This window comes from Pituophis catenifer, unplaced genomic scaffold (genome assembly GCF_029215685.1).
Source record: "Pituophis catenifer annectens isolate HBS135680 unplaced genomic scaffold, rPitCat1.0.hap2 SCAF_1, whole genome shotgun sequence".
NCBI lineage: Eukaryota > Metazoa > Chordata > Lepidosauria > Squamata > Colubridae > Pituophis > Pituophis catenifer.
The window spans coordinates 252,399,488-252,658,054 of record NW_027256881.1 but is presented as its reverse complement, the minus strand read 5'-3'; the positions used below and the strand labels follow the sequence as shown (position 1 = coordinate 252,658,054).

General features: G+C 38.2%; 2 protein-coding genes across 5 annotated transcripts; both read left to right on the top strand.

Moving 5' to 3' along the window:
- The first annotated feature begins 52,596 nt into the window (after positions 1 to 52,596).
- LMO1 (LIM domain only 1) lies at positions 52,597 to 154,530 on the top strand. The gene is made up of 5 exons (XM_070957462.1): positions 52,597 to 52,659; positions 54,748 to 54,793; positions 105,928 to 106,141; positions 137,786 to 137,911; positions 154,370 to 154,530. Exons 1-5 carry the CDS (start codon positions 52,597 to 52,599, stop codon positions 154,473 to 154,475), a joined length of 555 nt encoding a protein of 184 aa, XP_070813563.1. The 3' UTR covers positions 154,476 to 154,530.
- Positions 154,531 to 230,035: 75,505 nt separating this feature from the next.
- RIC3 (RIC3 acetylcholine receptor chaperone) lies at positions 230,036 to 242,955 on the top strand. 4 transcript variants are annotated; one of them, XM_070957461.1, is made up of 6 exons: positions 230,036 to 230,186; positions 235,315 to 235,544; positions 236,506 to 236,584; positions 238,540 to 238,633; positions 240,961 to 241,109; positions 241,832 to 242,955. In XM_070957461.1, exons 1-6 carry the CDS (start codon positions 230,045 to 230,047, stop codon positions 242,140 to 242,142), a joined length of 1,005 nt encoding a protein of 334 aa, XP_070813562.1. In that variant the 5' UTR covers positions 230,036 to 230,044; the 3' UTR covers positions 242,143 to 242,955. The 4 variants fall into 4 exon arrangements, with proteins under 4 accessions (XP_070813562.1, XP_070813559.1, XP_070813561.1 ...); XM_070957458.1 differs by having other exon boundaries at positions 241,646 to 242,955; XM_070957460.1 differs by having other exon boundaries at positions 230,036 to 230,193; positions 235,325 to 235,544; positions 240,964 to 241,109; positions 241,646 to 242,955.
- Positions 242,956 to 258,567: the final 15,612 nt, after the last annotated feature.

Sequence of the window (258,567 nt, the reverse complement as noted above, 5' to 3'; positions counted from 1 at the left end):
AAAGGACTGGCCCAGGGGTGTCAAACTCGAGGCCCGCGGGCCGGATTCAGCCAGCAAAAATGAAGCTTGGAAGGGCCATGTACAGCTCCCCTGGTCTTCATTTTCAGCTGCAGCAGCCTCCTGAAACTCTCTGCCAGCGAACATGGAGGTCAAGAGGGCCACACACAGTCTTCCCAAGCTCTGTTTTTGTTGGCAGAGGGCTGCAGGAGGATCCCCCCCAGCACCACCCAGGCCACCACAGATGCCTCCAACATGAGTGATGTTGAGTTGGCCACACATATCCTGGAAATGCCCCCCCCCCAGCTTCCCGAGGTCAAACACAACCTTGATGCAGCCCACAATGAAATTGAGTTTGACACCTCTGTCCTAAGGGCTCTAAAATTCTCAAATCATAAGTGTGGCTAATCATGATATTGGTTGCTCCAGAAGAATTAAAAAATATACCATAATACTGATAGTAATGATGTTCTTTGAAGAAGCTATGTTGGTTGTTTCTTATCAGCAATGTTTGTTTACTTTTCATCATTATTTGAGATAGAAATTAGGTTGATGGGAGAGATTTTTTTTTTCTGGAAACTTCTGGATCAGTTTTAAGAATTGAAATGGTTTTGACTAGGCCTAATAGGCCTTAGTTGTTGTTGTTGTTGTTTTTTAAATCAGTGGACATTTCAATTAATAGATCAATATCTGAGGTTTTTTGCCACTACTACTCCCCATCCCCAATAGCCTGTTGGTTGGACTTTATTATGTACCCTCCTCCGAGATATTTCTACATTATACAACAACACATTTATCATTTAGTGGTCATTAGGATGTTTAAATACAGATGAAAATCACATGATCTGAGTTCATGTAACTATCATCTCAGAAGCTACCCTCAAAGATGCATATACATATTTGGTGCACATTTAATTTTCCAGGAAAAAGTACTGTCAATTGCTGTTTGGCTAACGCATACCTTAAATATATATATTTGTATGTATGTATGTACCCTGTTTCCCTGAAAATAAGTAACAACCGGAAAATAAGTCCTAGCACGATTTTTCAGGATGCTCATAATATAAGCCCTACACACAAAATAAACTCCAGTTAAGATTATCAGCCAGATGGGTGCATTTAGTACTGTATTTCCTCCAAAATAAGACCTAACAAGAAAATAAGCCTCAATGCGTCTTTTGGAGCAAAAATTAATATAAGACCCAGACTTATTTTTGGAGAAACATGGTATGTATGTATGTATGTATGTACCGTATTTTTCGGAGTATAAGACACACCGGATTATAAGACGTACCTACCTTTTTTGGTGAGGAAAAGAAGAAAAAGAAATCTGCCTCTACCTCTGCCTCTGAGCAATTTTGTCTCGTTGCAGGAAACAGCAAACAGCCTGCTTTACTTTTAGTTTCGTTTTCAGCATAGCTTGATTAGCCCAAGGAAAAAAAATCTGCTCCAGCAATTTACCTCTTTGCAGCAAGCAGCAGAGCCCTGTGCAAAACAGCTGAGAGCAAATCAGCTGACAGTCAGGAGGCAGATCCAATCAACCTGCTAATTAGGCTGTGCTGAAGCTGAAAGGAGCTGTTTTTTTCTTGCTATTTGCTTGCAAGGAGGTAATTGCTGTGAGGCAGAGGCCAAAGGATGGGGGCCAGTGGGTGGGCGGGGCTACATTCGGTGTATAAGACACACCTAAATTTTCACCCCCTTTTAGGGAGGAAAAAGGTGCGTCTTATACTCCAAAAAATACGATATGTATGTATGTATGTAATGGTTATGGTGCCGGCTATTTCTAAATCACATAGCCTTGTTGCCTCTTCTCTGCTTGTCCAGGGCTATCATGTTACAAACTATTGTTTCTACAGACTATAGTAGTGAGTACCATACTAGTATACTGTTCGCTAGGAAATTCTTAATTCTCCCTGATCTATTCCTTATCAGAGAAATACTGTCCACAATTGTGGAACTAACAGTTGTATACCTCATGCCACTTGAAGAGAGACTGAAGGAGCTAAACATGCTTAACCATGAAGACCGAGGATCGATACGATAGCAACTTACAATACCTGAATGGATGTCACACAGAAGCAGTTCAACAACTTTTCTGTATCATTCCAGAAGGCAGGACATGGAACAACAGATTTAAGTTACAGCGAGGCAGATTTCAATTGAATGTCAGAAATATCTTCCTGGCAGCAAGAAGATATTTGAGAATGGATCCATGAGGTACAGTATGGCTCCCTTCGACTGTGGTGCCTATTCAATCATCTTGTGGGGAGGCTTTACATGGATTCCTGCGCTGAGTAAAGAGTGAGTGACTTAATGACCCACCCCAATTCTATGATGTTATCATTTCATATTGCAGTTTCCTATCACATTGTATAATGTATAGCAAAAGAAAATTAATATGTGAATGGACAATGTGCTATGCAAACTAGGGAAAAATGCATCCGACAATGCTTATGTATCAATTTGGTCCTATTACCAGGATTCATCTGTAAGCAAGGATGCATCTATGCAAAAGTTCATTTCAATTATCCCCTTCTTTTCTTTATTCTTTTCCCTCTCAAATCTGGAGAGAATTTTATGAAATACCAATATACCAATATACTAGGGTTTTTTTTTACTCATTATTGTGTATTAATTTACAGTGCAAGACCAAACTGGCAAACATCAGAGTATATACAGTAATTAAACATTTCATCTACTGTATATAAATTCCATAAAAACCCAAAACAATCAAAGCTCTGAGAAAGGGATCAGCCGATCCCTATAAGCCAAAGCCATAAATATTTTGCCATTGCCCTTGATACATTTAGAAATTGGTGAGTTAAAAGAAAAGCAGTGATCTCCCCATCATCAGGAAGACTGAACCTTGTAATAATAGAGATAATACATTTTAAGATTTATAAGCCATTTTCTTTAATAAAACCTAGGATACAGACTCAACCTCCATATTTCAACATATACCAATATGATTTTTCCATGAGAAATTGAAATAAGGGGAAGGGAAGGGAGGGGAAGGGAAGGACTCGTTGTCAGGATAATACTGTAACTTGCAAACTAAATGCAGATGAAATAACCCCACATAAATCTCTCTTTCAACTTCTGTCTTAATATTTTTGCAAGTGTTATTAATGCAAATGCCCTTGCTAATGTGTCACTTGGCTAAAATATCCAGTATGTGATGTCACCAGCACTGCTTTGAATGTAATTATAGCACTTGTCTAGTTAGTTATCACCCCTTCATTCACCCTTGGGAAAAGGAAAGACCCAGAGAATTGTCCGTCTGTTTTCTTTCTTTATCAAAGCTTCTGTGTCTACTTGAGCAAACTTAACAAAGACTTACTGAAAGCTTTCTGAAATCATTCCTGAAATATGGTGTATAATCTCTAGAGATTAACTCTGTGACAAAATTTAAATGCAAGTTTAATTTGGCACCTTCCACTTAGCTGATTCCAAACACATAAAAATGCTTCAGTTAAGTACTTAAGATGACATTTAATTGGTCTCAAATATGATACCACTCTGTATAAAATCTTTGTGCTGCTTAAAAACTCTAATCACTGCTTTTCAAGCAAGGGTAGATTTACTCTCCAACTTGGGCATATAAAAGCTTTAAAGTGGTACCCACCCAAAGGAAAAGAATACATTGCTTCTCACAAATTCTCTAAAGTTCTATAGAAACAAGGAACAAAATAGATGTGTGAAAGAGAATGGGCCTTTCTCTACTACTGAGTTATATAACATACTGAACATCCATCCTTAGGATTGCAGAAAACTATAACAGAAAGAAATATGATGCTCCCTTTCCTTTATTATCTCTGTCACCAGTCACTGTAGTCTCTTGACTTCCCTCCAAGAGGAATGGGTGACAACACTTAACAAATTTTACCCACCTTGAAGTTGCTGTTGGATGGTGTCAGAAAAGGAGTAGGGGAATGCTCTTTAGCATTTATTCAGTTAAGGCTGATTTAAACCTTTCTCACTCATGATCTGGATATGAGATGAAGGTAACACCATGGAAACAAGAAACGAAAATTGCACGATCAAGGAATGATGGTGCCATGTTTAAATGCAAGGGAGGATTTGCAAGGGAGGAATGTGTTATTTCTAATCATATGAACAAATAGCCAAAGAAATAAAGGACTAGTTCTTGCGTGAGATAGCAAGTTTCCTGCATAGGGGGTTGGACTAGAAGACCTCCAAAGTCCCTTCCAACTCTGTTATTTTATTCTATTCTATTCTAAGATATGGAAAGATATTTGAGCCTTCTTCAGCTTGCTTTCAGATGTATTGGCATTGCAAATCTTAGAATAACCATGGCAGCTGGGAATTCTGGAATTTCCAATCTCTACACATCTGGAGACTGCCACTTGGGTAAAACAGATATTTAAAAAGGCTTAGCTTACCAGTTTTGAGATGGTGTTCTCCTGATTCTATTTTAGTGTAATTTATTACTGAGTCATTGTTTTGTTTTAGAACAAAAGTGTATTCTTTTGATGTTTTGGGTGTTTTGTAGAGTTGCCTGTTTCTAGTTAGTAGAAAAATGAAAGAAGATAAAAAATAAAGAATACAGTCTTGTTTTGAGTCCCAAGTAGTGGAGTAGAACCCAAAATACTAAGGCCAATCTCATGACTCAATGGGAGAATGTATTTTTGTTGATTCCATCCTTCCTCTACAATTCATTATGACCATTGAAATTTCTTTGGAGGGTTAGGGAATCCTTAAAATGTGAGAGGTGAGGTGAGAACTGTAGTGGGAAATTGGTTATAATTAATCATGTGCTATCACATTGGTCTTGACACTTAGTGATCACAGAGAAAAGACCAGGATGACCTGTTCCCAACCTGGCCCTTCAGTCCTTTCAGTGGTGTGCTATCATTGCTATAATCAAGCCCATCTACCTAGTTGTTGGTTGCTCACTTCTTTCCACTTTTCTCAGCATTATAGAATTTTCAAATGAGCACACACATAATGTGTGCAAATCCAACTCTGATGGGTTTATCTATGATTCACTTGTTTGTTTAAAACTAATATCCTTTAGCTTGGTTTCATACTTGCACATGAGCAGTTTGTGATTTGTTCCACAGTCAGTCCCTGTCCATAGCTTTGCTTTTATAATTGAGCATCTTCCTCCTCCTTGTACCAATAATATAGTCAATTCAACTCCTGTGCCCTCCATCCAGTGACATCCATGTATTTAGGTATCTTTTTGATTGTTTGAAAACTCTTGGCAGTGAAGATGCCCTTGGATTGGCAGAAACCAATGACTCATTCTCCAGCTTTGTTTCAATTTCCTAGGAATATATTCCTAGGCCCTACAGCCCATCTACATTTTCCTCTTTCTAATTTCCAATTTTAGCATTCCAGTTTTCCAACCACAAGCAGCACATCTTCCTTTCATGATCTGTTGGTTTCAGATTGAACTTGATCATAAAACACATCAACATCCTCTTCTTCTGCATCAGTGGTTGCAGCATAATCTTGGATATCCGTCATATTAAAAGCTCATCCACAAAATTTAATTGATATTATTGGGTCACTGACTATATGGTACGCAAGTACTGTCCTTGCTAAATCCTTCCTGACAAAAGCAATGCCATTCCTTTTTTGTTGTTCATGTCCTAAGTAGTAAATTGTATGATAGTCTGACTGAATGTGTCCACTTCCAGTCTGTTTCATGTGTCTACTAAAGATATCAATGCATTGTCAACTAATTTCACCTTTCACTGTGTTGAGTTTTCCCATGTTTCTGCTTCTTATGTGCCAGATTCTCACTGTAATTCTATCTTTGCAGCTCTGGATTTTCTTTTCTTGCATGGCAACAAAAGTAACCTGGAAGGCATTCATGTAGCCACATCATAAATATCATTAATACTCTAAAAGATCTTCTGCTGTCCCTCAGTAGCACGTTGAATGCTACCTAACCTGGAGGGGCCACCCAACACTATATTGTCAATCGCTTTATATTTATTCATTTTTTCCCCTCATAAAGCCTTCTCTTATGCAGTATTATATAAAACAATGCCTTTATTACTGTCATTTCAGCATTCACTTATATTGCTGCTGACCGCTACAGTTGGCACTTGCTTGCTTCATGATTTGGGTGATCTTGCTGGGAGTATATACTTGTGAGGTACATTGTACTGTTCTTCACTTATTCCTCTCAGGAAACTCCTGTTGCAGTGAAGCAGCATAGTAAAATTTGTGAGGAGGAAAAGAAAAAGGAACCGACAAAACTGAATGTCCCTCTCATTTTCATCAGTGAAGGAGTTTCCAATAGACTCAAATTCCTTCTCCTAATGGAAGGTATGCTTCCATTCTTGCACAAACACTGGATTCAACCCTAAACGTTAACAGTACAATTTTACATATGTTTACTCAGAAATATATCTCAATGATTGTTTACTCTGAAGTAAGCAGGTATGAGATTGTAGCCTTAGGTCATTTCCACACCAGTGACTTTTAATGCTTTATTGCATCACCCAGCCATTGAAGAATGATATAAAGCCTGTCTGGGTTATGTTATTTGGGCATAGCAATGGTTGGGTGACTCTAGAAGATGCTATAAATTTCCAAAGTGTATTTTGGATTGTGGCTTCAGGCTGCATAAACCATGAATGGCAAAGATGGTGTTATTACTGTGTAAACAGTTTGGGCGTGCTGATGTTCCAATAAGCACTTAAAACATATACATGCAATTTTGAGGTAGAAGGTGAATGTATGAACAGTTGGTTGATTATTTCTCTGAAAGAATATCCACACAGCTGATTTCCTTGTCCAAGTGCCCCAAATATTCTTCTAACCAAGTGAAAAAATGAATACAGTATGATATATCTTTAAGGGGGGGGGGATAAATAGCCAACATGCATCTGATGATTTAACCATCTTTAAAGGGCAACCCTTTTATCTGAACCATGGGAGTCATCCCAATAGCCAAAGCAAGTTTCCTATCCATCAATCCAAAATTATATTTGAACAATGAGGGTTACTTTACAAAAATACTTTTAATTTTAATTTGATTAAAGAAATCACGATAGGTAGACAGATTGAGATTCCTACCATATCGCATTTGGGAAATGAAATTATTATGAGAAAACAGATATACAAAAATATTCCACGTTTGTTAAAATGGGGAGGAATTATACAGAAGAGTATGCCAAAAGCTTCTGCACATCATACCAGCTGATTATTTATTTTATTTATTTTTTTATTTTGTCAAGAATGTATTAGGTAATATATATAGGTACAAGCATGAATTGAGTACATAAAATAGATACAAATAGAGGAAACATTAGGACAGGGACGGTAGGCATGCTGGTACTCTTATGCCTGCCCCTTACAGACTTCTTAGGAATGGGATGAGGTCACCAGTAGACAGTCTTAGGTTAAAATTTTGGGAGGTTTGGGATGAAACCAGAGTCAGGTAATGCATTCCAGGCATTGACCATTGTTGCTGAAGTCATATTTTCTGCAATCGAGTTTGGAGCGGTTCACTTTAAGTTTGTATCTATTGTGTGCTCATGTATTGTTGTGGTTGAAGCTGAAGTAGTCATTGACAGGTAGGACATTGTAGCAGATAATTTTATGAGCTACGCTTAGGTCATACCGAAGGCAGCGTAGTTCTAAATTTTCTAAATCCAGAATTTCAAGTCTGGTGGCATAAGGTATTTTGTTGTGAGCAGAGGAGTCTTCTTGTAAAATATTTCTGGACACGTTCAATTGTATTAATGTCTGATATGCAGTGTGGGTTCCAGACAGATGTGCTGTATTTGAGAATTGGTCTAGCAAATATTTTGTATGCTCTGGTTAGTAGTGTGGTATTACCGGAGAAGAAGCTACGCAAGATTAGGTTTACAACTCTTAATGCCTTTTTGGCGATATTGTTACAGTGGGCTTTGGCATTTAGATCATTAGATATGAGTACTCCAAGGTCCTTGACAGAGTGAGGATCATCTACAAGGTCGTGTCTGCTCAGCTTGTATTTTGTGTTCTGGTTCTTTTTGCCAATGTGTAAGACAGAGCATTTGTTGGTTGAGATTTGGAGTTGCCAATTGTTTGACCATTCCAACACAAAGTCAAGGTCTTTTTGAAAGGTAGCAGCATTGTTGGTGGTGTTAATATTTTTACATCATCAGCAAAGAGAACGCAGTTGCTTATAATATGATCGCAAAGATCATTTATATATAGTAATCTTATTATTACATCTTATCTTATGAAATAAGATGGTGAATGTATTTTGTCTTCTCAAAATCACATTGCAAATGTCTTGTGCTTGTAACATTGTTGCCTTTCAAATTTTGATTTAAAAAATCCATGAGCAGCCCAAAAATGACATAAAAGTGTTTGTGTGTGTTTGTTTTGTGGGTTCCATAGACTTTGAGTTTAAAGCAGCATTTTAACTTCATCTTCTTTCTCTACAAGTTATATTAGTATTTGCAATTGACAGTTAGCAACTTTTTATCTAATATTTAAATTGTAAGAGCCAATGTTCAATAATTTGAATTAATTAGTAGATATTAAAGAGGTTTCTGTTTTAAGGCATTTTGGTAATTATTTTTAAATGCACTTTTATATCTACTGATCTATAAATATTGAATTATATTTATGCAAATTAGAGATACCTTCAAAGTGCTATAGATAGTTTGCAAGGCACCACGCAATGTAGTTCACCTTAGTTTTACCTTATTTTTATAATGTTTAGAATTAAGGGATGTTTTGTTTTATCTTAACTTCTTATGACTGAGAATTTTATTTCAGTAATTATCAGGCTGCTCACTTGAAAAGAAATATTATATTAAATATTATATTTAGAATGCTGTTGGAACCATCTTTGAAATTCCTCCTAACCTTTACTAATAATTTCAGATGTGCTTCCCATCAAGGCCAGTTTACTAGAACATGTGATTAGTCTATGGGACTAACAAAATCAGAAATGAGATCTTTTAACATCCCATTTCAGGGGCATTGATCCTGTCTCTTTTAGCTGTTGATTAATTCTATATCTTATCACTTCTTATCATTCAACAATGTTTACAAATTGTAAACTGATAGGCTGGTGGATTGGAGATTCTCCATCTCCTGAGGGCATTTTGAATGCCTTGGTAAGACCACACTTGGAATACTGCATCCAATTTTGGTCACAATATAATTAAATATAATATAAATTATTTATGTTATAAAATATAAAAAGATGTTGAGACTCTGGAAAGAGTGCAGAGAAGAGCAGCAAAGATGATTGGAGAGCTGAAGACTAAAACATATGAAGAACAGTTGCAGGAACTGGGTATGTCTACTCTAGTGAAAAGAAGAACTAGGGGTGACAAGATAGCAGTGTTCCAATATTTGAGGGACTGCCACAAAGAAGAGGGGTTCAACCTATTTTCCAGAGCACCAGGAGGCAAGACAAGAAGCAATGGATGGAAACTGAGCAAAGAGAGAAGCAACCTAGAACTAAGGAGAAAATTCCTGACAATAAGAACAATCAATCAGTGGGTGCTCCAACACTGGAGGCTTTTAAGAAGGGACTGGACCATCATTTGTCTAAAATGGAATAGGGTCTCCTGCTTATGCAGGGGATTGAACTAGAAGAGTCCAAGGTCCCTTCCAATTCTATTATTCTGTGTTCTGAATCTTCTCTTGGTTTTTAAATTCTGCTTTGAACAAATGCCTTTCCAGCACTGGTGTTGATAATGCAGTACATGTTGCTTGCCTTAGCTTTCAGTTGTCCTTCAGTACATATATTTTTTCCTTCTGACTTTCTCACCCCCATTGCCAATATGCCAATGTATGTTTTTTAAAATTACAACAAATGGAAAGTCGATATGTGTAGAGTTGTGGTGGCACAATAGTTAGAATGCAGTATTGCAGACTAATTCTGCTGACTGCCAGCAGTTTGATTCTTACTGCGTCAAGGTTGACTCATCCTTCCATCCTTCTGACGTCGGTAAAATGAGGACCCAGATTGTTGGGTGCAATACACTGACTCTGTAAACTGCTTAGAGAGGGCTGCAAAGCACTGTGAAGTAAGTCTATAAGTTTATAAGTCTAAGTGATATTGCTATAGACTTATAAGGCTGTAAGTCTAAGTGCTATTGCTATTGCTATTTGGACATCATTCAGTGATAGATTGCAGAACCTGGGAAGGAATGAGGGCGGGGGGGGGGGGCAGTGACACTTGCCAAGTCTTGTTGAGGACAAACAATATTGGCATAAAACCAGGGGTGGGATTCAAAAATTTTAGCAACCAGTTCTCTGCCTGGTAGCTGGGTGGGCATGGCCATGGTGGGCGTGGTCTACTCAGCCTCCTGCACCATGCAAGGGGGGGGGCATATTTGCCCTGCCCAGGTTCCAGAGGCTTTCCTTGAGCCTCCGGGAAGATGAAAATGGCCTCCCCTGGGCTCTGGAGGCCCTCCAATGGCTGGAAATAGGCCCGGGAGACCCATTTTTCACCCTCCCAGAGCCTCTGAGTGGGTGCTGCACTTGCCTGGCATCCAAAACGGGCCACGTAGAGACTCCTGGGAGGGGCAGGATGGGAGGGTCAGGGTCAGGGTCAGCCAGTCCTTGCAACTACCGGTTCAGCGAACCAGATTAAAATTAACATCCGGTTCACACGAACCGGTCCGAACTGGCTAAATCCCATCCCTGCATAAAACTGAAGACATGTGATCCTAAGGAAGCATTCAGTTATAGAGAAAGAAAAGAGAACAATAGTTTTAGTAAATGTAAAAAAAAAAAGTTAAGTTATTAGAAGAAAATGTTTTCAAAGGAAGAATGAATCAGAGGGAGCAAAAGACCCTTCCTAGCACCCAGACAACTGAAGAGCAGTCCGGCAAAAGACGAGTGGCAAGAAGAAAAAGAAGAGCCGTAAAAGCATTAAGAGGAGGAAACCACAATGACTTTAGATCGCTTGCATCACTTTCATGTTCCCTGAAACACTTGCTTCTGAAATGCAATTTGCTGCATGGTTAAGCAAGGCTGAGGAATTCCAGATACTTTCCTTGGGCCAATAGTTTCAGTCCTTGAGCTTACCGCCTTAGTTTAACCTCTGCCTTGGCAAACATTTTTTTTTAAATTGACTTTTCATGGTTGTTAATTGACTCTACCTGGGAACTGTTTTAAAAGGTTAATAAGTGGCATATAAATATTTGAAATACAAGCACAGAACTGTAAACATATAGGGTTTCTTGTCTGATTCCTTGCTAAAAATAAAGAATATCCATAACTGTTCCTTTAGGTTTTGCTTGAGGATTTCCAGAACGGGACATTCAGTCACTGAATAAGGGTTATTCCTGCTGTCATGATATTTCTTCTAATTTTCCAATGAAAGCTGTCCTTTTGGGATTAAGTTGCTGCGATCTAAATTTACCTCAGATCAGCAGCTTTCAAGAACTCCTCACCTAAACTAGACTATATTAACTTAAAAATAATAAAGGGCAGAGGAAAAGAAAATGTTCTATTTTCTTTCCTCTCACTTTCCTTCCCCCTTTTTGTTTGTGTATGTATCTTTGTAATTGAGTGTGTATATGTGTATACATATTAAAGCTGTTTAACACTGATGGAAACTTGAAAACTAGCGTACATTTTCTTAAAACTGATGTTGTCTTGAAACAAGTTTTGCCTCGGTATGAATTTAACGTTTGTTTTTCACATCCAAGATGTTTGGGTCACATTGTTGAAACAGCTTGTATCCAATGGTGGGATTTGAATAATTTAACAACTGGTTCTCTGTCCTAATGACCAGCTGGGTGGGTGTGGCCATGGTGGGCATGGCCAGGGATGTGATGGGCAGCACTCAGCTTCCTGCACCCCCCTGGGATCAAAAATGGGCCGCGGGGGGATGTTCCAGCCTCTAGCACTCCGTTTTGGGCCTAGTAGGCCTCCCTGCAGCATCCTGAGAGTGAAAATGGGACAGGGGGGACGCTGCATCCCCTGCACCCTGTTTTTCGCCTAGGAGGCCTCTCTGCAGCCTCCTGGGAGCAAAAACGGGCTGGGGGGGCACACCACACACACCCATGCCCCGTTTTGGGCCTAGTAGGCCTCCCTGCACTTACCTGGGAGCCAAAATGGGGCGCGTGGGGACTCATGGAAAGGGCAGGGCCAGCCAGCAATTTATCTACCAGTTCGCCCGAACTGGCCCGAACCGGCTCAATCCAACCACTGCTTATGTGAAAGGAAGAGAAGCCTATTCCTGAAATGTCTCTCTCTCTAAAGCAATAATAAGCATCCAGGCAGATTTTTTGCAACTCAAAGCCAAATTTTGGTGCAGGATGAGGATGTCTTGCACAGGTTTATCTAGTGATTATGGATAAACCTGATTATCCATAGATTATGTTCAGCTGATTTGTGAATATACTACTCTGGTTCCATATTTTAATAATGTTACAAACTTGTTGTGGAGAAGATTACTAAAGCCTTCATAGAGCAACAGCACTGGGAAATGGTATCTCAGCCTAACAATTCACCACTGAGTTTCCTTGATGAATAAAGGTTTAGATGATGGACTGCAAGCATTCTACGAACACTCTGCCAATGTTGCCATTCCAGTTTCCAATACAAATATATTTATTATACCTATATAATAGATGCTTCTCCAATATCAGAAGTCAGCAAACATTTCAGGGCAGGCTCTCAACTGAAAAGAGAGGAGAGAAATAACTTTTAAGAACAATTAAGGCAAATGCATCCCACTATTTCTGCTTGTGGCTATTGTTTTTGTGGGGTTTTTTTGTGTGTTTTTTTAAAAGAAATCCTAAAAAGCTTCTCCCACAGTCTTCAATCAATATTATCCCCATCTCAGCACAACTATTGTCTGTTATGAATCATTGACAATATGCACACTATACAGCTTTCTCTAAGCCTTCCAATGGAATGTTGACAAACTGCTGAGCTTCCACCTGTCAAATGCTGGTTATCTTTTCAAACCCTACATTCGAGACTTAGTTTTTGAATTTTAGGTGTGGGAGGAAATCTGTATTTTGCCCAGCTAAAGTTGCAGCCGTAAGAGGTGTTCTTTTTTCCCCCTTCGTGCTGTTTCTGGATCAAAAAGATCCACAGTCTTAAAATTTAAGCTAAGTGGGAATAACGGTACTGTAATACTCAAGTGAACATCAAAAGCCAACATTTTTTTTTACCTGAAACTGGAAAATAGATCTGTCAGGTGACTTACTAACCATATCTGGGTTCCAACATTTCAAAAGGTGCATTGGGACTATTTCATAATAATCATAATTAAGCACATGGATGGGGTATATTGACTAGGAAAATAGGTGGATTCTTCTTTCCACTGAGCTCTTAGACAATCCATTGTTAAAATATAGAATTTGCTCTCAAGGAAAGGATGGCAATTCAAAGACAAGTGGGCTATCAGTGATATCGCCTAAATCACTACCTTCTAGATCACAAGTCTTAGATAACTAGTTGCTAAGGAGCAACAATGGAAAGAAATCTATCATCTTCCTCTCCATGCTGGTTAAATTTATCATATCTGAATACTTTTGGTTGACCACTGTGTGCCACAGTATGCAAGATAAGATGAACCCATTTCAGCATGGGTTCTTTTTAATATACAGTTACATTATTAAAGTTTTACAAAGCACATAAAAACTAACCCAAATGAATAAAGCACAGAAGCAATAAAGGAAGCAAGAAGAAAAGCAGAAGTGCAGAAAAGAATTGAAAAAGAAAAAAATGGAAAGAAGCTTCTGATTTCCTTTGCAGCAAATATAAGTACATTTATAAAATTATTCCTTATTCTATAATTACAAAAAAAACCACCTTCACTTTTTTCTATTATCCATTTTTTTCTAATCTTCAGAACCACATTTTTTTTCTGTTTCATGCAAAAAGTTTATAAGAGTTTTCCAGTTGACCATAAATGTAGTTATTGTTTTTACTGTACTCAAAGAGACTAGTTCAGCCCGCTCCATGATTTCCATCATCTTCAACAACTATTCCTCTGTTTTAGGTAGTGTCAAGCCTTTCCTTTTTTGAGTAAATAATAGTCTCCCAGCAATTGTCCTATATAGAAACTAATTTCTGTGACTTTTTCCCTAGTTGCTTGTCCATTAGTCCCAAAAGAAAAATATCTGGTCTCAGTTGTACTTCAGCCTTTAAAATCTTCTGAATTAATGCATGTATTTGTATCCCAAATGAATTTTTACATGCCCACCAAATCTGATAAAATGTCCCTCAACCTGACCCTTCTCGTGCTTCCAGATCCCATTGCTTTGACATGAAACTTGATCTCCTGACCTCCAGCTATAATAGGACCATTACTTACAGCAGGATTACAGTGAGCAAGAAACTCATGCAACAAATGCATTTGTGAAGAATAACAAGCCAGATGAAGTATAGCTCTGTCCTTTATACATAATGTACACTTTAATATTGAAAGGTATCATTATATGAATATAGTTCCTTACCTATAGATTTCTATTTCATCATGATACTTACTTCTTCCACATATTTTTGTACTGGAACATTTGAAGATAGGATAGATTTCTTGGTTCTGGCTTCATTCTAATTCCATCAGGACTCAAAAGCGATGTAAAGACATCCACTTTATCACATGAGTCTGGGCTGAGAGGTTTGCTTATTTAATATGATAGCACAGGCTCTACGCCCATCCCAACTACATGAAAGAAGTAATATATGAGCCAATGAGACCTTTAGAAAAATGACCATGTCATCTTGGGATTCAAGAAAGTACAAAACAAGTTCTTAAGACTTGCAGGAGAATCAATTTCAACAGGCTTAGAAAAGAATTAGGTGGGTTCCCATGGACAGAAATCCTCAGTTTAAAACCAAAGAAAGCTGGGATCTTTTCAGAAAGAAGATACTCAAACTACAAGTGCACATTATTCCAGTGACAGGAGGAAAAATTGAGGGCAGTTTAGGAAGCTGTTGTGGATGTATAGGGAGTTTTTGACAAGCTATGAATTGCATGTATAGAAAATACATGTACAGAATTCATACATAGAAAATAGGAGGTGAGTGGAATCACCAAGCAGGTGTACCATCAAGTAGTTAATACCTGCAGAAATTAAATTGGAAAGGTTAAAGCATAAGAGCTTTCCTCAACAGTACCTAAAAGCAACAAAAATAGCATTTTGGGACTATGTCAGCAATAAAAAGAAGAGAAAGCACAAAGTGGACCCATTGCAAGAGTAATTCAGAGTGCAGGACTCTGCAACTGCTATTCTGCTTGTGTTTTCCAAAAGTGATAACCCTATTCAAATGGACCTAAATGAAATTAACAACAAAAGAAGGGAGTGGCAATCCAAGGTGAATAAAATGGTAATTAGAGTCACTGTTATGAGATAGGTGGCTATATAAATCATTTAAATTAATAAATGAGCTTAAGGCTGTAGAGCCAAACCAATTATATACAACGATCTATTACATTTTCATGCTCCTCAACTAAACTGGGACTCTGGGCAATAGCTGATGTTATCTCAGAGCCCATTTCTGTGAACTTTGTGAAATCATGTCAGAGGGTCCAAGAAAAGGAAATACAGGTAGTCCTTGACTTACAATCATTAATTTAGTGACCGTTCAAAGTTATGATGGGACTGAAAAGAGTGACTTATGACTATTTTTCACATGACCATTGCTGCACCCAATTGCTCATGTGATCAAAATTTGGATGCTTGGCAACTGGGAATTATTTTATGAGAGTTTCATTGTCCTGGGGTCATGTGATCACCTTTTGGGACCTTCTAATTAGCAAAATCAATGGGGAAGCCAGAGTTACTTAACAACCATGTTATTAACTTAACAAATGCAGTGCTTCACTCAACAACTGTAGCAAGAAAGATCGTAAATGGGGCAAAACTCACTTAACAACCATCTCAATAACAGAAATGTTGGGCTCAATTGTGGTTGTAAGACGAGGACTTACCTGCATTGTTCCTATCCTCAAAGAGGTGAGTGGAGGAAACGACTCAGGTAACTACAGGCCAATCAGCTTGAAATTAATATCAGGTAAACCCTAGGATGGACTAATCATTCATTACATTTGTATCCCTCTGCAATTAATACAACTCTTTATTCTTAATAAGCCTTCAATTTGTGAGCACTTAGGAGAAAATATATTACTTGGCAGGAGCCAGTGTAAGTTTATCAAGAATAAATCATGTCAAAGCACTATGTTCTATTATGATTGAGTGATCAGCTTAGCCATCCATGGAAACTAGGATGGTACCTTGAGTCCCTATGAGATTCTAAAACAGAAGATGGCAAAATATGGATTGGGTTATGCTACTATGAGGTGCAGACTATGTTGAAGAATTGTACCAAACAAGTGTACATGTCCCCATGTCAACTTGAAAGAGTCAGGTAGCATTACATGTGGCTCCTTTCTACACTCTGTGCTGATCAATAGAAATGATTTGAATAAGGGGGTTAGAAAATATGATTAATAAATTTGCAGATGAAACAAAACTAGGGAGAATAACAAACATGGCTGGCTGGGGAATTCTGGGAGTTGAAGTCCACAGGTTTTAAAGTTGCCAAAGTTGGATCTCTCTGCTTTAGAGAGAGAAGGGAGGGGTCTATTTGTACTTGTAATTGCTGTGAAGAATATCAGTAGCCATTTCTTTATCTTTTTTTCTTTCTTTTCTATTTTTCTTTTTTTAAAATTCCTTTCTTGCACTTTTGCTTTTATTTATTTCTTTTTCTTTTTTCCTATATACTTTAGATTACTTTGTATTAGTGTTATCTTCTTGTTTAAAAGCTTTATTAAAATTATATACCAAAAAAACGCATCTGAGTCTGCTGGATAAGCTGAATATGAGCCTATAGTACATAGGTAGTCCTCAACATACGATCAGAATGGAGCCCAAAATTTTCATTGCTAAGCAACACAATTGTTAAGTGAGTTTTGCCCTATTTCATGACTTTTCTTGCCATTGTTGTTAAGTGAATCACTGCAGTTGTTAAATTGATCACGTGGCCATGGGACACTGCAAGTGTCATAAATGCATGCCAGTTGTTTGAAATTTGATCTCATGACCATGGGGATGCTGCAACAGTCATAGGTGGGTTAAATAGTCATAATTCACTTTTTTCAATGCTGTTATAACTTTGCATGATCACTAAACAAATGGCTATAAATCAAAGATTGCCTGTAATGCAGCCGTGTTAAAAACAGAACAAAACACCACAATCCTAAGTGTCAAGATCAGGATAATCAGTTTTAGGCACCACAATAGAGTGAAGAACTGACAAATTAGAGACTGTTCAGAGGAGGACAATTAAGATAATAGAAAGAAAAATATGTGAAGTAAAGTTAAAAGCTTAGCTTGGAGGAGATGGTGGGAAGTCATGAAAACTTCAAAAAACTTAAGGTCTATCATGTAGAAGATGTGGTGAAGATGTTGTTCCAAAAGACAAAACAAGAAACAATTACTTACAGCTAGTCCTAAGGTTATCACAGCAATTAAGACTGGAATTTCCATTACTAAGTGATGCAGTCAAAAAGCACAACACCATATGACTGCATCGCTTAGTGACAGCAATCCTGGTGCTCTCCATTGCTGTCATTAATAGAGACCTCCTCACAATTTCTTGCTGGCTTCCAACAATGAGGAAGCCAACAGGAAATTACAAATTCCAGGTGGCTTGCAAACAGGTCAGCAGGCAGGTAAATGGCTGCTGTCAGGTGGGAGAGGGTGAGCAGGTTTGGCTCCTCAGGGTAAGAAGTCGCTAAAAGGCAAGCAGCTTACCAGAGTGACTCGTAACCTATCCTGCCAGCTTTCCCATTAACGTTGCTTTTGGGAAGCTGGTAAGAAAATTTGAAAATGGTTATCACGTGACATGTGACACTGCAACCATCAAGTATGAGCCAATTGTCAACCAGCAGGATTGTGATCACAGAGCCATGGGAGTTCTCAATCAGTCAGAACTTTGAAGATTGATTGTAAATACCATTTGTTCAGTGCTGTCATAACTTCAAATGAACCAGTAGTTGTTAACCAGGGACTACCTATAAGTGGTGAGATGATATTGATAAACATCAAAAATCTTAATGTCTAAGAGCTATTACAGTATAACACACTCCCTTGGAAGTTGATGTCCTCTCCTTTCCTAGATTGAGTTCCAAAGGTGCTTTTTTTCAACCAGCAGCTGGGCTTTCTGGTTTTTCATTGAAGATGTTTCGCTTCTCATCCAAGATGAGCTGAAGAACCTTCCTAAATGAGAAGCAAAACATCTTCAAAGAAAAACCAGAAAGTCCAATTGCCTCTTGAAAAAAAGCAAACCATGGTTTGGGACAACCATGACCTGGATGACTGAGAATCTCCATAGACATTTTCCTAGTTGGAGGTTACAGTATATGGACATCAGTCAGTGATGCATTAGTCCTGGATTCCTGTACCGGGTGTATGTTTAGATTAGATGATTTCCAAAGTTCATTCCAATTGTGTACATTAGAGGATTTTACAATTCCCTAGCCAAGTTGCTTTCCATTATTAATATGTAAGGCCACAAATATTGCCCACAAAATGCCACTAATCTGACACTAGTTTTGTTATCCTGGTAGTTGTGTTTGTTCCTAGAACTGCATTATTAGGGGATAATGTGTAGGGGATACTATTTTAATGTCTTGCCCTAAATTGGTTTTGAAAAGGAAACCTGTTAAGCATAAGTAATGATTATATAATACTTTCCTTAGGGTAGGCAGCCTTTCATTGAATGGGGGCAACTCTTCATTTTTGAGGGATGAGGTGCATTTAAAATGAGTAGGGGTGCTGCCCACCTCTAAACAGTAAGGAACCATAGTACCATTTTTAGCAACACCTTCAGCAACATTGTCAGAGGTTACTCTAGAGGCCAATCCTCTCTCACACAGTGCATGTGGCCCTGGAGGCATCCCTTGTGTAAGTCACTGATGCTCATTTGCCTTTATTCTTTTTACAATATCCCTAAAGAGACTTTAATTCAATCCAATATCCAATGTACTAACACAACCCAGTTCAGGGAGGTATACCAAAGCTACTTTCTTTAGTTCCTTTAATACCGGTGAATTCCCAGTAAACTCACAAGATTTCACAGCTTAAAAACAGAAGTACCAGTCTTAGGTTAGAAAGACATTGCAAATATATTCTCGGGAGAGTTAATGTTATGAGTTGTCTTTCATCTTGTATTTTTCAGAATATCAAAAGGAAAGCTGTAACTAAAACATGGGCAATTTTACCAAAACTATTCTAAACTTAACATTTCAAACTGCCTTTACTTCAAGCCACAGAGTCAATTTTCATAAACAAGGCTAACTGTCACGTGCAGTTAAATGTGGTCAATTTAGGGGCATGTTCATCCCCAGATCACAAGGGCTGCTATCCAAGACAATATTTCAGTATTCACATAAATCCCATGAGCATTAGATGTATAACCATATTTTGGTTCTTTCTCAGCTGAGGCTGGATTTTGTGGTATTGTTTTTGTTTTCTTTACAGGTAAAGAAAAAAAATGCAAGTTTGGCCTAATTGATGCTACTATATAACCACAAGAGAGCCAATGTAGCAGGGTGGTTAAGAAATTAAGTTGGTTTCTCAACTGTGAAAACTTTAAGGCCTGTGAACTTCAACTCCCAGAATTCCCCAGCCAGCATATTGAGTGGGGAATACTGAGAGTTGAAGTCCATATATCTTAACTTGCTAAAGTTAAGAAATATTGGACTAAGGTATGCATTAGAAGATGTTGGATACATCATCTCCCTCCCCCAAACATTTTCTTTAATAATGCCAAATAGAGAATTTTGTCTAGAGCAGATGTGAAACTTCCCAAACTGGTTGAATTTGGTCAAACTTTTCTACCCTTTCATTGCATCCCACCTTGGTTGCACTGCTGTGATATACTCTCTGTGGGGCTGCCCTTGAGAAAAGTATTCAGAAATAGTAAACGGTGCAAAAATTGTACTGGGAAAACAGCAAAACCATATGTGTTCATCTAGCTTTTAAATTTTAATTCATTTAAATGATCTTGATTTTAATGCTGATTTTTACTGCAGTGATTTTACTGTTGTGTTTAATTCTTTGTACCTTCTTGAATTGTTATAAGCCAATGTAAGTAGAGAAAGACCATAAGAAGATAAGTAGTGTCTGCTGAATTGGAACCCTGTCTATCTAGCTCAGCAGCCTGTTCTCACAGTGACCAACCAACTGCCCAAGGAAGTTTATCAGCAGATAGACTTTACTATCATCCCTAAAATGCTATTGGTTTTTTATTTTTTTATGGTGGATGCATACTGTGTCAACACCTTCAATGAACTGTTTAGAATGGAGTATAAAACACCCCAAAGGTGGCAACTAGGCTGTTAATTGTGCAAGATATAGGAACTTCTGATGCCTTTCCTGAAAGATCTGCACTGATAGTCATGGAGTCATAGTCATTGACCCAAGGTATCACTATGAACCATTAAAGGCCTAAAAGCCCAAGTTGTCCTTTCTTGGAAACCTATCTTTACACCACACTGGGATTTGTTCCCAGGTTTTGGAATCTTCTTTTCAAACCTTCTCTTTGGCCCGAATCAGCATCTAAAAGATCTATGATATTTAATGTTAATTTTAATCTGAGATCAGCTCAGTGGCCTCTTATATGTAGAGTGATGTAGATTTTGATCCCGCCCTCCTTACTTTTAGCATCTACATGAAACTGCCAAGAAAGTTCAGAGGATGGTAGCATCAATTTGACACCCAATTAAATACCACCACCCTCGACTATACTGACAGGGTAGTCAAAGACATGTCTTGCTATTTAGAGGTGTCAAGGTCTGGATGGGAATAAACCAGTTGTACTCAAATCTAAGCAAAACGAAGTTGCTGCTTTGTTTATCAAGGTTCTCTGCCAGCTTCAGTGCTGTCTTTTGAAGGGATTGTACTGTCCTTGAGCGAGCAGGTCCATGTCTTAGTAGTCATCCTGGATTTATGCTACTGCTGATGGGGAGGTAGAGGCCATAGAGAGGAGATCATGTCCAGCTGGTGGGACAGTTCTAGCCCTACCTTGGTAGAAGGACCTTGCAAAGTAAAATGCAATGTTTCTAACTTTCTATTCGAGATACTATTAACATGACACCAGTCCACAGGTACTGTGATAGCTACCAATAGGCTTCTGAGTGCAGTTTAAGATCCTGGTTTTCACCCATACAACAAATACTTTCCTTCATCCACTATTGATCATTCATCCAATATGAACAACCTGGAAAAAATGTTGACAGTTCCTCACTACCATGAAATCAGAGGGATGGAGATGTCAATGCTTGGAGGAAATGCTTCTCTATTATGGCCTCCATGTTATAGATGTCCACTGGAGGTCAGACTTGTCCTGAATTTGGTGGCCTTCCAGAAGCAAGTTAAAAGTAGATGTCTCTCCCAAGGTTTTTTAACAATTTAGTTAGGATAACACTGAAATAATTGTTTGGATGTTGCTTTACATTAATTATCAGTCTTGTTTTTGTGGTCACTTTTATTACTATGTTACTTGTACTACAGATGTTTTTATTTCTCGCAAACCCCTGAGATGTGCATTAGTGCAACAGGCTAAAACGCTAATAAATAAATAAAAGTTGGTATGCTGAATACAAACAAATATTCTAAGTAAGAAAATGATGAATAAATTCATCAAACAAATAAAACATCAAAGTAACATGGAAAAATAACATAACATGGAAAAATAATTTAAAACCCCCAAGTCATGGCTGAAGTGAGTTGGTGTGCAATTTTATGAAATCTTTCTCTCTGCTTTAACATAGTGAAAGAATGGAATTGTGTTTTCTTTTTTCAGTGGTTTATTTGAATAAAACAAAACTTCAGAATAAAGGCAGAATAAAGGCTTTAACATCTCCTGCAACCCAAATGAATGTTTTGATGCTTTATTTATAATTAATGCAGAACCTACTCAAGTTCATTGACAATGAGCCACTATTAACCACCAGGTTATAGAATTAGCAATGTCTATAAAACTATAACTGATGAAGCCTTAATTTATGAGGCTGGATTCACGTGCCATTTAATTCATGGTTAGGGAGCGGTATTCAATATGAATTCATTTTTTTAATCAGCAAAACTCTGTATTTAAACTCCATACTTATTTGTGAATCTTCAACACCTATGTAGAGATCATACTAGATTTGAAATAAATGCAACCTGACCTATTCATGAAACTGGGAGTCATACCAGTAATAATAAAGAAAGCAACTTGCTTTTATAGTTGGATCCAAACAGCATTCTTTTTCCTTAATTGTGTAGGGGGGGAAGGGGGGGAATCAACCAATCAATATAAGTCACTTTTTTCAGTGCCATTGTAACTTTGAATGGTCACTAAACAAATGGTTGCAACTGAGCCCAGAATTTCTGTTGTGAAGCAAGACAGTTGCTAAGTGACTTTTGTCCCATTTTACGACCATTCTTGCCACAGTTGTTAAGTGAATCATTGCAGTAGTTAAACATGTTAGTAACATGGTTGTTAAGTGAATGTGGCTTCCCCGTTGACTTTGCTTGTCAGAAAGTCACAAAAGGAGATCACATAGACCCCAGAATACTGCAGCTGTCATGAACCAGTTGCCAAAAAGTAGCATTTATTTGTCATTCATCAAATCCACTCCCCAAATAACATGCATATCATAGGACATTTACATTTTAATATGGAATAATACATACTATGTTTAATTGGATTAATTAGAGCAGTGGTAGTGCAGTGGTTGGAATACATTATTGCAGGCCGATTCTGCTTACTGCCAGCAGTTCGATCCTGACCGGCTCAAGGTTGGCTCAGACTTCCATCCTTCGGAGGTGGGTAAAATGAGAACCTAGATTGTAAACCATGTAGAGAGAGCTGTAAAGCACTGGGAAGCAGTATATAAATCTAAAAGTTATTGCTATTGCTAATTTAAACTTAATTTTTGTTTACTATTCTTGATTTGGCCTATTGTAATTTCTGTACTGGTGATTCTAATCTGGTGGGTCACCCAGACGCTTTCTATGGCCATTAGTCTAAAAAAGTTTTGATTTTCCTGGTTAAACCCTATGCATATCACACTGTAATCTGCTTCTTTTCAAAATGTGTAATTGTATCTGTTAGAACAAATCACTTTCTCCCATCCTTTTGTTATTCATAGTCCATCCTCTCTTTGGTAACTTCTAAATTTAGCTGTGATTATCTACTTATTAAGTAAAAAAATTCATACTTGTCACCAATCTAATTGCATCCTATTCAATTGAGACTATATAGTTCTCATAAATTTTCTCATCCACGAGGCATTGAAAATAGGGCATAACTCCATGGTCACTTACAATCTCCCCCCCCCCCCCACTAAAGTTTCAGATACAGTCCTTACTATATTCACTTATAGCAAAGTTCAGAATGCTCATTTCCAGAAACTTGGGGGGGAAACTGCTGTTATTCAGAACAGGCAATTTTGATCAAGAGAGTTTATTGATTCGGTTTTGCATAGGACAGTTTCATATAGCATATATTTTACATTTAATCCAATCAGGTTCTCTCCCATTTTAGATATGGATCAATCATTATAGCAGTTGAAAGAAAAGTTTGCTATGTAGGATCAACTCTACAAGTGTTATCCCCTTGGGAAAGAGCTCATTGCAAAATGATTTCTCCACGCCTTGGTATTTCTCCAGCTCAGTTGTATTCTTTCAAAATGTGATTCGTTGAGTTAAGCAGGTCAGGTCCCTGTGGATACAGTATATGTCATCCAGTGAAAATTAAAGACCAGAAAATTAACAGGGTTTGTTGTGTTACCAAGCTGAAGACATTTTATCCTCATGCTCATAGAAACACATCCTGAGCTAATGGAACACAGTGCTGTATTCCAAGTCATATTTATACTTGCAAAAAGCAATGAGTGTACTTCTGTTAAGCTCACTTGGCAACTATCTTGCTGGGATTTTTCCCCCCTCTCCTTGGCTTTAAGTGATACGGACAAGGTGTGCTTTAAAGATAATGGAAAGCATGGCCAAATGAACCCATTTAATTACGGAAGTCCTGCCATGGGTGAATAATATAATGATGTGGGATTGTGGACACCAGGCCAAAAACAAAACCAACCCTCCAACTAAAATACAAGGGCTTTAGTTAGTGATCTCCCCCTCTTTCAAAGTTGTTGATAATTTGAGTGTGCTCCATCAAGAGGAACCACCCTGAACCAGTGGGATGAAAACCTAGCCAGATGTGGGAAGTGCTGGTGGATAAACTAAAACCCAGGATGAACACAGTTAATATTAGCTTCTTGATACAGAAAGCCAGATGGATTAATGGATCAGCTCATGCATTGCCTAAGGAAACAAAAAAACAAAAAAAAAAGTATCTTCTATACTTCGGCACACATTGAGGACTCCGACAATAGCAAGTAAAAACTCCCAATTTGGCACAAAACAGGGTGGGGAGTGCAGGAATAAATTACAAGCCCTATTTAAAAAGTCCACACAAGAAAACCCATGAAAGGGCCTGGAAAGCAGCAAGTCAACACTTTTAAATAGTCTGACAAAGAAAGGGGGGTGGGGAGAGAACAGAATGCACATGCTGACTATGATTGTTGATGTCAGCTGTATCTAGTCTTCCTTTCCAATGAACAGAACTAGCATCTGGTTTCTACTAATGGAAAATCCAACCCATTATATGGTAAATCATAGGAAACCAATGCATCAGGAATTTCAGACTGTAAACTTTCAATTCCTGTTATTCCTGGGTATGGTGAGTTTGCCATTTTCTCAGGGTCTCTGCCTTCACATTTTAGGAGCACAGAGGTGGTTTGAATTTGCTTACTACCAGCAATTCTGAAATCTCCCTCCAAAGAACCAGAAGAATTCCTTGTGAACCCTTCTTAAGCCCACCATGCCCTCTAAATTCACTCCACCTCGACTTTTTTCTCTGTAGTTCTGTAAAGTTAAGGTAGAGGGGAGGGAGTTAGGGAGTCAGTGAATGCCACAGACAGAATGACAATAGTTTACACAGTAGCACGTGTTTCAGCAATAAATGCTCCCCCTCCCGATTTTCTCTTCCCCCTCTCCCTCCCCCCCTTTCCCCCCTCTCTCTCTCACACACCCACTTTAACTGTGCTTTTGTGTTTTGTCAGAATTAATGAGAAAAGTTCCCTTGCCCTAGGGGTAATTAGTGTCCTTGGAGTTAAATAAGCTAATACTTAGACACCTCTGGCACAGGCAATTATGTTTGTGTATTGAATAATTGATTCAAAGAGAGGGGGAAGGGGGCTGCTAATCAGATCTGAGCATAATGAATTGATTTAATTAACAGGGGAATCTGAGGGTCCCTGGGAAATGTGTGCATTTATTCAGCAGCAGGAGAAGAGTGCAAGCACATAAATTGAGAGAGAGGGCAGCAGGCGAGCACATTTGCTTCAGTGATAGCTTCGCATCTTCCCATCCTGTTCTTTCCTTCATTTTTTTTTTAAATTATATATATAATTTCAGATTTAGACTCCAATCCAGAGAAAAGCACTTTAGAAGCTTATCTACCTCCCCAGTAGCAACAGCAAAAGGGGGTTTAGGAAAGGATCCTGTGGGCTCGCATTAAGATCAAGGGGCACCGTTGTTGCTATTGTTCGGAGGTTAAGGGAAAGGCAAGAACGGGAGAAGCTGAGCCCCCACTTCGTACCTTACCTTCCTGTATTTCTCCCCCCCCTCCGCGTTACCCCCCCCCCCCCACCTCCGTGCGTGCCATCTCCAAACTGGCATTCAGTTGCAACCCACCAGAAGGATAGGAGTCTCCGAGGAGGTGGTCGCTGCTGTCTCTGCCGCTTTAGGGGAAAGGGGTGTCCGGAGGAGGGGGGGGGAGAAAGACGCCGGCCAAGCCAGCTCCCCGGCCGGATTTGCCTCCTCGGGTAATTCTAACTGAGCGCGATCTAGGTTAAAAGTCGGGCAAGTGTAACCGGCTCGGCCGGAGGTGGGGGGCTGCCTGTGCGAGAGGGGGCGGGTGGGGGGGAAGCTAAGAAGAGAGAGAACCGGGAGGATAAGCCAGGCGGGGGTAACCGAGGCCCGCTTCGCCAACCCTCCCGTCCCCGTCCCCCCCACACCGCGCTCCGAGCCTTCCTTTCCAAACGGAGCGAAGGAATCAGCAACCGGCGGCTTGGAGGGCGAGCCAGCGACGGAGCGGCGGAGGCAGCCGATCCCCGCCACAATGGTGCTGGACAAGGAGGACGGTAGGTGGCGGGTCGCGATGCGGTGGCGGGGAGGTGTGTGGGGGGGGGTTTAGAAAAAAAAGGGGGGGCTGCCGGGAGGCTCTGCCGGCCGGCGCGTCCTCTCTTTGCCGGGCAGCCGCAAAGGAAAGAGCCCGCCTCAAGTCTCGGCTGGGAAGAGCCGGGTTGTGGAGCGGCGAGACCGAGCGCGACCTCCGCCTGCTCTGCGGAGACGGGCACATGCGCCGCTCTGCAAGGGACGGCTCCGGAAGTCAACAAAGCTTCCCAAGGACCGGCTTTATTTACCCGCGTCTCCCGCCCGCCCGCCGCCCTCTTGGTGCCGGACCCAAAATGTCCGTGTGAATGCGTGCGCGGACCCGCTTTGACGACTTTCTTTTAAGATCGCGCTGCTCCGGGGTTGTCCCTTCGATCCCCCCGCCAGCCTTTTCTCTCTTCCAGGAGTGTGTGCGTGGATTTTCCCCCCCTCTGTGGTCTCCCTTCATTCCTCCCCCCAATTTCTTCAAAGCAAAGAGGGAGACAAGGCTATTATAGCAATAGCACTATTATCGAGGGAGACCACAATAATTTAGTCTGCCGGCTGCCGGCTTGACTAAAAAAAAACTCCTTCATAAAAAGACAGCTTGGCGTCTGAAGGGAAAGGGATTTACTCCCCCTCCCCACCAAAAAAAGGGAGCTCTTCTGCCGGAATGAGGGGAAAAGATGCTCTCCCCCTGGGTGTGTGAATGGGTCGAGTGGGGTAAAGGGACGCGGGGTGGGGGCAGAGGGGAAGAGAAGAGCTTTATGTAAGTTTCAAAGAACGGTAAATTGTCAAGACTTGCTCGAAACTGAGACTGGGTCTCACTGTGGTGGGGGGGGGGGTTAGGATGGCGTAGAGGCAGGATTTTAGGCGAGGGTTAAAAGACTAAGCTAATTAAAAGGGCAATTACTGGGGAGGGAAGGAAATCGGCTTGGGAGGGAGCTCCGCCGAGAGCAGCCTCCAGAAGGCGCGGAGGAATAAGATCGGGCTTCTGGAAGAGCTGGGGGGGGGGGGGCGGTGGCGGTGAGAGAGGGAAGGATAACTTAAGAACGGCGGGATCCACTTAAACGACCGTTTCAGCTGTCAGTCTTCCTGGCTCTAGCAATCTGGGGTAATGACTTTTGAGGCGAGAGGCAGCCTTTGTTGGGGACTGAGAAAGTGGAGGTTTTAATTTAAACCCCCTTCGGCAGCTAAAATCAGTAGGGCGGGCTGTGGGACGGGATCTGGGTTCTCGGTGATTCCTGTCTGACTGCTTTCCTCCCAAGGAGACCCAGCAGCTTTCTGAACCTGTTTAGTTAATGAGGTCCAAAATGAGGTTTTTGTTTTGAGGGTTGCCCTGGGAGGACTTTAAATAAGTGCTCAAAACTAGCTAAGTGAGTTAACTAGTTGAATGAACCCTGGTAGAAAGTGTATTCTAACTCTGTCTTTGGAATTATCAGATAAATCTATGCTTTTTCTCAGGTTTATGAAATAGAAAAGGAAGTGCCCACAGGGCTCCCAAGTTTTCAGAATGCTGTCTCAAGGCATCTGATGACAATCTGTGTTGGGTGTCTCTTTGTTTTGTTCTGTGACAGGGAACAGCTGAGATATCCTCCCCCAACACACACACACACACACACACACACACACACACACACACACGACTAAACTGCAAAGCACAACAGGTGTTTGAAAACAGGGATATAATATATATATTTGTTTGTCAGAGAAGTGAATTGGCTCTCAGTTGTTTCGTAGCAAACTTGGGAAGGTTGTTATATATATAGTATGTAAAAGGGCTTTTGGACTCCATAAATGTTCTGTTTTGTTTTGGTATATGAAAGGAATGCAGGAACAGAGTGATCTGTTTCCATGCTTCTCCTGCAACACAGTGAATTTTTTTCTCCAATGCAGGTAGCTGGTGGACTTTTTCACTCATCCATTCGTTAATTTGCACATTATTACATTTGCAGTGAGAACTCTTCAGGGCTCATTAAAAAAAGCACTTTAGACTCCTTTTTCATGCTCACACACAGTGGTGTTTTATATTTAAAATATGCAGTTTTGAGTAATGCAGAAGATAGTGAAAAGTGATCTATAGATTTGATCTTTATATTTAGGAAACAGGGTACTAGTTCAGTTTTGCTTGGCTATTCGTAACTGTGATAAAGCTCAGCTTAAAACAAAATTGGTTTTATAACAGCTCATAATATGTGTTATTACAGCCAAGAAATTTAAGCAGCTTTTCATCAGCTAGCTTCCATGGTTTTATATATGTATATTACTGCTCCCAAATAATTTTCATTTGGGGGGGGGGAAAGCTCAGCTGACACAAACCTGATACATTTGTTGCTATGTTCTCTCCCCTCTTTCAGTTTAAAAAAAAATTAAATGTTGGATTTGAAAACCCTAGCAATGGAAATATGCTCCCCAGCTTTGTGTTATCAGAACTTTGGCTTCCACCATCAGGAATGATGTCTATATAATCTTATTGAAGACAGAGTCTGGGATCCCCAGAGTAACTCCAGTATGAATTTTTAAAAAGTCTCCCCTTTGTATGTTCCCCCAAAGACAAAGATGTAAGAGGTTAAGTAATGTCAGTATAATTAAGTAAGGTTAATTCATTACTGCTTTGCTCCTCTGGGGTTTAACTTGCCTTTCCATCTGCTTTGATTTTGATGTGGGAACTGCACCGAATTATTGTGGTAGTGTTAAAGATGTTACAAAATTTATTGGACTAGAGGGGAAAAAAAGTTTCTCCCCCTTTACTCTGTTACATAATAAACTAGGTAATGTTCTGTCCTCAAGTCTTAAGTTTTGCTTTTCTTTCTTTTTTGCCAAAGGTTCCTACCAGCTTATATCTGTTTAAATCTGATTGACGGGTCAAACAGCAGGATATTGCCTCCATAGAGGTAGTAAGGGAAGCAGGTGAGCCACGAGGAAAGGCTGAGATCTAAAGAGTTTCCTAATAGGGGTATTTGGGTTCTTTCAAGTACTGCAGACATACTCATTAAACATAAGGAGCTCAGGGGCTAGAAAGATGGTGGTGTAAGGAAGTGAAACTAGAAACATTGATTATCCAGACAGTTCTCAACAGCCCTCATTCCAGGAGCTCTTATGAATGGCTATATAAAAGGAAATAATGGTGGTAATAGTGAAGGAAAAGAGGAAATTAGAATGGGATGCACTTTACAAAGAAAAAAAAATGTTAAGGAACCAACCCCTGATGTGAAGGATGTGGAGATCACCGTAACAAACTGAAGTGGTATCTAGGAAATTTTTTAGAATTGTTTGTATGGAAGTTATTCCAGCAAGACAGAATATGTGCCTGTTGTAAATGAGAGGCAACAGTAGGGAGAATACTGCTTTTCCATTTTTATCTTTTCGCTGCCTCCTCTTCACTCTCAACTCTTTCTGCCTGATCCAACCCTGCATGTTACTAAATTAGAGACATTGTAAATAAAGGTGTGGCTATGTATTTCCAGAATAAGAAATATAAACATTTTATTGATTGTTGAAATACAGGTCTAAAGGGTAGTGGAGAGATTTTGGTAAATAATCATTAAAAAAAATTATGGTGTTGCAAAATATAAAATTGTCACCAGCTAATTATTGCAATTATACCTACCATTTCTTTAGTAACTCAAGGCAGCATTGATAGCATGTGTCCTGTCACATTTTATCTCCTTAACAGGAATTCCATCTGATAGGTTGGCAGCCAGACCAAAATCATCCACTGAGCTTCGTAGCAAACCGGGGACTTGATCCTGAGTCTTTCCAATTTAAGTTCACTTGTACTTTCCTTTAATATTCTCTTCCCTTGTCTTAATTTCTTTTCGGCAGCCAACGTTCTGTGACCATTGAACATATGTGGCCTCTCAAAGTTCTTTTAGGAGTTTACTTCTACCTCCTGATACATTAATTACAGGTAGTCCTCAATTTATGATGACAGTTGGGACTAGAATTTCCAGTGCTAAATGATGCAGTTGTAAAGTATGACAAGCAATGGCAATCCCTGCAGTTCCACTGACTTGCTGTCATTGACTGAATCCCATGGTTGTTAGGAAAGGCAACTTCCTTCCCACCAAAGTCAGTGGGGAAGCCATCAGGAAGTTGTAAATCCAAACCTGGCAGGTGGGTAAGTGGCTGCTGCTGGGTGAGAGAGGGAGTGAGGGCTCCATGAGGGGATGCACAAGAGGCTCAGCATAGGTTGGGTGCATGAGAGGGTGAGAGGGTATAGGAAGTGCTGTTAGGGAGGATACACAATGGTGCAAGGGACAGGGAGGGTCTGCAGGAGAAAATGAGTGACCATTGTAGCATGGGCAGAGAGAGCTTGTAGGTAGGTGCATTGGGTGGGGGAAATGTTTCACCCCATTGTTATTTGGGGAAGTTGGTGGAGAAAGTTGTAAATGGCAATTGTGATTGCGAGGTCCTGCAACCAGTTATAAGTATGAATGGGTTGCCAAGTGCCCAGGTTGTAACTGTGACCGCAGGAGTGCTGAGACCTTTGAAGACCGGTCATAACCACTATTCATTCAGCACCACCATAACTTTGAACAGTCGCCGTACAAATTAGGATTACCTATAGTACCCATGCATTTGCGTACTGGAAAAGGTTCAAATGATTCTGCAGTAAAAGTTGGTTCTGAATGTCATTTCTCACAAATAGTCATTTAACTGTGTTAAATATTCTTGGACCATCTGTCCTAGGAAATCTTGAATATTTTTCTACAGTGAGATAAAGGAATCACCAATGGAGCTGGGTAGCCTTACAAATGTGATAGATTAACCAAAAAAACAAACAAGCAAGCAGACAGGCAGGCAGGCAAACAAATAATACGTGTAGAATCTTAATTTCCTAGAAAAGTTTATTTTGTTATCATAGCCCAGTTATATTTCTGACTTTGTAGAAAGGTAGAATCAGTTTGGCATAGTGGTTAAAGTGTTGGACTCTACATTGGGAAGACCCAGGTTCTAGTCCACCCTCAGCCACAGAAGCTCTGACTCTTTTTGCCTAAACTCGCAGGACAGGGAAAAATAGGAGACGAGTACACCCATCTTACATTCACTTGAGCGCCTACAAAAAAGCAGAATATAAATCTAATGAATAAATAAAAGTCTGGTTACCATTACTGGCAAAGTTGACACGCGTGGGATACATTACCATTTAGTCTTGGCAAATGCTTCTTCTAGTTTGTAGCTTCTAAAAGCTTATGTGTTAGCATCCCGATTAAAGCCAAAGGGTACAGGATAGGCCAGGAGAATTGTTGTAACTATATGAAAAGTGAAGCAGAGAGAGAAATTCAACATCTCTGATTTGACATGTTCAACAACAGTGTTGAGCTACATCACTGTAGCTTTTTCTCTGCCCAAATTCATCCAGTGTGAGGAGACAAAATAGGAGGTGACATTAGAGTTCCAATGATACATATAGATAAAAGGTAAGCAAATCCTAAGAGTTGAAAGAGTAGAGAGACCCAGATAGACTTTGAATTGTATTCCTCTTGATTAGCATAAAGAACAAGTCAAATCCAAAGCTGGGATCCTGACACCTCATGTTGGAGCGTTGGCAGTATTTGTAAAAGAAAAATATGACTGACTCCTTGTTCCATCCTTCACTTCTGAAGTAATCCATGTTAAAGCTTGGTTTAACTGAAGTACTTTGGTTAATAATTTGAGTCCCCGCCCTATCAAAATAGCACATTTTTGAGTGCCACTGATTACACGCATAAAGATGTTAAGCATGCATTAGTTTCTCCTTTAAAATCAGTGGAACTTTTGGAAAGTGCAATTTTGTGCAGTTCTTAGTTATGTCAGGAATAACTTCTGATGCAATCGTGCATTAATGGGGAAGATTCATATATCCCCAAATGTAAATACAAATAATATATGGATAATATAGTTGTACTGTTCTTCAAATAGTCTTTAAATTAGTGGGAGAAACATAGAAAACATCAAGCTTTGCTTCAATAAAATATTAAAAACTAAAATATCTTTTAAATTATCCAACTAAAATAAGTGTGTGGGATCTTATTTTCAGCAAATTCTTATAATTTGATAGCAACTGAAGTTTCACATTGCATTAAAGATGTATTGTGTTTGCGTTCATAATTTCTTGAACTGAACCTAGGAGGCTGAAACCAGTTAAAACAGTTGCCGTAAATGTTTGTTTAGAGGATGTGATGTCCTAAAATGTGGTTATCCAAGACCCCAATTCGCAATTAATGATAGCAGTTTTGATGAAATCTTCCAAACTAAGATCCTTTAGGGATCACAGTATTAAAATCCTGCTCCCTGCATATCACAATTCTCCTTTTGCAAATAGCAGTGATCAAATGAGAATGCCTGTTTTTAAGTATTGAATGAAACCTTTCTCTATGCAAAGTGATACATTTGACATCAAATATGTTCAAGGACTGTTAGGATTAAGCGTTCAAAAATGAAAGAGGAAGGCAAAGCCATTTGAGTTAAGGATAAGGAATCTAATTAAAATAGGTATTAAGCGTATCCGACTTGAGCTTGCTATCATGCTTTTGAAAGACTACCCTTGTATCCGTTGTAAAGTAGAGAAAAAAGTATCCTGAAAACTGGGATGAGGTGTTTTCCTGGATTAAGCAAGCAGCAGAAACTTGTTCTGAGTATTTAATTATCTCATTCTGTAAGTGTAATCCTTAATTTTGGAAATAGAAATCCAAAACTCTCTCCCGCTCTCTCTTTCTATCTCTCTATATAAATTTCTGTGGGCAAGCAAATATTTTACTTGAGGCATTGATGTCCTCTGCAGGACTAGTTGACATAGTTTGGACTGGTGGAGTAGGTAATTCAATTACAGAAGAGATACCCCAGCCTCTTAATATCAAGGGATATTGCAACAAAAGTTCTGAGTATCCTAAATCTCAGTCTGCCTTATTATCTCTTCATCCAAAAGGTCAAGCATTTGATTAAAGCAAGCATGTGTGAAAATGCTTTTCATATATATTGCAGTGTCAAAATATCAGAACTGGAGTATATTTTAGAAAGGTGAAAGAAATAGAAATGAGTCAGGTTATGACTGTACAGTAAACACACAATAAAAGATTCGCCTCTATAGCTAAGGCAATAAAATCTTTTCACAGTGATTTTCCTTTTGATTTTCTCTTTGCTGTTGTTCCTGGGGTTTTGTTTGGCTGAAATTAATTTCTGTAACCTAAACCTGTTTTATATATATAAAAAAGTTTAGAAAATCATTTTCTATCCTACACCAATCTGAACCTTGTTCAAGTTTGGTCAACTTTTGGGAAAAAAGGATGAGACTCAAATCACACATGGATCTTTGCCTGATGTAGACAAGTTGCTTTGGCAGCAGTGATTTGGTGAACATTGGCAGCTGTTTAAAAGTCCAAGATGGAGAGAAAATGTTTATAAAACAATATGCATAATGCAGATTGAAATGTGCAAATATTCAGTTGCATCTCTCTTTTTGTGCTTGTGTGTTTCTTTTGTTCTAACAGTGAACTGTGAATTGTTCAAGATGCAGTCAATAAAATTGCTGGTAAGTCCAATGTTATGAAAGGAGAGCCGACCTAAAAAGACCAAAGTTAATCAGAAATTCTCTAAGGGGGGGGGGCTTTTAGTCATAGCGAAACCGGAGCTGCAGATGGCGCTGCTGAGCTGGAAAAGCTCTCAATTCTCCATTAAAACCTGGCAGAATAATAAGCGGGGGGTCCCTGGGAGAGGAGGGCATTTATTCAGCGGCAAAGGTGCAACGCTCACACAAATGGAGAGGCAGAGGCAGCCGTAGCAAGCCGCGCTCCGATATTTCCTTTCTCCCATCCTCCCGTCGCTTTGACTGTAATTTTAGATTGAGATCCAGCTTAAATTCAGGGGGGAAAACACTTTGTCAGGCTGAAAAGCTGTATAGCTGCAACAGCCAAGGTTATGGGCTATCAAATGCAATTACATTAAAACAGATTATACTGTGCAAATTGAGCCATTTAGAAGGTGAGAACCAAAGAAGCCGCTCTGATCTTCCCTCCCTGTTTTTTTTCCCCCCACATCTCTCTCTCCTCTAAATTGCAGTTTTAGTTCCTTGCAATTCCGAGGTACAAAAGTAGGTGAGACTGCTTTTGTATCTGCAAAGTGCTTCATTTCTGAAGGTAATTCTAAGCGAGTGCAATCTAGGTTAAAAGCTGGACAACTGGATAATTAGAGCTCCCTCGCTGCTAAAGGACAATCAGCTGAGCCCCAGTGTCTGCTCTAGGCTCCCACACAGACTAGTCCCAATCTTTTCTCCTCTGAGCGGAGGCTATTGGAGACGGCGCATCTGCACCCAGGCTTCCTGGGAACCCTGAGATGATGGTGCTGGACAAGGAGGACGGTAGGTGAGCTGAGATTCCGGGAGCGCTGCTGCGGCGCCTCCACTTCGGTGCCGTTGGTGGAAAGGACCTGAAGGGTGCAGCGTTTTCTCTCCTTCCATTCATTTTGTTTCTCTGTTGGATGTAACACCGGGGGTTTCCACGTCTGCTTTTGGGGTGAGGCAAAGCAAACCGGCCAAGTCGTTTTACTTTAGATTCTAGCGGTGGGGAGCCCGTAAGTTAGGAACGGCTTAATTCTAAAAGCGGGGGCGGGGGGGATTTCCTTAGTAACAGTATCCCCCCCCACTCCTTTGCTATTGCTGCCGCCGCCAAAGGTAGGGTTAAAAAAAACAAAAACAAATCGTCCTTTCCTTTCCCAATGCCAGAGCAGAGAATAGAGTGTCCAGACATTCTGCCACACTCGTCTTTTTTCTCTCTTTATTCGTAGTTATAAACGCCACGACAATGAACGGCGTTACTTGTTAAATGCTCCTTGCAAATAAAGTGTTGTTCTGATCGCTGGAGGGAGGGAAGATGCTTGGTGGGCTTATTGTTTTTTTTTTTTTTTTCCCTTCTCCTTTAGTGAATGATATAAGTTTGGGAAGTTTCTGCTATTTGAAAAAACAAAAACAAAACAGAAATCTAAAAATATTTTCAGATTTATTTGTAGAGAATAAATTCAGACTGGGTATCAAGAATGAGCATATAGACTTAACAGAAAGAAGGTTCGAAGGCTAGCCTTGCTGCTGTAATAGATTGACAGTTCCTCTCCACATACAACTGAAGGTACAGTGGGGGGGGGGTTTCTAGGAAAAAGGCGATGACTGGCTAGCCAAGTTTTGTATACTGTTTCTTCTTCAGCTGCTAGAGGAAAGTGAAGGGTTTTGGAACATCTGTCAAGTTTCAGGCTAAAATACAAAAATGTGTACACAGAGGTCACCGGTGAAACTTTTATACTATAACATGGGACTTCAAAAGTACCCCCTTCCCCCTCATTCCTTTTTCTTTCTCAAAATCCATCTGGGACATAATGTGCGCTGCAGTCAGGTGCCAGATCTATACATAGTGATGCCATTTAAACATGTTGTCTTTCCTGGTTTTTAAATCATAGCTGGAATGTATAAGCCAAAATGCCTAATTTAGGTAAGGCTTTGTGGGTGAGGGAGTGTACCAAGGGAAAAAGCATGGGAAATTCTGAGGTGTTCAGGGTGAAAATCAACATTATTCTCCCCACCCACCCCCTTCCCGCTTACTTAAGATAACTGCTTTAAAAATGCTGCTGTTCAAGAAAGTGCTCAGTGGAACTTTTTATGTGGTTGAGATTGAGATATTTGAGATATTGTAGGAGCAGAACATGGTTTGCTTATGGTAGCCAAAATCAGGAGGAGTCAGATACCATCTTTTCTGACCAATAAATTTTGTTAAAAGGCAAACAAACAGATGTATTCATCTGTTGAGGTAGGCTGCAGTTCATGAAAACGCCTTTTAATAATAATTGTTAGTCAGGAAAGGTGCTATCGGACTCATTCTGTATTGTTTAAGCAGTGTGTAACTAAAATAATATATTGCTCACAACACAGATCAGTTGTTTTAGTTAATATCCTTTTCCAAAATGCTTAGTTAACATAGGGTACCACTTAGCTAGAATAATACCTAGATATTCCGCCCAAAAATGTATCAAAATAAAAATCTTGCATGTTTGTTTAAAGGTGGCAGATGTTTTGCATATATTTACAAAAATGTTTAAATTTTATATGCAGGTATCAATATGTAATCCCTAAAAATCTGTTATTGGGTAAATTAAAAATATAAACCTCCATAATTTAATTTACTGAACATCATAACAGCCCAGTTTGCCTGCAACAAACTGAAACAGAATGTTGCATTAGGTTTTGTGACCTTATAGCACAGTTTGCATTGAATCTACCTTAGTTTACCATTCTGACTATATTTTAAAACGTTTGAGGTCTTCAGTAATGTTACTATTTCAAAAGACCTTAATTTGGACAGATAATCCGATAAATGAGTGAAAGTTACAATGTTGAATTCTGAATTAACTCCAGTTGTACACCACATCCAAATATTTGGTTTTTTTTTTTTAAATCCCAATCAAGTACCAGAGATTAAAAAATAAATTGCCCAGAATTAACTATTCTAGTAGCCTCTTCTGAGTCATCAGTAGATTATTAGACTATATATAAAAGTGGCAAAGAATTGTTTTGGGACCAAAAAAAAAAAAAGACTTTGGCACAGTTCAGATTGGAGCTGTATCTAACGCCTTTGCAAGTAGTGTCTCACACTAAGCATGCTGAAGAATAAAATCGTGTACATTTTTTAAAATCACATTTTGTCAAAAAAAAGTGTTGCAGGTTTTCAAAGTGCTACTGAAATCTTCCACATCCTTTTACCTGGAAGGTTACACTAGACGAGTGGCTCTAATAGATAATAACCTAATAGCAGTCATAATTCTCAGAGGAATTTTAAGGTTGCTGAATCAAATAGTTTGTGGCAAAAAGGCTAGTTAGAAAGGGTGGCAAACAAATTAAAAAATCACTGCATAAAGTAATTGTAAAGTTGTGCCTTAGGTGAGTCTTGAACTGACGGTTATTAATGCTGTGCAACTTTGTGCTCTTTGCTATCTTAAAGTGGGAAGAAAGTTTCCTTGAGAACTTTACAAGGAAGCTTGTTTATGACCAGAAATTAGTGTACATACAGTATGGATAAGACATATATGGCAGGCTTCCCTCACTTATTTTGTTGGCACACACTAACTGCTGGTTTCCTTTTTTTGACCCCCTTCAGAACTCAAAGGAAAATAAACATTTGATGCTAGTGGTTACTTGTCCTTTTTAGTTCACACTTAGTTGAAAGTGTTGCACATTTGAGGCAGAGTTTGGTGCTAAAGCAAGAAGATGCTTCCTGCAAAGATCAAAGAGAGAGTTGTTACGTTCATGTAGAACTCCCTGAAATCAATAGGAATTGTCTGCTAGATTTATTACATAAAGCGAAACAAAATGGACTGCATGGAGAAATTTAGGGAAATGAATTTATACTAAACATTTTCAGCAAACAAGAAAAGTCTGAATAAATGAATCTCTTTTTTTTCCATCTCCATCCCCAGCATATTAACAATTGACAAACTTTCATCTTTTAAGCAGATCTGGTGTGTATGTGAGAGAGGTTAGAATAACAAGCATGGGCATTCTGCATAAATTGGGAAAACCATTTCTAGTAAATTACCTGCATTTGCAAGATCTACACTAAGTAGATAATCTCTGTTGTATTTAGTGCTGAATAATGAGGGGGGAAAGTAGATATTAAAATTCTTGGAAAGAAATCTTAAATTTGGCTGATTCAGGCTTAAATGGAAGCATATAGAAAGGAGGAAATTAGCTAGTAGATCACAAATGAAGCTAGTAGATCAAAGGTAGTAGATCAAAATGAAAGTGAATTACAAATGATCATGCTGATAAATACTGAACAAATGAGTATACAATATATCAAAATTGAACTGTTTTTAAAAAATAGGGACTCAATTTGAAAGTTCTGGAGAATAACTGCAGTTGAAATATAACTAATTAAAATAAAAGCCTTATGCAAAATATCAGTACACGCTGAGTACACAAATTGTATATTTCATTTTAAAATTCATTCAGCTGAATTCTCAACCTGTATATTGTTATCATGTTGATGCTTATGATTTATTTCATTTTGAGAATTTAGAAAAAAACTCATGTTATTTGGGCATCCTGGTAAAAGTACTGTACTTCTTAAATAAAAACGAGTTGTTGTAATGTCTATTCAACATTTATTTATTCAACCCAGTCGAATGTATTCACATAAAAATGAGTACAACTATCATGCATAAATGGTGCATACAATTCTGCAAGAAAATGGAAGTGGTTTAGGAGGAAATTGGATTCTTTCTCGCATTTATTTCAACATTATTTTGAGAGGAGTACTATACAATGGGAACACTGAAAAATAGAGAAGCAGACAAAATTATGTAAAAAAGAAAGGTGGTTACAGAAATTAAAGCTTTTGGAAAAAGATTTTGAAAATATGTAACAGATTAATTATCAAAGTTTATTTATACTACAGATTCTTAAAAGAAGAAAGATAATTCCATTACAGTGGTGAGGACAATTGGAATCTTTTAAAGAGCTTTAGGCACTTAGTGTTGCATAGATTTCTGTAATAATATCACAAGTCAAAATTTTGTTGGTAAATTGATCAAGAAGGTATAATCCACTTGATGGGAGACACCATTATCTTATTTAAGAAAGCACTTAATAGACAAGAGGCGAGGTAGGACAAAGAGGTAGATACCTATCATCTTAATGGTGAATGCATGAAGATGAACAAGGGAATTGTTCTAAAATGTCATTTTAAGTACTCTCCATCTTAAAAATGCACGTGTAGCATAGCATGCATACAATAAAATGATTGAACAAATAATTATATATATTGCAGAGTGCTTTCAGTCTTCCCATGATAAGCCCCCTTGCTTTGAAATGGACATGCTTCCATGAGATAACAGATGAAAACTAATCTTTAATTACATGTGGCAAAATATAAATTGAATGAGGAAGCTATTGCTGCCAAGGGACTGTATAATGCAGCTGTTCCAGAAAACTATACAGTCCAGGAGGAAGAATAAAGGTACTTTATTTGAAAGTTTATTAACTGGATTGATTATTGATGATAGCAATTGAAATATAGTAAAGGTAAGTAGGAATTGATAGTTGGAAGATCTAGCAAAACGTGATGAAAAATCAATAAAAATCTTTCATACTAATTGCCATAGGTAGCACTGAGACAAGCATTGTGACCTTTGGAAAAACAGAGCATATCAAATTGATATTAGATACCACATTCTTGGTTAAAAACTTTGTAAGCTGAAAGAATAAAGATGGTGGAGATTCAATATCTGAACATGTATTGGTTCTTTATAATTAATAACATATCTGTCTTAATGGTTCCCATAAAAAGCTATTCCGTTAAAGATCTGGGAATTGTTTCTCTCTTGGTGAATAGAAAGTTTGTAAATAAGAAAACATGTAATAAACAAATTCATACCTAAAGGATTGATGATTGATATAAAATCTAATTGCTACTTTTGCCAATCCTTTTTTTTAAAAAAAGGAAATAAGGCATCCCTACAACTATGATGGACATTTTGTGACTGCAAAAATTCCCCTCTTTCCATTGATTAGTTCATTATTTATTCTCCAGAATTTGGATCCCCAAATCCATATTTACTATCTGTAAACTTAAGCAAGTTAGTATTTCTGATTTCCCACTTTCTTTAAATATAGGGATACTTCTATGATAGTTTAGGATACACAAAACTTGTAATATGCTTGACACATACAAAAAGCTGCTGTTACAAAGATACTTGGAAGACAGCTTCTCTTTACTTTAAGATGGTAACTTTGAGGCTGTAATTGACTGTGGTTAGATTTAATCGAAATTTGAGAGGAATTTGAGAGGAATTGCTGTTTCAGAATCTCAGAAACCTTATGTGTGGCAATGTTTGCAAATACAATCAATGCTTAGACCTTTTCTGGGAAATAAACATCTGTATTCCTTCTTAATATTTTGCTGTTTTGAGTGCGACTGTATAAAAACTACCCAGTTTGGACATGTATTTGTTGGGAAAAGGATTAGTGAAACCTGATGGAACTAACTATATATAATATGAAGATTGCATTACTTATAGGGAAGAATCCCCAATACATAGGAATACAGATTTTATCTTTCTACAGGCTGGCATTCAATTTTCATGCTGTACTCATGAGAGATGATAAAATATCAATCTCTGCACTGTAGCAGCTCTTGCAAAATACTGGAACGACACAATCTTCAAAAAATGTTCCTTTTAAGAGCAGTACATTATTAATAAAGTAGTCCATTAGGTCTGGTGATAAAGGGTCAGAGAGTCTGAAATATCTGTCTCTCAAATGGTTAAGGAATTTATCACGGTTGGGGGATTAATTGATTTCATTTGGGAAGCATTTTAGTTCTTCACATCTCAGGTTGAGAGGTAGCTATGCTTTGTAAATGTGATCACTGCTGGACTGTTTTTTATAACATCCAGTTGATAATTTGCCACATAAATAAGATTAGGCTCGAGATACTTGTTTCTTCATAATTTTATCATCCGGTTTTTCTCTTGAAGAAGCCAGGAAGTTTTTTGGTCTCCCAACAACCCTGTAAAGCAACTTTGCTTAAGAAGACATAACTTTCTCAATTCTACTCGTAAACTTTTCTTCCAGAGTAGGATTCTGAAGTTGGGATCTCCAGCCCAGATCTAAATGTAATATTATATTATCCTCTTAAATAATAATATAAAATAGTTTGTAGACAAGCGAGTTTTGTATGTATCAAAGCTAATGCATTCAGCTGATAATAGGTTTTGAAGACTGCTTTGAGTGGGATACTTGATCAGATGGCATATAAACTGAACAAAGGGTGTAAATGAAAGAAACTGCTCTTAGTTCCAAGTAGCATTTACATTTAAAATTTAGGGTTAATTAGTGCAATTGCTAATAAAAATAGCTCAATATGTAAAGCATATAAATGTATTTTGGCCAGACATCCTGAGAACAGCTTGCTGAAATGTGAATATATGCATAGCCTTATTTACCATTTGATGTTCCAATTTGCAAATATCTCTTAAGATTTTTAATGGTTAATGTTAATATTCTTCTTTGCTTGTTGTCCCCCTCCCATTATGGCATGTGAATATCTTTTCTGCAAGTGGCTTAATGTAGTGTCAAATAAAGATCTAAGATATATTTTTTAAAAAACCCAAAACCTCTGCACAGGTTTGAAAGATCAAATCCTAAAAAGGAAGTCACTTGATGGACTCGTGCTTAATGTTGTATTATATCAATAAAAAAATATCACTATATGCTTAGAAAAGAGAATTGAATCACAAATATGCAAGTATAACTGCTGTGTCCTTTTTCACGAAACAATCAAGGACGGTGATCTTGAAAAGCTGGGTTCCATTTGGATATATAAAAAGGAAACATATTGTAGCAGACTTGATTTCTAATAAATAAAAGCAAGTATAATGAGTGTGTAACTGGGAAGGAAGATAAAGGCAGCCATGCTTTAAATTGTTAATGACGGTGCCAATGGTTGCAGCTCTACCACAGCTGTTTAAATTGATCAATTTTGTTTAGGCCACAGTCCTGCATTCAGTCATTTCAAGGGAGCACCAAGATATTTCTAAAGACAAATTGGGATTTTATTAAATAGGCCTTTCGCAGAGCTGAAGCACCAGCATTGTGGATTATTTTTAAGGGCCCGTTTGCTTTCTATTGTCATGATTGTGACAGAAGCACATTTTGGGTAACTCCTCCAAGCCTTGCATGTCCAATAAAACCATAATCTTTGAATCGCTCAACAATTAAAGCTATTGGGATTGTCTGTGAGTGGATTCCAGGCTGCAGCCCAAATGTTTCACTTGCTAATTTTTAACTAATGGTATTCAATCTAAATAACAGAATTGAATACACCAAGAAATATGCTGCCACTATATCCTGAACTCCGGGCAGGAGTCTAGTGACAAGCTGTCATCTTATTGGAAAAAGTGCTGGACAAAATTCTTATTTCTGTTGTACAGATGCACCATTCCTTGGAATGACCTATAAAACTTAGCAATTAGTTATTTCTATATTGTTTCAATTTATTTATGTTTATATTATCTTATTGGAAAACTGACCACATCTTTGAGAAGCCAAATTCAGAATTTTTGGGTGCCTTCAAGTCAGTATTGACAACTCTCTTGATAAGTTCTTGCAATTTTCTTGGCAAGATTTTTTTTATAAGTAGTTTTCATTGCTTCCTTCTTAGGGCTGACTGTGTCAATTGCCCAAGGTCTAGTTGGGTGCCTGTAGTGGGACAAGGATTCACAGTCTCCTGGTTTATAGCCTGGTGTCTTAACCACTATATCAAGGTGGATCTATTAAATTCAGATTATTATTGTTAAATGGGCAATGGGCAGAGTTTACTTACTGTATTTGCTTGGCTTAGGCAAGTGTCCACCCTACTTTTACGTGACTCCAAGTGGTTTAAAAGTGCAAAATGCATAATCAAAAACAAAAATAAAAGCATACTGCAGCTGGGCATGATCTAATCTGCTACCTATTCAACCAGGAAACGAGTTCTAACCTATCCCTAGGGCCCCGGGCTTAAACACACAGGCTTTTCGAAAAGTTAATGGGAACAGGGCAGGCCAAACTAATCTCAGAGTTGGGCTTAGAGATATCTTAACCAAGGTGTATTGGGTGGTCTTTTCTAAAACCGTTGCTTTTATGATCTGGCAGATTTACTAATGATAGGAAAAAGTCCCATAGTCCTAACCAGCTTTGGAGCACCACGGAGACACTTAAAACAGGAAATAATTTTTCAGATCCACACACCATCTCCAGTTAAGCCTTTAGGTAGAAAATAATGGACAGATGAGGAAGTGAAATTACATTTGCCGGTAGGTCTTCCAGAACATTTGGGTTCTAATGGTTGCTCTGGTTGTTATTAGTTACCATGAGTTACCATGCTGAAGTAAAACTTGGGTTCTTCTCAATGCTTCTCAGTCATTGTTCTTGGCAGTAGTTTTCTGGTTTTCAAAGTAAGCACAAAGTTCAACCAGGTTGCCTATTTTTAAGGACCACAACAGGTATTTTGCTTTGCTTCCTTAATTTTTTAGGGGAACTGATAGTCTGAATTATGTATTTTGATGTATATAAGGGTTGAAGGGCTCTGAACAAGCAGAGCTATGGCTGCCAAAACTCTGAGAATCTAGAGAGGAAAAGATCTTGCTTGATCGCTAGTCTCTGATTTAATTACATAATATATTTATAGTTGACCATTCTTAAGAGGAATCCAATTTTTTAACCTTTCTTTTTTTTAAAAAAAATAATAATCAACTTTTAGGGTGAAAAAAGCTTTTTATAAATACACATCTCTGGAAATGAATCCTGCAGGAGATCATGGCATCAACTTTACGTCTTTTGGCTTATTTGTGCAGACTAGAGACCCTTTTTGAAAAATAATCCTTTCTGCCTTTTCTCTCCTCCCCCCCTCTTTTTTACGCTGTGCCCTTCCATTCATTTGACTATACAAAGCAATAAAGGGTAAAACTAAAGTAACATAAATTGGTCTGTCTTCCTGAATCCATGTCTCACTAATGTACCCAGATTAACTCAACTGTAAATTGTCTCCTTTGGATGTCGTGTCTTGCTGAAAGTTTCCTATATGATTCATGATTTGAGTTGCTTTTAACAGCTATTGGCTAAGCAATATGGTAAATGTACAAGGTGATGCAATTGGCATTAGTGAGAGAGAGAGGATGCACAGGAGCATGTAATGCAGTCAATACTACATTAACTACTGATGCCCAATTACAGAAACTGGAAGAGTGGCTTTTAGGAGCATTAGGACTTGTAGAAGAGCTGAGATCACCTGCCGCTCCTTGCCTAAAAGCTTCACCCTTTATGCGCTGGGATCAAAGCAAACATTCACTTGCTATTTTGTCATGTACAGCAACAAAGGGGATGTGGGGAGAGGGAGCCCGGCTTTTCTCTTTCTTTCCCCCTCTTCCCTAAAAAGAAATGTCACATTAATGCTTCTAATGCATGTAAATGCAAATCTCCATATTTCAAGATTTGCAGGGTCTCCTGGGGGAAAAGACTTGAATAAAGACTTTAACCACCCCTGTGTGTGGTAATACTTCACTTGCTCTATTCCCTTTTCCATTTAAAGTTGGAGTCTATCATTTTTTTGCTCAGACTTCATCTCAGTGAGTTAGATGGAGTAGGTTCTTTCTTCTAGCCTTCTATCTTTTTTTTTTTTACCTTTCCCCTAGAATTAACTTGCTTGTCTGAGACCCAAGTATAGAGAAAGCGATTTAAATAGAAACTAAGATTACAGTCCTTACTGTAGTGGCGAACCTGTTTTAACTATACTATTTTGTTCTGGGGGGAAGAGTGCATGAATGATTGTGCCTTTCTTTTTTTATCTCAGTGTCCATCTGGACATATATATAAGTAATCAAGAAGAAAGATAAGCTACAGTCCAAGGATTATTCATTTTCTCTAGGGTGGGCCTCTTCAAGGAATATATATATATATATTTGGGATATGAGTGTTGTAGCGTATTGAGCCAAATGGCACTGGTTGATGCAGTACATTGGCTGAAAAGTTGTTATTATGCTTGCCATCCACCCATCCACTAGGAGTCTCTCTGCAGATAACAGAGTTAAGTAAAAGAATTCAAATCTACAGTTGAAAACAATGATAGGAATTTTATGTAGCGGAGAAAATAACAAAAGGCTAAAACATAGATATGAAAACTGTGCTCTTCATATTACATGTTTAAAATATCGGATTGTAAAATGCTCGAGAAAAGAGAAATAAGATGGCAGTTCCAGAGAGACCCCACAGTGGGCCTTCTGCTGGCATCCTTCTGGAGGGCATACTGTAAATCATGGGTCACCAACCTTTTGGACCTCAGGGACCACTAAATTCATAATTTTAAATCCCGTGGATCACTAATATGATCTGCCTAATGACTGGCTAGGTAGGCATGGCTAGGTGGTCATGGCCAACTCGATGTCACTCACATTGCACCTCCCCTCCCAGCCACTCCTCGCCTGTCCGCCTGGGCTCCTTAGGGCCCCAACAGGAAGCAGTTGTTGGAGCTAAGCAGCCACTACAAGAAAGAGTTGGCAAAACAGCTGGCTCAGTTCAAATTGGATCTGGCCGAGAAGGAGGCTCAGCAGAAGCACCTCACTGAGGACTACAAGCATAGGCTTTCAAGCAGAGGGAAGACCTGCGGGAGTGCAAGGCCAAGTACCAGCGCCTGGAGGCTCAGCAGGCTGAGATGGTTAGCTAGTTCCAGGCCATGATGCAGTCCCACTGGAATGAGACCCTCCGGCTCTTCACTACCAGTGGCACTTCCCTCCAGCCTTTGCTCAAAGCCCCACACCAGGAGGCTGAAGCAGACCCAAAGTTAGAATTTCTGCCCCCTCTTACCCACACAAAAAGACACCGAAGGGGGAGACTGTCTGCAGCAACACAAATATTCATTGCACATATCCGGCCCAGTGGTTGTAGTTTGAGGACCCCTGATTTAGTGCAATATAAAAAATGCAAATAATTTTTCTGTGGACCACCAAAATTTTTTCGTGGAACACCAGTGGTCCATGGACCACCAGTTGGTGACCGCTACTATAAATGGTGGCCAGCCACTAAGAAGTCCTACCTCTGTTTTGTCACCTCCTCACTTCACTTGGCTGGGATATGCAAGGTGGATCAAGGACTCTTTCTTGGAAAGAGTCATTCAGAGCCTTTAATAAAGAAACACACAAACTTTAAGGGATGAAGTGAACCTTGAAAATTATCCAATGAAGATTAAACACATGTACGGACTACAGATTACTGATTGGCTGTTGAAAGAAATACGATGGGAGGGTGGTGGAAGGCATAATGGAGTGGTTGAAACTTGAACAACTGTAACATCTGTATTGTAAAATATTCATGTAGATTTCCTGCTTCAACTGTTAAGCCCAGATGAAAGATTTTTCAGTGTTGGAGAAAACTAATGCCATGCTGAGCAAAATAACTGAAGTATTGGCTATACTTAAATGAAGCCTTTTTTAAAATTTTATCTTGTTACCGTCTTTGTAAAGCCTGCATGGCAAGCTTGCAAATCGTAACACAGGTGACAAGACCGTTGACGTTTTTTGGCTTTGGTATTTGTAAGGTTTCTTCTACTGGTGTTTTGTCTTGCATGAAGCCAACCTTTACAAAAACCATGTCTGTTGGCTTAAAAAAAAACAAAACCATTTGCTGTAGATACTGCCGGGACAGTTCACGCAATCCTGATGATATTCATCTTGTCTTCTTTTTCCTTTCTTTTATTACCATCATTTATTTTGAACTTGCATTGTACCGTTGCATGCTTGTATTCTTTTTCTTTTATAATTAGTTTGATAAAATAGGCTAAAATACAGGCAGCGTTTGGCAGAATGATGGTTGCATGGATTTGTGCGGCCAGTTGGAGTAGATTTCAGAGATTTATTTATTTGCATCCCACTTTTATTATTTTTATAAATAATTCAAGATGGTGAATGTTAATAGTTGCCAAAAGAGGATGTCTGAATGGGGCTATCTGTGTATATTATATGGGATGAGAGGGAGATAATTTTGGGTGGATCTATTTATTTAATTTATATTCTCTCTATCCACTGAGAGCTCTAGGTGACATGCCTGTAATGTTCTTGCACTAAATATGTACAGCTTTCTCACATTACATAATAGGATTACTGAAGTCATGTCAGAAAGAGAACTTCCCCTTCTCTTTTGTACATAGCATGTGTTTCATTTGGACTAAGGTCCACAAACATACAGTGTATTCCCAAAATGTCAGATTTGTTCTGTGAAATAATTGTTTATCCTACCAAACCAATTGTTAAGATGCCTCAAGATAGGTTTTGTTTTTAATATGACAGACTCTAGGGTATGCAAAAGAAAAGCATGGATAAAACAAATTTTTGGGTCTCATTTGTAACATTTGCTTTTGGTTATGTGGTTATGTTGTGAAGAGCAGAAATAAGGTATAAATTCTTGGGTCAAAGAAGCAACCAAACTTAAAAAATGTGATTCAACTCCATTAGTTTGAAGGTCAACACAACATTGGTTCTTCTTTAGTAGAAGTACCGTAATCTGAACTCTTAAAATCATCCTTGAAAAATACAATTTAATACTATTCTGACTAATATTTGCCTATCTATATTTAGTTGAATTCTTATTTTAACTTCTTGTTAGGAAAATTTCAATACTACCTCCTGGTATATGTGGACATTGATGCAGTATAAGAGCTGATTTGGTATAGTGGTTAAGGCAACAGACTAGAAATCAGGAGACCATAAATTCCACCTGGGTGATTTTGGGCCAGTCACACACACTCAGTCCAACACAGCTCATAGGAAGAGGAAGATGAGTTGGATATGTTTGTCATCTTGAGTTATTTATACAAATAATAAAGGCAGGATACAAATAAATAAATAAAATATAAGTCAACCACCAAATAGAACAATGGATTTTAACTACACCTTTCCTATATGATGATTCATCTCAAAAGTAGGACAAATTTGAATAATCTTGTCATAGCCAATTTGCAGTATTAAGCATAATCAAACTTAAGAATGGTAGAAAAACAAACGTGTTCTATTGTTGAGGTCCGAGTTGAATCTACACTGCAGAATAAAAGTTTTATACCATAAAGTGCCTTGGATCTAAAGATTGAGGAAATTGTTTCTTTTCCACTTGTGATGAGAATGAGAAATGCTAAAACTGGTGGCTGATCCATCATGACCAAAACATGAACGGCACTGAACGGACCTTTTTATGTTTTCCACTGTGATATGACAAATCACTTTATGTGATCATTCCTCCAAGGCCAAATGATTGTCACAAAGCAGCCATATCATGAGATATTTCAGTGTCCTCAGAATTATTAAATGTGAGAACAAAACTGGAATATTATGAACCTGTATGAAAGAAGTTCTTCGCTAGGCTGCCATCTTTTATGTACAGAGTTAGTGCCCAAATGTTCAGAAGGCATGTAGTAGAAGAGTAAGGACATACGGTAATCATTTGGCAGCTTTTGAAACATCTGGGAGAACTCAAACTCACCAATTATATATTTAAAAACTTCCAGCACATGCTTAATTGCTCCAACAAATAAAAACTTTTAGTTGATCAAATGTGAATCTCGAAATTAATCTTTAATCAGTATGATTTACAACAAGGTTGTTTCTTTTTTTTTCAGGCTAAATACTGTAGTTAGTTTTTGTGAGGCATGCTGAGGACATTGCTCCAAACAAATAATTAGATATAAGTTAAATTTGATCTCATCTAAATGTGTTAAATTTCTTCATTGTGGTAAATAATGAAAAATAGAAAAATAGAGAAATGAAAATACAGAGGCTACAATTTTAACAGAATTTCCCATGCTGTGTGTGTCTGTGTATCTGTGTATGTGATATTAAACATTCAGTTGAACAATATTTTGGGAGGGGATTTGAGACAGGATGTAAAGATGCAAATGCAAATGACTGCAAGTACATCTGATTGGACTAAGAGTGCAGCTATGCGACTTTCCACATAAGAAAGATGGGCCTGGCTTGCTCCTTTTTAAAGTGAATTTCTAAATTTCACATATTTTTCCTCCTTCACATTCTTATTAAAAATATATATATGAGATTCATAGATAGATGCAGGTGCACATGTGACTCTTTGGTTAGCTTTCTGGAGACATTTTTTTTCAAAGTGCACTCTTTAAGTGGGCTGCTCAGCGAAATATGTACATTCATAAAATAGCTGATTGAAAAGCAATATTTCAGATAAATACAAGCCAGCGATCTATCAGCAGCTATAATAAAAGCTGGGCTTCAGGCTGTGATTTTATTTTGAAATAATAAGAATTGCTTTATTCTTTTTACTTGAGTTACCATGGTAATTCTGTCGTGTAGCAGTGTTATATTGATTTAGAAAGTGGACAGTAATATTTCTTTTGTGTTATTCTGTTTCTAGGGGTTGATTTCTAATTTCCACTTGGAGATTACTTTTATAAATTTCTTAAGTCCTTCTGCTTTTTTTTTTTCTCTAGCAGTGTAATTTTCCTCTCACAGAGTGCTATTTTCTGAGCTTATTGGTTTGCTCTTTTTTAAAATTAAACTTGCTGGTTTCAAATATTGAAATGACATCTTTGTCTGTGTCTGTACTTTGGTTTAGCAAAATATTACAATCTACTGTGTTATGCTTAATAATTCAAGGGGAGCTTTATGGCTGTCTTCAGTGGTTGTTGAGTAACATATGATTAAATTAACAGAGAACATAGACCTCTAACATTTTAATACTGACTAATAATGTCTCAGCCTTGTTAAGAGTTGCTTTAAAAAACCTGGTTTGCAAGGACAAGTTTTAATAATTAAGATATAAAATTATCTATGTGTTGCATAATAACTTATTACATTTTATTTCATCTGAAGTTCTGAGTTGTTTTTTTTAAACCACAAGTTGAACAAGACTATTGGCCAAGATGGAAATATCTTTATTTATATATATTTATACAAATGTATATCATATTAATTCTTTTGCATCTTTACAGAGAGAACAGCCCAAAAATTATTTCAGAAAGAAAATAACACTTAAATTCAATGTTGTTATATGTAGGATTGCTCTGCCAGAATCTGAGAAGTCTAGTTTTTCATTTGATACATGGCTTCAGTAGGAAGGCCACATAGTTTTTGTTTTGTATTTTTTAAATGCAGCTACTGTCCAGATGTTTAATGTGAAAATCCAAGAATAACAAACATTAAACATATTTTACAGATCATTTAAGATGAGGATCCTCTATTTGATGTCAGATGGTCACAGTTTAAACGCCATAGTGTGTGTGGTTAGGAAGTCTATGTCTCATAGCCCTAAGCTTCAATCTGAAAGCTATTATTCTAGCTATATTATTTAGTCCTCTCCTATTTTAAAACTCAAAAATCCACTTAGTGTGAAAAACCCAATACATTGCCTTACAGCCTGAAGATATTTTAATCGTGAAATCATTTCACTCTATATTTTTTGCTTTGCTTGATTTTTGAAGACATAATTTACAGAAACTGAAGGAAAGCATATCTTGAATGCCCAAACAAATGTTATTTTGGAACCTAACGAGAGTTCTGGAAGCTTGCACTCTGTCACCTTTCACAGCAAATAATACAAGTTGCGTGGCTGGCAAATGGAATCTAGAACAGTGCCTCAAATCATTATGGCAGAAAGAAATGCTATCTATCTATCTCATTTGAATGATCCTCAAACATAATATTGCTGGACTGCTGTTTTTCATGTCATTCATAGCAAGTCAACCTAAGGTCTCTCCTTCCCTCCCTCTCTCTCTCTCTCTCTCTCTCTCTAACTGACCATTACAAAGATGACATCAGTTTAAAGTGTAACCATTTAACTAATATAAAAGCACAACTCCAAGCAGTTTAACCAATATAGATAATGATGGGAAATTATAAAGCTTCCCTAGCTCTTGTTTAGAGAGTCGTTGATTGTTGAAGTATATAGCTACTGATATTTTGCTTTCAAGCTTAATACGGTCCTTTTGACTGTTGTTAGCTAGTTGAAGTACCACCGTACTTATGCTGTTGTCTTAAATTATGGAATCAGTACTTAACCGGTTGGCTTCTGAAAATGACAACTACGTCTTGTTCAGAGGCTTGATTATATTTATTCAGATTTGGAATGAAGTTATATGGAAACTATTTAGTTTCGGGGCACTCCCCCTTCCAATAAGAAGCCGAACATCCACATTGAAGTCAACAGTGTTGACAATAATCTTTATTTAATAGCTATTCCAGTGACTATGCTATGGCATAATGAGCATTGAGTTTTAAACTAGATGAAACAGTCACATGGTTTATCTAATTTAGCATGCTGTCTCCACTAATTGATGGACCATGACTATTTGCAACATGCTGAACTTCATAAATTCCCTCAGTGTTTATTTTTTTTTCTTCCAAAGGAGTACACTATAAAGTTTTCATAATAGAGTTTGGGAATTTGGGTTGTGGGTTTTTTGTTTTTTTCAGGGGTTTTTAAATTGTTAAGAATCTATGTAGCAATATTTAACATGTCTTTTCATATTTTTTAATGAATGTTTTCAATGATGTTCAGAGTCCTAAGTTCCACCGGGGATAAATCCATCAACAATTTTTCAGACGTTGCATATAAAAAAATAGAAAACTACTTAAATCATGGAGTTATATGGAAACTATTTGGTTTCCATGTAACTCCCCCTCCAATAAAAGGAGTAGGGTAAGAAGCTAAACATCAGTTTCTCTAAATCAAGTCAGTTTATTACATATGGGTTGGATAAGAATTGGACCAAGCTCTATTACATTCAAAACATGCATTTGACCATTGGGCTAATGATCTATCACAGCTGCTGTGAAGTACCAGAACAGAAGGCCAGGCATAAATCGAGATAGCATGCTGAACTACTGAAAACTTAACCTGAATTTATTTGCTCTTAATTACCAACTTTTCAAAGTGAGATGATTGGAAAATATCTGGACTATTTGTTTCAGCCAACTGCTACGTTCCTCAGATCCTAGTCTACTTTCTTTTCTTGCTTTCTGAACTCTTTGGCTGCTTACAGTTTCCCTGGGTTTAAGACAAGAATCATTCTGTCTCTCATTTTAAATTGTTGCAACAGGTTACAGTAACTGAATATTAGAACCATTCTCATTTGAAAAGTTATCTCATTTCTAAAGTTTGGTTATTTTTCTTAAAAGTGTTGAATTGAAGGGAATAATTCTTGAATAACGGACATTATGAAAATAGGACAGCGCCTCATAATCTGTATTATAGTATACAGAATAGATGCTGTGAATTAAAAAAATGGTTTGCTAAATCACCATCAGCTGGAATTACAATTTGAATCACATGTTGTTCATTGACACGGTAGCGGCATTATATGGTTCTACAACATCTATTTTCTGTTGTGATATTTGAATCCATTCTTCCATGTATTAAATATCCTGACTACCTTTACCTTCTCTAGGTTAAACTATGTTAAAAGTATTATCTGTTTTAAGTCAAACAATGTGAAACAGATTTGGGGAAGTAACTTTGTGTCAACCTGGTTGATTAAATGTAAATCAATTTATTCGTATTTATTGCTTAATGTTTACAGTGCTGAATCTATCAAAGTTAAAAATAGTATTTTTGACCACCTCAAATGCTATACCCCATCAGTGGCAGCTGTTTCATTTACTCTCTATATATTTGTTAATATTAAGAAATTTCATTTTTATAGCATGACCAAAACTCTAGGTGGTTCACAACAGATTAAAAACACAGTGCTTCTCTATAAACATCTATCTCAGGTTCATAGAAAGGACTTGATATGTGGATAAAAATGCCAAATCCAATATAAATATGTGGCGGACTGTGCAACCAATAATAATGTGTTGTTTTATATCATTCTTGAACTTTTTAGTTGACCTCTATGAAGGAGTTAGAATTAGGCAGATGTCATCACTTGTCTGCAATGACAGAAATTGGAGTAGCTGCTTTTACAATAGGAATGGGAAGGTAATTAAAGAAAAAATACATATATCTCAGCTGACACTGTGGTTTGCAAACATCAGGAATTTTCCACTTCACTTTCTATCCCTATTCGATTTAGGATCATTTCATGAAAATATTTAAGTTGAGGAGGAGGAGCTTTTTATTTGTCTAAAATCATTTATATTTATTATTTGATTAAGAATTATTTGGAGATAATAAATTAACATTTAAAAGATGTTCATATCAGTTACAATTTTTATCAAATCCAAGATATAGCAAGATTAGGGAAAAGTTTGCAGCACAATTTCTCACAGTTCTTGTTTGGAACAACATTTTTTTCTGAAGTATGACCTCCTATAAAATAATGCTGCTTGGTCAGTTCTTTTGCTGAAACTTTCACACTCTATTTTAGAGTATCTCTTCAACTTGTCTATGACAATTCTTCAATTATGATTAAAAGACACATATGTTGGATAGTTTGAGCTAAGAAGTACATCTTAACTTTCACAAGAGAGCAATTTGCAGACAGGACATGTAGTAACTCTCCAGAACTCAATAAGAATCTTAAGTATCTTAATCTTAAGGGGCCTGGATAGCTCAGCAGACTAATGCATTGTAATTTAACTCGAGCTGTCTGCAATTACTGTAAGTTCGAATCTTGCCAGGCTCAAGGTTGACTCAGCCTTCCATCCTTTCTAAGGTAGGTAAATTGAGGACCCAGTTTGAGGGTGCAATAAGCTGACTTTGTAAAAATATATAAAAGTATGAAGGCTATTGCTTAATGCATTGTAAGCCGCCCTGAGTCTCCGGAGAAGGGCGGCATATAAATCAAATTTAAAAAAAAAAAGTAGTTATATGCAGATATTCTGTGAGGTGTAGGAGCTCCCAGTTGGGTTGGGAAAGGTAGTAGACAGACAAAACATCAACATCTATGTACTAAGTTAGGTTTGATTAAGATAATATTCTTTGTTCCTCTTATACACTCTTTCCGCCTCCCTCCCCCCAGCAATATGACACCCATTGGCATTTCTTTCAGCTCAACAATATGAATGTTTATAAGTGACAAGAGAGCCCAACTATTGCTACATCTTGCTGCTTCTTTGACATGTGCCCTTACTTTCTAATCTTCCTTCTGACATATGTTCCACACCATTTCTTCTTTGTTTATGTTTTTAGCTTTCAAGTTTTCCCCTTTTTGTGTTTCTTTCCCTCCTGCTTGGTTTTTTCAGCATCTTCTTTTCACTCATGTTGTTGCATGGAAAACTTGTGATTCCTTCTTCTTCTTCATTAGTGTTCTTAAAAATTTGATGTTTCTGACCTGTAATAGAATTGAAATGTCATCCTCTCTTGCATAGTCTGGCAAAGTACTATTGATTTGATATTGAGAATGGGATAAAAAAGTTTTTTTTTTTACTCTTATTTCTATTCAAGCATGGTGCCAATTGTTTTCTTATACATATTTATGGGAGATATTTATGGTAGGGCCATTGACTGCTCTCCCACACACACTTACCACAAATGTGATTGCAAGTTAAGCAATCATACCCAGTGTGCCCGAAAAAAACAAGAAACAGTAAGAGGAAGAGAAAGAAATCTAAGGCATGAGTAAAGAAAAACCCAAAGTATAGGTGTTAACATTGCTTTAAATTTATTATATTCCCAGCAAAACAATTGAACAACCATCTTTTCTGAACATTCAAAGGATTGTTCAGTAAAGATGAAAAATATTTTTGATGAATGAATCTCATTTTAAGATTGTAAAAAGGTTTGACATTTTTAAAACACTAGCCATTGATTTGTTAATATATCTACTCCAATGTTTTATTTCAAAGTTCTGGCAAATTATGCATACTTATTTTAGCAATGTTCTCCAGTTGTTCATACAGCTGAACTGTAGATTTCCCCCTTTTTAATTTCTATTAAATACTCTAGTAATTCTACATTGTAAGGAAAGCTATATCCATTGATTAAAATAAACTAACATAACATCTATTAATAGAAATTGTGATCCATGAAGTATAAAATTCATATCAATATAAGATTAATTAAATCCTTTAATCTATCATGACATTTAGCCCATATTGATCATATATTGTTTATTTTCATTTATAGAATATAAAGACATTTATATCTAATTCCTTCCTTAATCATGAAGAAGGTAAATTTCCATTTATATAAAGTTAATCTCTCTATGAAAACCAAAGTTCTTCATAGAATGATAGATTCTATGATGCATTCCATCAGTCCATCATTTTCCATGTTTATCTTATATATCTCTTTCCAGTATTGCATCAACATCCTTGCCCTAAGTATTTCAACATGGATAGGTAGCTCACTATAAATATAGTGAGCAGTGATGCTATGAGATAAGTGGCTATGAAAGATGGAAATGGTGAAAAGTTCAGATTGGATGATTGATCAATGTGTGGTGCTGGATAAGTATAGAATATTTTTTGAAGAAAGGCATGTAGGAAAATAAAGGACAAAAATATCTCCTCCCCTTTCCCATACAATTCTGAAGCTAAAAAGTATAATAAAAGTATAAGAATTGCTGCTCCCAACCATGCCAAAAGACAGCAAAATTCCTGGGACGATGCATGGGCTCTAATATTCTGCATGGATGAAAATGTGGGAGGAAAGAGGCATCAAAATGACCATAGGAGCAGAAAATTCCTGTTTCACTTAGCCATAGGTCCTCTGAATTCAAGATTCTATCCACAAAGGGACAATTGAATTAAACCCATCCAGCCCTCTTTTAAAATTATTCAAATTGACTGCCATTATCATGATTGCTAGCAACAAATTTCAAGCTTAATTATCCTCGGTGTGAGAAAATATTTCTTGGGTAGGCCCGAGTTTCCCTGTTTTTAGTTCCAATCCACATGTAGTTTTCTGTCCATATCATCTATGCCCATGCGTGATTTTATGCACCTTTATATACCTGTTTGGGTTGAGATTTTTTTGCCCCTTTTCTAGAATTTTGAATACCCTTTTAAAGGTATGTTGATAAGGATGAAGTCTTACTACAACTTTGTATCAAGGCATTATTCTATTAGAAGTCCTGCTTTTAATTTCTCTTCTTTATGATTCCAAGGAGGAAAGGTATCCATTTTTTCCCCTCAGGTCCGTCAACAAAGGACTGGAGGGGAATAGTCTACATGTGAGTGTGGAGCAGAAAATGCCATTCAAGTAATGTTTTGGAAATTAAAGAGCTCCAAAGTAGCTTCTGACCTAGTTCGGAATTCATTGAAATGAACTGAGCATTTCAACATTGAATTTCTATCAGTAAGTGAAAGAGCGGATATTTCCAAATGGCAAACAGAAGAATCATCCATCTTTTACTCATCTTTCAGAAACTAGTTCTGTCCACTGTACTTTATCAGAAGTATTCTATGAAAGTCCATAAAAGTAGTTTAAAAACAAACAAAGAAGGAACAAATTTTTAATTGCTTGATTTTTGGAAGATGGAGGAAGGAGTCCACCCCCCAAAAAAAATCCCACAGAAGATAATTCCATCTGAAAGAAGTCACTTGCATACAGAGCATTTCTGCCTCCCTCCATCATTAAATAATCTCTGTTAGAAATGCTTTAGAGTATGTCCTTTGCAATTTTCAATAGGCTTTTTTAGTCAAACAGTATAGATGCTAGCAGGTGGTATTTTTGGCAAATGACCTCTGCTCGGTACATATATGTTCCAAAGTTGGCCTTTTCCCTCTTTTATTTTAATGTTGTGCTCTGAAAAAAAAACGCTCTTGCCTTCAGCAAAGGAAGACTGAAAAGATTTGCTTAAGGAGAAAAGAAGAAGAAGAAGTAGGGTCACTAGAAATATCCTCTAGATATTTAGTGGATCAGCTCCTCTTTTCCACATCAGGAATCTATTTGTGGTTCATATATTCATACTCCGTAGCTGTCCTGGCAGATCCAAAATACCAAGAATGCATAGCATCTTAAGGCATTTTTGGTCCAAAAATATGCTTTTAGGAAAAAAAAATACAGCTATTACCAATATTCAAACCATTTTCGTACATATATATGAAAGAAGCAGACATAGCAGAGCAAAAATCCCACTTTATACCATTCTATCTGAAATTTAGTTCTAGCTTGAATTATCATTTGATTTTCCTCCACTTTCTGATTTTTGGATTTCAGTTCTATTAATATGTAGAGGCAACTATGGACCAGTATAAGAGTTTCCTCTACTAAGCTTCAATGCTGAAATAAAAAAAATAATAATTTAGAAATACATCGGTTTTTTTTTCTTTTAAAGTTAGACTATTAATGTTGGCTATATACTGTATAGTCACTATAATATTCTCTCTCCTTTTTTATATATATATCAGTGCAATAAATAATAAAGGGGAAACCATATTAATCATATAGCAAACAGGTCATTTTAAAATGCTGCATTAACCCCTGACCACACAGAGTAATATTAGTCAGGCTTTACTTCTGATATATATATTGGAAAGCACCTAGAACAATACCCGCCTCTCCACCCCTACAAAAGGCCTTCTTAATAGATATCATACCCTTGAAATTAAATAAAGTGTGACAAACCCAGGAACCTAAAACTGCTGAAAAGATGATTGTGTCATAAAAAAAACAATATGTAATTTCAAAAGCCAAACACCTTGCATATGGGTGTCAACATATTTTTCTTTTACAAAAAAAGAAGAAAGTAATTTCTTTAGCATAATTAAATGATGTAGTGCTCAAAATCGGACTGCTCCTCTCCCTCTCCCAAATGCACCTTAACGGAAGGCACTCTGGTTTATTTAATTACAATTTCTTGTGATATCTGAAGCTTGCATCATGAACTCAAAATGATGTTTGATAATGTTATGCCTTATAAGCATTGCTTGAAAATAATGTATCCCATTCTTAACATCACGGAAAACTATTTTAAGAAACCTAGAAATAAGGTGAAGTACAGGAAGGACGAGGGACGTGGTGGCTCAGTGACTAAGATGCTGAGCTTGTCAATCAGAAGGTTGGCAGTTCAGTGGTTCAAATCCCTAGCGCCGCATAATGGAGTGAGTTCCCATTACTTGTCCCAGCTTCTGCCAACCTAAAAGTTCGAAAGCATGTAAAAAATGCAAGTAGAAAAATAGAGACCACTTTGGTGGGAAGGTAACACCACTCCGTGCACTTTCGGCATTTAGTCACGCCGGCCACATGACCACGAACAGCGCTGGCTCTTCGGCTTAGAAATGGAGATGAGCACTGCCCCCTAGAGCAGGAAACAACTAGCACGTATTTGCGGGGGAACCTTTATCTTTACCTTTAGAGGAAGGACTAAAGTTGTGAGGAACCAGCTGTCCAACTTTGGTGGACAGTTCCTAAGATAGTTCCTAACATAGATGAACCATGTTAGAAAGTCATGGAGAAGACCTCTCATGTTGTCCTGAAGGTAAATAAAAAAATGGTTACTAAAACTTCCTAAGCAGGGTTTTTTTTTTTTTTTTGTCTTCATACAAATAGGAAGTTATGGTTTTTGTTTTTGTTTTTAATTTGATTTATATGCCGCCCTTCTCCGGAGACTCAGGGTGGCTTACAATGTGCTCAGCAATAGCCTTCATCCTTTTGTATATTTATACAAAGTCAGCTTATTGCCCCCACAACTGGGTCCTCAATTTACCTACCTTAGAAAGGATGGAAGGCTGAGTCAATCTTGAGCCTTGGCGAGATTCGAACCTGCAGTAATTGCAGGCAGCTGGTCTTAATAACCAGCTTAATAACAGGGTGCCTTAGACCACTGTACTACCAAGGCTCTGTTTAATTGAAGATACCATCTAGTAAAAGTTGACTTGCTTGTTTAGGGTAACCACTCTTTCACCTTACCAATCAGCTGGGATTGAAAGAGTTGGGGATTATTTTCTAGCCTAAACTTCCAGTTTTCAGATCAAATGGGGCCTAAAACCTTCTCCATCTGCCCTAGAACTTTCTGCTTTCGCTCAATCATTGGGAAATATTCCGTACATGTTCATGATTGTATCTGAAACAATGACCTGATGTTTCTCTAGTAATGGGGTTTCCAGCTCTTCAGATCTCTGGCTAAGTGAAAGATATGAATTATTTGAATGTAATAGTGGACATGTAAAAGAAGAGTATGTAAGTTAATCTTTTTGATGCTTCTATAAACATCAACATCCAACCACTACTGAAACATGAGACCTTTTATCCAAAACATCAAATTTAATGTGTGCTATAAACTAGGTTTTTGCAATCAAGAATTCTAAAAACATTTAAGATAAAACTCCAGGCTAGAGAAAAAATGTAATTCTTCCAGTGTCTTTCCTTTTTTTTTTTTTCTTTGACATCTTCAACCCCAAAAGGGACATTTTAATGGAGTCTGATGCTTTCAAACTTGGAAGTGATATTAAGCATCAATTAGCTGACCAGCTTCCCTGGTAAAACTGAAAATGCTTGCCAAAAATCTTGTGGTATTTAAGGCCTGTTTCAAGTCTCTTGTCAAATACTGAAATGGATCATTTCTTTTCCTTTCCCCCTTTTTCCTCCCCAGCCACTTTCAGTCCTACATCTGGCTTAATAGAAAGGGTTTTTGCATGGATAGCTTAGTTAGGCAGAGTGGTAATAAAACACTTTAAATTTATTGTGACATTTGGATTTAATTAAAAAGTACACACTTAGAAAAGTAAAACATAATGCAAAGAGAGAGTTAGGAAGGTTTTTATTCCTCTCCTTTTCTTCCAAAAAATTAATTAGAGCTGTTTTTTTAAAATTGTTTATGTGCTGCTAATCATTGTAATAAATCATTTATGCTGAAAAAGACACACTCTAATGTGTCTGTGTAACTGTTTATGTTCTCAAGTTTCTATCATGAACAAATTGATCTGGAAGTGAATTTATTAACCACAAGGGAAGAAATCATTAGTGCTTTCTCTAAATATTCCCCAGGTGCATTTTTATTATAGTAGTTTACTGCTTTAACTAAATGTAACACTATGCAATCTTGGTTGTAATTATGATGCAAATTGAGTTTCCATCACTTAAAAGTGAAGAAGTTGTATTTTGGCAGGGAGGGAGTGGTGGAACAGAACATTCCCCCCCCTCCCAGATCAGAAAATGATGTAACTTCTAAGGTAAAATAATATTGACCAAATCGGTTCCCTCGTAATATTGCAGCAACTAAAAGTGTGTGAATGTGTGTGGCAATAGTAATGTGTGTGTAAGAGAGAACATTTATTGCAGAGGTCTCCAACCTTGGCAACTTTACGACTTGTGGACTTCAACTCCTAGAATTCCTCAGCCAGCTGGCTGAGGAATTCTGGGAGTTGAAGTCCACAAGTCGTAAAGTTGCCAAGGTTGGAGACCCCTGATTTATTGCCTCAGAGACCTGAGCAGTTCCCCTTCAGAGTGGGGCTCCAGAGTGACCAAACCTTTATGGGGAGGGGGCAAGTGAGTCACCCCCATCAAGTGCTTTGCTGTGTCGAGGATGAATAATTTGCCTCTATGGCCAGCTACCTGTTGTGACCCAGGCCCAAGTAGATATTATCAGACACAATCAGTTCGAAAACAAACAGACTTTATTAGAACAGCTGAGAATTAACTCATTCTCAGCATAGTACAAACTAACTCAAAACAAATTCTTCATAACACAATTCTTCAGCCTTATCACCAACCTTGGTCTAATTAGGCAACCTGCCAAAGGCTTTTCTTGGCAAAAGTTCAGAAGCAGAAGACACCGACAAGAAATAAATGCAGCAAGACAAGAAACAAATCTATCAACGTTGTTTTCCAACAAAGAGCCCAAGAGCCATTGCTGGTCTTTTAAGCCTTATGGGAGGGGCCAATCATCTCTTGGCCCTACTCCCAAGTCGTCCTTTTTGCTTTAACTGCTCTTGCCTTCTGGCAGCTCTTCTCTTGCGTGCACTAGGAACAGGCTCCTCCTGTTCCCCTGCCTCTCTGCTGTCAGCCTCTGGAGGCTCTGGAATCCACACATCACTCCCAAATGGCCCTGGCCCCATCTCTGCCTCCGATGCAGAGCCCTCATCCGGGCCGTCCCCAGCCTCCAGGACTGGCCCATGTTCTTCCTCAGCCTCCTCACTATCCAACTCCGCTGCCAGCTCTGTAGGCTGCTGGCGGACCACAACACTACCTCACCAAAGCAACTTATACTTTCTGTCCACAGATTCACTGTGGATCAGGATCAGTCATGTTTTAGTTTGAAGATAGCAATAGCAATAATACTTAGACTTATATACCACTTTACAGCCCTCTCTAAGCAGTTTACAGAGTCAGCATATTGCCCCCAACCATCTGGGTTTTCATTTTACCAACCTCAGAAGGCTGGAAGGCTGAGTCAACCTTGAATCGGTTAGAATCCAACTGCCGAACTGCCGGCAGCCGGGAATCAGCAGAACTAGCTGCAGTACTGCATTCTAACTACTGCGCCACCATTGCTCCTATAGGATTTCCCAATTTTGTAACAGCTACAGCAGTGTTTGCAGGTAGTCCGTTGCTTAAAACAGTTTGTTTAGTGACCATTCAAAGTTACAATGGCCCTGAAAAATGTGGCTTATGATAATTTTTCCCAGTTATGACCTTGGCAGCATCCCCATAATCATGTGATCAAAATTCAGACACTTGGCAACTGATTCCTATTTATGACAGTTGCTTTATCCTAAGGTCATGTGACCTTTTCTGCGACCTTCTGACAAAGTCAACGGGAAAGCCAGATTCATTTAACAATCCTGTTACTAACTTATCAACTGCAATAATTTGCTTAACAATTGTAGCAAGAAAGGTCGTAAAATGGGGCAAAATTCACTTAACAAATGTTTTAACAAATTTTGGACTCCATTGTGGTCGTAAGTCGAGGACTACCTGTAATCTGAATGAAAGCTAGATGCACATCTCTCTTGCTTTTTATTAAGCGAAGAGAAGAGGTCATTAGCTTCCAAGAATCTAGCCAAACCACTAAAGCTTTGTAAAACACTGTTCATATTGTAACCCTAATTAACAAACAAGGAGTAGCTCTATTTCCATTTTTAAACTTGTCTTTAGTCCAAAAAGACAATACTTTTCATGTACAACTGATTTGTCCTTCACAGTTTTTAATTTGCTTAGCTCACCATTGATTCCCTTACTTGGCACTGTATTTGTTTCTCCTTCGCCATTAAAAAATTAATAAAGTTGAAAACCTCATATCTTTGAGATTCTTCCTTTTAGCACAGTCTACTTTTTTCTCACTCTATTTTCAAAACATCTTCTCGTTTTCTACATTTCTTTCTGGTAACGCCTAGGGGAGATGTTCCTTTTCTATTAGTGGGCTGCTGCCTTGCAAACCTGTGATGCTTGTAACCCTTTTTAGCCTCTTTAATTAGCCTTTTTAGTGGGGTGGGTGGTGAAGATATAGTACCGTTGTGATAAGTGGTCCGGTTAGAATTGTGTCCTGTTAGATTTGATGGGAATGTTCAAAGAACTGTATGTGCAAGCTTCTTCTTTTTTCCAAAATAGAGATAGTATTGCACTGTGTTCCACTACATTAGGTGTTCCTAATAATCCATAGGCGAATATTATAAAGATGTATTACTGCTTCCTGATATGTAGACTGTGATCATCACTAAATTTTATCAAAGTTCTGCCGTGGTTGAGATACTTTAAGCTGCATTTTGATAACACCATTTAAAAATAATCAAGAAAGAGTAGTTTCGTCTTTTGAAGACTGTTCCTCTGAAGAACCTGTCTAGAATATAATTAGTTGCTATGGAACCAAAGATTCAAATATATATAATTGTGTGAACATTTTTGTAAAAGACATCACAATTCCATTAATATTCTTCAAGATAGATAAATCATATAGTAATAAATGTTGGAAATGCCATAAAATAGAAAGTATATTTTAGCACATGTGGTAAACATATAAAAACCCTCAAAATTATTGGAAAGATATACATAATACAATGCAGAAATATTTGGAAATTAAATTTGAAATTGAATCATATTTTTTCTTACTAGGTACAATCACAGAATATACCAACAAGGATTGTCATAATTTACTAAGATACATGCTCACAGCAGTGGGAGTAAATTTTTCCTAACACTGGAAGAAGAATAGAATTCTGACTTCTCATTGAGAACATAAACTTGGAGGATATGGCAGAGTTAACAATATATATTCACAACATAAGTTTAACCAAATTTAAACAGAAATAGTTGCCATACATACGATACGTTATGCTGGATAGAAAATACAAAGACAGTTGGGCATCTAAGGGGGGGCTAAATATTTATAAACATCACAAATTAGTAGAGGCACAAAAAAGGAGAAGTTAGAAACCAAATAGTCTTTAAAAAAACTTTTTGTTATTTATTTTGTTTTGTCTATTTTTCTTTTGTTTAACATGCAGAAACAATAAGTAACAATACAGTGGAAATCTTAGTATAGTACCATGGTACTTCGGTATTCAACTGCTTCAAAACTCAGCGAATTTGATATTTGACACATTTTGATGTGAAAATGTCCCAGTACTTATAGTTTGTTTGGTATTCAGCTTGCTGCAAAAGGAAGAGGTGGATGGCTATAGAGGGCGGACAGGAAGTTGGCCATGCTAGGAAGGTCACTGCAAAAGGAGAAGGGGGACAGCTGCAGCGGGTGGAGTTTGCTGTCCTATTGCAACTTAAGTAATTTTGGTTCTATAAGCAATGCCTATCCATAACAAGCATATATTACAAAGCACCCTGTCAAAATCTGATTGTTAAGAGTGGCATCCTTGAACAATTGTAAATGAAGGGTAACTCAGAATTCAGAAACCCCAACTTATAGTTTTTTTCCCAAGTAATGAACATCAAAAAAAGAAAGTGTTTGGTGATATAATTATAACAAATAGAAATCCAAATCATTCCCTTAATATTATTAATTCAATTTGAATAGTTCCCCTTTTCAAAAAATGACTCTGGGCAGCGAATGAAATTTGAAAGAAAATTTAAACATTTACAATAATACAAAAATTTAAATACATAGCAGCTGAGAATAAATCCCATATGAATCTCTTTCTTTTACAATAACTTTACATTAAAAAAACGCTTGCAGGTGAGAAGTAACAAACATTTGACAACAGATGTTCTATCTTGAATCTAAGCACAACACACAATTGATCACATGGGATCTTGTTTAGAGATGATAAGGCTGCCCACTTGGCTGTCTTCTTAGCCAAGCACAAATGATGCTGTTTGATTGAACTGTTGTTTTATGTGACTAGTATATGGCTACAGTAATTGCCATGATGGTAAATAGCACTATTCTTGGCAAACACTATCATGAAATTAGAGATCTACACATACAAGTCAATGGTTAATTCACGGTAATTTGTGGAAATGCAAATTGTACTTCCAATGAGTTTGATCCAGTGGAGAGCATAAAAGCTTGAGGTGTTCCAAAATCTAATGACATGAGAGATTTACAATATAAAGGAGAGGAGGGATACAGAACCCCTCGATCGTGCCCAAGCCAGTTTCATCAGGCTTTTTCATCTGGCTCACAGAACCTCCTACAAGGCTGTGCCCCATAACTCACACTTTGTCTCTTCCATCATCTTACAAAGAGTCACTGCCTCTGAACACTGATAGCACTTCGAAGTAGTAATTTCTAAGGGCTTTGCTTTCCTCTCGTTTTTCCCCTTCAACCTCACTGGAACAAAAAAAAAAAAAAAAAAAAACCCACAAGAGTTTTTCTTAATGCTTAAAATGGACACTTACACATTTCCTCCACTGGAACATCCATGCATAACCTAATTGTCCAAGGCTTTTCATTTCTTCATTTCTTATTCTTTTTTTTTTTTTTAACAGAAATGAAGTGAAGACTTGGCGCGCAAGTTTGTTTGGGGGAATTCTGAGCTGTGTCATTTCAGGTCCTAGTAGAAAAAGATCTTAGAGCGAAACACTGCTTCCCAAATAGCTTTTCAGAATGCTTGCCAAGGATGAATGCATGTGCAACTTTGCACAAAACTGGCATCTTTAGTAGGAAGAACTTTCCCTGGGTTTGAGAAGGTGAAGGAAGGAGATGTGTGAATGGTAGATGAATCAGAAGTTTGTGCATCAGAGCTTTCCATAGTTCTAAAGCCTTTTCTCCTCTACATGACAATGCTCATGTTTTCCAGTGGCTGGCTCTCTCTTTTAACGGTCTCTCAGCTTGCTTCTGGTCCATGTTAAATTTTAAAATAAAGAAGGTGTCCATGAAGAGTTCCTACACGGACAGTCTGCATTTTAGTCCTATTTGGCCCTCACTTTCCTACTGTGGTGAGATACAAAGTGTTGCCTTTCTTTACAGACTGTGTGTATGCACACATGTGCATTTGAGGCAGTTTTTGACTCCTGGTGATTACCTGGATGAATTCCCGCAGTTTACTTGGCAAAGTTTTTTTCTTCCCAGAAGTAGTTTGCCATTGAGTCCTTCCATGGACTGACAGTGAGTTAAGTGGCCCAAAATCAACCAGCCTAAGGCAAGATTAGGAATCATAACCTCCCAGTTTCTAACCTAATGTCTTAACCATTACACCAAACTGACTCGGCAGCCAATGGTTTTAAAACTGATGGTGCGTTTCTTGCTAGGTATTGCCTCTTGCTACTCTCATTGACAATTTGGCTAGCACTGTTCTACATCATCCTGTGAAAGCATTTTAGGCAAATACCCCTATCAAGTCAAACTTATTTGCACTGCGTCAACCTCTGACCAAAAAAAAAAAAAAAAATGGAATCTCAGCTTTGGCCAAGAAGAAAGATGCTATCTTTTTAAACAGGATAGGATGGATCTACATATAACACAAATGCATTATAGCAGCTCTTTAAAGGTTTTAAACAATGAAGCTGTGTTTAATATTTAGGCTCAGTTCTTTCCCAGTGGCAGTCTAATATGGTATTATACATTACACATTATCAAACACGCTCTCTGTTTAGTCTCATTGATATTAGGACAGTGGAATGGAAAAATCACAGTAGAATATGTGATTTTTCATAGAATATGTGAGAGCATATGCACCAAAACAAATTCCTTGTGTGTCCAATCACACTTGGCCAATAAAAAGTTCTAATTCTAATTCTAAATACCTTAGGAAGAATGTCTCAGAGTCAAAAATTCATTATTTTTTGTTGTATATATAAAAAAAATCACGTTTTGGGTTTATTCCAGTAAACTAGGTAAAATTTTGTTATTCGTTGGTTAACATAGCCAAATCATATGTTATGAAGTAGCAGTATATTTTTCTCCTTTTTAAAATATTGCATAAGGACATTAAGGTGGAAGGGGTGGAGAATTATTTGGTAAATAACTAAAGTTGTTAAACACAGTTTTATGTGCAAACGAGGTGAGGAGAATGGAGGCCAGATATTTTGTGAGTTGTCTTATATCTATCTTGAGTGTTTAACAAAGACTGAGTTGCATCCTACCACAAAAGCGGAGGGCTTACTTGGGGGAGTTTTCCACAAATAGATCACTTTATTCATATAGCTGGGACTTGGGACATGAGAGAAAAGACAAATAATAACAAGTACTCTTGTACAGTACAGATCTATGGCAACAAAGCCTCCATAGGCAAGCAACTGTCCATCTTGGTATTTTTCAGTCTGAATATGGCACACACCACCCAGCTGAACAAAGCACGGGAGGCTTTTGAACTTCCTCTACTCATCTTCTCAACCAAATGGACACCTTGGGCTGAACATTTATGAGTTATATTTTTTTCCAGGCAGTGAAACAGAGCCATCAAAAGATGGGCGGGGGCGGGGAGGGAGATTCTCAGGCACTGGGAACTGAATTTTGTCTTGTTGTCTATAAATGCCCTGCAGTCCACAGAGGTGCTCTAATGGAAAAAATCTGTGTTTCTGGTTTCTCTCTCTGCCATGCATTTGTCTCAGGCAGAAAGATCCAGAAAGGACATCTCGAATCTCTATCCCCCCCCCACATCCATTGTGATGTTCTCAGAATGCATTCCATGTCACTGGTGCTCAATAACTCCTTGAGTTATTGTCACTGTCTTATAATGGTTGTAGATGTCTTCTCCACAACTTGTTGCTTGTTTCAGTTGACTACACAAAGAGGACTTTCAGTAAAAGGATGGGTTCTTTTACCTTATAATTTATCACCTACAAATCTGAGACTATATTTTCCTTGTCTGTTGCCTTGTGTCAGAGCAACAGAAATTTACTTCAGCCAATATATTACACACACAGATAGGCATACAGACATGCACAGACACACAGACACAGAGTGATTTATAGTGTTGTAAAATCACCATAGTTGCTGTCATAAATAGAGGAAACTTCAGGCTCTTATTCACCATCCTGGCAAAGTGCTTTCCTCTTGCACTTAATACGAGAGAAAACTATGTGTCTTGAGAAACTATTGCCCTCAAATTGCCCTTTCTCTTAAGACACCTCCAAACCAAGGCCAGCAAAAGAATAACAGTTTGCAGTGGCTCCTGTTGAGGGGACAAGGAAGAAGAAGAGGATTCCTTTCCTTCCTTATTGTCTGTCACTGCTCCACTCCACTCCTTGAAACATCAGCAATGCTCTCCAGCACCAGAGGTGGTATTCAACCGGTTCGGACCAGTTCGGGTCAACCAGTAGTGGAAATTTTGAGTAGTTTGGAGAATCGGCAGATATCACCTTTAGCTGGCCCCGCCCTCCTGCCCCCGCTGTTCCCTGTCCAATATTCCCTTGTTTTTTAGCTCAGCTGATTCACACAGCAGAGTGGATTGCCGTACCTCAGCTGAGCTAAACAACAGCTCAGCTCGCCAGCGCTGACACTGAGGGCGGTGTTTGAGTGCTGCGCACAGGCGCAAAGTGTGCGTTAGGTGACTGTGCACAAAGAGCACTCTCATAGAACCGGTAGGAAAAGATTTGGAATCCCACCACTGTCCAGCACGTATGGGAAGAGTTACCAATGGGAAGATTGTTACAAGAGGCTGTAGTGGATGGCACAGGGGGAAATACCACTAAGAATAGTCAGATCATGGAAGGTTTTCCCTGAAGTCAGTACTTGGAAGAAAACCAATTGCTGAGGAATCTCTGATAACCCTGCAGGTCACACTGTAGAATTTTGCCTAGAGAAGAGCTTTCCATTTTTCCAGTGGAAAACACCAGTTTCTTGCCAGATTCATGATAGGTTGGCCCTGTGATGGAGGTTCCATTGTGAGTATGTGCATTCCACAAACCATAAAGAGGCTGATTCAGAACCAGGATAAGGAGAGTGGGGGAGTCTCTAGGTCTAGGGAGCTTGATAGCAAAGTGTTGGATAAATAAATGGTTAAAAAAAAACTTGACAGGTCCTGTTTATTTCAGAACTGGCTTATTTGGGTTGCTTTACATTTTGGCCAAAATAATGTCTCGATCAGTTATTGAATATAACCACCCTTTTTAGTCTTTTTTAGTTTTTTAGTTTTTAAATTGTCATTGGGTTTTAATTGAATTGTTTTAAATTGGGCCAGTTATGTAATTCTTTTAATAATTTTAAACTTTGTATTGGCATGTGTTTTAGTTCTGGCTGTTCACCGCCCTGAGTCCACTAGGAGAAGGGCGGTATACAAATTGAAATAAATAAATAAATAAATAAATAAATAAATAAATAAATAAATAATATTTGTTTTTTCACCTTTGTAGATTTTGCATAGGTTTTTCAGCCTTATTTTTTGACATCATGATATCATTCTACCCACCATTGAGCTTTTTGATTGAGTGGCACAGGTTAATCAAGAGGATCTTTACTTAACCATGTTTTATTGTCCTCTTGAGGTTTTTGCTTATTGATTAGTTGTTACAACCATTTTATTTCATGTTTGTTTATTTATTTCAAAAACATGTGTACCCTGCCCTACCTCCAAGGAGTTCTAGGCAGCTTTCAAGATGGTCAATAATGTAGCAATTGAAAACATCCGTCCTATTGACAATATAATGCAATGCAAAAAAAAAAAAAATCAATCAATTTTTTTAAAAAGGGACTGATTGAAGCAGGAGGATAGGATTAAGGTACGCCCTACCTGAAAAAGAAAAGTTTTTGACAACTTCTGGAATGTTATTAAAGGGAAAGTAAGATGGGTCTTCCTTTGAAGAGAGCTGCAGCTTAAGTACAATCACTAAAACGATACACTTAAGAGCTTACATCTCAGTCATTGTTAAGTTTAGGACCTGCCAGAGGACCTCAGCAAGTGAAGAAATTCATAATGAAAAAGGTGATCTTTCTGTGTTAGTTTTCATCCTTCATTTTGTGATTCAGGAATTATATGGGACTGGCCCTTCCCTTTATGCATCTATAGGCTTTGTACCATTATCTCCAACAGCTTGGTTTCTTTCAATTATTTTTTTAAGCTAGAGTTAAGTATTAAATCTATATATATTTTTTATAAATGTGTTCATCTCTCGTCCCATTGTTATCTTGGGATATGAAATTCTTCAGTGTTTTTTTTGTTCATATATTGGATTAATCTTTAGACCTTTCCAAGTGACATTTTTACCCCAGTGGCCTTCAGACTCGCATTGGGCTCCTTCAGTTCAGAGCTATATTACTTGTGCATGATGATGGACAGGAAGAAAAGAAAAATTACTCATGGACTGAGCCTCAAGAGACTAATTTTCCGTGTGGCTGCAATGTTACTTTTATTGGGTAGGAAGACTGCCTTCTCATCCTACTGTCTCATCTTTTTGATTTGAAATGACTGTTTTTAACAAGACTTTCCAAGATAGGGTTTAACATATAGATGCCGGGAGCACACCTTACAGAATAGGAATCAATTCCCGGGGTACTGTATATATTAGTAGACCTTTCCAAGATTGCCTTCAACAAAATGCGATAGGAAAATAATAACTCTTCATCCTGTGAGTTTTGCCTGTTATCTTGTGCTGAGTTTTGGAGGCATGTGGCAACAGTGTTACCCCCTCAGAATTTCTAAACATCACCAAGCTCAATATGACCCCATCTGTCCTTTCTTGAGGTCTGCTTTGCCTATCAAAAGACATTGTAAAACGTTCCTTTACAATGAGAGAAGGCAGGTATAAATGTTCTTCTCAAATCCATGATGATCAAATCCATGATCTTGATCTTTCCAATGCACTGTAGCCTAAAGGGTAGGACTACTTTTCTTCAAGCCAATTGTTAGAGTTTGTTTCTTGCTTCCCTACTGGCTGCAATTTAAAGTATTTACTTCAGTGGTTTAGAATAATAGATCCACAGCATGGATCGTTGGATCAGAATAATAATGATTCTCATAGATGACTCCCATAATCTTCACCCCACCCTCTCTTTCTCCCTTTTACTCCTTCTCTCTGTTTCTTGTGAGATGGCCAGATCTCTCAAGAACTCATGAGATTTGGACCATTCCATTTTTTAAAAAATAGTTTTTGTTTTTTCTGCTCCTACTTGCAATATCCCCCAAATCTGCAGATATATCCTGGGTGCATGAGAAGGTTGCTGACACTGGTCCCCTAACCACTTACACTAATTGTAAAACTGCTTGGTGCTGGTGTTTTTCCTTTTAAAACGTATACTCTGTTCAGAGGTGGGTTTCAGCAGGTTCTGACCAGTTCTGGAGAACCGGTAGAAGAAATTTTGAGTAGTTTGGAGAACCGGTAGTAAAAATTCTGACAGGCCCCGCCCCATCTATTCTCTGCCTCCCAAGTCCCAGCTGATTGGGAGGAAATGGGGATTTTGCAGTAACCTTCCCCTGGAGTAGGGTGGGAATGGAGATTTTACAGTATCCTTCCCCTGCCACGCCCACCAAGCCACGCCCACCAAGCCATGCCACACCCACCAAGCCATGCCACACCCACCAAGCCACACCCACAGAACCAGTAGTAAAAAAAATTGAAACCCACCACTCACTCCTCTGTTCCTATTTATGTTGTGGTGCCAGAAGTTTTGAACTCCTTTGCTTACTCTATAACCCATTGGACTATAAGCATAAATTACTGGCTTTGCTTTAGCTATGCTGGAAGCAGTTCTTGGGGGTTTTCTCAGAAGACTGAATATGTTTTGTATATATGTGGCTAAAGTGCAACCTTACCTTGATAGTTCCATTTCACGGAGGCAAGCATGCAGATTATGTTTCATAACTTTCTGCTTTGGGCAAAAAGCTGGAAAGCATGTTCATGTGCCTCATCTTTTAGAAGCAGTGTTTTGTTATTTTTAATCCACTATCACTTTGTCTCACTGTGACTTTGCAGAGACGTGGATATGAACAATATATGGTGAAAACTGTAGGTGTTCCCCAGTGGTGCCTTGGGCAAATGGTACATTATCTTCTGCAGGGCAGTTAAAGAACATGTTTTTTATCCCTTAACCTGTGAAGAATTTATTTTGGGATGGTGTATCAGTGACTCTTTTAAAATTAAAACAATAAATATATTAAAAATAGTTATGAGTTAAAATATATATAAAATACAAGAGAAAAGTGATTGTTAACCATGAAGCCATCTAAAGGCTTCACCAATCCCCTGATGATATAGTCAGGTCTTGAGGGACTTCAGGGACATTAACCTAGATGGAGCTAACCTCACCTCAGTGGGGAGAATGTTCCATAGGCAAGTGCCCTGGCAGCAGGGGTGAAATCCAGCAGGTTCTGACAGGTTCTGGAGAACCGGTAGCAGAAATTTTGAGCAGTTCGGAGAACCGGTAGCAGAAATTTTGAGTAGTATGGAGAACCAGCAAATACCACCTCTGGCTGGCCCCAGAGTGGGGTGGGAATGGAGATTTTGCAGTATCCTTCCCCTGTCACGTCCACCAAGCCAGGCCCACCAAGCCACGCCACCTCTACCAAGCCACGCCCACAGAACCGGTAGTAAAAAAATTTGAATTTCACCACTGCATGGCAGAGAAGACTCACCTCCTTATTAATGCAATAGAAAATATGGCTTTGTGCATACTGGACATCTCTGACAGTATCCAATCTGAGTCAGTCACTGGGGCCAAAGGCCAACTCAGATAAGATCCTGCAACATTATCCTGGGACACGTATATTTGCTTTGATCTCTGACAGTGTCCAGTAATGCTTGATTATGCTCACTCTGCTATTGCAGATGCAGTTCGGATAGTGAAATATCAATTCATTTCAGCACACCTTACTAATTGTTATTTTTAGATATAAAATGAATCAGTGTCAAAAATACATATATTTTATTTAGAGATATCCAATGCTGGGAATTTATCAAGTCATCTACCAATTAGGGCCATTATACCTAGGGGTAGAAGAAAGATAGTCAGAAGACTTATATAGTATCAGAAAGATAAAATTAAAGGTGAATTTTAACGGTGGGTTACTACTATGAATAACTTGCCAATATTTGAATTTGTCTTTTTTTTTTTACACAAGTGTAAAAACCTCATGAACCAATTACTGTGGTTACTTTATTTCTAATATAAAGAAAGCAAAAAACAGATATCAAGAGGAGAGGGAAGAGAGACACACCAAGGGGCAAAAGGTTCAAAAGCTTCACTAAGAGTAGCAAATAGCATTTTGAAGAAAGAAAAAGAAGAATATTCTGTCAGTTATTACAAATATCCTTTACCCCAAACTGGAAATATTGTTATCAGTTCCACAGGACTGTGTTTTCATCTTACCTTTTGTTCCTTTCAGGTATACACAAACGGTTCATTTGGAAATTTTCATACCACATTCACATTCTGGATTTCTAGAGAAATTGTCATATTGGTCTACTTCCTCATGTCCTTTTCTTATTCTATTGCAGTCATCATAGAGGAGAGAATGGTGATTAGTTGTGTTTGAATAATTTCTGAACACAACGCTGGGCACCTTAGCTTAATCATAAAATTGTTCTTAACAATGTACTTTTCTAATTAAAAATACTTGGATTAACTGGTTTAAAAAGGGGAAATATGCACCTGGAAGAAATACAGTATTTTACTGAAGCTTTATCAATTTTTTGACTAGTAAACCCAGGGACTTAAAAATAAGAGTTTTTCTGAAGTACATTGAGCTTCTATGCACTAAAATGTTCCATTCTGGCACTCAAGGTATTTTCCCATCTTTTGTTAGTTCATTTGTTTTTAGTGCCCGCCTTCTTCTTCCTTTGGATGAATTAGTGAACTGATAAAATATAAGATATGTGGTTTTGTTTGGATTTTCCTTGGAAACCATTTCCTCAAATATTTCCCCCATTTGGGGGATTTATCTTGGGAACCAATTGACCAGAAACATATTCGGAATCTAACATTTTTGTCACAGCACAAGCTGTACCCATTTTCTATGTGCATCATGATGTGTGTATCCAGAAAGATGTGCCTCGTGATGTGTGTCCAAATAGTGGAACCACACTATTTTCATGGTGTAATAGTTGTGGTTGCCTTTCTCAAATATGTTTTTACATCTAGTCCATATCCTGATACTTCCTGCCAGTCTCTGATCCAAGTACTAAACGTAATGCTGAGGTAATCGTTGCCCACTTACTTAGATGCAGACATGTAACCGGGGGGGGGGGGGGAGGGGGAGAGAATCCAGCAGGTTCTGACCAGTTCTGGAGAACTGGTAGTGGAAATTTTGAGTAGTTCGGAGAACTGGCAAATACCACCTCTGGCTGGCCCCAGAGTGGGGTGGGAATGGAGATTTTGCAGTATCTTCCCATGGAGTGTGGTGGGAATGGAATTTTGCAGTATCCTTTCCCTGCCAGGCCCACCAAGCCACATCCACTGAGCCACACCATGCCCACCAAGCCATGCCCACAGAACTGGTAGTAAAAAAAAAATTGGATTTCAACACTGCATGTAACCCTAACCCACAATGTGGTTTATTTCCTTTGGGCAGTACATGTGTAACCAGGTTTCTATGGCTTGGCTTGGTGTAACATTTATACAACAGTTTATGTGTGATCTTCTCCATTTGAACTTGAATTGACTTTCTCCCTCCCCCATCCCAAAAAAAAATACCAAGGTTGGATTTGGTTAAGTCTATTTCTGCTTTCCTTCTTTGGAATCCATTAAAACCTATTCTCTCAGCACTAAGTTCACTTTAATAAAGTGCAGGGAGGGGAGGGTGGAGTAAAAAAAATAATTCAACCTAATTCAAAAGTAATAACATAGACTATGCAACCTTCTCTTCCCTTGAGATCATTTTGTTCTTTCAGATCTGGCTTCCAGATATTTATAATCCATGAACTTTTCTCAAAATCTCTCAAAATAACTGTAGCTGATCTTTTTTTGTGTGGGTTAATATATTGCCTGATTAGTTCATGATGCCATTTGACATTTTGTGGATAATTCCCTTTTTTGTTCAGTAAAGAGCAAGGTCATTTCTTCCAGGTTCATTAGTTCTTCGCAAATGTTTGTGTTAAAAAGGGAAAACGTGGAATCCGGCTGTCCCAGGAATTCTCTTTGCTGTCTTCTGGTCTAAATCAAGAGATGATGTGCTATAGGGTGTTGTGACTCTGAACAGGAATTCTCTTTCTTTGTGCAGGATGTACAAACAGGTTCAAATCACTCCTTTGTAGCACTATTTTTCACATTTGTGTAAGTAAAATTTTTAAATCAATTCTTTTTCACTGTAAATTCTCAGAGCATCTGCTATTGAAACTAAATGTTTCAGAAAGTTTCAGGGGGTAGACTATTCTAGGGCATAGATTCAGTGGTGGAATGCTGCTGGTTTAACAACCAGTTCGGTGAGTACGTGCTTTACGTGTTTGCACACCTAAGGCGCTTGCGTGCAGTGCTGAAAATGGAGCATTTAGAAGTTCAGCTGCTTACTTTCCAAGTCAGCAACGGTAAGTAGAACAGTGATGGGTGGGGGGGAATCAACTGTGTCGTGTAATTGAGATGAGCTACAAAGCAGGAAATAAAGGACAGGATAGAGCAGGGATGGGTGGGCGGGGCCAACTGATCATCGCCGCTACCGGTTCACCCAAACTGGTCCAAACTGGCTGAATACCATCCCTGCATCGATTCCTAACCTGCTGACCATCTGATGTGTTGGGACTACAGTTCCTAGAATCCTAAACCAATATGAATGCTGGAAGATGTAATGGAAGGACAGCAAGTTGGAGGGGCTGCTGTATATTAATGGATTGCTGTTGGAGCAATTGAGAACCAGATAACAATAGTTGTGACATTAGATTTGGCCAGTGGTGGGATTCAAGTAATTTAACAACCGGTTCTCTGCCCTAATGATTTCTTTCAACCACCAGTTTGTCAGACTGCTCAGAAAGTTAACAACCGGTTCTCCCGAAGTGGTGCGAACTGGCTGAATGCCACCACTGGATTTGGCCAGAATCTTTTAGTGTTCTCATTTGTTTTTGTTTGTTCTGAAATAAGGAGTGCATCTTGTTTGTGGTTATAACTGATACTGAATCAATTCATAAATACTAAATAGGTTTGTTTTTGAAAAATGAAATTCAGACAGGAAATAACCACCTCTAGATTGCTGTTGCAATCTTCAGGTCCATTCACTTTATTTCTTTATAAGCTAAAGTCTCTTGATTGATGTCCTCCTTCTAATTGCCACATTTTGCCTTCTTAAAATGTGTGCCCACAGAACTTTAAACCATCTAATCTCTGCCTATCTCCTGACTTTTTCCATATTAACGGAGGCGCTTAGTGCTTTAAAAGCTTTCTTGAGTCTTTCTAAACAACTTAATTTGAGCTTGACAGGTTTTAATTACAATCTCTTGAGATGCTTCTTGCTAGTTCAGAATACAAAGCAAACCTGTGTCAAGTTGCTGAGCATTAGCCATCTTAATTGCTTTTGGGCTGAACTTTGACCCAGTGCACTCATATATATGTCTTGCAAATTTCCTTTCCTCGTTTAAAAAAAGTGTGCATAATCATATATAACAATATATACAATGTACATCTGTCTATTCATATACATTCGTGTAAAGTTATCCAAGTATTTTACAATTTTCTTTAGAGGAAGGTTTTGTTAGAAGGAAGGCTTTGTTTCAATTTTAGAGTTATAAAATAAAATTCGGGTTTTATTCTGTACAAAAAGTTCCATTAAGCTTTAGGTTGGGTTTTTTTTTTAACTTTTTTTTAACCCAGGCCTTAATTTTTTTTTTTAACATATTTCAATTTTGCAAGTTTTGTTATATGAATCAAAACTACTTTGTTTAGATAGTTTGTGTGGATCAAAGATTAGCAGAGGAGCTATATAACAGAGGCCACAATGGCTAAGCTCTAATTTAGAGCTAGCAGGTAGGCACAGATACCTGTGTTACACACCACCCAGAAGCTACCATACTAGGACAAATTATGCACTGTAAAGATCGGTTGGAGGTGGGAGATATTTCCAATGTTCCAATGTAATTTACCGGATCCCCTGCATTGATTGTCCCTGTGATTATGTAGGACAGATGGGGAGGAAGCTAATCACCAGATAGCAAGAACACAAGTGAGCAGTCAGACGAGGAGACCCAAACTCATTGGTAGCCTCACATTGCAATGAACAAGGACATATATTCAATTTTGTAGCTACTAAGATTGTTGGACAAGCAGGCACAAAAACAGCCAGGGAAGTAATTGAAGCCTGGGAAATGGGCCCCTCGTCAATCAACAGGAGTGCTGATTTATTGATTTCCCAGCTTATCAAGTACTTAGGGCACAAGGGCTGAGCAGCACAAACAAACAACTTAATAGCCAGCCCTCAATACCCTAATTATCTGAAGATGGGCTCCAGCATGAGTCCAACAGCTCAGAGGACAAAACCTCTGGTCCCAGTGACTGACCCTGATTGGATCCAGCAGACCCAAATAGGTAGACAAATGGGAGATAATCTTCAAATTGCCTGTGATGCAGTTGATTTTGCATTTTGGAACCAATACCCTTTATCAAAAGTACAGAAAACTCCCTTATTTCTGTCTGTACACAATTCATAAGTTACAACTACAGATAAACTACAGATAAACAAATTGTACATAAACAGGAAATATGGAAACATTTCTGTGCCCTTCAGATACGGTATCTGAAATGCATTGCACTATGTAATCATCTCATAAGCACTCTAAGGATTATCTCTCCATTTGTCCTAGGTATTAATTGCACAGTTTTAATTATTTAGTTAAAATGTATTTACAGTAAAAAAAAAAAAAAAAAAAAACAACCAACCAAATGTGAAACCCATTACAATGTCAGACAAAAACCAAAGAGGGGAAAAAAGATCAGGAAATTAATAAACCAGTTCGGTAGAATATATCAGCTAGCAATTTGGATGGCCAAGATTTCTTCTACTCCTTTCTGCATTTCTAGAACATGTTACATCCTTACTTATTCTTATATTCCATAATTCCTGGAATTTGGGAGCAAGTCTAATAGATTTGGATTTTGTGGAATGGGAGAAAATAAGAGAAGTGAGGAAACATTGCTTCTTCTGATAGTTTGATATCCTTGAACAAGGCTTCTACTTGTTCACATCTTGAGTAGTGTTGAGTAGTCTAGGGAGAAATATTTCATTGTTCTTCATATGTACACATAGTGTACATACACAAGTGTCAGCAATATACACCTCTACATTCCAAGACCCTCTTCAAAGGGATAAGGAATATAGTGTGTTTCCTGGTCTTTCCATGATTTCCACACATTCAGCTGAGGTTCTAAATAAAAACTGCCTTTGTTCTTACCTGAATTCATCCTCCAAGCTGAGTGGGAGAAGCTGTAGTTCCATTCAACTTAAAATGAATACACATAGAAATGCAGGCAGAGCCTAGGGGTGGAGTCAAGAGACAACTTAGCCTAGAATCATAACATGTCCACAAACACTCAAAATTCAATTCCTCTTGAATACCATTAATTCTTATCCAGTGCCAATTATATGCCGACCATTAGTTGATCAAATTCTTCTGTGTAGGCTCGAGCAATAAATCTTCTGAACTGGAGTTTACGTGTAATCTTGATTCTTCGCACCTGACATTACATCTTTTAGATTTTTTTTTTAGATATTTAGATCAAATGGTTGAATGCATGTACATCAGGAATGATTTCCATATCTGACCCCAGCCTCTGCCCCTTGTGAAGCCTTCCATGGAACTACAGAGGATTGTGAGGAATTCATTGATAAAAATAGTTTAAAGGCTTGACTTATAGCTGACTCACAGCCATAAGATCGAAGCAGATATGGTTGTGGTTAGTCTAGGCATCAATTTTAGCAGGTCAACAGAAGCTATGAATCGTTTGCACCCACCCTACATCTACCTCACAGTATCTTCTGAATCACCCAACTGATATCACCTTGGTAGTAAGCTCAGGTGTTTAAACATGCCCTCTCCCTTTCTCAAGGCATAGTTAATTCTGACCTGAAACTCATGACAGGCTGCTCCTATGTTGGGGATTTGTTCATTAAATAACAGTTGCCGGGTGGTGCATCTAGCTTAAGAATACAGAGAGGGCAAAGTACTGTGAACCTGATCCACGGCACCTGCTCTGAAACTAGTCAGGGTTTCACGTTATTTGTTCTTTAGTTTCAGCCCAGCAGAATACTGGGTAGAATGATGGTAGCTTGTATCCTGTCTTGTGCCAATGCGTGCAACTACTGCCTGATCTAAAACCTACCTCTATGCTAGAATTTCTTATTGCTGCCATGCAGTTACTTTAAGTCTTGGGATCATCAACCAAGTTGAGCCATCATAATCCGTAAATCCCTTTCCAATAGCAGGATTGTGACTGATGACTGAATAAAGGGTGAAATAACATGGTGGCTCCAAAGCAAAGGGGGGTTTCAGCAGGTTCTGACCAGTTCTTGAGAACCGGTAGCAGAAATTTTGAGTAGTATGGAGAACCGGTATTAAAAATTCTTATTGGCTCCGCACCCATCTATTCTCTGCCTCCCAAGTCCCAGCTGATCAGGAGGAAATGGAGATTTTGCAGTAACCACCCCCTGGATTGGGGAGGGAATGGAGATTTTACAGTATCCTTCCCCTGCCATGCCCACCATGTCATGCCCACCAAGCCACACCCATAGAGCCTGTGGTAAAAAACTTTTAAACCCACCACTGCTCCAAAGGTACCCTAGAATTAAAAATTCAAACTGTTTTTCCAAAAGTACCTGAACTGTAATTCTAACATTGTATGAGGAAGCCAGAAGTTTTACTGCAGAAGTTGCGGTTTAATTTCCCCTGCTTGGACAAGGCCTTCGAGCACCAGAAAATCCAAGATGCCTCTTTTCTTTTTGAGAAAAAGTTTGAGCCTCACCAAAAACTGCAGCAAATTAGTCTTGAAATATCCACTTACTTCAAGTTCGTTTTCAGTGTTCTGGAGAGTGACTGCATTTAAAAGTTTGAATCTGAAATTGATTTTGAAGTATCCTAATTTAAAATAACCCTGATGTTAGCAAAGTGTCTCTAAGTCCTGCTCAACTCCAGCTTTCTGGTTCAGTGCCTTGGCACACAGTTACCCGAGGCAATAAAATTGAGGCTTGCCAAGAGAATCGGACTGTTTTAAAAAGATTGCAAGGTGCTGCGAATGCCTTATTTTATTAGTTCAGTAAATCCAGGTTCCTTTAGCAGTCAAGAATCCAAGAAATGCTAAAGGAAGTTACCAGCCATGGAATAAAGGGATAGGCCTTTTGAACAATCAGCAATTACTTAAAAGGCATGAGGCAAAACTAAAGGAGAAATGGATATATAGAGATATTTGCCTGGCAAGACTAGGCTCCTTCCAATAATGTATTTTACCTCCAACTATATACAGATGCATACCATGGAAAGTTTGCTGTCTGGGTGTGTCGTTCTTTTGGGATTAACCCTCTATTTAACAATAGATTTTTCTCTAATCAAGGAGGATTAATGAGCTCTGATTTAACTAATAGCCACTGACAGATTTACCCTTCCTTCAGATACTCATTGGCAATAGAGTAAGCTTCATTGAACTCAGTGGGATTTATTACTGAATAGTCATACACAGCGAGAGCCAGTTTGGAATAGTGCTTTAGGGTTTCTAATGCTGCCATAAGCATCAAGCCAGCTGGGTGACCTTGGGCCAGTCCCTCCCTTTCAGCCCTAGGGAGAAGGCAGTGGCAAACCACTTCTGAAGAAACCTTGCCAAGAAAACTGCAGGGGCTTGTCCAGGTAGTTGGCAGGAGACAAGAAAGACTTGAAGGCACTTGTAAAAAAAAAAAAAAAAAAAACCCACCACACATAACCACATGCTATTCACTCATCTACTTTAGCATTACATGCTGAACTGTATGCTTAATTCTTCACACATCAATTCTTATGGAGCACAGGTGGCACCAAAATAGCATAAGTAGTGATCTGTAAATCAACAGGGACAATCTAAAGTCATGCAAAATGTAGGATTATAATATTTGAGCTGCAAATATCCAGGTGGGTTCATCTGAAGTTTTGCAGGCCAGATGTGGTAGCCATAACACATGATACAAAGAGGCTCACCTTAAACAGCTAGATTGTATATATAGATGGAGTCAGAAGCTTTCTATTGCTTTATTTATTTATTTATTTATTTATTTATTTATTTATTTATTTATTTATTTATTTATTTATTTATTTTGGGAAGAATTATTAAGTTCTTGCATAGTTTTCCAGGTAATGGATCTGATAAACTGTAGAATCATAGTGAAGTCTGAGTATATACAAAAATAGAGTCAGCTGGTACATGTCAAAGCAGTATAAAAACATTCCAGGCTATAACTTTTACATGAGTGTGTTTTTTTTTTAAAAAAAGGTTATTAGATACATGAGCATCTACTAAAAAAAAACCTTCAGAGGTATAAATTAGATCATTTAAGAAAAGTGCAATTCCATCCAGAATAGAGAGGTTCATTATCTCTGAACCATTAAGGCTCCTAATTCCATTTTGTCCAGTTTTCATTACCATTTGTTCACCTTCAAGCAACTCAGCAGTCTCTCTCAAGAAACAAGTGCATCCATTGCAACCTATTTCTGGATCATCACCACCAATATTTCATTTAGAACTTGAAAAAGTCATCTACGTAGCTCTGTAGGAATCCACAAACTTAGGAACCAGGCACAAGTCCTTTTCTCCTGTTAAAAAGGAGAAATGTTTTGTAGCGGAACGCCAAATATCATTGAAGAAAGGAGGAAACGGGTGGAAGAATTGAATCTCCCAGAATCCCCACCCAGACTGACCACAGTCTGCAGAGAGATGAGTTACTTCAATAGAAGCATTAAGGAAATTCTTCTTTGGAGGTGAAATGTTGTAGTGATGCTTGGACAGCTAACTCAGGGAAGGCTCTCATTATTAAGTTATAATGAACCGTCCCCCAAGCTATGGGTTCCTTCCTGTGCTTAAGGCTGCTCTTGCAAACACAGTCTTTTCTCATTCCTTTGAGGCACACATTAAGTAACTAGAAGTTTCAAAGGTCTCTAAGTTAATGGGCTTTTCAGAACCAAATGTGCCAAAACCTGCTTTAATGATGATATGTTGCTCTGTTTTCCGTCTTTGACTTCGGGATAGGCTGAATAAGTTGCTTAAAGCATTTTGTCTGAGGACTGTGTTTAATGGGGGGAGAGCCCTCAGGGCTAGCACTTAAGCATACACTTTGATAGCCATTTCTTTCCCTTTTCTTGGCAGTGGAGGGGAACAGCCGACTTTCTTTCTGATGGAAGATTTGGGGACAAACTGCCTTTGAAGCATTTAACTATGGAACTGCTTCAGAGATTTGGGTGAAGCAGGCATGCAATCGTAGATCAATAATTCATCGGCTAATTCTCAGTTTCTAATTCTGTCTCCCCCCTACCTGGTACCACATAGATGTGTCAGATTTTATTTGGGGGGGGGGGTGTTTCTGGGAATTATAGTCCAAGATGTCTGGAAGATACTGGCTTGAGGAGAGCTGAGAGAGGATAGTTGGCATCCTTACATTTTGGTTTTCGGTGTTATATCAGATAGAAACCCCACTCCTTTTTAGACCAAGTCTTAGTTACTATTGATCCAACCTTTATTATCTTTATAAATAACTCAAGGCAGCAAACATGCCTTATACTCCTTCCTTCTCCTATTTCCCCAAAACAGTGTCAGGTGGTTGTGGCTGAGAGATAGTGACTAGTCCAAGGTCACCCATCAGTTTTCATATCTAAGGTCGGACTAGAACTCATATTTTCCTGATTTCTAGCCTGGTGCTTTAAACACCAGGTCCAACTGGCTATCACAAGCATACAGCAAACTATGTAATAGTTATGGTTGTGGGATCTGGGTCAAGAGTTTAAATTCCAATAAAGTGAATATCTTTGGGTACAGCTACCAGAACTGGGCTGCAGACAGGCCACCAAATGGCAGCAAAGAGAATTTTCCACCTCTCTTTGCTGCCATCTAGCCATTATCTCGATTTTTGCAATTCGGATTTAGTCCTAAGGCCCTGTTTTTGAAGAAGTGTTCCTATCCACAAGCAACATCATTATTATGGTTCTTTATACAGTCAGCCACATATTTATACTGGATTTGGCATTTTATCTATTGAGTGCTTCCCAAGGACTTGGGATAGGCAGATGTTGTTGGTGTTAAAGGTATCATTATACGATGTAATCTATCAAGTAAAGCTGCCTTTTGCAATTGATTGGTGGTGATTTTGTCAATTCCAACAGTATTCTAATGGTGCTCCAGTTATTCTGGGATTGAACCTATGGCACCTATTACTATTGATACTATCTTTGCTTTCTTTCACCACAGCTGTTCAATCCTATCTGCAGGTCTTTATATTTTGTTATTTCCTTCAGTTCTTTCTCTTCTATTATAATGTCGCCAGATACTGCAACATCCACTACCCAAAGTCTTTCGGATCGGCAATTGTTAATCCTGGGGTCTGTATGTGGGTAGTTTGCTTGTCTATTTGAATTCTAAAGTCCCAGTGCACTTTAGCTTGATCTGCATTAAGCATCTAGTTTATATAAATTCTTCTTCTGATATATAAGTCTTAGTTAAATTTGTGCTTTCAATCTAGCACTATGGCATTAAAATAAGGGAGAAAGAGGCATTCACCATTGCTTTTCAGACCCTGGAACAGCATCTATATAGTCAATAGCAACAGTACAGTTCAGTAAATTTTCATTTACTGAAGGAAGAATAATACAGAGTTTATGAATAGTTTCTTGTGAAGTAAATCAGTGGCCATATAACTTATTTAGAAAGCAAATGTATCTATATTGGTCTATTGGGGAAAAAGAATTCAAATGACTAATCTCTTTTTGTTTTCTTCCCTTCAATCATGTCTGATTCTTGGCGACTATCTGGACAAGTCTGTGCAGTTTTCCTGGTGAGGTGTTAAAGAAGTGGTTTGCCTCTTTCCTAAGGCTGAGAGAAAGTGAATGGTCCAAGGTCTTTGGACCTAAGGCAGGCCTGGGTATCCCAGTTCATAGCCTGATGCCTTAACCACCATTTATTTATGTATTTATTTGTTTCCATTTCTATACCGCCCTTCTCCAAATAGGACTCAGGGCGGTGAACAGCCAAAGTAAAAAACAGAACATACAAAAATTTAAAAACAGTTTAAAATAATTAAATATTTTGGCCGTAAATTAAAACAACCCAATTTAAAATCAATTTAAAATTTAACTCAAGCCAGCCCAGCTAGTTGAAATAAATAGGTTTTCAGGGCCCGACGAAAAATCCGGAGGTCTGTTATTGTATGTATCTCTGGGGGAAGGTTGTTCCAGAGGATGGGCGCCGCCACAGAGAAGGCTCTCCCCCTGGGGGTCACCAGCCGACATTGTCTGGCAGACGGCACCCCTGAGGAGGCCCACTCTGTGCAAGCGTACTGGCCGGTGGGGGGCTATTGGTGGCAGAAGGTGGTCTCGTAAGTACCCCAGCCCTAAGCCATGGAGCGCTTTAAAGGTGGTCACCAACACCTTGAAGCGCACCCGGAAGACCACCGGGAGCCAGTGCAGCTCGTGCAGGAGAGGTGTCACATGGGAGCGCCTCGTCGCCCCCATAATCCCCTGCGCGGCCGCATTCTGGACCAGCTGGAGCCCCCGGGTGCACCCCAGGGGGAGCCCCATGTAGAGAGCGTTGCAGTAGTCCAGGCAAGAAGTGACGAGTGCCTGAGTGACTGTGCGTAGAGAGTCCCGATCTAGAAAGGGGCGCAACTGGCGTATCAGGCGAACCTGATAAAAAGCCCCCCTGGCCACGGCCGTCAAATGATCTTCTAAAGACAGCCGTGTGTCCAGGAGGACGCCCAAGTTACGAGCCCTCTCCGTGGGGGCGAGTGATTCGCCCCCAATAGCCAGCGATGGCGTCAGCTGGCTATATCGGGATGCTGGAAGCCACAGCCACTCGGTCTTGGAGGGGTTGAGTCGGAGCCTGTTTCTCCCCATCCAGGCCCACACAGCCTCCAGGCACTGGGACATCACTTCAAGGGCATCGTTGGGGTGGCCTGGGGTGGAGATGTACAGCTGGGTGTCATCAGCGTACTGATGGAACTCCACCCCGAAGCCACGGATGATCTCACCCAGCGGCTTTATATAAATGTTGAACAGAAGGGGTGAGAGGACCGACCCTTGTGGCACCCCACAAGCAAGGTGCATCGAGGTCGACCGCTGCCTCCCTGTCAACACAGATTGCCACCGGTCAGAGAGGTAGGAGGAGAACCACCGCAGAACGGTGCCCCCCACCCCCAACCCCGCCAACCGGTGCAACATGATACCATGGTCGATGGTATCAAAAGCCGCTGAGAGTTCTAACAGGACCAGGATAGATGAGCAACCCCTATCCCGAGCCCTCCAGAGATCATCCACCAATGCGACCAATGCCGTTTCCGTGCTGTGCCCAGGCCGGAAGCCGGACTGGAGCGGGTCTAGATAGACAGCTTCATCCAGGTACCGGGGAAGCTGTTGCGCTACCACACTCTCAACAACCTTCGCAACGAAGCGAAGCAGCCGGCAGGACCCCCTCACTCAAAGAAGCGTTAACAATCTTCTGGAGCCAGCCTCGTGTCACCTCCCGGGAAGCCAGTACCAACCAGGAGGGACACGGGTCCAATAAACATGTGGTCGCATTCAGCCGTCCCTGTCTATGTCCTCGGGAGCCACAGGATCGAACTCCCCCCAGATAACACTCTCAAGACCTGCCTCAGTCATCCCGTCCCGACATACCCAGTCAGAGGCCAGCCCTTCCCGAGTCTGAGCGATTTTGTCATACAGATACTGCACAAAGTCCTCAGCTCGGCCCACCATACCACAGTGCCTTTCATATTTTTGTGAGCATTAGCCAAACTAGCTTAAAAATGAGTTTTGTAGTGTGGATTTCTTGCCCAAAGCATTTGGCCTAAATTTTTGGACTTTCTCATCCTGTTTTTTCTTATCTGGCCTGATGACCGATTCTGTGACCTTGAAAACTTACACATTGTTAATGATATCTACCTGAACTTTAATAAGATAGAATTTCTATTAGGTCTGAAATTATAGAGATTCTAGTACTGAAAAAGAGAGATTTGTCCAACTGTTGTTGGTTTTTTCTACTTTGACAGTCACTCTTACATTTAGAATGGCAGTGTTGTATTTCAGAACTGTATTTGGGAATAATTCACTTCATGTCTCTAAAGTGAAGAATTTATCACTGTTTTTCTTAGTATATTTTGATTGTAGAAACAAAATGATTACCATTGTATTTGCTCCATCAAGTTCTCCTTGCTTCTAGGCAAGAAGACACTGTTTACTTACACAGTGCTGAAACATACCACTTTTGCTATTTAAAAAAATAATAATAAAAATTTAAAACTACTAGATAGAAAATGATTTCACTCCCATAACCTTTGGGATTTTCCCCCCCCTCTCCTGCTTTGTTTGTCAAATTTCTAGCCTATTTTATTTTATTATTTTATTTTATTTTAGTCTGCAAACTGATTATATATTGTAAAAGATCAGTGTTTTCATGGGTGAATAGTAATTACCAAGTAATGGCTTAAAACATTTCCTGAAGGAACATAAAGCTGTTTTTTAAAAGTCAAGAGTACATTAAAAGGATTACTGTGTAGATTTGATTTTTAGATAACACTAAAATGGATCGCAAATGGACTTATGAAAAGGGATGTTATCTCTTGAATGGAAAGTGCATGGTCTGACAGCTCAGCATGTAAATGGTCTGCTGTTATTCCTGCAAAGAACTTGGAAGGGGGCATTATTATTGTTGAGGAAAAGACTTCTGTAAAAAAAATATCTTCCAACTCTTAATAGACGATCCTTTAGTTTTATTATTATTTGGAAAGAGACAAAAAGGCTATAGGTTTGGAGAGTAACCATATATTTTGAATCGCTGGAAGTCTACATTTCATGACCTCTAGAAAGTCAATAGCAATTGTTAGATTCAGGAATAGAATTATTAGCACAGTCTTAAAAATGTCATTTGCCTTCTCTGATGCAGAGAAGGTGTAAGTGTAATTCCCAGGGACAAATTTTAACATGCTCGTGGACAAAGGTTGAAGAGCTGGCTAGAAGATTTCCTGATCCTTGTAAGTCTCTCTTCCATCCTGCAAATACAAAGCAGTGAAATGATGATAATGTGCAAAAAAATAAATAAAAAAAAATCATGTAACAGTGCAAATCTGTTCAAAATATCATGAGCTTTTTGTATCTACACCTATCTTGTGCTTGTATCCACGTGACTTTGGAAGCCATGTACTGATTTTTAAAATATTGATTTGAAGAAAATATTTATTTATTAAATTTATATGCCACCCGTCTCATAGGTCAAGGCAACTCTGGACAGCTTACAATGCAATAAAAACATATAAATAAAAAAATCAATTATTAATGTATAAAAAGATTAAGATTACAGAGGATTAAGAGCAATCTGCAAAATTATAGGTTTGGAGCAGAGCAGGTTCATGCCTTCAGGGTTATTGCCCCAATCTCAAGATGTTCCAAGGGCAGAGACCAAGGCAGAAATCCCTTGGCTGATGGGATCCACAGTAGGCTTCTTCTGCCATAACAAGTGGGTTGGGTTGATCCCACTGAGTGAAGACAGTTCCTCAGATGTGCCAATTTTTGGTCATGACATAAGGAGAAGTTGAAGGAATGTAGATTCCATTGTCTTACATAGGACTAAGAAGAATACTTGCCTCACTTGTGTACCTTAATTATTCTGGGCTCTAAAAGTCTTACATAATGGCTCTAGGTCAGTAAAAGCTTTGCAGTGGAAAGTTGTCGTATGCTGCCATAGAACTCCTGTGAGCGATTGTCTCAATCTAGGTACAAAAAGAGAACATCAAATGGCCATTTGGCAATGGATGTTGAAATTCCTTTAAGGGACAAATGGATACTCTGTGTTTGTGTCTGTATATGGCATAGGATGGAAAGAGAAAAAAAATGACCATCTTGCAATGACAGATCTCTTTTCACTTCAGAATACTGTTACATGTATTAAAGATGAAAATAAAACTGGAACCTGGAAAGTAAGACAGAAAAAAGTAGAGGGAAGCCCCCTTAAGGTCAGCTGAAGATTATCCAAAACAATTTGAAAGATCTAGCATCAAAAGTACAAACATTATAAAGGAAAAAGACAATGAAAAATATTTGTAGTCTCTTATAAAATAATAATGATGAGTTTGGAAGTTTATAACTCCTAACAAAGAGTTTCAACTGATGCTCAAACTCCTATAAAGAATATTGACATTCGTTGTCTAAAGCCAAAGTAATTATCAGTTGTGAAAAGTTTCTTGTTTTTTTAAGAGATGCCTATTTTACCAGCTAGCTTACAGAAACAATTTCATCTAAAGAACTATGTATTAGCTTTCTGGATGACTGAAGTTCTGGACCCTAGTTGAGAAGGGCACCATAACTGACAAAAATTTAGTTCTGTACATTATGTAATAGATTTATTATTCAAATAGTGAGATAGTCTAAAGATAAAATCACATAATATAAATGTATCCAATATCAGATTTAGCGAAATAATTGGGTTCTCACTTCATGCTAGGCACAGTCTATTTTTATCATGGTTTATTGAGTAAACCACAGTTGGGTTTGCACAATAGGCTGGCCTAAACCAAATAAACCATTCTGCAACAAGCCTAGCTATAATATGGCCTTACCTGTCTTTATGCATTACAAGTGGAGATTATTTTATTTAGGTTGATTAGATTTTATTTAGATTTTAGATAATTGGATTTTATTTATTTGGCCTACTTAGTTGTATAAGTAATTCAAATAACAGTTTGCATGACCTTGTTTTGTGAAGGGGAAAATGACCCCATTATAGCAATTAATAGAACTGAAGTTAGTAATAATTCTTTCATATGAGGGGCCTCATGCTGAATGTGAGACAGTCCATCTGCCTTTACCATCACACACTACTAGTCATAAACTGGAGTTTTTCATTGCTTAGTGACCGGAGGCTTTTGTAATAGGCAGCAATAGGGACAGACATTGAGCTAAGCTTTTAGCGTCCTTATAGTGAGCTAAACCTTGAAGGTAAAACTGATCTGAATGGATGTTTACAATAACATTGATGCCATACACAATTATGCATCTTCCTTGACATTAGTGTCAAGCCACATGCCTGCTCAAGTCCAATGTGATTCACAAGATCTGTTCTAAAGCCTGATTGACAGATAGCCTAAAAATCACAAACTTTGATTATTTACTGTTCGGTAAGTTTCTGTACAAGAAAAAGGTGTTCATTAAAAAATTCCCCAAACACAAGAAAATTGCAAGAATGTTGCTTAAGGATGGACACAAATAGCATTTTCTGTAATTGCCTGCCTTCTGTTCGGGCAGCGAGGGTGGCCTGACATTTTGCAACATTGGAGACAAGTTTGAAATGTGATTTGTTTACCGTGTTGACCAAAGTTAATGAGATTACTTGGCCACTCATTTAATTTTGCCAGTCTCCTTGATGCCAGTCTTTTACTAGAATGAGGTAGTGCAGCTATAAATGCTAGAATTAAAACTTTCTAAAGTATGGGGCTTTTCTGTGCCATGCTGTCTCTATCCTGTCTCCAGCCTCAAACCCACAATCATTTACTGTAAATTTTTGCGTTGGGTCTGAGGTCATTCTGGGAGTCAAACAATGCATTTTGCAGATGGATATAACCTGGGAAGGAGGTGACTTAAGACATTAGGGTTAGATATACCTTAAACTGTAAGGCATTTCACTTGCTTTTTTCTTAAATTATTATTGTACACAACCAGACTGCTTTGTAAATCATAATAACCACAATTTTAGCCTTATCTGGCATTGTTTGTAAATCTAGCCAATTGTGGCTTATTCAACTGATGGCAAAAAAAAGAAAAACAGGTCACACAATTTAGCAAAATATGTGTATGTAGGCTCAAAGCTAAGATGTTGAAAATTATTTCTATGGCTGTCTGTAATAAGCATATAAAAAGTAAGTGTTCTTTTGAATTGCATTAAGTGTTTAGTATATTGGAGATTAGTTTTGAATGGAACTGGGGGTGGGAATGCCGTTTCTGAAAGCCAGTTGTTTATTTCTGTTCTCTCAGATATTATGCAGCTTTAAACTCTGGTGGAGAGCATTGAAAAATATGAATCCTACCCTACTGTATCCTATCCTATCCTCCATTCCATTTTATTCTTCTATTCTATTCTCCCTTTTAAGCATTTCCCTTTTTCCATGATTCCCAAGTTTTGTTGTAAAATTTGGACTTAAAATCCATGCATGAGTTGATTGTCCTCCTTAGTGCTTAAAGTTGAGATTTCAGGTATCATAGGAGATTTAAAATCCAAAAACTCAAACACCAAAACTGGATCTGTACTTGACCAGGAAGAATTCCACTGCACTAGAATTTCAAGTATCTAATTATTGTGAATTTTGAAATTTGTGTAACCCATCTTTTCCAGTTTCAGCAATACTGCTAGCTGCATGCTATGAGATCTTTAGCATATTTTTGCTATTAAAGAGGATAGTTCTAGATGATATTCTGTAGAGTTACTTAGAAGACACAAGCTTTGGGGCAACATACAACAGCAGTGCTCTAGAAAGTCTAAGAAATAATGATTCCTTCTCTCTCAGTGGATAATCATTTGTTCCCTGATTTTAGGGAGGAGAAGGAAATATCCTGAAAATGATCTGAATAATAATAATAAAAAATGCTGTTCAGACTCCAATGACTATTTTGTGTTTCAAAGGAAGTTTCAGCCAAAAGTGTTAAAACCATCTGCCCCAAAGCATTGTGTAAAACACACACAGTGTGTTGGGGAAATAAGCCAATTATGTGTGCTTCATAAGAGGAGGGGGGACTGACCTTTGTGTATAATTAGTTCTTTTATTTAAAGCAACGATTTTGAATAGACTGACTAATTAGCTGTCATAACTGGCAAACTGAAGCTTTTGGACAGATTCCTTATGAGATGTGGGAGGATCTTCCTCTTTCCCTCTTGGCCGTCTTTTCTTCATTAGGTTTGCTTTGCATCTTAAGCACAACAATGATGAATGCTATATACTGAACTTTACAGACTCCCTGCTTACATGATATAAAAAGGAATAAACTGTTGCTTTAATGGGAAGAACTCTTCTTTTCCACTCCTTGTTTTAAACTACATAAATGGGCCACGTCCTGGGAAACAAAGAGAGTGCAGCTGTTTTAGCTGTGTGCTCATCTCTGTTGTTGCTTCTACAAAAGCAGAGGAAAAAGCAGAGAAATTGGCTGTGCATTTTATTACTTAGCATTCCTGTGTTACTCTTTGGACCAATTAACCTTTGGACTTTTCATTAAAGAAATTAGGCATCAAATTTTCATGTTTTCAAATACAGTCTGTAATCAAATACAATTTAATGGCTCGTTGATGAACTACAAAAATTGTCCTGCCCGCATCTCAGAGGTGGGTTTCAGCAGGTTCTGACCAGTTTTGGAGAACCGGTAGCGGAAATTTTGAGAAGTTTGGAGAACCGGTAGTAAAAATTCTGACTGGCCCCACCCCCATCTATTCTCTACCTCCCAAGTTCCAGCTAATCAGGAGGAAATGGGGATTTTGCAGCAACCTTCCTCTGGAGTGCGGTGGGAATGGAGATTTTACAGTATCCTTCCCCTGCCACGCCCACCAAGCCATGCCCACCAAGCCATGCCATACCCACCAAGCCACACCCACAGAACCGGTAGTAAAAAAATTTGAAACCCACCACTGCCGCATCTGCCCCATTTCTGAAAGCCTTGGGCCTCTTTAAAGGAAAAGTGCAAAAAATTACCCATCATTTGAAGGTTACGTCATTGGTAACCATCAGAATGTTTGCAAGGCTTCAAGGCATTCAATAGATTAGCTTTAGTGGTTCTTCACCAATAACTAAAAGAAACTGTTGTGGAAAGACTGGAATTTAAAGGTTTCCAGTTGGTCTTCTTTGGATGCTAGTCTTATCCTGTACAATAGCGACCTGTTTAGAAACTCAACGGGAACCAAAAATCTACTTTTTTCTGCAAAAAATTCACTAGATTGCCAGCAATGGTTGGAGATGAAGAGCAGAAACATGGAAGGGCCATTAGTGCCCGGTTAGCATGTTCTTTTTTTTCTCAGTGGATATTCTCCAATTGTCAGTGTCTGCAGTTGGTTGAGTGCCAGGTTTTGGAAGAAAGCAAGGCAGATCCCACCAAACTGACCATCCCTACATATCTAGTTTTCACAGGTAACAATGAAGCCCCGGTATTGCTGAAAATGAAAGAAGATTAGGACCTTTGTATTTCCATGCAGAATAGTTTCCTCCTGCTTCTTGCTCAGGGCACTTTAAATGTTAAAAGCATCTTAACGTAAAAGCCATTTCATGTAGGAATGAGTCTGGTACATCCCACGTATACTTAGATGTAGTAATGACTGCCTTTTGTTGTGTATGGCTGGCAGTTTGCACTCGCATTTCCAACACCAAAGTGCTTTCCCTGTTAAAATTTTATGGCACTAAAAACAGCCCTGGAAAAGAGTTAAGTACTGATTTTACCAACTATGTATTTTTGGGTTTGTGTTTTTTTTTTAAGTCATCTCACCAAAATGCTAGGACTATGGAGTTACAATGCCATTGCAGCTGTCTTCATTCATTATTTTCAGCACAAATCCATGGTAATCGATTTAATTCTGGCAGGGCTGAAATTTGCTCCACACCTCCCTTCCCATATCAACTCGTCGGCTAATTACAGCCTCAACTTTTCTGTGCTTCTATTTGTTCCATATCCAGATTGGTTAGGGTGCCAGGGAGGAAAGCCTTCCAGACCAAAATGTAATTTCAAAAAACTGAACCTGACTGCCACAGGTTGACCCTGCTCGTTATTATCTGAGTGGGAATAGCGGCTTTGAACATTGTATGATGTCTGAAGCAGGAGCGTTTTTTCATTAGAAAACCCCCTGCTGAAAACTGACCAAAAGTGAGTGCGCGTGTGTGTTTTTAATCTTGCAAAGATAACTGCGAAAAGATCCTTTTCTACGAATAACTAGAAGAAACAGAAAACGTTCCTCTTTTACCTGTCTCATAAGCCTCTCTGAAGTATCTATTGTGCCTCTAAAATAAATGATAAAGAATCCAAATTGTTTTTGTCCTCCTAGTGTAACTGAGACAGGAAACTTGGCTATGGCTCATTCTCAAATTCTTAAAGCTATTCTTTAGATTGTTCAAATTCATAATTGCTTTGTATCCAAGAAAATGGTCTTCTTTATAGATTAATGCCTTTATTACTTTCGAGTGGGAAAAGAAGAACGCGAAAAGTAATGCCTTAACTTTGTAGCAGTTGCACTTCATCTAAAAGTCACAATTATACTAGGATGGGAAAATCTATTACTACCTTTACTCAAATCTATGCTATTGAAAATTGTCCGTTGTCTCCTTTATATCCTTCACCCCCAAAACCACCTTCATCTTTCACTGATGTGGTTCTAGTTGGGAATGGTCTATCTAATACCTCATCCTCCTCCCCATTCTCCCCTCCAACATACATCTGCCTTCACATTGCATCAGGGATGGGGAACAATGGCCCTTTTATTATTTGTGGACTTCAACTCCCAGAATTCCTGAGCCAATGACTTTTAGATGAAGCCTGGCTGACTCAGGAATTCTGGGATATGAAGTTCACAAGTCATAAAAGGGCCATTGTTCCCCATTCCTGATCTAACGTGAAGGCAGATGTATGTTGGAGGAGGAGGAGAAGGAGAAGGAGGAGGAGGAGAAGAAGAAGAGGGGAAAGGGATCAAAACCACTCCAATTCTATATGTCTGCATTTTTTGGATCCATCTACTTCAACCTGCATTGCATGGCAAACATAGAAATAAATAATGAAGTAGGTGACTTACATACTTGCATCTAATGCCAAATCTCCTATAGAGAGGTCCAATGTTTGTATCCTGAAATCACAACGCATGTTACAAATTTGTCATCATCGCCATTTGTACTATACTCCTATGCCTGTGTGGTTTCCAGATATCTGGGCTTCAGGTTCCAGAATTCCCCAGGTAGCATTGCTCTTGGCAAGGAGTCTGAAAGTTCAATCCACAGTTTGTGGGAAATTGCTCTGGTTCTCATATTGCTCGGTTTCTGATATAACCTGCCATTGTCCCTATGATCTGGAGGTGATGACACTTCTGCATTCCATTATTTGCAGGAGGCAGATTGCTGACATTGATAGCCAGGCTTCCTAAAGAGAAAGCTGGCACAAAATTGGAATTCTCTTCTTCAAGTAACTTGCCAAGAATTTTCCATGGCAACTTCTAATTTTTGCAGATGATCCTCTTCAGATTTAATTATGATGCTGTGTTGATTTTGATTGCTTGTGTTCTTCTAGTCTCAATTAAGTAGGTTTTAATATGAAAACATATAAAATATGAACCTACAGTGCCCAAGACAACTATCTCTTAGAAAAGGTGGAAATGGACTTGGAAGATACCTTTCCTACTTCTGAGTCCTGGTAAGGCTCTTCCAATTCCTCTTCCTATCAGTTACTACCTCTCACTATCTATCTTTTTCTTTAGTATAACCATGCCAGGAAAAAAAAAAGTCATTTTATTTTTGGAGGAGAAAACTTTTTTCCCTCTTTTCAAGGATCATTTGGGATCATTCTGCCTTAAGAACTCCATCAGCCTCTCAAGACAGAATTTGTAACTTCTATTAGGATATATGTAAGTGGATGCTGAACTGCCATTATGGTAACTATTTTCTCTTTTTCTTTCCAGACCTTGCTAATTATAGGAAGCATTTCTACCACAGGAACTACTTTTGTAAAAAAAAAAAAAAAAAAAAGGGGGTGAGGGGAGAAGAGTCCTTTTACATTAAATTTGTGGCCATTTTAAAATTAGATTTCATTTGAGACTGGAACAAAGTACAAAAATGCTGATTTCACAGGAATGGCCAAAAAAAAAAGTTCCTATAAAGGTATTCTCAGATAGAATGGGGGAATAATTTCTACAGGAGAGTAATTCCGTGGTAGAAAAATTAAACACTTCATCATGCAAATTCTAACTTTATTTTTCCTTCCCCAGGTAGAAAATGGATCAAAATATGCATTCCTCTAAAGAGGCTCTATTTTGAGAAAAGCAACGAAGGGCAAATCAACTCAGAAAATCCAATCTAAACTGAAAAAATATATGAATCTTTGATCTTAGCTAAAAGCTCAAGAAGTGATGCAGGTTTCTTAGCCTGGTGCGACATTTGCCAGGGCAATGTTGTAATGTTAGACTGGACTGGGTTGAAGAGGGTTCCAATCTCCATCCAACTTTCTTTTCATCTAATTACCTTAATGAAAGATCATGAAAATTGGTATATAGAAAAATCCATGTACTGGGTGGCCTGTGTGGACTTCCAAAATATTTCAGAAGATGTGCTTTAAATATGCGAGTAGAAGATCTCTTCCCTATTTATTTGCAGCTGGGGTGTTTTTATATTTCTGTGCAGTTGCAAAGGCTTGAAAAATTTGAAATATTTTGAAATATTTGAAAGAGGTAAATTTGCATGAAAGCCTAAAAAAAGCTCAGAGCACTTTAAGGAATAACAGGGAGGCTCTGTTCCCACTTAGTACAAACCCTGAAGCATTTCTTCTGAATTATCAAAGCATGCACCATCCCACTACACATTGCATGGAGTTGCTTGGAAGAAGGGTGGGATAGAAGTGTAGCTCAGAAAGGAAACTCATGCAGCAGAGACATGCTAAGTATTTTCTTGCTCCTCCTTTAGAGCTTAGTATGTCATTGGAGGAAACAATGATTTCTTACTGTAGCAGTTCTAGATAATATCTGAATATAACTATGGAGCAGAAATGAAAGGCTTGCCCTTCCATTTTGGATAATCTCACCCTGATACAGAAATAAAGCTAGTGAATATTCAGGTCTAGGCCAGCTGTGCATAATTGCTGGACTGAATTTTAATGGCTCTGATTTAAGTCCTTTCCTTGACTTTGGATCAGGGGTGAAATGCTCCCAGTTCAGACCGGATCATCCAATCCGGTAGCAATGGCGGTGGGTGGTTCAGAGAACCAGTAGCAGAAATCCCTGCCCCCCCCCACAGCCCAGCTGAGCCACGCGATCATCAGAGGCTTTTTTTTTTAACTTTTAAAAGTATTTTTTCTACAAATGCTTTTAAAAGTTTTTTAAAAAAGGCTCTGATGATTGCACGGCTCAGCTGGGATCTTCAGAGGTTTTTAAAAGCATTTTTTCTACAACCTCTTTGGCCGAAGAGGTTGTAAAAAAAATGCTTTTAATAGTTTTTTAAAAAAAAAGTTGGCCACGCCCACACAGTCACATTACACCCTCCCCCCCAAGCCACGGCCATGGATTTTACATTTCACCACTGCTTTGGATTCTGAACAGGAAGATGGTAGTTATCCCTTTATATGGGCACTTCTGGTGCCAACAGACAAACTTTGAACTCTCTCACTCCCCTCTTTTATCCAACAATGGATGTTTTTTTAAACTCTAATCCCAAGCATTCTATCAGCACTTTCTACTTCACAGTTGTTATCAAGTGAACGTTTTAGAGTTGGAAGACACCCAACAGGATGTGTAATTGAAGGCCATCCTCTATAGAAAATAGGCTCTTGTTCTATTAGGCCAACTAAAATAACTCAATAACACAGTAAACGCTGCAATGCAAATGGACTCCTGAGTCCTTTCCAAGTAATTTTAATTGAAAATAACTCCTATTGATTTCAGTGGGATTTTTAAACTAATTTATTTGGGATAACACCTAAATATACAAGGACAAAGTCATCCAGAAGCAGACAAAGACAGTAGGAGAAAGAACAGAATAATGAATTCAGTTGTGGGAAAGTTGGTTTTAGCTCCCCATATTGTGTAGTTGATGGTCTTGGAACAAATCAAATGTAATTCAGTCTGATCAGTTTCACAGAATCAAACACCAGACTAGAGATAATCTTAGAGGGGAAGAAATATACAGTAGAAGTGAAATGAATCACTCTGGGAGATTTGTCTTCTGTGATCCATGCTTTCTTATCTCATTTGCATTACTGTTATTATGTACTACACGTGGATTTGTCTTCTAAAAGCATTCCGAAATCAGAGCTAATGTAAAAAATATTAGCTAAATCTTATAATATCTATCCTAAACTATGTCCATCAGTTTGCAGTTTGTTTCAGTGCCAAAATCCAGTTTCTGGTTCTTGTTTATAAAATTCCTACTTTAGTTGCTTGGAAACCCAAGTGTATAAAGTAATATTATAATAATATTTCTGTGTACTTGAACTTGCTGGAATTTATAAGCAATATGAGCAGCATGTTACTCACTTAGATGGGTCCTACTGAGTGGGTTCTATCTCAAAGCATCTTTTCATGAGAGCAACAATAAAATGGGAAGTGCAGCAGTGAAATGCAGTGTCAATAGAGAATATGAGGTTAGATAAAGATTTTTTCCCCTTTTAGTGACCACAGTTGAGTTCAGCAACTCTGTTATTAGACGAAGCGATCACTAAGAGAAATTGTGACCATGCTTATAATCGTATCGCAACTTTCATTTGCTTTACAAAACTGCAAAGCCCATAAATGTTAGTATTGGTCACAAGGTTACATTTCATCACCACCAAAACTGCTGCATGCAAAGTCATGAATTTGTTAGAACACAAATAAAGACATTTCTAAATCCATTTTCCATCCCTCTGGAATGAGCTACCCCCAGGGATACGACTAATCCCGGACCTCCGGACCTTCTGCCGGGCCCTGAAGACTTTTTTATTTCAGCAAGCCGGGCTGGGTTAAAAAATTTTTAATTGGGGAATTTTATGGGTAAGGGGTTTTAAATTGGAGAAGCCAAAGATAATTTAATTTTGTTTTAATGTATTTTAATATTTGTATTGTGTGTTTTTAATTCTGGCTGTTCACCGCCCCGAGTCCTTCGGGAGAGGGGGCGGTATAAAAATTTAATTAATTAATAAATAAATAAATAAATTTTCTAGTTTAAAAACCATGTCAGTCATTTAGAGGTTAGATGGCCGAGTCCATAATGTAGGTCCTTTTTTGGTATTATTCTATTTCAGGATATTTTTTTAAGAAAAAAAATCTTAAAATTTCTCTTTGATAATCTCGGCGATAAAAACAGGTTTTTTTTTTAAGTTGACTGAGAATTGTTTTATTATTGATGCTGCTGTAGGTTATATACATTATGCTGATCATCCATTAGGTGGAGAGTTAATTGTAATCAACACAATCAATTTTCAAGAGGGAAACTTTTATGTTTGTTATGTTGTGTTGTGATGTGATGTGATGTGATTTATGCTATGCTATGCTATGCTATGCTATGCTATGCTATGCTATGCTATGCTATGCTATGCTATGCTATGCTATGCTATGCTATGCTATCTTATCCCAGTATCTGAACATTTTGGATTGCTGATATATATGGAGTGGCATTCTTGATTGTGTCCATTTTTTTGAGGACAGGATCTCATCTTTAGTTGTGAGTGTGAGTTTCAGTTTAGTTCACTTTTTTTCTTCCTTCAAGAGATCCCAAAGTAGCTGTCATTAACACTAAAAGTAGTTCTTGTGTCTCTAGCAGATTCCGTGAGGAGTGTTGTTTAAGCCTCCAGGTTTTTATAATGTTGTTTAACCTGTCTCTATAGTACAAAGACTATTTTGATAAGGGATAGATCAATACCCCCCTGTTTGTCTTGAAGTGTCTTAAGTGCTGTTGTTGTTCCCTTGCAGTTCTGACAAAGCAATTATTACTGTAAGAGTGGTGGGTTTTATGTGTTGAACATTTGCTACCCTCAGGTCACTGTTGCTTTTAAGGAAAGCTGAAAATGTCACTTGCTATAGCAACATTAAGTAAAGTCACTGTGGTTAAAGATCTGTTAATAATTTTGGGAGGGGGGGTGCATGTGTGTAGTATCTACTTTAGTCCGAAAGTAATGTGTTTTTACTTGCAAAAGAGTTTTCCATTGAATTTTTGCTTTCTGACTGAAGATGACTCATTTGTCACTGTTAAAACTCATTTGTTACTGTCAGCCAATTTCTCTAATCTAGCAAGACAGTTTTGAACTTTATTTACATATGGCAGGAGATTAGCTATCCCATCCAATTTTGAATTATTTGGGAATCTGATATGCATTCTCTTCATCTCTTCATGAAAATCATTAATACAAATAATATGGGGTAAAAGGATCCAGCAACAATCCTTATGACACCCAATGTGATACTTCTCCCCAATCTGATGAGGTACTTTTAATGAATATAAAGAATATGATTTTCAAACCTGCTATACATCCCATGTAATTGTCATGCCATAGAGCAAATTAAGTAGATTGTTAATCAGCATGTAATTGGCTACTTAGTCAAATGCTCTACTAAATGCAAGGTATGCTGCTCTATAGCATCCCCATATTCTTCCTTAGATTTTTATGTAGTCACATTGATTTCTTTTGATATTCTCCTTTCCTCCTCTCCTCATCAGAAATATTTGCAGTGGTGCTTTCAGCATCTCATTCTTTAGATGCTCTTCCCCATTGCTTCCCCATTCCTATCAGGGTACCCTATCGGTCATTGATCTGAGTTTGATGAAATCTAAAATATCTATTTGAGAGTTTCTTCCAGTTTGCCTTAACTCCCAAACTCCAGCATTTTATGATCACTTTTCCCTAATGGTTCTATACATCACTTAAATGTTGCTGTTTTCATCTTGGAAGCACCAAGGTGCTTTATCATTTAAACAAACAAACAAACAAACAAACAAACAAACAAATAAATAAACATTTCTGCCTCTTATTCTTTCTTAATTAATTAAATCTTCCTTATTAATTGGTGCCAAGTATAAAACCAAGTCAAGTGACCTTAGAAGTATATGAAAATAGTGATATATTGCCATATACCTGGAGGGTTCTTGAAGAAAGGAGGGGTGAAAATATTTTTATTCCTACACATGCAGTCCATAGAGCTATTTTTTTTCCATGACTATATTTTAAAAGGTAAGGTTTAGACAATAGGAAGAAAGAATCATAGAAATAATCTAGTTAAACTCTAAAGCCGAGTCAGAAAGCCGGGTCTACTAAAACCTTTAAGTTTTAAACATCAGAGACTTGTGGTTTTCCATGTTCACTACATTCTACTAGAACTTTTAGGGATGCTTTCCCCTCTCGGTTTTTGTCCAAATTTTTAAGAATGTTTGGACACTTACTGGATCTTAATGGTGCAACTATGTAGAAGTATGTCTGTTTCAGCTGAGAGAAATTGTAACCAAGAACTACAGTGCCAAGGCAACAGTCTTGAAAGAAGCCAACTCTGAAATCTGTTAAGGAAGTTTACACAATTCAAAAATGAGATAAGGTTAGTGAAGCAAGATTTGCTCTCGATAAATACTTGCTGACCTCTAGTGATTACTGCATTATTTTCCAAGGGCTTACAGATGGATCTCTTTATTATCTGCTCTAGATTGACTGTTTTGTAGCTAGCTGGATCTTCTTCCCTTCTTTTTCTGAAGATGGGGCAGATGCAGATCCACCTGTAGTCTCCAGGATTTTTCAAGAATAATTTATAAGGATCTGGTCAGACCAGATCCTTATGAATTCTCCATTTCTGCAGTGTTCTAGGATTTAATTTATTTAGCTCTGAAGATTTAAACTCATTCAAGCAAAGAAATATCCACAGCCCATTTTCTCTCAGTCTCAATCTTCCATCCTGCCTCTTTGCAGTTTTTGGGTGGATCCCAGACTTTCTGTTGGAGGAGACTGAACCAGGCTAGGAGTTGAATAGATCTGCTTAGCTGCGAGCATTTTGCCGCCTTCACTGGGCAGATGACATACTATTTTCCCTTTTTCCTTTTGTTCTAAATGTACTTAAATATATATATATATTTTCAGAAAATTGTACATTCTGAATCTTTGCTTGCCTAACATAGCAGTGCCAAGCTATGTTTCTCTACTTTTTCTTTGATTTTCCTGGTTCTTTTTTTCTATTTCCCATTTACCTTCTTTTTTGTTTTCAGATATTTACTATTTTTTTGCATAGTCACAATAGTTTGTCTACATTTTTTCCCCTGAAAGGAATTGTTTGCTTTTAATATTTTTGTTTTAATATTTCCTCCTTAGAAACTCTCATCCTTTCTTCCAGTAGCTTCTCCTGCCAAAAGATTACACTCAACATTCATTCATTAACCCCCCCTTTTTTTTTTGAAGTCCAAGACTTCAAAACATGTTTGACTCCACTCAGCTTTAGGGCTTTCTTAACAGCAACTTTAATGTGCTTTCCTACCGTCTACTTTCCACCTATCCTTTCCACCATCACCAAAACATATGGCTGTGCAGGATTGGGGCACCCAAGATGCTCCTTCCTGCTTCATTGTGTGTGTGTGTTTTTATAAATCTACTGATTTCCTTGGAGATTGATATTGCCATTTCAATCCCCATCCTGTCTCATAAAGCAAAATTCCCTGAACAGTTTTGTTAAGACCTTTCCAAAGTACAGTAATCACATATGAATATGCAACCTTTCAAAGTAACAATTTTTTTTTAAAGTTCAAGCCATGGGAACATCAATCTCCTGGAAGATATGAAAGATCAAGAGGCAGGTATTCTCAGACAAAAATACATCTGGAATGATTGGCATTTATGCTGGGTCATCTGTTTGCAACATGTAGGCAAAACTAGATAGCATGCATTGCTTCCTCCATGGAAAGTTTGAAGCTCTAGATTCTATCAAGTCAGTTTAGTACTATTGTGGTTCACAAGCTTCATACCCATAGACTAACCAGCTTTCTTGCAAAGGATAATTTGTTAACATCCTGACGTTTTCTTAGACATCTCCAAGTTAAGAGGTGTAGGACTGAGGATAAAATGTCAACATTTAGCATTACTGTCTAAAATTTCTTTAAAGCACCAATCAAACATACTTAAAAACCCAGTTGTGAACCATTTATAGCTAATACTCTGGATACGATTTCACTTCCCCTGAGGGTGGGCATTCACTTCCCCCAGAGTTCTAATTCTGTCTTGAACATGAAGCCAGCCGGGCAGCCTGGGACCACTCTCTGACTGGGTGGCTCAGTGGCTAAGACTGAGCATGTCGATCAGAAAGGTCAGCAGTTCGGTGGTTCGAATCCCTAGCACAGGTCTCCTGCATGAGCTGGGGGTTGGACTAGATGACCTCCAACTTTGTTACTGTTAACTCTCAAACCTAAAACAGAGAAAATGGCAAACCATCTCTGAAACAACCTTGTCAAGAAAAATCCAGGGACTTGTCCAAGCATTCTCCAAGAATCAGACATGATTGAAAGGGGAAAAGGTGCAACTGGAGGAAGAATCATTATGGGATTTTAAACTGATTTGCACAAATTCAGCATACCTCCCATCATGAGCCATGCAAGTACAAAACAAATAATTCCTACTCTAGATGTTCACCCAAAAGCATTAATACAGCATCTGTAGTGTGATCAATGAATGAAAGTTTGAGTCATATGTTTTCTCATTAGTTTATTGTATGGGATTCTCATGGAAGATTCAGACCATGTATAGACTGATGTGCCTGTCAAAGAAAATGCCCATTTAATCTTTCCCTTTTTAAAAGTGCAGAAGGAAAACCAGTGATGACTGAGGAGAAATCCAAGCAATTTCTTCCTTGATTCCCAGCAGCAAGTAGATTTATCTTTTAGACCTGGCTGCTATAATGCTGAAGAGGTCTTCAAATAAATCTTGAAGAATATGAAGCTACTTACCCCAAACCCTTGGATTTAATGGCAAATGAGCACCTGCAATGGAATTTGAGACTAATGTTTTGAAACTCTTTTAATGCAGCTGTAGAAGTTCCATTCAGATCATTGATGACACTCCAATGAAAGGTTCTGTGGACTTACGATCTATCATTTCACCTAATTCACAAATTTGCTCAAGACAGAATGAAAATTCAGATTTTGGAGGGATCCAATGTCCCACTTTCATTTCCTCAGCTATCCTTCTGGGTATTCAGCTAGTTCAAGGTCTCCTACCTATTAAACATTTAGACTTCTTAGGCTTTTACTGATATCTCTATCCCTTTGCCCAAAAAACCACAGGAAAAAAAATCCTGGGAAATAGATTGCCTAAGAAGAAGCTGTTGAATGACTGGGGACAGAGAAAGGAAAATTTATCTGCGTTTCTGTGCCTGCTCATTGGGAAATAACTTTCCCATTTTGCCTGCCTTAACCTAGGTGCTTTTGCAGTGCAAACTTCAATTTACACTCTAAGTAAACCAAAGTCATTGCTGATTTGGCTGTGAACACATAACAAAAAAAGCAGCCTAATAAATCTGATTAAAAGCTTAAAATAATTGTAAAAATAGCAAGCAGAATCACTGGGAGTCATGTGACATACACATTTGATTATATGTGTGTCTCTGTGCAAGAGGGATGCCTTAATGTGTACATTAGTTCATTCTTGGTCCGTTGTTCACTCTCCTTTGTTAATTATCTCTAAGTAAATCCAGTGGTAGATTCTTTCATCAGTGTCCAGTGATTTGAGGTAGAATAGTTTCACCTCCATCTCTTTTAACAATTAACAATTAGAAAAAATAGGTAAGTCATGGAAAAATAATATTAATTAAAACTGTCGGGTCTCAAGGCAAATTTTATTTATGTATTAATTTATTAGATTTATATTGCCACCCATCTTATGAAGCATAGCTCTTGGAAGCTTACAATCGCTGCAATATTGTACATTGCTGATGAAGGTAGCTTTAGGAGACATTAGAGAACAGCAGGGTAGGAATGGAGTTTTATATTAAAGTTGGTTGCTGTACTTGCAGGTATGTGTGTTTTGATTTTGCATATGTACATTTAATTTAACTTTGTGTGTATGTGCATATAATATATTTCTGCATCTTTCTATCCATATCCACCTGCATACACACTCACAAACATACGCATGTCCAGTAGGATCTACCCACAGAAAGGAAAGAGATTGGCAATAATTTCTTGGAATGGAAAGTTGAAAAGACACTGAAGTAGGTGAATTGTCCAGTCAGAGGATAGCCTTCTATTCAGAGCAAATGCCTTTTAAGTTATGGCCAGAACATCTTGGTCCTGATAGAATTTTCCTAACAGAGAGAATAGCCATAGAGTCATATAGTGAGGTCAGTATGAATAGAGAGGGGAACTATTTAAGGGTGCAGTATGGGTGTGCTTGGAGTCTCCCTATAAATTTAATGTAATTTTAATATAAATTTAATTTAAGGGGCGTGCATAAGAGCACCAGTTTGCCTACCGTCCCTGTCCTAATGTTTCCTCTGTTTGTATCTATTTTATGTACCCAATCCATGTTTATACTTATTATCTAATAGGTTCTTGACAAATAAATAAATAAAATAAAAAAGAAATCAAGAAATCAAGGGCAGTTCATCCTCTTGTGTCATCCTCCATCTTTTAGAGAAGAAAGTTATTTGGAATTTTTTTGAAAAGCCCATGCTAGGTAGAGTATGTCTCCCAACAGATATAAGGGTAATTAAAATATCTCACCATTATGATTTCATGCCTCCTTCACAGACCTGCAGTTTGCTTTTGAAAGGCATCATCTACATCCTTTTGGTTGGATGACACCAATAATGATATTTTATTTGTTCCTTCACATATTTAACCCTCCCTACAACCAAATTCATTCATTTGGATTTCTGAGTAGAAGCTTTTGCATACAATACTATTCCTTCTTCTTTTCTATTGCTTTCCCTCATTTTTAAATGAATTGTATCCTTCATTTCCAGCCATGGGAGTCATCCTATCAGGTCTCCATTATACTATGAAATCATATGTCCTTTCCTGTATTAAGAGGTCAATCTAATCTCATTTCCCATACTCTTGAGTATTAGTGTATAAAAAATGAAGGCTGTGAGCTTTACGAACCAAGGTTCTTTCTCATGTTTCACTGAGCGGTTTAAAGAGACCTAATTTCATCAGTGGTCCCAATTTCTACAGTGCAGTAGTTTTTGTGTTAAGTCCTCATTTCAGAATTTAAGTTTTGGTTTCCATCTTCTGCTGGACTTCCTACTCAAGCTTGCTACGCATTGACCAAGCATATCCCTACCAGTTCTTGTGAGGTGCAATCCATCATCTAGATAACCCATGGTCTCAGAAACCAAATATATTCCATCAGTATCATTTTTTGTAGGGAGTTGCTGACTTGCATTATTCTTTCTCTTTCCAGTTCTCTTCCACAGTTTGGAAGGATGAATGGGAATTATTACCTGAGCTCAAGGATCTTGAGCTTCTTTCTAAAATTTTCAAGCTGATGAAATAGTTGTAGCTGTTATTTTGCAGTATTATTGACCTACTATGTATTAGCAGAAAAGGACATGGACTTGGTAACTCTTGGAAGGACACTTCAGAGACCCATGAGTATGGTTGGCATATATTTGCTTCAATTCTTCACAACAATGAATCATTAACTACTCTCATTGTCTTCTTACAGGGCAAATTTTCATTCTCTCTGCTCTTTAGAAAACCATTGTCCTATTTTCTGTTTTTTTTTTTTTGTTTTTTTTTTAATTTGATTTATATGCCGCCCTTCTCCGGAGACTCAGGGCGGCTTACAATGTGCTCAGCAATAGCCTTCATCCTTTTGTATATTTATACAAAGTCAGCTTATTGCCCCCACAAACTGGGTCCTCATTTCACCTACCTTAGAAAGGATGGAAGGCTGAGTCAACCTTGAGCCTTGGAGAGATTCGAACCAGCAGAAATTGCAGGCAGCTGTGTTAATAACAGGGTTCATTAACCACTGTACCATCAAGGCTCTTTTAGTTTTTCCTCTCTGCCATTTAAGGAAGCATTGTCCTGTCCTCCATGTTCTATCTTCCATCTCCTTTTCACAAGGACATGAAATTTGTTTCTGGATTCTGAAGATATTCCAGAATATCTTCTATGTCTGGTCTTTCAACTTGTCACTCTTACCCACTGGCCTTACTCCACTGTTTTATTGTCTTTCTTATGGAAAGTTGCTTTCACTGTCAGTTTCTGTTGCTGAACTAACTTTCTTTCAACTAATAAATTCTCCTCAGCTGAAATGTGGCCATTTGCTGCTCCAATACTTTAGCTTTTTCTTGACTGCTATGAACTTGCATTTCCATCGTTTTCAATTAGGAAGAATCATTGCAGGCACAATTTGCAGACTCTATAAACTGATCACTCCAATCAGCATACACCAGGGTCTAGTATATACAAAACTTCTCTATTTATGTATATGTGTGTGTGTGTAAAATAACATTTTTGATAAGTAGGAAGAATTGGAATTATTACCATTACAAAATTACCAAATTGCAAAAAAAGTTACAAGTTAGAACTATGCCGCCTTTGATCTGACCTAAGCATAGTACATAAAATTATCTGCTACAACGTCCTACCTGTCAATGACTACTTCAGCTTCAACCACAACATTACACAAGCACACAATAGATACAAACTCAAGGTAAACTGCTCCAAACTCGATTACAGAAAATATGACTTCAGCAACAGAGCGGTCAATGCCTGGAATGCACTACCTGACTCTGTGATTACTTCCCCAAACCCCCAAAATTTTAACCTTAGACAGTCTACTATGGACATCACCCCATTCCTAAGAGGTCTGTAAGGGGCGTGCATAAGCGCACCAACATGCCTGCCATCCCTGACCTAATGTCCCCTTTTATTCGTATCCATTTCATGTATTCATAATCATGTTTATACTTATATCTGTTATCTTATACATGCTTGACAAAATAAATAAATAAAAATAAGACAGCAATGTTTCACAGGAAGTACTATAAGAATTCCTTTATTTAGTAGCTCAGACAGATTCCTTAATATCTGGAGATAATAAGCCAGTTTTATGATGGGAAAATATGAATGCCCTTGTAACTAATATTAATCATGCTGCCAGGATCAGGTTCTCTGCTCACTTTGCAAACAAAGTCAAAATTAAACAAAATTGCCTAGAAAGACCGCTTAGGACACCAATTTCAGCTTGGAGAATTTCCCAGCAACGTCCTCATTTGACAGGCCCTCTCTTTTTTCTGACTCCAAGGTGTGCCAATGTTATCGGTGCAACCAAAAGGAAAGCAGAAGGGCTGCGCCGGCTGCAATCGTAAGATCAAGGACCGCTACCTTCTGAAGGCCTTGGATAAATACTGGCATGAAGATTGCTTAAAGTGTGCCTGCTGCGACTGTCGCCTGGGAGAGGTTGGATCAACACTTTACACAAAAGCAAATCTCATTCTCTGCCGCAGAGATTACCTGAGGTAAATGTATATATGTGCATATGGTTGGGCTATGATTATCTTACTCAGCTTAGCTTCCTTGCTTTGGCTGTATAAAGTAGATTTAGCTGTATGAATAAGAGTTCCAGTTGGAGGTTAGCAAAAGGATGCCTGTGTCCAGTGTGGGTTCTTAATCTTCTCAAAGCCAAGATGGAAGGTAGGTAAATGATTGAAGCTTGTTAGCTTTTGGTGAGCCCCAGAGCACCTGCTGAAATGGAAAGGACAGATAGGGCCATGGGGAGAAATTATTTGAATATTCATCTCGTGAATGGACAAAAAAGGCATCTGCACAACTCCTAAATCCTAAAACTGGCTTAATAAAACACAATTTCTTTGTTGGCCTAATATGCTGTACCTCTGCCTCTTCACCACCATCCCCTCAGAAGTCACCATATTACGGCTCAAGATGATGGCCTAGTTCAACAATATGATATGATAACAGCCAGATTTGTATAATACCCTGAACCACAATCTACCTAGCCCCATTTTAACCTAATGTATGTGTTGTGCAGACTTGCCAATATGTAATTAATCTGTCCCTATGTGGGCAAGAGTCAAGTTTTATTATTTCTTTATAGGAGGTAATCAGAAAGATTTTTCTACAAAAGAGCAATAGCGTCAACTCTTGAAGCAGTCTTCCTGCAATAATTGGTTTGTTAACAAAATTATTTTCAGTATAATACAAAACTCAACATCTTGAAACAAGATTGAATTATGCACATATTCTGTGCAGAAATGTCTCTTTTATATAGCAATCAATATATTCCTTTCTTAATTAAACTGTAGCTTGCATTTTCCTAGAAATGCTATCTTCAATGGCTTCCCGAAGCTCTTATTTAAATTAATATTGTGAAATCGGTGAAAATAGCTTTGTTAATAGAGCTTTGGAAAATTTCTCCATTTACTGGGATTATTTATATGTGCATGTGGGGGATGCCAGTAGAACATAGCAATTTCCCCCTCCTTTGATTCATTAGTAGAATTTCTATTCCATTTCACCAAAAATAATTCAACTGAATCAGTAAACAAATATATAAATGTTATAATAAAAAAGTACATCAAGGTACACCTCAGTGGAAATGCCATAACTCACCCATGAAATAATATTTAATTTCCTTCTAGGTTAGGACAAACAGGACAGAAATGCAAACAATAATTGCAAATAATAAGTAAGGAAAAACATGTATAAAATATCCATAGTTTGATAGTATATACGAAGATTGTATTCGTAAATTTAGGAATAAGTCACATTGAACTCAGTAAGATGATAACAGATCAGAGAACATTTACCAATCTGCTTAGGGTGACAATTTTATATGTATTTATTATTTTAATCCATTAAAGAATATATCAGATTGACCCAGGATCTGATGAGATTTGTAATATTTTCCAAAAATTAGAAAGTTGATAAAAGTCTTTTCCTTTATTGTTTCAAAAAGATCTGTGCACATCTGATGGCTATGTATACTTTGAAAAGTAGAAGCTCTTTTTCCTATCAGATTTTCCTGCCATGGATCTGCTGACAGTAATGCAGATGGACAGATGGATCTGCTGGCTACCGGTGGAATTTATAATGGAATTCTTTTCAGCCCTGTTGATTAGAATTACGTAAAATTAAATTGTGAAAGCATTAGGGGCAACAGAGTAGATTTGCCAGATAAGAAAATGACCTTTTAAAATAGCACCATAAAATCCATTTCACCACTACATAGTTGGAAGTGACCTCAGAGTTCATAAAACAATCTTTTCTCAGTGTAGAATCTGCCAAAGCATTTTCAACAGCTGGCTACTCAGGCTCTGAAGACATCCAGTGAAGGGGAACACACCATTTTATGAGGCAACCATCCCCTTGACAGCTCTTGCCCTCAGGAAATTCTGCCTGATATCCAACCCAAATTTACTTTGCTATATTTCCAACCCATTGGTTCTGGTCCACTTTCTGGGGCATCAACATTTATGTTTACTCCCTCTTATTTTTGACAGCCTTCAGATATTTGAAGAATTTCATCATATCTCTTCTTGGTCTTCTTTTCTGCAAACCAACCCTATTCAGTTTCTTTAATTATTCCTCACAGGACATGATTTCTAGTTTCTTCATCATCCTGGTGACAGTCCTCTGAACTTATTTTAGTTTATCAATATCCTTTGCAGATAGTACCCATAGCTGTAGCCAGTGTTCCAATAGGCCATGACAAACTAGACTAGAATAGGATATTTTGTTCTGTAATCTAAACTCTTTGTCTCGCTAATACATTTCAAAGTAGTATTTGCCTTTTTAACAGCTACAGCATAATGTATACATGTTCATCTACTGAGTAACAAGCAGTCACACACAAGGCAAGAAGAGAGCTATCTTGAGAGAATATGCACCCACTGCAGAAACAAGGACTTGTCTGAGAGCTAAATAAATAAAAACATCAGTCCACAATAGAACCTGTGTTCAGAGATGGAAGAATACAGTAGTCCAGTCACCAAGAAGTTGGTTAGCCAGTCAGGGTTGAAGAGCCAAGGTTAAGGATTTAAGCATAGATCAAAGACACAGGAATATGAATCTAAGGTTGATGCAATAGCAATAGCACTTAGACCAGGGATCGGCAACCTTAAACACTCAAAGAGCCACAAAGGTCCTAACCGGAAGCCCCCCATTCAATTCTGGAGCCGACCGGAAGTCCAGTTTCCCCACCATAGAGACTCCTCCTAGTGTGGCGTCCTTTTTCGTCTGCTGACTGGAAGTCTGATTCCCCCACCATGGAGTCTCCTCATAGTGCGGCATCCTTTTTCTTCTGCTGACTGGAAGTCCATTTCCCCCACCATACAGTCTCCTCCTACCGAGTTGTCCTTTTTCCTCTACCTGTCCTAACCGAAAGCCCTATCAATTATGGAGCCAACCAGCGACAGGGAGCTGCAGCAGAGGGATGAAAGAGCGACATGCTGCTCCAGAGCCGCAGGTTGCTGACCCCTGACTTAGACTTATATACTGCTTCATAGTGCTTTTACAGACCTCTCTAAGCGGTTTACAGAGTCAGCATATCCCAACAATCTGGGTCCTCCTTTTACCCACCTCAGAAGGATGGAAGGCTGAGTCAACCTTGAGCCAGTGAGATTTGAACTGCCAAACTGCAGCTAGCAGTCAGCTGAAGTAGCCTGCAGTACTGCACTCTAACCACTGCGCCACCTTAGCTCTCGGGATGCAGTTATTCCCAATAAATGGGGAACTGTTGGTGGCTGCTTGGCTCTCCAGGTTTCTCAGAATGTCCTTGGACTTCATCTTCTTCCAGGATACCCAGATCCCTGATGAGCTTTCTCACCTGCTCCAACTGATGGCTGTTGAACAGTCTGAGGTGATTGACTGTGTATGGAAACTGGAGGATGACAGTCTGCTAAATTACGCCCTCACCCTCTGATTTAATAGGTGTCATCCTTACAAGGTAATCCAGACAGAAAGAACGAAATTAGACTTTATTGTACATTAACAGAATCTTGCATGTCTGAAAGTACATTTGTTTCCTATCACTTTACAATGCAAGAAATGAGGGAAGATCCTTTCTGGGACATTTGCCAAATTACTGTTGCAAGCTAAGGCTGCCTGTTACCTGACTGTTGTCTTTGCTGTGGCTCTTCCCACTGCCTTCCACTGTCATTCCTACACTCAGGTGATAATTAGCATTTTGTATTCAACCCTGAAGCTTACGGATAACTAATGTAGTGATTATAGTTTTATTGTTATTATCCAATAGTAGATCTGATCTATCAGTAGTTTAGAAGTAGTTTGTCTGTCATATTTTCTACCATCTGCATGACCTGCACCAATGACAAATCCAAAACGGTATCTCTTAATGATGATATATCAAATTCTGCTAAAAGGTTTATTAGGATCAAGAGGAGCACACTTGCTGCATCTTTACCCCGGGTGAAATTTGTCTACTGGAATGACTATTTCCTAAGGTGAGAAGCTGGGGAGAGTGGCTAGCAACTGCAGCTAGAAAAAGAGCACACCACTGCCTCTTTAAATGTTTAAAACTAAGCATTTTATCCCAGCCATCCTTCTTTAGAAAGGTCTGAATGATTCTGAACAGGGACAAACAATGAGGCACAAGAAATGTGGTGAGGAATTGAAACTACGCTATGCATATATGTTTGAATTAATGTTGCTGTTATCCCAAAAGTGATTTTTCAAGAGGCAACTGGAGCTTCTTGGATGAGAAGCGAAACATCTTCAAAGAAAAACCAGAAAGTTCAGTTGCCTCTTGAAAAAGCACATTTGGGACAACCATGGCCTGGATGACTGAGAATCTCCATGGACATTTAATGTTCTGTTACTAATGCTCAGTTGTGTCCACTTTTAGTCTTCCACTTAATGTCCTTTGACTCCTCAAGCAGGATACCAGCTTAATTAGACTCTTGCACTTGTGGAGTGATCTGTTGTCCTCAGTTTGATCAGAAAGTAATCTGACCATGCCAAAGGAGGCGTGTCAATACCGCAGTAAAACCAGATCAGGCATGTACCTGCTCATCTGTGTTGGGGCTATCTGATTTGTACTAACCCATGGAGACCATGAACTTATTAACTACAGTGGACTCTCCTCCAGAACATAGAGATGAAAGTCACATAAAACCAGAAGCTATGGAAACTCAAGTATCAGCATTGAAATGATGTAGGGGTTCAAGATCAGCTAGGCAGACAGTAAATTAACAGCCACTCTAGCTGGTGTCTGTGGTTTACAGAATGTGCACTATTCCTCTTAACATTTAAAGCAAGGACAAGTGGTCCAGAAGCAGTGTCTGGTATTCCAGTACACTACAGTACACTACCCTGCACCGCACCGCACCGCAATGCAATGCAATGCAATGCAATGCAATGCAATGCAACACAACACAATGCAACACAACACAACACAACAATCTCAACCACTGCCTTCTATCTCAGGTCTTAATGGCAGCTATGATGCTTCTCTTCATCATTTTGCAGTTATCCATGGTGCCTACTGCCATGTTTATCACCTTCTAAGGATAGAAGTTCTTCTGCCTCAGTTTTCCAGCTGGTCTGGAGTCCCTTTCAGTTTGATGTTCTCTAGGTCTGCCAGTCCAAAGCTTCTCTAATGTCACTCCCCCACTCAACATTCTCAAGCCATTCTCTTCACAGTTACATGAAATGCTTGCTTTCACTTTTCTCAGGCTTCTAACTTTCACCCACACATTCTTCTCCACTATAAAAATGCTGCATCCCAAAATAAAATCCTGCACTAACACAACTCACAGATAACACAGTAATTACTTAAACCAACATCTAACCAAATCCTGATTTCAACAACAAATCTGTCAGAGAGAGAGAGGGAGGGAGGGAGGGAGGGAAAGAGAGGGAGAGAGAGGGAGAGGTGGGGGAAGAGAGAGAGTGATTACCCTGGCATGACTTGAGAGTGACAAAGGCATGCAGGCTCTTGTTAATTATTGCATTCCTGTTTAGGTGCTCAATAGGAATTGCCTGTTTGATGTTTAGCTATTTATTTATTTATGAAATTTGTACCCTGGAACTTTGGTCACCCATATAACAAACATAACAGCAAGAAGCTTTAAATGATCTGGGTACAAAACTAAAGCTAATAAATAATAAGAGAAAAGAACAACAGCAGGAAAAACATAGAAAAGTAAACAAAAACTTATGATGATGTCCCATCAAATACCTTCTAGAAGGTATTTGACTGATTTTCAGTGATTTCCAGAAGGCTACTACCAAATATTTAGGCATCAAAGGAACAGTTCTGTAATTTTGCAGGTCCTCCTCCTTTCATTGTTTTGAAGTTTAGGGTATTGCCCTACTCCACCAGTCTTCTGGACTTCACCCATTGTCCAGGGGTGTTCACAGATTATAGTTAGTGGTACTGTGTCTTTTTGTATTTCAGCAGGCAGGCGGCCCACCCGAGCTCCATTTTCACTGGCAGAGGCACTGCGGGCCAGTCATTTGTGGTTTCCAGGGCAGCCCGGCGGGCCAGATCTAAGCACTCCATGGTCAGAACCGGCCCTCGGGCCTTGAGTTTGACACCCCTGTTTTAAAGGGTTTCAAACTACCTGCTGGCTGCAAAGGGCTGCTCCCGTAACAGGTCAGCTGACAGTACTGCAACTAAAGAGGCACACTGGAAATTCAGTTCAGATCTTCTTCCCATTTGCAATTCATTAACATAGAGTCACACAGTTGTCTAGGTTTCCCATATAGTCACACAATGCTAGCATAGCTTTATATCAAATGTAGGGATTTGGAATCTCCCCATCTTTTTGTGTGTGTTTTTTAAAAAAATAATTGCATTAAGGATTGCAATTACAAAGAAAAACTAGTAAAGGCTATAAAAAATAAAAGTAAAAAGTGCAAAAAAGAAAAGTACATCTCTGTGTGTGCATATGTATGGAAGCATAGAAAAGAAAGATAAAATAACAATATAACAAAGAAAAGAAAAAAATAAAGAAGTAACTTTCCCCCTTCATCACAACAAGTATAAACAATTTAAACAACTTGTCACTTTCTCTTAAGGTACAACAAATGTTCTCTTCATCCCATATTACATAGACAAATTCTAGAACCTTGTTATTCAGTCCTGTTCAGCAAAAGTCCATTAAAAGCTACCAGAAATAACAACATACATTTTAAACTTGATCAGTTATACCAACTTTATATTACTTCCCTTTACTTTTAACAAACCTGGTCTTTAATCCCTTCAAATAAAGTCCTAAAACTTTCTTTTTTTTTCACTTTGTCTCTTCTCACCAAATCTTTCAACAGTTTAACAGGTCTCCTTTGTAAATCCAGTATAGGAAAAATATCCAAGCCACTGTCCTAGTTTGTTATTGTATGTTCCTTTTAATTATTAAAACATCAGCTGTTTTTCTTTGTATATCCAGTAATTCATCTTATTTTTGGATCATTCTTATATTCAGTCATTTTTTAAATCTATTTTCATCTTATGCAGTTAATTTGTTTCTCTTCCATGACATAATCACACACTGTCTATTTTTGATGAAAGATATTCTTAAAATTATCTTGAGTCCATTGTTCTTAAATATCTTCAGTATATCCAAAAATACTTTGCTCCATTTTGTGTTAACAGGTCAAATAGGTGTTCTTTCCTTTAATTATAATCTTTACTTTGTTCTGGCTCCCTCTAGTGTCCAATTTTCAAAATCCCATTCTATCATCCCCCCACCTTTCAAAACATCAGCTATTTCCCACAGGAAATATTCTTTCAATTAATTTCAAAATCCCATTTCAAGCCCATCTAAACCTTTAATCCATTTATAAGTTTCCAAAAACAACATTCTAATCACCATTTTGCTGTTTATTCCCTAGAACTGCTAAATCCTTAAACTTGTACTTGAAAACTTATTTTGTTGAGGATTGAAGAAAACTTTCTCAATGAAAGCCTCAAACTTGCCATTCTGACAGTTCTTAATATTTGAAAAAATAGCAAAAAGATAATTCGCGGGGTGATTATGAAATTATGCTTAGCTGAACTTTATGTCCATAAAGCCTACATTATGAATGTGGATGTAGTTGGTATCTCTTGATTTCCAGTTGCTCCACTCACCAACCAACTTCAAAAACTCTTGATTTCTGTAGCCTACTCATGAGTAGTAGTCGTCCAGCATATATGTAGGCAATCCCATGATCTCTTCTTGCTCCAGAGATATTTCACTGGCCAGGATCTGTGTTTTGGTTGTCAATTTTGGTCACAATGCTGTCCCCACTCCTTCAGAGATTTCTAACTTACCATGTCCTCACCAGAAGTCAAATCACCCTGTCTATTTGAATGGTGCACAAGCATGTAACTGTCTTATTAGCTGTTTTTCAATGTGGGGACCTGGGAGGAGGCAAGTGTTCTAGATTATCGAAACAGCAGTCCCTTTGTTTCATTACCTGGACATTCTTTCCTTGGAATATTGGTTTTACCAATTCAGCTGTCAATATAGGATGAGGCTGTTAATAGCACAGCTTTGACATATGAAATTGGTTTTCATTTCTAGGGAGATTCTCAGTCATTCAGATCATAGTTGTCCCAAAGGTGCTTTTTCAAGAGGCAACTGGACTTTCTGGTTTTTATTTGAAGACATTTCCTTTCTCATACAAGAAGCTTCTTCAGCTCTGACTGGATAGTGGAGAATGGAAGGATTCAACAGTTCCAATAAGGCTTCACACCTCATTTGCACTACTCAGGTGACCCTGACAATACAGATAAACCACCAGGTGGCCTAAACAACTTGCTAAAAGAATGCAAATGCCTAGCAGTCTGCAAGGAGTATAAATCTTTCCATTCTCCATCATCCAGTCAGAACTGAAGAAGCTTCTTGGATGAGAAGCGAAATGTCTTCAAAGGAAAACCAGAAAGTCCAGTTGCCTCTTAAAAAAGCACCTTTGGGTTTCTCCTCCAGGTATAGGGACAGGGACAGGGACAAAAATAAAAATAATAGAAATAGAAATAGAAAAACAGAGTTGGAAAGGACCTTGGAGGTCTTCTAATCCAACCCCCTGCTTAGACAGGAAACCCCTATACCATTTCAGACAAATGGTAGTCCAGTCTCTTCTTTAAAACTTCCAGTTTTGGAGCATTCACAACTTCTGGATGCAAGTTGTTCTACTGATTACGGTAATTGTTCTGTCAGGAAATTTCTCCTTAGTTCTAAGTTGCTTCTCTCCTTGTTTAGCTTCTACCCATTGCTTCTTGTCCTGCCCTCAGGTGGTTTGGAGAATAGAATAATCTTCTTTGTGGCAGCTCCTGAGATTTTTTTTTTTTTTTACTTACTCTTTTCATGTATTCAAATTATGATTATACTTTTCTTTTACCTGTTATCTTATATATGCTTGACAAAATACATTTATGATTATGATTATATTGGAACACTGCTATCATGTCATCCCTAGTCCTTCTTTTCATTAAACTAGACATACCCAATTCCAGCAACCGTTCTTCATATGTTTAGCCTCCGGTCCCCTAATCATCTTTGTTGCTCTTCTCTGCACTCTTTTCTAGAGTCCCAACATCTTTTTTACTTCGTGGCGGCCAAAACTGAATGCAGTATTCCAAATGTGGCCTTATCAAGGCATTATAAAGTGGTATTAACACTTCACGTGATCTTGATTCTATCCCTCTGTTTATGCAGCCTAGAACTGTGTTGGCTTTTTTGGCAGCTGCAGCACACGACTGGCTCATATTTAAGTTTTTGTCCACTAGGACTTCAAGATCCCTCTCAAGAAGCTTCTTCAGCTCTGACTTTTCATTTTATTTTAAACATAATATTAAAAAATTCCCCAAGCCTTATCTTCTGCACCTCAACATGGTAGAGAAACACATTGCCACCACTTCTGATCCTTCTCCTTGGACTGGGAAAAAAAAAATCACATCCTTCCAGTATCCACTTTTTCCTCAAGAGACATACATCCCCACTTCCTGTTCTACTGCTTGATATTTTAGATGTCCATTTTATAACCCCCAGGCCTAACAACTTCCACAGAAATGTCACAGATTGCACTGTTTCATTAGATCTCTGTGCAAAGCAAAGTATTTCTTCGAAGTGTCACACAGCCATCTTAAATTATGCTTGTTCTCAGATCTGACTATTACAAAAGAGTAAAAAGGAAGCGCAATCCGCTTCCTTGATACTTTCTTTATGGGGAGAATGCCCCAAGACACCCTTGGGTGAGAGATATGTAAGCTCTGTCTGATTCCACTGTTACCCAGAATATTCACAATTCCTTTCCCTTCATTGGTGCATCATTTGCAAAGCATTTTAGCTATTAAATGGAATTATGGTTAGTTGATTATTAGCTATGGTTGCATAATCCAGCAATGTTTGTCACAGTTGAGACTCTCTGACATCAAATGTTAATCACAACCTAGTCCCATTCCACTAGTCACAAGAAACATTTTTTGGACTCTGTCTAGTGCCTTTATGAATGTTATGAATATTTTTTTGCTATTTCTTATAGGGGCCTTCAAAAATCAGCCTTTCAGGTCTGCTACATTAGCACAAATTGGCACAGGCCTCCCCCCCCCAAATAAATCATTTTGAAATGGTTCTTGAGCTTAAGCATGTAAACAGGTATCATGAATGTCACCAATTTTTTTTTTTTGAGTACTTAGATGCTTTATCAGAAGTAAAATATACTTTCTCACTTCCCCACTCATCCTCTCTCCCACCCACCCACATAGATTTTGGCTACTTCAACTTGATTTTATGTTTCATGCTCCTTGTTTGGAGGGGGGGGGCTGATAGCAATGAAAGGACAGTCAAGAAAACCAGAGGGAAAGCTCTGTATTTTGAAGGGGGCGGATGAGTTCCACATTCATTGTTTCAGACTTCCATGGATCCTCCCCTTACAATAGGACAGAGGTCTTCAAACTTGGCAGCTTTAAGACTTGTGGACTTCAACTCCCAGAATTCTGGCAGTTGAAGTCCAGAAGTCTTAAAGCTGCCGAGTTTGGGGACCCCTGCAATAGGAAGTAGCCATCATAAACTTCAACAGTTGCCAGCAAAAGATATTTCTTTAATAATGCGGAAGATGATATTATTTAATATATGATAACTATTCAATGTTTTAAAATAATTTAAAGCAAATTAAACTTAGTTTTTCTTTTATCCCACACAGGAGCATTTTCAGAAAGTTCAAAAAAGGCAAGATCACAGCAACTGCTCAACTGATGACACACCTGTTTTTGATGTGCATCACACATGGTTGAGCAAACAGTTGTAGCCACTGTCTTGACTTTTTTGCCCTTCCATGATGTCCTTGCCCTCAATTATTTTGGAAGGGGCTCTTTCCTGTACCACTTCAAGGTCATGTGCACGCCTGCTTTAATGTTTTACTGTCACATTACTGGAGCATCATTTTATTTGCCTCATTCAAATGGGACATGGAAGAGTCCATTCCATTCAATGAGAATGGAAGAGTCCCCCATGAAATCCAAGTCTGTTTTCTCAAATTGTAAAAGATTCACGCAAGCAGGCGCATATACTGGTTTTAAGTTACAAGGTGCTAGCATAAAACTGTTATTGATGTGATGACTGCAAATGTGGTGTAACACAAAATATCAAGCAGCTTGAGACAGAATGTTGTGAATCAGATGGTAGTGACGATGGTCTTTGGAACTCAGGGATGCTAACGTTTAGTGCACAAAGAAAACATTTGATATGACAGTTGTTGATGCTGATGAGAACACTTGTTGTATACTATATTTATGATGAGGTTGGATCAAGATTTAATAAAAGTGCAGGATAATCAATGTAGCCAAGACAAAATAGAGGAAGTACCACTCCTAACTGTTGTGCCACCTCAGAATTTTTTGTGGCAGTTAGGAATCCTTCAGGAATTTTCTATCTATAGTTACCTGCAGTATTCCTTTATAAATATGCAGTTTATCACATGTCTGACAGATGACTTGAGGTTTTAAGGTAAGATTCTCCCAGCCTCTCTTTTCAAGGAAGTCCAGTTGCCTTTTGGAAAAAGCAGCTTTGGGACAGCTTTTTTTCTGGCATCCCTGGGAAGTTGCTTTTCTCCTATCCTGTTTTAAGCTGATGAGTTTGCTTATTCATTGAATTTAGATTACTATTGTTAAATCCATATCCCCTCTTTCAGTGAGGAACTCAACTCAATAGACGTGGGGTTTTTTTCTTCACAATAGTCTTATGAGTTGGGTTGAAAGAGAGTGACTGGCCCCAAATCACCTAGGGAGCTTCTAGAGTTGCAGATGGGCTACAACCTTGCTGTCCCTGGTCTTAAACCAATATCTGGACCCTGACATCACATAGGTGCTCAGTGAAGATATTGAATTCAGATATGATTTCAGGTGGTTTCATTTCCTTTCCACCTCAAGGTATATTGTCAAGGTATAGCTACCCAGTTGATTGACTGATCAAGTTATTTTGACTCCTAGTGACCACATAGGTACTGTAGTTCCCCAATAGATTTTTCTAAATCCTTTCTTAATAGAAAAAAATGTTCTTTGGTGCCAAATGGCATAATTTACATCTTCTAAACTACCATGATACTTTCAACGGTTGTTTTTCATTGGCAACCCAACAACTTATGATAGGTCACTTTTGGACAATGCTAGATATTGTAGACATTGCTACATATAATGATTCATTTTCATAGATTCTGTGTTTCATGGGAAGAGCAACTGTAGTTATTGGCCAGATGCCCTGAGGAACACATGCCATTGCACAACTACCATTGTTGTATCATGGTTCTATCTAGCTACCCTACCCTCAATGGTTGCATAGTTTCTTCTTTCTTCATCTGACTTTAATAGTTCTGTCAACATTCTATTTCAATTTGTGGAGAGTTTCACATTTCCTATGGGTGAAAAGTATTTACAGTAGCCCCTACGTCCATTTTGATTACTTTCTGTTCAAAGTAAGACCTTGATTCTTGAAGTGTATCATTTCAATCTGCAAAGGAAGTACGTTCAGTAATAGCTCTTCTTTCAACTACCATTTCTAAGGAAGCTTGGTGAATGAAATTAAACGGTCATCAACCACGGTTCTACATGTCGACTCTACATCATCAAAATGATGATGGTGCCAACATTGTAAAACTTGCGCTAATCTGTCAGAATGCTTAATCAAGTGACTGTAGTGTCTGGGTTCAGGTCCAGCTGAGAGATTTCTTTAGGGCAGATGATAGAGAGGGGAGGAGTTCAACAAATAATTAATGTTTACGTAATTGCTGCAGAAAAGAGCCTAGGCAAGTACATGGAACTTCTAAAGAGAAAGAATCAGCTTCATGATTAAAAAAAACCCACATTCATGTTCATGGAAATGACAGTGAAATTATCATTTCCCAAACAAACTGCCAGCATGACCACTTTTCACAGTGTTTTAAGTTACACTTACGCTGTTTTAAATTTAAGCAAAAACAAATGCAGGACATAAACACGCCAGGCACTTGTGACTGCAGAAGTTTGCATGTCAGTGGCAAATACATTGCTGTTTAATGTGCAAATGATTTGCTACTTTTTCTTATTCTATTAGCCGTATGATCTTCTGTGTAGATCATTTGTGGCTTTAAGCAGGAATGGGACAATTCTGCTATTCTAACACTCCCTTCAAATCCCTCATGTTCACAGGGTGAGGAAAGCTTTCTGAACAAATGTAGTGACCTATAGTGGCTCTTTTTAGCAGCGGTCAGTAGCGTGGGGCTCACAAGTGCCAAAGTGATGCAATACAGCCAGGAATTGCCTATAATATACTCCTGGATAATGGTCATAGCACCTGAGACGTGTGTTCAGGATTTCATAGGCTGGGAATGGGGAAGGAATAAGTAATCCATTAAGGCAGGACTTTTGGAAAAGGTTATTCGGTCCTGAGAAAGAGGTGAGCACGAGGAAGAAGCTCAAAAAATCCTTTCTTGATTTGTATAGTATAAGATAGGGCAGAGAGAAACTCTGCCAGGCTGTGAGGACCAAGGACAAGGCATGAAGGTCACACAGCCAGCTGAGACTTCAAACTCCCCTTTAATGCTCCAAATGTCCCCTCAAACACTCCCACATTCTTGGCAAGTCCCAGAGCAAACCGTGAGCACACACGGCTGCCTCTGGCTGCATCCAGTCCAGCAAAACAAAGTAACAGGGAAATGAGTCCACAAACCAAGGAACAAACAATGATTCCACAAAGTCAGGAAAAAGTATTGAGTCCACGAAGTCAGGAAGAAGGCACTGAGTCCACAAGTAAGGAAGAAGCAAGCAGTCCTGCAAACCCCAAATGTCTGTATCTGCACACCAAACTCTACTAATCAACATTTGTTCCTGACACATGCCCCTCCCAACAGCGTCTCCTTAAATCTCAATCCCCAGGTGTGCCTTGTGAAGAGGGGTGGAGCACTCTCCTCCCGAACTGTCAGATCGGCCTGCACTGTTCCTGCCTTTTCTCCACTCTCCGTGCTCAGGGATCAGGAGGGGGTGGTTCTTGCTCATTGCCTGAGCTCTGTCACTCCTCATGTTCACTGCTTGCCCTCTCTCGGTCATCCTGTCCCTGTTCCTTTCTGCTAACAAGCCGTCCCAATCTTGAGGGGCCCTGGACTGCCTCGGCCTGCTTCTCCCCACATTCGTCTGAAGCCAACAAAGTCGCCCCCTCAATCTTCATCGGCTCTAGCTTCGGCTTCTCCTCCACAGATTCAGGCTCCACGTGACACACGCTTTCAATATTTGGTTATTCTACTCTACAACAATAAAGGGCATTCCTGTTTCTTGACCTCAAAAAGCTTATATTGTGAGCATTTGAAAAAGCTGCACACCTTACATACTGTCTATTAAATAGACAGAGAGCAGGATTAGTCCAGAAACATGTCAAAATTAGGATTATGGCTGTGTTCCTTCCTCAAACCATGTTTGCAAATGATGAGACTGAAAATGTGTAAATAGGTATAACATTTTTCAAGTTTGGACTGATGTTCACATTTGAAATCTACAACGTCCGTGTGTCTCTTGGCTAAGAATCTTTTTAGCTATATAGTACCTTTCATTGTTCTCCCCTTGGCAAATCTTCTCCATCATCCAGACTCTTGTAGAACTTTCAGTCTACTGTATGTCAATTAATATTTATTGGTCCAGTCATCCAAAAATGATTGCAAAATATCTCTTTCCTTTTGCCTTGCTCACAGCTGTCCTCAGGCTATACACATTATGATTTGAAAAGTGCTGCCTTAATCCATAATGCGGGCCATGATGGCAGAGAAAGATGAGTATTGCAAAATAACACACCTGGAGAGAAGCACCAAACAGGAGAAGACTGGCCTAATACACACACACACACACACACACACACTAATATATATATATATATATATATATATATATATATATATATATATATATATATATATATATATATATATATATATTAATAAATGGATAGTAAGAAATATTAATAAATACTTAATAAATTACACGCACACATACCACTGACACACATTAATATTAAAATATATTAAAATTATATATACATATATTAATACTTCTTAGGATCCATAACTCTAATAATACATAATTAAAAAAAGAATTATGGCTAATAGTAGAATCGGATAAAAAAACTACAAAGTGATAGGTACCATATGACATTAGTTCAAAATTCACATTTAAAAAAATAAATAAATTGATAACACAGAAAACGAAATAAAATGTTATTATATACATGACACTGCTTTTGCAATGAAGATTAAGAGAATGCTTTTAAGAAAAACACAAACTTAGGACATAGCTTGATCACATTTGGAATTGGAAGAAAGTAAGGACACAAGTTGATCAGAATGAATATGGCAAGAATCAGGGATCAAACATTTAACTATCAATAATTAACTGCACACAGGCAAAATACTATTCTGGGTTACTTACTGGATAGAGAAAAGGTCTAAGTCAGTAATGAAGCATGAAACCAGTTCCTTCTCCCTTTATCACCACCCTTTTCATCTTTCACAAATAAACTGGAGGTATGACTAGTTGAAGTCCTTAGATCTGCAAAGGAAGCAAATTTGTCCCAAATGCCAGAGTTCTAGAAGATGAAAATGAAGCAGAGGGTCCATTTCTAGAATCACAGTCCCCAAGATCAGACATATTTCCATAAAGCTGGATTGTCAAGTGCAGGAAAAATCAGAAAGTCCAGACAGTTCAAATAAATATAAAGGTTTATTATAAGTTTTGCTCTCAGAAGAATCTGAACTACTAATTGTCAGTGGAATTCAAGACGGGCTGGACTTACATCTCTTGTGGGCACAAAGGGGCTCAAGATTGATGACACATTTGACCCCTCACACTCAGTCCGGTCATCTCCTACATCGATATGGCCTTTCCTCTGTTAATTTTCAAGGACTTGATAAGATCTTGAGGGCCTATGTTTTGTTGAATACTTTCTAGGATACCATATAATGAGCCTCGGTGGTGCAGCGGACTAAAGTGCTGTTAAGTGCTAGCACTTAGCTGCCAGCTGCCTGCAACTAGTGCAAGTTCGAATCTCACCAGGCTCAAGGTTGACTCAGCCTTCCATCCTTTCGAGATAGGTAAATTGAGGACCCGGATTGTGGGGGCAATAAGCCAACTTTGTATAGAACAACACCGCTTAGGGGGGGGGGCGAAAGCCCTAATAAGCAGGTATATACAAAAAAGTATGCAGGCTATTGCTATAATGCATTGTAAGCCACCCTGGGTCTATGGAGAAGGGCGGCATATAAATTGGATTAATAAATAAATATAATTTAATCTCAGTTTTTACTTTGTACAACCACAAAGTTGCAACTAAATCTACTTCTAAAATCTGAATGGAATAAATATTTTCTCCTACCCAGCCCCCTACTTTATGGGTTTCTGACATTATCAATAGTACTAGAATCATGCGATATAAGCAAGGCTTGGATCAAATATAGCTTTGCCATGTCAGGATTGCAGTGACATAACAGCAATAACATAGGAGCTTGAGCAGGATGTTGCTAGCATGGTCTGATGTCCACACAAATGCCTTCCTTCCTATTTTACCTTCACTCTTTTTGAACAGTCTGAACAGAAATCAAGAGTGAGTCTGTTTTTCCCGAGTATAATAGTCACCCCATTAGAACGCACTGGTTTTTGCATAATACTTCAGATAGAAAAGTTGTAGCACATTATCTACATCATATCCTAAATCTTAACTGAGGCTAACTATTCAGAGAATTTCTACAATCTGAAGGCAAAAATAGATTGCACTTGGCTTGTTAGTTGACTTTTTTTATTATTATTTCCTAAAGCCTTCTGTTTAAGTGAAAAGCTTGTGTGGATTATAATCTTTCAGCCGTTTGATGCTTTAACCTGCCTCTGGCATTTTCGTATTGGCTGTTTTGCTATTGATAATTTTGAAACCCTCCAAAGAGACCTCTGCTCTGCTCATGTGCTTTTGCATAGCATCTGCAAAATTCAAGTTGTGTTTTAATGTTAGTTGGAGCAGTCGCATCCGCAGATGTCTGGAATCGGGCACCAAAACTACTGTGGCAAGAAAAGCAAATTTTTGGATTGAAATGAAATGTTCATATTTTATACAAATTTATTTAATCCCTCTTGGAAATGTGTATATTCTTCAATTATTCAAAAGAAACAGAAATAAAACTCTGGAGTGCAGAGGAAAGATCATGTCCAGAGTAACATTTTCTTCCATACTCCGTAATTGAATGTTAAATATGATCCCCATTTATCCAAAACTCTATTGTCTTGAAATATTAAGGCATTCGTCTAAAATTATTAATACATTTCTTTCATTTTGCATTTTGGTCACCTCCCATTCTACCCTTTAAAAAAAGGATATGGATGTATTCAGGATCATTTACTGTGTCCCAAGTATCATGCCTGGAACATGCCAAAGAAGGGAGATATTTTAATATTATTCCTATATTAAATATATTAAAATGTCCTTGCAGTTAAACTAGATGAATCTCACATTTCAAGAGTTTTGATCTTATTTTGTTTTATGGGGGGAAATTTCTACATACACTTTTAAAACGATTTCAAAAATATGCTCCTCCTATTTGCATTTTGAAGCAAACAAGTTTACATTATATGGAAAGTGCATAGATCGACTTGTGCTTTTTCTTTATTTCATGATAGTTGTGCCAGGTTTCAATTGATTGGGTGTTTAGGCTATATTCCCACCAAATGGTAACTGGTTCAGTGGAGTGGGGGAGGGGAGTAGGTGGGAGACCAGGCGTTATAGTGTTATATTTATTTTTAAAAAGAATAAAGTCTCCCTTAAATTAAGATTGGCTCCTGGTTAGTACATACACATACAAACACACACACACACATACACACACACACGTGCATGTGTGTATATATGTATGTGTGTGTGTGTATGTATATGTAAATATATATGTATATAGCAGTGGGTTTCAATTTTGGCCACTACCAGTTCGCTCATGGGTGCACAGGCACTCACACACGTGCATGACAGTTTTGCGCATGTGCAGATACATCTGGGCAGGTGTGCGGATCCTCCCACCACCGCTGCTACCAGTTCGCCCGATCTGGGGCGAACCGGTAGCAAGCTACCACTGGTATATAGATAGATAACTGTATGGTAGTAGAATGCATTTCCTTCTTCTGGGTGCTATTTTTTTAAACTTCCCAATCCAGCCTTAGCTCTGGCATTTTCTGATGGGCCCTTTCCAAGTATCTATGAAGTCCAACTCTGTTTAACTTTTTTGGGATTAGCTGGGAATTGATTGGGAGCTATATGGCTGGGAACATTAAAAATTTGACCCATTAATTATTCCACAGATTTAGATTTAGTTCATAAACAGATTCAACACCTTCATGGGATTGAATTAATTCCACCCAGTCGACCATGACTGGAAAGAGACAATTTGGGAAACAAATAGGGATACCTGTCAGCCATTTGAGGTAGGCCATCCAGGAAACAGATACTGCAAGAATGACTGAAACTCTATTTTTTAATATTGGCAATTGCCATACAATCTTGAAAGCCTGCCAGCATTTTTCTTCCTTCCCTCTTATATCAAAAGGAGTTAAGGCAAAGCCAAGTAAAGCTTCTTTCTAATGTTCCCTTTTGTGCTGGGCTTAAATCATGTTGTGCTAACATTCCTTTTCCAAGGTCATTTCTGTGGTTCTCTACCATAGTCTCCCTTTCCTGCTCTCTGGGAGGGCTGAAACTGCCAGTTTTAAGAGCTGCCTATCAGGTTCTTCCACACAGACCAAGGTCTGGAAGAATCTCCATGTAGGGCTAGTCCTACATCAAGGCACCACATAAGAAAAAGGTAAGGGGATATGAAAATATTGAGTTGTTTCGAATTTCTGGTTGTATTATTATAGAATGAGCACCATGTCTTTTATTTTCTGACATAACTGAATTAAATTTGTAACAGAAAGATGACAGTAATATCTTTATTATAAATATATGCTTTGGATGGTTACAAACATTTTTCAAAAATCATACAGCATATGGACATTCCACAGAGCAGCTCTCCCTGCTTTATGGAACATCTTGCCCTCAGACTTGAGATAAGCCCCAAATCTCTTGGCCTTCCACAAATGGAATGGGACAACTTGCTACGGCCAACTCACTCCGTCCAACTTGCCATGGTCAATTTGTCATGGCCAACTCACCATGGCCAACTTGCCATGGCCAATTCACAAGTTCTGTGATGTTTAGGTTACCAATCAATTGGTTCCCTAACTCAGCATAGGGGAATGTCTATGGAGATTCTTAGTCATCCATGTCATGGTTATCACAAAGGTGTTTTTTTCAAGAGGCAACTGGACTTTCTGGTTTTTCTTTGAAGACATTTCTCTTCTCATCCAAGAAGCTTCTTCAGCTCTGACTGGTGGGGAATGGAAGGATTTATACTCCTTGTAGACAGCTGGTCATTGCATTCTTTTAGGGTTGAGAAATAAAACGTCTTCAAAGAAAAACCAGAAAGTCCAGTTGCCTCTTGAAAAAAGCAGCTTTGGGACAACCATGACCTGGATGACTAAGAATCTCCATAGACATTCCCCTATGCTGAGTTAGGGAACCAATTGATTGGTAACCTAAACATCACAGAACTTGCATTGCCCTTCTCTTTTACTCTCAGCAAATCTCAAAAGTGAGTTTAAGAAAACTAGAATTATATCCTTCTGGGGATTGTCAAAAGTTTTATTATATGGTGCTTTATATAAAAGCTTATGCAACAGTTTAATAATGCCTCTTATTAAAAAAATTGCTTGGATGAATTTTATGTGCAACATCTTTTCTCCAATGGAGTCTCTTAAGATTGTCAATGTAGCCAAATTCTCCATGACAGCAAGCAGAATTTGCCAAATGATCCCCCCCACCCACCCCCCCACACCCATTTCATTTCTTTTCTCACTCTCTCCCACATACTGTTTAGCTGGCAGTTCTATATTTGGCTGTAGCAGGTTATTAGAAGTTTGAGAAGGCAAACCGACTTGTCGCTTATCTCCTGTTACCTTGCCTGTTGTGTTAATATGTCTCTGTTTATAATTATTAATTTTTGTAAGGCTGCTCAGTGACCATGATAATGAATATTTGAATTGAATCAGGTATCCAGTGGTACAACTGGCAGCAATTTTCCAGGGTCAGGATTTCTCTACTATGGTTCTTAGCTGGGTGGAAAACTTTCAAGTGGAAGGATGCTAAGGAATAAAGCAGAGCATGTGGTCTCTTCTTACAATGCAGCTTTGGATTTTTGATAGAAATTAAAAGGAAAGGGGAGGACTGGAATAGGTGATATTCCAAAAATTGCTTCCTACAAATGCCCTGTTGAAGTCCAAATAGCATGTGTGGTGAAATCATTATGCAAAATATCCCACTTAGTGCTTGAGTTAGATCTAATAAGTTGCATTGTCTGCACATTGAGGTACATGTCGCAGAGCCGTGGTGGCACAGTGGTTAGAGTGCAGTACTGCAGGCTACCTCTGCTGATCACTGGCTGCCGGCAGTTTGGCAGATCGAAGCTCACCAGGCTCAAGGTTGACTCAGCCTTTCATCCTTCCAAGGTGGGTAAAATGAGGACCCAGATTGTTGGGGACAATATGCTGACTCTGTAAATGACTTAGAGAGGGCTGTAAAAGCACTGTGAAGCAGTATATAAGTCTAAATGCTATTGCTATTGCTATGTGCTCATTTGCCCCTCAAATTCCTTTTGGGGGTACCCATGTTTCTTGTGACCATTATCCCTGCCTTGTTTGTGCAAGGATCATCTTCCCATAGATCCCAACATCAGTTCCCATGATTCATGTATACAAACTCCTAGCCGTCATTGGAAGAAGTTCAGAGACTTATAAGCTACTGACAGCTATTCTAGTTGCAATTTTATACCTACACATGACAGCCACAGTAGAAATTATTTGCTATTGAAATCTGACACAGATTGCAGCTCAAACTGGAGAACATTCTTTAACCATAATCTAATACGTGGATAACGCCAAATTTAGTGATATCAATGCATAGAATGTATACTTCAATTTAGTGAGTTACTTAAAAATCATTTATTTATTCATTCAGTTTGGATGCTGACCAACTCCAACAGATTTTTAATAGTATGAATTGGATGGACTACATTTATTCAGTAATTTATACTATCTTAAATATGATTCTTGAGATTCATGTTTGTTCAGGTTTAATAGTGGTTCTTAATCTTTCATGTGATATAAATATGTACAGTATAGCTAACTATTTACAACTACTTAACAGTGTACTAGAAAGCTGTACTATCCATGAGAATTCAAAAGCCTAGGTTTTTTTAAAATACTGTATTCTTGTATTATATCATGTTATTTCTTGTAGATGTGTGAGAGAGACAGATGGTGGGAGAAAGAAAAAGAGAGAAAGAATTCTTTATATAAAGCAAGGTGGGAGATATGCATATAATTAATTTAAAAAATGTTCAATTAAAGAAAAATAGGAAATGGAGGGAGTCCACAGAGGGGATCCAAAAAAATAAAAATAAAAAATCAAGCTGCAACCATGTACAATATTGGAAGCCCCACCTCTTCTTCATATAGATTCCACATGTAACATACAGACAGAAGGATTGGAGATTAAATTTGATGGCTGCAGTGCCATCTTGATTCTTTGGCCCTGCCCGTGCTTATTACCCCTTAATAATCTCAAGTGGAATTTGCATAGAAGTAAGAAACTGAAGAAGAAAGGCAAGGCAATTTTCCTCTTGATCAGAGTTTGAAAGTTGCTTGTCCTCAGTAAGAAGCCCATCTTCTTTGGAATAAAGGAGCAGCTCCTTTAAATGCTCTCACAGGCCTATCATTTTAGACAAAGTATAAAATGTTGAACAAAGATGCATGCCCGCTATTGGAAAGTACCCCTGGCCTGAAAAAGACGAAGTGCTGAACAGAAGATGGCGGCTATAATTACCAACAAAGAAGTCTTTAAATGAGAAGCTGCCTTCGACAGTCACACGCCACTAAGTGTGCTTGCTTTTATTCCATTTTCTCCCATCAATTCATTCGTATTCACTGCCAGTCCTTATGCCAATTAGCTTTAATTTCTACTATACACAATGACATCAGCAGCCAATGAGATTCTGGTCTTGCAGGATTTTAGTGTGCCTATAAACTACAGAAAATTGTCCTTGGCTAAACTCCTGCTTTCAGATTGGCTGTCGACAATAGACATGGTTAAGTTCAGGGTAAGAGCCATTAAACGTAATTACTACCACAGGGTAAAAGTTTAATTGTGTTAAATTTTAAATCTGCATAGCCTAAGCTTATTTACAAGCTGGCTAGGCCTTCGTGTTACATAAGAGAAAATAAATCTGTACTTAAAAAATCGCTGCTTGCCAACTTTTATTTTACAAAACAAAAAAACTTTTTAAAATGCTGATAAAAGCCAGTCGTATCTCCAACTCATTTCCTTCCTATTGGGACCACACGAAGAATTGAGAATTTGATCATAGATTGAAGGAAAATGTTTTGGCCCTACAAACGACAAGATGAATGTCCTATGAAATATGACTCACAGAAATTAAGGATTTCTTCCCTCCATTCCCTCCTTTAGTTTGATTTGGGAATGGCATAAATTTAATAGCATTAAAAAAAATTTTTTTTTAAAAAAGATCCAAGCCTTTCTCCACCAATATTCCATTAGAAATTTTTATAGGAAGGGACCTGGCTGACAGTGAATCAGAGGTAGAAATACTTGGTGGTACCTTGCCACAGAATGAGTTCTTCTAATTTGGGTTTTTGGATTTTTTTTAACACCATAAAATTGTAAGGAGATGGCTATCTTTTAGATCAATGGTTCTCCAAAAAAAGTGTATTCTGGGACCCTGTAGGTGCCCCCAAGACCCTTTCAGGGGCATCCACAAACTGATTTTTTTTTTTTAGCTTTCCTTTAGTTTCCTTTAGTTTTTTTTAAGTTTCAATTTAATTTGGTAAATACAATAGATATAACTGATATAAACCAAAGCTCTTTGGAGTTTGGACCAAAGCTCAATCAATTTTAAGAATATAAAGAGATCTCTGTTCTAGATAGTTCCATAGTATAAGTGTTAAAGCACAGCCGGGAAATCTAAAAAGCAGAAGCGGAGGAAGGATTCAAGGCTAGCAAGTCTCTATCTGCCTCTTTTCATCTGAGATGGAACTCCTGCAACTCTCTGGCTCCAGCTGTGGCCCACTAATTCCCTATAGAGCAGTGTTTCTCAACCTTGGCCACTGGACGATGTGTGGACTTCAACTCCCAGAATTCCCCAGCCAGCAGAGCTCAGAGAATTCCCCAGAGAATTCTGGGAGTTGAAGTCCACACATCGTCCAGTGGCCAAGGTTGAGAAACACTGCTATAGAGAATCATAGAGTATATGACTGATGGTTACTCCTTTTTTGTATATACTCTGAAATAGTGGTATCTGTAAAGTATGGGCAAAAAAGTCAGGATGCTGGCTACAACAGTGCAATTGGAGCTCTGTATATATGCAGTTCACATAAAAATCCAACCAGAGTTTGAGCCCAGAGGTGCATTTTAAAAGGCAACTGGCCTTTTTTTTTTTTTTCCTTGAAAATGTTTCATTTGTCATCCAAGATGTTTCTTCGGTTCTTGGATGAGAAGCAAAATGTTTACAAGGAAAAAAACAACAACAAGGAAGTCCTCTTCTGAAAACCACCTTTGGGACAACCATGACAAGGGTGGTTGAGAATCTCCACAGACGAACAGAGATTTGGTTTCACTGTCATGGCCACCCACCACCTTCTTTTTCGGCCCTCCACCTGCAAACAGCCTTATTCTGAAAGTCTATTAGAATTCTGTGGAAAGAACACTTCTATTAAATGGAGTTCCAGTCAAATAATCATAGCCATTGGTAGAGCTAACTTTGTTTTCAGTCTAAGTCCATTGTGCACACCAAATTCATTAATCTTTTCTGCTCTCTTTACTCATTAATGGATTTTTTAAAACATGAAAATTCATTATGCAGGCCTTTAAATGCCTGTTTTAACCCATTTTTCTCCCATTTTATTTCTAACGTTCATGTTACTAAAATATCTTTTGCCAGAATGTGCAAATGTATGATTTATTTATTTATTTATCCAAGAGCTTCATCATGGACATTCGGAGCAAAAAATCTAATTTTATCTCATCTTCTAAAATAACTAATCATGGTTTGGATAATCCCAGGAGAAAGCTAATCATCAAACTCTTTTGAAAGATACCTTCCTGAGTTTTCCTCCTTTTAGTAGCCCTACTGTAGCCTAGAAATTCTCCCATATTTCCAGGATGGCTTTTCTTCGGTTGCAATGGCTTACAGGAAAATGAAAAAAGGAGGCAACTTTTTCTTCCATGAACTCCCATTAGATAGCATGACTGAAGATCCAAGTCACGCTAAGCTATAATGTGGTTGCTTTGTCTGAGCTAAACCAGTTTGGATTAAAAACCATGATGTATGGCTTAGCCACCCATTGTGGTTAAAATATAATGTGGTTGAATGCACCGTGTGAATGCAGACTCTGTGAGGAGAAGGCACTTATGGTCCTTAACTTATTATCCATAAAGATGGAGAGATCAAGAATAATTAACAAAGAACACAATCCACTTGTTCCAGAGGAATTATTCTATCTATCTTAGTTAATAGGCATTTAGCTGATCAGAATTGTTCTGGGGGCAGAGGGACACAAAGAATTCAAAAGTCCTCTAGCTGGCAGCTCCAGTTTTCTTTGCATATTGTTGCTGCTTCCTTAAATACCAGGAACTGGGCCATTTATGGCATTCTCTGAAAAGAGGCATTGAACTTGGTAGTGCAAGAACAACTGTCAAATGTTTATATATGAAAAGGTAGAAAGCTGTGTTCAAATCGAAGGCCAAGATTAGCTGACTCTGACTAGCTTGGAGCTCCGTTTGTTACAAACAAGAAAAAAAGCAACATGATTGCAGCTGGACAGAATAGAAGGTTTAAATCTTACACAAACACTCAAAGCTGTTTAATGCTGTCTCTCTCTCCCCACCTCCCAAGCCCCTGGAAGGAGGCAGGTGAATCCAGGATCAAATACATTTTCATGTTTCTTAAGATGAACTGTTTAAATAGTTAAGTGAACATCTGTCCAAACTTCTCATTTCCATTTAGAAAAGCCGCTAATTCACAGGGTGACGAAAAATGCCTGCTTAACAATGCAGATGGTGCTGTCTGGGGCCTCTTTATTTTGTTTAATCTAGATTGAGCTCCACACAACTGTGATGCTAATGAATAATGGATTTTTTTTTTTAATGTTCACACATGGAGCAGCACTGCTGTCTGAACAAATCTGGGATTAGCTTGCTTCTAATTTTCCCATTTGGATATAGGGCAGCAGTTTTTAATGGTAATCTAACTGACATGGATGCTCTAAAGATCAAAAGGGTAATATTTTGATTTTGAACATGAAACTCTTCGTCAAGTTTGCCAGGAACTAGAGTGGTGGCACGTTGGCAAACTTTTTTATACCTTTTAAGAAGATTTGTCCCTCAACAATGTCTTATAGAGCAGGACAGCTACATGAAAAAAAAAAGTATAAATTTTGCAGCTGACAAGATAAATGCCATGTGTGCTTTCTCCTTTTGTTTCCATAGTAGTATATCAATAATGTAATTTATACCATACACAAATGTTCCATTTTAAGATAAAGGAGTGAACGACACTTAAATGATAGAAGAAAAGAGGAGATTTTTATAAGCATTTGCTTAATCAAGACCCAAACATTAAGATTATCTTAATAATAATGTTACACCATCTGTATTAATAAAAATGCAAGGGAGATATTCACTGACTTGTAATTGGAAGATAAACAATTTTGGGTCAAACTGTTTGTACAAGTGAGATCAGGTCACTCAAAATGTTTTAGATTTTGTTTTTCATGATTTAGAGTGATATTTTCCTCCAAATATAAATTGTCGCCGGGTAGAGGGAGATAAGTAAAACCAAGTTTGACTTCTCTCACACAATCTGACAGGTGGTAGCACTTGGCTGAGCTTGAAATCAGGGTTGCATCTGCTTATTACTTGGAGGGAAGGTCACCAAAGAAATCCTAGGGGTATAAGCTTGATCACGGGTGTCAAACTCGATCGTGTCACGTAACATATCGCGACGTATTGCGACAATTTTGCCTTTGGAGAGCCGGGGTGGGCGTGGCCTGCACATCACGCATCTGGTCCGCAGGCCGCCAGTTTGACACCCCTCAGTTAGATAGAATGTTTTAAAAAAAACCAGCCAAGAAAAATATTTTTCTCCAAATTTCATGATAAATCTTACAATTACTTTGTAAAAAAACCCTAATGGAAATGGGTCAGTGGAAGAGACTGATGTAGATTTTCAGTCTTATATAGAGCAGTTAATGATACATGGTTTTTGAGGTCCTCTGAAGTACAAGTTAAGCTCCCAAAGAAACTAAGGATCCATCTCACAGATTTTTCTATTCAAATGTCATGCTTTCAGAGCTTTCATTGGCTCCCCACTCATAAATTGGAATCAGTACTAAGCTATCTCACCTAGTACATTACAACAGTTCATCTAATGATGGATCAAAGTTACAATGGCACTGAAAAAAGTGATTTATGACTATTTTTTACACTTAACTATTGCAGCATCCCCATGGCCATGTGATCAAAATGTGGGTGCTTGGGAACAGGTTCATATTTATGACAGTTGTGGTATCTTGGGGTTATGTGATCACTCTTTGAGGCCTTCTGACAAGTAAAGTCAATGGGGAAACCATATACACTTAACAACCGTGTTACTAATTTATCAAGTGCAGTGTTTCACTTGATATGATTCACTTGTGGCAAGAAAGATTGTAAAATGGGGCAAAATTCACTTAACAACTTTCTCACTTAGCAGCATACATTTTGGGCTCAATTGTGACCATAAGTCAAGGACTACCTGTAGTTGAAAATAGTTGAAAGAGCAAAGGCAGTTAAAAAAGCAGGTTGGTTTTGCAAGATTAAACTGAATACTGGTAGCTCTAGAATTAATTTTATACCCATATTCCTAAAAAAATATTTATATGCTCCATTTTGACACTGACAAAAATGCTCAAGCCTTTATTTAATTATGATTAGAGAGAAAAGTCAATGTGGGAGTTGATAAAACTAAGAACTTCAAGACAAACCAACTTCAAAGTTAGGGAAACTGTAATGTTTTAGGGAAGTGGTTGTGCAGGTTGCAGAGACAGAATGGGACAACTTGGTGTGGCCAACTCACCACAGCCAACTCGCCATGACTAACTCACTACAGTCAAGTCAGCATGGCCAACTCACCAAGACCAACTCACCACAGGACAACTCACTGTAGGACAATTCAACAATTCAATTTAAATACTTAAAATAATTTAAAAATTAATTTTTGTCATTCATATTTTATCTTGTCACTCCTTTTGCATCCTTTAATGATTTTTTTCAATATTAGTCTCTTGTCTTGTCTTGCAGTGATTTGGCCATGACAAATTGTCCCACAATGAGCTAGCCACAGCAAATTGACTGCGCCGAGTTGGCCATGGTGAATTGGCCATGCCAAGTTGGCCACGCCATACAAATGAGAAAATATGGTGTGAAACAGCACTTGCATGCTTTGCACATAGTTTCCTGTGTCAGGAAAATAAAGTTTGGGACACACCTCAGTAACAATCATGCTTGTAAGAATATGTAAAACTATTTCAACCAACCTACACCAACAGAGGTTTCTATTGGAATTAGATCTCAGTTGGTGGTTTCAGTAGGACAATCTGGTCTGGACTTGGAAGATAAGTAGGATCAGGCCTGGTTAGTACTTGGATGAAAACAATTAGAATATTAGGGCTCTAGGCTATATTTGGAGGTCCTGGAAGAAGGTAATAGAAACCATTTCTATTTGGTGGGAAAGAAAATAAGATAGATATCCTTGATGTCAGCAGGATTTAATTCAAAGGAGCCTATAGGTCTTTAGATCTAATTCTCTTTCAGTCCAAGAATACTTAGATATCTGTTGATATTCAATCTAGAGTCAGGGATATTTAATTGAGGCGGGTGAAGAGGCTTTTTTTCCAGTTTAGTGGGTTTAAGATCGCAGCCTTAAGATCCCTCTGTTTGTTTTCACAATCAGTTGCATTCATTTTCACAAGGGCAGAAAGAAATGTCAAGTATTTCAGAGACACCTTACCAATCAGAAGTCAGCAATTTACAAGTGTACCTGGCAAACAATTTGACATTTTTAGAAGTTCTTAAAAATATCCTGGTTTACAAAAGGGGTCAGATAAGCATCAAGTCAAAAGCAAAGGCACTACAAAAGAGGAAATAGAACACAATGATAAAAAGGGTAGGTGGGGAGATTTGTATACCTTCTTCACATTTTTGTGGGTTAATTCTTCTCACCAAAAAATGGATTCCCCCTCTACTTGGTAACTTCCTGTCCAGTCTTAAAATTTGTTCCAGAGGCCGGAGATGGCAGTCCTGAGGGCTTGCCTGAGAGAAGAAAGGAAAATCCTATATCATGACTTCAGGTCTGAGATTATACTGTGTTATATTTGTTGTCTTATTTAAATTACTATAATTTAGATAGTACATACCTCTCTCTCTAATGCAGAAGACTGTGTCCATTCAAAGGCAACTTCAAGATCTGACTTCTCTTCTCTAGAGCTCTTTTTTTTTCTAAACATGATTTAAACTGGGCAGTGTTTCTGATAAAGTATGGTAGATTCTTTCTTTTTTTTAATAAAAGATGCATGGCATAAAAACCCTACTTGCTGCCAGCTAACTTTGTTTGCTAGGTACTTTGAATGAACAGTTTAGTCTAATCTTGTCACAGGGCAATTATTGCAGCCCTGGACGACATCTTTGAATCTCACTGTTTGAGGAAGTTGCATAACATTTTCAGAAACTCTTCCCATCCTGCTTACAATCTTTTTGGACTGTTGCCTTCTGGCAAAAGATACAGAACAATTAAAATTCGGACCACACATTTTCTGAATAGTTTTTATCCCAGAGCTATAATTGCACTCAACAATGAACCAAAGGATCACCATCAGTGAGCTGTTGGACAGCATTACTTGGTCTGTTGTGTGGATGTTTGGGTGGTTTAGGGGTGGGGAATTTGTAGTGGATGTTTGGGGATTATTATGTGTGTTGGACCTAGTCTTTGGGTGTTAAGTGAATTTTGTTGTTTGGGTATACTGTATATATACGTACAGTGCAGTATTATTTACTGCATCATCAAATTGTGTTTAGAATAATTCTGATTCCATACCTTGCTTTAAAAGTAACAGCAAGATCTCAAAAAGGTTGAAGTTGTAATGGATGGAGAAGTAAGAGATCACATGTGTGTGGCCCACAGTAGCAAACTATTGCTTTCACACACTTGTGAAAATAATACATTGCTTCATACTGGATTAGATCTAAATTAGTTATACTTAGATCCTACTGATATACCGTGAAAGGAAAACATAACATCCGATTCACTGCGCTAGAAACTAAGTTCAAATAATTATCTTGGCCCCAATCTGTCCATTATCTTTTCAGTAAAGCAATATGTCATATGAATGTACTGTATTGTTGATGTAAAACTTAAAATTAATCTTACTACGTGGCCAATATTGGCTACCTTGATTGACAGCTGCAGAAATTTTAATGGATCTAATTATTTATGCTTCTTTTAATGGGAGATAAAGAATGTCTGCATACATCCCATTAAGATGCAGTAGAGCAAAAGTTTTCAAACTTTATAAGGCTCTGCAATGAAAACAATGATAGAAGATCATTGTTAGAATGATCAAGAGGAAAAGCTATCATGAGAGAAAATCAGCTGCATCTGAATGAAGTTTTCTGATCTTTTGCCCTTAGTTCCTTGTGGAATCCATCAAATTCTTATGGAACCCTAGTGTCTGCGGAACACAGTTTAAACCAAGGGTCTCCAACCTTGGCAACTTTAAGATTTGTGGACTTCAATTCCCAGAATTCCTCAACCAGCTTTGCTGGCTGAGGAATTCTGGGAGTTGAAGTCCACAAGTCTTAAAATAGGCAAGATTGGAGACCGCTGGTTTAAACAATCATGCTGCTTATCAGTAGATACTTACATCTTTATCTAGATTTCTTGTGATACCTGTGGTGCTTCCTATTGAATTAGAAATGTTGTAGTGAACTTCAAGGATTTCTGGGAGGTCCTGAAAGAACAAACCATAGTTTGAATGTCATGCAATAAGAGATAGTAAATCAAAATAGTTTGAGGGAGGCACTGTCTTTACCAGTTATCTCCAAAGAGGTCATGTGGAATACAATGATGCAAAGGTGAATCTCTGCAGAAAAAAAAAGGAGAGAAAATAGATGTTTCCTTTGCATTGATTTTACTAAAAGGCAGTTCCAAATTGAAACTCATCATATTTTAGCATTTGCAGACTGGATTATTAATTATCAATTAAATAATTGAGCCTTCTTATTGTGAACATGGTTTACATGGAGTCAGCACAAACAGATTTCTCCAGCATATGTTGAGGCTTTGAGTAACTTTTTGGGTTTTTTTCCAAATATTTCAGGATTATAATACAGCCATGCTCTGGTAAGTCTTTAATTAGATGAGAGAATGTGTGGTTTATTAGCATTTTTTAAGGAAAAGGATGCATTTCCAGGTTAATACTGTGTTACTGAACCAGGAATCAATTTGTATTATGGCCAATAATTGTGCATAATAGTTCTTCCAATAGGATTGTCCTACAATCTACTACTTCATTGGAAATTATTTAAGATCTCTTTGTAAATATCAAATATAATTTCTATGTTAATTCATTGAAGTACACCTATCTATTTTGATTTGTTGAGGTACACAGCATATCTATAAAAAAAAGATGTTGAGATGGTAGAAAAAGTGCAGAGAAGAGCAACCAAGATGATTAGGGGACTGGAGACTAAAACATATGAAGAACAGTTACAGGAACTGGGCATGGCTAGTCTAGTGAAGAGAAGGACCAGGGGAGACATGATAGCAGTATTCCAATATTTGAGGGGCTGCCACAGAGAGGAAGGGGTCAAGCTATTTTCCAAAGTACCTGAAGGCCAGACAAGGAATAATGGATGCAAACTGACCAAGGAGAAATTCAACCTAGAAATAAGGAGAAATTTTCTTACAGTGAGAACAATCAACCAATGGAACAGCTTGCCTTCAGAAGTTGTGGGAGCTTTATCACTGGAGGCTTTCAAGAAGAGATTGGAAAGTGATTTGAAGGAGTCATACGTATACCCCAAAATGAACCTTGCATATTTTCTCCAGAGAGCTAACTAATCAGTAGAAAATGAAGGAATAGCAAATTAGAAAACAGAGGGGCTGCTAGAATCCTCTAAAAATGTACTGCTAAGACACTGTTAATTTGCATTGAAAAGATGGTATTGTTTTTGATGGAAGCATTGTGAGCCTCAAAATAGCACTTTGTCTGCATGTGGAATGGATTTCTTCATTAGACAGTCAATTAGCTGGCAGCTCCAAAACTTCAAAGGACTCAGAAGTTCTCTCCCCATGCAGGATCAGCCCCCCGTTCCCACATGCTGGCTGGTCAGAGAAATGGGGATGGCAACTTCTCTTGATTGGTGCAATACAGTATTTGATACTACTAATTACACTTAATTAGTCCTTCCACCATTTAATTAAACCGGCTTCTAATGATTGTGCTTCCTTGGCAGGCTCTTTGGGACTACTGGGAATTGTGCTGCCTGCAGTAAGCTGATCCCTGCCTTTGAGATGGTGATGAGGGCCCGAGATAACGTTTACCATTTGGACTGCTTTGCCTGCCAGCTTTGCAACCAGAGGTGAGAACATGGGGGGTTTACATGGATTGGTGTTTTATTTTATTTTTTTAATGCAAGTTATTTTCGCTTCTGTGAAACAGTAAAGTCTGTTTCACCGTTTGATCTCCATCACCTTCTCCCAGGCTCTCAGATTGCTACTGCTGGGCAAAATGATTTTACCTGCTAATTGAATGCTGGAGCCCTTTTCCCTGCAGTTCTCTGACTCATGTGTGGAATTGCTGGTAGGCTGGATTGTTGAAGGGACTCCCCACCACCACCACTGTCACCAAAATTGGGGCTGCTGTGAAATAGGCCAGCAGGTGGTGTTAAGTCGAGCCGAGGCAACTGAATGAGCAGCTTCAAAGCCAAGCTTCTCGTCGGTCTACTGAACATCCATTGATAGAAAGATCATTGGCATAAATACTTTTAAAATCAAAGTTCCTTAAGTCACACAACTGGGTAGGCACAGATGTGAGATCAAGACGAAGCAAAGGAAATGCCCTTTTCTAAATAAGGTCTGACAAAAGCCTCAGAAGGGAACCTTCACCCATCAACCTGCTGGCTGCCCCCAGTAATGTCTGCTCACTGCAGAATATATAATATGCATCTAAAAGGCAGAAATCATGGACAGAATGAAGTAGATATTCTGATAAGGTTCTATCACCATAATATTGGTGCTGGTGCCTCATAGATTTTCATGTATCTGCTTGGTTTTTCTGTTTTGCATAGATACTAGTAGCAGAAGTTTTCAGAGCCTAATGTGTAGAAAAATCCTTTGCTCAGCCTTCAGGCTCAAAAATTCAGAAGTATTGCTGTTAATATTTATATAGAAAATGTACATGCCCATACTTAAACAAGTAACTCTGGGCTGGCCAAGCATGTGGATGAAAATCATAAGGCAATATAAATCTATAAATAAATCAAGGCTTTTCACAAAACCATCTCAAAGAGCAGAAATCACATATACCAGGCTCCACTAATATTCTGCTCTTCAGCCGGGGTCTTAAGGACTTCTAGAAGGCCAGCAGAGCCAAACAGCCATCAGCAAGGAAGCTGTTCCATAGATAGCTGCTGTGAGAGAAGAGGCAAATCTCTGGATCCTACTAAGTGGCATTGTTGTAAAGAGACCCACAGCATGCCCACTGTGTCAGATTTGATGGAATGGGCAGACACTGTTGAAGAGAGGTGGTCCCTGTGTTATGCAGTCCTATAAAAGTGACAACAAGCATCTTGAATTGCACCTGGAACCATATAAAATCCATATAGAATCTCAGTGTAGAGTGTAAGGATGAGCAAAGTCATCTCCTCCAGGGGTGAAATTCACTTGCCTTCCCTACGGGTTGCATGGGCCATATCTGCCGCGCCATGTTGTCTGCGCATGCGCAGAGGCTTAAAATATCACAAAAAGTGATGTCATTACATCCGCGCGGGATGCCCCAGCCACAACCCAAGCAAATTTGTTCGACAAATTCCTCAAATATTACTTACAACAACAATTCTGCAGAGGTTCCCCTGCCCTCCCTTGTCCAGAAGAGATCAAATCACCCAAAATATGGTTCCCCGGCCAACTATCTGTGAAGGCAATAAGAAGAGGAAAAATAAGTATATTTCACCATGCTTATCAACACAAGGCAATCCCTAATAAAGGATCTTAAACCTGACTACACATTGAGATTGAAATTATGTTTCATCTTTTTTTTTTCCAGCTTGGGTAGAATTTCCTGGCACTCACAATCTAAAGAGGAGGAAAATATTATTTCTCTAGATCAGAGTTGTGAACTTTCTCCCTGGCAAGCATGATTGTTGGCCTTTCAAGGTCATGCCAGGGGCCACAGTCCAAAAAGAATGTTTGGAGAAAGGACCAAACCTAATTTGTATAAATGCATAGAGGATTGAGGGCCAGATTAAGTCTGCAATCTTGTATTCAATCTAGGAGGATACCCCATTCAGTATCTCTGAAGAGAAATGCAGAATTGTACTGTCAAAATGGCAGCCTTCTACTGGAAGGTTTAACACAATGTGGGAAGAAAAAGAAGTCCCTTTTCTTCATCTTTATGTATATATAAAATCAAAAATGACTTTTGCGTCTTTGATTGGCAAATAGAGTTGAAAATAATATTAATTTGGGGCATGGTATTCTTAATTTCCAAACATTTCACTAAGAAAAATATAGTTGAGCTTCCAAGCAATTGAAAAAAGAAATACAAGAAGTACCAATTCTTGAGTTTCTTGCTTCATGCTTATTGTAAAACCACTCCCTATGGCCTTCCTTATAAAAGGTAAAGGTTCCCCTTGCACATACTGTATGTGCTAGTTGTGCCCGACTCTAGGGGGCGGTGCTCATCTCCGTTTCAAAGCTGAAAAGCCAGCGCTGTCCGAAGACGTCTCCGTGGTCATGTGGCCGGCATGACTAAACGCCAAAGGCGCACGGAACGCTGTTACCTTCCCACCAAAGGTGGTCCCTATTTTTCTACTTGCATTTTTTACGTGCTTTCAAACTGCTATGTTGGCAGAAGCTAGGACAAGTAATGGGGGCTCACCCCATTACGCGGCACTAGGGATTCGAACCGCTGAACTGCCAACTTTTTGATCGACAAGCTCAGCGTCTTAGCCCCTGAGCCACCATGTCCCATATGGCCTTCCTTATAGTAGAGTTCGAAACTCCAGATAACAACCAGATGGTACAAAGGGAGATCTTTGTCCTCATCCAGGTATCATTTGGATTTTGACACTTCAGAGAATATATCCCTAATTAAAATTTTCAAGCCAATTTGGAGGACGTTTTTTTTTTTTTAAAAATCAGACATTTCTTTCTTGGGTAGAGGCAGTTATAGTTGAGGGATCTGAATATGTGGACACAGAAATGGAAAGTTGGGAACTATTTATGCAGTAAGGAAAGTTGTTGGGTGAAGCAGGCCTGTTTCAAAGGAAGGAGTTGCACATTTCAGATTGAACACAGGACAATCCTCTCTTAGAATGTGTATTTTATTGAAAGGACTGCACAGGCCAACTCTCAGGAACCTTGAAATTGTCTGTCAACACTTAACACTTGGACAACTGATTATAGGAGATCAAGTAGTCACCTGGGCATGTACTTTCCATCTATGGGGAGTAGCTATAAATTGTGTTAATTAAATTTGAAGCTATACATTGCATATGCAGATTTCCTAGAACTCTGCATTGCCTTACACCATATTTTCTCTTTTTCATTTATGCATTTCCAATTTTTCAGCAACTCCTCAAGGATCATTTAAGAGCAAAAAAAAAAAAAAAAAAGACGGGAGAGGAGTTTTTAAACTGCGCTTTGTGGAAAAGCCAGCAAGAATGACTTTATTATTATTATTATTTTTCAGATTTCTATACCGCCCTTCTCCTTTCGGACTCAGGGCGGTGAACAGCCAAAATAAAACATTTGTACACAAAAGTTAAAATCGATTAAAAATTAAATCGATTAAGATCCCGGCATTTTCATGGATATTTGCTTTCAAAGAGAAATTGGGGCACATGGCATACTATTGGCCATTCAGCCAAAAGGTTTGAAGGGATATTGGAATCTATATATATAAAAGCGAAAACCACTCATGCCATAATCACAAAATCTCCAGAACCGTAAAGCCTACAAACTTGAAATTTTCCATGTATGTTCCTTTTGGCTTCTAGGTGCTCACTAAGAAAGGATTTTTCAAGATGACCATCAGATCATTAGTATTTCATATACAGTATTATATTAACACGCTCTGATGCTAAGGAGCTAGACATTCTACTCCCCCTCCCCACCTGAAAAGAACTCTGTCCCAACTGCCAGTTGCCTTATATTAACACGCTCTGATGCTACCCCTTTGCTAAACTGGGCATGGCCAGCACGTGACTCATCCGGCCTGCAGACTGGGACATTCTATTCCCCCTCCCCCTCTGTCCCAACTGCCAGTTGCCTTATATTAACACGCTCTGATGTTACGGAGTTACACATTCTACATTAAGTTTCAGGCTTTAAGTGTCAATTTATCACGCCCAATCACTTAGTTTCATAGCAAAGCACAGGCGTCCAGCTAGTGGAAAATAAAATGGCTAAATTCCCATCCAGATTAGAACAAATTGATAAAACGTAGAGATAGGCCATCTTTCTGGAACAAAGCAGAAAGGAGATGACTCGCTCAGAGTTAATCCTAAAGGATGACAACAACCCTCCTTTATGCATTTCTCATCTGGAACCCTCAACTTGTGAACCCTCTGGATTGTTCCACCCCCTCTCACCAATAACATTTAAGAAGATTAACTGTTGGGTCTTCCTGTGCATTAAATGCCAGAGCCTGCTACAGTAAACCGTCCATACCAAAGATGTCTTCCATAGGAGGCCGGACCCAGAACTAGCAGAATTCTAGCTTGTATAAAAGCCAACAAGACTTCACTGTAGATATTAATGAGTGCCTGTAGCATTTGATGCTGTGTGAGCCTTCCCAATAAGGAACATCTATAGGGACATCTGCAGGGGAGAGTAAAGAATGTGAAGATGGAGATTGCAAAAACATAATTGAAGTTCTGTCCTTTTGTACACGTGTGAGTATTGCAAGCCCTTTCAAAAGGGCAGGGCTTCGATTATGCAGTCACAGCCACTATCATGACTTTTTTTTATCCTTCCCCATCTCAACCTCCTGGAGAAAGAACTGAACACTAAATAATTATAATATAAAATTCAAAAAGGCAAATTATACATGTGGGATAGGCAGGACAAGAAAGGGGACAAGGAAGAGAAAACTTCTAATAATGTCATTTCATTACACAAATGTGTGGTGTAACACATTTAATACATGAATATTAAATATGGCTCTGATCACCCTACCTTAAAAAGACCCAAAGTCACTAGTCAGTGAAATGGGGGCAGGTAAATTTAATCAATAAAAATGCAAATAATCCTTGGGAAGGATTAACAATAATAGTAACAAAACAAAAAGGCAAAACTTATAATTAATCTGAAACAGCTCACCTAAGAGTAAAAGTTACAATTTTGGGTGCTTTTCAGCTTAGAATCAAAATGAATAAGGGATTACAAATAGTCCTTAGTTAATGACCATTTAATCTTTACCATTCAAAGTTATGGACTGAAGAAAGTGACTTGTGGCCAATCCTCGAAGTTGCAGCCACTGTAATGGCCCTGTAGTCACATAGTCATAATTCAGGTGCTTTGCAACTAGCTCACAGTTGATGGTTGCATGGTCACATTATCACTATTTGGAACCTTCCCTGCCAGTGTCAAAGTCCATTGGGAAGCTGATCACAAATGGCAATCACATGTTGTGCCTAATGAACCTGCGGGATTTGCCTAATGACCACAACTGGAACTTCCAGTGCTGCCATCATTAAGTTGGCATGGTCACGTGACCTTTGCAAAGGTGTTGCTTAGCAACAGAGTTCCCAGTCCCAGTTATCATCATTAATGGAGGACAAACTGTACCTCCAACGTGCAGTCAGCTTCTCAATTACCACCTCAGGGAAGTCCAACAGGAGTATGTCATCCTTTTGGGATTCCCAAAGTCTTCTGTTGAAATACCATAATTCTGAGGGGTTATTTATTTAAATTATTATTTAAATCCTGATAATCAAGTTTATGCTGATAGTATCTCAAACATGGCCAGTGTTTTGGAACGCTGTTGCCTGCTTACAGCAGGAGAAGTAGAATTTAATAAATTAAAACAAGTTTATGAGCAGACTAAATAATTCAACGTCTTGACTACTTTGCACATTAGACAACTGAATGGTCTCTGTGTAATCACTAAAAATAGGTACATATTGCTGGTCCTATGCCTCCCTGTCACATATTGGCTAAGACAACTCCTCTGTCCAAGTCACCACTTAGTCTCATCCCTGCACCCAACTGGAATGTTTCATATTACATGGAAACTAAGTTGTTGATCTGTAAACACAGACAGTCCTAATATCTGTAGGACACATCAAATCTGGAGCCAACAAGAACTCTTTTCTTCTTGTTTAGATAGCTCTATTATGCAAGCATTCTAAGAAAGATGTTTACTGCTAAATCCACAGACAGTAGTGTATAGTCACAAGGTGCATTAGAATTACATATCTGCCATTAAGAAGCCATGGATCTTCTGTTTCGGTCTCTTCTGGCCCCCTCTTGTGGAGTGATTTAGATTTTTAATGTTATCCGAGTCATTTCTTCTGACCAAACATATATCAGAAGTTACAGCGTGAGTGAGAATATGCTGTCATTTTGGGTGGCTTTATTGAAGGGTTTGTAACAAGCACAAAGCTGGCATTATTTGTTTAGAGTAGGCTGCCTTTCTGTTTGAAAGAGGCAGGTACAATCAATCAAGTTGTCCAATTTGATACGCTATTCTGTTAAGGCTATAGTGACATCTAGTGGGTTCAAACAGAGGATATTGGGTTGACGGTTTTGGGTTTTTTTGGGGGGGGAAGGGAGTTGGTTCAATAAGTACCTTTCTTGGAAAATACTAGAAATATTTTAGGGTCTTATAAGTAAATTTGATTTTAAATATATTTGTAGTGCCTTTGTCATGTGGAAAAAAATGACTCAATGATAGTTGTTGGGTGTAAAGGAGAAAATATTTTTCTTCTCTCCTTGTCCTTGCACTTTGCCTATGAGATCCTAAGTTTCTAAGAACTGTCAATAAAAACAAAATTGTCTCTGGGTGTGGATACCAAGTGGAACAAAATAAAGCCAGATATTTATTTATTTTTACCATTTTTCAAATTATAATGGCATTTCATTTCACTTGCACATTGTGCAGGTTTGAACAGTAGTCTCCTGAATTCAAGTACACAAGGAATCTTCCAGTCATTTCATATACTAAATGAACAATAGCTAGATTTATCTCTAGAATTTGATTTCCCGAAATGGAAAAACAATGAACTGACATTTTCAGTATCTACGTGTTATATAGCATTAGCTAAAAATGCATTTACATTTACATTTACATTATAAATATGTTTCTTGTATCTGCCAAGAGGAAAGGTGAAAAAACCCAAACTCAATTATTCTTTACCCAGAGCTAAAGTTAATTTACAAACTTTTAAGTCTTTAGACTTTGACATTTCACCATTCACTCACCTCTGTCCAAAGGTGCTTTTTTGAATGGTTTGTTTCCTCTAATATGTCACACAGATGTGCAGTCAGAAATTAAACCCATTTCAGATACTTGTCTGAGCTGTTAGCACGCTGCTTTTTAAAAAACACATGCGCACGCACAAATTCAAAACTACTTCAGCACTCTGTTTCCATTAATTATCTGCTGCAGTTCGCTGTTAGTGTTACTGTCAGCGTTAACTGTTACTTCTAAAATATTTCCTGGCAATAATTCTTTTGCAATTTGTTAAAGGAGAACTGGATTTGGGCTCTGCTCTCTCTCCTCCCTCCCCTTTCTTTCTTTTAAATGCTCAACCTCATTTCAAGATTTATAGGCAGCATTTAAAAGAATCTTAAAGGCAATTTACCTGCTGGTTGTTTTTTTTTAAATACACATGAAATGTTACTCATTGAAACATATGGGCTTAGATCGTAAGTGCCCGTGAGCATAACTCCAGCCAGAGTTATGCTGTTGTTTGTTAAAGGGAAAATACATTATTTTTGCCAGTTTGTCCCCCTGAGCATCTGTCCTGGAGGATTAAACCCGGTGGGTAACTTTCTTCTTCCTTTTCTGCTAGTGGGCGACATGTAAAATGTATGTTTAGTTATAGGACTCTGCGTGTTGTAATTTAATCCTGTTTTAGGAGTTGTTAAAAGATACCTGGTTTTGGATTATTTGCTTGTTAACTACCATGTAAATAAAGCAACTCAAATGATAGCCAAGGAAACTTCTTGCTATGAGATACAGGAGACAGCCATTCCAGGGATGGGGGAGTATAATAATGATAGTGGCAATTATGTTTATGAATGTTTTATCTTCACAGTGGCTATCAGGTCAGATTAATTGTTCATCTAGCCTAGCACTGTGAGTTGGTAGCTCTTCTGGAACTTCAAGTGGAGAACTTTCTTTTCCCCTGATGTTCAGTTCTTTAACTGGACCTTTTGTTTATAAAATGCTGCCTGTGCTCTACCTCTCAGCTATATTCCTCCCTCCACAGCTGATGTAGGTCAGACTTGCTGTATGCCAGTAGTTGCGTTGTCTCCACAAACCAAGCTCAGACTGAGTAATGGTCTATTACTGAAATGAATCTCTACTTTTTACTCCTCTCCTGTGCTCCCATCCGGTCTCTCTTCTCATATTCATGCTGCAGAGCTGACTTACTTTCCTTCTATTCAGCAACTTTTCTCAGCCTAATGTGATGAACTGTGATTGCCCAGATTCCCTGCTACGAGCATGGCCATGCTTGCTAAGGATGATGATAGCCATAGTGTAATATCATTAGAGGAATGAGTGGATGGAGGAGATGCACCAAAGAGGTGGATCTGGTCTTCTAGGTATGGCTTAATCTGTGTTGCTGTTCACCTCATGTACTCATGAAGATCTCATGCTTTAACAATGTGCAGAATAGCATCATGAGCTTTGATAAAAGAAAGCCTGTTATATATTTTCAAATATATATTAAGTATATTTTTGGAGGTTCCAATTAAGGAGCAGAATTCAAAGAGCCATTCTATAATAATTGGTTTCAACAAAGTCATTCATTCATTCATGTTGTTTAATGTTGACAACAAGACACCTTTAAGCACATCGCAAGTTTTTGGTTTTGACTACAGTAGGAATTCGATTACTTTACCAGCATTGAAAGTCATTGAGGTTATTTGGCTCTTCTTTGGTAATAGAGTTCAAATGTGATTTTAGTTTTCTTTAGTTCCTATTTTAAAATGCCTAGATAATATTTAAACATGGTTGAACTTGAGATTATTACTCTTAATCAGCCCATGGATTGCCATCTATAATTATAAAACACTTCTCAGTGTAACCCAACTTTTCTGAGATAGGGAATAAATGACCATGAGTTTACTTTTATTCAAGTAGGAAATTTTATTCAAGTTTGGTGTTTCATGACTTAATCAAAATAGCAATAGCAATAGTAATAGTACTTAGACTTATATACTATTTCACAGTGCTTTGCAGCCTCTCTAAATGGTTTACAGAGTCAGAATATTGCCCCCAACAATCTAGGTCCTCATTTTACCAACTCAGAAAGATGGAAGGCTGAGTCAACTTTGAGCCAGTGAGAATTGAACTGTCGGAAGTCAGCAGAATTAGCCTGCAATATTGCATTCTAACCACTGCGCCACCACAGCTCTTTGTCCTTAGAAATCTAGTATATCAATGTTTTACAATCTCTATATTGTTCAGGAAACTTATCAGGGCTTGGACAGGTTATTTACATTTGGTGGCAAACCTAGGTTTGCTTTCAATAATGTGCGAAATGGCCTTGACTCCACATGAAAACTGTACCTTGCAACTATCCAAAATGTCATTCCTAATACATAAAAGATTTCTTCATAATGCATTACAAGGCTTGACAAATCTGCTACTCTAAAGCCTCTAGCCAGTTGATTTGGCTAGAGGCAGGTGTCATGCACACTGCCTTTGTGTCAGTAGCAAAACTTTGATCTTCATTTTGCATTACTACTCCTTCAGAGGGTCTTGGTTTAAAGCAAAAATAAGCAAAGTCAGCATATGTCTGTTTTTCAATCAGCAAGGGAAACCTTTCTCTACCAGCAGAATGCTTGGAGAAGCCTTGCAAGTCAAATTTCAAGGTGTAGATTCAAACTAGAGTTATATCATTATTGTGGAGGTCTCTCCAATATAAATTCAACCCTGAAAAAACTCTGATTTAGTCATCAAGAGCATAGCTAGAGAGTATATGGCAGAATCATGATAGCTTGATAATTCTTCATGTTACAAGTTAGTGGGGCAGGTTTCCTTGCTTATTCTGTGATGTTTGTGCTTTTTTCTGCAATATTTTTATTGCCCTGTGTGTTCTTCACAGGTTACATAATAGGCCTATTCTGCCAATTTGGTGTAAAGGACAGCAGGTGCATCAGAACAGTAGCATAAGATGCTCTTAATCTTTCCAGTTGTTTCTGAGAGCAATGTTGATCAGCTGGAACCTGCGGTGTTTTGGGGAACCTATCCACTTTTATTGCTTAGGAGCTATTAGTTGACAGACAAAGAACACGCTGTTATTTCCCCGCTGCTCTTAGCAATGGAGAAGGAGCAACTTGATAGATTGCCTCAGCTTTAGGAATTCTTTTGTCAGTTTTCACATCAAGTGCAGTTGTACAGTTTATATCAGGCCTAAGCCTAGAGACAACACAGCAAAGTCCAGTCAGGTCCAATCAGGGGTGCTATTCAGCAGGTTCTGACAAATTCTGGAGAACTGGTAGTGGAAATTTTGAGTAGTTCGGAAAAGTGGCAAATACCACCTTTGGCTGGCCCCAGAGTGGGGTAGGAATGGAGATTTTGCAATATCCTTCCCCCAGGAGTGGGAGGGAATGGGGATTTTGTGGTATCTTCCCCTGCCATGCCCATCAAGCCACACCCACCAAGCCACATGATGCCCACCAAGCCACACCCACAGAACCGGTAGTAAAAAAAAATTGAATTCCACCACTGGGTCCAATCCTTTATTTGCTTACACCTAATGGATGGAATCTTGCCCAACTAAAGCTATATAGCCTTTTAATCTTCTAAATATACGCTGAGAGATTCTAGGATGTGACCAACCCTAAACTTCTCCCCACACACACACACACACACAGCTTGGGACTGTGACGCAGTGGTGAAATCCAATTTTTTTTACTACCAGTTCTGTGGGCGTGGCTTGGTAGGCGTGGTGTGGTGTGGTGTGCCTTGGTGGGTGTGGCTTGGTGGGCATGGCAGGGGAAGATACCACAAAATCCCCATTCCCTCCCACTCCTGGGGGAAGGATATTGCAAAATCTCCATTCCCACCCCACTCTGGGGCCAACCAGAGGTGGTATTTGCCGGTTGTTTGAACTATTCAAAATTTCCGTTACCGGTTCTCCAGAACCTGTCAGAACCTGCTGGATTTCACCACTGCTGTGACATCTCTTAATTGGTGTCGCTCTGTGGGAAAGCTCTGTGTTGCCTAAGCTCTCCCAGTTGCACATTCTATCACACTTTGGTACTTTTGACATGTAACCCTTTAGCCAAATATTGATTTACTCCTCAGAAAGTGAGAGACACAACTTGTCTAAATTAATATTTTTATTGTGCATAAAAAGGGAGAGTTTGGTGTAGTGCTTAGGGCACCAGGCTAGAAACTGGAAGATCATGAGTTCTAGTCTTGCCTTAGGCAAAAAACCAGCTGGGTAACCTTGGGACAGTCATTCTCTCTCAGCCCTAGGAAACAAGCAAGGGCAAAATATTTCCAAAAAATCTTTCCAAGAAAACAGCAGGGACTAGTCCATGTCAACACCAGAAGGGGAAAAAAACCTGTCCCAAGGGGACAAAACATTAATAATACATAATTGTGTATAAGAATGAAGCCATATAACAAAGAAGGTTTTCTTACTGCAATACACAAGCAAAGTTTCTATACTAGGTCACTATGCCAGAGTTTAAATTCTGTGCTTTTTCTTCCTGCCTTTCCAAGCCAACAGATATTCTCCTATTCTCTTGATAGCTTTGGGATTAACATTTCTACCCTTCCTATCTCTTTCCTTGAATCTTTACTCTCTTTCATTCTAAATAATGCATCATTGACAAATGTAATTTTGTTGTTTTTTTAAACAAAACTGTTACCGTCAGTGTTTTTCCCAGTTCTCCATTTGGAAAATTGTATAACAGCATTAGCCTTTCTAGACATTCAGGTGAAAAGAAACCATATCTCCTCTTTTCATTATAAAGGTTCTTTAGCTAACTCAAAATTGTGGGGACTGTAGCTCCCAGTTAGCAGCAGAATATATAAACTGGGATTAAGAGAGAAAAGAAAATATGTTTCCTGTAGTTATTTTATAAATAGTTCATATATTAGATAGTATAGGAACATTTAATCCTTATCAATATTTTTTAGATGGAAATAACATATAATCCCTTTCAGTGTGAAAACTAGATTGGATAGGGAAATATAATGTATTTTCCAAAGCATTTTGTTAGGTCTCAGATTCTTTGGTTACTGTTTCCTGCTGCCAGCAAACATATTTCCTCATGGTTATATGGTTGTTCCTGATTTCTTACTGAGAAGAAATGCATTACTTATCTATCAAAGCGCAAAAATGTATGCATTCAATCCATACAGTTGACATGCATTATGTATTCTTGCACAGTTTGAGTTATTTTGAAGGGAATTAGGATCCCCAACTCCCTCTCAATAGACACACACATTTTTTCTCCACAAAATATTATTTGTCCTAAATTCAGAATACAGTGGGTCAGGACTACCTTGACATCAGTGACTTTTTCCCCCCCAAATTACATTTCAAATGTTACTGGATCTAAATGAAATTCAGATAAAATTAGTTGAATAATATGATCTTCCATTCAGTTTACATTGTGTATCAAACATTTTACACTTTTGTCAAAGGCTGACACAGTTCCAAAGAAAGCTCCATGTATCTTTCAGAATTACAAATAAAATAGCAAAAATGGACCTCATTGCTGACAAAAGGACATAAACCCAGTGAGTCGCAGAGTTGTGGAAGGACCAGACTATTGGGTAGGCAATAATTGTGTGGCACAATGTAAACTGAATGGAAGATCATATTATTCAACTAATTTTACCTGAATTCCATTTAGATCCAATAACATTTGAAATACAATTTGAAAGAAAAGGTCAACAATGTCAAGAGAGTCCTTTGAGTTTAGGACAAATAACCTAGTTTGAATGAAGTGTGTGGCTTGATGGCAGAGGGTTCATGTCTGCTGACAAACGTAGGCATTCAAATCATGCATAATGATATATAAAGTAGAAGTAATACTATGTTGCTAAATTTGTCCATGTACTTTGATGTATGTATGTATGTGTGTGTGTATATATATATACATACATGCATGCACACACGCACGCACATACACATATTGTTTGGGTTTCTAATTTTTTTTTTTTTTAATTTGATTTATATACCGCCCTTCTCCGGAGACTCAGGGCGGCTTACAATGCGTTAAGCAATTTAAGGGATACTTAAATGCCATTGCATGACTCATTAGCAACTCCTTAAATAATTATAGTTTTGGTATCCATCCATCCATCCATCCATCCATTCACTCATTCATCCATCACCCTTCTTATGCTGGAAAACAAATTAAAAGAGTAAACAATTATGGTTCTGGTCCCATGAAATGCATACCTAGCCATCCCCTTTCTAGGTATCACCTCAAATATATAATCATTAGCTAGAGATGCACCAAATTTGGGAATGGGATGAGCAAGACTGGCCCTTCTAATCCATATACACACACATAGCCACCCCATGTATTTATTTAAAGTATTGAGAGACAATATATCCAGCATTCTTCCCTCATCTGGTGCCGTCCAGATTTAGAAGCTGCCATTTCAACGCATCTAGAAGTGCCAGAATGGAGGAAGCCAGTGTAGAGGACTCTAATTCCGACCCATCATTCATTTAAATGGACATCTGGATGTCAGAGGAAGTAATTAGAGAAGGCAACCAAGACAGGGTGCTTATGTTTGTGCAGCGTTCAATGAATATATAATGTGAAACAGCCTCTATTCATAAGAATTTATGTAGACATAGATTAAAATTTAAAGAAGGAGTGAGCCAAGACAGCAGAAGCTTTGAACAAAATCTCTCACAGTGCCTCAGTAATACTATATCATGCTTTTTAGGTCAAATTGGATGGTGGTATTGTGGAGAATTTTTAGTTTTAAACAATAGTTCTACCCACTAGCAGAACTTGATGACATAAGATAGATTTACAGGTTGTTCTTTATTTACTTGAGAGAGCATGTCATTGTCTATTAATCAGGGTATTATTAGATTTGGACATGGCAGACCACAGCATAAACAGGATGATACTATAGGGAAAAAAAAAATTAAAAATATGCTTAATGAATGGAATTTTAATAGAAACAACCCCAAAGTGTTTCATTTAAAAAGAAAGAAATCAAATGTACAGAAATAGAATGAGAAAATATCAGGCATGACACTGCAGTAGTTATATGCAAAAAGCATAATGAATATGAGCAACTCTGAATTGGAGCTGCTAAAAAGAGCATATGCATAAGTAGAAGTGTAGTGTCCAAATAGTAGGAAGCAAATTTTATTCTGCTTTTGTCATACCATATCAAGTTCCCAAAAGCTGGGCCCAGTTTTGGAAACTTTGTTTTTAGGAAACATTCGGAGAACCTGAAACATAAACAACACAAAACAATGAGGGTGATCATGGGACAGATAAATGAGATTAAAAAGGAGAATTTTTTTTAAAAAAATGACTCTGCTTAGCCTTGATAAAAGATATCTGGGGGGTGTTATGAAGAAATATAAAATGTTAATTTGGATTCCTTCAATGAGCATAGATTTGAACTCAGTGCCATATCTGTCCTTTTCCAAATGTGCAATTGCAGAATACTACTCAAAAAATGCAAAGGGCAGGAATCAGGTTTATAAATGTTAATATCACTTTATAATGCCTTGGTAAGGCCATACTTGGAATGCTGCATTCAATTTTGGTCACCACGATGTAAAAAAGATGTTGAGACTCTGGAAAAGAGTGCAGAGAAGAGCAACAAAGATGATTAGGGGACTGGAGGCTAAAACATATGAAGAACGGTTGCAGGAACTGGGTATCGGGTGGGTTCTACTTACCTTTTCTACCGGTTCGCAATGGGGCCGCACACAGAAGCTTCCTGATGACATTTGAGTCAGTGGGCGGAGCCTCCCACCAGTTTTACTACTGGTTCTTACAAACCAGTCCAAACTGGGAGCAACCCACCACTGCTGGGTATGTCTACTTTAATGAAAAGAAGGGCTAGGGGAGACATGATAGCAGTGTTCCAATATCTCAGGGGCTGCCACAAAGAAGAGGGAATCAAACTATTCTCCAAAGTACCTGAGGGCAGGACAAGAAGCAACGGGTGGAAACTAATCAAGGAGAGAAGCAACCTAGAACTAAGAAGAAATTTCCTGACAGAACAATTAATCAGTGGAACAACTTGCTTCCAGAAGTTGTGAATGCTCCAACACTGGAAGTTTTTAAGATGATGTTGGATAACCATTTGTCTGAAGTGGTGTAGGGTTTCCTGCCTAAGCAAGGGGTTTGACTAGAAGACCTCCAAGGTCCCTTCCAACTCTTGTTATTCTATTTCTAAATCATTTCAGAAGATACCACCCTGTAAATGACACTCATGAGAAAAGAAATGTCAGCATAGCCTTTGCTTTGCATAATTTGAGAAAATTGCCGTGCCTGTTTTTCAGACAGGTTTTTCAGATGAGACAAAGCCAGCTAAATCAACTCTGCCAGCAGGACTAGTTGCTACCTTATCTGAATGTACCAAATCTGTACCTCTCTGGTCTTTTCACTTATTGGAATACACCAACTTCTACATTGCACAGATTTATCTATAAATAGTATGTAGAGTGTTAAAAGGAAATTAACTAATGGCAGATCAGTACAACTGATAAAAAGAAATGCAGGAATACTTTCCTTTGATAAATGCACATGCAAATACATATGATGTTTTATATACAATGTTTACATAATGTTTTCTCTCTCATGAACTCCCAAATTAAGGTGAGTGCAGGACAGAATTGAAGTTTATTGTTGGGAAAATAAGAAATTGAGTGGAATTGAGCTTGGTGGATATCACACTTCTCCTTGAATGTCTAGGTGACTCCTTAATTTTTTGTAGTAAGAATCTTTCCTGATCCATAATGAACTGTCCGTGGTCCTGTTCTTTGGCAGAACTCATGCTGCTTTCTCTTAATTGGATTTCAGCCTGGAACTAAGAAGATTTTGTGAGATAGTCTTAAATTGGAAATTTCAAGATATTTTGTCAAAAGTATCCAAAACACTGACATTTTAGAGGAAAATAAATTAAACAAAGCTGACTTTGAGATGTGAAAATTCCAGGGTAAATGTTCTCTCTCTGATTATTATTTCTCAAGAAGCAGGGCCCTTTGATGCCTAAGGTAGAAACGCTAAATGGTGCAGTGCAAACAAGCGTGCACTTCTGTGGAGATAAATATTTATCAATTAATTAAATAACTGACACTTTTTCCCACTGAGCCAGACTTCCTCAGTCAGCCTAATGGTAGATCAAATGTGGGTTATGTTTTACAGACTTCTTAAATGATTAAAAAAAATAATTGAACCACTGAAGGTGAAATAGAATCATCTGAATCTGTCATTAAGCAAAAAAAAAAAAAATTAGGAGAAGTGCACATGATGTACGTAAATGCTCTCTCTCTCTCTCTCTCTTTCTCTCTTCACAAATAGGAATGAGAAGCAAACATTGTGCAAATACACAGAATGTTTTCATTCCCCTGCTCTGGGATTTATCAAAGTAGTTTCTAATGGTTTGTTTATTTATTATGTTTTAGATTTTGCGTGGGAGACAAGTTTTTCCTGAAGAACAACATGATCTTGTGTCAGATGGACTATGAGGAGGGGCAACTGAACGGAAGCTTTGAGCCCCAAGTTCAATAGCAAATCCAGTTTGGCTGAAACACTGTGGAATGGACGTTCAGCCACAACTAGCAGTGAAGGGCGTCTCTCAGCTTGCCTGCAATATTTTTTTAATCCTTGGTCCCCAAAGGACGATCTACATTGTAGTATTTCTTCACACACCCACACACACACACACACACACACACACACACACACACACACGCATAAATAACACACAGCAGTTACAATTTTAGATGTACAGTTGTGCCTGCTTAGCTGAGCACTGCATTTGCCTGTATGTTTGTGAGTTGGGAGGGGGGAAATTGGGGGAAAGCTCTGTACAGTCTGTTTTTCTGTATATAAACTGGAACATTTATTTTATGAAAAATGTAATGCAATTTTATTACAGGTGTGAATTAAAAATTATGAATGTTTCCTGGCCATCCTAAAACTCTTTTTTGTTTATATGGAAAGACAACAATCACTCACAGCTCACCCTAAATTATCCATCTAGAATAAAAGCTGGCAGACAGTAGAGGCAGAACAACTGGAAGACTTCGGGCAATTTTCAGTAAACTTGCAAAAATTGGTGACTTGCAACTGATTAACAAGAGCAACAATGATTACACACACTGCCTTTTAAATTATACTGCTGATGTTAAAAAAAAAAAAAACCCACCCTTGGAACAATTAGAAGCAAAGTTCAGAGCAGAAGAATGGTCGTCTTCATTCAGATGTGAAACACACAGTATCTTTGTGGGATCGGAATTGTTTATTTCTAAATGGTTATATTTTCTTCTCTTTGTTACTCAGGCATATAAACCACTTCAGTCTTTAAGCAGCATATACTTTATCATAAGCTTTGAAACAGCACATAATGCCAGCATTAGTAATAATTTATCCCACTGCAGTAAGGAAACACTCTCTGATATTAACAAAAGAAAAAAAACCTACAAAAGGAGCAGAATATCCATTTTATTCCTCCCAAACATCCAGAACAACAGATCCTAGTGGCCTTCTAAACTCTGAAAGGTTGGCACTGCTTTAACCCTGGGGGAGCCAAGAAGGGAGATAGCTACAGTAGACCATGTTGAAGGCCGTAATAGTAACACTGCCAATCCAATGTCCTATAACCGTAATGGCGAACCTATGGCACAAGTGCCACTGGTGGCAGCCAGCGCCCTCTCTGTGGGCACACAAGCTGTGGCCTCAGTTCAGCTCTGCCACGCATGCGCACACACCTCTCACCAGCCAGTTGGTTGTCTGCCATGTATGCGTGGGGGGGGCAGGGCACTGTGCGGAGGCATGCACATGCACAGGGGGGCAGGGGCCACGGATGCATGCATGGGGGTAGGGCACGGGCAGGGGGAGTACTCATATGCACAGGGGGTGGGGCGCATGCACACGCATTGCATTTTGGGGATTGGGGTGTGCACTTTGGGCACTCGGTCCGGAAAAGGTTAGCCATCCATGTCCTATAATGTCTTTCTGCCTGGTCCCCAATTGCTTTTTTTTAAAGGAATTGTGTGACCTGGTTATTCACGAAATCAGCATTTGTGTCCTATATGGAGCTACCCAGAGCCTTCTGCTTCACCATACAAATTCATGAGCCAGTTAAAATCTGATGGGGAATCCTAGTATTTTGCTGGGCTTCTATATCTTCTTCTTGACTCGGAAACAGCCACTCAAGTGGTGCTAATCCCAAATCATGCCAGGGGTAGGATATCCAAAATCGAAACACCGTAGATTTAAGCCACCAAGCAATTTTTATATTGTCTCTAGACTATTTGTCTGTTTTATTAGATTCCTCTCCCAACTCCAACCCCAAGCATCAGCAATAAAGAGAGAAGATTTGGAGTACACACATGAACAGTTAAACATTTGGAGTTTGGAGCTACATTCTAGCTCTCTTACAGTCCAGGCAATCATTTGTTAACATCTGTACCACGCAAGCTCCTATGCAAATGCCGTTTCCATTCTATTGTGCTTTGCCTCTTTCAATTTGGAACTGAATTCAGTTCTATTGTACCAGTGCTAATGGTTTTTTAAAACATCATTTTAATGCTTGATATTTTTTTAACTGAGAGAGAGAGAGAGAGAGAGAGAGAGAGAGAGAGAGAGAGAGAGAGAGAGATCATAAAGAATTATGATCTGTTTTTATAGAAGCTGCAACAAAACACCCAGAATTTTACATTAAAAAAATCAGAACAGACTTTATATAAACACGGTCATAAATATATGAGAAAGTACCAACTAAAGCTGCCTGCTCGTTCTTAGGTACAAAATAAAGACATCTTCTTTTTCCCAAAAAAGGAATCCAGAATAAAAATGCAATCGTGAATTTTTGTGTGAACACTGCAGATTTGCTTAATAGAAACAAGAATTGAATCCCAGAATAATGTGGTTGAATAATCGCTGCAGCTCTGAAGAACAGAGAGCAAAAACGTATTTGATAGTGCTGTACTCATCACTCGGCATAAATATTCATTCGGGCAAATCAGAGCTGGATAAATGGTATTTAGTATTAGCAGATAGCCCTTTTTAGTGCTAAAGATAAACCAGCTCTTAATCAGTTTAGTGACCACTAGCATGTAATGTAGTCTTTCAGCTTTTGAATCAGATCCTGCATTCAGAACAAGTGAAACCTGCCACGGGGGTTTCTGCTTGAGCTTTAATGAATCTTCCTTTAGAGTCAATTTATAGATGCTGCTAACAGTAGGCAAAACCAACAAAGGAAAACCCTACCTGGCTAACTTTCTCGAGACTGATTCAAGTGGTCACTGGACTGGAGGGATGAAGTAGTCCAGAGAGAGTGAAAGACGATTTCTAGACTTTGTGAAGCTTTAAAAGATATCCAACTTTGGTAACTAATTTAAACAAAAACACCACTCTTAAAATTATCATAATGCAGATTTGAAGGTCTGGTTGTTTTAATATATTGAATGTACTGTGTATGCTCTGCTTTTTCACCAAAAATGCCCAAAAGGCAACAAAATGTTATAAAAAAACATAATGCAATTTTCATTACTTCTATTAAATGCATTGAAACACAACTAATATATAATTGAAAACCTAGACAATGTGGTATAGTAATTAATGAGGTGAATTAGGAACAGGAATCTATGCTAACCACAGAAGTCCATTGGATGACTTCAAGCCAATCAGTTTTTCTTATCCAAACCTTCTTTACAGGTTTGTTACTGGGATAAATTAGGTAAGCAGTCCTTCAAATGCTACATTCAACCCTGGGGGAAAAAAGTGAGAATTTTATTTTATGAAGATCCCAATCCTTTCCTAATAAAATGCAGAAACATCTTGGTAGACATCCCAGTTTAAATACTGAGTAACTATCTGAAGAAATATCTCTTTCCCTCCCTACCAGTAGAAGGGCCGTAATGAGAGAACCAAGCTGATTTTCTTTAATTGGATACCTGAAAATTGCAGCTGCCCTAATATATAGAAGAAGGGATGTGGTGACTCAGTGGCTAAGATGCTGAGCTTGTCGATCGAAAGGTCAGCAGTTCAGCAGTTCGAATCCCTAGTGTCACATAACGGGGTGAGCTCCCGTTAATTGTCCCAGCTTCTGCCAACCTGGCAGTTCGAAAGTATGTAAAAAATGCAAGTAGAAAAATAGAGACCACCTTTGGTGGGAAGGTAACAACATTCCGTGTACCTTTGGCATTTAGTCATGCTGGCCACATGACCACAGAGACGTCTTCAAACAGCGCTGGCTCTTCAGCTTTGAAACAGAGATGAGCACCGCCCTCTAGAGTCGGAAACGACTAGCACATATGTGTGAGGGGTACCTTTACCTTTACTTTACCTTTAATATATAGAAATTGGTTTTGATTGGGAGGGCTCAAAAGGCCACATTCCCAGTATCTTTGGTTGGAATATAAAAAGTTGCATTATTCCATTCAATCATATGTTCACTGATCAGTTATGGATCTCTCTAATCAGGTTTCAGCCAGAATTCTTTCTCGGGACTATCTGCCCAATCCCTGGATTTTATCAAATCCTACTGGATGTTAAGTATGTGCTGTTTCCCTTATCCGCTTACTGGGATTTTTGCAGATTCTTTGTCTACCCTGTAGCCCCTTAGTAAGTTGGAAACCTGTTCTGGATCTGTTTCTTTTGTCACTATTAAGAGACTCTAATTAGGCATTCTTGTTTGGGAAGGTAGAATCCACAGGGATCCTATTACTGGTTGCCTATGAAAGAGGGGAATACATCAATCTGCTCACCTCTTTGTGAAAAACAAATGCAGAGCCCTGCAGACCAAAGCCAGTTTCTCTCTGAGATGGTTTGGAAAATGATGATATAGTTATAATTGATGGTGTTTGGCCTTTTCTTAATTTAGAGAAATTGCGGGAAACCAAAGCTGGGTGACTTGTCCTGAATAATGAAGAAATTGTTTTGCCTGCTTTTCTATCCCCTTATTCCCACCTCCTGGAATATCTTGTATTTCAAAGCATTCCCTTCATTGGTCAGCCCAGCTCCAGGCAATCTTAACTGTCCTCAATTTATATCTTTCCGAAGAAGTTAATCTAATATGAACCGCAATTTGTTCCCATGCTATTAGCTTCATTTGAATTACAAAAAGCTGCTGCATTTGCAGCTCCACTTAGAGCTGTTCATTTGTAAGCTTTATCCAGCCTCGGTGCCGTTAATGATCACTCACTTTGCTGAGAGCGATCCGCAGTCTCTTTGCTTCGACTGTAGCAAGTTACGTATTGCAGAGAAGGATTCACTAATTGGCCGGGTGGTGAAAGATAGTCTGAGGAACTCTTTCAGGGATGCGGGCTACAGAATGAAGATCTGTGCATCTACTGGAAACGGAAGACTCCACCGAATACAAATACAATACTGCTCTTCCAGTAATACTGCTGAATAGTAGACAGCCCTTTTCCCTAGTGACCAATGTATACAGTAAATGTCTTTAGTATGGAAATAAGCAGACATATGGGCACAATATCAAGCATGTCTAATACCCAAACAGATTCCTGATGCATTTATATACTACTTCCATGCTCCTCATCAACATGTGCATTAAGGTTTGCTGAGATTTATCTACTGCCAAAAGAAGTATCTGCCTTTTTTGCATAAGCTTGGGAGGGGAAAACAAAGAGGGATACCAGCGACAACATGTGAAAAGCTTCATAGAGATTGAAAGACACACACACACACATACACACAAATCGCACCACAGTTCATCCTGGCCTCTATTCTTAAAACTTTAGGAGGTAAGAGGAAAGCATGGAATGGATGGAGAAGTTTCATACATTGGAACTTTTCCATAGGTGGAAAAGCTCAACAAGGAATCTCAAATGTTGACTGTGGTTTAGATAAGGCAACAATAAATCTCCAATTTGCCAATATGTTGCTGACCATACCAGATTCATGGTGGAATTTGTTATTTTTCTTTCTTTTTTTAAATCAAAAAGAAAATCAATATTTCAGATATTGTGTGGTATTCTCATTCACTACTGAATATCCTTGTTCCTTTTTCAGACTTGAAAAGCAAGCCCATATTAAGCATCAAGAATATGCTGATTACTCCAATCAGTTTCAAGTCAGTGATTCCATTTGAATTGTCATTTTGACCTGACTCAACTACATGAATCAATTCATGGAAATTGATTTAATTGATTTTTTAAAAATCCATTTTTTCCCAAAATTGCTTTTCCAAACCAGTTTGATGATTGAAGAAATATGATACAATGGGATTATTTGATCTATATTCATCAATCAAATTCAGAAAGTTAATTTGATTAAATTGTCTTCAAGTCAGATTTACCACATTTAACTTTTACTCAGCCCTACAAATGATGTCTAATGTTCACTAGCAGAATCAGTAGAAACTGTACCGAAAAAAAGACAAAAATGCTCCTTTTATATTACATGAATAATGACTTAATCAGTGCTAGTCAAATTGACATCACCAGAACTTAATTTATTTTGTTGGCATTGCAATTTAAATATTGAGAACACATAAGTACTTCCATATTTATTCATCCATGATGTGATGGAGATGACTTCTGAGAACTGAATACACTGTACATAGAATGCTTATCTGTGAATGAATGCATCATAAAGCAGTGAGGGACCTTTATCTGCCATTTAGCTTTCGAAGACTTAGAAATAGAACTTTTGTATCTAATGCCAGTTTTAGCATAATCCTCTTTAAATGGGACTTTCAAAATATGCTTAACATGCTGCTAAGTTATTATTGAGAAGTATAAATGCGACTGTATGAACAAATCCAAGAAATGGCAGGGTTGGCACTTAGACAACCATTCCTTAAATGTGCTTCATTCCTTGTTTGATCACTATAACTATAAGCACAAAAATTAGGAACTGGTCCATAAGAGCTGACTTCCTCCAGAATTCTAAAATTACAAGGAAGAGGTTTATGGGTTGGTGGCATCAGTTATGGAAATGGATTATAGATTCAATTGGAACTAACAGAGAAATTTCTTCCCTGTGTAACAGAAGAAACACATCTCTTTAAGGAAACAAAGTGAAGATTATTTAAGGTAGAGATCAAGGAACTCTGGCCACATTAAAAAAAAATAGCAGAATACAGCACATATAGTATTAAGAAAGAACCTAAGAACAATTTTAGAGGTCAATCGGAGTGTAGCTCAGTCTCAGAGCTGAGTTAAAATGCTTATATTAAGCATGAGAGTTTTCTTGAAAGACTTTTAAAATGCTGGGAGGCTGGTTTGTACATGGAATTAGTTTTAAATATATTTAGGATGATATCAGGAGCTGACTATGAAGTTAATCCACAGATGGCACTACACTCAAATTACACTCTATCTGTGTGTATTGTGAAATTTCAAGACAGTGATGGCAGGGTTCTAAGCAGGATGGTATACATTAGCACTTTAAACAGATATCCCTTCAGTCTTTTCAGTTGAATGTTTTTGAATAAACAAGGAATTCATCACATGTCCATTCACAAGTCATCTTGGTCTTTATTTGGTGTATTTGAGACATATACATAAATACAACTTAAGCACACCATACCAGGGCAGTGAAAATCCAGGGGAACTCCATGGTTGATCTAGGTCAGTGATGGCTAACCTTTTTGCCATCGCGTGCCAGGAGGGGGGAGCGGGGGGGGTCACATGCGTGTGTATCCACACCCATAATTCTATGCGCCCCAACCCCGCGTGCACGACCCCCCCCCCACTCCCTGCGCTCCTGGCATGTGATGCCCATTTTTCTTTCTCACCTGGTTCCAGGGCCTCTCTAGGAGTCTGGGGAGGACGATAACGGCCTTCCCTATCCCCCTGGAGGTTCTCCAGAGGCTGAAAACAGCCCATTTCCCTACTTCTGATGGGCCCAGAAGACCTGAAAATCAGCTGGCGGAGCTGAGCTCGGGTGCCCACTGATATGCTTACACGTGCCACCTGTGGCACACGTACCATAGGTTTGCCATCACAGGTCTAGGTTTCGCAATGTAATGTTTGGAATTTTTGCATGTAATATCTAAACCAGGTGTTTTCAACCTGTGGCCCATGGACCATATGAGGCTCTGGACAGCTAATAATGGGAGGCCCCACAATCCAAAAAAAGTAGTTTGATACATACAACACACACACACACACACACACACACACACACACACACACACACACACACACTATTATATATTTTATACATGGCCCAAGACAATTCTTCACTCAACGCAGCCCAGACAAGCCAAAGGTTGGACATGATCTAAACATAAGAAATACATTCAGTTTCCATTATCACCAGCCATATTTATAATCACAAATAAATGGAATACTAAAATACATCATTCATAGGGCCAATGCACCAATAAAGCATTTTGAAAATTATATAATGAACAATTAACTCAAACTTGGGAGCCAACATATAATCTAAATATAATATCTAATGTTTTAATGCAGTAAAATTGTTCTGCTCCAAAGCTGTTTTTTATAAGCAGCTGGTTCCCATTTGTTCTTTTTCTGTGATTCATACTGTAGCTCTCAATATTTTTTCACTTTCATCATCATCATCAGTCTCAAGATAAATTGCTTTGATGGACTATGGAGTGGACCACTTTATTGATAAGGACAATTGGTGTATGAGGCTGCCTGTTTACATCTCTTTGACTCAAAAATATATGCAAATATTCTGTTTACTATCATGCAGTGCTAAATAATTTGGGGGGCATCGCTGTACAGACCTTGCCTCCAAGAGCTACACACATACACCGAGATAATTGTTTGTTATGAGCTTTATTCTTTCCAAATGGATATCTGAAATGGAAATACAAGTGTGCTTTGCTGAAATTTTTATACCAAATCCTCATATCCTGGTTCACTGAAGTTTCTAAGCATAGATACTCTCTGTGTGTGTATGAGAGAGACAGAGAGACAGGGACAGACAGAGTCGTGGGAGGGGGAGAGAGAGCGGAGACAGAGGGGGTGGGATTTCACCTAAATGAAATTTCAGTCCATTTTCAGATCTTTGCACTGAATTTATACGGTCGAAAGAATGCTGACATCTGATGTCAATGAGCCATACCTGAACTGAGTTTAAATGGCTAGCCATACAACTTGACTTGATCCTGCTGGCCAGAGTTAGTTCTATGTAATAAAATTCTGCTTTCATCAAAACCCATATATAAGTGTCAGCTTTCTGTTTCTATTAAATATAGGTGTGAGAACAGCCCGGTTCCCACAAGCCGGTAGCAGTGACGATATGACCGGTGTTAAAAGAAAACAAATGAGTAGACCGGTGTCTGCAAAAATAAATGGGTAGACCCAGTGGTGGGATTCTACTTTGGTAGAACCGGTTGTTAAGTAGTTAAGTAGTTAAGTAGTTAAGCCAGTGGTTCCGAAAGTGGGTGGTACGATGCCTTAGGGGGGGCGGTAAGACGCAAGGGGGGCGGTAGGGGGACACTAGAGGCAAAAGGGGGCGACAGGGGAGCGCTAAGTGGCAAGGAGGGTGGCCCCCACCCTTTGGCCTGTGCCTCACAGCAGTTATCTCCTTGCAAGCAAACAGCAAGAAAAAACAACTCCTTTCAGCTTCAGCATAGGCTAATTAGCCCGTTGATTAGATCTGCCTCCCGACTCTCAGCTGATTTGCTCTCAGCTGTTTTGCGCAGGGCTCGGCTGCTTGCTGCAAAGAGCTAAATTGCTGGAGCAGATTTTTTTTTTTCTCCTTATGCAAATCAAGCTGAAACTGAAATTGAAAGTAAAGCAGGGTGTTGGCTGTTACCTTGGAAAATTAGGCAGAGGCAGATTTCTTTTCTTTTTCCTCACCAAAAAAGGTAGGTGCAAACAATGGGAAATTTTGGGCAAAAGAGGAGAGTTCAAGATTTTAAAACACAAAAGAAAAAAATTCTCTATTTAACTAGAGAATTGTAATAATTGAGATACTATTAATTGTATATTGTGTTGAAAGCAGAAATGGTTAAGTTGTGGTTTGGAGGAATATATGGGGGAAATTATTTGGTTTATTATTATTGGTAAATATAATTAATTGATTTGTAAGAAATTGGATTGCATGGAAATAATTGGAATATTCATGTTCATATTGATTAATATACAAAGAAGATAATTATATAACTAATTGATTTATATTAAAATGTTGAATTTGTATTAAACAACTGTAATATTACATAATTAACTAATGTGAGGATGGATATAAAAATAGATGATAATGGGAAGGAGTATAATATAGAATAGAAGGGAAAAATGAATTTAATTAAGATTAGAGATGAGGATGAAGGGTAATATTGTTTTTTTAAAAAAAATAGATGAGGAATAAATATGGCAAAAAGGAAATATAGAAATTGTAAATTTAATTGAAATGACTAAACATTGTTTAAATTTGTGAACCAGCCAAATACTCTGTTCAAAGAAAATACATTGTATGTTTGTATGTGTGTTTTAATTATTGCTATTTATTCATATTTGTTCTCATTAATTCTTTAAAGTTTAACAATTCATTCTTTATCTTAGTATCTTTATATTTGTTTGGGGTTGCCTTTCTTCCCTTTCATCTTTTTTATTGTACAGCAATCTTTCTCCTCAAACCTACCACCTCTCTCTTTTCTTTCCTTCTTACTTTCTTTTTCCCCCCCTCTTCTTCTCCTCCCTACTTCCTCTTCCTTTCTCTTTCTTCTCCTCTCTTCCTCCCTCTCTTACCCTCACTCCTACTCTAATTTCCCTTCCTCTCCTTCCTCCCTTCTCTTCCTTCTCTTCCTTCCCTTTCTCTCCTTCCTTTTTCCAGCTCTCTTCTCCTTCCTTCATCCCTCTCTATTGCTGTATCCTTTTGTGCATATGGATTACTCAGAGGGCTGAAAAAGTTATTTTTGACTGGTCCTCGCACTTTTGACCAGTCCTCGAACTTACGACTGTCCTCACATTTTACGTTTTTTCCCTATCTTGTCACCATGGTGAAGAGAAGCAGTTGTGAAATGAGTGACATGGTTGTTAAGAATGCTGCACAGGCATAAATGTGAGGAGGGTCATAAGTGTGAGGACCAGTCAAAAGTGCGAGGACCTGTCAGAAATGACTTTTTTCAGCCCTCTGAGTAGTCCCTATACACATAGCCATGGCCACCCGGTCACATGACCAGCTAGCCACCCCCACCCAGTCACATGACCTCCAAGCCACGCCCACTGAACTGGTAGTAAAAAAAATTAGAACCCACCCCTGTGTGAGAACCCTGCATCAGGAACATAGCCACAGAAGACCACAGATATTAAGGTATAACAACAAGCCAGTTCAGAAGCAAAGCCAAAACCCATGGATTCACAAGAGTTCTGTGATGAAAGGAATGAAAGTTCACTTTCCTGGAGGTCAATTTGGGTGAAAGAGGAAAAATCCTTCCAAGTCCTCTTAACAGTCTTTCATTGAACCAAAGCAATTTTGTTGTCGGTGTTGCTCAAAAGGACAAAGAAATAAACGTCAGTATGTGACACTTTTGAATAAACTTTGCTTTTCTAGATTTCAAGATATATTTGGCAGCCTGTACAATTTGGACTGGACTTCCCAGTGAGATAATTGGAGTAGGAGCAATTAGTCCCAGCATCAGCTCATAGGCTACCATAATCTACAGAAGTTGTTAAGGTTGATATTGCTTGAAACCCATGATTCCTTTTTCTTGGATCACCTTGTTTCAGTGGGCTTCACTGAGCAAACCACAAGATGCTAAAATAATCACATGGCTACAATAGTATTATCATACATACCCCCATCTCCTTACAGTCTTGCATCCTGGTATCTGATGTGAAAATGTAAGTCACAGCATCTGCATAGTGATCCCCACATTTATCCCTCTTGCCCCCTGTCCCACAAAAGCCCACAACTTCACTCACTCACTCACTCACTCACTCACTCATTCATTCATTCATTCATGTTGCCTAGGAATCTATTTCATTTGCATACCCAGAAATAAAATTTATTACTCCATTAAAAATTATAGATCCAAAAACAAAAGTTAACTTCTACTTCTAGTGACATTCATGTAGCTTCCTTTCCAAAAATATGGAAGTGGTTGGTCATGGTCTTCTTCTTGGACTTGCCAGCCCTGCTATTCCAGGTGGTTCCTCCATCTGAGTACTAATCAGACCCAATTACCTTAGCTTTTCCAATTTAGTCAAGGTCAACTAGCTACTGACTCCTAGCTAAAGATTGATTTCAAAGCCCAGTTCCATAGGTTGCCAGAACCTTCATCAGTCTTGCCAAGACTGCTGAGAGTTGTGCTTCTATGCATATTATGGGCCTAGATCTCAATGATGTGGCAAAGGTGCCCAGGCTATGTCACTTTAGAATTCAGGGAACAGCATATCAGAAAACTAGATGCTAATGCACATTTCAAATCCAGCCAAATTTCATTCATGGAACAACAGGAATCATACAAGCCACTTTCCATAGTACAAACTATATATTGATCTACCATTTTGATGAGAATTAAATCATCATTTGTGGCAGTGACATTTGATAATGATGATAATAATAATACCTTTATTGTCATTGTATGTGTATGCACAGTATATCCATACAACGAAATTCATTTAACACCCAAAGACCAGGTCCAACACACATAACAATCCCCAAACACACTCTCACCCATCACAAATTCCCCACCCCTAAACCACCCAAACATCCACACAACAGACCAAGTAATGCTGTCCATCAGCTCACTGATGGTGGCCCTTTAGTTCATTGTTGAGTGCAATTATAGCTCTGGGATAAAAACTATTCAGAAAACGTGTGGTCTGAGTTTTAATTGTTCTGTATCTTCTGCCGGAAGGCAACAGTCCAAAAAGATTGTAAGCAGGATGGGAAGAGTCTCTGAGAATGTTATGCAACTTCCTCAAACAGCGAGATTCGAAGATGTCGTCCATGGCTGGTAGCTGGAGCCCGATGATATTCTGGGCAGTTTTAATGATTCTCTGTAGAGCTTTTTGGTCCACTACAGAGTTGCTCCCATACCATGCAAGAATGCCATATGTCAGAGCACTCTCAATGGTGCTGCGATAGTAGGACAGAAGTAGATGCTGAGATAGATTTATCTTACTGAGCATTGTCAGGAAGTAAAACCTCTTCTGTGCCTTCTTCACAAGCATGTTAACATTCATAGTCCATGAGAGGTACTCCGAGATATAAATGCCCAGAAATTTAAAACTACCAACCCTCTCCAGCTCCTCACCATTTATGTACAATGGTAAATGTACATCTCTCTTCCTCCTGAAGTCATGGGTTTAATATTTCATTTTTGCAGGAAATAAACATCCCTTTTCAAACCAATTGTGGTTCTTCAATACCAAACTCATTCTACGATTCAGAGGAAATTGCGGGACACCATTCATAAAAGTAAATTGAAGTCATATTGACTAAATATTCTAAAAATGAAAACCATTAACACATTTTTAAGTTATTAATTAATTTTGTTACCTTCATTTAAAGATGAAAGTTAATGAGTAGGTGACCCTCTTTATCAGGCAGTAGCAGCAAAGCTGAGTAAATTGCAAAGGATGGCAGAAACCAAACAGAACCTTCATCTGGGAAAACATTCCATATTTAATGGTCATTTGGGAGAGTGAGAGAAACTCTATTCCACTTGTATTGGCTTATTTCTGAAAGAGCTATCCCTAGCATGATGCTATTAACCTTCAAACAGTTCTGGCACACAGTTCCTTTTTTCTACATCTACAGAGTAATAATAATGGCAGAGATGTGCCACTATCACCTCCACTCAATTATTGAGCACATTTCAATATGGCCAGCTAGTCAAGAGCAAATCTATGCAGTTATACGCAGTTAGAGGTATTTGAGGGACTAACCTTGTAGAATTGAGGAAAGCAAATCTGATTACAAAGATATTTACATTACATAGATTCCAGTTGCTTCTGGATTCAGAACTTAAGAGGTAGAGCAGCTCACAAGGAAAATCCAGGGAAACATAAAGGAATTGTATATTAGGTTTAATATTCCTAGTTGTGTGTGTGTGTGTGTGTGTGTGTGTGTGTGTAAAAGTGTTTTTTCTATCAAGACACCTGGTCTACCCCAATATGGGAGGGAGCATACTGCTTCCCTTTCGCCTTTCAGCTCCAATCCAGGGGCCCTCAGGCAGTCGCTTTCACAACAAACTATTTTGTATCAAATTTTTTTTTATCAGCAATACACACACACACACACACACACACACACACACACACACACACACACATAAAGGAATTGTATATTAACTTTAATATTCATATATATATATGAAGTGTGGCTTGACAGATAGGCACTGGACTTAATGGTGGGGAGAACCATATTCAAGCCTAGATATCAGTGGTGGGTTCCTCCCGGTTCCGCCCGGTTCTGCCGAGCTGGTAGCGGTGACAATATGACGTCACTGAACCAGTTCTGCTCCCCCGCCCCCATGTTATTCTTACCTTTTATTTGGCCCCACCCCCAATCTATTGGTGCCTCCTGAGTCCCAGCTGATGGCTAGAGGGAAAAAAAACTGTTTAAACTCTTGCCGTGGGGTTTCAAAGGGCCGCCCTACAGCTGATCAGTGTTAAAAGAAAACAAATGAGTAGACCGGTGCCTGCAAAAATAAATGGGTAGACCAGTGCCTGCAAAAATACATGAGTAGTTCAGTGCCTGCAAAAATAAATGGGTAGACCAGTGCCTGCAAAAATAAATGGGTAGACCAGTGCCTGCAAAAATACATGAGTAGTTCAGTGCCTGCAAAAATAAATGGGTAGACCAGTGCCTGCAAAAATAAATGGGTAGATTGGTACAGCTCTGCAAGCAGTTAAAAGCCTAGTAGACCAGTACCTCTGATAAATCCTAAAGAATTGTCACATGACCATCAAGCCATGCCCACAAAATAAGCCACGCCCACAGAACCGGTAGTAAAAAAAATTAGAACCCACCCCTGCTAGATATGGCTATGGAAATTGACCGCTGGCTTTAGAGTAGTCATTCACATATGTATATTCAATGTTACTAGCAGATCTTAATATAAATAGCAATAGCATATACTGCTTTACAGTGCTTTACAGCCCTCTCTAAGCGGTTTACAGTGTCAGCATATTGCCCCCAACAATTTGGGTCCTCATTTTACCGACCTTGGAAGGATGGAAGGCTGAGTCAACCTTGAGCCTGGTGAGATTGAACTGCCAAATTGCAGTCAGCCGGCAGTCAGCAGAAGTAGCCTGCAGTACTGCACTCTAACCACTGTGCCACCGAGGCTCAACACAGTAATAAACATAAAACATCAAATCATAAAGTTGGAAAGCCCACTGAAATGTAGTCTAATCCCCGCTCAGTGCAAGAATCCAAATTAAAGATTGACAAATGGATGTGTAACTTCTGCTTTTTCACATTCAGCCAAAAGGAGCTTCTTTCGTAAATGGTTCCATTGTCAACCTACCTTTATCATTAGGAAGCTTTTCATAATATTAAATTGTAATCCATCTTCTAGCCATGTAAGACCCCACCGGGACAGCAGAAGACAAATCTTGACTGTTTCTTGTGTGTGACACATCTTCAGGTACTTGAAATACGCCATCACGTTTCTGTTAAGCTCAGTCATCTCATCACAAAGGTCAACACAGCAAGTTGATGGAGGTTTGGGAAAGACCAAAGAGCAAATGATGACACAAGTGTCATGAAACAAAAGTCATAGAATACAAATCTGCATCAACAAGTACTACATTGCCTTATTTGCATAATGATATCATGAGGCGCATATCTTTTCAATATTCTCCCACCTTGTTATGGACACCTGTGGTTTGCCTTCCATTTCCTCGATCGTCCCCGTTGCTTTGTTTTGTTCCACTTCCTCCAGTTTCTCTAAATCTCTCTTAAAATGTGGTGCCTAGAACTGAATGTGCTCAGTATATTAGATCTATTATTTCCTATTGATGCAGCTTAAAATTGCATTGGATTTTGTAATAGCGATGTCATAGCTGATCAGCTACAAGTCCAAAACCTTTTACACATGTGCTATTACTGAGCAAGCATCATCCATTCCATATTTGTGCTGTTGGTTTCTTTTTCCTAATGGAAGCACTTTGCTCTTTTAACTTTAGTAATTTTTCATTCAGGTTTTTTTCAGTTTTTTTTTTCCTGTCAATATCATTTTGAAATTCCTTCCTTCCTTCCTTCCTTCCTTCCTTCCTTCCTTCCTTCCTTCCTTCCCTCCCTCCCTCCCTCCCTCCCTCCCTCCTTCCTTCCTTCCTTCCTTCCTTCCTTCCTTCCTTCTTTCATATGTTGCCACCTTTATTATAAGAACAATACTGGGCAATACAAAGTAGGCATAACAGAAACCCTCAAACAATAAAATAAAAACCTATAAAGCTCTATAAAAACTCGTAGCATCCCAAGGCAGTACTGTCCCATACAACTCCTGTCCCAACTCTTTAAGCCTTTCAGAAGCAAGAAAGGTGAGGGCCTACCAGATTTCTGGGGGAAAGGTATCCCACTGGATAGGGCAGCTCCAGAGAAGGCATGCTACCTAGGTTCTGCTAGATGACAATATTTAAAGGAGGAGACCTGGAGTGGATCCATCCTATCTAACCTGGTGGAATGGAGAGATACCCAAAGGAGAGATTGTCCTGCAAGTAGTCTGGTCTCATACGATTTAGGGTTTTAATCAGGGGTGAAATGCTCCTGGTTCAGACCGCCTCAGGCGAGTAGGTAGCGATGGCGGTAGGCAGTTCGGAGAACCGGCAGCAAAAATCCCTGCCCCCGCCCCCCCCATGCCCAGCTGAGCTGCACGATCATCAGAGGCTTTTTTTCTTTTAAATAGCTCTGACGATCCAAGCTCTGATGATCCCAGCTGAGTTGCCTGATCAGCAGAAGGTTTTTTAAAGGCCGTCAGAGCCTTTTGAAAGCATTTTTTACATGGTTTTACATGTAAAAATGGTTTTAAAAGTAAAAAAAAATTGGCCACGCCCACCCAGTCACATCACACCCCCCCAACAAGCCACGCCCACAGAACCAGTAGTAACAAATTTTAGATTTCACCACTGGTTTTAATCAGCACCTTGAATTACACCTGGAAAGAAACAGAAAGTTTCTTTCATATTTGCAAAATATGGAGCACCCAGAACTATGCATGGTACTGCATTCCACACCAGTTGTAGTTTCCAGATGATTTTGTAGAAAGCAATGCAGTAATCCAAAATGACCAGGTCATGAGTGATTGTGAGCAAGGCCTCCTGGTTCAGGAACAGCCACAACTGGCATATGAGATGGATCTGTGCAAAGCCCTCCTGGTCATAGCTGAGAGGCCAGAAGAAACCCCAAATTGTGCACCAGTTCTGTCCAATGTGGACAAACTCTGTTTCTATTCATATGAGAGGTAAATAGTGAAATCAGTTAAAAGCCTGACTATGGAGAAAAAAAAAGAAGACCTTGGGATCTGGTACTTTCCTAGATTTATGATGTAGAAGGTCTTAGTAGCCAGAATCATGCCTGGGCTCCCAGTTGTCAATCACTATTAGAAACCATTATATTTGTATTCATCCTAGAGAAGAAATCTTATACACCCACAATTAAATGGCACCAGACTTTAGGCCCTTTTGTGCTAGTAAATAGGAATATCACTTTTCAACTTCTATCTTGGCAAAGGCTGTAAACACAATTCCTTTGCAGTTTGCTATCTAAAGCCCATCTAAAATGCTTATTCTAAGTGCTAGGAAGTCAGATGGGCTTCAGGTGTTATAGTGGCAATGAATTTAAAAGGTGATAAAATTGACGCATATCACATTTATAATCAAACGGAAGGTGTGTATTTTTTTTCCCCTTTAGACAGTTCAGTATTCAGCACAAACTGATCTATCACTACATCTTGATTACATGAGGAGGAAACTATAAAATCTTGCTAAAAGTAGGGTGTGTTTTTTTTAGAAAAATTTGCATACTTGGGAACGTTTGACTTTGAAACTATGTATACCTGATAAGTTCACCTCTTCTTTTCCGAAACTCTATCAGTGCTCCACATATTCCTGCCTGTAGCCTTCCAATTAATGGGACTATCCCATGTCCTTGATATAAATGGTGCAAAATTTTCCCTTTTATCATCTACATCAGAGGCCCATTCTTTTTTTTTTTATTGCAAAAGTTTTACAATTACATTTTCACCCCTTCCCCCCCCCCCCTCAACCCACCCCAAACTTCCCAACCCCCCTAACCCACCCTAACCCTCCCCTCCCCCCGGACTTCCGCACAGTGTACTCATATCAGGTAAAAAAAACCCTCCTTTGTATAAAACTTATATAAAACTTGAACCCCTCCCTCCCCCTTATAAATTTTCATCTTCATTACATTAAAATATTTCTATCTTAATATAACATTTTCAAATAAAAGCTATTTGATACTTCCTAGTTTGATATTTGTTCTGAACAGAGGCCCATTCTAGTCTAGAACCACATTTGGTTCTAGGGTTGATCAGGTGGGAGCCAGACAACAAACAGTGGGAGACAGGTGGAGAACAAAATCTGAACATGATGTCTTTTCATCACATTGAATTAAAAGTAAATATTATTAATATAATTATCCTCCAATCATGCATTTAACTTTTCTCCTTCAACAATTAAAAACTACTTTAGAAACAGTCTCTGAAATCCTATACAGCTATACCTGCCTGAGGTTTGTGGGGCTGAATGCATCCTAGAGCTGTTGATGCCACCTATCCTATTACCTATAGCAGTACTTGCCCTCTGGAAGGAGGTTCTCCATGAAATCCAAATGGTTCCCACCTTGTTGGTTCTCCCTACAGACCTGACAGTTCTCCCAGGACTTGAGTGAGGGTGGTTGGGACCCCATTTGCTGATGTGTGTTGTTGGTGGGATGGTTTGCTAGGTTTGCAGTCTTATTCTTCTTTTTATTTGTTCTAGTTTGGTTTTGTAGTCTGCTGTTTACTATTATGTAATTTTCATAATATTTTAGTATATTTTGATCTGTCCAGAGTCATTTGGATTCAGATGGGATAAAAATAATAAACAGCAATAGCAATAGCACTTAGACTTATATACAGCTTTTACAGCCCTCTCTAAGCAGTTTACAGAGTCAGCATATTGCCCCCAAATATCTGGATCCTCATTTTACCCACCTTGGAAGGATGGAAGGCTGAGTCAACCTTGAGCCGGTGAGATTTGAACTCCCAAACTGCAGCTAGCAGTCCGTTGAAGTAGCCTGCAGTATTGCACTCTAACCACTGTGCCACCTCGGCTCTAAATAAAACAAGTAATAAAACAAAACATAAAATGAAACATATATATATTCACTTGTTGATATCCTGTTTCCCCTAAAATAAGACATCCCCTGATAATAAGCCCAATTGGGTTTTTGAGCGGATGTGCTAAAATAAGCCCCCCCCAAAAAAATAAGCCCTCCCTGAAAATAAGCCCTCCCCAAAAATATTTAAACACATGCGCAGCTGGTCCCTGCCATTTCCTCTGGTTAGGGTTAGGGAAACAGAGCTGGAAATCTGGTAAGACGGCAAGAGGAGCCCCATCTTGCTCCACACACCCCAAAGTAATAAGAAATCCCTGAAAATAAGGCCAAGCACTTATTTCGGGGTTCAAAAAAAATATAAGATAGGGTCTTATGTTCAGGGAAACATGTTAGAATAACCAGTATATTTTTTATAACAGTAGTAGGGAATGTTCTCTAACTGTTGTCAGATTCTTAACATCGGCTCTCACCATTGGTCATGCTTTTCAGGCTAGTGGGGTTGTGAGTGTATGCAGATTGAAGCTCTACACCAGCTGGAGAGATACACATTCCTCAACCACATATCTTCTGTTAAGAAGCTTGCATATTGCATTTGCCTTCCCCACCCTTATGATTTTAGAGTATTAAACTACAGTTGGTATTAGCATTACTATACTAACTGAGGTTGATAAGACTTGCACAGCAACATTTGGAGCTACCAGAATGAGGAAAGCTAAATAAACATCTGAGTCTGTGATCAAGATTATTGAGCCGTTGAGGTGTGTATAAAGATCTTGTTTATTGAATAAGAGCCATCATTTAATGATAGAGCACATCCTGTGAACATATAGGATACAACATCTGGTAACGGGGGTGGGGTAGTGATGGAATAGAGATTAAGAGTCAGATCTGATATAATGGATCCACTTGATCTCACCCTGTGAGAGTAAGGGCAGAAATGTGCCACTCAATCTTGCAGCAAGGTATTCCCTATCAATTCAGCAACAACATAGAAAAGAAAGAATATTTAGCAATGCACAGTAATGAGTTTTGAACAGTTGCTCTGTTGTTCTGCAAGAATTAACCTCCCTGTTTATAAATAGCATTGTTTCAAAAACAGTTGGCATCACAACAGCATCTTAAAACTTTGACCACTGATCCCACTATTCTCAGCTAAGCACTTTGTCTCCCTCCTTTAATCCTTTCATCCAATCTCCTCTAAGTGCTTTCCCTTCCCCCAATTTGAGTTGGTAAAATAAAAAAAAAAAAGGAAGAAGAATCTCCATTAAAAATGCTTCACTTTAAATGTAAAACTCACATGAGGTTTAGCCTAGATAGTTTCTTTCTATCTTTGCTTTAAATTTTGCTTCTGGACGCAATGATTATTTTAAAATAATACTGCTGTTAAAGACTGCCCTAGAAAAAGAGAAAAGAATGTTAGAAGAGAAGCAGTTCTAAAGTGACTGAGTGTGGCTGGTCCAAGGCAAACAAAACAGCATGAAATTTGGCGGTGGAAATCCTGTATACAGTGAATGAACCATCTGCACATTCACAGTAAGGACATTAAGAATGGCTGCTTCTGCCATTCCAGATGCTTTCCAGCAAACCATTCACATGAACTGAGAGCTGCAGCTGACTGTGGGAGTATTATCATCCTTGGGCAATCTTTGTTGTATTCTGTGGATGCTTTGTGGGTCTCAGAAAATAGATAGCTACCATCTGTTTCAAGAACACAAAAAAAATTGGAGGGGTACAGTACAATCAAATAGAGCCCAATGCATCAGCAGCAAACTTTCCAAAAGAGAAACAAAAGAGCTTTTTAAATATTAAATAATTCCCATTTTTAGGGATCTAATTGGATCAAAACAGTTTAAAATGTGCAGGACAGATCTTCAAAACTCAATTAACATTAGAGCTATATTTTTTTTTAAAAAAAAAACTCTTAAGAATGGCTTTCCTTGGATTAATAGCAATTGTTCACCTCTCTATTTCCCTCTCTCTGTAACTTTCTAAAATATTTTAAAACTACCCTTCTTTCAGACAAATTCCAAATCATAGTGTTCTAACATACTAACAGTAATTAGAACAAAAAGCAGATAAAACTGTCCAATGATAGTGATATACCATCACTAGGTTCAGCATCCCAAGATTGGTCAATCTTTCAAGGTAGATCAGACCAAGAATCCAGGTTCATGTAGGTCAGTACTACTTTTACTGTAAGATTTATTTATTTATTATTGGTTCGATTTATATGCCGCCCTTCTCTGGAGACTCAGGGCGGTTACAATGAGTTAAGCAATAGCCTTCATACTTTAGTATATACCTGTTTAGTAGGGCTTTCGCCCCCCCCCCAAGCAGTTCTTTTTATACAAAGTCAGCTTATTGCCCCCACAATCTGGGTCCTCATTTTACTGACCTCAAAAGGATGGGAGGCTGAGTCAACCTTGAGCCTGGTGAGATTTGAACTTGCAGTAATTGCAGGCAGCTGGTGCTACTTAACAGCACTTTAGTCTGCTGCACCACCAAGGCTCTTTAGTAAGAGCATCTTGCAAATCTGAATATGCTCCTCCCCCCTTTATCTTTGTGAGAACAAGGGAAGGTCTTGTCTGAAAGATTTACTTATATTGCTGCCCTGAACTCACTCCTCCTTTATGTAACCACTGTCCTAATAGTGGATCTTCTTTTTTTTTCCTCTTGAAGTCATTCATTCTTCCTTCTGCAATGATTGACCATTTTATTATTATGGCATAAGCATTTTACCAATAAAGTAAAATATTTGTACCTCAGGGTTGAAATGAGGAGTCCTTGGGGCTTTCTGGTTGTTTTTCTTGCAAGATGGTTCATAACCTAAACTAGGTGACTTCTTTAGTGCTAGTATGGAGTGGGGTTTGTTCTCAGTTTATATTCATGTAAGCATTTTGGGGAGTTGGGTCTGTTTGATCAGATAGCGAGAGTGCTTTTTTGAGTAGCAGATATGAATACGCCAGTGGTGGAATTCAAAAATTTTAACTACTGGTTCTATGGGCGTGGCTTGGTGGGCATGGCTTGGTGGGCATGGTAGGGGAAGGATACTGCAAAATCTCCATACCCTCCTCACTCCTGGGGGAAGGATATTGCAAAATCTCCATTCCCACCCCACTCTGGGCCAGCCAGAGGTGGTATTTGCCGGTTCTCTGAACTACTCAAAATTTCCGCTACCGGTTCTCCAGAACATGTCAGAACCTGCTGAATAGCACCCCTGGAATACACTTGAAAAACCAAGCAATTGGAGACCATTAACTTGTCTGATTATACTGGAATAAAATATTTCTTGTTTGATTTGTTTATAAATCAAAGTTTCTTGTTCTTGAGTGATGCCTTAAGAAGGACATTTTATTGTTACTTCACTTGGCAGTTGGAGGCCTCCTGTCTCTGAGGGTAGATGTTCCAGATTATTTTGACAGACCTTGCCTCTTCAGTAAATATTTCTAGTCTGCTATTAAAACCACCATAGCTATGCTGCTTCACTATACCTTATTGGTTCCAAAATCATTCTGGAACAGGTCTAATCTGCTAACTATATGCTGGCTAGTCCTTTGACAGATCTCACAGATCTTCTTATTTGTATGAAGACGGAAACATCTAAATAATTATCCTTTGGATTTCATCAAAGGGTTTCCTATTTAGATAAGTTCCTGTAAGAAAATAAAAATAAAATGTGTAATAAAAATTATCTTTCTACATGCAAGGTAGAAATGTGAGACCTGAAATTAAACTGTAACAGTAACACAACCTGTTCAAATCCCAACACAAGTGCACAGGGGGGGATGTCCTTTCCTCATCATTAATATTATATAGCTCAAAATGAGGTAATGTTTTTAGTAGCATCTAAATAGTAGCGGAGTGAGCTTCTTGCAGCAAATATAAAAAGCAGGTAGAGAATTTTGTTAGTGGGTTGGTTGCCAACTTGTTTTTAATTTTAAGAAGCATGACAAAAACTTCATTGTCGTGTAATATATAACCAGTAATGTAAAAGGACTCTCCTACTTTACAGCAAATTAAATATAAAGTTAATTCTTTACAGGTCTTTACACCCATGTAACAAGACAAGAGACATGGTGTTTTTTTTTCAATTCCCATTTAACTTCTGGAGATTTGCCTAGCTATGCTTACTACCTCTGCAGACAGATTTATTTTAAAGGAAGCTTCTTCCTCCGATAAAACTAGCAAAGCAACAAGCCAAAAACAAAGTAAGGAAAGAATTATATAATATGGTGAGAATAGAATAGAATAGAATAGAATAGAATAGAATAGAATAGAATAGAATAGAATAGAATAGAATAGAATAGAATAGAATAGAATAGAATTCTTTGTTGGCCAAGTGTAATTGGACACAAGGAATTTATGTCCGATGCATAAGTTTTCAGTGTGCCTACAAACAACAAAGTAATAAATCATAGATCAAAAATCATAAGATACTATCATAAATCATAAGATACAACAACAATTGAGAAATCATAATATAGCATAGGAGAAGGCAGTAGGAAAGATGAAAGGTAAGAAAGATAAGAAGATGAGAAGGATGAGAAGGTAACAAGGATAAAAGCAATACAGTGTATCTACATGGGCAGGGGACAGTGCTGTAAGAGTTAAGTATTTAGCAGAGCAATGGCCTGGGGGAAGAAGCTATCTTTGTATCTAGATGTTTTGGCATGCAATGTCCTATAACGGCGTCTTGAGGGGACAAGTCAAAACAGTTTATGTCCAAAATGGGACGAATCTGTAGAAAGACCATGTCTATCCTGATGACAAGCAATTCAGTATTTCAGAAAAGTCAAAGTGTCTTCTTTGAGCCAGGCAAAAAAAGTATGCAACCTGAGTCATTTTTCAGCTCTCCAAAGACATAGAGGATGAGTCAATCATACTATGAGTCAGTGATGCAGCAGTTTTGGCAAAGAGATGAGCGGATGGGCAGCAAACCCATCAATTTCCAGACTCAACTCAGCTGCTCCACACCTGGACAGTTGACCACTCACCATTTTCTCACATACACTTTATGACATTGACTGGATTTAATGGCTCCACAGCAAACAAAAAGCATCCAGTTTAATCCTGAGGATAGCAGTTTATGAAGTATAATCTGGACAGGATCCTGAATGATACATCTGTGCCTTCTGCACCAAACTGGACTACACCAGCCAGGGCAATTGCATCTTGTCTTCATAATGCAAGTTAAGGGCAATCACATTCTCTGAAACAATTAATCTTCTCCCCACCCACAAGCAAAAATAATAATAAAAAAAGAACCCTTCCAAACTGTCTGTTGGCAGTTTACCTGGCCAATGCAATAAGTACATGACAGATCCTACATGCAGAATGCCAAGTGTTTTATACTAGAATTGATTTTTTCCAACATTTTTTTTTACTTTTTTACATTGCAAAAAAAAAAAAAAATCCAGGCAAAATAGGCTTCAATGCAAAATCACAGCACTGATGTGGCACAATAGATTATAGCATTGTAGGACGGAAAAGCATCCGTGTTGTGGTCTGCCAGCATCCCACGGAGCTAGCAGTGGAGTCGGACAGTTAGGAGGCTGGGGAGGACCATGGGCCAGTCCTGAAGTCTGGGGAAGGCCTGGATGAGGGCTCTGCATTGGAGGCAGAGATGGGGCCAGGGCCATCTGGGAGTGATGTGCAGTCTCTGGAGCCTCCAGAGTCAGACAGCAGAGAGGCAGAGGAACAGGAGGAGCCTGTTCTTAGTGTACACATGTGCAGAGCTGCCAGAAGGCAAGAGCAGCTAAAGCAAAAAGGATGCCTTGGGAGTAAGGCTAGGAGATGATTGGCCCCTCCCATAAGGCTTAAAAGAGCAGCAAAGGCTCTTGGGCTCTTTGTAGGAAAGCAACGTTGCTAAATCTGTTTTCCAGTCAGCGTCTCTTGTTTATGAACTTTGTGGGGCTTTGCCAAGAAAGGCTTTTGGCAGGGTGTCAAAGAAGATAAAGGTTTGTGATAAGCCCGATGGACTTTTTCTGAAGGGCTTGTTTTAGAATTAATTTGGACTAAGCTGGGAATGAAGTAATTCTCAGCTGTTATAATAAAATAGTTTTGTTTGAGACTAATTGTGTCCTGTAATGACTAAGTGAGCCTAGGTCACAACAATCCAGTATTTCTATGCCAATTTGTCTTCAAGTCAATATTAGCACCTTTCTGTCAAATTTCTCCTGATAGGTATCAGATATTCATTTCACTTGCAAAGAACAGAAAATACTTGAAACTCATAGAAATTTGCTACTTTTAGATCTAATGAGATTCATAACAGCAAACCTCATTCTTCTGATCTAGAAATCATTTCTTCGTGGCTCACTCAGTTATGGGGTGGGGAAGTATGTACAATAAAACACATTTTTCAAATTTTGATGCTTTATTTATGAAAGGAGATTGTGGCTATGTTTATCCCAATCAAATCCTATACATAAAGGTAGCTCTATCATCCCTAGAAAAAAAAACGTCCTCTTAGCATGACTGTAAGTAGACTTTGAATAAATATGTATGCATGTATGGTGCTTACAAATTGCATCATAATCAAAGTTTTCAAAGGGGACTGATTATATCAGAACAATATAATAATATAACAGTGAAATGTTACATTTTTAGCATGTTTACTAAATAGTTCCTATATAACACCACTTACTTTTGAAAGGAAGATGGAACTATGAACATTTATTTCTTCATGGGCAAGAGCCTTGTATGGTGCAAGATTCCTTCTCATCTTCCATGCTGTTCAGTATCTTCACAAAATTGTTCTGGAAACTCATTCAGACTCCAAAAGAGTCATCATTATGTACAACTAACTCCCACAATGATTACATGAAGGATTTCGGGGATTCACTCCCAGCATGTGAATTTTCTTTAAAAAGGCAATAGGGGAAGATTAGTTTCCTTCCTGCACATTTAGTTCAGGAAAATATTTAAATGAATTAAAACGAGAAGAAGAATAGGACCATATAACATCCTAAATTAGATTACTTCCATTTGGTTGTATTTTTTTTTTCTTGGCCTCAGTTGAAGAACATTTTTAGAAGGGGAAGTTGGAATTTATAAAATATAAGATATCAAAACAAATAGGTGATGGAAATATAAATGATTATCTACTGAATCTCAGCAGGGTGGGGGGACAACACAATTGCTAGGACGGAGAGAGGTGATGTTTCATCTCTTGGATCAACCAGTCTTCAGAAGTGTCGTATTTAACTGGCAAATTCCTTTGGCTCTCCAAGGAAGTCCATGTCATGCTTTGAGAAGTATTGAGCCAAAATTGTGACAAGCAAGGTTGACTCTCCAAGGTTGTGAAAAGTGTAAATGTGAAGTAAATAAAGTTTCTAGCATTAATAATAAGAAGACAAAGCTGTTGATTCTATTAATGACAATATGATTGGGACATCGTCTCCAGTTATCTGTGATGTAGGTTAAAGTCTGATTAGTTTTATAATACATAAATAAATATAATATTGACAGAACAATAGATGTCCTATTATAACCAGATTTCTTACTTCCTTTTCAACAAGTATATTATTTAACAAAATACATCCCTCCAAATTAGCATTCAGGGTCTGACATAAATCCTTAAGACACTGAAATTTAATTGATGTTGGAGGAAGGTGTTTTGTATTTAATTTCTTTTGTTTCTCTCATTTTTGACAATCTTACAACTTCATTTGTCATCAAATTGGTTTGGTTTTACCCTACTACTGGGTACTACTGAAATGGCTTCCCTCTGTAACACACATTGTAATGTAATTGTTACACACTACAGTGTCTTTGGTAATTTGCCTCGTAATATATTTTAATAGATACCCACAATGAAATTGTAGAAGAAATCAGTAATTGCATGATGCTACAAGTGACTTCTTTCTATACTCTCATTTTGACTTTCACAATGAGATTTTCCTAAGTTATGTTCCATTTAATGCTTGTTTCGATCTTTCAACTGAATAGGTTTTACAAAGAATATTTAGATCAGACTGCCCCTCCTCCCACTCCCCAAAAATCAACACGTTAGATTTCAGATTTAAATTCAGAAGTATTGTGTGAAGACCCTTAAGAACATATTTTTAAGATTATTATGTTTGAATTCTTTTTCATATCTAACTTAATTTGAAGGAGGGGAAGGTTGATTTTTTCTGCAAAAACCACTGGCCAATGCAGGAGTGTGCAGTCAGGTTTGACAGGATATAAATACTCAGTATAGATATTGGAAATATTATATATTGCAATTTAATACTGCTGTCTTAATTTTCAAGGTCTTGGAAAATATCAATATTTCTGAATATTTTCAACTTCACATCACTTAAGATAGAATATGGAGACAGATGGATCCTTATACAATAATAATGCATCTCTATATTAGATAAGTGATAGATTAGGCACATCTTATGTCTGTGTAATGATGAGAACATAAAAAATGCTTTATACTGAGTCATTTCACTGGACCATTAATAGCAATATTTATAGCAGTATTTTAATTTGGTATACACTTTTATGTAAACTCAATATGAAATCAAGAACAATCCTGCAAGATAAATTGGGTCTAAAAAGAATAACTGGCCAAGAGACTTATCCAAGGAACTTTTGTGGCTAAAGAAGAACTAGAGGATGAATCTCCGAAGTCACAGTTTAACATCTAAATCACTGCAGCACATTGGAACAGAACTCGGTCAGACTGACTGACAATGACTTGAAAAGACCACACTTGGAATGTATCTGTGTATGTATGTATGTATGTATGTATGTATGTATGTATGTATGAATGTATGTATTAAACTTATACGCCACCCATCTCTCTGTTATAACAACTCTGGGGAGGAGGGAGGCTTAGAGCATAATAAAAAAATTTAAGGACAAAATGAAACAATAAAAAATTAAGAAAGATTAAATAACAACATTTTATGATTAAGAGACAGCTACCCAACTTTATTTGGGGATTGAACCTGAACCATTTACATGCACAGCTACAGTAGAATCACAGTTGTAGTGAATTGTATTACCATTTAAATAGTACATTAAATAATTTTTGTCCAAAAGTTCTGGAAAGTAACAGATATACTAGGATGTTAATGCCAGCCAGGTCTAACCATGGGGTATACATTTTTTTTTCAGGCCAAGCAAAGACCACAGTCCTCAAAGTATAGTTTTTATGTTGAATTCACCCACTTATTCCTGGCCAGCAAAAGACTCAGCATAAGCCACCATATCCAATTGCATTTTACTTAGATGTAATCAGTATATTTAGTAATTTTCCCTTCTGAATGACACTACAAATTGCCACTCCACTGTAAGTTTTGCTTCTACTCAATGCCTTAAACATGCCATTACTTCTGCTTCATTTTCAGAATACAGGAAACTGGCTTTCATCAAGCAAATATTTCCATTTGTACTTGGACATATAATTTCATGTCATATTATGTGTTACCAAAAGTATCTGAGATTCCAGAAATTAAATCTGAGTTTTCCTATATGACTGAAAAGAATGTGATCTGTCTTTTAGTTCATGTTCCTAGGTGCCCTATCACATTTTCCACTATCCCATTCACATGTTAAAATGCATATCATTCCTAAGAACAATCTTATAAGGACATTGGGCTTAGACAGAAGAACTGGCTCTAGGACTTACTGAAAAATCATCTGTAGCTAATAGGGGATTATAGCCTGAGACTTCCTACTTCTAATCTAACTTCTCTCTGGAGATGGAGCACAAAGAAGTGGGAGAAGTGAGGAATTTGTATTAAGTCATCATTTCTTGCACCTATAGTGAATTAAAGTATAGAGAAAGTCTCCAGGCTGCAACCTAGCACCTTTTCATCAAGATCCTTAACTTATTTATAGCTCGCTCAACCTTATCTAAACTACAAGCTACATGATCCACCACTATAAACAAGATCATTCTGGGGTTTCAGGGTCTAACCCATTTATTTGAAAAAAACACAAATATTTTAAAGGATTGTGGAGAGTGACAGGTTTAGAGCATCATAAAAGGTCAACAACCGATACAATATACTGTATTTATCATTTTTGTACCAGGATAAATTTCCACTCAAGGATTGAAATAATTGTTCAAAAATATTTGATTGGTGGAGGGAGGACCTCCCAGGTTCTCCTTTCACTTTAGGCTTGTGAGTTCTGCATTTTTAAGCAAATCAACTTGTTCTTCACTGTGTGGATGAAAATAGAATTAGCCTGGTGTTTGTATCCCTCCCACAAAAGCTGAGGTGTAGTTTGCTGGTAAAATAATGCATCAATGTGCATGTTTGTATTTGAAGTTCAATTACATATCAGCAGGTTTCATGAAAAAGAAATGTAGAGAAACAGTCAAAATGTTAAGTTTTGTTAAAAATCACAATTTGACACCAATATGGAACAATAGAACAGATTGATAAACACAACTAAGCAATACAGACTGGAACTAGATTGTATGATCACTCCCTCAGGCTGCAAAGTTTCTCATATCAGCCCTGCAAATTCCATTATTCATCACAGAAGATGGATCCTCAAAGAATCAGAATAGACTAAAATGACTACCTCAGAATAAAACATGGTAGGATGTAGTCTATTTTATCTGGATTTCTCCTTCAGTTAAAAACATCTTCCTGAAATAAATAGAATAGAACAGAATAGAATTCTTTATTGGCCAAGTGTGATTGGACACACAAGGAATTTGTCTTTGGTGGATATGCTCTCAGTGTACATAATGAGAATAAAATTCATTCCTCAATAATAAAAAGATACAACACTTAGTGATAGTCAAGGTTACTAATAAGCTATCAAATCATACTAGGAAACAAGTAAAAACAATATAAATTGAAAGATACAAGCAACATGGTTATAGTAATAAGTGGGAAGAGATAGATACTAGTAAGGAAGAGAAGAATAACAGTAATATAGTCTTACTAAATTATTTGATAGTGTTGTAGGAATTAGTTGTTAAGCAGAGTGATGGCATTCGGGGAAAAACTGTCCTTGTGTCTAGTTGTTCTGGTGTGCAGTAGAGTACCCAAACAGAATGTATTTGTATGGTGTTTAGAGTACCCAAACAGAATGTATTTGTATGGTGCTTTCCTGAAAAATTACTAAGCTCTGCACAAGGGGGAAAAGAATTGCTCCAAACTTCTAACACACCCTTTTCCTTTCCCAGGTTGTCATTTATTCAAAATGGTAGTTGTTTGGGGATGTTTTGTGAGCATTTAGACAATTTAATAATCTCTCCGCTCCTTCGCTTTACAACAATACACCATGAATGGGCACTGGGATTTTGCTTGCTTCTGAAGCAGCCTGGCCTGATGATTAGAATGGATGCCCAACATCAGAATTTAACTTTCTTGGCAGAATTCTGTGGAGAAGGCTTTTTGCCACCTGCCTGTACAAGGTCCAACTTGGACTCATCAGTAACTGCTCACAAAAGACAAGGGGTTATTAATTAATTAATTAATTAATTAATTAATTAATTAATTAATGGCACAAAAGCAGAACAGCCTCTACCTATGAAAGATTATGTGCATATGGGTCTGCTGTCAGTACAAAGAAATAATATTTGGAAGCCTATTAAAGAAAACTGGGTTTCAGCTACTGACAAAAGGAGAGAGATGATTGAAAAAATCCCACATCTCTGAGCTCCTCTAAGATAACTTCTTTGCTTTGAGAGAATATTTCACAAGACATTTTATTCTTTAGAAGATGCCAAAAAAATACCCCACCAACCTTCACCAACTGAAAATACAAGACTTGGCACTTTAATAAAACAGGAAAACAAAAATACTTAATCTTCTTAACTGGTAAATCTTTGAGCCAGGCATCACATTGTTACTGTATAATAAAAGGGATTGCTTTGCAGTAATTTGGGCAGTTAAGAATTCTGTGCATGCTCAAAATCATGACATTTCAAGGACAATAAAGTTGGCTGGCTGTTAGCCCTTGGCTGTACAAAATAGGAGGGGGAAAAGTTGGTTTTAGCAGCTAGTTAATTCAGACTGCATTATAAAACACATTTCCAAAACAGAGACTGTATATGCTGCTCTTCCAAAAGATGCAGATATTTTTAATTTAGCATATTAACAGGAATTATTTAACAAAGGTCAGTGGATGCAAAGCACTTTCTATATATTACATTATGACCGTTCTGAATGTGACATCAAAGAACCAGGGACAAAAGATATTCGTGCAGAAGCATAATTATGCATTTTGAAGAAGCAGAGATCTGCATGAAAAATGTGCTTCCATGACTTAGGTTGTGTGCCTACAGAACACAAGCAAACTGAAAGAAAGTTAAGGTTGACAGAGCCATGTTTTCATGAGAGGGGCACCAACAGAATGGCTCTTTCTGAAGTTCAGAAGCCACAATGACTTCTATATAAGGTTGTTTCAGACTGTTCCAGGTTCCTCTCAACAATGATGCAAAGAAGGGGTGCTTCCCAAGGGCTCTTTCCTGCTTGCTGCTTTCAAACAGGAAGAAATCAGCTCTAATGGGCTTCCACTTGCTGAACAAATATCTTGCTTCTAGTCTTTGCATTCTTCCCTCTGATGTAAGAGTAAGTTTTCCTACCCTGTTCAATGTCTGTTTACAGATTGAAATGGATACGTCTATACTGAATGTCACAAAAATGATCAAATCAAGTGGCAGATTGGGGCTTTAAATACAATCCTTTATAGTTTGTTCGAGATGTAAGTCTCGTTAGGATTTGAGGATGTACATCTAAATCTTTGTGGGTTTATTAAATGGAATCTGCATGTGGCAAAACCACAAAGAACAGGTATCTATGCCTGTTCAAAGGCAGATACAAAATGGGATTTTGAGCACATAAAGGAGATATTAGAAGTTGTGAGTAGTTTTGACTTCCGCCTTCACTGATTCATATACACTCAGAGAACCTAATGGATAATAAGTATTCCAGATCAATTAATGCAGATACATTCCTGCGTCTATGGGACATTTTCCTTCTCGAGTACAATGCTGATTTGTGAGTGTTTCATTGCGCCCTCGTTAGTAAATTATGGCACCTGTTTGTTTTTGCCACATCTGGAATCACATAGGAGTTCTGGACTTTGGGGTTTAGATTAAGGCATAGTTTGGTAAGATGACAATATTTGAGGGGATATTTATTTGGAGTGAAGGACTTCCTAAAAACCAGCACATTCAAAGACAATGCACATCCAGCATATCTGCCTTAGTTTGGGAAAAGAATGGTGGAAAGTAGACTGTGATAATAGCAGAAATTTCTGGAAGGAAAAAGATACATGCACAAGAAGAAAGCAAGAGTGGGAAGCATCAGCTTTAGATAAAAGACACACTATTGCTAATGTATGCTTATATATGATAAATGATTTTTTTTTAACCTCTTAAGTTCATCTTTTCTTAGGGATGAATTACATCAGGGATTGCGTCCTCACTGCAGCATCACATGATGTATCGGGATTTTTTTCCCTTCACTAAACTGAGCGGGGGTGGGGCCAGCACATGACGCAACCGGCCCGCGGGCCACGAGTTTGATATCCCCGAATTACATAAAGTTATTCAACATCAGCAGAAGGTCATGAAGCAAAGAGAGAGAAGGACCTGAGTGAGACCTGCCTTTTACTTCCTGATATTCCTTGTTTTATATTTGATGCTGTCAACTTTCTCCCATCTCACCAAGCAGCCCAAAACAGATGGTACTCACCAGAAAAGTGATTTGTTAGATTGAAAGATGCAGGAACCAATCTTGTCCCTTTCCTACATACAGCACACTATAAATGCAAAATATATAAAAATGTGATTGGGTTTTGATCATGAACTCACAGCTGCCATCTTGATTTTTTGACATATATGTAGGTATACCCACATAAGATCAGCTTCATCAAAGTGCCATCTATCATGTTTGCAACTTCCAACATGTTGAGTCCCCTTTTTGCCCATTCTTGATTTTTTTAAAAGCCTTTTTCCATATAAGCTTTGGTGTGTGGGGGAAATAACTCTATAAAGGCTGCTGTCTCCCATCTTCTTTTGCTCAAGTATATCTAAACCCGGCATTTTGAGGGAAAGGCTGAAATGGAAACATAATGGGGTTTTATTACCTTTCAGTCCCCTGAGGATGACGACTGTGGAACTAGGACACACAGCCTTTCTCTTAATTAAATTTCAGCGTGGCTGAATGAATAGCTGAAGCTAGATTAAATAATAGATATTCAGTCTACTATTTCACATTCGACATTCTTTTAACTCAACAGGATTCCCCTGACTTGGAAAGACTTAATTGCACGTCCTTTTTTTTTTTTTTTGCTTTTAGACACATCAAGGACAATGCTGGGGTTCATGTTTTTCAGGCAGCAAAGCATATAAATAAAAACAGGTGAGGAAATTTTGTCCAAAAGTGTTTGGCCTTTCTTGAGCTTGAAGGTTAATAAATTACAAAATGATTGCTGCAAAAAAAAAAAAAAAATGGAAGCAGGTCCATAGGGATTCTCATTTTGTCTCTCACTACAAGCAGTTAACTGACAACCATTCCTTCAGTTCTCATTTTGAGAAGGCACCCAATTTCATTGACTTGATTTGCCACATAACCGTTGATCCCTTATGGTTCTTGTTGACTAGGTTTTATAAAAATGAAAGTTATCAGCAGTAAACTTGACCTGCTGATCCTTGGATTTTATTTATTTATTTGTGGAAAGGGGCAGACAGTCAAGGGAAATTAAACTGAAGCAGTTGATGTTTTGTCTAATAATACAGTGCCAATAAGAATTTTCATACACACACACACACATACACGCACAAAATGAAACCCTAAAGGGCACGATAGACTTATAACAACTTTCAAACCTTGGAGAAGGCATCTCTTACTTTAATAGAAAAGATTACAGAGAACCAAAACTAATAAAGTTTTCCAACCATTCAGGGAAAGACAGGAAGACAAAATAACTTTTATTGAAGAAATTTCACTTCCTGCACTGACTGTTCATCTGTTCATCTCCTTACTCTGAAGCCAATCAGAGAGAGAGAGAGAGAAATGAGAGAATATCATATACAGATGCAATGCAACATTATTCAAAAGCACACAGACAGAGCATAAAGGAGGTCTAGTTCTTACTTTATAATGGACAGTGATCTTTCTGGAGGTGACTTCAAGGTCTACAAATCCATTTTCAAGAACAACCATAAGCAGGTTCTTAATGGTGCCCATCAACTTTTAGCCCATCAACTTTTTGAAAGAGTCAAGTGCTTTATTTTTAGGACCTTGCCCTGAGACTATTGCAAGACAAGGAATCCTCTTTTCAAAATGCAAGACCCACAAGGGTTAAGGATTCCAGGTCTTATGAAAGGATCCCAAGTTAATCATGTTTTGTGTTTCCAGGCAGTTTTGAATGAATATGCTACCCAAGATAATGTTGCCTTTTTTTTTTATGCTAGTTGTTTGCAATTATTAATTCTCAAGGCAACCTATGATTAAGGCCACAAATAAACTCCCAAGTCTGTAAACATCGACCCTAAAGAAACATATAATACAACAACCTACTATAAAACAATAGAGGCATCCCAGTACATTTTTAAAGAATCCGAGAGAAACATACAGTTAACCAAACTGGGAAACCAAACTAGACTTTGACTAATTTTGGAGGTTGGGAGGAGAAATTGGTGGCAGGTGTTCCCTCTTCCAGGGAAAACATTTCGTGATGAGGGACCTATTACTGAAATGACCACTCCTCAACACTCAGAGCAACCTCTCTTATTATGAGGAGTCAAGAATGAATAATAGAAGAAGTGATTCAGTTATGGTTGCTCAAGCTTTGAGGAGCTTTTGCTAGTTAATAGCAGTACTTGGAACAACCACCAGAAAAATGATGGTCAGAGAAAGTAATGTAAGATCAGTGTGACACAATCATACTATAACATTACAGAATATATGACAAAGTCTTGTGCTGTCACAATCCATTAGCCAAAAACTTGGTGGAAATTTTCCATTTCAATCTTTGAAAAGACAATCAAGTCAAGATTATTTTACGATGGCTAGAACAAAGGCTATTATTTGTGTATCTTTACAATTGACTGAAATAGTCTTTATATATTATATTGAAGGGAAATATCCATAAAGATACCCAGTACCTGAAAAGAACTATTTGATAGCAGGTCTCCAACTGGTTAGAAAATCCAAAAGAAAACATTAGATAGATAGATAGATAGATAGATAGATAGATAGATAGATAGATAGATAGATGATAGAATTTTTTATTTGCCAAGTGTGATTGGACACACAAGGAATTTGTCTTTGGTGCATATGGTCTCAGTGAACATAAAAAGAAAATATACATTTTCTTTTACGATTCGTCAAGAATCATAAGGTACAACACTTAATGATAGTCATAGGGTACAAATAAGCAATCGAATCATACTAGGAAACAATCCTAGTTTGAATGAACAGATACAAATTTTCCCAGGCTTGTGTTAATAAAACGTCCCTGAATGAAAGGTCAAGAGGTTCTAAGTAGTGGTGGAGTCATTTTACTCACTGCCACCTCATATACAGTTAAACTAGTTGTAACAACTGGCGGATACAGCCTCATGAACAGTTAACATATTAAAAATATTAGCTACTGCATCTCTAATAAAATTATTTTACCTTCTTTTTTTCCTCTAAACTAGTTGTTCTAAATTTAAGTCACTGCTATTAAAATATTAGAAATAAATTATATAATAAAATTCCATTGATAAGGGAAAGATGATTCCATAACACTTTGAATTATTATAATTATGGGTCGCACATGATTCTCTTTTGATTTCCAAACTATGAGTTATCTATTGAAAGCAATCATCTCCAAGAAAGGTCATTTAGAAAGAAAGGTCAACTTTCTTTAATTTCTTAATGTAAAACAGATGTAACTGTGAACATTACGGCATATTATTTGGACGCCAGTTATAAACTAGACAGAAAGACTAATAAATGCCAGAAAATATGAAAGTGCTCTTCATCCTCTGGACGATGAACAAGGTTACAGTCTCCTCTAAAGTTTGGGGAAAGATTGGATTTGCAACTTGGAAGTGATTGTAAATCCTGCTCTGTTTCCAAACAGTATTGGTTTCATAAAGGGTCTTCCATCACTTTGAGTAGCGAATCAGAAACTCTTTTTTTAAAAAAAAAAAAGATGGCCCAGAAAAAGATTGATGTCATCTCTGCTTGATGGCTGCCATGTAATGTACTTGCGTCTACCTTTGAAAAGGGTTGGAAACTTCATGCTCTTCAAAGTACAGTCATCTGATGGTATAACTGACATTGACAATAAAGAAACTATTTCCCTGGTGTTCAAAAATCCTTGCAGGAGTGGGTGTAGGTGGGGAGGGGGATTCAGTTCAAGGCAACTTGGCAAAGAATGAAAACAATGTGAAGCAAAAGACATCCTGTTACTTCTCTTCTAAAGGTTTCAGAATAAATCTCCCAAACGAATGGTTTTCAGTGCAGGTAAACTGGGCTAAGGCATGCAGCAATGTTTCAAGTTATGCGTATTTCAGAGAGAAAAGGTGAGAAAGTGAGATAAATGGTAATAAGAGAGGTTTGGGGGGTAGGGTGGGGTTTGCAGCATTGTACAGTTCATAAATCCACATTGTGAACAGCTGAGAAGGGAATGTCACTGGTCCTGTAAATTCCTCTGCTCAAAAGTTCAATAGATTAACTCTCCAGTCATCTCAGGTCTTTTAAAGGACTTTTCTCTTTTTATTATCCAATTAGCTCTACATGTTAATAAGACCTTTTCTTTCTTATAAAACTGTGCAAATTTCTTCCCACATCTCGGGTGATATAAATACACCATTTCACATATAATTTCATTGCCCCGGGATGATTTGCGGGTATATATTGCCGCTGAGAAAATGATAATTTACAGGTGATTGTTTGGAAGAGTTCAAATTACCAGTGCTCATATATATGGATTTATGAATAAAAAATGAAGCTTCTGGAGAGATTTTGAACAAACAGTTTTCTTGGAAAGAAAGAGAGCTCTCAATAAAAACAACTCTTCTTTGTATCTCTTGCCTTGGCATAAAGTATTGATAGATTTCTTCAGACATTCATTTCTGTTCAGCATTCAGAAACGTTTCTTCTAATATTTTATCTTTTCCCCATCATCATATATATCCTCATATAGCTCAGTTCCTAGGAATAAAGACATTCTACTGTTGAAAGAGGCTAGGTGTCTAAACTGTGATATGCTGGTGTGAGAATGGGACATGATTAGAGATAGTCTTCAACTTACGACAACAACTGAGCCCAAAATTTCTGTCGCTAAGTGAGATGTTTGTTGAGTTTTGCCCCATTTTATGACCTTGTAAAATAGTTACAGTTGTTCAGTGAATCACAGCAGTTGTTGAGTAAGTCACACAGTTGTTCAGAGAATCCCCATTGACTTTGCTTGTCAGAAGGTCACAAAAGGTGATCACATGAGACTCTGCAACTGTCATAAATATGAGTCAGTTGCCAAGTGTCCGAATTTTGATCATGTGATTCGGGGGATGCTGCAATGGTCATAAGTGTGAAAATAGACTAGAATAGAACAGAATTCTTTATTGGCCAAGTGTGATTGGACACACAAGGAATTTGTCTTGGTGCATATGCTCTCGGTGTACATAAAGGAAAAGATACATTCGTCAAGAATCATAAGGTACAACACTTAATGATAGTCATAGGGAAACAGTCAATATTAGTCTTAAGGATACCAGCAACAAGGTTACAGTCATACAGTCATAAGTGGGAGGAGATGGGTATTAGGAACAATGAGAAGATTAATAGTAATAAGTAATAAAAAAAGTAATAAAAAAGTCATAAGTCATTGTTTTCAGTGCCATTGTAACTTTGAATAGTCATTAAATGAACTGTTGTAAGTCAAGGACTACCTGTACATAGTGGAAAGCTGACTATCGGAACAATCAGCTGAGATTTTGGAAATGCTTAAATAATTTCAAACAAAAATGACCACTATGGGATGTCCCAAAGTAGCAACTCAAACTTTAGTAAGTCAGTAGGGCTGCTATAATTTACCTGTAACTATATAACTATAGATCTCCAGGCAGGTTTAGTCAACATTTCATCAGCATCAAATATTCAAGAGTTATTCCCCACTAGCTGCTTTAAATTCCAAGAATAATTGGAGGAATATACATGGATTAGATTTTAAAACTTTGCCATTGTTATGTGTGTTTCATTGCCATGAGAAATTACAAGATCCAGGAATAGTATTTATGTGATTTCCTATAGAATTATAGTGTTGGAAACCATTGTTTTTAAAAAAATTGTGCCCGGCCACTGCTCAATACTGGATTTCAATTTTAAATATTCTGCCAGAAATATGCCCATTTCAGATTTAAATATTCCAGGGAGAAAGGTGCTTAATCTCCTTGAAGTTATACAGTGGAAACCCTACATTGGGGTGTCAAACTCCCGTCGTCATGGCGGTGTCACATGACGTATCAGGACTTTTTCTCCTTCACCAAACTTAGCATGGGCGTGGCCAGCGCATGATGCATCCGGCCCATGGGCTGGGAGTTTGACAGACTACATGATTCCACTACAGCTTAAAGCTATATTTCCGCTATATTTCCATGATCTCTGCTGTGATGATTCTTTTGTGTGATATCCTTTCATGGACTTGAAGAAGACTATTACATTCCCATCTTCCACTGTATAACTATTTCTAAGGATCAAGATCTAAACCAAAGAAAAACACAAACCTTTTGAGAACTCAGTTTACTAAAAAGTTACACAACTTGGAATGCCAGTTGGAAAATAAAATACAAAAGTAACAGTATAAGGAAATGATTGGCTTGAATTAACAGCAGAAGTAGGCAAAGTGATGCTCAACAGCATTAGTGCATCCATTTCAGTTATCATTCCAGAAGGGATCTTGGAGATTTTGTGTCCAATTTATTGGTGTGGATAGGAATGGCAAGGTATTAATGGCACTAATGCATCCATGACAATGGTCCAGATCAGTGGTGAAATGTAAAATTTGTTACTACTGGTTCTGTGGGCGTGGCTTGGTGGGGGGGGGGTAATGTCACTGGGTGGGCATGGCCAACTTTTTTTTTTTTTACTTTTTTAAAGCATTTTTTTACAACCTATTCAGGCAAATAGGTTGTAAAAAAATGCTTTTAAAAGGTTAAAAAAAGGCTCTGACGATCACAGCTGTGGCGCGTGATCATCAGAGCCTTTTTTTAACCTTTTAAAAGCAGGAAGTAATGACACCCGGGCGGATGGGCGGAGCCTCGCGCCACCATCACTACCGGTTCTCCGAACCACCTGCCACAATCGCTACCGGATCGACTGATCTAGTCTGAACTGGGAGCATTTCACCCCTGGTCCGATCCTGGAAGAAATGTGATTTGTTGGGTTCTAAATCCAACAGATAAAAATGAAATAAAATTATAAAATAAAATAAAAAGAATAAATACATTAGGATATCTTTCTAATATTTGGACAAAATCAGCTTCTCTCCCAGGTGATCGAACCAGTCTACTTTTTCTCTTCGGAACAAAAAGAAATTCGGATCTAACTAGCCCAGGGTTATGGGGAACCAGTTAATATCTTCTTCTTTGATCTCTGCTTAGCCAACATGATGCAAGAGGAATTCTTATGTCCAGAAAAAACCTCTTTGATTCCTGCCAGGCTTCCTGATTCACCTGATATAATTTTACATATTTTCTTTTAATTAAAAAAAAAAGCATACAAGAAACCGGCATTCTGCAAAGCACCTTTTAACAGCAGTGGGGGGTTTTTTCCAGACATTGTCTTGCAAGGGTGTCATAGGCATTCTTAAAAGAAAAATAAAACAAAAGATAGCAGCAGTCTTGAAGATGCCATAGGCATTCTTAAAAAAAAAAAATGAATTTGATTTGGAAATTTCTTTAGAAAAAGAAGTTGTCACGACAAAAGAATCTTGGAAAACTAGCAACAATTAAAGTCAGATGAAACTTTGGAAGTTTGATTTCTGTTAGCAATGTGTTTTATGACTGATCACACCTACCGTGGTGATCAATTTTTAAGAGGGCCTACAATATACTCTCTGATTCTAAATATATTAATTGGTCTAGAACCATGTTTCACAATCTCCATAATTTTAAATGTCTGGATTTCAACTCTCAAAATTCCATGCTGGTTTGGACTCCACATTTCATAAAGCTTGCTAAGGATGAGAAGCAGTGGTCTAGAACAATTGCCTCCTCTTCTCTCTCTCTCTCTCTCTCTCTCTCTCTCTCTCTCTCTCTCTCTCTCTCTCTCTCTCTTTGGGCTTCAGGCCAGAGCACAGCACGGAAACGGCATTGGTCACATTGGTTGATGATCTCTGGAGGACTCGGGACAGGGGTTGCTCCTCTGTCCTGGTTCTATTAGATCTCTCATCAGCTTTTGATACCATCGACCATGGTATCATGCTGCGACGATTGGAGGGGTTGGGAGTGGGGGGCACCGTGTTGCAGTGGTTCTCCTCCTTCCTCTCTGACCGTGTGCAGTTTGTGTTGGCAGGGGGGCAAAGGTCGACCTCGAGGCGCCTTGTATGTGAGGTGCCGCAAGGGTCAGTCCTCTCGACCCTTCTGTTCAACATTTATGTGAAGCCGCTGGGCAAGATCATCGTGGTTTCGGGGTGAGGTTCCACCAGTACGCTGATGATACTCAACTGTACATCTCCACCCCGGACCACCCCAATGATGCCCTTGATGTGATGTCCCAGTGCCTGGAGGCCGTGCGGATCTGGATAGGGAGAAACAAACTCAAACTCAACCCCTCCAAGACTGAGTGGCTGTGGCTCCCGGCGTCCCGGTATAGTCAGCTGGTCCCATCGCTGACTATTGGGGGCGAGACCTTGGCCCCCTCAGAGAGGGCTCACAACTTGGGTGTTCTCCTGGATGCACGGCTGTCTTTGGAAGATCACATGACGGCTGTGGCCAGGGGAGCTTTCTATCGGGTTCGCCTGATGCACCAGTTGCATCCCTTTCTGGACCGGGATGCCCTGCGCACAGTCACTCATGCCCTCGTCATGTCCCATCTGGACTACTGCAATGCTCTCTACGTGGGGCTCCCCTTGAAGAGCACTCGGAGGCTCCAACTGATCCAGAATGCGGCCGCGTGGGTGGTTATAAGTGTGACTCGACGCACCCACGTAACACCTCTCCTGCATGAGCTGCACTGGCTCCCGGTGGTCTTCCAGGTGTGATTCAAGGTGTTAAAGCACTCCATGGCTTAGAACCGGGGTATATACGAGACCGCCTTCTGCCATCAACAACCTCCCACCGGCCAACACGCTCCCACAGAGAGGGGTTCCTCAGGGTGCCGTCGGCCAAACAATGCCTACTGGCGACACCCAGGGGGAGAGCCTTCTCTGTGGGGGCACCAGCCCTCTGGAATGAGCTGCCCCTAGAGCTTCGTCTTAGCCCCGACCTGCGTACTTTTTGCCACGCCCTTAAGACCCTTCTGTTCCAGCAAGCCGGACTGGCCTAGTACGAATTTTAAAATTGGGTGTATGTATGTTTTAATTCGCTGGCCAAATTTTATATTCGATTTTAATTGGTTTTAAATTTTATAAATCTATGTGTTTTAATATGGCTGTACACCGCCCTGAGTCCTTCGGGAGAAGGGCAGTATAGAAATCTAATAAACTTGAAACTTGAAACTTGAAACTTTCTCTCTCTGTCTCTCTGTCTCTGTGTGTGTGTGTTTTTCTCTCCTCCCTCTCTCTCCCCCCCCTCTCTCCCTCTCTGTCTCTCTCTCTCTGTGTGTCTCTCTGTGTCTTTCTTTCTCCTCCCTCTCCCTCTCTCCTCCCTCCCTGTCTCTCTCTCTGTCTCTCTCTCTCTCTCTTTCTCTGTAAATATTTTTCAGATCTTCCCTGTGTTTCACATTCCCTTCATCATTGTTACAATAAACATTCTGGGCCCACCAAAAGCATTTCTCCTTTTTTTCCCTATCTGTAAGAAATAGATTCCAGAGTTTAAAATTGACTAAATTGAGGAAATTAAGCAGCTTATTCAAGTCTGAGCAGCTTATTTTGATAGTGCTATTTGTACTACTTGACTGCAGCATTGTTTTGTTTCAGGGCTGAAAGCCGCACCCATATGCACACCTGCCAAATATAACTGATTTGTTTAGTGGGGTATTTGTGTAATAATCTTTCTGACAGAGCAATTTTAAGATTATTGGAATCACTGGGTTCATACTTTAATTGTATCTTTCAAACTGTGCAATTTGGGTTAACTAATTTTATATGATCCTTTAGTCCTTAAAAATGCTGAATGCTATCATGAGCCGCACATATGCAGAGAGAGAGATATATTTTTAAAGTTGATTGAAAGGGTTTCTGTTTCTCTGTAAAAATTAGCACAATCTATATGCCAGAGAAACTGTTATCTATTTGAAAAGAATATTTCTGAAGAGTGAGATTACCTGATCCATGAACCATTAATAAAGCTCAATTCAATATATGCATTCCCTGGGAGTCAGAAGTAGATTTATTGCTTTTATTGCCTATACAATCTCTTGTGACAGTCAAAAAAAAAAGAGGCAAGATTGCTGAGCTTGTTTTACCTAGGAGCTGGTGAGCAGAGAAAAAAAAAACTGGACATGTTCTTGCATATCATTGATTGCCTGGTCACCAGATAATGATTCAGATTCACAGAGAGATCTGCAAAAGTCGATGGTTTATTACTGCCTTGTACCTCTATATTAACCAGCTCATTATCATCCCAAATGGAATATAAATCTGGCAGTAGCCAGTTGCTTTAATCTGCACACTAGTTTCTCCGCCATCTTTATCCTGTAAATCTTACCCCTACATAAAATGAACAAATGTACAATTATCAGGTTCTTGAACAGGAGTCAATTACAGGAGATGTATTTCTTTGGTTTGGGGGGGGGGAGGGGGGAGGAAGGGACAAGGTATTCCTAATTTCATACTCCTGCAGAACACTTCCTTGCTTGTACAAAACATTTATTGGCAGAATCACACAGGAAAGCCTGAAGGTTCAGGGAAGGATTTCAGAGATAAATGATGGCTATATAAATATTATTATGACTCCTTTTCCTTCTCTCACGAAGCCTGGTTTTCAAAAGACACTGGACTCATGTATTCCAGCTTCTCTGGAAGCAATTTAGTGTAGAAGACACTAAACTGCTTTCTGGGATAACCCTTGAACTCTTAAGTTCTTTATACCTCAATTTTAGCTTTTCCATAGCCCTATAAGCCCTTGCTAAGAAAGAGACCTATTTCATCATGTCTGTCTAGGGCAGAATGCACTCTACCTGAACATTCATATGGAGGTAGAGGAGCAAGAGGAAATCTACAAAGATTTCAAAGCCTTATTTGAAGCACAGTAATTCTAGTCTGCTGGGCAAAGGAAACTTGCTTCTAATACAACATTGGTTTTAAAATAATGGTCATATTATGTACAGCCAGCTGAAGATGATTGTGCTGTCTTGAAAAACAAGATGATGTCCCTTCCATTCCATACGGAAAAGTTTTTTGGGACCACCAGTTGAAACTCCATTATAATTGTGATGGGGCAGCCTACTTGAAGTCCATACATCTTACAGCCACCAAAGTTGAGAAACACTGGTTTAGAGAGTACGGGAGATAGAGTAGGCCATGTAGTTTAGCTTCAACTCCTTGTTGTTAAGTTCTGGCATCTGCCATTGGAGGCAACTGCTTCCCTGTTTCTAATAATGAAACTGGACATTCTGGACTATTGAGAGGAATAATCCAGCAAGACCAGTTCTACACCAATCTAAGAACATAAAGCATGATTCCTGAGTGTATACAGCACTCCCATTCTACCGAGGCCTTTCCATAAACTTAAGATGGGTAGGCTGAGGAGAAGCATTTTTCTTCAAAAAGAGAAAGGATAAATACCCAGGAATGGTTTGTGCTGAACTGCTACCATTCAACAAAGTTATTTGAACCCAATGCTAAACCAGAGTATTTTTATTATGGTTTATTGAACCTTAATGGCCTAGTTCACTCATAATACTAAACCACAGTGGCTGGATAATATCCATGGGGCCTATAAAATGGCACCCTTAGGCACCATTGCATCAATGGAAACCTCCCTGGTGACCCACAATGCTTGCTGGCTTTTAACGTATTTTTATAAAACCTTTTTAATTAACAATATAATCTTTCATCAGGGATCTAAATGACTAGAGATTGCAGCAGAATATTTTATTTTATTTTATTATTATTTTTGGAAATGGAACCTTCCATCCAGAAAGAAGGATAGTTGGGAATTTCTGCAGCAAGGTAAGGTAATCAGGAAAACAGGACAATTCTGGCAAATTGGCATATTCCCTGTTGTCACTGTTCTGCAAATGGGAAAACTCCCCAATGGCAAATATTGTGCACAAACAACACCCTATGGTCTTCTTGAAATATTCTTACAGAAGGAAGGAAGGAAGGAAGGAAGGAAGGAAGGAAGGAAGGAAGGAAGGAAGGAAGGAAGGGAGGGAGGGAGGGAGGGAGGGAGGGAGGGAGGGAGGGAGGGAGGGAGGAAGGAAGAGAGAGTGGGGTAGAAGGAGGGAGGAAGGAAGGGAGGGGAGGGATGGAGGGATGGAAGATAGAAAGAGAGAGAAAGAGAGAGAGAAAGAAAGGAAGGAAGGGAGGGAGGGAGGGAGGGAGGGAGGGAGGAAGGAAGGAAGGAAGGAAGGTGGGAGGGAGGAAAGGAAGAGAGAAAGGAGAGAAAGGAAGGAAGAAAAGAAAGAAAGAAAGAAAAAGAAAGAAAGGAAAGGATGGAGGATAGAAAGAAAGAAAGAAAGAAAGAAAGAAAGAAAGAAAGAAAGAAAGAAAGAAAGAAAGAAAGAAAGAAAGAAAGAAAGAAAGAAAGAAAGAAGTGAGCTTCCTGGTTACCGCCTAACTGTAATGTGCTGCATTTCTTCTTTCTGTTAATGCTAATTAGCAAACAATTCCTATTTGAACAGAGGCTTTGTTCCTCGTTTCCCCTTTTACCCATCCACTCAGTGTTTGTATCATTAAAATCTGATGCCATGGAAATTACTCTAACATTACAGGCAGAGTATAATGAATCTATTGCTTGAAATGGTGAAAAGAGGAGAGAGATTGTAAAAAAGGAGAGGCCTCGTTTGAATAATGATACTCCTATGTTGCTGAAAAAGAGAAAGGAGCATGATGTTAATATTGAAATTACAGGAAACATGAATAAAATTCTATATATAAATATTAGGCAGAGATGTGCTATTTGGCAAAGAGGATTTTTTTTATCATTCACTTTCCAAAGAAGAAAAGAAACACTGGTTAAAAAAATTATTCCTTTCTCAGATTTTTTAAAAAAATGTTTTAGTAAGCTCTTTATTTGAAAAAAAAAAGTTGATTCTCATTGAATTGTCTCTTTGTTTGCTTATAGTCCATCCACAGCAAACTGAGATAATGTCAAAATTATGACATGCACAGGATGATGTAACCTCCGCTCTTATATTATTATATAAACTATATATATATATATATATATATATATATATATATATATATATATATATATATATATATATATATATATATATGTCTTTTTCTTTTTCGTAGGCTTTTATGTGCATATTCTTTCTAGCCAGGTTTTACCTACGTAAGCTAAGATGACAACCAGGGCTGTAGAACATCTTAGCTTACGTAGGTAAAACCTGGCTAGAAAGAATATGCATATATATCTATATCTATATATCTATATATCTATATCTATATCTATATCTATATCTATATCTATATCTATATCTATATCTATATCTATATCTATATCTATATCTATATCTATATCTATATCTATATCTATCTATCTATCTATCTATCTATCTATCTATCTAGTTTATATAATAATATAAGAGCGGAGGTTACATCATCCTGTGCATGTCATACCCTATATATATATGTTTTCTCAGGTTTTCGCGGGTGTTTGTATGTAGGTCTTCGGTTATTCGGGAACAGGAGCTCCTGGAAGCACGAAGCCTCTGTGAGCCAGAAAAACAAGTTTATGGCAATGGAAACATCTTCAAAGGGGCCTCTCCTCATGATCTTACCTAATAGGGTGAGTTCATAATTCCCAGAAGATTAATTAATGTAGCTATTCTTCTCACATTTTCTTGCTTGGTTTGTATATGGTTTAAACCATGGCTTATTTAACCCTGATTTACTGAATAAGCTACAATTGGCTGAATTCCCCCATGTTAAGCCTTAAACTATATTTTACAAAACACAACAGTTGGATCCATATGATTTGCTAAGTGAACAGTAAACAATCCATATTTTCTTTCATATTGGGTTTTGCTTGGCTGCTAAACCAGGGTCAAAGTTTTACTTTTCTCCTACAAAGTCCAAACCAGCTTTGGACCAGAGCATCCGATAGGATAGGGCCAGTATTACAACTGAAAATATAATAACTATATATAAGAGCCTCTGGATTGCAACACTATTTATCACTTCCTTGTTTTCCTTGTAGCTGACCAGACAGGCTCCTCCCTACTTGTATATTTTATTCATAAAGTGAATAATGTGAAGCTATTCACGTGCTTCATAGCTCTTAATAGCCTATATATGTATTGTATGGCAAATTCGATTTTAAAATGTCAATAAAGCAGGGTTCCAATACAAAACCTAAATAGAGTAAAAAAGATCCAGAAAATAAAGACTAAATTATAGTAAGAAAAAAATTACTTCGAAATTAGTAATAATGTATTCCAAATTATGGGCCCATCCACAGAAAAAGCTGGACTAGTTTGTGTCAATCATCTCTGAAAAAATCCGTTAAATGAGCTAACACTGAAGGGCAGGCTGTATGTGAGAAAGCAGTAAGTAGCTTTGTCCTACATCATTGTCCTTTGCACGACAATTGTGAGTACATTCAGTTGAGTGTAGAAAGCAACCAACCATCAAGGAAGTTGTTTCAAGATGAGATAATGAGCAACCTCAAGGAGACCTCATGTTCCATTTGTGCAGCTGGATCCTTTGGCCATCTATAATTTCCAGACTATCTTCAAAAAACACATCCCAACACTCTGGCAAATGAACCAAATGCAGATTTTTGTCCTCCAGGCAATGATGCACCTGGTTTAACAAATGAAGCTGATAAAAAGCTTCCACAAGTTTTGCTGAGAATGGAATTCTGGACATTGGCCAACACTTGCAAAAAGCCTTTGGGCCCAATGATAGCTTCTTTGTTTATTTGGAATGACCTAACATGGAAATATGGCAGGGACAGATCCGAGAACCTTATTTACTTCCTCAGGAGGCAAACAATAAAACTATTTTTTTTTAAATGTTATTTTATGTTCTTAGCATTACTTTAATAATATACCACATTCTTTTTTTAACATAAAATGTGGTTTATTCCCCAGGAACCTGAGTTGAGGGGAAATGTTCAAGATCTGACTCTGGGGAGGGGTATCCTCAGCTTCAAATTTCAGTGTCATAAAGTGCAAAGACACCATCATGGTTAGTTGTGTGGATTACGGTCCTGGATAAATATCAACCCAAGAAAATGAAAGAAAAAAAGAAAAAGTAACAGACTTCTCAGATGTTTTGGTTATAAAAGGCATTTCCAAGGTATAAAAGAAACACAAAGAAAAGGGACTGTCACTGAAAATTCCAAATAAACTGTTGCTTTGAAGAAACTTTGCCAATCGGTTGTTTCCAGCTAAAAGTATCCCATTTATCACCATTATTAATCGTCTGAATTAACAGTAGCCATTCCTTTTATGGATTAACTTCTTCTTTGAAGAGCAATGCTTGGGCAAGATTTCAGTATTGTGGATGTTTGGCTACCATGGTGATAAGGACAACACAAATTCCTAATGAGGTAGAATGGATTGGCGATAGATTATGCAAAATAGTTGACTTTGCCAAAAAAAAAAAAAAGGGGGGGTGGGGAGGGCTGATTTATGGCTTCATCACTAATGCTGTGAAATGTCACCTTTCCTATCTTTTATCAAGCCTTTGAACAAACCTTTGCTAAGCTGCAGTTAATTTTGAGGCAGTTTAAAATAATTCATCTGCAGTGTTCCGATGAGAGCTGCAAGCTTGTTAGTTTCAATATTTTGTTTTATAAAAAAATCAGAGAGGTAGACTGGTTATGTATCAGAGATAGATGTGAGGTACAAGAACAAGAATTCGAGGGTTGTATTTGTTTCTGACAATGTCTCTTTCATTAATACTCCTTCAAGGAAAGAGGGGAGGTAGACAGTGATGAAGGGAAGGGAAGGGAAGGGAAGGGAAGGGAAGGGAAGGGAAGGGAAGGGAAGGGAAGGAAAGGAAAGGAAAGGAAAGGAAAGGAAAGGAAAGGAAAGGAAAGGAAAGGAAAGGAAAGGAAAGGACTGTCCCCATGCTGTGGTGTGCATTTCTTAGCCATGTACTCTCAAAATGCAGCAACCTGGCTGTTGGCTACTTTGGAAGCTTTGGATTTTGCGGTTACAAGTATTTGTGTGGGATATTTATAGCAACTGCCAAAGTTTGCATTGTTTGTCAGGAGCTACAATATCTCAGCCACTCAGATATCATCCATCTATAAGCTTATGTAAAAGCATACAAAGGAAAGGTTGTGTGAATTATGGTGGCTCTACCTACGAACCGGCGTTTTCAGAGAAGAGAACATAAAAATGATAGGCTCTTGCTCAATTTGATTCTCCCTCTTCCCATTTTACTCACTTTCTTGGACCCAGTTAATTGATGCCACGCTGCCACAGACTGAAAATAGGTTGGCTACAAGACCACAAGGCAATCTGTGTTAGGCAGATGCAATCATTTCAGTGATGCCAGTGTAAGTCTCCTGGCATGGCACGGGTGCCGTAACTCAGTGGATGAGGACATGTTTTATGTATTGCGAGTCCTGGCATCAATCTCAAGGCAAAGACTGGGTGAAAAAAACAAAATACATCTGTTTTTTACATGAGCTTTGAGAGGCCTTTTCCTGATGCAAGTAGACAGTGCTGAGTTTAATGGCTGAACAACCTGACTGAGAAGCTTAATTTACACAACATACAAGCCATAATTTGATCATGGCTTATTCATTAAGCCGCAATAGCTGGGTTTACACTATGTGAGAATCAAACCTTACCTTAGCACAGTTTGTAAATTCCTATTTGCAGCAGCTAGGAATCTAGAACCGAAGACTGAAGAGTGTGTGGTTTGAATCCCTAGTGCCGTGTAATGGGGTGAGCTCCTGTTACTTGTCCCAGCTTCTGCCAACCTAGCAGTTCAAAAGCACATAAAAAATGCAAGTAGAAAAAATAGGGACCACCTTTGGTGGGAAGATAACAGCATTCTGTGTGCCTTTGCCATTTAGTCATGCCGGCCACATGATCACGGAGACGTCTTCGGACAGCTCTGGCTCTTCGGCTTTGAAACGGAGATGAGCACTGCCTCCTAGAGTCAGGAATGACTAGCACATATCTGTGAGAGGAACCTTTACCTTTAGTAGGACTTTAGACATCAGCAGTGTACTTTTACCCACAAGAAGTCCCAATTTTTATATCAAACAGATGCTTTCATTCCTGACCCCTGACTAACCTATACTCTTCCAGGGCTTTGTGGGACAATGTTTCAGAATCAGAAGGAGAGCTCTTCTCATCTGAGGCATGGACCAGGATCTTAGCCCCAGAGAGCTTCTGATCAGCCTCCAAAGATGATTTGTTGAGAACAGAGGAACATAGGAGATCCCTACATCTAGTCTAGCATTCATACAATGGAACAGGACAACTCGCCTCAGCCAACTTGTTGCAGGACAACTCACCATGGTCAACTTGCTGTGGGATTATTCAACAATTCAATTAACTATTTTAACTATTTTAAAAATTATTTTAATTTTTAGCATTCATATTTCATGTTGTGCCTCATGGTTCAATGAAATTTTCACCCTTTCTTTAATGACTCTATTCCACAATTTCTTTGATATTAATGTAACTCTTGTCTGCAGTGAATTGTGCCATGGTGAGGCCATGACAGGTTGGCCACAGTGAGTTGACCACTTTGAGTTGGCTGTGGCATGTTGGCCATGGTGAGTTGTCCTAGACCCTTCATACAACACTAACCAAGTCTGCCCATTCCTATTTCCCTTTCTCTTTTGGGATGAACGTAGCCCATGCTACTTCATATCAAACTTTGCACTAAATCATTCAAAATCCCTCCTTACACAAGGCAATTTTCTGAATAACGAAAACAAGAGGAGGAAAAATATCATTTCTGTGGTTTTATTAAACCTGCTTTAAAATTCTTGAGCAAAGCATAGGAGGTTAGTCACTATAATTCTTTCTTTATACATGAGGTTCTGAGGCAGAACTGAAATCAATTCAGAGAGCTAAGTTCAATTTACGCCACTAAAATATCCTTGTCTGGAATCTTTTCATCCTCTTCCCACTATGAAAGTCAGGGTTAGAGATTACAGTCAGATCATTGCTGGATACATCCCCAATGGTATCAAGCGATTGTGTTCCTATGCTGTATTCTCTTTTTGATTAAACACCTTTGGAAAGAGATTAAGAAGTTTTATGAGCAAGGTATACAGGAAGCAAATTAAAATTCCATAAGTATATTTTCTCTTGAAAATTTATACCTCCCATATTCCTAGGACATCTAATTAGAAACCCAGAAGAAAATAGGCCTGGGAAAGATGGGCATTTTGTTCAGAATACATTTTTTAAAAAATTGAGCTAAATAATGGTCTTTTTATACAACACCCAATATAATTGTTCTTCTTATATTAGGGAATAGTTATAAATTATCTAGTAGCCCAGTTGTTCTAGTTGCCATGCAGATTGGCCAAACAATTGTAAAGAGAATTACTGGCCATGTAAATCCTGGGGTTTTTGACAGTTAGACTGTTATTGTAGCTACTAACTAACCTGCATTAAAAAAAAAAGAAAAAAATGAAAACCCTCAGGAAAGAATGGGCATTTATCTAAGTGCTGACATTGAAACATTGTGAATAACTCTTTGAATCATTTGTATTATTATGAGTAGAAAGTGTAATTACCATAATCAGCCTTGAGTCTGAGGGAATGTTGTTTAAAAAATGGAGGGAGGGGGGGAAATCCAGAATTGAACACATGAAAATGAACCTTGATAATAGAACAACCTTGAATTCAACTTCATTTATCACACTAATGGATGTCAAGATGACCTCAATCAAACATTTTGTTTTCCAGTTTCCAGCAAGAGAAAGCTTTTCTCTCCCCCTCCCAAAGAAAGCTATTCAAATTGTTTCTTTATAAAGTGATCCCAGCTATTATATTATAGTAAAAGGTCACTTCTGTCCTTCAATGATTGGATGAAGTTGCTCCTAGGAACACAATCAAAACTTGGTCCCTGCTTCAAAATACTTTCTGCATCAAATGCGACGTACAAACAGGGCCTGTTATTCACAAATGGCATTAAATGTTTCAATTTGGACTTTATTTGTTTACTTATTTCCTGCCCTTATTATATTTACAAATTGTACAAGGCGATGGCCATATCCAACACATCTCTTATTTTCCCCACAACAACCCTATGAGGTGGGTTGGGCTGACAGAGAATGACTGGCCCAAAGTCACAAAGCTGGCTTTCATGGTTAAGGCAGGACGTGAACTCGTGGCCTTCTGTTTTCTAGCCTGGTACCTTAACCACTAGACCAAACTGGCTCTGATAAACTTTCATAAGCAGCTATAAAACTTCTCATGGAAAGTATCTGGTAGTCATTCTTAATAGTCTGGCTCAAAGCACCACAGTAAAATGCATGTGAAAGTTGGTCTCTTTTTGTTTTTCCTCAAATATTTTTTATTGGCCGAAGTGCCAATTTACCATTCCAATGTTCCAATTTAATCAACATTCACCAGCATATTCTGAATTCACAGTATGAGAATATGGTGGTGAATGTTGATTAAATTGTGCCAGCTATATCCTTTTTTCCCCCCCTTTTATTCAATTGTATCTGATTCTTGAAGACAGCCTGAACAAGTCCTTGAAGTTTGCTTGGCAAGGTTTTTCAGAAGTGGTTTTTAATTTGTTTTAAATTTAGAAAGTAACTGCAATTTGTGGGGATTGGGATCAGTATGTGTTGAAGGTAATGAACTATTAAATAATTCAATTAATGACAAGTAATAATTGTACTTTATGTTTTATTTCTTTGAGTCAGTTTTTGACTCCGGGTGACTGCCTGGACTAGTCTTGGCAAAAATTTTCAGAAGTGGTTTGCCATTGCCTGCTTACTAGGGTTGAAAAAGTGTCAGTGACCCAAGAACAACCACCTGGCTTCATACCTAAGATGGGACTAGAATTCACAGTCTCCCGATTTCTGACCTGGTGCTGGCTTCTGCCTTTTAGGATCAACAGTAAAGGTATAAGCAGCCAATAAACATACTGCAGACTAACATCTGGTTGATAGTACATAAAATTATCTGGTACAACGTCCTACCTGTCAATGACTACTTCAGCTTCAATCACAACAATACACGAGCACACAATAGATACAAACTTAAAGGGAACTGCTCCAAACTCAACTGCAGAAAATACGACTTCAGCAACAGAATGTTCAATGCCTGGAATGCACTACCTGACTCTGTGGTTACTTCCGCAAAACTTTAACCTTAGACTGTCTACTGTTGACCTCATCCCATTCCTAAGAGATCTGTAAGGGGCATGCATAAGCACACCAACGTGCTTACCGTCCCTGTCCCATTATCCCCATTTATTTGTAGCAGCACCCAAGGGGAGAAGTTGAAATAGTTTATGTCCAGGATGTGATGTGATGTGAGGGTCAGCCCTCCTTTTGACGCATGCAATATACAGGTCATCAATGGAAAGCAGGCTGGTTATAATTGTTCTCTCTGCAGTCCTAATTATCTGTAGAAGTCTGTACCCGTCCTGTTTGGTTGCTGTACCAAACCAGACAGTTATAGAAGTACACATGACAGACTCAATAATTCCCCTGTAGAACTGTATCAAGAACACCTGGGGCAGTCTGAGCTTCCTGAGTTGACACAGAAAGAACATTCTTTGTTGTGCCTTTTTAATTAATGGTTCTAATGTTGGGTATCCATTTCAAATCCATAGATTTGAACCGTAGAACCCCAAAACGTGAAGGACTCTACTGTTGGAGAGGGTGGAGTCATGTTACTGCTTTTTATATCTTAACTACTCGTATGTCCTATAGCCCAGATACACCTCAATGATAAATGATAAACATTTAGTCTTTCTGGTTTTATCTCCTTTGATACAAATTTCAGGAATACTTGAGCATATTGGGCATTGGATGTGATGTTTTTCTACATTCTGCAAAGTTCACTTTTATGATTTCCTCATATTACACTGCTTTTAATTAAAAAGCTATTACCATCACAAAATAGCACCTTTGTAGATCATACAAATATTATCAATACTACAATCATCATAAACAAAAATATCCCAGGTCTGAATTCGGCAAATATTAAAAAAAAAAAAGGAAAGTTAAAAGAAAAAGGAAAAATTTAAAATGAAAAAAATCAGTGATAATTCTATTTTTGCCAAATTCAGACCTGGGATATTTTCGTTTATGATTATTGTAGTATTGATAATATTTGTATGATCTGCAAAGGTGCTATTTTGTGATGGTAATAGCTTTTTAATTAAAAGCAGTGTAATATGAGGAAATCATAAAAGTGAACTTTGCAGAATGGGGGTATGGAGGAAAGTTGAGATTGCAGTTAGTGCAAAGTTTACCTTTCCCAAATTAAAAGAATTATACTGTCCTTGCATTTGCTCTCTTTTTCCCAAACTAAAATAATTTGGAAACCTTTGTGGTGTAACGCCATTTGTGCACACTCTCCTTCTTTCTGCTTTGTGTTTGCTTGTTTTATTTTTCTATTTCTTGTTTTGTGGAGTTTTTTTTTCCAGGGTTTTGTTGTTTGGGGGAGGTTTTTTTTTTTCTTTCCTTCTTTCTTTTTTTTGCCAAATGATGCAGAAGATGTTGGCAGCTGCAAAGATTCAATTATACACAATGTAGAAAATAATTTAGAGAAAAATAATGCACACCCAAAAAAATGCCTCTCTAGAAATTGCGTGGAACAATAAATCCGTTAATTAGCTAATTAATATTCAATTGGGGTCAGTGGGCTTAATAGAACATTTTTGTGAGACCCAAGAAATTTTCAAATCGCAATGTTAAGTCTGCCCAGTTGCATTATCATCTGAGAGCAGGCAGGCCTTATCTAGCTGCCAGATGTCTTAGAACAATACAGGACCATTATCATCTCAGCACAGTGCAGAGGATACTACATGTGGATGTTGCAGGCTGGGAAGTAAAAATGCTTGAGCATTTAGCGTAATTGATATATGGCTCCTGCTATATTGTTTAGGGGTGTTTGTTTGCTCTACTGGTATTTAAAGCAGTGAAGCAGCCGAAAGATTGATTTAGATTGGCCACCATTTTTATTTTCTCCTCCACAAAGTCAGGAACAAGCTGTCAGGGCCTGATGTTGGCCAAAAAAATCAATCTAAGGCCCCATAGCAGCTCAGGTGTACTAAGAGGCTTTTGGTAGGTCAGAATTGGGAGGCCACTCTTCTGCCTGCAGCACAATCGAACTTTGTTTAAAGACCCATTTAGAAAACAATGGCATTCATTTTGCTACTGACTTGAAGGGGAAATTACAGGAAAGATGGCCTTGTTTTTCTTTTGGACTTCTGTAGCTTTTGATGTGTGTGTGTGTGTGTGTGTGTGTGTGTGTGTGTGTGTGTGTCTTTGTGTGTGTGTGTGTGTCTGTGTGTCTGTGTGTCTGTGTGTGTGTGTACAAGTGTAATGGGGAGGATATTTTGCTTCCGAACTCATGTTTATAGAGCACATTCAGAGTACTCCTGGAACAACACAAAACAGGGGTGAAATCCAACAGGTTCTAACAGGTTCTGGAGAACCAGTAGCGGAAAATTTTAGTAATTTGGAGAACCGGCAAATACCACCTCTGGCTGGCCCCAGAATGGGATGGGAATGGAGATTTTGCAATATCCTTCGCCCAGGAGGGGAGGGAATGGAGATTTTGCAGTATCCTTCCCCTGGAGTGGGGTGGGAGAGGATATTTTGCAATATCCTTCCCCTGCCACGGCCACCAAGCCATACCCACAGAACCGGTAGGGAAAAATTTGGGATTTCACCCCAACACAAAGTAATCTCTTTTGGGAATAGACACACACAAGAAGCATCGTTTCTGAATATTTCACTAAACTGCAACCACAGTGTATTGTAACTTCTTTCAGCTTCAGCTATTTTGCTCCGTTGTTTCCAGTATTTACAGTGCTATCCAACTTGCAACTTTTAGCAATGTCCAAGCATTGTTATTTCATTGTAAGCAACACACAGAATTACTATTGACTCTCTGCAATTAAATTACTGTAGCACTTTTTTTCCCCCAAATGTCTGCATCTCTATGTTCTACCCATGTTTATGATAATCGCATGGATGCACAGACAGGCAAATAGAAATACTATACCTTATCATGCCATTTGATCAGTTGAGAGATTTTTTTTTTAAATGTTATTCATTTCTTCTAAAATACTTTTTCATTTAATTGGAACTGCGGGGAAAAAACAGCTTTAATTTAAATAAAAAAGAACAATGAAATAAACAGGCTGCTAAAATGACATAAATATTTTAAAATTCATTCACCATACACATACACAGACACACACACACACACACAGTGCTAGGGAGTCAAAGTGGAGTCAGGTCAATGGTTTTCAGCACTCAAAATATCGGAATCATATTTCTTCTCAAAAAGAGTTATAAAAAGAGAGAAAAGGAACATCAACTTGTTCTTTGTACAGACTGTAGTCTAAAGAACTGGCCTTTCAAAGCAGTTGAACCTGCTCTGCAGTTCCAAGCAGAGGTGGGTTTCAGCAGGTTCTGACCAGTTCTGCAAAACCAGTAGCGGAAATTTTGAGTAGTTCGGAGAACCGGTGGTAAAAATTCTGACTGGCCCCGCCCCTATCTGTTCTCTGCCTCCCGAGTCCCAGCTGATTGGGAGGAAATGGGGATTTTGCAGTATCCTTCCCCTGGAGAGGGGAGGGAATGGAGATTTTACAGTATCCTTCCCCTGCCACGCCCACCGTCAAGCCACACCCACCAAGCCATGTCGTTCCCACCAAGCCACACCCATCGAACCGGTAGTAAAAAATTTTGAAACCCACCACTGGTTCCAAGTGAAGCATCATAAGATAAATAGAAAATAATTCAATAATAATGTGATTTAGATGCCCCACACCTCACAAAACTGAATGACAATTCCAGAGTTAATACCTAAGACAGGCATCTCCAATCCCCAGGCCATGCCCCACTACCAGGCTGCGGCCCATTTGGAACTGGTCCGTGCAAGTGGCAGGGAAGCACTTGTCCACATGCTGCTCCACTTGTGCGAGTGGTGGGATCACATGGATGGATTCCAAATGAAAATGACATTATCTTGGTTCCCCATAAAAGAAAGCCATGTGGACTAAGGAAGCCTTTTTCTAGAAGCACTCACAACATGAAAACAACATTCACAAACATCTGGGAACAGGAACAAGAAGCGTGTTTTGCAACCAGCAGTGCATAAGCAGGGGACAAATGACAAAAGCCACATTGCACTGATGTAACACAAGCTTTGCCCCTTTTGTATGGGTCCAGTGCAGTGGTGCATTGCTACCGGTTCACCCCAGATCAGGCGAACCGGTAGCAATGGCAGGGGGCTCCGCCCACCCACCCGGACGTCTCTGTGCATGCGCAGAAGCTTCTGCACATCCGCAGAAGCATCGTGCGCAAGCACACATGCCCACAAGCAAACTAATAGCAACGGAATTTGAATCCCACTACTGATCCAGTGATATCTTGTAGAAAGGGGGTCAAGTCTATGTCCTGCAGCATGATGCTCCCTTTGTCATCTGGATGAGAACGGTGGATCCTGCAAATACCTATACTTGCATGTTGAGGTTCATTCATGTCCATAATCATTTGCATCATAGGTTCCTTCCATTCTATGCTCATCAAAATCATGCAGAATTAGTACAAAATATAGTTGGACAAGGTTATGGCTCTATAAAGAAACCTACAAATGTAATTTTAAACAGTTGGCACCCATTGATGCAAAGTATTAAGGGTCAATTAAATTCATAAATTCATAAAACATGTATGATGCTGGACAATTTAAAAAGTAACATGTTGGTGATGTTCTGACTCTATACATGTGCTGGGACTATCATATCTGGCTGAAGAAATCCATATAACTATTACCTGGCAACCAAGAGTCACTGTTTTTGGTAGGTAGGTAGGTAGGTAGGAAGGAAGGAAGGAAGGAAGGAAGGAAGGAAGGAAGGAAGGAAGGAAGGAAGGAAGGGATTTATTCAATGACCACAAGTTCAAGATATGAATTTCAGATGCCAATATATTTATAAATGAGCCGGACCACCATTGACAGGACATCACACAAAAGACTTTCTCATAATGTTCAGATGAAATCATTTCTCATGGAGCCAATAATTCAGCTCCCACTTTAAACACGTCAGATATAAAGAACTCAAATGATATCCATAAATGTATATACCAGATCTATGAGTGCCACTAGCAATTACCTTTTACATCTTATTATTTAATTAATTTCTCAGGCAATTCATATTTTATTTGATTGGAGATTTATTGTATGAAAGATACTTTGTAATACTTGGCATATTACCTCTGGTAAGACATCTCTAATTTTCAATGCTTCTGATTTATAACAACTATATTTGTTAGTATTTAAGTATAAATATATACATTATTGAACACATAATATTACAACCACAACCTTCAATCCACTGGTTCTATGAGCTTTTTAATCATAGCCAGGCCAAATTAAATGAAATTATGGCTATTTTGATTACTATAAACAGCAAATAATTCTGCTTCCATGAACTAGAATAATCTAGATTGTCTCCTCAATACGCTATTCTTTAAAGCTGTGTTATATTGGGAATATAGTTTTGATGTGTCATTTTCATAATAAATTAATAGAAATGATTTCTTCCTATACATGGATGGAAGAGAGAGATTAGACAGACAGACAAATGTCATGTGTGAAATGCATTTAATACATCAGAAAATAATAATGTTCTTAGCTTGTTTTCTTGCCTGGAAAAAAAACTTAACGAAGTGAGGAGTAAAAAAAAAAATACAAATCTGAAGCTTGTTATGACATTTTTTTAAAGTTCACTGGAGTGTACACAATGGTTTATGATGTTTCACAAAATTTTATAAAATAGTTGTGATCAAAATTAATGTTTTTATTTAGTTGGTCGTAAATTCTGCAGGTTAGTTTAGAAAGGCCATTTAAGTCCAAGCAGTTTGACATTGTCTCCTTAAATCATTGTCACAACCTTCTGACATGTAATATACTCTTTTGATGATTAGATTGTAAATGAAAAATATAGTTAGTATTAACACAACCCAAAATGAACACAATCTGCAGTACTCACCATCCAGCCCATCAGTCCTTTTTGAAGTCTAATTTCAATTTGGTATCATATATTACATGTATTGTATAGAGAAATGTTTAAGTTCATAATGATGATGCTAGGTACTCTGTTTTAATGCTTTTCAAACTATTAAACAATCAGTGAAGAACTTTGCTTTATAAACAATTTTAGACACTTAATAAACAAAACGTCAAGAGCTGCAAACATTTCTTCCCTCTGTGAAAGTCAAGGATATATGCATGGATATTTTAAAACAAAATTATGAAAATGTATGCCATATACCAAAGTAGATTCGGGACTCCAGGCTAAACTTTGAAAGACAGAAGGGGTGGTGCTGCCATTGGATCCAAAGGCTGACTGAGCAGTTCCCAACATCTTTGTATATTTTATACAAAGTCAGTTTATTGCCCCCACAAACCGGGTCCTCATTTTACCCACCTTAGAAAGGATAGAAGGCTGAGTCGATCTTGAGCATCTCTGCTTCTGACGTAGAGCCCGGGCCTCCAGGACTGGCCCATGTTCTTCCTCAGCCTCATTGCTGTCCGACTCCACTGCCAGCTCCGCAGGCTGCTGGCAAACCACAACAGCTATGGCCCAATATATTGTATCACATACCGATTAAATGAAGGGAATAGTATTAATATATGAAATTCATCACCATAAGAGGTAATCTACTTTAATAAGCTATGAGGAGGATTAAACAAGTCTTTCAGATCCTAGACTAAAATTTCCATTAGCCCTACAGCTACAACTGCTACAACTGCCAATCAGTTGTAATCCAAAAGATCAGGAAGTCACAAGGTCGGTAAAGCCAAATTCAATAAGTTTGTGGGTGACAGGACCCGGATATTAAAGCTAGCATGTAGCTGGAATCTCCACATTCTAAAGTGGATAGTGATATTTTAAATGAACTTTGGGAGCAAAGCAGTTCTTAGGGACCGTATACGTAGATCAGCGGCCCCCAACCTTTTGGGCACCAGGGACCAGTTCTGTGGAGAGAGGTTTTTCCATGGACCGGAGGGGGCGTGGTTTCACGTGCTGCCTGCATCCTGTAGGTGGGGTTTCACTTTTTTGCGCGGTCCAGTTTCTGCCATGCTATTGTTGTGACCCAGGCCCAAGTAGGTAGTAATCGACGCAAACAGTTCCAAAACAAACAGACTTTATTAGAACAGCTGAGAATTAACTCATTCTCAGCGTAGTCCAAACTAAATTAAAACAAACTCTTCATGACACAAATTCTTCAGTCTAATCACCAACCTTGGTACAATTAGGCAAACGGCCAAAGGCTTCTCTTGGCAAAAGTTCAAAAGCAGAAGACGCCGACAAGAGATTAGTGCAGCAAGACTATCAACGTTGTTTTCCGACAAAGAGCCCAAGAACTGTTGCTGGTCTTTTAAGCCTTATGGGAGGGGCCAATCATCTCTTGGCTCTACTCCCGAGTCGTCCTCTTTGCTTTAGCTGCTCTTGTCTTCTTGCAGCTCTTCTCATACATGCACTAGGAACAGGCTCTTCCTGTTCCTCTGCCTCTTTACTGACAGTCTCTGGAGGCTCCGGAGTCCACACATTACTCCCCGATGGCCCTGGCCTCATCGGAGCCCTAGGAGCCTGGGTCCTAGGCCCTAGGAGCCTGAGTGGTGTAGGAGGCTAATGTCTCCTACTAAGGCAGCATTTAACATCCAGCTGCCTGCAATTACTGCGAGTTCAATTCTCACCAGGCTCAAGATCGACTCAGCCTTCCATCCTTTCTAAGGTGGGTAAAATGAGGACCCGGTTTGTGGGGGCAATAAACTGACTTTGTATAAAATATACAAAAGTATGAAGGCTATTGCTTAACGCACTGTAAGCCACCCTGAGTCTCCGGAGAAGGGCAGCATATAAAAATAAATAAAAATAAATAAATAAATAAATCTCTGCTTCTGACGCAGAGCCCGGGCCTTCAGGACTGGCCCATGTTCTTCCTCAGCCTCATTGCTGTCCGACTCCACTGCCAGCTCCGCAGGCTGCTGGCAAACCACAACAGCTATGGCCCAATGCCGGTCCATGGACCGAAGGTTGCAGACCCCTGACTTAGATATCATTTGTGATAGGACTGAAAAGAATTGCACTTCTGATTCAGCAGCATTTCCTACATGGTTCTTTCCACTCTATGTCCTGGCACACAATAGGCTTCTGTACAAATTATCAGCAGGTGGATGTTTAGCAGAGATTTGTCCTCCAAGCTTGCTACTTGGCTCTCGGACATTTTGTTACCAAACTAGATAACATCTTCAGTGGGGGTTTGGGGTGAAATGTCTTGTTCATTTATATAGGTCTTGGGTTGTCGATTGGTCTCATGATTGGTTGAATCAGAAGACTGACTGAGTCACAAGACTGGTTGAATCACAAGACTGGTTGAATCACAAGACTGATTCTGGTCTTGGGACTTCTGACTGGTTGTTGTGAGGCAAGAAATGCAACTGGTGAGGGGATGGTCAGTTCTGTCATCGATTGGTGATTCAGATGGACCGCTTCCTTATTGGTTCATACGCTGGTTCTATGGATGGATGTTTCCTGGACAAAAAAAGAAAACTAGAAAAGAGACAACAAAGGAACCAATAGAGACTAAGAAAAAAAAATAGTCTTTAACATTCGGTAATTTCAATTTATCTGCTTTATTTTTTTTGCCATGAAAATAAAGGGATTATATGCATTCTGAGCAAAATTCTCCTTCCCTTCTTCCGTTTGCAAATGGGCCTTTTTCGTTCCTCTTAGTCCAACCCATACTTCCAATTCTAAACTCTGGTGTTGAATTCAGCTAGAGCTTCCGTGTAACAGTTCAGATGAGTTGCCAATTTTTACTTTTCCGCTATAAAACTCAAGCAGGCAAAGAAAATGAAAAGTCCATTTTGCCTTTTCCATCAACAAAAAAAAAAAAACAAAAAAAAACGGTTTTTGAAGTATTGGGAGGCCCTGAAAGAAATTCTGCAGTTTGAAGAAGCTTCAACTTAACAGCTAATTGCAGGGGACCAGTGGGCGTAATTTTGGCACTGTATTAGCTCTGCTATTCCATGAATAATTTGCATACAAAATGCTTTATTTTGGCAATCTATTAAAGAGCTATACAGTATTTGTGGCTTATCACATTCACGCAGGATGCCGGATCCTTGGCCATCTCGTTAAATTCTGTTGATGCATAACAATTTAAAGCATGGCACAAACTGGTATGACATTTAAAAGATGCCTTCACTTAATTATATTACACAAATATTGGGTTGTTTATCCTTGGGAATAAAGTCTTTTTGAAGTCAGAGTTGGCATGTGTATAAAGGAGTACATTTTAACTGATCCCTCAAGTGAGCCTCCTAGCTGCAAATTGGGGTGCTTGCATGTTTAAAATCATTTGTGATAAGACAAGTACATTTTTTTGTGTATCGTGGCTGGAGTTTGGGTGCTTTCCTTCCCACCCTCTCCCTTTTTCTATGGCACAAAATATGTTACTGAAGAATAAATCATGCCATGAAAACAAAAAATGTGGAGTACGGAGCAATAGCAGAGATTGAGTTTTTACAAACAATGCCTTCATGAGAGCGAGGCAAAAGCAATGTAATTAAAACTGTATTTTAACAAACTTTAAAGTCCAAGAAAGTTGAAGAAAGTTTTAGCCTTTGGGCAGGCAGAAAACGTGAGAAAATGTTTCCTCCTCTCCAAGGAAAAATTTTGAGGTGATGGAATTATTGCATAAGAACCAAAAAGCTTCTAAAGGTGCTTTTTCAAGAGGCAAGTGGACTTTCTGGTTTTTCTCTGAAGACGTTTTGCTTCTCATCCAAGAAGCTTCTTCAGCGCCATTCCCCACCATCCAGTCAGAAGCTGAAGAAGCTTGATCATGATCACATGACCCTGGGATACTTCAGCCATCATAACTACATGCCAGCTGCCAAGTATAAGTGACTTATAAATGGTCATAAGTCACTTGTTTCAGTGGTGTTGTAACTTCAAAGAGTCAAATGGTTGTGCTTTCAATAAGATGCTTGTAAACAAAGCCTGTAAAAGCTGCAGTTGCCCGGAATCTAGCAGCTGCTCCTTGAAACTTTCCTTCAATAAAGTGCATGTAAGCGCTTGGACCATCAGCAAGAGTGCTCCCCTGTAGCCTGAGGATTGCATGCCTCCATTCGAACTTCAAGAGTTCTTGTAGAAATTAGAGAACAAGAAGATAAACAATACTATAAGATATGGGATTTATTTTATCAATGGTTAGATAAAAAAGATATGGAAATGAAATATGATAGAGATTTTTATAATATAAGAATTGTAGAGCTATATAAAATATAACATAAAGATGTATTATTATTGGATCGATTTAGGATGATGAAATGAATGTTATAATATAAATTAACTTAAATCTTAGAATATTTCGTACAAAATGAGGGAAGAATACCTATAGTCAAATAAATGATTAATGAGGACAATAATACATAGATATATATTAGATCTATAATATAAGAATTTAGGTAAGCTGTAAGCTATGAATATGGTGAAGACGCACAACAGACTTGTAACCACCGACACACTGTGTGTAATTGAAGATGGTTTTATGTTTTTATTTATGTTTGTTTAAAAATTAAAATACAAATTTTCAAAAAAAAGAAAGAGAAATGTTTGTCATTTTAATATACCAGAAGATGGAGAATAGATGTGTAGGGAATAATCATATTTTAATATGATTCTCATTCAATACTCAGAATTCCAACTGGTGCGATCCAGAAAGAGAACCTAACTGCCACTGCCCCTCATTTTCCTCCCAGAGGTGAGGCAGGCCCTCACTCTCCTGGCCTTTCAGAAAAGTCTAAAAGGACAGCTCTGGTCGCTTGACTGTGGCTCACAGAGGAGGGTGCAGTTGTTGGGCTAGTTAGTGCCCTAAAGGCCCTTCCTCACACACAAAAACACCCACATTTTAATTAACTTTTAATGTCAAATTTTAGCTATCTTTGCCTCTTTTAAATTTTATATATTTTGTTACATCTTGATATTTTATTTGTACGCTGCCCGGAGTCCCTCTGCAAGGGAGATGGGCGGTTTCTAAATTTGATAAACACACACACACACACACACACAACTTAGGTCTATTGTTGGTCCTTTCTCAAGTGTGGTTCTTCATACCCCCCTCCAAAGTTGTGCAGTATTGCTTTTCTATCATAGGAGCATTATTCTTCTGAAATTCTGTGTTAAGAGAAAGAGAAAGCCTTCATGAAAATTACTAGATTTTCGTAACATTCCCAATGTCTATTAAAATGTTTTTATTAAGCAGCAAAAAGATACAGAAACCTACTCCTTGTACTATGAAGCGGGTTCCTCAGTTTTTGAAGCTGTGACCTTCCGCTATTGGGGAGCTCAAAACAACATATAATAAGGGAACTTATAAAGGTTTAAGCAATATTTTGAATGTTCTCCTTTAGTTGTTCAATTGTGGATTTGTATTTAGTTATTTTAGAACATTTATATAACCGCCTACTTGCTCACACTGACTCTAGGAGGCTTACAAACAGTAAAAACACAAAATAGAAATAAAAAAAACAACTAGTTCTTGGGGAGGGATGGGCCATCGTCATGGGTTAGGCCTGTGATGGCGAACCTATGGCACGTGAGCCACAGGTGGCACACAGATCCCTCTCTGCGGTAGGGTTGCCAGGTCTGTTTCCAACAAATAGTGGACAAGTGGGGGAGGGGGGGTTAAGTAGTAAAAAAAATTTTTTTACAATTACATTATATATTTTCTTACAAACATTTTAACACGTATTAAAATAATCACTTCAAAACTTTACTTAAAATTCAAAACATCAAATATATTATAATAATATGTAAAATATTAAATTACATTTTAATTTCATCATAAAGCTTTTGAATAAAAAAAATGTCCACTATTTTGTGAAAAAAAATAGTGAACATAATGTGAAAAAAGTGGACTGTCCGCTCAAATAGTGGACACCTGGCAACATTACTCTGCGGGCACACAAACCATAGCCCAGCTCAGCTCCATCACACATGTGCACGTGCCTCCCGCTGGCCATCTGATTTTCAGGTTTCTGGCGCGGGGGTGGGTGCATTTGGTAGATATGTGTGCATGCACAGCGGGGGATGCCCACCCCCACAGCCCATTTTTGGTCCCAGGAGGCTTCAGGGAAGCCTACTAGGCCCAAATAGGCCACAGGGGGTTGCACACGCATTTGCGTGGGGGGCAGGGAGAGCACGGGGGGGTCATGTATGCATGCACGGGGGGCAGGGCGTAGGGGGCATTGCATTATGGGTGAGCATGTGCGCATGCGACCTCCCCGCGCTCCCCCCCATTTTTGGCATGCAACAGCAAAAAGGTTAGCCATCATTGGGTTTGGCTAAGAGCCAGCTGCTTCCTAGCCTTGAATTAGGATGCTATTTTGGCCAGGACCAAAATTTATTAGTGGGGATGTAGCTGCAGCAAAGGTGAACTTGTTGTATACTTGTGAAAATCAAATATAGGCAGTCCTCACAACAGTTCAATTAGTGACCGTTCAAAATTACAACGGCATTGAAAAAAGTGTCTTATGACCATATTTCAGACTTATGAACATTTAACATTCCCAAGGTCATGTGATCAAAATTCAGACTCTTGGCAACTGACTCATATTTATTTATTTATTTTTTGAAAAAAAATTATTTATTTTTTTAAGAAATAAAACATAAAACATCTTTTTGGAGCAAGAGTTTGGCCCGGTATAACATAGATATAAATCCCAATTCCCTCCATTAGCATCTTAAAATAAACAGAAAATCACAAAAAACAAAGAAAAACCCCAAATCTAAACCCAATTTTTATCATTCAATCTAATGACTCATATTTATGACGATTGCAATGTCCTGGGGTCATGTGATCACCTTTTGTGACCTTCTGAGAAGCAAAGTCAATGGGGAAGCCAGATTCACTTAACAACCATGGTACTAAGTGAATAACTCCAGTGATTCACTTAACAACTGTGGCAAGAAAGGTCGTAAAATGGGGCAAAATGCACTTAACTAATGTTTCACTCAGAAATTTTGTGCGCAATTGTGTTAGTACCTGAAGGATTACCTGTATATTTAGTTGGGTGGAGCTTTTCTTGAGTGACGGAACCTCTGGGGAGGTGGGGGGAAATAGGATATCACTTGTGGCTCTGCTGCATAGTAGATTTAGTTTTAATTTGATAAGCGTAGGTGGCAGGGGTGGGTTCTACTTACCTTTATTACTGGTTCGCAACAGGGCCGCGCGGGCATGCTTGCTTTGTGCATACGTGCTCTTCTGCGCATGCACAAAAGCATTTTGATGACATCAGGGCCGGTGGGCGGAGCCTCCTGCCAGTTTTACTACTGGTTCTATAGAACCCGTGTGAACCGGGGGCAACCCACCACTGGTGGGTGGCATGTCCTAATATTCATTTTAGTTCACTAGAGACTTTTCTGGGTGGAGGGGGAGGTTCAATGTTCTGGTCCTTTCTTATGCAGGCCTCCTAGCCATTTGGGTTTGAGATCCTTGATTTAGTGTGATATGTGAGCCCAGATCCTTGTGGCTTGTTCAAGCAAACCATGACCTTGAAAAAGAGCATTGTTTTGATGTTGGGTGGATGTTACAGCCATTATGTAATACAAGGAGCAAACCTAAACTCTGAAGAGAAAACAAGCTTTGGCTACTAATCCAGAAACAGGAATAAAGTGTGGTGATTGTCTCTTTTCTGGCATACGTGTGTGATTAGAGTCTTGGGCTGCCTTTTGACCTTGAGTTTTAATTGCTTTTGTTTGCTTGCTTATTTTTTCTTTAATTGCTAGCACAGCACCCTCCAATCTTTAAGTGCAGAAGATTGATGAACTGATTAATTAACTGACTACTTCTGTTTTTTCCAGGACCCTATTAGCGCACAAACTAAAATCTGCAAGTCCAATGGCAAAAAGTGCTCTCAATTATCTCTGTCTGTTAGTTGTTCTTCAAAAAAACCCTAAAAGCTTCCTATAGATTCGTGGCATTGTAACATTCATAGGACCTTTCTTCACTGCTGAGTTTAAATGATCTCCACCCATCCTTCAGACAGCACAACACAAACTTAACACTAAATTAATTGTCCCCGTTGTCGATCCTAACTTGCCTCTATTGCCCCTGATCCTAACACAAGAGTCCCAACTTTGTCCTAGGTGACAAAAATGAAATTAATTTTATCCACTGAGATTGCTTTTGGATGTTTTCAGAAGAGGGGAAAAGACCCTGGGACAGCACAACTCTCATACTGTAAATACATGCCAGTTGCCATATGCCCTAATTTTGATCATATGACCATGGGGAGGTGCTGTAATAGTCATAAGTGTGAAAACTGGTCATAAATCATTTTTTCCAATCCTTCGTGACTTTGAACAATCACTAAACAAAGAGTTTGTAAGTTGAGGACTATCTGTATGTGTTTAAATGCTGTTTTTTTTCTGAATACATAGCTAACACATAAGTTCATACATTCATATGGAAAAGGGATACATATAAATCTAAAAATATAAAGAGAGATAAAACCTGGCAATGGCTTACAACTAGAACAGTTAGAAAAAGAAATTAAAGGTTTGATTTTGGCTGTTCAAGAATAAGCTATTTGAATTCATGCAGTGAAGGCCAGAAATGAAAAATCATCAAAATATTTCAAAGTACAGATTGTGCAAAGAAGCTAAAGAAACAATAGATCATATATTCACCTTGTACAGGAAAATTGCACAAACTGATTATAAACAATGACATAACACAGTCACAAAAATGATTCACTGAAACTCTGTAAAAATTATCATGTGCCAGTAATGAAAAAGTGGGAATATAGAGTTGAAAAGTAATCGGAAGTAAGCAAGTTAAAAAATACTGTGGGATTTCTAAATACAAACTGATAAAATCATGGATCATCACACACCAGATTTGACTATGGTTGAAAAGAAGAAAGTGTGGATAATTGATGTGGCAATACTAGCGGATAGTAGAATAGAGGACAAAGAATTGGAGATCACAAAGAATCAAGATCTGAAAATCGAAGCTGAAAGATTATGACATAAAAATTGTGTTAGTCCCAATGATTATTGAGTGCCATACCAAAAAAAGTGACAAGTGACTGCAATTTGGAAAGTGTAGATCAACTTTATGCCAGGCAGAGGGTTTGTAAAGTCAGGTTTTTGCTTTTCAGGCTAGCAATTAAGAAAACATGAATGTGATAATTTTTTCTTTGTATGTTGCTTTAGAAAAAGGGGTATGGTGTTCTATGTAATCTTTTGTATTTTTGAAACTTGCAATGCAATAATGGTAGTATACAGTAGAAGTCAATCATGCTTCAAAATAAATAGAATGCGTAGTAAATAGGTCAACATTGAGCAGAGAGTAAGATAAGAATAAATGATGTCCTCTTAGCTGTTCATTTTATTGATGGATTAATGTATATGAAATGCTTGTGTGATATTAGAGGTGTGTTGGTTGGGGACATGAATGTATGCATACACTTATATGCAGATTATGATGCATTGATGGCCGAGGACCTGATTGATTTGCAGGGAATGTCAGAGTACATTATGCAACAAGAAATATGGATCTGAAAACTGAGCTAGTAGAGCAAAGAAATTATATGTGATGGAGTAAAAAAAAGGTAAAGGAATCCCTGCAGATTTTAATCCTCTAGTTGTTGCCGACTATAGGGACGATGCTCATCTCCATTTCAAGGCCATTGAGCCAGCACTGTCTGAAGACATTTCCACACTCATGTGGTCACCGTGGTGTCATGGGGTGCTGTTACCTTCCCACCAAAATTGTACCTATTTATCTACTCACATTTGCATGCTTTTGGTCTGCTAGGTTAGCAGGAGCTGGGATGAGTATGGGATCTTACCTTGTCACGTGGCTCTCAGGTCTCGAACCTGGGCTGCCGGCTTTCCAGCCGACAAGCCCAGTGTCTTAACTGCTGAGCCTTCATGCCACCATGATGGGGAAATAGCATAAATGATTTTAAGTTATACATATACGGGAAATAACTAGAGCAGAGGAAAAATAATTTGATTATCTTTGTAGAATGTTTAGTAAAGTTGGAAAGCTGAGAATTTTTAAGATATGAACACTTGGGCAGAAGTAGACCATGATCTCCTGCAAGGAATGTTTATTCAAAGAAATGAAAGTGACTGTGTCTTAAGAGTAGGTTTCCACCATTTTCATTATATGGAAGTAGAAGTTGCATATGTTAGGAATACATGTGGTGTCTACTAAGGACACAAAGAACAAGTATTTGAATGAATGTGGATTGAATACAGAAGTGAATGGCCAGTATGAAAGAAGTACCTTGAGGTGGCATGGTTATGTATAGAGAATAAATGAGGCTTAAACTGCAAAAGACTTATATGGAGATGAAGGGGAAGACACCTGTGGCTGTATCAAGTTGATTAATTGCTCAAAAAATCAAAAGCAGTATGCAGGCATAGCTCAAGCAAAAATGTTTTGGTACGGAGCAAAACAGACAGCAAACAGTTTGAGTGTAAAATGCCAGTTTTAGTTATACTTCCTTTTCTTTTTTAACTTACACATTTCTTTGGTTTACTATTTCTTAGTTCTTTTTTATCTGGTCACTGACTAAAATAAATATCCCTCTTGTTTTTTCCCCCTGTATTTTGTATAATGTTGTATATCCTGAAAGAGAATACGGTATACATTTTACAAAATAATTGCAATTTAAGACTGCAATGTGGTTCAGTTCTGGTTTAGCACAATGCATGGACCCATCTATTGTGGTTTGCATTTGATGAAGTAGGCTGATGATGAAGTAGACTGTGGTCTTTCAGTTGTGTAAATCTGTTAAGCTTTAAGGTACCATAAAACATTTTTAGTTGCAAGCAATCAACACAACATGAACTAGTTCATGGCTTCATCCAACTCAACTTTGAAGAAGCAAACATGCAAAGAGCGACAGCAGCATAATTTCTGATTTTTCTTTTTCCCCTAGCTCCCCATAATATTCCATTTACTGAAGAAAGCACATTTGCGATTCACTAAAATCCAACTGAATAACATTGTCAAGGGAAAAAAAGCTTTGATTAAGTTATAATTCTTCATAAGACTTTAATCCCCAGGGACTTCAGGGCTGAATAGCATACAAAGAAGTAAATAAATAAAATGGAATGGAATGGCATATATGTGAACATAGAGAAAGTCAGAGTTGCAAAATCATGCTTCCATTTCCCTTTTATCTGAAGAACAGATACACTAGGCTGAGGGGGGATGTCATCAAAGAAAAGACAATAGTAAACTCTTAAGAAATGGATGTCCTATCTCTATTTTTAAAAAAAATACTGTATTTCACAGAGATCAGTCACAGTTCTCATTATCATGAATATGTATGGAAAATCATGGAAATCATAGTTCTTGAAAGCAAATGGAATAATAGAAACACCCTCATCAACTTGTTGCAATTTACTTAGCATGTTTAGCATATTTGATGCTTTTGATGAAGTTCCACGTTCTTCATTAATTTCTGGCACATTTAGCTGACTTTTTAAAAGTTTTGCATACAATATTGGAAGTGCTTTAGTCAATTCTTCCCAATGGAAATGATGATCCCACGAAATTGCAAGAGTGTTGTAAATAGACGGCATTGTTGAGCATTAGGTATGACAGAAATATGCCCCTGGAAAATATATAATTGTGATAGAAATTGCTGGTAGAATAAGCATTCTTACCATTTCCATTTAGAAGAATTATAATATTCAATGAATTTGTGAGAAATAGGCACACTTCAGAGTTGCAAAGAGAACATCTGATAATCTCACTGAAATTCCTCTATCTGATTATCTTTCATATATATAATTGCTCTCTCTTCCTGTAATATACCAGTGCTTCAGTAGCAAATGGTTACAGAACAGAAATCATTATGGGAAGTGTTCCTGGATGCTTTTCCAGATGGATGCTGCCATCTTGTGCTGCTTCTGTGCACAATCCCATGTTCAGGATTTGGCATTTCATTAAAAGATTCTGCCATTGAGCTGTCAACAAATATAACAGAATACATCATTGTTTGGAACCTGAATTCATTTAGTATGTATTTTATTAAACTAAACTGTAGTCTATTCAGCCCATCTTCTTCTTTCTCCTCAGTGGATATATAGCATCAGATGCCTTGATAGTCAATGTCAGGAATCCATGTAAGAATTAGCTTCAAAAAAATGTTATAGCTATCATTTCCAAAGAATTCTTTTTTTTTTTCATGGTCACATGTTCTTAAGTGTCTTCTCTTTTTAAATCCCACAATCACTCACAACTGGCCAATGAGAGTTGAAATTCAGTAACACTTAGTAATTCATTACTTTCCCAACTAAAAGGCATTATGTTTTGTGGAAAATTTTGTGTACCATGTAGATCAGGGGTATCAAACTTGCAACGTCATATTGTAGTCACATGACATATTGTGACTTTTTTCCCCCTTCACTAAACCAGGGGTGGGCGTAGCCAGCGCGTGACGCATCCAGCCCAAGGGCTGCGAGTTTGACACCCCTGATGTAGATTAAATTTTAACCTAGTTTTTTTTTTTCTGGTAAAATCATCTTGCCTTACTGTTAAAATTAAACTACTGATGTTTTCTCAAATTGTTGAGAACTTAGATTTAGATGTATACTCATACTTCCCCAAACTGTCCTGTATGTAGAGAGCACCAGTCATTAAAGTTAGCAATATCAGGTCCCTTTAATCAACTATAATAGTGTCTCACTGATAATCAACAGTATCATTAAATACAAGAATATCCCTATTTCATAATTAACATAAATGTTTTGCCTAAAGTGGATAAAAATGTAATTTTTCCTGGCTCCATTGGCAGATGGTATGAAGGCGGCATTCTGTGATTTCTAGTATATTTTAAATGCATCCTACAGAAGAAAAACAGTGATTATCAAAAAGTCAATTGTCATTCTGTGTCTTTGGAAAAATACCCATTAAAGATAAAGCCAGTTTTAATTAGATTAAGTATCCAATTACTGTAATTACATTTTTTTTAAAAAAATCACATCATGAGGATGACCCTTTTCAAAAGGGTTGCAAGAATAATTAGTGTATTCATATTAACCAAAATGTATTGGATAATATTTATACCCAGAAGGCAAAGTACATTACACATATTTCACCTTTGGGGAAAGCTTGTAAATGTTTTGGCAGTAGTATGAATATTTATAGGCAGGAATGTGCTTTAGTAAGATTATGTGAGAAAGCATTTATATGCTTACACTTTTTACCCAAGGGTAAAGTATACATAAAATGTAGCACAGAGATTATGGATATGCAAAGTACAATTTAAGCCTGGGCATTTTATATTGGTTTATTTAATTAATTGGTGCTGCCTTTTTTAATTTTTGCATCCAAAAATGACCTAAGAAACCAAGCATAGTACCTTTTTTATTCAGTGACCATGTAAACAAATTTTGCAATAGAGGACACAAGATGCAGCATAGAATTTGGGCATTATTTCAAAGCAACCTGGTCTTTAGGGATGACAAAGAACAGGAATCTGTTCTTGCTAAGAACTGAGGGGATGTTATGGCCATTCCAAGTGGTTACTGTCTGTTAGGCATTACCAGTACTAGTACCATTGCCACTAGGCCAGGATACCAATGTTGTCTCTGGAGGACATAATTTAGAAGTCCCCCTAACTGAAGAAACTATTAATCTTATGCATTATGCTGAAAGAAGCCTTGACAGTCATACATCATCTTCAAGGATATACAGTTCACCTTGAATGTAACTGCTCAAGCCTAAGGTGAGTGAATATACAATCTTGCTGTATATACATACAATGAAGGGAATATATACTTATATTGACCACTAGAGTATTTGACTCCTGTTAGAGATGTGTTTGGAACTTGAAACTACAACTCCCAGCATCTTCCAACATTTGTCATACTGTCCAAGCCTAGTGGAATTTGTTTCAATCAACATTCTGAGGGCTACCAAGGGTTTCCCATAATAGAACAGTTATCTTTCTTCAAATGGCAATGCAGCTTGCATCTGACAAAAGGAAAAAGCAGCAGAGATATTTTTAGGAGGAATAGGAAGATGACATCTTAAAGTCAAATTACATGCAGAAATAGTACTGCTGACTCAATCACAGACACTTGGAATTTACATGAAGATATAGCTTTTTCAAATTTTCACCATATTCAGTGTATAAACAGCAGAGACAACAATACAATAAATAGAGATAAATACTAAAGATTTAGGGAAAGATGTAGCTAATAAAAGGTAATATTGGACTTAAAACAGCACAGCAGATTCATTTCTAGGGCAAGGATTACCAGGGAAATATATTTATTTATTTATTTTATTTATTTATTGCGATTTATATGCCGCCTTTCTCCCTAGGGACTCAAGGCGGCTTACAAAATGACAACTTCAATACAAATCACAAAACAATACCAAATTAAAATCAGTAACCCAATTAAAAACGATTTAAAATTATACCAGTGTACCCCCAATATATGTATGCAAAATTTGTAGGGATTTGCCATAGAAATGCAGATCAATGGAACATGACATTTACAAACTTGTTACATGATGTTGCATAACTTTTTAGAACCGGAGCCAATCGTTTTGAATCTGTTCAATAACATACAAAGGTTGCATCTGCTTAACAAGAATATCCTGATTTATAGGTAACTTATCCCTTTTCACTTGAGTACACCTGATGATTGTGTAGGCACAACCATGTAGTTTTCTTAGTAACTACACTTAGTGGACTCTCTTTCTACTTTGATCCTCAGAATCAGAGCTAAAAGTCCTTTGCCAAACCATGCTCAAAATTTATTATTTGTGCCCAACAAACGTACCTACACAAATCAAAACATGAAAAGTAATTAAGCAACTATTCCAAGTTTAAAAAAAAAAGAACTCTAAAGAGCAGATCCAATTTTACTATAGAAGAAACACAGCACTGATGTCTGATCTGATCATCAAGAAGATGATCTTGAAATCAAGAAGGAAGGATAGGAAGAGCCACATTGCCCCCACCTTCTCATTTCAGTCTTTTATACTCATGTTCATGTTCTGTCACTTCCCACATGCTGTCGTATTTCTGTACAGGATGGCACTAAAGAAAAGCAAAACTTTCCTTTTTAATCAATCTTTCAATCCAGCTGTTATTGACATTATGATGGAAAGTTCTATCAACACTAAGGTAACTAACTTCCTGACATACTAAGAGGTGAGAAAAGGAGAACAGTAAATAGGAGTAAAACAAGAAAAGTTACATCAGAACTCTTTAGATTCTTCTTTTATTCTTAAAAAAAACAGCAACAACTTAAATGCAAAGTCGTATTAGGTAAAAGCCTTACAATCATGAAATTTTCAGAAGAACCTATTTCTTTCATCGTTATTTCTTCTCATGAAAAATGTATTAAGAGGATCAAATAGATACAATCTTTTTCACTCAGAAGCACTTACAGCTTTCCCTTGTAGAATTACCCCAGTCTAGTTTGGTCTCAAGACTATAATCTTATATGGACTTATCTTTCACCCTTGCTTTTAAATAAGGATAAAACAGGATCCTGCAAGGTAAACGCCCATAATTACTACAAGTGTAGTTCAGCAAATGAGAACTAGAGAAATCATTCTGAGTGCTAGAAAGGACATTGTATTGTGCATCCCATTTTACTGAATTATATTCAGACACCAGATACAGCCAGAAAAGAGAGGTGAGAAGATGAAGAGAGAGGCCATAAAACATTAAGACACTGGGAGGGACAGAGGCTTTTTGTTAATCAGTGGAACAACTTGCCTCCAGAAGTTGTAAATGCTCCAACACTGGAAGTTTTTAAGAAGAGATTGGATAACCATTTGTCTGAAATGGTATAGGGCCATGATGGCGAACCTATGGCGCGCGAGCCAGGGATGGCACGCAGCGTCCTTTCTGATGGCACATGAGCCGTTGCCCCAGTTCAACTCTGCTGCGCATGCGTGCGCCTCCTGCTGGCCAGCTGGTCTTTGGGTCTCTGCCGTGCATGTGTGGGGCATGTGCAGGGGGGCACATGCGGGGGGGTGTGCATGCATGTGGGGGGCGGGCCACATGTGGGGGCACGGACACATGCGGGGGGCACATGCACATTGCATTTTGGGGGTTCACGTGCATGCTTTGGGCACTCAGTCCAGAAAAGGTTACCCATCACTGGTATAGGGTTTCCTGCCTAAACAAGGGGTTGGATTAGAAGACCTCCATGGTCCCTCCATGGTCCCTTCCAACTCTGTTATTTTATTCTATTCTAGATAGTACAGCATCACAAGACTTCCATATCTTTCTCCTGCAGTCCCCAGGAACAGATTGTGTTTACACAATGTTTATAAACAGGTAAGTTGCATACAGCAGTCTATATGTGGCTTTCATACAGGTTATGTAAAGCCAGGTTATTTGGCTAGTTTGTGGATCAACTAAGCAAAAGCAGAAGATTGGTTCATTCAATAACCAGGTTTTTGATTTGGGTATCACTGGACGATACCAGCCAATATCTATACCACCTATTTTCCTTCCCTTTTGAACTCTTTTCTGGCTATTTGGTTTTTGAATAGCAGCATGGAAACTGATAGAACCACCATAGATAAAGAGTTCACATGACACTCTAAGTCACAAGCCAGCCAATCAACCGCAGGTCTCGTTTAAGTGCAAACCCAACCTATGCAAGCAGTATGTATCTCCCACAAGAATGAGAATGAGTCACAAAAAGTAAACAAAGGATACAGAAGTGAACTATCCCAGGTAGCTAATACACCAGTGCAAACACACAAACAAAGCCGCAAGAGGAAAGAGGCTGCTCGCTTTTAACAAATTGCTTGATCCGTTGACTTGTCACGCTGGGCTCTGCTTTCACCCCGATCAGATATAGCACAGGACGAAAAACAAGAAACCAAGTTGGCACCAATAAACCCCCATCACTAAAAGCAGGATGCATTCGGGCTTAGACATCAGAGCGATTTAATATCTGCATGGGTTCAGGTCCAGTCAGGGGAAGTGGTAGGTGCTGCCACCAATTGGCCACAACAGGCGGGGCACCCATCAATCGGACAGAGCAACCTTTGGAGAGCCACAACCACTTTGACCGTGGAGTCTAGAGACCCGGAGTCATCTTCTTCAAGTGCTGCCGCTACAACGGCGGCCCAATCACAGCCGAGCAATTGCTTAATATCCCCGCCTCTTCGAGTCAGTCGCAGTTTTTCTATTGGCAGGCCCCGAGTGGACTACTGAAAGCCTCGCCCGTGTCTTCCGAAGATGCCCGCGCGCATGGCCAGGGCTCGTACGCAAACGCAGTAAAGGGCACGCTTTGCCGCTCTTCTCTCACGACCCTGAAACTTTATGGTAACGCCGTGCTTAGTAGGGAGAAGGGAGCGGATGTGACGCTAAGGGGAAAAAAAAATAAGAATAGGCCGGGTCGATCCTGTTTCCGGTTGTGGCGGGTGCGAGGTTGTTGCCATGGCGTATTCTACGTTCCGGAAAGTGGCTCTGGCTTCTTGCTTAGTGTTATGCGTATCGCTGCTCCTGCCGAAGTTTCTCCGTTCGCGGGGTTGGAGGCAGCCGGAGGCCACGGCCGCCCCGTCCACTGCCACGCTCGAGGGTAAGAGGCAGCTTCCATCCAGGGGGCCCCGATCGGCTCCTCTCGGTCTTTTCCTAAGGAGTTGCGGAAGCTGCACAGAAGACGGTCGCTCTCCATTCCGCCTGATGCTGCGGAGGTTAGGCGTTGAGGAAGGACAAAGACCACAGAGGATCCCGCTTTATATTTAATAATAACAATAATAGTAATAATAATAGTAATAGGGATAATAATATTAGTAATAGGAATAATAATAGGGATCTGCTCGCATAATCCGCGGATACATTACGCAGTCCTAAACGCTTGGGAAGTGTTCAACTAGTGATTTGTGATACCAAACCCAGCATGGTTATCTCGTTTGCTGTGTATACTGTCATTTTTGTGTAAATAATAATAATAATAGTAGTAGTAGTAGTAATAATAAGTACCATCTTAAGGTATTTGTTTGATATCTAGGACGCTGGCAGCAACCCGTATCAACCATTAGCAGCAGTCAATGGTATTTGTGATGCATTTTTGAATGTTCAGTTGACTTGAGTTCCATATTTAATGAATAGAGTATTATTATTAGTAGTAATAATAGTAATAATAATATAATACAGATTTGCCTATCCTAGGTCCTTGCTAAGGACTCGGTAGAAAAAAACGCCAAACCCAATCTGAACATCTGGCTGACTGCGATGAATAATAATAAAAATTATTGATAATAATTAACAATAATAATGAAAATGTTTTAATATTGAACTGTATCTTTGATAAATTCGGAGAAAGGGTGAGGTAAGAAAGAATAGCAGATGTGGTTGTATCTCTGGGCACAACTGTACAATCGTCCCTCCCTATAAGCCCTTTTACAAAGCCATATATATATATATTATATTTTATATATATTTTACCCTACCCTAGAACTTTTTCCTGCATCCTTTGTACCTGTTCTACATTCAAAATCTTATGTAAACAACATTATAGGTAGTGTGAACAAAGCAGTTAATGCTAATATACTAATTCCATACAGTTGCAATTACAGTATTTTATCTCAGTATTTGTGATGCTAAAATGGCATTAAAATAGCAATAAATTCAATATATATTTCTAAGAAAAATTGCATTTTGTTTTATTTTGTTTCTTTGAATTATTTCATTCATTCATAAGCACTTGTTTTATCTTTCATTGTATTTGTTTCCTAGCTTTTTGTAATGATCAGTTATTTTCATTTTATGTTCTCATGTCCATTATTATTTGCTGATTATACATATTTTGGCTGTTTTATATTAAATATAAATAAATATAAATATTGTTCAAATGACCCACAATGTGTTTTCCTATTTATTGTTTTCCCCAATCCTCTATTGAACTATCAGTCTTTCTACCCAACATGTATCACTGCCATTATGTTGCTGCCCAAATCATTTAAAATGTACACATGCAGAACAAATCATTTTGTATTTTAATACAGCTTATCTGCATCCTTTGAATGTTAGATGTCACCACCATAATCATTACTTCCTCATATCATCTTTTAGAGTCAAACTTTTAGTACCAAAATTGAAGCAGTAAATATTTTTCATTGCAACAGAAATTCAATAATGTTTCTGCTTCAATTGCATTTGCATAAGACATTATTTAAACAAGTTCACCCTTATATTTTATTTTTTTTAATTTAATTTGGAAGTCTTAACAATGAATATATTATAAGATATGTTCCTTGTTCTATGTTTGAAACAAACCAATTTTGATGTGAGAGTACTTGTAAAGCTTTTCCAAAACTAAAGAACTTCAAGGTCTGAATATTTGAATAGACAGATGGTGATAAAATGTGTAGACATTCTCCTTGAATTGATTTTAGTTATTTTTTTTTTAATTTGATTTATATGCCGCCCTTCTCCGAAGACTCAGGGCGGCTTACAATGTGCTCAGCAATAGCCTTCATCCTTTTGTATATTTATACAAAGTCAGCTTATTGCCCCCACAACTGGGTCCTCAATTTACCTACCTTAGAAAGGATGGAAGGCTGAGTCAACCTTGAGCCTTGGCGAGATTCGAACCCTGCAGTAATTGCAGGCAGCTGGTCTTAATAACCAGCTTAATAACAGGGTGCCTTAAACCCCTGTACTACCAAGGCTCTTGGTAGTTATTACAGTATCAATTATTTTAACTACTGATAATAAAGTATGGCTACAAAATATAAAGATTAAAAAAGAGCTACAATCAGAACATTTGAAAAAAATTCAATTCAATCAACGATTTGCTGAAGATATAGTTTTGCTTTGAATATGTCAGTGTTCAGTAGAATTATAGTTTTGTAAATGAGAAAACCTATTTGGCTGGAATTTCCCATCAAATGCACTGCATTAATGATAATGTGCAGCAAGATCATTGGAGATTAATTATTAACTTTCTCCAAAATTCTTAACTAACAGTGCTTACCAATCTTTCATTGGTTTTATGCAGTATTTACAAGATGTTTTTTTTTAAAGGACATTATTTTACACATTTGGAAATATCTTTAAATGGCATACCAACAGCAGTAACTCTGAGAGAGAGATAGTGAACAACCACTTAAATATGAGCCAGCAATGTGCTGCAGCTATCAAAAAACCAATCCATTCCTAGGCTGCATCAACAGAGGGATAGAATCAAGATCATGTGAAATGTTAATACCACTCTATAATGCCTTACTAAGACCACACTTGGAATACTGCATCCAGTTTTGGTCAATACAAACAAGATGTTCAGACTCTAGAAAGGGTGCAGAGAAGAGCCAACAAAGATGATTAGGAGTCTAGAGGCTAAAACATGATGAATGGTTGCAGGAACTGGATATGTCTTAAGTCTAACAAACAGAAGGACTAGCAGTGACGTGAGTATTCCAATATTTATGGGGCTGTCACAGAGAAGAGGAGGGGCGTCAACCTATTCTCAAAAGCCCAGAGGGCAGAACAAGAAGAAACATGGAAACTTACCAAGCAGCGATACAACCTAGAACTAAGAAATTTCCTGACAAAACAATCAGTGGAACTGCTGTAGATGCTCCATTACTAGTTCTTAAGAGCTTTGACAGCCATGACAGGAATGGTGGAGTCTCCTGCTTGAGCAGGGAGTTGGGATAGAAGACCTCTAAGGTCCCCTCCAACTTTGATATTTTGTTAATATGGAAAACTGTCAAACCTGTCTTGTCTCAGTAGCTTTTATTTCTCCAATGGAAAAAATACTGGGAAACATTATGATTGATTGGGAGGAGGGGGAATGTATGGACAAAAAGCACATCAACTATGTGATGACCGGACTGCAGTTTTATCATTTAATGCCTGATTTGTTCTAAATAGCTAGAAATTTGAAGGATAAGTGCCAAATTAAACTAAGGACTCCTGTGCATCTATAGTAGTCAATATCAAACGTTTCAGAGCACATTCTGGAATGCATACTGATTTCAACATAAACTGGAAAGAATTTAGTGTAATGGTTTCGACTCCAGACTCCATGAGTTCTATTTTTCCCTCCGCCACAAATTCAGCTGGCCATACTCTCTCAGCCCTAGGAAGAAGGGAATAGCAAACTGCTTCTGAAATCTTGCAAACACAAAACAAAACAAAAACAACAAAAATTGATACAAAAACAAACAAAAATGCTGAAATTGTCCAACCTTGGAAGCCTTGAAAACATTAATGTCATTGACAAGCTATTCTCAAGTTTCTTCAGTGTCACTTAATGGTTGATAAAAAGTTTCATAACCTGGGAAAGCTGAACATTTCCTAAAATGTAATCTTGATGCATGCTTTTACAAGTTCTGGGTAATTATATTTTAAAATGTATGTTTGTGTGTCAGGGGTGGGTTCTACTTACCTTTACTACCAGTTCGTAATGGGGCCGCGCATGGGCTTGCTTTGCTTGTGCGCGTGCTCTTCTGTGCATGTGCAGAAGCGTCCTGATGATGTTGGGGTCGGTGGGCGGAGCCTCCCACTGGTTTTACTACCGGTTCTATAGAACTGGTCCGAACCAGGGGCAACCCGCCACTGGTGTGGGTATATATATATCGGGCCTCCCCAGAGATATTTACAACCAGTTCCAGAGTTCTAATCATCACATTTGAGTGCTTGGAAACCAGCATGCATTTATGGTGGTTTGCAGCATGCCACGGTCACATGACTGACTTAGCTTTTTTTTTTTTTTTTTTTTTTTTTTGCTGTTTTCTGATGTTTACTTCTGGTTTCTGACAAAAAAACAACTATTGAAGAAAACAGGTTTGTTTGATGACCGCTATGTTCACTTTATGGACACCACAAAAAAGGTTATAAAACTGATCATGGTCATAGTGTGACTTGCTTAACAACCACCATGACTTACGACCATAAATTCTGAGCTCAATTACAGTCAAGGGCTATCTGTAAATTGCAAAACTAACTGATTTGATTGGTTTGGTAATTGTTGATTTGAGAGCTTTCATCTTCATGAATAAGGGGAAGAAGCAAAAATACTTCTGCACCTGTGGGTGCTCATGTAGCTTTTCTTTGGTTATAAATGTTAGCTCAATACAATTTTTTTCTACCAACTTTTCAACTTTAACTGTTTTGCTAGCTAAGCAGAGCAGCAATATTTCATGTAAATTACGAACATTTTGTTTTAAACAAGCTATCATTATCTTTACTGCAATTTTAAACATTCCCAGATATATTAAACTATCCACTGTCAGTTCAAAATATATGCTACCAATTCATGGAGACATTATCATTTGGAAAGACTGTTTTGAGAACTTTATTCAATGGCTCCATTTAGCTTACAGAATGTAACCAGACATATTAACATTTGCATTTCATCTATTGATTAGGTTCTAAATAAAAACAGTGTCCTATTATAGATGGATCAACAGGACTATTTGCTTTAATTAATAGCACCTAACAATAGCATTGAGACTTAAATACCGCTTCATGGTGCTTACGGCCCTAAGCGTTTTACAGAGTCAGCATACTGCCCTCAACAATCTAGGTCCTCATTTTACTGACCTCGGAAGGATGGAAGGCTGATGGAAGTCAACCTTGAGCCTGGTGAGGATCAAACTTCTGACAGTGAGGAGAGTCAGCCTGCAATACTGCATTCTAACCACTGCTTAGCTAATAAACTAAGTTTATTTTCTTTATGATTTGATTTTTTTTTTCAGGGAAAAGCAGTAGCTACTTTCCTCCAACAGCACATCCCCAGATGTCTCCAGAAGTCAGGCCGCCTGCTTCCCAGTTTCCAAGATCTCACCTTGCTGAGGCTATTGCCAAAGCCAAGGGTGGAGGTGGCGGAGGAGGTGGAGGCAGTGGTACTGGGAGAGGTCTTGTGGGACAGGTCATCCCAATATATGGATTTGGGATCCTGTTATACATCCTATACATTCTGTTTAAGGTAAGATTTATCTTCACCCTTAAAATTATTCTTGTGCCAAGAAAATATGTTTCAAATTGTGGGTCCTGAGGTCACTTTATAGGAATCTTTATGGTAAAGATAATATTTATTTCTACCCAGTAGAAAATTATAGAAGAATTGTAGACAAAATGGCTGAGCAACCGAAAGATACATTCCATCAATTGCTTTTGCTTCAGTCATCGTGGGACCTAATTGGTGCTATTTAAGAGCAGTTAAAGAGCTAGCACAGGGCCACGTGAGAGATTCTGGTGTTCAGAGCTCAAGCTTTGAACTGCCAGATATTCTCTCCCATGTAAAGGAAAATAAATAAATAAGGATTTAAAGTTGAAACTGATGCTGTTTCTAACGAAACTGAACATTTCGTTAGAAATGTTGCAAATATTAGGGACAAATACCACATAAAAATCCAGGGTCCCCCCCCCCTTCTCTCTATATTCTTTGCATAAAGCATTTTTATAAATAGAATTTTGGTGGCTTCTATCAAGTTTTGCCAATGTTTGTCCGTTTTTTAATAGAGTTTGAAACTCTTTATTTTAAGGATGGCATGAATGTTGCCTAATCAAAAAAGGACAATCCTACAATGGAAGTATCTCTTGGTTCCTTTGGCAACCAAGTTTTTAGGAGTGTGATTTTAAACTAGGATCAAACCATGATTTTCTATTAATCTATTTGTTAATTTGTAAGTTTAAACCAGAGATTCTTCAGTTTGGTCATTTTAAAGCTGGAAGATTTTTTTCTTATTACTTTTCTTGGTGTATGAAAGGGAATGGAAATGGAGTTACTAAACCCAAGACTTAAAGTATCGGTAATTAATTGATATAATTAATAATAAATTATGGTTTCCAATTATGGTTGAACTGGCCTTTTTCAAATCCTTGAGGTTTTTTAAAGATATTATTCTCACTATTTCTACATTAGTAACTTTTCTTCTAATTAATAGCTTTCTTCTAAGGGGATGGTCTCAACAGCTAAGCATAAATGTCCTCCTTCAACACCTGGAAATAAAAACCGGAAGATCAGTAAGTACTATTTCAAATTTGAGATAGAATTTGTTTATCTATGTAGCTTAAAGGACCACCTAGCTAGCTCCATAAGACCCTCAGAGGCTTACTGCGCTAAAAGTCAATGCAACAGAAAGGAAGTAAAACAAAACCCATGTGCATCCAAAAATATACACTCTCAAACAAAATTCTACAGGGACTTAACACCTTGGCTTGGGTGAAATAACCAGGTTTTCAGAGACCTCTTCAACATTATCAGGATTGGAGCTATAGAATGTCTACGGGATGCTGTACTAGAGGGTAGGTGTTGTGGCAGAGAAGGCACACTGACAGGGTTCCACTAACAAGAAATGATTGGCTGGTGTACAATAAATAAAGAACAGGACAGATATAAAACAAAGTATTAAAAATATAGATAATATTTTAAAAAGTAGATTAAAATTAAAATATTTACAGGCAGAGAGAGAGAGAATGGCTATATCCATCTCACTAGTGGAGTCATATAAACATGTCTCTGGTTTTCAGGATCCCCATGCCTGGAACTTCCAGAATATTGGAAAGATGGAACCTAACCTAATTGGAGGAGGGAAAGTTTCATAGGGTGTGTGTGACAGCAGAGAAGGCCTGCTACCTGGGACCCAATATATATATACTGCAAGTGGTACTGGTTGTCCGTTGGCCTTCGGATCCAATTTAAGGGGCTGATTATAAAGCCCTTCTTGGCATGGGACTGGGTCATCTGAGGGGTCACTTCTCCCCAATTACAATAGTTCAAGCCATTAGATCTGGAAGAAGCCATCTTGTGCATATCATCTGCCAGGGACTTATATATGCACAAGATCTTCTTCCAGATCTAATGGGGTGGGCTATTGTATTTGGGGAGAAGTGGTCCCTCAGATGACCCAGTTCCATGCCAAGAAGGGCTTTATAATCAGCACCTTAAATTGCATCCGAAGGCCAACTGACAACCAGTACCACTTGCAGAGCAGTGGTGTCACATGGGCTGACCAAGGCATGCCCACTACTTCCCACACCATTATATATGAACCAGCTACAGCTTCTGAGTGGTCTTCAAAATAACCCCATGTACAGATTATTTCAATAATCCACTCAGGAGGTGACTAAAACATGAATAAGTGTCAGAAGGACCTCCCAATCAATCAAACAAACAAACAAACAGCTATTACTGGCACACATCATGAATCTATGCAGAGGCCTTGTTGTCCACAATTTCCACCTACAAGCTGTGAATCTAAGACAATCCCTGAATTCCACAACAGTTTCAAATGGGAAGCAAACCACGTTACTTTTTTTATCACCATTGTTATTGCAAATGGTCACTATCCAAGGCACTCGTTAAATAAAGGCTACATATATATGTCCTGAATATGTCTGAACTTTCTACATACCAGTAGAAACGTCGCTTCCTGAAGCATGGTACAAACCAGTTTTCCTGTACTTCTATTCTTGAAATGTGCTACAAATAATATATCCCCATCATTTTAACTGATTGCACTGTATTTATTTTTCACACAATCCTAGACAAGTGTGTTTTAAAATAATTTTTTACCCCAGCTAGTGAGATTTGTTCTTGAGACAGGCTGTAACCTTGTTTCTCCTCCTTCTCATCCGAAATAATCATTAATGTTCTTCTTTTGCTGAATATTATCTGTGTCACTAGATTATGTTTCTAACCATGATGCAGGTTTGCCTTTCTTTGGGCAATAAAAATCAGGCAGTGAAGAGAAATTGAATGCATCAGATATGCTGCTTCTAGCTTTAGGGATAATCCCCTCCCCCTTTTTTTCTATTTGGACAGAATAAAAGATAGGTCCGCTTACTAGCATTCACGGTTTAGAACAAATTCCATTTTTTTCCTTGATGTACATTTAAGACAATCCATGCTTGTTTAATGGACTGAACTGTTTCAGCTGCACCTACTGACACCTCCTGGAACTGTGTTTATATTACAGCTGACTATGAACTTGCTCAGCTTCAAGATAAACTGAGAGAGACTGAACAAGCCATGGAAAAAATAATCAACAGAGTGGGACCCAACTGTGAAAGGTATTGTTCTTTGTTGAAGGTTCAGTTTTAATACTTACATCCAGAATAACCCTTTCAGAGGATGAAGGATCAGCTGCCTTTGACTTAATCTGAACTGATGTGGAAGATACAGTGGGGATTTTTGAAGGAAAGCAGATAGATAATTGTTGGAAATTTGGTATTAAGACAGATGAATGCTTGATGTGCTGTAATGCAATTAGTTTTCAATTTTAATAAACTTAGAGTAGGATTCCGTGGCAGGAGAAGCTAATGAAAAAGAAGCAAGATTATAGTAGAGGGAATTCTTTAAAAGTAAAAATGCAAGTGCAAACAATCCCAAAGTGTTTTTTTAAAGAGAGGCAATTTAAAAAAAAACAGACTGGACAAATAGTTGGTGAAGCTTACAGACATATACAGTATAAGAGATGGAAAGAGGAAGAATCCATCAAGGAAGACTAGAACAAGACAGGTGGATCAGATTTATAGAAATGCTAATAGGGAAAGCAAAAATAAAATAAAATAAAATAGGGAAAGCAAAACTCAAAATGCCCTTGAGGCAAAGGAAGGATGCCAAGGACAAAATGAGCTGCTTCAAATACATTCCAAGGTGAAAAGGGTAAGAAGACGACAACATACCAACTTTTCATACCAATGACTATGCGAAATGGTCAGTGATAACAAAAAAGAGATATAATTACTCAATTCTTTGGCTTGGTCAGAGAGGAGTTGAAGGAATTGACTGCTATTTTGAGCAGTCAAAATTACTCATTTCTAAATCTTTTCCATCGGCCTGGTCAAATGCCACACCCCAAGTTACAGTGTCTTGAAACATATTTATTTATGCCATTCCCTTTCTAAATGAAATAGTGAAACTAATATTCAAAATGAAGCAAACCTTATAGCTTATTATTCCATTTCTTTCAGAAACGAGTCCCACATAGCCATTTTTAAGAACAGCCCCATCATTTGGGATGGGGAATAATCAGATGGAAGGACAGTAGTCACCCCAGCATGGCTCTTTGCCTCCAATGGTCACTCCTGACTATCACAATTTGAGTTTGAATTCTTCACCCAAGCAGCATTTTCCTATGTACCTTATCCCATTATGTGACATGGTGATGCTTTTTTTTTTCCTTGAAAGAAAATTGGATCAGCAATCTGAATGCTGTCTTCTTTCTGTGATATTTAATTAGCATGGGAGAAAATGGTGATAAAAAAAAACGTAGGTCACTCAAGAGATGAACATACTTAAAAGGTCCTTCTTTCCATTTATTTCCCAATGGCTAATGCCCTTAGGTCTATTATATAATTATTTAGCACCATTATTTTCTTTAGCAATAATGTGAGTCACTAAATACTGGAAAGGAAAAATAGAGACTCAGTAAAATATTTGGGAGATTATTTTAAATCAGTGCTTCTTAGAATCCTGTTCTTTTTCAGTTCTATTGTTTCTCTCAATTTTCACTTCTTTCACTGGAATTGTGCTGATAGAAAGGTAGCAGAGATCTTTCCTCGTACTAGTAATACAGGTGAGAATCAAAGTGTGACCTTCCAAATATTCCTTTACTGCAGGTCACTTCTTCCTATTGGGCATGTTTGCTGGGTGCTCAGATTTCATCCTAATTCTGATTTAGGATATTTAGGAATATAAGAAGTCAGAGTAGTCTGATTTCAGAGGATGTTCAAATATTTAAATGATCATCAATATAGTTACTTTACATGTTGGTCATTGTAATAATTATTGAATATAGAACAATTGAAACGCTATCTGTATCACATCAAAGTGCGAGTAACATTTATTTTTCTCCTTAAAATTAGACCACACTGTGACTAAAATATATTTCTGGAGGTCAATTTAAACTAACCAACCAACCAAGATTTCCTGTTTCAAAATAAGCGATGGTGAAGGTTGGGCTATCCTCTCTCCACCTCAGTTTCACATACTACAAGACAAAAACAGAAGCTTCTGCCTCTGGTCTAAAACTAATCAGTTTTCTCTGGCATCTGAATATGGGAAACTGTGACTTACCTTCTACTTTTATTCAAGCAGTCGCATGACATGGTAGATGTTACAGCAAGATATCAGTATTTACAGTGCTCTTCCTATGAGAGCATTTAAAACAAACTATGTCACCATTTAACCTTTTTTTTTTTTTTCTGTAAATCATTCCTTCTCCCAAGAAGGAATTTGTAGTGAACGCTCATTTTTTCCCCCTTTGGTATTGGAATTGCTTATGGAATTTGGGTTTTTATATCCCCGGGAAGCCTCGCTAGGACCATTCCATTAAAACTGTGTGTAAATATTGTCAGACACTACTACTGGGTGTGTTTTAATTCCTATTCCACAGCAGGTCTCCAAATGTCACAACTGATCAGGAGAAAAGGCTTCTTCAACAACTCCGGGAAATTACTAAAGTCATGAAAGAAGGCAAACTCATTGACAGCATCTCCCCGGAGAAAGAAGCAGAAGAGGCTCCTTATATACAAGACTGGGAAGGTTAGAGTGAAGCCTGCTCAGCTTTATATCTTATCTTTTATTCCCCTTATAGTGAAAAGGGCACTTTGCAGGTGCGAAGTGAAGTATCTGTGGTACCACATTGTATGTCTCCAAAGGTTTTGTATGCCTTTGAGTCAGTTTTGGACACATAGCAACTACCTAAGCTAGTCTCTGCAGTTTTCCTTGGCAAGGTTTTTCAGAAGTGGTTTGCCATTGTCTGCTTCTTAGGGCTGAAAGAGAGTGACTGGCATAAGGTCACCCATATGTTCAAGGTGGGACTGGAATTCAGGGTCTCCTAGTTTCGAGCCTGGTGCCTTAACCATTACACCAAGCTGCCCCTCCCACAGATTAACTGTGTTAATCTAGAATTCCAGCAACACTGGCTTGAAAGAAAGTGTGACTGCAATTAATGTCAGGTAAATGCATTTACCACATGGCTTCCCCAAATTCCCAAAGTCTGGAAACTTTTATCAGAAATTCTAATAATATTGGGAATAAGGTGTATAATCTAAGACCAGTTTATTTTATGTCTTAAGGTTATCCAGAAGAGACCTTTCCTGTTTATGATAATTCTGATTGCTTCAGGCACAGACAGGACACGATTCTGGTAGATTGCCCAGATCCAAGCCAGCCTTCTGCTGAAGAGATAGCTGAGCAAATGGAGTTTCTGGAGAATGAGGACTGTTTATATAGTGAAACTCTTTTATCTGCTCTTGCCATAGTGAACAATGGCTCTGCAGCAGGATCTGAGAAGAACCAGCAGACCACATTCAATGTTCAGAGCGGGACTGGCCATAACTTTGAGGAGTGCTACTGTTGCCACTATGAAGAGGATGATCCTGCTGTTCTAGCAGAAAATGTAGGATTCTTCTCCGATAGCTGCAGTGAAACAGAAGAAGTAGTTAAAGGGGAGCTGCTGTTGGACTGCGATTATGGAAATATGGTATCCACAGAGCAAAATGATGAGGATCCTGATGAAATCGGTATCCTGAGAAAGCGAAACACAAAAGGCACTGAGTTGCTAGGACACTGAGGATTGTGTACAAACGTGTCACCTGCACAGACTGATCTTTGTTTTTAGGACCAAGCTTAACTTCTCTGTTGTGTGCCCAGTTGAAATCTTGCAACAGTATTAATTGTCTCCCTCGCTATGGCTTCCAAAGATTTTGAAAACAAGATAATTTTACATAGTTTTTCTATGCACTTTTCTTCAGCTTTTGTCTTCAAGACTGCAGCTTAGATTCACTGCATTACTTAGCTCTGCAAAAAGCGCAAAAAGCAATCCAAGGAAAGGGGATGTTCTCATTTTTTCTCAGTGTATTTATTTAATAAGAGCAAACATGTCCTACATAAACTGATGTGGTTCATTTTTAGTAACACATAAGGGCAGCAAACGATCAATACATTTGATCATTATATAAGTAGTACAGTTTAGATAGATTTCTTTGCTCATTTAGCTAAGAGAGAAAACCTTTCATATCTTAAAATGAAGAAATTGCAGCATGCAAAAGATATTTCATAGGCCATTTGGTTGATGTAGTGGTTTGATTCAAATTTCCAAGCTGAATCTCTGAAGGGATGTGAAATATCAAATTTAATTGAATGTTAAGACTGTCCAGTGATCTGGATTTGAATAAGAAGAGATTTGTTGGATCACACACAAGAGTATAACACCATCCTGTGACTCATTAAAATGGTCTCATTTTTATAGGCCCATGCAACTGCAATCATGCAATCTTGGGAATAAATGTGATTGCTTCCTAAACAAGCTTGCAAACAGACACTGAGTTTGCATTCAGGCTCCTATGGATTCAAAAACACTTGTGGGTGAAATTTGAAGCATTGCACATCGATATTTGATGCTTGTGAATCAATCTGGAAAGAATAAATCCTAATTTGGAAATTTGACAAGTTTTTGTGCATTTTATTTCCTAATAGAAGTGAAAGTCTAAATTGATTGGTTTTCCCAATTGGTTTGGAAGTCTAAGTAGAAAAGGTGCATTTTTTTAAAGGTTCAAAAATTTGAATTGGTTTAAGGTCGATTTGTACATTCCTAGTACTTCCGTGTCGCCCCATCCAAAAAAATATAAATTGATCATCTTGCCTGATAGCCAGAATTCTCCATAATTGATTGGTTGCTTCAGTCATCCCCAATGGGGACCTTCAAGATATATTGGGTTGCAATTTCTATTGCTTCCTGGCAGTTTGATGAATTGCCATTGGATGTGAAGTGACAGGAATTTTTCCCCATGCAGTGACACAGATTGGGGAGATCTAAGTATCTTTTTCTCTATCTAATTAAAAAAGACCAGGTGGTGTCATTTTGGCAAAGATTGCTAACATATTTTTTAAAGGAAACAAGCAATCTTGTTCATTGTTTGCTATCTTGCTTTTACACTGATGGTTTCTATCACATCTTGTCAAATTACACTTCAGCCTGAGTGTGTTTGGCTATAATCTAGATGAAAGGAAGTCAGAACAAGTTTTGCAAAAAAAAACTGATACAGAACTTGTCTTAGCAGCATTGTGAAACAAGGAGCTTACAGTTGATTTTCAGGATAAAACTAAATGATGGATAAACCAAGCATCATTGTATGACATTTCTGCATATTTGCAGAGCATTAGTAGCTTGATCTACATGGAAATATTTTTTTTTTCGTTTGATTTCCACACTAGTGACTTACACTATGTGCCCGGCATCACTCAGTTACTATCAAAGCAATATAAAGCCTGCCCACATTACTGCCATTTTGACATAAGAATAACTGGATGATCCTAGAAGATGCTATAAATTATTGTGCAGAAACATCCTACGTGTTAAAATTATAATTAGCATTGCAAACTATAATTAGTATTTAAATGTATCATTTTATGCAAGTTTGATTTCAAAGGAATATGTTAGTAGGAAGAAGGGTCATACTGTGTCTGCTTTAGAACAGAATGTTTGTAGCTCAGGATTCAACTGTGGGGTCCTTGGTGTTCTCTGAGCTTGATTGTTTGCTTGTCGACATTTCAATGCACTGATGATGTTACCTAACCGGGTTATTGAGGCAATAACCCTTCAGGCAAACTATTGAGCTCAGAGAGCAGCAAATACTCCATATGTCTGCTTTTTCCAGCATAAATCTCTCTTTGTTTTCAAGTAAAAATGGGAAAGACTGAGCCAAGCAATATTAGGCAAAATAAGTCTTATCAAATTGAATGAATATGTTCCAGATTATTATCACCTGCAATCATAGTTAGTTACTTGGGAAGAAATTCCATTGAAATGGATAGTGGGGTGGACTTATTTCTGAATGGACATTCATGTAGAGCCATTGTAACTAATTCCAGGTGTAATATTTGGATTGAAGCTTTCAGAAATTATATGTCATTGCACTGTTGGGAAGCCTAAGGAAATTGCCTTCGATTTTTGTCATTTCTTCTCTTTCTGGTAGTGTTCAGCTAGAAAGGAAAGGAGAATTTACTTACTTATTGGAAGAATATATTTAGTTTTTGTAGGTAGAAGTTCTTTATGATCACTGATAAATGTTTTACAATGACTTCACCCTTCCTTATAACCTGGTGTTTCCCAATGTCTTGGAATATTTTAAATTCCCGACTAGCATAGCTATTGGCTAGACATGGTGGGAACTATAATCCCAACACGTAAACAGCATCAGATTGGGAAGGGCTGTCAACAGCTTTGTGTCTGGTCAGTTGCTACTTGAGTTATAAAGCGATTAATTACTGAAAACTTTTAAGAAAGGCTACTTTTGGGAAATCCTCCCATTCAGCATAATTTCATGCCTCCCCCTGAAACTATAATAAAAATAGTAGAGGTAATCCTTGATTTACAGCCACAATTGAGCCCAATATTTCTGTTTTAAGTTAAGTGAGATATTTGTTAAGTGAGTTTTACCCTATTTTACAATTTATCTTGCCATAGTTGTTAAGTGAACGCTGCAGTTGGTAACATGGTCGTTAAGTGAATCTGGCTTCCCCATTGCCTTTGCTGGTCAGAAGACTGCAAAAGGTGATCACATGACCCGAAAACACTGCAATGGTCATAAATACAAATCAGTTGTCAACAGGGTGGATTTGATTTAAATCGAGTCGATTTAAATCATGATTTAAATCATGATTTAAATCAGTAGTAAAGAGACTTGATTTAAATCAATTCAATTTAAATCATAATTTTTAAAGAGCAACTGTCATCTCTGCTACTCCTTTGACCCGCTGTTGACTCACCGATAGTCCCAGTGTTGCAGAATATACAGCCTTGTGCTACATAACTAAGCTCCATTTCATGCTGAATAAACTAAATTATTTATGTATCTTAAATAGAAAACTATCTTATGATAGATTTTTACCCCAAAAGTTTTTTATTAAAATAAATTCAATAAAAATCAAAAAAATCTGATTTAAATCAAAAAAATCTGTTTTTTTTTATTTTTTTTAAAAAATCATTGATTTTTATCCACCCTGGTTGCCAATTGTCTGAATGTTGATCACATGACCATGGGGACACTGCAATGGTCGTGTGAAAAACAGTCACTTTTTTCAGTGCCATTGTAACTTTGAATTATCATTAAACGAACTGTTCTACTTGTAGAAATGTTGTAACATATTAGTCTTCTAAACATGATATTTTTATTTATGAGGATAAGCCTTAAGAAAACATTCCAGCATATTTTTTCTTTGTGTCTCTGTGTACAAATAGAATCAGTTTCCACTTTTCTAATGGCTGCAGTGTAATGTTTTCCCATTTTATGCTTTAAACGAATGACAGGCAAGATTTCACAGATAAATATTTTATATAATTCAGTTGGACTGAACAGCAAAAACTCCAATGAAGGAGGTTGGCATTTGTTAGAATCCTCAATAGAAACAGGAAATGCCAAGATTACAGTAGAGACAGTTTTTGTTAGAAAAGTAAATAATTTTAATTTACGTTCTAAAGAACAAATAGAAAGTGATGAATATGGCTGTTCTAAAAAAATACCACCATCCTTTGAAACAAATTCAAGTTTTAATTTTTTCTGCACAGATTTTCTGTATTGACATATACTGTAATCTCTACAACATACACAATGTAAATTATGTGAAAATACCAAATTAGTTATACACATAAATAAATACATTTGCTTCAGAAATACCAAAGTATTTTTTTAAAAAATCGGCATCATAAAACCACATTTTCTCAGATTTATCTAAAATTCTATAGAGTTTGAAACAAACGAAAGAATGCCTGACTGCTTAAACAGGACAAGACAGTCTTGTGCAAATTGACATAACACATTCTAAGCTTTATGCAAAAATACAACTGCTTAAATATTTGTTCTTACTCCTAATTGTTCTTAGACCCCCATATCCCTCCCTCCTTAACTCAAACACCGTTTAAAACAGGAACAGGACAGGAACGTGGTCAAAATCTATTAGAATGATCATTGGTTTGTTTTAAGAAAGGCACAGTGATGAATTAGAATGTGTTAGCCATGAGAGAAAGCATTGCTAGCATATTTTGTTCACTTGCACTCCAGGTTCTGCTTTGAAGCCAGCTGACATTTAAAATATATATACATGCACATACATATTTTTGAGGAGACAGTTAAATCTAAATATTCTGCCTTCAATGCTACACATTTGTCTGTAGCCTACTAGCAATATATTTTCTATATTTTACCAACCATTCAAGTTTGTGATGGGATGGACCCTTCAGAGTAACTGAATATCAGACTTTTGGCCTGGCAGCTTTTGCCTCAGTCATAATTAGAATTTATAATCTACCTCAGGGCTGTCAAACTCGTGGCCTGCGGGCCGGATGTGTCACACACTGGCCACGCCCATGCCTGGTTTAGCGAAGGGGAAAACAGTCGTGATATGTCACGTGACAACACCGTGATGATGCGAGTTTGACAGCCCTGATCTACCTGTTCATTGCTTGTCATTTTTCAAGCCAAAGAACAACAGTTAACCATAATGGTGCAACTTCTTGAGTGTTGTATCGATGTGTCCTCTATAGATGGCATCTGATAATGAGGCACAAAAAAAAAAAAAAAAAATTGACACTCCAAATCTTACTGAATTTTGAAGGGGTGATGTGAGCACTGAGAGAGGAGAGTCTAGCTATAACTTTTCCCAGGAACCCCCAAATTTTGATAATGTTTGAGAAAATGTGGAAATGCTCTTGCCAGTTTTCTCAAAATGTCTTCTAAGAGAATTGTAGGCCAACAATCTAAAGGGAAGCCTGGAATAAGAAATGTGAAAGCAAGGGCCCAGGCATGTTGGCTGGCCTTGGTTAATATCCCAAATGTCCTTGTTACAGACTCTTTCCTCTGAAAGGGAAGAGCCAGTATTTTTAGATGGCTGGTGAACTTGGCAGTGTTCACTCCTGCCATGAGAGATTTGGAAGTTGTAAGATGTTGCTGGGTGTAAAACAGATGGGACTTTTATTCATTCTAATACTGGGAGTTACAAACCAGAGCATGCAGAAGACATCAGATGTGTCAAAGTCTGGCTTAGAGCTTAAATGCCCCGATAATGCTTTTTTCAAGTCTAGAGTCAGTCCATGAAAAAGAAATATTTTTAAATTGGTGCTTCATTTGTGAAGTCTAAATTTGAAAGATTTTCCATGGCCAACCTTCCAACCAGCCTAAGTTATAAAATTAAATGCAACAAGGGCAGGGTTTGGGATGTTTGGAATTAGGAGTCAAAGGTACATGCCAGTAAGGCTATAGTGCTAATGAAGGCGACAGCTCGTTCTTCTTGCCCTGTTTTTCTATTCTAAATTCTCCTGAGTTAGGTTTCAGTTAGACTGGAAAAAAACACAAAACAGAAAAGGCAGCTGGCTTATTCAGTGTTTGTGGCACACTTGTCAATGTTCCAGAATTCGGAGGGTAGGACATGGCTGTTGAATGCCTTGCAAAGCACATCATGCAGTTTTAAAAAAATATACACTTATTTCTCTGTCTCATTGATCCAATTGCATGTATTCTACTTCTCAAGCCACAAAACAATCATCATTCTTTAGGTCCAATCAAACAAGACATCCAAATCATGCTTTCTTTGATATGGTCTTCATTATATTTTCTCGAGGGGCTGAGAAACGTGTACAGCCCAAATCTGGGAATGACAGACACATTAAATGGCCCAGAGTTAACATCAACAGAGGAGAAAAAAAAGAAAAGAACAACAGCTCCATCTAAAAGAAGCAAAGATATCAGTTTCTCTTGCATGCCTGCTGAGAAGTGAGTTTTGCTGTATTAAATGTGGCTCATTCTCCCATTATAATACTTAATAAATACTATTAAGATCAGGAGTACAAAACTGACAATCACTAGATGGTAAAAAAGAGAAAACTCTACCTCTTTGTTGCTGTCTTGCCATCACCTGAATCGTTTTACAGACCAGTCATGGTGGCCCAGGATAAAACTGGGACCTTTGTCCAGAAAATTAAACAAAATCTTGCCACATTAACAGAATAGGAACAATTTCTTCTCATCCCTCTTTTTTTCCAGCTAAAAACTATTTAAGGAAGTCTTTGCCTTGCCGGTAGGCTGACTAGATAACTGGTTTTTCTTTTTCTTTTTTGCACAGGGCAATCAAAGACGTGTCTCTTCTGATGTGAGACCAACAAATCATTCTTTGAAAAGAGAGTAGTAGGATGACAGCCTTCCTAAATTAAGCTCCATAAACAGAGTCAGGCAGCATCTGCTGAACTTGCAATTTTTAAGCATCTTTTGGGGGGGAAAAACAGGAAAAAAAACCCAGATTTCATGTGTGTTTCCTTGGTTTGTAAAACATTAATGCAATAGCCCAGGAAAACTACATTTTTAATTTGTTCTTCCTGCTTCCTGTATCATGTATAAAAAAAAAAGTTTGGATCTTCCCTATACCATTCTTTGCCAATGTGCAAGACAATGATTTATTCCTTAGAACTCAGGTGCCAAGAGAATGGCCAACTTTATATTACAGACAATAGTCAATTGGCCAAAGCTGTTAATTTACGCTGCTTCCCCATTGCTTTTGCCTTAACCGGCTGCAAAGCATAATGCTGTGGTTTTACATTGTTGGATATCAGTTGGCGAGATATGGATTCAAGACTTTTTCGGGTACTCAGCTACCAGTGCCACTGGGGCCAGGCACTTCTTCTCAACCTCATCCACCTTGCAGGGGTATTGTTATGAGAAAAACTGGAAAAGAAAGCATCACACCCAAAGGAGCTCCTGGAGAAAAGACAGAGTGGAAATCTAACACTGTAAAGGGAGTGCAGTTCTTCACTGATAACTAGATATACAATGAACAAGCGCATGGGGATGGAAGGAGGGGAATAGAAACATAAAAACCAATCAGAATTGAGTGAAAACGGGAAGTCCTTCAAAGCAAGTTCGTTGATTTCTCCTGCAAATTTTGAGGGCAGAATCTTGCTTCCTAATGGCACTTTGAAAATTCTGTAGGAATTTGTAATAATTTCCTCCCTCATAATAAAAATCCGTGAAATGATCAAGATACAGTAGCCGATTAATGAGGGAGGTAATAAAACCTCCCTCATTAATCTGCTATTATATCTTGATCATTTCACGGATTTATATACCAGAATGGGCAACATTTGATCCTAGTCCTAATTTTAAAAATCCCTATACAAATTGGCCATGTAGATGAGAGATCATGATATTCACGAAGATCGTGATGATTTTGTCCTCTTCTAGAAGCTTTCTAGCAAGAGTAAAAGAAATATATTGGGAGGAGCGATAAGAGCTAACGAATGGCAGAATAAGAGTAACTCTACTTCAACCTACTCTTCACTAGAGGCAGATTTTAACAATTACTCTCTAAGAAATGTTACCAAGTCTAGCTGTCTGTACTATAGGCTACATTTGAAGGTCATGACCTCCCAAAATTTCATACTTAAAAGATGGCAATATCAAATTGCTATCCAATACCTCTTTTTATGTTTTATCAGTTGAAGCCCCCATACGCTAAGGAATCCATTTAATAAAACAAGCATCTCAAAAACTATGTAACAAGTAGGATTTGTTAAATAAATCAAGGCAGTGAACATACAACTATTCCTTCCTCCTCCTATTTTCCCCATAGCACCATGTCAGGTGAGCTGGCCTGAGAAACCAACCAGCTGGTTTTTCATGCCTAAGGCAAGACTAGAACTCAAGTCTCATGGTTTCTAGCAGGTGCCTTAACCACTTAAATCCAAAATATAGATATTTGAGCTATGCAACCAGGGCAAACATGATTTGGTGCATTTGTACCATCTCAACTTGTCTTTTCTAGTTTTGTGCACCGGTTATGAGAGACAGTGGCATGAGCCCAGAAAATGATGCAATTGCTTTCCATCAAGTGCTATAGTATCTGCAAGCCACTTGTGCACTGAATCATACTTTGCTCTTCAGAACTAAATATATGCAGAGTACCAGGAGATTATTTACAATGATAGATAATTGTTGATGCACTAGTAATGGGTTTCAAAGCAAACAGTGCTTGATTTTTTTTTTATTTTTATTTTTTTTGGCAAATCAATGAAAGTCTAAACAGAAAAGCAGCCACAATGCCAAACAAGGACATTACTAGGAATGTTCATGTTACTTTTGAAATATACTATAATTCAGGGATAGAATCCTGTGGTCCTCTATGTAATGTTAGATTCCAAACCAAATCAGCCCCACTCAAAATGGCCAGAGATCATGTTATTTTACATTAACCCATTTTATTCCTAACATTGACATATACAAAGTTTGATTTTGGCTTAGTTAAAATTCAGGGATTTATTGAGGAAGATTGAATCTAAGTGAATAGTAGAAGGGCAAATATCCCTCCAGTGAAGAACTGCATTAACATTGTTAGAAAATGTCATAAAAAGGAAAATGTTGTGTAACTAGGAAAATTGTTCTGGGTGAATTTATAACAGCCAACATGAACCTCACCCAAATATGTTGAACTGCAATTCTCAAAATGCCTTTAACCCAACTATCTGAGAATAACAAAGTCTCTATCCCAAAACCTGGAAAGCAGTAGAATAGAGAAAAACCTTGTGTCGGAGATATACATACAGGCACATAGCTTGTGTTGTTAGCTTTATAGGATAATGTATGTGTTAAAAATAATAAAGTGGTTGCAATGATTAACCAATAAAAGTAGCTGCAATGGGTTTTTCTCAATTAAAAAATAATTCCAATGAAAGGATAGTATCTATTTGTACACCTACAAATGTAAATGCCACCTCTCATTTTCTAGAACAGCCAATGCCTCATCTAATGAGGACTGTGGAAAGTGAAACCCAAGAGAAACTGAAGAAGAGATCAGAATAAGAGAGGGAGAGAGAGAAAGAAAAGGAATAAACTTGCATTCCATGGAACTGCCATAATTTGCCCATGAGAATGGATTTTTTTCACATTTCCTAACATAAGGAATGCGAACAGTTATCACATTTTTTCTTATTAAAAGAAAACAAGAAGCAAAAACAAAAAAATTAAAAACAATACATATACATGCGTAGTTTTATACTGTATACATAAAATAAGCTTTACACCAGAGCCAAGTCTGAAATGAAAATATTAAAAAAGAGACTTTTAAAAAAAATTTCTTTTTAAAGAAAAAACAAACAAAAATAATAAAGAGAAATGTTATAAGAAAAAAAAAAACCATTGATGGGAATCAGGTATCTTTAGCTTCCAAATATGCCTGCTTTGAACAAGAGTATCAATTCAGCTCACATCAGGGGTATGTTAGTTGATTGGCATCTTCCCCTGGCATGCCAGGTCCTGCAGAACCAGAGTCAATTAATAGCACTAAACCATGGTATCTTTTGTTCACTTTGGATTTCAAGTGATGTTTAAACCAAATATCTGGCTTCTTTTGAGATCTAAAACCATGTTGCATTAGAGAGGCTTACCTCTTAAAAAACAAGCAGAGAAATGTATTGGGAATGTTTCTTTTGGTAAGTACCAATCTGAATTTTGACTTTTTTCTTTGGAAACAGTATCTGGAACAAAACATGCTATCTTGTTCTCTGGGACGGATCTACTTGACAAAGCAGAACTAGAGTATCAATAAAGTTGTATAAATATTTTCTGGGAACTAAGAGAATACGAAGAGTATTCTTTAGGTTTTTCTCTGTGGTTAGAATAGCAGTCTCAGGGTTCAAGAAAAAGGTATGAACAAGTTGCAGCATAAACTTTATTAAACAATAATTCTTAGAACACTATAAGAAAGGGGAAATGAAATATAATTTCTCATATGTTTTACAAGCTGGTTTTAATTTATTTGCTTTTCATTTTCATTCTGATGGTGCCGCAATGCTACGCCTTCTTAATCTTTCATATCCTGACATTTACACAAACACCTTGGTATTTCTGCAGTTGGAATATTAAATGTCTACAAAGAGAGCTAAGCAAAGATAACAAATTATCCTGACTCAAAAAAGTATAGAGCATTTCTGGCTAACCTTCTTGATGTGCTTTATTCCAGTTCTACATAATATATATGGAACTTTGGCAGAGTTTGAGCAGTGTGAAGAAGAGGTGAAATTATATTGTAGGCTTTATTCACTGCACTCTGCTTTTTGCCGTGACTAAACATAATTCCTTAACAAAAGTGCTTCTAACATTGTGGTGCGAACATCCATTTCATTTCTCATTTTCAGTAATAAAATAGGCAAAAACTGAAATACTACAGCAACTCCTTGAATTCCTAAAGTTAGTGCCAAGAAAGATACAATTATAAAACCACGTAGAAATATTTACACATCCATGTAGGTAAATTCTGATCATCCAAAAATATTTGTGTCTTTTTAACTCTTTTACAGCTCTTTCCCCTGTTCACATTAAAGAAGTTTTTCAAAATATTACTGATGTCCTACAGTATTTTTCACTAGACTTCCAAAAGTTCAGGTCAAATTGGGTGAGTGCTACTATTTGGTTGCTGACCTTGACTTGGGAGTTTCTCAGAGACTTTTGATGAGGATGAAAATGTAGCCTTTTCATGAAGTGAAGCAAAATATTGGGAAAGTAATCAATATTGTTGTTTGCTACCTATGAAGGTACTACACTTCAACTAGAAACCATTATTTTGATTGCTGAATACAATATGGACATTATTGTATTGTGACTATTTAGGTGTTTTTACTTCAGAACTTTTATAAAAAACATACATAGAAATTTTTAGACATGACAACTTCTAGTACATTGTAGCAGATGGAACCACCTTAATTGTGGTGGAATCTGGCGCTGAGTTACAAGAGGGAGAAGTAAAAGAGAAGCATCAACCTTAAATCTTTGCTATGCAGAAATTACACAGGAGGGATCCTCCCCAATTTCTTCTGAGCATTTATCAGATAGTTATGCAGAGACTGCTTTGGTCCAACAAGATTTTGTCTGTGAGAGAACATTAGGGTGGATTTGATTTAAACCAAGTCGATTTAAATCACGATTTAAATCATGATTTAAATCACTAGTAAAAAGACTTGATTTAAATCAACTCGATTTAAATCATAATTTTTAAAGAGCAACTGTCATCTCTGTCCCGCGGCGGCTCTTCCTCTGACCCGCTGTTGACTCACCGACAGTCCCATTCACTTTGATGGGACAGCTGGTGATGGGGCAGTGACACAAGGTGAGGGACATGGCAGACAGCAGGTGAATGGATGCCCGCTAACAGGTGCTGCCATGATGAATCTGAAATGACAGGTGCTCTTTAATATTATATTTATAAGCTGCTTAGAAGATTTCATTTCATTTTTACTGCTTGCCCTTCCTCCTCATACTTAGAGCCTGGTGGTACAGATGCATTTCTCTTCAAACAGTCATTCAGTTTATAGTGTACATAGATTTGCAAAACAATGGGATAAAGGAATATTCCTGAACTTTATGATTTATCTCATGGTTACTGTGAAATTGTGTGACTGCATCAATGCAGTGCATGTTATCTCAGCTTGCAGAGCTTGGATTCATTGAATGAGTTTACCAAAAATGTAAATATTGCAGAATATCAGCCTCATGCTACAATCTGATTTAAATTTTTAAAAAATCTGATTTTTAATTATTATTTTTTAAATCATCGATTTTTATCTATCTGGAGAACATGCAATAAAGAAACTGCTTTCAATTTTTACACATATTGTTCTTAGTTTCCCAACCCTCATGGAAAGCCTCACCAATAGGAGGAGGACTCATTAATAGGGCTCATGGGTGGGACAATCAGAATCCATGTAAAGCCCATAAAGTTTTATTAATGGGAGGCTTTCCATAATAGAGAATGATTTCCAGAAATGTTTATCTAGTCATTCTCTTGAGTATATATAGCAATCAAAATTATCTACCCTAGTTGTCTTGGTCTTGTAAGGAGTGATCATCCGGTTAATGCACTTCAAGATAAGAAAAAAGAATCTGCTCCGAAAGCTCTAGAAATGTTTTTAAGGGAACATAAGCAAGCTTGGCTGGCTCAGATTCAGGGTCCTTCTAATCCAATATCTCACTTTGCAAAATGACTAATATTCAATAAAGGAGAGTATTAAATATTAAATATATTAAATATTCTCCTTTATTGATTAAGAATACTAAGATCCAGTTTCAAAGTTCACAAGTGGGTCACAGATGGCTATTCTACCAAGCCATCAGTCGTCTGATGAATTGCACACCATTAACATTTAAAATCACATTAGTCAATGTTCAGCACTACAATCTATGTGGGTAAAATTTGTTACATAGAAGTCCATATGTTGCTAAAGAAATATTTGCTGTGCTGAATTAAAGACCCATCAATGAAAGGGCCTGACCTTACCTGCCAGGAGGTAATGGGGTGAGTGGTGGGGACATTCCATTCCATTTTTATACCATGCATGCTTTTATTCCTAGTTGACCTAAATAGGTGGCCCATGGAATCTGAATGTTTTATCAGAACGAACAAACAACTTTCACAAAGTCACAACACAAGCTCCATCCATTCCATACATGCATATACAAAACATGTAAAAAAAAAAAAGGCAGTTTGTATCCTCAATTAAGATGCTCATTTCATCCTTTGTCCTCCTCTCCCTTTAGATCCCTATGCTTATATGCCCCCTTGCTTGTCTTGCCCCCCAAACATCATCATCAGCATTGCTTTAAGATTGTCTAATGATTGACACGATGGAGTACATAGAGAGTCTGAAAAGTATAGAAGACAGTTTTCCATTCTCAATGTGAGTTTTCTTATCATTTGGGAAGGAAATGCATTTCTTTAAGATTAATCCAAATTGTTTCAGGGTACAAATCAGAAAGTAAAGATTGCTGAGCTTGCTTCTTTTTAGCCAAAGCAGTAACAACAGTAAGTAGGCTGCTCTACACACATATGTATCTGTATCTGTGTACTAATGAGAAAATTATTTCTACGATTGTTAACTCACCTCTATGATCATGCCTTGTAATAAAACCCCACAAAGGACAAAAAATATGGTAAACTTTCCTACCCTGCCCCAAAATAACTTTCCAACTCTCTGAAAACCATCTGACCTGCTTCCCAATGATGTCACCATTACAATGCTTCTTCAGGGTCAGAAAAACTGAAAACAAAATATGTAGCTCAGAATCACAAGATTGCAGCCCCCCCCCCTCAAATCTAGATCACTGCAGATAGACTGGCACAAGGGAACGTGTATCCATTACCAATAATGGGTACGTAGGATCATTGAGGCTATCTTCTTTCCAAAAGTGTCCAATCAAAGCAAAAAAAAAAAAAAGCAGCAATACTTTGAAACCTTATCCACTAAAAGTTTCTTATCTCAATTTGCAAGGATTCACCAAGAGAAAAATGTAACAGCATAAAATTAAAACAGTCCAGATAGAGACAAACATTCCTCCTTGTGAACCCTTTTCAATCTTGGACGAATGTAATCCAAACAACTGAATTTCATATCATACAACAAATTAGATCAGGTTTAAAATTGACCCATTAAGATAAATATGACTAAATCTTAGCTAAAAGAAGTCTGTTCGATTTCAAGGAGTTTAAATGTGACATAGCCCAAATATATGCTAATATACTCATACTGACAAGACTATTTTTTATGACCAAGTCAAAAAATTTGAGCTTTAACTATACTTCCTAAGGGGCAATTCTAATGCAGTACTCAAAGCAAGTGATATTAACTGCCAGGAGGCTTATCCTCAAATAAGTTGTCCAAATGGTAGCCTTAGTTTAAATAAATCTAATTTTGAGAAGACTCATTAATATACCTAAGGAAAAGATTGCTGCAAAATCTGGGAATGGATCTTCATGTATTCCATATTCTGTAAGTACTAAACTCTGACTTACATGTCTTTTCATCACAAAGTGTGTTATTATACAAAAAGTGCTGCTAGATGAATTAGTTTTCTTTTAGGTTTTTCTCCAACTGACAGAGTGATCACTTCATCTTTGTCATCAATGTTCTTTGACTTGGGAGAATGGCAATTTCAAAGCATACCAAACAGATTGCATTTTTGCATAGAGGTGTTCACATACTACAAGAGGACTGTTAATTATCTAAAACAAAAGGGAGATTCACAGACCAACCACCTGCATTTCTATGCTGATGTAAGCATCAGCAAAATTGTAATCAGCACTGGATGCACCGGCACATTGTCCTTAGTAAGTCACAGAAAGGCAAACCTGCTACAATTAACCCAACAGCCCTTGTAGAATCCAATGAAAATGTAGCCAAAAATGTATGTCCCCCCCTCAAATCTGGTACTGCTGAGTCTTGGTATATATTCCATGTATACCAGTCACATTCAATATCATATTGTGGAAAACAATCACGAAACTAATGCTAAATGTTCAGATCCTCTTCAAAGCTGATTCTGATTTCAAATTTTTAGTACACTTAACGTTTTTTTTAAAAAACCAAGAAAATGAGATAAGCCAGAGCTTGCATTCTGAAATATAATGATTTGTTAGTAAAAAGGCACAAACATGCATACATAGTTAAATCCAGAAAAAATCTTCTACAGATAGAAGCATCTCCCTCTATTAGTAGGAATAGTTTGATCCAGCAGATTTTTTCTTCTGGCTGAAGAGATGAAGAGACAAACTCATGTTTACTGATTCTATCTCTCCAGGTGATTCCATTAGGCCCTCCATATCTGCTCCAAAATTTAAGGGAGCCTCTGCAGTAGTCAAGACTGTATAATTGGGGACTGTAGAAATTGCTATCCATGTAGTATTCTCTTTTGCTACCAATATTATTTTGAATAGGGGTACCCTGGTGGAGTGTCCCTTTGTTTTTGGACAAGGCACCAATAAAATAAAAGCTCTGATTCAACCCATCTATTTAAAATCAAGAAGGCATTGCAATTAATTTCTGTTTTTGGAAGCTTTCTCTGCATATAACTTTCAGTACGGGTGGACCTCGATTTACAACCATAATTGGGATCAGAATTTCAATTGCTAAGTAAGCTGGTGCCCAATTTTATGATTTTCTTGCTGTAGTTGATAAGCAAATCACCGCAATTGTTCAGTGAATTTATGCAGTTGTCAAGCTTCACCCCTTGATTTTTCTTGTCAGAAGCCAACTGGGAAGGTCAAAAATGGCAATCACATGACTCTGGGACAATGCAACTGTCATAAATACAGTTGCCAAGCACCCAAATTTTTATCACGTGACTGTGGGGATGCTACAATGTCGTAAGTGCAAGGACTGGTCATAAGTCTTCATAACTTCAAACAATCACTAAATGAATGGCTATAAGTCAAGGTCTACCTCTATTGGGGCAGAAAAAGAGCAAATGCCATTCACTATTAGTTCCAGTTATCTTCTAAACAATTTCTTAAAAGAGGCAGCTCTATCAAGACAGGTTTATTCAAAGAATTAGATGCCATTCAATTAATTTACAGCAGATGCATACACTTTGTTCAGTGTCAGCCCTTCAACTTTTTAGTCCAATCATGTCTACCCAAAGGGCAGCAGTTCTCCAGGGTAAAAGACAGAAAACTTTCTTGGACAGAACATGCCACACATGAAACCTGAGACATCATACATGTTGAAGCACATTTTTTTTCTTTCTTTTAGAATATTCCCCAATTTTTAGTTAGTATAACGATTCAGCATCATTTCTCCCATTCATTTGGTGACTTCGTATAATCAAACTTCCCTTCTTAAAAACAAGAGTGAACTGACATCAGAAAGTGAGATTTAAAACACAATCTATAAAATAACACCTTGGAGTACAAGTGAGTTGTGCAATATTAACTTGTGCTTCCGATTCCCCCCCCCCCGCCCCCCATTCCATTCCCCATCAGGATTAAAAATTTGTCAGATTCCTTCCCACATAAAACAGTATCACAAATCAATTTCGGTCTTGGCCTTTGAGAGTAAACGCTACCTTGTTTCTTTCTTGAAAAAAGTTTGCATCTTTCTCACAGTCTTATGTTTGAGATGGGTGATACAAAATCCTCAAAAGTGTGAATGAAATCTTGAGGTATGCTGACAGCCTCCGAATATGTCTTA

Bases quoted from the DNA above. Each gene is read 5' to 3' on its own strand.
- LMO1 (XM_070957462.1), top strand. From the start codon at position 52,597: ATGTCATCACTTGTCTGCAATGACAGAAATTGGAGTAGCTGCTTTTAC. The intron at 52,660-54,747 runs GTAATTAAAGAA...TTTCATTTATAG, and splicing joins TTTACAATAGGAATGGGAAG to AATATAAAGACATTTATATC. The intron at 137,912-154,369 runs GTGAGAACATGG...ATTATGTTTTAG, and splicing joins TGCCAGCTTTGCAACCAGAG to ATTTTGCGTGGGAGACAAGT.
- RIC3 (XM_070957458.1), top strand. From the start codon at position 230,045: ATGGCGTATTCTACGTTCCGGAAAGTGGCTCTGGCTTCTTGCTTAGTG. The intron at 235,545-236,505 runs GTAAGATTTATC...TCTAATTAATAG, and splicing joins TCCTATACATTCTGTTTAAG to CTTTCTTCTAAGGGGATGGT. The intron at 236,585-238,539 runs GTAAGTACTATT...TTTATATTACAG, and splicing joins AAATAAAAACCGGAAGATCA to CTGACTATGAACTTGCTCAG.